The 288,358-nt window shown below is 35.5% G+C and overlaps 4 protein-coding genes across 4 annotated transcripts in view; 2 read left to right on the forward strand and 2 right to left on the reverse strand.

Annotated features, from left to right (window-relative positions):
• Window positions 1-12,278: 12,278 nt before the first annotated feature.
• On the reverse strand, window positions 12,279-229,712 carry LOC128982751 (DNA replication ATP-dependent helicase/nuclease DNA2). The gene is made up of 18 exons (XM_054401709.1): window positions 229,023-229,712; window positions 214,052-215,205; window positions 210,809-210,943; window positions 210,244-210,499; window positions 197,583-197,767; window positions 190,342-190,495; window positions 189,813-189,943; window positions 168,442-168,654; window positions 150,164-150,355; window positions 125,113-125,331; window positions 102,075-102,192; window positions 100,597-100,780; window positions 94,432-94,667; window positions 75,128-75,321; window positions 72,760-72,949; window positions 47,541-47,690; window positions 19,179-19,352; window positions 12,279-12,489 (listed from the first exon to the last, which is right to left on the reverse strand). The coding sequence occupies exons 1-18, from the start codon at window positions 229,062-229,064 to the stop codon at window positions 12,319-12,321; spliced, it is 4,098 nt and encodes a 1,365-aa protein (XP_054257684.1). The 5' UTR covers window positions 229,065-229,712; the 3' UTR covers window positions 12,279-12,318.
• A 3,510-nt stretch (window positions 229,713-233,222) lies between these two features.
• LOC128996020 (uncharacterized protein K02A2.6-like) lies at window positions 233,223-233,969 on the reverse strand. Its single transcript, XM_054421139.1, has one exon. The coding sequence runs from the start codon at window positions 233,967-233,969 to the stop codon at window positions 233,223-233,225; it is 747 nt and encodes a 248-aa protein (XP_054277114.1).
• A 9,821-nt stretch (window positions 233,970-243,790) lies between these two features.
• LOC128983078 (U6 snRNA-associated Sm-like protein LSm3) lies at window positions 243,791-266,452 on the forward strand. Its single transcript, XM_054402235.1, has 3 exons — window positions 243,791-244,111; window positions 249,557-249,664; window positions 266,199-266,452. The coding sequence occupies exons 1-3, from the start codon at window positions 244,091-244,093 to the stop codon at window positions 266,376-266,378; spliced, it is 309 nt and encodes a 102-aa protein (XP_054258210.1). The 5' UTR covers window positions 243,791-244,090; the 3' UTR covers window positions 266,379-266,452.
• A 19,515-nt stretch (window positions 266,453-285,967) lies between these two features.
• Window positions 285,968-288,358, forward strand: part of LOC128996029 (uncharacterized) — a 4,012-nt gene continuing 1,621 nt past the window's right edge. Inside the window, exons 1-2 of the mRNA XM_054421152.1 lie at window positions 285,968-286,642; window positions 287,424-288,358. The exon at window positions 287,424-288,358 is cut by the window's right edge and continues 1,621 nt beyond it. Coding sequence (XP_054277127.1) covers window positions 285,968-286,642; window positions 287,424-288,358 — 1,610 coding nt within the window. The remainder of the gene's footprint in view (window positions 286,643-287,423) is intronic.

Below are 288,358 nucleotides of genomic sequence, written 5' to 3' on the forward strand. Positions count from 1 at the left end.
ATTACGTTTTTGCCTGTATCCGCTAGGGGCGGGGCTATCGCGACCATCTTGGTGTTAGTTCGTTATGCAGCTCAGTCGGCATCTAGTCGTGCTAGTAAGAGGTTTCTGCTGTACTCCGTTGAGTTACTGTGACAGTTTAAAATGTCTATGTTAATTGAAAATGCCGCGAACTGTGAAGTTATAAGGTTTTTGATTGTGCAAAAAACTGTAAACCGATAGAAATCTATCGGCAACTTTGGGAAGTTTATGGGGAAAACATTATTACTGAAGGTGGAGTTCGTCAGTGGGTCATAAAATTAAAAAATGGCCGAACTAACGTTCACGACAAAGAGCGAAGTGGAAGACCCAGCATTGTGATTGCCGAACTTGTCGAAAAAGTCGATGACGATGTCCGTAAACCTCAAAAGTTCATAATAACAGAACTCTCTATGGGTTTTCCACAAATTTCGCGAAGTTTGTTGCACGAGATCATAACCGAAAAGCTTGGTTACCAAACTGCAACCTAAGAGTCCATTCATTTTTTTGGCACGCACTTCACAGTTTGCGGCATTTTCAATTAACACAGACATTTTAAACTGTCACAGTAACTCAACGTAGTACAACAGAAACCTCTTACTAGCACGGCTAGATGCCGACTGAGCTGCATAACGAACTAACACCAAGATGGTCACGCTAGCCCGGGAAACGGACTTTCGGCCTGCGCTGCCCCTGACTCGGCCTGGGCTGCCCCTATTGTGTGTTGTGGAGGGTAGGTTTCTAGGGAGCAGGTACCTGACCTCAGCTTGCACTTTACCCATTAAATCCCTGGAATCTCCCAGAAATACTCGTGGGGTAGTAGTCAGGGGTCGTCGACACAGGAAGCATGGGCCAAACCTTCTAAGAAATACATTACTATTGTACTAGAATACTACTGTAATCTTTGGCATTAAGGATTCAGGAAGTGATAGTGTCTACGGGTGGTGAATATCCGCCCCAAATAAACCTCGTTTTGTTTCAAAATTTAAGATTAAAAAATATGCAAATGCCGACTACATAATACATCGGTTATGCTTCTTTTAATATGATATTTGATAGTGATTTTTGAAAAAAACTAATTTTAATAAATAATTGTACTTGGAGAAATACAACTTTTTAACCATGCTTCGCAAACAAGTGAACCACCCTAGGTAAAAAATAGTTGAGGACAAAAATAGTTTTAAGTCGAAGACATCAACTGTCTTTGCTTTGAATTGTACATTATGAAAGATTTCAATCATTGACTATACACCTCTACTCTCTGTACACACTCTCTGTAGAGGTGTATAGTCAATGATTTCAAAGTAAAATACTTCTAGTATCACAACTGTGATTTGCAATGAGAACTGTCAAAGTAGGATTGTTAACAGTTATGTTTATGTTTTTAATTTCATGAATAATTTGTGATATTTTGCGAATTGTTGATAATTTATTTTTCTCTATTGTTTAGGTGAAGTGGTAGAACATTATGAATATCAAATCAAATCAAAATTTCTTTTATTAGAGTAAAGTAGGTTAGAGTAAATGATGTGTGCAACGTAGTGGCAATTAGTTGTAGAAAATGTCTTTGTAAGTCTGGGTAAGCGTATGCCTTGGCCCAGTGCATGTCGAGTATTATGGTCATGTTGTGGACAAACAAAGAGTGACTCGTGGTGTTTGAAAATAAACATCGAAACTGTTCTGATGAATAGTTGCGTTAAATCAAGTACATTCATTTCAGTGAACAGAGCATCCGACGAGGATTGCCTACCCTTGCCAAGTGCCGCTTTTATAATTGCCTTTTGTGTTACAACGAGAGGTTGCAGAATGTTGCTGTAAGCACCACCCCAGGCAATTATCCCCCCCTCAAGCAGCGACTGTACATAAGCAAAATATGCATTTTTAATTTCATCAATTTCAAGATAATGGTGCAGTTGGCGAAAAGCAAAATTCAGTTTTCTTAACTTTTTGTTTAAATATGACACGTGATCTGCCCATGACAATTTAGAATCAAACACAACTCCAAGATATTTATAATTTTGAACTCGATTTATTACCGGGCAGGCACAACTATTTCCGATTTCATGACCACAAGAATGAATTTTTATTTCGTTGCGAAGTGTGTCACCTCGAGCTCTTAAGGAGATTGGAATAAATTTTGTTTTAGTGACATTGAGCGTTAACACATTCTGATCAAACAATTTTTTTATTTTTGACACGCCTCTTTCGGCATTGGCAAAAGCTGAGTCCCACGTTTTGCCTGGGAATAATAATAAGGTGTCGTCAGCAAAAAGGTAAAAATCACCTTCAATATTTAATTTCACAAGATTGTTAATGTAAATTAAGAATTGTAAAGGCCCTAATGTGCTACCTTGGACCACCCCAGAATCTACATTACCAAGATTGCCATTGATTCCATTAATATTTACAAACTGCTTTCTATTATCAAAATAAGATCGGAACTATTTCAGAGCTACATCTTTAACACCTATCAGTTCTAATTTTTTTTTAAAGGAGCGATCTATCTACTGAGTCGAAAGCTTTGGCAAAGTCAAAAAATACCAGAATAACACGCCTGCCTCTACTGATGGCCAAATTTATATCTTTATTAACCTCGAACAATGCATCTGTGATGTTTTTTGATTTTCTAAAACCAAACTGGTGGTGTGTTAAAATATCGTGCTGGTTAAGGTAATGAAAAACTTGATCTTTGATAATTTTTTCTAAAATCTTAGTGAACACACTTAGCAAAGAAATTGGCCTAAAATTTGAGATACTGGTGACGTCCCAAGACTTGAAGAGGGGAACAACCTTGGCAATTTTGTAGGCGTTGGGGAAAATGCCACTTTGGATACTCTTGTTAGTTATATGTAGCAGTGGTTGTCTAAGTGTCTCCCAGTTGTCTTTGAGTAGTTCAGCTGATACACAATCATACCCTGGAGCTGAGCCACCTCGCAGTCTAGTGACGTAAGTGTACAGTTCCTGTTCAGTTACAGTGTGAAGTGTGAGTATGGAGTCAATAGCGTGGTCAGTGTCATCAACCACAGGTAAACCGCCCGAATCTATACTTGCTGCCAAGTTGGGACCAACGTTGGCAAAGTACTCATTAAACTCGTCGGCTACCTGTAATCTACAGTCGTTGTCAACATTCAGTCTGTTTGCTGCAAATTGTGTAAGTGGGAAAATGTCCTTTCTATTACCTCTACCTGCTAATTCGTTTAAGGTACTCCAGAACGTTTTTGGATTGTTTTTTTGAATTTGAAAGTTTTTCCCTAAAATAATTGTATTTAGCTAGTTTTGTATCTTGGTTTAACTCATTTTTGATTCTTTGAAATTTTGAAATCAATTCCATATTAAAAGGTTGCCTCCTAACTAACTTGCTCAATTTGTCCCTATCCCTTATTTTTTGTACCAAGTCCTGTGTGATCCATGGTTTGAGTGGCCTCAGCCTCGGTTTGAGAACAGGTCTTTGTTTGGTGGATTTGTTTACACAATCTTTAATTTTGCCAAAAAGAATATCTGTAGATGCGTTTACATCACTCGCAAGCGAGATATCTGACCAATCACACTCTTTAATGTTTAAGCTCAAAGATGCTTTGTCAATGTAAGTGTTTGTGTTGTGTGACGTGTACTTAGTGTAAGGGTTGTGACTTATTTGTAGATAGATACTGTAGTGATCAGTTATGTCCGTCCTCACCACAGCAGTTTGTAAGGCAGTGTAATCATTGTGGTTTACAAATATGGTCAATATTTGTTTGACTATTTCCTACTACTCTAGTAGATGTATTTATGCCACATATAAAACCATGTTCATAAAAACGTCCAAGTACATACGGTACATATGGTAGATGTGTAATCTTCTATATATATAATACGCTAAGCAGATTTTTGTAAACAGAACTCCTCCCACATTTTTGGACTGATTTTGATGATTAAAGTGTCAAAAAAATGGCCCTGATTTGTAGTTTTGCAAAGTGTTTTTGGTTTTTTGAAATCTTTATTAGTTTGGGCAGGATCTTCCGTCAAAGTTGGGTTTTCTCCCATAAGATTAACATGGGGGGAATCTAAATATTTAATTGGAAACTTTGTCTCCACTAATTTGAGAGAACGGCTGGACGTAGAAACTTGGTAGAGGTCTCCAAAGAAAGGCCTTGGTCTGTAGATGAGTTATCAAAAGAAACACGAAGTAAATTCCCTTAGGGCTCTGCCCCAGAAGCCTTTAAAGATACCTCGACAAATTTGTTTACATTTTGGCCATGTGGATAATACTTTTACCTACAACCGTTTTTTAAAGTAGCCATTTCAGTCCAGTTCTTAGAATTGAAAAGTTTCACTTTACAGCTGTTTACTTTCATATCCGCATAGTTTCATTTCATATCCGCATAGTTTTCTCATATCCACACAGGTAACGGACCAATGAGGTTCAAGTATTGAGAGAAAAGAATTAAAATTGTAATGCTTCGAACGTCAACTAATCAGCTGATCAGCTGATCAGTTGACCAATTTAATTGTTGATCCGACTTGTTCATGTTGATACTCGCGTATTCTTAATTAAGTTGGTGGAAGTCCAAAAATAAATTAAATATTTGCCGAATTGTACCTGATACAATATTATTTATGGTAAGAATGCTGCTAGCAATTTAATATTTAACGAAGTTTAACAAACACGTAATTACAGGAAATCAGCTGATTATACAACAAGTCGTTGCATCACTTTCAGTGGCAATGACAATACACGAAAACATAACCTCTCTAAAAAGTTATCAGTAGTGATTGTTAGTAATAAAATCCAGATTGATAGTAATTAAAAAACGGTCGTAGGTAAAGTAGTGTACGCAACTCGCGTTAATAGTCTTTACGACACTCGTAGAAGTTTTTAAGGCACTCGCCAAGGCTCGTGCCTTAAATTTTCTACTCGTGTCGTAAAGACTCACTTAACGCAATCGTTGCGTAAACTACTATTTAATGAAACAGCTGTTGATTTTTCTATTGTGTTTTAAACAACACACATTTATTGGGAGTTGACTTACTAAATTGTCCAAAAGAAGTATTTGCAATGCTATTTTCTGATTTTAAAATTTATTTTCTTCTTTATCATGTCATGTTTTGCAATATAACATTCCATTACGAAATCAGTAGAAATTCCTTCACAGAACTCTTACAATAATTTCTTACCTTTTTGGTTTTTCTTGCCTTGAAGTTCTTGTTGGTTTTTGATACCTGATGCGCATTTCGCCACAGGTTGTGGCATCTTCAGAGTTCACTATCCTACCCTTACATTCTAATATATACACAGTTTATATATACAAGAGTCACTATACCGGTTCACATGGTAGCGTTTACACTCGCGGCGCGGCGGGCGTGTGTTGCGAGCGCGGGGTGTTTACTTGTGCTGGGATCGTTGTTAGACTGACAGAAACAGTGTCTGGTGGATGGACGGGTTGGGGTGTGGAATTCCCAGAATTGTTGTATCTGCGACGTTGTCTATTTTCTGCGGGGTTGCCAAATCGGTTGGTTTCTATTTCGTACATGGTCTTAAAGATGATGGAGTTATTGAAGTCCTCTTTTATGTTAAGTAGGCTGTCAGGTCCAGATTCGGTGACTTGTTTATAGATTTGGTAGCTTTCCTGTATTTTGGCTGTGGTTTTTGACTGGGTTCTGTTCAGGATAGTAAGGGAATCGGGGAATGTTATTGAATGAGTATGGTTTTGTTTGAGGTGTTTTGCTACTATTGAGGTTGGATTTTTGTAGTGACTAGTGTTGTGTTCTTTGAAGCGTTGGGAAAATGATCTATTCGTGTAGCCAATATATTGTTTGTTACATGGCGGATTGCAGGTTATTTTGTACACTCCTCTGTCTTTTTCTATTGGTCGGGTCTTTGTACTTGCTTCTATGTCGTATAGTGGTATGGGACAGTTTTTGACTTGGTATGCAGGTGTGTAGCCAGATTTCTTGAAAACTTTGCCAATTTTCTCTGATATTTTGCTAGTGTATTTGATTGATATATATTTTGGGTTTGGTTCGGGGTTTTGGGCTGTAGTCTCGTTTTCAGGTCCGTGTTTTATTTTCCTTTTCATTTTGTTTATAATGGGGTCAATTATGGTGGGGTTGTATCCATTGTTTTTTGCTATTGTTTTTATTATATTAATTTCTTTTGCATATTCCAGGTCGTTGAGGTTGTAGTTTAATAGCCTATAGACTAATGAACGGAAGGCAGCCATTTTTTGATTATATGGATGGTTGGAGTCGGCAGGTATTATGAGGTCCGTTTGGGTGGGTTTCCTATATATTCCAATAGCTACCTTTCCTGTGCTGTTTTTTGTGATGGTTAAATCGAGGAAATTTATACGATGGTTTTCTTCTGTTTCCATTTTGAATGTGATGTTGTTGTGAATTTTGTTAATGTGGTTTAGAAAGAGATTAGATTGTCGTTTATTGCAGTTCATTACAAGGAATGCGTCGTCTACATATCTTGCGTAGAAGGTTATTTTGTTATAGAACGGGTTTGAATCAGAAAGGATGTGTTGTTCTTCGAATTCCTGCATATATAATTCAGCTAATGTGGCAGATAAAATCGCAACACATGCCCGCCGCGCCGCGAGTGTAAACGCTACCATGTGAACCGGTATAGTGACTCTTGTATATATAAACTGTGTATATATTAGAATGTAAGTGTAGGATAGTGAACTCTGAAGATGCCACAACCTGTGGCGAAATGCGCATCAGGTATCAAAAACCAACAAGAACTTCAAGGCAAGAAAAACCAAAAAGGTAATTGACTAAAACTGTTCTTGAAACTGGGTTATATCATAAAATAATTTCTTATTGAACTACCTTATATATCTGCTGTACGGGTTGTTGTCTGCCTTTTCCCCCACTTTTGCCTACATTTTATCATTTTATTCTACAGATCATCATAGGTTCACGAGATTATTGTTATACATGTTTTCAATCATTGGAAAAATCTTCGATTGTGTAATACAATACAAAATTAAACAAGTGCAGAGGGGCACGTTGCCCATTTGAGCAGTGTCCATATTTTGCCAAATTAATAGTAGTTTACAGCAAATAGATAAAACATTTTACAATATTTATGTAGAAATATGTGCATGGTGCATGATTTAGAAAATCATTAAGCTGTAAAACTGCAATTTACTACAGACTTTTCAGAGAGGTTACTTCGATGTTGTTAATTCAGCTTAGTGAAAAGATAATATAGATATATTATTATATCTGAATATATCATAAGATAAAACTTTATGCCAATTAAGTGAGATATATTGAAATATACAGGGTGAGTCTTCTAAGCTGTCCTAAACAGATTGCAGACGAACGGCTTGACATACAGAGATGAAACAAAACTTTTCCCAACTAATTCATACACAAGGAACAACGTAAAAATATTTTTAACAATTTTAAAATACAGGGTGTTTGAGAAACTGGGGGTCATAGGTTCGAATCTCAGAGTTTTTAAATTTAAACATATGTCATGTTATTGATAATTTTAAAGGTTTAGACTAGAGAAACATTTTAGTGAAAACAGAATTCCTTTATCTTTATCCGTTTCAAAATGGCGGCCATTTGTATGGAAAATATTGATATTTACAGAATACCCTGTACAGTATCTTGAAAACCACTACATAAACCTATTTTTGTTCTGTTTGAAAATTCTTAATCCTAGTGAGTTCAGCTTTAATTTTATATGTGAGGTATCAACATTTTAAAACCTAAATATTTTTTGATAATCTTATTTTTAGCGAATTTCCCATATAGGGAATAAGCTATTACCGTAGTACTCATGGTAAGACCTGGACGCGGGACCGATTTTTTTTTCGTTTTGATGTCCCTAGAGGCCAAAAACACCATCCGTTCAAATTCATATATATATATATATATATGTGTCCGTCAGCACGATAACTCGAGCAAAAATGATCCGATTTTGATGAAATTTGGTACAAACGTGTAAACGTACGTTTATTCGAACGAGTTCGCGATCCAGCATGATCGGACGATGGGAACGGGGGTTTACGGGGGGTTTTATGGGGTAAAAATAGGTTTTTCCCATTTTTGACCCAAAAAACATAATATTTAGCAATTTCTTTCCAAACCATTTTGTAGAGCTTAAAAAAACAAATAATTTAGTATATTGAAGCGTTATTATGCGCCTAAGGGTTACGGAGAAAATTAAAAAATATTGTAAATTTAAAATTCCCATGTTATTCTTATGGAGAATAAGTAAACTGTTGTAGTTTGCTTGTTTGTGAACATATTTTGATAAAATTTGGAAAATGTTTTTATTTCTTACTAACTATTCACATTTTTCAAAAAAAAAAAAAAAAACAAAAAAAAACAGTTTTACCCTCCCTGATGCAGCAAACTTAAGTACTTGTTAAACTAATTCTATTTAAATCAAGAATAAATGTTATATTTTTAAGTAGACATTTCAGTGTAAATCCAATCAGTCAAATGGAAATTCACTTAGTCTGCAGGTTTGCTGCGGCGGGGGTATTTTTTAATTTTAGTAGCTTTGTAAATAAAAATTTTTAAATGGAAACATATGTCAATTAATGGCGTATCATTTTGAAGGTCTTACAAAAGCAAACAACTTTTAAATTTAAACCCACCGTCTATATTTGGTAGTTTTCTAGTAATTAACTTAAAACTCCTATTGCCCATATAAAACCCATGTTAAACCATTAAATGTGCAGTACTGTGTTGCATAGTGTATCTGTATCCACCAATCTCCAGTACTGCATTGGTTTTATATGGGCAATTGGAGTTTTTCGTTAATTACTAGAAAACTACCAAATATAGACGGTGGGTTTAAACTTATTAGTTGTTTATTTTTTTGCAAGACCTTCAAAATGATACGCCATTTGACATAAGTTTCTATTAATTTTTTTTATTTACATGGCTACCAACATAAAAAAAATGATTGACAAAATATTTAGTTTTTAAAACTTTGACATGTCGCATATAATATTAAAGCAGAACTCACGAGGATTAAGAATTTTCAAACAGAACGAAAATAGGTCTAGTGGTTTTGACAGGGTATTCTGTAAATATCAATATTTTCAATACAAATGGCCGCCATTTTGAAACGGATATAGATAAAGGAGATCTGTTTCTACTAAATTGTTTGTCTAGTCTAGTGCTTTAAAATTATGCATAACATGACATATGTTAACATTTGAAAACTCTAAGATTCGAACCCATGACCTCCATTTTCCATTACCCTTGCATCTGAGTCTCTTTTGCCAAGGATCAGAGCCTGGAGAGTCCTGGAGTATTACACGGCCATTGACCACCAGTACATAACTTTGATGTCCTGGATGGTCATCAGAGACAAGTAGCAGCGTTTCGTCAAGTGCCCTTACGATGGAATATTAAAAAATTAGACGTGGCAAAATTCAATGAAGCCATCTTACAAAGAACGCCGGTGGTTCCTCCCGCAACTAGCGTGGCTCACGCAGAGGCGTTAGTAACATCCATGATGGGGCTGATCGTCTCGGCTTGCGATGAGTCTATGCCTCACAGGAGATCTCGGTGTAATAAGCGACCTGTGAACTGGTTGACTGCCGAGATTGCGGAATTGCGTCGGGCAGCATTGAGAGCCAGAAGACTTGCTACCAGGGCTAGAGAACCTGTAGACAGATGTCGTAAGTTGGATGCTTACAGAGTAGCTAGGAGGTCTCTTCGTCGAGCCATCAAGCGGAGTAAACGCAGTTGCTGGGAGACATTAAGGGACGATGTCGATTCCAATCCGTGGGGCCTGGGTTACAAACTTGTAGCCAAGAAACTTGGCACCCGCTCTTCACCTTCCGTCATGGATGGGGCCACTATGGAGAGGATAGTCGAGTCCCTTTTCCCAGCTCACACGTTGCCCCCACTGCGGGATTTCGGAAGGGTGGATGACATACCACTTTTCAGTCTTGGAGAGATGGATGCGGCAGTCCTATCCCTGAAGATCAATAAGGCTCCTGGACCCGATGGGGTACCCGGCAAAGTCCTCAAGAAGGTTTTGACTACTAACTACTTGATCATTTTGAACATGTACAACGCCTGCCTAGTCGAAGGAGTTTTCCCCTCGCGCTGGAAAACAGCTAGGCTTGAGCTTGTTGGGAAGGGGAAGGGAGACCCAGACCTGCCATCCTCTTACAGACCTCTGTGTATGTTGGATACGGCTGGCAAAGTCCTCGAGAAGTTGATCCGTTCCCGGCTAAATTCAGCCATGGTCGCTGCGGAGGACCTGTCCCCTCATCAGTATGGATTCAGGATGGGGCGATCTACGGTTGACGCTATTGAGGAGGTGAAGCAAGCCGTGATGAGAGCTGAGGATTTTAACCACTACTCTCGTAGGGTTGTGCTGCTCGTAACACTCGATGTGCGAAACGCATATAATTCCGCGAGGTGGTGCGGTATGCTGGATGCTCTGGAGAACACCTTCCACGTTCCGTCATACCTCATGCGTATCATAGAGTTCATTATCTCCGGTTCCGCCTCCTCATGTATGACAATACGGAAGGCCCACGGACAATGAGTGTCACTTCCAGTGCTGCCCAAGGTTCCATACTCGGCCCAGACCTCTGGAATGACACTTATGACAGCCTTCTGAGGTCTGAAATGCCTGAGGAAACTGTTTTGGTTGGGTACGCAGACAACGTTGCAGCTTTCGTAGCTGCACTTAGCGTTGAGCTGGCTCAGCTAAAGCTGAACCGAGTTATGCGTACCATAAACGCATGGATGGCAGGCCACGGTCTCTCGCTCGATTTGAGCATAGCTGAGATCGTGATATTGACAACAACAAAAAAACGGATTGATACCATCGTGCCCATTGAGGGTGGAGGCCGTCAAAGTCCAGACCGTTCGTATTGCCAAGTACCTTGGGGTTATGGTGGACAGCAAACTTAGCTGGCGGGACCAGATTTTCCGTACGGCGGACAAGGCCGCTAGGGTGGTTTCCTCTCTTAGCCGGTTGATGGCCAATGTTGGAGGGCCTCGCCAGTAGTAGAAGGCTGTTAATGTCTTCTGTCCAGTCTGTATTCTTGTACGGTGCGGAGGTGTGGGCAGACGCTCTCAATAAGGAGGTATATAGGATGCGGCTCGCCCGTGTGCAGCGTCAGGCAGCACTAAGAGTAGCATCTGCCTACCGAACAGTGTCTGAACCCGCCGTCCTGGTGGTTGATGGAGTCATCCCCTTCAAACTTTTGGCGGCGGAGAGAGGCAATTTGTCAGCGCCGTGAGGAGGACCAGGCACAAACAGAGGAGCGCACCGCTATGGCAGGAGAGCTGGGAACAGGAGACAAGGGGACGCTGGACTAGGCGACTGATACAGCAAGCCCCACCTTGGGTTAATCGGCGGTACGGAGAGGTGGACTTCTACCTCACCCAATTTCTGATGGGTCACGGCTTTTTCCGGTGGTACCTGTTCAGGATGGGCCTAGCCGTGTCACCCGACTGCATATACTGCCCGATTGCATATACTGCCCAGGCTTTCTCGATGACGTGGAACATACCTTTTTCCACTGCCAGCGTTGGGAAAGGCTTCGCCTGGAGGCTTAACAGTTAGTAGGACTGCTGTCGGTGGACACGGTCATACCGATGGTGACGGAGGGTGAGAACAATTGGACCTGTGTGTCACATTACATCCAGGGTATTCTCCGCACCAAGAAGCTCGACCTTGACCAAGATGCGGTGTAGGTCATAAACAATCTAAATGCCAGAAACGGTGAGAGCCCTTAGGGCTTCGGTCACATGTTGGCCTGACTTGAAGTAATGTGACAAACAATTCCAGGTCTGTGTCCAACAGAGTAGAGGGGGTTTTTTAGTGAGTAATCTGTGATAAATTCAGGAGTCTCACACTACAGGCTGGCTGCGTAAAAGCATTGTCCCTTCTCTCCCTAAAAAAAAATATCACGATACACTCTCACTCTCGGATAGTTTTTCCCTTAACACTGACTTATAGAATAACTTTTCCCAATAGAAAATGTTGGAAAGGTTGAATCACTATGAGCATATGGTTGACATTTTCGTCATTTTCAACTAGCATTTCCAATCGGCGGCAGTGCAAAGCTTATTGTGGAAGCAAACATTTATAAGCATTCTTTTTATGAGGTTTTTTTATTCAATGTGATGACACTAGCTACCTTGTAACCCTTTTATGAATCAGAAGGAAAAACTATGGTTTGATAAAAGTAAATTTATAAAAAAAATAAAAGTTTTTATTTATTACCTTGTAAAAATATTAATTTTAATTTTGAGGCAAGATGACAAATCAATCTGTATAGAGTAGAAAAATATTTACATTCTATTTACAAATTATAATTAAAACTTGTCAGACACCGGTACAATACATGTCTGGGGTAAGAAATCGAATAACTGGTTGAACGTGGGATATCCTCGTAACAACTTGAAATTTCCAACAATGATGAGTTTGTGTCGAGCTCGAGTAACGGCAACAGTGAGTCGATTCTTGTCACCAAGGATGTCAGATTCCTGCAAACCAAGATTTCAGTGGTTATTAATCTAAGTCTAAGAATACACCATGTGGGTATGACTCTTGAAGTAAATTGGCTATCTATAGGCTATTCATATTTTAATAATTCCTTTGCATAAAGAATCATTCAATGAGAGGGGCCAATCATTACAATAATGAAATTGTAGATGTTGGTTACACAACAAGTGGCACATAAGGAGTCAGGGAGTCTTCCCATTGATAACACAATAACAAAAATATAGATTTTAATTATTTTATTAAAGAAAAGCATTATATTTATTGATTTTAAAATGCCACTATTTATCAGACAGGTGTTTTTTTGTTAGCGAATTTCCCATATAAGGAATAAGCTATTACCGTAGGTCTCATTGTAAGACCTAGACCCGGGACCGATTTACTTTTTTGTTTTGAGGTCCCCAGAGGCCAAAAACACCCTCCATTCAAATTCATATATATATATATATATTAAGAAAACTGTAGTGATTAGGGCTACTATTTTGATATATAAATGCATTATTAAAAACTAAGTACCCTTTTTTTAATTCATTTTATTTAACAACGACTAGTTTCGACGATCCATGTCATAGTCATGTTGTTTTTATATCTAACAAATACAATAAACATTTTATCTAAATAATAAATAGAATCAAATGATTTCAAAGGTTTTGATGACTTTAGATTTCTTCTGTTTTAAATGGTCTTTATACTATATATAATAATTTTCTCTCTTAATTTAACTGCAGGATTTTTTCAAATATTGGATTGGATTTGTTGATGTTCATTGTGTTAAGTAAATTTTCTGGGTGTTGTTTATAGTTTTTGTAAATGTAAAAATCTTCTTTAACATGTAATTTTGATTTGTCTTTTTCATATTCAAGGATTTTTAAATTTTCGTGGATGCTTTTGTATTCATGGTCTGTTTGTATTAAATGTTCTGCAAAATTAGATTTCATTGTTGTGCGGTTTCCTGATCTTAATGCTTGAATATGTTCTTTGAACCGTTTTTCAAAAGTTCGACTTGTTTGCCCAATGTAGGATTTATCACAATTAGAGCATTTGATTTCATAAATACCTGATTTTCTTATATTGTCTTGATTTTGGCAGTGAAAAATGGATACAATCCATCTATAATTGAAAAAATGATTAAGAAGAAATTTAAGAGAAAACTTCAAACACAAGGAACTACTTCAGGAACAGAAAACAAAAAGAGAAAAGAATTTATTTGTATACCGTACAATACCAAAATTAATGGTGAGTCGGTGGCTCAGTTGGTAGCATCGCGGACTTCGGGCCCAAGGCAGAAGTGTCGTGGGTTCGGATCCTGGTCACTGCCACTAACTTTTATCAGTACAGTTCACCTTTGTACTGTACCGGCTCACCCCTTGATTTGCTGGATACGTTCCACGCACAGATATGTAGTCTATGTGGACGGGCAAATGCAAGGTTAAAAGAGGCCGCCAACCTCTTTAAAAAAAAAAAAAGCCCTAAGAAAAACTTTCAACCGGTCAAATGTAATAATCAGTTATAAAACAAAAAATAATGCTTTTCAAATGATCAATAACAAAATTTCAAAAGAAAATATAGCTAACCAAAATCAAGACAATATAAGAAAATCAGGTATTTATGAAATCAAATGTTCTAATTGTGATAAATCCTACATTGGGCAAACAAGTCGAACTTTTGAAAAACGGTTCAAAGAACATATTCAAGCATTAAGATCAGGAAACCGCACAACAATGAAATCTAATTTTGCAGAACATTTAATACAAACAGACCATGAATACAAAAGCATCCACGAAAATTTAAAAATCCTTGAATATGAAAAAGACAAATCAAAATTACATGTTAAAGAAGATTTTTACGTTTACAAAAACTATAAACAACACCCAGAAAATTTACTAAACACAATGAACATCAACAAATCCAATCCAATATTTGAAAAAATCCTGCAGTTAAATTAAGAGAGAAAATTATTATATATATATAGTATAAAGACCATTTAAAACAGAAGAAATCTAAAGTCATCAAAACCTTTGAAATCATATGATTGTATTTATTATTTAGATAAAATGTTTATTGTATTTGTTAGATATAAAAACAACATGACTATGACATGATCGTCGAAACTAGTCGTTGTTAAATAAAATGAATTAAAAAAGAGTACTTAGTTTTTAATAATGCATTTATATATATATATATATATATATAAATAAAATAAGTGAAATAATAAAAACCAGAGTACCCTGAAATTCATTTTTATTAATCTTGTACGTATTTCGCCACTAAGGCCATGATCACAGTATGAGTTATAAAAGTATGTAAACAAATAAAATAAATAAATAGTTAATAACATATGTTTTGAATTCATAGTAAATTTTGATTAAATGGTTAAGTGTATTTTTGTCTGAATGTATAATATTCTTCCCTGCTTCTAAATTATGAGAAAAAGGATGAAAAAATGGATATAAAAGAAGAACTGCAAATCTATCTACACTCAAAAGAACACAGGGACCAAATTCTCAATGTAATGCAAAAGCAAAAACAAAATCCAATTAATGAAAAAATCAGAGAAATCAGGGAAGAATCTTATACATTCACATGTTGAAAAAATACACCTAACCATTTAATCAAAATTTACCTACTATGAATTCAAAACATATGCTATTAACTAATATTTATTTATTTTTTGTTTACATACTTTTGTAACTAATACCATAGACTAACCAACACAAGTAGACTTGTCATCACATCGTGAATTTTGACGCACGTTTTTCGTGTCTAGTTCATGTACGGTGACACTGGGCGCTAGTGTCGACAAAATTTTGTTGCTATTATTTTAGGGTTAATTTCTTGATTTGTGCTTTACTGTTTGATTATACAGGGTGAGTTTTAATTGTCCCCCCCCCCAACTTTTTTCTACATTTTTTCAAATATAAATCCCAGACCACTTCCAAACATTGTTCGGTAGTAAGTACTTCATTTTGACAAGGTGGTCATTTCCGGCCGCCATCTTGGATCCGCCATATTGGATGCAAAATGTTTTTATCAAAAGTGAAGGTGGGGTTGTGACCCATTATTCCGAACTACATGTTTACCCTAATTACAATGCCGCAAACCGTTTTTAAAAATCTTTATTCATTATAAAGTTATGAGGGCTTTTTAAAACTTTATTTTTAGCCCATTTTAACATTGTGCATGTACAAACAAAGACCGTAATCTCAAAATAGTGCTAGATAAAGATAAGTATACACTACCAGTAATTGTCGACCTATTTTCACTTGGTTATGACTGATGTATTTTTTTCGGCCGCCATCTTGGATCCGCCATTTTGAAATGTGATAAATTATTTTAAATATGAAGGGGGTGTTGTGACCCATCATTTCGAACTACTTTTTTAAGCTGAACTTAATACTATGATCTGTTTTTCATTTTCATTTTTTATTTTGAAATATTGACATTTTTAACAACAAAATTGCAATATTTCATAAATAAAACTTGATAAAAAAAAATAGATTGCGGCATTGAGTTTAGCTTAAAAAAGTAGTTCGAAATGATGGGTCACAACACCCCCTTCATATTTAAAATAATTTATCACATTTCAAAATGGTGGATCCAAGATGGCGGCCGAAAAAAATACATCAGTCATAACCAAGTGAAAATAGGTCGACAATTACTGGTAGTGTATACTTATCTTTATCTAGCACTATTTTGAGATTATGGTCTTAGTTTGTAAATGCACAATGTTAAAATGGGCTAAAAATAAAGTTTTAAAAAGCCCTTATAACTTTAAAATGAATAAAGATTTTTTTAAACGGTTTGCGGCATTGTAATTAGGGTAAAAATGTAGTTCGAAATAATGGGTCACATTGACCTTTACATTTGAAAAAAAAAATTTGCATCCAATATGGCGGATCCAAGATGGCGGCCGGAAATGACCACCTTGTCAAAATGAAGTACTTACTACCCAACAATGTTTGGAAGTGGTCTGGGATTGATATTTGAAAAAATGTAGAAAAAAGTTAGGGGGGGTGACAATTAAAACTCACCCTGTATAACTAGGAGACAAGTTATTGTTTATGATTGGATTGTATTATTTGGTTAAACAAGGTTTAAATGACTGTAATAACGGGAAACAAATTGTAAACAAAAACACGACCTCTACATACACCGTACAGAACTAACAATAAAATTGTCTTCAGCTGTTCCATAAGGATGAGAAATCTACTTGGGGTAGTATGTTTTATCTATGCTAATACTCTTATCATGGCCTTAGTGCCGAAATATGAATAAGTTTAATACCGCCGCCACAGCAAACCTGCAGACTAAGCGAATTTCAACTTGTCTGATTATATTTTTACTAAAATATTTCCATAAATAAGACATGTTGTGTGCTTTATTACGTCATATTCAATTTTAATCAACTTTTAAACTATTTTATTTTAATAATATTAACATTTAAAATCTTTTATATCTTTCATCTTTGTCAAATATTTATTTTTTTTACTCTGGTTTTTGATGGGTCAGCACTGACCCATGTATATGACGTCACATTATGAAGTCATAATCAATTCCAATCAATTGATATACCATTTTATGTTGATCATTTTATGATAATGGCTACATATATCTTTAGAACATATATTTTTAGTGACATATATAATGTATTCAGTGACATTTCCATTGTTTTCTGACTCTGGCTCCTGATGGGTCAGTACTGACCCATTAGTATGGCATCACTTTTTGACATCATATTCACTTCCGATCGTTTTCTATAATATTGTATTTCAATAAGGACACAAAAGGGAATGTTATACAACAATAAAGTTTGTTAGCAATATGATTCGATTTTTTAATTTCCTTTAGCAGTGAACGTGTTAATGGTGCTCAGATCTCAGAGAAGTTTGGGATAAACTTTGAGTAAAAGTTTGCCACTTCTATAAACGATTCCAACTGTTTGATGTTTTGGGGTTCAGGCATATCTACTAAGGGCTTTATTTTGTCTAGATTTGTCACAATTTCATCCTTGGAAACACATAGGCCCAAATCGTTGACTTTTTCCTTCATGAAGTGACAAAAACATTAAACAACATGTTGTTTGACATTAAACAACATTGTCCTTAATTTGTTTCAAAACCTCTTTTAACATGTTTAGATGTTCAGTGTCATTCCTTCCTGTTATAATGACATAATCTAATCCAGAAAGCATAGAGTGCATATTTTTTTTTAAAATTGCCGTAGCAGGAGATACGCCAAAACACAGTCGATTGTATCCCATAAGACCAAAAATAGTATTAATAACGAGGAGTTTTTTAGATTCTGTGTCCATGGGAATAGAAAGGTAAGCATCATAGGTAACTTGGTCAATAAATTATCTTGAGTTGGCAAAGGAAACTGCCGCAGCTTTAATGCTTGGTTGAGTCCCGTTGAAAAATCTGCGCGTATTCTAATAGCTCCATTAGGTTTTTTTACGATCACACATGGCGCAGCCTATTCTGAATGGTATATTTCTTAAAGGATACCATTTCTTTTTAATCGGTCAAGTTCTTCTTTAACCTTGTCTCTTAAAGCTAAAGGAACAGGCCTTGTCTTTTTAAACACTGGTGTAGCATCCTCTATTAAGTACAAATGAGCAGGTCAGGTGTCTTTGAACATTTATTATCATTGGGTTTAAAAACGTTAGAAAACTCATCTACAAGTTTAGCAAGTTGTTGATCCGTTAAACGGTTCTGAGCATATAATTTGCAAATCGGAAAGCGACATTTTGTGGAGAAATAAGGGTAAAATCCAATCTCTTCCCAAAATATTTTGTTTGACACCCTAAGCGACAAAAACTCTGAGTTTGGTTTTCACGTTTGCAAAAGCAAGTTCGACATACACTTCACCAAGAAGGTTAACACAATGACCCGTAAATGAAGTAAATTTCTGCCTACTTGACAAAAGATCGGGTTTTCCTATTTGTTTCCAATTATGATCTGAGATGATTGAAGCGCAGCTACCTGTATCAAACTGTATCCTTGCGGTCTGGTTATTGAGTAAGATATTAAGAATAAGTATCAGGTAAAGATTTGCTTGCTTTCCGATTGAAAGAACGTCTTGTATTCCTCCCAAAGAATTTGTGCCACTATAGCTAGCTGCAGCATTATTGACAATGTTACAACCGGATTCCTTTGACTTATTGTTGATGGTCGCACCATTCTCAACAATAATACTACTAACACTAAGGTGTTGTTTCTTTATTTGTCCCATTCTACATATTCTCGTTATGTGATTCTTACTCCTGCATTTGTATCAAATTGGATTTTTTATGTTACAATTCCTTGATGTTTACCACTGCATATAAAGCATGCCCTAGAAATAACAATCGAGCAACACTCAAGATTAACTGCCGTGCATTGGTGGACAGAGATTAATGGGTTTGAGACTGGTTTTGAGACTTCTAATGGGTTTTTTTATTGCATAATTACCATAGTAATAAATTATGAAAATGTAAACAAACATCTGATAAACCTTTCATGTGGTCCTAACCAACTAGTGATCAATAAAATTATTGCCCATTAAAAATTTAAGGACATAGTCTGGCATTAAAGGACAATTCCGTACATTTCATGGCCAGCCCAAAATTAAATACAATTCCCGGATTTCCCGGTTGGTAGACACCCTAATAAGTGAACAATTGAGATATACAGACCCCAGGTTTAGTAGAGCGAGTACATGAGAACAGGATAATGTCCTTGTCTCTTCCCTGGTACTGATCCACTGTGTTAACCTCCACAGTGCTATTACTAGACTTGACTCGTTGGGCAAGATAGTCAACCTGAGCCCGATATGGTGCAATCACACCAACCTTGTCACCTGACAACCCCTGGATAGAGCAACACAGAATAATATTAGTATTATATGTATTTGCAATATTCAGTATACTACAAAGTTTGTACATAAGAAACAAGTCAAAATCTTCTTAAACAAAGTGGTCTAAAACTTACTTAAATCTCGGGCTTGTCATTAATAGTATTATAGAATTACACTAAATGATATTCCAAAATACAAAAGAACCATTTTATTTAATTCTTTAACACATCAATGTAAACAGAATATTTACTAACAAACTTAATAATAATAAATCAGCTGATGAATTAATCACTTACAGATTTAACTATCTAACACTTTTCCCCTCCTTTTTACGCAGATTCTACAGCTCCCATTCTTTGTCTCATCTGGTTGGCATGCTTTCTTTTTATAACACCTCCACAAAGTACATCATATGAATACAATCCATTTCTATTTTTCACCATTCCAGCTGACCAACCATTTCCATGTTCATTCTTAATCCACACATCTTCTCCTTCTTCAAAAGTTCGAACTTTCTTGTTGTCTCTCCCTTGTTCTTTCCAAAGCTTCATTTCCATCTTTTTCCTAAGATTAGGTTTCATATTGTCAAAAATTGTTGGTAGTCTACGACTGAGAAACAATTCTGCCGGAGCCGTACCGGTTGTTTTCTGAGGCGAGTTTCGGTAGCTAAAAAGAACATTTTGAAGAGCTAGCATTCCATCTCCGACCTCCTGCTTTGTTGTGTAGTACCGTCTTTTCAATGTACGAATTAGTCTTTCAACAAGTCCATTACTTTTAGGATGGTATGGAGTTGTTTTTATGTGGTTGATGGAAGAATGTTTCAATTTCCTTTGACACAAATTGAGGTCCGTTGTCTGTCACGATTTCACTTGGTAACCCATATTGACTAAACCAAGATCTTAATCGTTGAATGATTGTATAAGAGTTTGTTGTCTTAAGACAGTCCACTTCTGCCCACTTAGACAACGCATCAATACCTACCAACCACATAGATCCGTTGACTGGCCCTGCCAGATCAATGTGTACCCTTTCCCAAACTCTATCAGGTACATTCCAAGGATATAATGGTACTTCTTCCACATTATCTCTATTCTCTTGACAAGATGTACACCTCTTGATATAAACTTCGATATCTTTATCCATGTTGGGCCACCACACATAGTGTTGCGCAACAGACCTCATTGATGCAATACCAGGATGTCCTGCATGCAATATCTTCAGAACATCAGTTCTCATGCATTCTGGAACTACGATTCTTCCAAACCACAATAATAATAATTCATAACCACAATAATCTTCAACATTCAATTCATCTTTTCTCTGTTTGTACGACTTTAACATTTCAGGAACAACAGAGGGCCATGTATTCCTCAATGTAAAGTTTTTTGCCATTCTAATAGCTTTATCCGTCAATGAATTTTGTTTTAATAGGTCATAAGACATGATAGTGTTAACCTTATCAACATTCAAAAAACCAATGTGAGCCTCTTCAGGTTGATCTTCTTCAATCGGAAGTCTTGATAGAACGTCAGCACACACGTTATCTTCTACTTTTCTGTACTCTATGTCATAGTTGTATTGATTCAACTCAAGAGACCACCTCACTAAACGGCTATTTACTACTTTTGGGAGATCTCACATTTTTCCAAATATCCGTTGCAGAGGTTTGTGGTCAGTTACCAAAGTAAACTTCCGACCATATACATATTGATGGAATTTCCTGAGTCCAAAGATAATAGCTAGTGCTTCTCTGTCGATATTTGAATATTGTTTCTCAGCAGGCAGGAGAGTGCGACTTGCAAAAGCAATTGGTCTTTCTAGTCCATTTTCGAATCTGTGCATTAGTACACTTCCCAATCCATTTTCTGATGCATCACAGACCATTACCAATGGTCTCATTTCTTCATATGGTACTACTGTGTCTTTACTTGATAGAATTTCCTTTACTCTTTTTAACGTCACCTCTTCTTGTTCAGACCATTTCCATTTAGATTTAGTTCCAGTCAGCTTATGGAGATCACTACAAATGGCATGAAGTCCCGGAATAAATCGTTCATAGAACCTAAAAATGATCGGAGTTCCTTGACATTAGTAGGTGACCGTGCCTCTCGTATGGCTTTTATTTTTTCTTCAGTAGGATGTATTCCATTTCGGTCGATTGTATGTCCCAAGTAAGTTACTGACTCTTCAAAAAATTTGCATTTGCTAGATTTTGCTTTTATACCAGCTTTTTTAATTCGTTTCAAAACCTCTCTTAAATTTCTTAGATGTTCGTTCTTATTCTTTCCAGTTATTATAATATCATCCAGAAGAACTCCAACCTGTGGCATTCCAGCTAAGAGTCTTTCCATATATCTCCGGAAAACACCTGGGCTGGATGATATCCCAAAAGGTAAACTTTTGTATCTATAATAACCACTATGCGTTGCTATTACTAAATACTTTCGGTGTTCTTCTGCAACCTCCATTTGTAGGTAAGCATCTCGTAGGTCTATCTTGGAAAACTCTTGTCCACCTGCAACTTTATTTGTTAGTTCCTCAAATGTTGGAATAATAGCATTTTCTGGGACCAAATTGGGATTCAACGTGACTCGAAAATCTCCACAAATTCTTATTGAACCATCGTCCTTCTCTACGTTGACTGTTGGAGTGGCCCACGGAATAGCTGTAGTAGCAGGATCTACCTCTTCAATGATATCCTCATTGACAAGTCTTGCAAGTTCACTCTCAATTCGTTTTTTCAAGGGAAATGGAACCCTGCGCGCAGAAAAATGTCGGGGGTTTGCATCTTCTTGAACGTGAATTTGTGCTTTATAACCCTTGATTTTCCCATGTCCTTCAGAGAATACATCTTCAAAGTCGTTTAGTACTTCCTTAACCCTCACATCATCCATCTTTTGTTGTTTTAGATTTTGCTTACATCTCACTTTACTAATAGTTACATCAGGAGGGAGTTCCATATTAAAAGTTAATATCCATGGTAAACCAAATAATGGTTTCTCATTTCCATTTACTACTGCTACTTTTAATCTACGTGTCTCATTACCTACTGAAACATTGACATAACACTCACCAAGTATATCTAAAATATTGTTTCCATATGCCACATATTTTAAATTAGTCTTGTCAAGTCGTGGTGAACCAATCTTCTCCCAAAGAGGCTTACCTATCATTGAGGCCCAAGCTCCTGAGTCAAATTCCATGTTTGTAGCTACCTTATTTAACTTTAAATAAATACGTGCTTTACAAATATGTCTTCTTTCCTTTTTAACATCGTTTATTCTCATGTCATGATAGTCTGCTTTAGATTCTTTATCTTCTGATTTTTCATGCAAATTATTCACTCGTTTTTGCCGACATACCTTTGCAAAATGTCCTATTTTTTTACAATTCAAACACTGTTTTTGGTAGGCTGGGCATTTGCGAAATTCATGTTTTGTTCCACATCTACTACATGGATGATTTGTCTTTTCGTCAGTGTTGGGGAAGCTACTTTTAAAATGTAGCTAGCTACAACTACTGCTACATTTCCAAAAAAGTAGCTTAGCTACAGCTACAGCTACAGTTCCGAAAAAGTAGCTAGCTACAACTACAGCTACAATGAAATGTAGCTACAGCTACAATTTTAGCTACTTTTCCAAAGACATTACTTTTTATTCCACGCACATTAGGTAAATGTAAAATTAATTGCAACTAAATTTTTATTGAACAAACATTTAAAAAAAAATGTCAGTATTGTATCTAACCAAGGCCCCACTAGAAAAAACAATTACTTGGAAAACAAATTATTCCTAGATTGTATTTAATTTGTTGGCATTATAAAACTAACATTACAACAACAGAACCAAATAGTTGGGTGTCCCATCATATTTAGTACTTATTTTTAAATATTGCATTATTTTTAAGCATCTTATATGTAAATTTCATCAAGTTCAAAGGACATACAACCAAACTATATTTTAAAAGCTCATTTTATTTATTTAATATAGGCTAGATTCATTTATAGATGTCTTATATCAACAATTAAGACCAATAAAACTGTAAAACGATTATTATTATTTTAAAATACTTTTTTGTGTTACAGAGCCTAGCCTACTGAAATTGGAGTTTATTGCCTTTCTTTACTTTTTAATGTTAAAAACAACATTGCCATAACTTTTAACCATAATTATAAGTTACTTGTACTATGAATAACACTTTTCAATGTCAAGAAATCGTCCTTTATGCTAATTATGCATAGGGTAAATTGTGCTTCAACCTAATTGGTACAGAAAACAGTATTCAGCAACTTATCCTGAAATCGGCTTTTAATTTAAACATGTTGAAATTTGTAAAGTAAAAATAACATGTAGGCCTACTTGGCTATGTAACAAGTAGGCTTGTTCTTGCAAGGACTAAGCAGATATATTCCTAATAATTGAACTTGGAACTTTGTATTCGTCTTAAACCATAGCATAGTCTAGGAATAGTCCTATTACAAGAGCTGTTAGCAGGAGCAAACTATGCTATTTTTTCAATGTAAGTTTCATGTTATATGGAGATTTTTTCGTTACAATTATCATGTAGTCTAGGAATCTTAAATCTCATCAGGTAATTTCCTCTTTATTAATTTAGTAAACCTGTGAAAAATCTTCGTAATCTAACCAAGGGAGGGCTTGTGATGATAAACCACAATCAATAGCTGAAGCAAAGGTTGATAGACCAGCTTTCTCATTATTTTAAGGTTTATTGTTGGTTTCCATTAAAACCCAAGTTGAAACACTATCGATATAATAAGGAAAATAAATTGATTACTAATTTCCCTGTCAATCACTTGCAAGCATTCAATAGCTTCTCTTGTCACCGGTAACGTTTAAACGTCGTCTGTATCTAGTGATTTTATTTTATCTGACAGTAATCATAGAGTAGTAAATTAAGGAAATGAGAGCCAAAAATGTGAATAACACTCATTTAATGGCCTCCATGTCCACACAACGTTGTAATAGGGAATGAAACGGCTGCAACTAGATGTATGAAGCCAAGAAAGTAGGCCTAATTTTTTTGAAAATCTCAGTTTGAAAGAGGTGTTTCACGTAAGGTTGAGGTTATGATAAAAATCACTATCTCAAACAATGTTAATGTAGCGAGAAAAGTAGCTAAAATTCCGCTACAACTACTTTGAAAATGTAGCTAGCTACAGCTAAAGCTACAAAATCTTAAAAGTAGCATAGCTACAGCTAACGCTACAAAAAAAGTAGCGCGCTACTGTAGCGTCGCTACTTCCCAACACTGCTTTTCGTTATATTCCACTTCCCTCTTAGACCCCTTATTGTTTCTTCTTACTTGCGATACTTCCAAATCTTTATCGTTATTCTTGAATATCTCATGACAAGCTCTTTCCATTGAAGTGGCCAGTTCAAAAATATCTTCAGATGTTAACTTGTCACCATTTTCTTTTACACCATCAGGCCATCGTTGTCTAATTTCTACTTCAAACTCTGGAAAATTTATACCTCCTGCAAATCTGTCTCTTATTCTTTCATCAAACTTATTCTCAAACTTGCAAAATTCTGCTAAGTTTTTCAAACGTATTACAAATTCTGAAAGGCTTTCACTATCTTCTCTGATGCATTTTTCAAACTCCATTCTAGCTGAAAATATAGTCTTTCTAGCTTTGTATACTGACCTGAAACCATTAACTAGTTCTGCCCACATAGCCTGATGTACTTTCAAAGGCAGTAGAAAGTTTGAAATCTTTCTTAATGGTGCAGGACCCACATATGCAAGCAAAAGATCCCTTCGAGCATCCTCTGCTCTCTGAGAGTCTTCTCCCAATCCTTTTACCTTGCATAATAATAGAAAATGTGCTTCATAATCGTCCCACCTACTAGACTCATCAAAGCTTTGACATTTGAAATTCTCTATCTTTGATTGTAATGTGTCTTCTTTAGTTTCATACTTCTCTTCTTCATTGAAATAACTATTTCTTCTTTTGGTTCGTTTACTCATCGTCGCCAATATAGAATTACACTAAATGATATTCCAAAATACAAAAGAACCATTTTATTTAATTCTTAAACACATCAATGTAAACAGAATATTTACTAACAAACTTAATAATAATAAATCAGCTGATGAAATAATCACTTACAGATTTAACTATCCAACAAGTATGATAAATGATTATCCTGCAATTGCCATTACAAATTTATGATTAGTTAAACAAACTGATGTCATCAATATTTATTAAAAATTACAGTAGTTTCAAATCAATTTGACACTTACCAAATTCAAATAGGCCATAATAACAGATTCAGATATACAGGGTGAATAAAAAGTCAAGACCCCCCCTCTAATATTTTTCCAAGTAAATATACAGAGATATCCTTTTGGTGGTCGAGCAATCTTAGCAGGAACTTTCATTTTATCATTTTGAAATTTTTGAGTGTCCCCCCAAAAGGGGGGATTTGGGGGGCAATTCAAATATTTTAAATGTAAACCCCCTTCAAGTGACACCTCATTTTGAAGTGTTTACAAAAGCGTAAAGAATGGTGAAAACTAGAGGTCGCTATCTCTTCTCTATCCAAAATGGTAGCCCGTCAAATGTTGTGGAAAATCAATGGTAAAATTGTTAATATTGGCTGTCATTTTGGATAGAGAAGAGATAGCGAGCTCTGGTTTTCACCATTCTTTAAGTTTGCTTAAACACTTCAAAATGAGGTGTCACTTGATAGGGGTTTCTATTGAAACATTTTTAGTTGTCCCCCGAATCCCCCCTTTTGGGGGACACTCAAAACATTTTAAATGTAAACCCCCTTCAAGTGACACCTCATTTTGAAGTGTTTACAAAAACTTAAAGAATGGTGAAAACCAGAGCTCGCTATCTCTTCTCTATCCAAAATGGCAGCCAATATTAACAATTTTACCGTTGATTTTTCACAACATTTGACGGGCTGCCATTTTGGATAGAGAAGAGATAGCGACCTCTAGTTTTCACCATTCTTTAAGTTTTTGTAAACACTTCAAAATGAGGTGTCACTTGAAGGGGGTTTACATTTAAAATATTTGAGTTGCCCCCCAAATCCCCCCTTTTGGGGGGACACTCAAAAATTTCAAAATTATAAAATGAAAGTTCCTGCTAAGATTGCTCGACCACCAAATGGATATCTCTGTATATTTACTTGGAAACATATAAGAGGGGGGGGGTCTTGACTTTTTATTCACCCTGTATAAGGTATTCAGGTAAGTTGTCTTTTTACTGGAATTCAAAGTATTTTATAGAAAATAGGCAAAATCTAGCCAAGCTTTAACTTTCCCGATTGCAGAACCCATCTGCAAAAACTTTGCGATCAAATAATTCACGCTTTCACCGCGAGTGCTCATGACGATGATGAATTATCTCAGGAGATAAAAAAATGTCCACAAAATCACAGGAGATATTTAAGATTTTGCTGCGATCACAACAACATAGCAAAATTAAAGTAACCTTGAGAATGACTTGTATTATGAAAAGTTCACAATTGTATGCACACAATTTTACACATAGTAACTAAAAAATGTTAACCAACTGTGAAGAATTTGAAAAATATGGCTAATACTATACAGGGTGATCAACACAAGGGGGCCACTATTGAGAAATCGGAAACTGTAAGAATTAGAGAAAACTTTAAATGGGGGACATTCCTTTATTTTTTTGCTGCAGTTAAAAATATGAATTTAGTTTTTTGAAATTAGTCCACCATTTTCCAATATGGCGGTCAACTTTAAAATTTCTTATGGAACACCCTACATTTTATCATGTTCATGGATATAACATGCAATTTAAAAAACTTTTTATTCTTGACATTTCTTCCATAAAGCTGCTTGTTTAAGAGTTACATCGTGTTACACCTAAGAAAAAATTACTTGCGGTGTACATTTTGCATCATGTAAAGAGTAAGTTAAGAGCAAAAATGCAAATAGTAAATAAGTCTTGAATGAAATTGTATTGACATTCTAAATTATCATAAAATACATAAAAAATATTGATTCCATTGTTTAAACAATGGCAGAAAACTTGAAACTGTGTATTTTATGGTCTTTTAGCGAATTTCCCATAGGGGATAAGCTATTACCGTAGTACTCATTGTAAAACCTGGACCCGGGACTGATTTACTTTTTTCGTTTTGAGGTTCCCAGAAGCCAAAAACACCCTCCGTTCAAATTCATATAAATATATATATATAATTATTATTGTGATTAGGGCTAATACTGTATAAACAATTGAAAACCTTATAAAAACATTATGAGTCGCAGTCAGATTGGCACCACGACAGATTGGCACCATGGTGTTTTAGCACCCGGCGTCACATTGGAACCTCGTTGACATGAGGCCATGAAATATCACCCCACGTCAGCTTGGCACCACGACAGATTGGCACCACCCCTTTCTAGAGGTTCCAATCTGTCGTGTACTGTTACGACTGATTGGCACCTCTGCGACCGCCGTCAGCTTGGCACCGCGACAGATTGGCACCACCCCTTTCTCCAGGTTCCAATCTGTCGTGTACTGTTACGACTGATTGGCACCTCTGCGGCCGCCGTCAGCTTGGCACCGCGACAGATTGGCACCACCCCTTTCTTGAATGAGGTTTGAAAATACAACAATGCAGTTTTCTGCGTGCAATATTGAGTGGAGCTGGAATATTAATCCAATCCTTCCCAATGAGTAGTTAAATCTCATTCACGAGGAACAGGTGTAGTATTGACTTTTAGATCAATACTACACCTGTTCCTCGTGAATGAGATTTAACTACTTGCAGTATTCAAGTAGAGACGGTAAATGTACAAAAAAGATGGTAAGTGGTAACCATTTACCATCTTTTTTGTGTATTTACCGTCTTGTAACAGTATAATCGTAAATATATGTTTTTAATGTTATAAGACGTTTCTTTTATTTACTTTCCATCTAACTAACGTACATAAATTAAACGTTTTATTTTCATTTTAACTAAATCATAATATACAAAAATAAAATAAAACGTTAAAATGTAGTTCTTTAATTTAAAGTCAATCACTTCAACAGTCATTCTGTAGATTCTTGTGTAAACCATATTAATAATACCGCAAAGGGCAAACGTATCAAACTGTTACGACTTCCCGAAAAAAATAATCAAATTTTAAGTTCATTCTAAAAATATTTTAAGTTTTGGAACGGTCAGAGTGAGGCAGAGAATCTGTCAACTATCACTATTCGTCTTGTTTTCCGGGTCCGACTCCTATTGTTGGGGCGTACGTACATCCACGGAAACAAGAGACACTGACTCATAATAAATGTGTTCAGTATAAATATGTATCTTGTACAACTTTTGATGATTTACAAAAAGAAATATCATTACGTTCTTAGTCATGATTTTTTGACATTTGACATTAAATTTCTAGCAAATCGGTTTACGTCTGCCTTGACAAGTAAATACTACAGGTAATGTGTAAATTAAACATATTTTAATAACTAACAAACATACATGTTATTACGTTTTCTACAATGAGATTCTGTGAATTTTGATATAAAATTACAAACAAATCTGTTTACTTTTGCAAGTAACAACTAACTACTGATTGATGTTAACAAATCCGGACAGTTATTATTTCTTGTGAAATTATAATTATAGGTTAAAAATAAGAACAAATAATGTTGCTTTTTAAACAATTTTTGTTGTTTGGTTGGAATACTAGAATACTGGAGTGCGGCAAAAGGAAGTAAATGCAGCAATTAGCAACTGTCTGTACTATAATCATAATTTGTTAATTGTACAAACAATTGTAGTGATTTTATTTAACTAATCCTGATTAAAAAAATTGTATTTAACATTCTTTTATGGTTAACTAGCAGTCATACCCGTTCTTCGCAACGGGAAGAGAACGCTAAAGAGAATAATTATGTTCCATAGATTTGTCGTATGTAGATACACTTTTAGAGGTCCGAAAAGTATTAACTGATTAAAGTATCAAAATTGATTTCTTAAATTAATAACCTAAACATACCTCAGGAAAAAAATCCTACTTTGACAGTTCTCATTTTGTATCACAGTTTTTTGTTGCTGCTTGGTTAAAATTAGCTGTTGTTATCAATTTAAACAATTAATAGTACTGCACCCTGTTGGTAAACCTTATATCTTTTTAATGTTATTTAATATCATAGAACCAACTTGTGTAGTTGAAACAGGTGGCAATAGTTATTTGTGCAACTAGTGAGAAAAGTGAGCAATTGACTCACTCGAGAGAAATCCTTACTCACGAGCCGTAGGCGAGTGAGGAATGGTTTCTCGAGTGAGGCAATTGCACTTTGCACTCGAGTTGCATATTATATTTTTCCTACAGTTACCATAAAACAAATAAATTGGCAAACAAACGTAACATATTTTTACACAGAAGTGATCTTTTAATATGACATTTAATGTGAAGTGACAAAAACAACAGTAGGCTACAACAGCTGACCAGCTGATTTACAGCCAGTGCTGCCAACGTATTTCGCGCACATACGACCTTGTCTGCATGTTGCGCTCACTATTTCGTCCCTTCACGTTGCAAATCTGGAGTGAGACAAAGTAATTAGAGTGAGACAATGTTAACATTGTCTCACTGATGAGTGAATTGGCCACTTTGCTTTCTCAAATCAGTGAGAGAACATGAACATTGTTAGGTGACTGTAGGAAAAACTATTTTATTCCTGATTAACTATAGAAACTAGTGTACCTGTTGCTCAAATTCGAGCAATTGCGAAGCATTACAGTCGACTCACAAAGATTATGGAAATACTCACGATCTACACAACAGTTAGATATAATCAAAATCTTTTGTAAATGTCTTATCTTTTCTCAAAAAGCTGATCTTGTTTTTTTAGTGTTTTCTACAAATTTTTCCCTCTCATAGCCGCATTAGGTTGTCTATGATAACGATTATAAATGAAAAAAACATTATTTCTATTTCTTCTGCTTGGTTGTGTTCTATGACTTTTTCTATGTTTCCATTGTTTGCAAATCGGTTATTTCAATGATTGCTCAAGAAATGTAGAGCAGTGTTAATTCAGTTTTATTTTTAGCCTATATCAAATTGTCCAGGATTTCTTGCTTTTTTCCATTGTAATAATTTCACCAACCCAAGTTTCGTCGACAGATGCAATACGCCAAAGAATATCACCAAGAAGTGGCAGACGATTTACAATCTCCAATTGGTATTTACAATCTCCAAGAAGTGGTAAAAAAAGCAGAAACCAAGCCATACAACAGATATAAGTTAACCCCTTAAATTTTAAGAGTTACTGTGATATTAGGATTTTCCACTGATTTGGTAATAGAACATTATATTGCAAAACATGACACGATGCAGAATAAAATCGATTTTAAAATCAGAAAAAACCCATTGCAAATACTGTACTTCATTTTGAAAAATTCAATAAATCACAATTTAAATATTAACAGCTGTTTCATTAAAAAGTAGTGTAGAATTATGCATATGGTAAACAAATTTGAAGAGGCAACTTTAAAGGCTTCTGGGGCAGAGCCCCAAGGGAATTTACCTCGTTCCTCTTTTGATGGCTCATCTATAGACCAAGACCTTTCTTTAGAGACCCCTACCAAGTTTCTACGCCCAGCCGTTCTCTTAAATTAGCTGGGACAAAAACCCAGTTTTTCCTCCATAAGAATAACATGGGATGGGAATTCAAAGGCCACTGGGGCAGAGCCCCAAAGGAATTTACCACGTTCCTCTTTTGATGGCTCATCTACAGACCAAGACCTTTCTTTAGACACCTCTACCGAGTTTCTACGCCCAGCCGTTCTCTCAATTTAGCTATGACAAAGAAAAACAGTTTCAAATTAATATATAGAATATTTCCTGCTCGTAAAAATTCAAACAAATCCCTTTTCGTAGGGAAGAAATCACAACTACTTCTTGAGTGCAAAAACCGCCAAACATCTGCAAGAAACTCGCCGAATGTGTAATGGCCCTTTTAGACTGATTTTTTCACTACGCTTTTGCTACCAGATAGCATGTTTATAGAATGATTTAACTTATTAAGCATTGTACTTTGAATCAGATGTGGCATTAGTGAATAAGGATTCTTTCATTTCGTACTTCGTGGAATATACCAAATATCACAGTCAGGGCCCACAGTAAAATATGTAACAATTGCTACTAAAGATTTTTGCGTAAGACGAACGTACTATTTGTGGTAATCAACAGCTTGAGCGAACAACTGTTAGTAAGAATAATGTTGCTACCTGGTTGCTACTTACTACTGCACTAAAAGAAAGAATCTTCACTTTTCACGTTAATTTTCGCGGTTTTAATAGCTTAATTGTTATTATACTTTTCCGATGAGCTCGGTTATCTACGGAGGCTTGATCAATTGGGGCTCAGATTATCGTGAGTCTGCATATGCTGTATTGGAGAAACCTAACATCATGTTCAAATTTAATGTTAGAAAAGTCATTATAACACGTGCCATACCATATTAACTCAGTGTGTTACTTACAAAAAAAATTATTTCCATATTAAAGTTAATTAAAATCATTGAACCCCCTTTATTGACAGTACAGTGTACAGTACACTTAATACGAGTCCCGTATATCAATTCACTACTGACATAATGTGTGTGCAGCACATTTAATCTAAATCTGGCCTGATGGTTTACCGGGGGTAGCGGGTTTCTACCCCCGGATATTTACCCCCATGAAAAAACGCCTACGTCATTTTGACGTCACGAGGGGCGGGGCCTATACACGGTCGAGAAACAGCCCGCGACTGTAAATCTACCCCCGGACATCTACCCCCGGACATCTACCCCCAGACATCTACCCCCGGACATCTACCCCCGGAAATCTACCCCCGGACATCTACCCCCCGTGGTCAGCTCTGTCACGTATCGGCCAATATTCATTGTTGAAATTGATTTTATTGACTGTTTTATGTAAATCAACGGCTCTTCGGTTAGTAATTGCCCTCTAATATCTAGTATTACGCATGTGATATGTCATTGTCTCGTTTAACATTATCTATCTTCCTAATGTAATAGGCTGTAACAGCCCTTTTTCACCCGAACTACTTCACCCATTTTTATGATCGAGGTGTAATTTTAAATCTTAAGATCTAGCGCAACGCTAAATGGTAATTAAAACGATATTTTGATAAAGGGCTTCAAAAGTTTGGACCTTAAGCATTTGATTTATTTCTAGACAGTGATTTAAATGTTTGGCCAACTTTCACACACAGTAACAGCTGACGGCGCATGCACGAGCGCAGATCGTGAAATTTAATACATATCATTTGAAGGAGGTTATTTTCTGATTACTAAGGTAAAAATACAGTGCAATTAAATGTTGATAAAAAAGCCTGCCACTGGTTGATCAATAAATTAATTAATTACTAGGTGAAACCCGTCAAAATCGACGGTTGCTTTAAAGGCTTACGATAATTCTTTTAACTGTGACAGAGTGAAATTATAAAAAAGACGAGAGCATTTAGCATTGTTTAATGAGTAATAAATAAGTGTAGAAACAATAATGACTGTTGCGTTAGTTACAAAATATGGTTTATCATTCAATGAATAACATATTTCTTATACCGTCCGTCATAGGTGTTATTGTGTTTGGATGTGTTGGATGTATGTGTCTTAGTAGACAGGATAAGAGCACAATGAACTTCTTCTATAGATAAATAATTCGTTGGCTAAGAAAAATATAAGCCGGATTAATAAATGTCTCAATCCAAGCGCATTAAAATAGCCCTGGCCTGAACCTTTTTTGTAGTATGTAGTTAGTTTAATAACATTCAAAGGCTCTAATGTGTTTTCACTACGCTGAATGAATACATCAAAGTAACATCTCTAACGTCTGCAATAAATTGCAATTTGGCAGATTATCTAAATCGTGCACATATTTCTTCATAACAATTATTAAACATTTAATCCAGTTGCTGTAAACCACTATTAATTTAAAGATATATACACGGATTATTTGGGCAACATGCCCTTCTGCACTTGTATTATTTTGTATTGTATTACACAATCGAAATCTTTTCCAATAATTGAAAACATGTATGAAAATAATCTTATGAACCTATGATGATCTGTCTTAGATATGTCAAAATATTGGAAAAAGTAGTCAAAAATGCAGACACCAAGCCAAAAGCCTGCCACTGGTTGATCAATAAATTAATTAATTACTAGGTGAAACCCGTCAAAATCGACGGTTGCTTTAAAGGCTTACGATAATTCTTTTAACTGTGACAGAGTGAAATTATAAAAAAGACGAGAGCATTTAGCATTGTTTAATGAGTAATAAATAAGTGTAGAAACAATAATGACTGTTGCGTTAGTTACAAAATATGGTTTATCATTCAATGAATAACATATTTCTTATACCGTCCGTCATAGGTGTTATTGTGTTTGGATGTGTTGGATGTATGTGTCTTAGTAGACAGGATAAGAGCACAATGAACTTCTTCTATAGATAAATAATTCGTTGGCTAAGAAAAATATAAGCCGGATTAATAAATGTCTCAATCCAAGCGCATTAAAATAGCCCTGGCCTGAACCTTTTTTGTAGTATGTAGTTAGTTTAATAACATTCAAAGGCTCTAATGTGTTTTCACTACGCTGAATGAATACATCAAAGTAACATCTCTAACGTCTGCAATAAATTGCAATTTGGCAGATTATCTAAATCGTGCACATATTTCTTCATAACAATTATTAAACATTTAATCCAGTTGCTGTAAACCACTATTAATTTAAAGATATATACACGGATTATTTGGGCAACATGCCCTTCTGCACTTGTATTATTTTGTATTGTATTACACAATCGAAATCTTTTCCAATAATTGAAAACATGTATGAAAATAATCTTATGAACCTATGATGATCTGTCTTAGATATGTCAAAATATTGGAAAAAGTAGTCAAAAATGCAGACACCAAGCCGTGCAATGGATATAAGATAATTCAATAAGTAATTAAAAAAAAAAATTAATAGTTACTGTATGTAATATTTTCCAATAATTTCGTAATGGAATGTTATACTGTATTGCAGAACATGAGATGATGCAGAACAAAATAAATATTTTAATCAGAAAACTACATTGTAAATAATACTTCTTTTTGACAAACTCAGTAACTCTCTGTGTGTTGTTTAAAATACAATTTTAATATTAACAGCTGTTTCATTAAAAGTAAAGAAAAATTATCCATATGACGATAATGTAAACAAATCTGGGAAGGGAACTTTTAAAGGTTTGCTTAAGGGTCAAACTTTTGAAGCCCTTTATCAAAATATCGTTTTAATTACCACTTTGCATTGCGCTAGATCTTAAGATTTAAAATTACACCTCGATCATTAAAATCGGTGAAGTAGTTCGGGTGAAAAGGGGCTGTTACAGCCTATTACATTAGGAAGATAGATAATGTTAAACAAGACAATGACATATCACATGCGTAATACTAGATATTAGAGGGCAATTACTAACCGAAGAGCCGTTGATTTACATAAAACAGTCAATAAAATCAATTACAACAATGAATATTGGCCGATACGTGACAGAGCTGACCACGGGGGGTAGATTTCCGGGGGTAGATGTCCGGGGGTAGATGTCCGGGGGTAGATGTCTGGGGGTAGATGTCCGGGGGTAGATGTCCAGGGGTAGATGTCCGGGGGTAGATGTCCGGGGGTAGATGTCTGGGGGTAGATGTCCGGGGGTAGATTTCCAGTCGCGGGCTGTTTCTCGACCGTGTATAGGCCCCGCCCCTCGTGACGTCAAAATGACGTAGGAGTTTTTTCATGGGGGTAAATATCCGGGGGTAGAAATCCGGCGACCCGTTTACCGTAGCTATTATTTCCCTCGTGGTTCAATAACCTGGCTTTAAAGTCGGGGTGTCCTCCCCCCATAACAGGTAGACGGGCAATCCTAATCCCTTGTTGACAAACAACAGTGTCTTTGTTACGGGCGACCACCAGGGACTGCTGGCATCCTCACGCTATTCAAATTACGGGGATTTCTATATTTGAGTCTGCAAGTTATGTGGCATTTCCAACTGTCAATTTGGTCTTCAACATAAACGTTGACATTGACAAACGAGCGGACGTACAGAGAATTTGAGGAAGCCGGAAAACTCCACGCTGGGAGGGTTTCGAATATTTTTTCAAGCACCTTTTATAAGATGATCCTTTTTTGAAATAGGACAAGGCCATAAATAAAAACTAGCGTCAGTGCTGTGACCCTTGAGGCATTTAGGGGTCGTTTTTTAATTAATGACAGTTCAGTTAACTACACCACACCATCTGTTTCTCAATCCTAATATTTGTAAAGTAGGCCTACTGTTAGGACCAAGCCTTGCTCAGTAGTATTTTGATTTCGACTAGTTTTTGTTATTACTGTTGATCAAGATTCCTTAAATAAAGCGTAGGCCTACTAGGAAAACACATGCGAATTGTTAATGTTAACACGAAAAACAATTAATATAAAACGTATTTTATTGTTATGTTTACAGAAACATTGAGCGAACTGTACATTACAAACTAGATGACCCGGCGAACTTTGTACCCCATAAAAGTAAAAAAAAAAACCAAATCAACCGGCCACCTTTATAAGTCTTTTAAAAACAATCACAGACAACATAAAACCGCTGAAAATGACTTTCAATTACATTACCTGTCAAATGTTTAATCAGCTGTTTCTAAAATATATTAAATTAATCTATGCATATGGTCAAAAACCATCATATTTTTCTTCATACGCATAACATACATATGTGGGGCTTAGCTCTAAATTGAAATACTGAACTGAAGATACATGTGTTAATCGGATTAAAGACGAATCCAACAAATCATAAATCATTAAAAAGATCCAGCCGGTCTCGAGTTACAAACTGCTTAACTAACACGACATCATGGCATGTAGCCTCTATCTAGATGCATACTAAGAAAGTGTTTAAAAGTACAGTATTTTCTCTCAAAGTCCTGATATGAGGCAGAAAATCCATCATAGCGACCACTTTCAATTTCCATAGCCATACCGGGTGTCCAAAACCACCCGTACACCCCTTTAAAAATGAGGGAAACATTTTCTTACAAACAAAAAATAATACAGAACTAAATAAATTGGGCACGGTCTACCAAATGATGATAATTTCAAATCCAAAATCACACCGGAAGTGGCTTTTTCAGACCGGAAGTTGACTTTTTTAAATGTAAACTACTGATTTTGATCACAGAATCAGATTCTACGTTAAAAAGTACATAACTTTTGTCAAAAACATTTTTTGATAAAACATGTTTTCTACCTCTAATCCCCTATTAAATTCAATAATTTTGGGTCATTCATCTGCCAAAGTTACTTGAAACAATAATAGAGAAAAACAAATAACAAATATTACATAAAGACATGTGATAAATAGAAACAGCTGTTTATTGTAAACACTCAACGAGAACATTAAACACTATAGTAATTGAGTAACAGCTCGTCTACACATTGCTTAGTTCCATTTTATTTTAAAAAGAAATCATTTGTTTTTACATTAAAGTGGTAAAATGTAAAAACAAATGATTTCTAAAAAAAAATTAAATCAAGCAATGTGTAGACCAGCTGTTACTCAATTACCGTAGTGTTTACAATAAACAGCTGATTCTATTTATCACATGTCTTTATGTAATATTTGTTATTTGTTTTTCTCTATTATTGTTTCAAGTAACTTTGGCGGATGAATGACCCAAAATTATTGAATTTAATAGGGAATTAGAGGTAGAAAAAAAGTTTTTTCAAAAAATGTTATTGACAAAATGTATGCATTTTTCAACTTAGAATTCGATTCTGTGATCACAATCAGTAGTTTACATTAAAAAAAAGTCAACTTCCGGTCTGAAAAAGCCACTTCCGGTGTGATTTTGGATTTAAAATTGTCGACATTTGGTAGAACGTGCCAAATTTATCTAGTTCTGTATTATTTTTCGTTTGTAAGAAAAGGTTTCCCTCGTATTTAAAGGGGTGTACGGGTGGTTTTGGACACCCGGTATATATCTTAATCCACGTAAATTTCACGCCTAAATAACCCCATTTCAGAAGATTTACATATTCAGTGTAACCATACCTCGAGTTATACATTACCTGATTTTAGAGTTTTGGTCCAAGAAGGAAGTACCGGTAATTATTTTATAGGGCAAGCCTACTTGCGTGCAACCGCATCTTGTTTACAAAAAGGTAAATTAAGTAATAAATTACAGCATCTCAAATATATCACAATTTATCACTCTATAATGCATAAAAAATATCATTTCATTGAAATAATATTAGTTAACTGAATGATAAATTGTCATATCTTAGACAAGCTGTAACTTCTGAATGAAAAAAACCTTTTTTAACCAGGTTAACGCACACCCAACTTCCGAAAAATGACTGCAAGGTTTCATTCAATTGTGCCAAATACTTTAGTAGGTATCAGACGTTTTCCAAATTATAAACTTGAGTTTAATGGCATAATATTAAAAGCCTTGAGGAACTGTAACTTTGATTAGATGGACCATTTACGAAGCGGTTTGTGCTGTTAAAGTTAATGTTATTATCAATGTGTATGCATTAATTGACATTAATTGCATCAAGTATTGACAAGTTTCTGTTTTCAAACATCAGACTAGTAAGTAAAACGAACAGGTGGGCCTATTGAGGGCAGCGGTGCCAATCTGTCGTATACTGCTACGACTGATTGGCACCTCTGCGGCCGCCGTCAGCTTGTCACCACGACAGATTGGCACCACTCATTTCTTGAGGTTCCAATCTGTCGTGTACTGTTACGACTGATTGGCACCTCTGCGGCAGCCGTCAGCTTGGCACCACGACAGATTGGCACCACCCCTTTCTCCAGGTTCCAATCTGTCGTGTACTGTTACGACTGATTGGCACCTCTAGGAGCGGTGCCAATCTGTCGCGGTGCCAATCTGACGTGGTGCCAATTAGACGCGTACCCACATTATTACCCTTTTAAATTAATTTTAATTATCAAACGACTAGTTTCAACACTTAAGTCATAGTCGTGTTTACATTTTATACAAATACAATTGTTGCGGCGCGTGTGATGGTACGCCAATGTTATGGAAATAATAAAAGAAACTAACACTTTAATCAAACTATGAATTTATTCATGCGAAATGGATATTAGTGGACTGTATAAATATCCTATTGGGTTACGCCAATTCATCTAACTGCGATAAATTGAGTGAAACTATACATATTTTGAGCATTTAGCATGGTTTAAAGATTATTAAGTGTAAAAAAACAATAATGATATTAATTGCGATAGTTACCGAATATGGTTGATCATTCAATGAATAAAATATTTCCCATACTGTACGTCATTGGAGTTATTAGTATATTATTTGGTATCTCTTCCTTTGGAAGAACCTTTAAATAGTATTAAAATCGTATTTGTGGATCTTTTGTAGCTAAACACTTCCCGTGATTTTATCAGTGTAATGCAGATTAATCTATGATTTTATTTGAAAAAAAAAATCTGTTGGGAAGACACGATCTAACTTCAAAGGGAGGTGTATCCGATACAGTGTAAGTTTGATTTTTCCTTTGTCACGTCGCGTCAGTTCATATTGTACTTCTGTGCCAATGGATAACCCTCTAGCACAGTTTTGAGAAATTGGTTGTGGGGTTACTGTTAAAGCTGGAATTCCTTGACATGGGGGATGTCAGTTAGTTGTCTCAGCCTTATCAATTACTTCAAGTTGTTATTATAATCTCTATACGGAATGTTAGGTGTAGTGGAATATACTTGAAGTGAAGTTGGCTTTAATTCTTGAACTGTTAGGGGCCTCCTCATTTATATGGTTGTGCAGCTTCATTGGCAACAAATAATGCATGTGACATTGCAATGTGGTATTTCCAAAAAGCAAAAAATAATGTTAATTGACTGTTACGTAAATATTGACGTTTACATACATATGTTAATCAACGTATCTTATTTATGATGTGATCTAGTTTAAAGGAATATGACCTTTCTAACGTTATTCATTGGGCCATATTTACAGCCAAAATGTTGTGTTATTTTGAATAATATTACCAACCCAGTGGGCCTTGCCCGTAATATAGGCCACTGCAAATAATTTGTCAAAATAAGTACCATTTTAGGCAAGGTTTCTGTGTTTGGATGTTATTAGACATAGACACAGGGTAAGAGCAAAATAAAATTCTTCTGCAGATGAATTATCTGTTGGAGAAATATAACCCAAATTATAAATGTCACAATTCGAGTTTGAGCACTTTGTAACTACATATGGGTAAGTTACATAGATTTTTATAGGCTGCTGCTCAGTGCACTTAACCCTCCAAGTGTCCATAGTTTAGGCCTTAATGTCCACCTATTTTTGGCGCATTTGCAAGGTTTTATTAAAACGGATCTGAGAAGCTTAAAACAATGTTAATTCTAATGTTCTATATACCATTTTGTTTGGAAAATCATGGGCTTCAATATTATATATAAAACATAAGGAACATTTTTTCAAAAAAAAAATTTTTAGGTAAAAAAAATATAATTTCGAAAATTTTCAAAAAAAAAATAAGTTTGCGCTCAATGAAATTGTATAAATTATAGGCCTATAAATATTTGAAAATAGCCACTTTGTTCTAAATTTTATGAGGATTACAAATATATAATAATATAAGGAAGTATATTTGCAAATAAATAAGTTATGGGCAAAAAACTGATTTCAGTACATAGCGTTTAGCTAAGAATGCATAGCCTAACCATAGCTAGGAATCTGGCTGATAATTTACATCAATATCACTACCTACTTCTTCAGGATCATCAACCAGCACTTCAAAACCACTTAAATCTTCTTATAATGCACCACGTATCACTACTTTTGATTTTTAACACTAAAACAATGATAAACGTAATAAAACACATCAGTCATCGGTCCGGGGGAACCTAGCTGTTTACAAATACACGCACGTCAGCTGTCTGCTACAATATTTTCGGAACTAAAATGAATAGCGCTTAGAGACAGACCTCTGGAGAAAGCTTAGAATATTACGGAAAGAACGATACCTAACTCGATCCAGTTCAATCCGATTCAGTCAGTCATAGAGCCTTCGCCGTAAACGATGTCTGCGTGTCGAAAAATCGACAAGTAACACTACACAAAGTGTGCTGCTTGTCGAATTTTCGTCAAGTAACACTGGGAGGGTTAAAGAATATATATTTTAGAGATAAATTAAATGGTTTTTGTTGCTGAGTAGCGCTAGTAAACATGCACAACCCTTTTCGTTAGTCTAATAACATTCAAAGGCTCTCTAAGAGTTCAAGTTCTTATTTGTATACATATCTATATTATGTTTTCACTAAGCTGAATGAATACTGTAACAATTCAATATTTCCACTTATATTTTTCATAGATAATTTAACTTTCACCATATGTTTTCTTTGTATCAATATGTCAATTTATCAAACCTTGTATAATATATGACCAAACAGACCAATGGGTAATTGATTCGAAACAATATAATATAGAAAATTTTCAAATAACCTAATTTCATGTAAATATATAATAGCCTATAATTTTTATAACAAAATTGCTTCAAATTCAATATAATTTTATTTAAATAACTTTTCAAAATTCAAATATAGCTCTATAGCAAATGAAATTTGTTATAATATATATGTGTAAACAGTGGCCTACAATTTTATGTGATTAAGTCAGCATTGACATATGTGTGTGCAACAATGCATCAAACCAGCATGACTTTCAAGAGAACTGAGCTAGTGTGAAGATGTAAATTGGATACTAACTATTTTAATATCAAAATTTATAAAAAAAGTGCCTAAATTTGAACCTAAATTAGTGAAATTCGATTGAAAAAGAACCGTTCTTATTACAAACATTAATAACTAAGTTACAACATCAAGAAATTTTGCTGCGAAGAAGACATCAATTTGGTGAGATCACTCCAATAGACATTTCCCCTTTGGAAGCCATTAAAACATTTTTAGGCCTAATCTTTGGATATTTGTACCCAAATTCAAAGTCAAGAAACTAATGGAAACTTAATATTCAGAACTTTAATTAATTCAACCAATCTATAATTTGAACCTATTTTATATTTCAAACAAAATTTTAATTAGGCTATATAAAATCACAAGATTAAATTCCAATGCCGCTCGATCACCCCACCTGAGATAAAGATCATTGCAACAAATTATAACACCTGAACCTTTAGAACTATTGTAATAGGCTTAGCCTAAAGCTTTCATTATATTAAATTCATTCCCCACTTATTGTAAACTTTATTGTGAACCCCTTATTTTCTTTTACCATCAATTTTGTATTTTAATTAAATAAATTTAAGTTTCGATATTGTACATGGAGTTTCCATTGTAGTCTTAAGTTAAAGGTTGATTACAAAAATGGCGCCCAACTTGGGGCGCCATTTTTGTAATCAACCTTAAGATTAAGAAAACAATTAATTAAACAACTCAGAGAGCAGAGGATGCTCGAAGGCATCTTTTGCTTGCATATGTGGGTCCTGCACCATTAAGAAAGATTTCAAACTTTCTACTGCCTTTAAAAGTACATCAGGCTACGTGGGCAGAATTAGTTAATGGTTTCAGGTCAGTATACAAAGCTAGAAAGACTATATTTTCAGCTAGAATGGAGTTTGAAAAATGCATCAGAGAAGATAGTGAAAGCTTTTCAGAATTTGTAATACATTTGAAAAATTTAGCAGAATTTTGCAAGTATGAGAATAAGTTTGATGAAAGAATAAGAGACAGATTTGCAGGAGGTATAAATTTTCCAGAGTTTGAAGTAGAAATTAGACAACGATGGCCTGATGGTGTAAAAGAAAATGGTGCCAAGTTAACATCTGAAGATATTTTTGAACTGGCCACTTCGATGGAAAGAGCTCGTCATGAGATATTCAAGAATAACGATAAAGAGTTGGAAGTATCACAAGTAAGAAGAAACAATAAGGGGTCTAAAAGAGAAGTGAAATACAATGAAAAGACAAATCATCCATGTAGTAGATGTGGAACAAAGCAAGAATTTGGTAAATGTCCGGATCAACAAAAGTGTTTGAACTGTAAAAAAACAGGACATTTTGCAAAGTTGTGTCGGCAAAAGCGAGTGAATAATGTGCATGAAAAATCAGAAGATGAAGAATCTGAATCAGACTCGCATGACATGAGGATAAACAATGTTGAAAAGGGAAGAAGACATATTTGTAAAGCACGTATTTATTTAAAGTTGAATAATGTAGCTACAAACATGGAATTTGACTCAGGAGCTTGGGTCTCAATGATAGGTAAGCCTCTTTGGGAGAAAATTGGTTCACCAAGACTTTATAAGACTAATTCAAAATACGTGGCATATGGTAACAATATTTTAGATATACTTGGTGAATGCTATGTCGATGTTTCAGTAGGTGATGAGACACGTAGATTAAAAGTAGCAGTAGTAAATGGAAATGAGAAACCACTATTTGGTTTACCATGGATATTAGCTTTTAATATGAACCTCCCTCCTGATGTAACTATTAATAAAGTAAAATGTAAGCAAAATATAAAACAACAAAAGATGGATGATGTGAGGGTTAAGGAAGTACTTAAAGACTTTGAAGATGTATTCTCTGAAGGACATGGGAAAATCAAGGGTTATAAAGCACGAATTCATGTTAACCCTCCGAGTGTATTTGTCGCTGCAGCGACACATAACACACTTTGTGTAGTGTTTTGTGTCGCTGCAGCGACTCACAAACACTGTTTACGGCGAAGGCTCTATGACTGACTGAATCGGATTGAACTGGATCGAGTTAGGTATCGTTCTTTTCGTTAGATTCTAAGCTTTCTCCAGAGGTCTGTCTCTAAGCGCTTTATGTTCTCCGAGCCGATCGTAATTGTAGCAGACAGCTGACGTGCGTATTTGTAAACAGCTAGGTTACCCTCGGACCGATGACTGATGTGTTTTATTACGTTTATCATTGTTTTAGTGTTAAAAATCAAAAGTAGTGATATACGTGGTGCATTATAAGAAGATTTAAGTGATTTTCAAGGGCTGGTTGATGATCCTGAAGAAGTAGGTAGTGATATTGATGTAAATTATCAGCCAGATTCCTAGCTATGGTTAGGCTATGCATTCTTAGCTAAACGCTATGTACTGAAATATGTTTTTCACTCATAACTTATTTATTTGATAACTTACCTCACTATATGATTATATATTTGTAATCCTCATAAAATTTAGAACAAAGTGGCTATTTTCAAATATTTATAGACCTATAATTTATAAAATTTCATTGAGCGCAAACTTATTTTTTTTTTTGAAATTTTCCAAAAAATTTTTTTTTACTAAAAATTTTTTTTGAACAAATGTTCCTTATGTTTTATATATAATATTGAAGCCAATGATTTTCCAAACAAAATGGTATATAGAACAGTATAATTAACATTGTTTTTAAGCTTCTCAGATCCGTTTTAATAAAACCTTGCAAATGAGCAAAAAATAGGCAGACATTAAGACCAAAACAAGGGACACTCGGAGGGTTAAAGCAGATGCAAACCCCCAGCATTTTTCTGCGTGCAGGGTTCCATTTCCTTTGAAAGAACGAATTGAGAATGAACTTACAAGACTTGTTAACGAGGATATATTGAAGAGGTAGATCCTGCTACGAGTATTACACCTATTCCTTGGGCTACTCCAACAGTGAATGTAGAGAAGAATGATGGTTCAATAAGGATTTGTGGAGATTTTCGAGTCACGTTGAATCAAAATTTGGTCCCAGAAAATGCAATTATCCCGACATTTGAGGAACTAACGAACAAAGTTGCAGGCGGACAAGAGTTTTCCAAGATAGACCTACGAGATGCATACCTACAAATGGATGTTGCAGAAGAACACCAAAAGTATTTAGTAATAGCAACGCATAGTGGTTACTATAGATACAAACGTTTACCTTTTGGGATATCATCTAGCCCAGGTATTTTCCAGAGATATATGGAAAGACTCTTAGCTGGAATACAAAAGGTTGGAGTTCTTCTGGATGATATTATAATAACTGGAAAGAATAAGAAAGAGCATCTACAAAATTTGAGAGAGGTTTTGAAACGAATGAAAGAAGCTGGTATAAAAGCAAAATCTAGTAAATGCAAATTTTTTGAAGAGTCAGTAACTTACTTGGGACATACAATCGACCGAAATGGAATACATCCTACTGAAGAAAAAATAAAAGCCATTCGAGAGGCACGGTCACCTACTAATGTCAAGGAGCTCCGATCATTTTTAGGTTCTATTAACTACTATGAACGATTTATTCCTGGACTTCATGCCATTTGTAGTGATCTCCATAAGCTGACTGGAACTAACTCAAAATGGAAATGGTCTGAACAAGAAGAGGTGACGTTTAAAAGAGTAAAGGAAATTCTATCAAGTAAAGACACAGTAGTACCATATGAAGAAATGAGACCGTTGGTAATGGTCTGTGATGCATCAGAAAATGGATTGGGAAGTGTACTAATACACAGATTTGAAAATGTCATCCTCGTCTCTCGTAGACACGGAAACGTTATCGTCGTCTCCCGTGGTTTCTGAAACGTCATCGTCGTCGTCCACTATCGTGGCAAAATCATGAACATTTCCCGCGGCTGTTTAGACATAACCGTCATCTCCCGCAGTCACGGAAACGACATCGTCATCTCCCGCGGTCACGGAAACATTATCGTCGACGTCTGCAATCACGGCAAAATCATAAACATTTCTCGCCACCAAGCAGACACGGAAACGTTATCGTCGTCTCCCGCGGTCACGGTACCGTTATCGTCGTTTCCCGTTGTTTCGGAAACGTCATTGTCGTCGTCCACTATCGTGGCAAAATCATGAACATTTCCCACGGCTGTTTAGACATCACCGCCATCTCCCGCGGTCACGGTAACGTTATCGTCGACGTCCGCGATCGCGACATAATCATGAACCATTCCCGCGGCCGAGCAGATATCATCGTCGTCTCCCACGGTCACGGAAACGTCATCGTCATCTCCCGCGGTCACGGAAGCGTCATTGTCATCGATCGCGGCAAAATCATGAACATTTCCCGCGGCTGTTTAGACATCACCGTCATCTCCCGCGGTCACGGAAACGTTATCGTCGTCGTCTGCGATCACGGAAAAATCATGAACATTTCCTGCGGCCGTGTAGACTCCCGGTCACGGAAACGTCATCGTCATCTCCCGCGGTCACGGAAACGTCATCGTCATCTCCCGCGGTCACGGAAACGTCATCGTCATCTCCCGCGGTCACGGAAACGTCATCGTCATCTCCCGCGGTCACGGAAATGTTATCGTCGACGTCCGCAATCACGGCAAAATCATTAACATTTCCGCGGCCGTGTAGACATCATCGTCGACGTCCAGGATCGCGGCAAAATCATGAACATTTCCCGCGGCTGTTTAGACATCACCGCCATCTCCCGCGGTCACGGATATTCCCGCGGTCACGGTACCGTTATCGTCGTCTCCCGCGGTCACGGTACCGTTATCGTCGTTTCCCGTTGTTTCGGAAACGTCATTGTCGTCGTCCACTATCGTGGCAAAATCATGAACATTTCCCGCTGCCGTGTAGACATCATCGTCGTCTCCCGCGGTCACGGAAACGTCATCGTCGTCGTCCGGGATCGCGGCAAAATCATGAACATTTCCCACGGCTGTTTAGACATCACCGTCATCTCCCGCGGTCACGGTAACGTTATCGTCGACGTCCGCGATCGCGACATAATCATGAACATTTCCCGCGGCCGAGCAGATATCATCGTCGTCTCCCACGGTCACGGAAACGTCATCGTCATCTCCCGCGGTCACGGAAACTTCATCGTCTTCTCCCGCGGTCACGGAAACGTTATCGTCATCTCCCGCGGTCACGGAAACTTCATCGTCTTCTCCCACGGTCACGGAAATGTTATCGTCGTCGTCCGCGATCGCGACATAATCATGAACAATTCCCGCGGCCGAGCAGATATCATCGTCGTCTCCCACGGTCACGGAAACGTCATCGTCATCTCCCGCGGTCACGGAAAGGTCATCGTCGTCTCCCGTGGTTTCGGAAACGTCATCGTCGTCGTCCACTATCGCGGCAGAACCGTGAACATTTCCCGAGGCCGTGAGGACATCATCATCATTAGCTTTCGTGGTTACGTAAACGGCCACGTAAAGATCGCGGCAAAATCATAAAGATTCCCGACTTTGAAATCAAATTTAAGACTAAATCCCGACTTTTCAAGACCATTTTGAAATTCAATACTAATTCCCGACTTTCCCGATTTTCCCGACTACTAGACACCCTGTAGGGGCGGAGCCGATTGGACAGATCACGAAATTGCTGGCGTATAAACTTATTCTATGAAATTGTACATGTATGTACCAAGTTTCGTGGCATTCTATAGAGCGGTTTCAGAGTCCATAACGTTCAAATATACAAACTTCCTCTTTTATAAATATAGATTTTAATCAAATTTGGCAATTTTGTTTATTTCATACTAAGCTATCAACATTTCAATAAAAAAATCCATACCTTCCCTGTAGCAGCAAACCTAGGTACTCATTAAAATTAATGTTATTTAAATAGGAAATAAATCTGACAATTTTCAGGAATTATTTTAGTAAAAATCCAGCCAGGTAAATGGAAATTCGCTTAGTCTGCAGGTTTACTGCGGCGGTTGTATTATAATTTAGATGCAGTTTAAAGACTTATTTACTCAACAAATTTTTGCTCTAAACTTATTCATTTAGGAGCTGCATTATGCAAAATGTACACAACAAGTAATTTTTTCTTAGGTGTAACTTGCTGTAACTCCTAAACAAGTAGCTTTACAGAAAAAGTGACGAGAACAAAAGTGTTTTTAAATGCATGTACTATCTGAAAACATAGTAAAATATAAAGGAGTTACATAAGAAATTTCAAAGTTGACCGCCATATTGGAAAATGGTGGCCGAATTCCAAAAAAACTAAATTCATATTTTTAACTGCCACAAAAAAATGCCCCCCCCATTTTAAGTTTTCTCTAATTCTTACCGTTTCCGATATCCACCTGGTGGCCTCCTTGAGTTGATCACCGTGTATGGAAGGCCAAAATAAGTAAATCACAATGTTCAAGAACAAATAAAAACTGATAAACTACATTTTTTAATGTTTATAATCACAATGTACCTTGGTTACTGTGGCCAATAACTTCAACACAATATCAGCCTCTCTTTTATTGACAAAGCCTATAGCTTCACACACTCCTGTGTCCACCACAACCACCGCCTCCGACAAGGATTGACCCAATGTAGCTTTGACCCAATCTGACTCTCCCACCTACAACAGATCATAGACAGTGTTTATAGTAAGTGTGACTAGAGACTGTGACAAAATTTCAGCCTCTCTTGTATTGACATAGCCTACAGCTTCACACACTCCTGTGTCCACCACAACCACCACCTCCGACAAGGATTGACCCAATGTAGCTTTGACCCAATCTGACTCTTCCACCTACAACAGATCATAGACAGTGTTTATAGTAAGTGTGACTAGAGACTGTGACACAATATCAGCCTCTCTTTTATTGACACAGCTTATAGCTTCACACACTCCTGTGTCCACCACAACCACCACCTCCGACAAGGATTGACCCAATGTAGCTTTGACCCAATCTGACTCTTCCAGTAAATTAAATGCTTAATCTTTTTACTTGACATTATAAGATTCCTCATTGTATTGTTTGTACTATATATTTTGACTATTTCCCGCAGTTGTGTAGACATAATTATCGTCTTCTATGATCGTGGCAATATATAAACACACCCCGCGGTCTTGAAGAGACTTTCATTGTCTACCACAAATGAGGCAAAATTCTGATCTTTTACTGCGGTTGTGTGGATATTATTAAAGAGAAATATATAGTAGGGGTTTAACAAAATTGTTTCAAAAGGTTTCTTAATGGATTTCATTACTTTTATACCTGATATGAAACAATTTGGATTAGAAAGATTTAACCTGAATAATTTCTATATCACATCTAGCTATAGTCGGTCTACTACCTCAGGAGGGGAGGGGGTGTTGTAATTCTTTCAAGAGAGGGTTTGAATTCAAAGGCTCTAACTCTGAAAAAATAGAGGATCTAACAGAGGATAAGCTTTTCGAATGCTGCGTGGCTAAATATAAAATCAATAAATGGTCTTTTGTACTTGTAGGAGTTAACAGAAAACCTCAACTTCAAAATTTGGAATTCTTAGCTAGGTTAGACAAGTTAATAGAAATTTTATCTGCTTTAAAGGATGTAAGACATTTTGTTATTGCAGGTGATTTTAATTTAAATGTTTTGAAGTGTACTCCTGAAATTCAACATTTTAAAAACATTCTAAAGAGCCATAGTGTTCATTACCTGGTGGATTTTCCCACAGGGGTCACACCAAATACTTCAACTGCTATTGATAATATTTTGACAAACATAGACAAATCACTTTCTCATGTAACTGGTATTGCAACAGCCCTCTCAGACCATGATGGTCAGATCTTGGAGTTAACTATTCCCGGAAATAAAGATTTTGTAAATAACTATGTGTAAATTGAACAAAGAGATTTTTCTGTAAATAATATGAATGTTTTTAATAATATCTTATCACAAGAGAATTGGATCTCTGTATACATGGCTAAAGTAGAAGATAAGTTTAAATTGTTTAATAGTATTTTCCAATATAACTTTGATTTAGTCATAGATAAAACATACTCCCTTAGTAGATTTCTCATCCTAATGGAACAGCTGAAGACAATTTTATTGTTAGTTCTGTACGGTTTATGTAGAGGTCGTGTTTTGTTTAGAATTTGTTTCCCGTTAATACAGTAATTTAAAACCTCGTTTAACCAAATAATACGATCTAATCATAAACAATAAATTGTCCCTTAGTTATTTAACCAAACAGTAAAGCACAAATCAAGAAATTAACCCTAAAATAATAGAAACAAAATTTCGCCGACACTAGCGCCCAGTGTGGCGTACATAAGACATGAAAAACGAGCTTCAAAATTTACAATGGGATGAGAAGTCCACTTGTGTTGGTTAGTCTATGATTTAGTGTTTCCTAAAAAGAGGGTGAAAAAATATTTGAATAAAAGTAAATTTAATTGGATAAACCAGGATTTATTAACAGAACAAAAAGATATTGTTGAGCTTACAAAACAAGCAAAACTGTCTGGTAATGTAGAAATGATGAATCATTGTAAACTCTTAAATGCAAATTATAAAAGTAGATTGATCAAGGCAAAGAAAACTTTTTACGATCAACTTATAAATAAATCAGAAAATGTTAGTAAGAAAACATGGGAGATAATTAATTTTGAAACTGGTAATAAATCTAAATGTATTAAGGATCCTCCTCATGAAATTAGAATTAACGATAAGGTGATATCAAACCCTCTGAGCATCTCAAACGGTTTTAACAATTACTTTATTGAGGTAATAGAGAATTTGATCAATAGTGCCCCAAGTAATATTCAATCTAAAGACGATCAAAATACAACTACATCATGATCAAATAAATATTGAAATTCCTTTCAGATGTAGGCCAGTAGATGAAGATGAGATAGAAAAAATAATTTCAACTTTAAAAAATAAGTCATCTAGTGGTCATGACGAAGTACCCGTAAAACTAATCAAATTCATAGGGAAATCACTGTTAAAACTACTCGTGCATTTAATAAACAGTTCATTAATAACCAGTATTTTCCCTGACTGCTTAAAAATGTCTAGAGTAATACCTATTTACAAAAAAGGTGAAAGGAATGAAATCGGTAATTATCGCCCTGTATCAGTTTTGCCATCCATATCAAAAATATACGAACGTGTAATGTATAATCGATTGGTTGATCATTTGCATAATAATAATATCTTTGACAAACAACAGCATGGTTTTCGTAAGGGTAAATCTACTACTACTGCTCTTTTACATTTTTCAGAAACTATTATTGATGCTGTTAACAAAGGAAATGACGTAGTTGGTATTTTTATGGATTTATCAAAAGCATTCGATAGCATATCTCACGAAGTTCTTTTACATAAATTAAAATCTTTAAGTATTTTTAACACTACTTTAAATTGGTTTAGGTCATATCTTTCAGAAAGAATGCAATATGTAGAAATAATGTCAAAAAAACAAAATACACTAACCAGGTATAGATCAGAAAATTTTACTATTAAACATGGAGCTCCTCAAGGCTCCATTCTGGGGCCTTTATTATTTTTGTGTTATGTCCAAGGAATGCCTTCAATTTTAAAAAAATATTTTAGGAACAGAAAGTCAGTTAGTACTTTATGCTAATGATGCAAACTTGATAGCCACTGCTAAATCTTACCCTGACCTTAAAAAAGCGTGTCAAGAGCAATTAAAAATTATTGACAATTTTTTTATTCAGAATAATTTATTTCTTAACGGCAATAAAACTAATCAAATTATTTTTTCTACAAAACAAAATAAAAATGCTAGAGAAATAGATATTTTAGTGGGGGGAAGTAAAATAGAATCAATTAAAATTACCAGATTTTTAGGAGTTGAAGTTGACAATAATCTTAGTTGGGACCAACATACACTAAAATTGGCTAACAAAATTGCAACGGGTATATATGTTCTTAGAAAAATGTCTTTGTTATGTAGTCTTGACACTTTAAAAACTATTTATTTTGCACATATCCACTCTCACATATTTTATGGTGTAGTTGTTTATGGTGGTACAAGTAAAGGCAACTTAGATACAATCTTGATACCGTATTTCAGAAGGAAGCTTTGAGAATTATATTAAATCTAGAAGACGAAGTATCAGTGAAAAATAAATTTTCTGAGCTTAATATTTTGACACTTTATGACCAATATATCCTTGAATGGATATGTTGAATGCATGTGTGTTAGAAATAAATATAATGAATTAGATCTGCGCAGTAGTATACATTCTCATAATACTAGACATAAGAACAATTTAAACTTAACCCAACATCAACGATGTAAAAACTACATGGATTGCGCTCTCAGTAGCACTGCGGGCGCTGTTTTCGGTCTAGCTCCCCCTACCATCTACTGGCAGTAGCCGACGCAGCCCATACACTCACCATTGTAAAACGCACCTTTTTAAGTTGCTGCTCCGTTTAAATATATAGATATAAAATATTGCTAATGATGCCAAACACTTTTTACTATTCTAAACTTTATGTCTTCTTCTTTTATTGCAGAAAATAACACATTTGAACTCTTAAAAACCCCTACTACATTTGTCCAGTTTTTACCGCAAATCTATGCTTGACATTAACGTGATAGGCGTATTTCTTTTATGATTATTTTGTAAGATACATTGTCATTAAACATTGGAAGAAAAAATATCTCGTTTACGTCAAACATAACGTTACCACTGCGGCAAAGACTTAGCAAAATTATTCTAAATGTTTATGTACTATTTTTTCGATTATTAAAGTAGAAGTTCAATTACAAATATTGTACTTTCTATTTCCCCTTTGTAATCACTTATTATTTTACCATGGACAATTTGGAACTAGCAATATCAGTTGTCTAAAAACATCTACAAAACGGGTTTAGTGAATTTGCAGTTTTAAAGAATTCAGATGGGCTATTTTCTGCAAGAAACAAAACAGACATAAAAGGTTTAACTAGTAAAAAGAGTTTGACAAGCGTTAGCAATATTTTATCCCTGTGAATTTCAACAGAGCTGCAAATAAAAAGTGCGTTTTATAATGGTAAATGTATGGGCTGCGTCGGCTTCTGCCAGTAGATGGTGGGGGGAGCTCGACCGCGCGTCCAACACTGAGCCAGCAATCCATGAGTTGTTTATATCGTTGCCCAACATAGGCTTAGTTTCTTTAATAAAACAGCTACTCATTTTGGCTCTTAATGTTTAAATCATTTACCTGAAAATTTAAAAAGCAAAATTAATAACCAAAACTTTAAGTATCTGGTTAAAAATTATTTGTTAAATAAAAACAAGCCCATGGGGCGTAGCCCAAGGGAAATATGAAAATTTAATGATATAATATTGCGTTGTCTTCCATTTGTGAGCTATGTTTCTCTAGCTCATCGGGAAGTTAGAATAAAATTGATTGCAAAATTTGTACCGGACAAGAAAGCGAGCTAATAAAAACGTTAAAAAAAGCTGTTATTCAAAGGAAGAATTTTTCAATTCTAGTTGATTATTTGAGATGTTCAGAGGTATATATGTAAATGTATATATACTTCATGTAATTTAACTTAGCATATACAAGACATTTTTAAGTATTGTTATTTTTTTCAGTAAGTTAAATCTAATAAGTTGATTAATGGATTATTTCAATTAATTTTTAAATAGCTTTGAGAGAGCTTTGGTGTAGTTTACCATAAGATTATAATTATTTTACTTTACTGTGACACTATTTATGTATGTATACAAGATAAATAAAGAAATTTTACTATGACTATGACCTCCGCACAACTCAAAAAAAGTCTACCGAAATCTGATTTGGGGATGTACATGATATTAGGGTATTTAAATTAAAATAATAATTGCTCCAGGAACATTTTTTTAAAAAACATTATTGCTAGATATAGGGTGTAGTATATCGGTCTTTCTTAATGTCTACAAGGGTGGGGAAACTAAATCTGCAACTTAAAATGTGATTCGACCTCATTAGACCCACTAAAATGGCCGCCGAAATACGATTAATGGAGATAAAAACTAAAATAAAACTTAACTTTAGATACAGGGTGTAGTATATCAAATTCCATGCTTACAAGGGCCGCAAAACCAAAAAGGCAACTTAAAATTTGATTGTATCTATTTTAATGTCATAATATGGAAGTCCCCAAAACACGCTCCATGGAGCAAAAAGTAAAAAAAAAAACTTAGCTTTAGAAATAGGTATGTCGATTTTAACTTTTACAAAGGCCATATAAACTAAATTTGCAGCTTAAAATAAGAATTAACTTCATAGACGGTGGCTCAATTTTATTGAAGGTTGTTTACATGTTTCAGCTTATCAGCCATTGTCAAAATGTCGCAGTTGGATGGTGAAATCCTTGTCAATGTTTTCTACTAAAAGTACATACACAAACACACATACACGGACGGGACGACGACATTACAAAACCAATAACACTTTTAATAGGCCTATTACGTCAAATACACGGGCAGGAAGAACACCGTTGTCAAGGTTAGGATGCAGACTCAACTAGTTGTGCATTGTCGGTCTTGTCTTATCAACTGAAGTGGACTGCTGACCAATGGGCGTCAACCTCTGCCTTTGTTTTAAGATGTTATTGAAAATGTGATGAGATTTAAATTTAAGTTTTTCATTCAGAATTAGGCTCTCGGATGTTTTTGTTCTCATTAACCTGTGCCTTATAAATTTAAAATTCTTCGAGAGTGTTAAGTCTCTTCCTTTTTTGCAAACATTTAGGATTTCAAGGCCTTTACTAATATTGTTCATGTCATGGTTATTATCGACCAAATGCTGAGCAAACGATGATCTTTGTTTTGTATTACAAGGATCTGGTCTATGCTCCTTGTATCTAGTATTGAAATCTCTACCTGTCTGTCCAGTATACATGCTAGGACAACTGGCACAAGTTAACTTATATATTCCACATTTGTTAAATTTATCACCACATCTGGTTGAATTGTTTAAATTATTTAATGAACGATTTAGTCGATTATCTGAAGGATAGATTTATGCCATGTTTTTTCAATTGTTTGGATAGGCCGTTTTGCAGAATGTGACTGTATTCAACGCAAACATATTTCTCATTGTCCTTTCTTGTAAACTCAGATCTACTGGCTTTTGATTTTTGTTTGTGAATGAGCTTATCAATTAAAGTAATATGGTAACCATTAGCTATGGCAGTGTGTTTTATTAGTAGTTGTTCCCATGTAGGCAGTAGTTGTTCCCATAAATAACCTTTTAAGCAGAGAACATTACACCTATCATGGCCTTCACCTAAATAAAAAAGGTAAGGAACTGTTATGGAACATCATTGCTCTTCATGTAACAATCAAGCTGCACAATTCTTCAAACGGATCAACATTTGTAACCAGCAAAGTTAGACATTCACCAGCGTCAGACAGAGTAAAAGAAAATGAGTTGGAGCATGAAGAGATCTGTGAGGCCCAGACTGACAACAGAGGCAGCAGCCTGTGCCAGACTCCACAACTCGTCCATGGACCAGATATTGTCAGCTCACCCTTCCTCGGCTTCTCCACTCCAGACATCATGAGCCAAGACAATTTAAAAAACATCAGAAACAAAACAAATCCAAAAATAACCTAGGTGGGTCACAGACAGAGTTAGTTTTAAATGTTTTATTTTGGAATGTTCAAGGAATAAGAAATAAAATTGATGTTATAGAGCATTTTGTCCATACTAATGATGTAAATGTATTATGTATAGCAGAACACTGGTTAAATAAGGATGAAATGAAAATGTTAAATATAAATAATTTTAGTCACATTAATTCTTTCTGTAGATCTAATATGTCAAAAGGAGGCTGTGCAATTTTTACCAAGTATATAGATAATGTTAAAACTTTAGAAAATGTAAATAAGTTATCATCTGAACATGTTTGTGAAATATCCACTGCATATTTTTTATCACAAAAGTTGGTTTGTATTTGTATTTACAGACCAAACAAAAAATATCTTAAGGAATTTTTAAATATTTTGTTTGAGTGTTTAATGTTAGTAAATAAGCTTAATGTTGATATTATTCTATGTGGTGATTTTAATGTGGATTTCCTTGATATTGACTGTAATCAACGAAAAGAAGTAACTAATACATTTAATGCTTTTAATCTACATTTGGTTACATTAGAAATCACTAGGCCTAATATGAGAAAAGGTAAAATTGTCAAACTTGGAACTTGTATTGATAACATTGCAACCAACATTCACAGAGATAACAGGACTGGTTGTGTTGTTCCCACCCTTGTATCAGATCACTATGCAATTATGTTATCTACTAGATTACATTCCAGGTGTATGAACGGGCAAAATAGTTTTGAGATCTCACGGCCCATTAATAAAATGAGTGGTGTTTTATTATGTTCAAATTTAAGTAAAGTAAATTGGCTTAGTGTTTATTAATTAGAAACATTAAATGAGAAATTTGACCTGTTTTTGAATATTTTTTTAAGTGTTTTAGATTTTACAATGCCAATCAAATTGGTAGCAGATAAGAGTAGTGAGGATAAATATGACAACCGTTGGTATACAAATGAATTGCAGTGTTTGAAACAAAAATGTATTGAGTTTTTGGATTAATTTAAAATGACAGGTAATAAAACATGCAAAGAGGAATATAAGATAACTAAAAGAACATACAGAAAACTTATTAAAGAAGCAAAAGTAAATTACAACTCAAACAAAATATCTACAGCAAAGAATAAGTCGAAAGAAATGTGGAGTATAATAAATAAAAAAGTTAGTGTCAATAGAAAAAGCAAAAGTAAAAATTCTCTCGACCCTCAATCTTTAAATAACCATTTCTTAGACTCTGTAAACAATTTGATTAATAATTTATCTACATCGAACAAATCTTCTGAGGTCTATATTAATGTGTTGAGGGGTATGGACACAATGACAGATATTAGTTTTAAATTAAAACCATTTTCTGTTGAACAGGTATTTGAGAAAATTAATAGGCTAAGCAGAGGTGCCCATCCCCCCAAACCCAGAGGCGCAACCCCCGCCCCCCCCCCCCCCAAGCCAAAGGAGTAGTTCTCCCCCCCAATTTATGCTGCCGTCTATTTAAACCTACCCTCCCCCCCCCACCAATTTATCTGACAATTTTCCCATTACCTCATAAAACGAGCATTCCAATTTAGTATTTAGTAAACTTGAGGTAAAGAAAAACAAACTTGCTGATAATAAAAATTAAATGTTTAATAGGAAACGTTAACAACATTTAACAATACTTCATCAGGTATATCTAACTAATGGACGAATTAGAAGTGTTTCAATTTACATTTCAGAATCTCTATTGTCAGCTAACATGTGCTCAGTACTGCAATAACGTCTTCAAAACGTACAACAATATACTGTACTAGGTGAATTACTCTACTCCAACACAGTATTGTAACTGTACAATATATTAGGTGGCGTTAAATTTTACAGAGAAAGAATCTCAGAGAAGAATTTTAAGAAATCAAACCGCTTTAAAAATGCATTAATAATACTTTGGCAAAGTTTATTTTTTCAAAATTATAGGCAGTCACGAAATAAGACAGACTTGTTGCTCGCCACTCCCTGGCTCTACAAACACCGCCACTCCAAACAACACACTCCAAAAACTCGATTTTACTCTACAAAAATTGCCAGGCAAAATACCCACAAAAGGTTTTTGTGACGAAGTAATCTTATAATTAATTTTGATAGCCCCAGGATTGCCTTTTATGACTAATAATGGTAGAAACGCATCTTGTCAGACAATCTGTTTATACACAAAACACGAAACGATAACAGATAGGCCTATCAATTCACGTGAGTATATTGCCGCGGGCAGGACTGGAAGTAAACTGAATCAGGTTATGACGGAAAGACGTGGTCTCTGGATTGTCGTCTGTGTTATCAAAAGCTGATATTGGACTAGTTGTAGTGACGGAGGAGAGTGTTGAAAATATAATGGGATTCATAATTGAGTTTTCCATTTAAAATTATTGACAATAATAACCAATTTATCTGCTGGATATAAATTATGGTCTCGAAATTCTACAGTACTGCACGAAAGGAAATTTATTAAATACTTTGAGGAGTTTGAAATATATAAATACATAAAACTAGGGACAGCGCAAAATTTTTGAGTGAAAACACTCAATTAATTATGAATCCCATTATACTTTTAACACTCTTCTCAGTCACTACAATAGTCCTATATCAGCTGGTGACAATGCAGACGACAATCCAGAGACCACGTCTGTCCGTCATAACCTGAACCTGATTCAGTTTACTTCCAGTTCTGACGACGGCAATATATACGCGTGAATTGATAGGCCTATCTGTAATCGATTCGTGTTTTGTGTGGTGGAGGTAAAGAACCACCAAAACATATGTAGCAAATAAAATTCGACACTGACACTGGTATATTAAGGATTGTCTTACAAGGTGCGTTTTTACCATTCTTAGAAGCAAATCTTAATTACGAATGGCAAAATGTTATTGGTGTTGATAGTGAGCTACTTAGAAACACTTTTTCGGGCTGCTTATACAAAATTATTCATTCATTATGACAGCTAGCAAAAAACATCCCCCCCAAAATCCCCTCAAAAAAGTCCCCCCCCCAAAAATTCCTGTGGCGCAAACGCGCCACAGTACCCCCCCTCTGGGCACCCCTGAGGCTAAGTAGTAGTAGATGTCTAGATGTTTATGGATTAAACTCAGATATTATGAAAATGGCTGCAGTGTATATAGTTGAAGTACTAACTTATTTATTTAATCTTTGTATTGTTGAGGGTATATATCCTGATTGTTTAAAATGTGTTAAAGTAATTCCTGTACATAAAACCGGTGATAGATTAGATTTAAATAACTATAGACCCATCAGTATTATTCCTGTTATTAGTAAAGTTTTTGAAAGTTTGATAAATGACCAAGTTGTATCGTATTTTGAAGGAAATGATCTATTTAATTTTAGTCAATTTGGTTTTAGAGCAAATAGAGGAACTAAAGATGCAGTTCAGAATCTAATTTCTTATTGTTTAGATGAGTTAGAAATGCAAAATAATGTATCGTTGAAATTTTATGATATGAAAAAAGCTTTTGACACTGTGTCCCATGATCTACTACTACAAAAACTTGCCTTTTATAAGTATGAAGGAAATACTTTAAAATTTTTTGACTCATATCTGTATAAAAGATGTTTAATGCAATGGTGTTTTTTCTGATTATAAAGAGGTGTTACATGGTGTCCCACAGGGCTCAATTTTGGGCCCAGTATGCTTCATCATTTACATTAATGATTTGCCTAAAAATATTCTAAACCTCAATGTTAAGCCTTATCTTTTTGCAGATGATTTAGCAATACAAATTCAAAGTGAGAATTTGCTAAATTCAACAGTAATGGCATACAAAGCAGATAGCTTAATCGAAGACTGGTGTAAGGCCAATAAATTGTTTTTAAATGTAGAAAAAACTCAAGATTTATGTATTAGTTTTAATAATAGGCATAATACAAATTGTGTAAAATTTTTAGGCGTTTTTATAGAATCTAACTTAAAGTGGAAAGTTCATATTGATTATACAGCTAAAAAACTTAACAAAGGAATATTTATAATAAACATGCTTAAGAACAGTGTAGATTTTAATACTTTGAAATACATTTACTATGCACATATACATTCCCATCTAAGTTATGGAACAATTGTATGGGGAGGTAGTAATTATAAAAAAAAACTTTTGTCATTGCAAAAACGAGCAATAAAAATCATGTACAATGTTGATTTTAGAACACACTGTAAACCATTATTTAGGGAGGCTAATATTTTAACTTTACAAGCAATGTATATTTTAGACTGCCTTGTGTTTGCAAAAAATAGTTTTAGTAAAACAGACACACATGAAAATGTACACAGTTACAACACACGAAACCGCTGCAATTTTATATCTAGACAGTGTCGATACAGCACCACAGCTACTAGTTTTATTGAAAAATCCAAACAGTATTATAATATGTTACCTAATAGAATAAGATGTTTTAATTGTTTTAAATTTAAAATAGTACTTAAAAACTACCTGTTAAACCTGTGTCCATATAGAGAAATAGACTTTATAAACGATGTTAAATTAAACCTTAGTTAAAACCTTTAGTTCTAAGACATTTCCTTGACTGTGCCATGCATGTAAACCAGTGTAACGGCAATAAAGCATTCTTATTCTTATTCTTATACCTAGTTCTTTCTCATAATTCACAATAGACATGATGAGTAACCCATTTAGCTCTTTGCTGAAGAGTGTGCAGATATTCTATTTTCCACCGCTTCCAGAGCTGCTGAGTAATAGATTGCACTGCTTGCCACCTTTTCAGACGGTTTAGAGGCAATTCTTCATAATTTAATTCCGGCAGGGCAACCATTGGTCGGCCGATAAGGAAGTGTCCGGGGGTCAACACCTCTATCTCAGATGGGTCGGTTGATGAGGAACAAAGCGGCCTTGAGTTAAGTATCGCTTCGATACGAGTACTCACAGTTTGAAATTCTTCCTGTGTTAATATTCTGTTACCAATAACCTTTTTTAGGTGTGTTTTCATACTCTTCACACCACTCTCCCAAATACCACCTTGATGCGGGGCTGAAGGGGGAATAAAATGAAATTTTACAGAATACTCAGATGACAGGTCGTGTAACTTGCTCTTAGTCGATTCATTTTGAATTTAAGTTTTTATCAATTTGTTGAGATGATTGGAAGCGCCTACGAAGTTTGTAGCGTTATCAAGGTACAAATCACTTGGTACGCCTCTTCTAGAGATAAAGCGTGTGAGCGCAGCGAGGAATGTATCCATAGATAAATCTGAGACTACCTCCATATGAATTGCCTTAGTGGCAATGCATACAAATAAACATATGTAGCATTTTACAATCTGGGCTCTTTGTAAGGTGTGAATTTTTACTTCAAACGGTCCCGTGAAGTCTAATCCAGATGATTTGAAGCAAAACGAAGGGTTAACTCGGGCTTCAGGTAGGTTTCCCATGAGAGGAGAAATAGTTCTTGGCTTGTGGCGGAAACAAATTAGGCACATATGTACTCGAGTACGAATAATTAAACTCCTAGCTGCTAATATCCAGTAGTGTTGAGAGATGAGTGATTGAAGAAGCTGAGGTCCAGTGTGTAGGTATTTTAAGTGAAAATAATCCACTATCAATGAAGAAATCTTACGAGATTTACGAAGTAAAATCGGGTGTTTGGCGTTAGAGCTTATTTTTGTGTTTTTAAGCCTACCTCCCACTTTTATCAAATCACTTTCATCTATGAAAGGCGAGAGATGTTTCAGTTTGTTAGAACACATTTTATTGTTCTTTAAACTTTCAATTTCAGAGTTAGGATCATTGATTTGAACTATTCCGCATATTTTAATTACAGAATTTTGAAGCTCATATGAAGATAGATTTTCACTTAGTTTGGAAGCTGGATGTCGTGCATTGTGTATGAAGCGAAGAACAAAGGCGATTACACGCACAAGTTTACTCCAGGAGGAATATTTAGACAAAAAATCTTGGTCAAGTTTACAATGTAAGGAAGTAACAAGTGTATTGTTATGTGTTATTTTGAGCTCAGGAATTTTTGAGGGATCGATTTCTTATCGATAGAGACGCGAACTTTGCACAATCAATGTCAAAAGGACTTCCTTTACTTGTGGTTTCTTGAGTTGCAGCCATAACTTCTTGGTTAGGCGTGGGAAGTTCACAAGTGTTCAATGTGTCTTGATAAGTTTGTTCTGTTTTTGATAAGTTTGACATTGAAGTGATTTGATTTAAGTCATTTCGTGACCATTCATTTTCTGGGTGGTGTGGGATATAGTGACAAACCGTTAAGTCATCGTTAGGAGGAGCTTTTTCAATGATTCCGTTACAGAGTTGATTCTTGATTGTTTTATCGTACTCTTCAAACACACTAGAATTGTTTTTAAAACGGTACAAAAGTGAGTTAAGTTATGAAAGTGACAAATTGAAGTTTTTTGGTAAGTCAGGGGGATACTCCTTCCAAGGCCAACCAACCGAATACCTACTATTTCCAAGCTTAAAAGTTCCATTGAACTGACCCAAAGCTGTATCATCATCATTTTGATGAGGGTAATCACGAATCCCAATACTATCCAAACTCCATAGGTCTTTAATATGCAAATCTTGTACAAACTGTGAGTCTGGTTCCACAAAATGATTCCTTAAATTAAAAACATTTGTAGGTTGTGACATAGTTAGAAAGGACGTAGAGTAAGTGTTTGATTTTGCATCATTTGGTGATTTTTCCCTCCCACTTAAAATCCAGCCAACCTTAGATCTTATAAGATACAAACCAGAGTGTACTTCGATCTTTTCATTAGTTATATTTTTTGACACTATTTATTGTACAATGTACATAAAAACGAATAAAGATATTTGAATTGAATTTAATTGAATATAAGGTCAAAGTAGAAATCATTTCCTATTAACAAGTCGATGACTGAATCCTCATTTTGACCCTCGGCAAAAGTAAGGGATGGAAACCGTGATTGTATCTGGGAAACATCAATACTAGAGGTACTGCTTAACTTTCCCGTGATTTGGGGCACTACATTACAACTGAGATTGAAAACCTTACCATCACTTAGTATGAGTCCGGTAGTTACATTTTGTGTTTCAAAGGTTTTTGCATCTTTATTACCAAAGGTAAATACAGATAAAACTTGAGTGTTATCGCTCTTTAGTAGGGGTGTGCGATGCATCGAAAATGCATCGAAATTTCGATTCGATTCGATTCGATGCATCGAATCGCGATTCGATTCAGTGGTGGTCAAAAAACGATTCGATTCACGAGGGAGTCAGTATCCATATACGAAAAACGCCTGCAGAAAGTCAATGCAATACCCGCAATACAGGAGCGCGTTGCTGTTGCGTTTCCTTTACGAAGGCGTTCTTATTTAATACATTCTTTGCATTAAATATAGCTTTGTTTTATATTTTTTTGTTTTGACATTGCAAATGATTAGAGGTTTGTTTTTTGTCTTGATGTAAGCAGTGTGTGAAATATTTTACTACTGTGAACCTAGCCAAAACAAGGTAGGTTACTCCAAAATCATTTTAAAAATAAGTCTGAAAAATTGTTACTTAATACTTAACTAGTAAGATTAATGTTATAGACTGATTCATTTGGTATTTTTGTTAGGTGTCTGCTGGTCCCCGTCCCCGAATTTTTGTTGGGGCAAAAGAAAAAAAAAGAATAATTTATTTCCAAAGAAACACTCTTATATTATTATATCTATTATTACAGAAGAATTAAAATGTTCAAATGAGAATTAAAAATTAAGTTGGCTCACGACCTTTAAGAATAAAGACACAACAGAGCAATTGCCGCACTGCCACTAGCCAGAGCCAGGTCTAGTCGTCTACTGATAAGAGTAACAAGACAAAAGCCGTGACGCAACACTAACAGTGCAAAGAAAACAAAGTCAAAAGAATAGAAAGACTATTTATCCAGACATACTAGTATAATCATTTATTGTTTATTCAATACCTAATTAAAAATATATTTTATTATTTTACATAATAAATTATAAACAAAAGAAATATCTGATATAGTGAACAGATCTGTATCTTGGTTAGATGGGGTTAAAAAAATATATTTCTAAGATCCAATACAATATTTACAACTCACAAATTAAATTGAATTAATTTCTTTGAAAATAATCTCTAAAAGTTTTGTGTCTTTGAATAAAGAAATATATTTCTTTGTCTCTACTCCCTTGTTTCATCACTTGCATTTTGTCTGCAATTGAAGCAACTGGGTAGCAACCGGGTGGTGTAAGAGGGGAGGGGGAGGGTCTATGACCTTGAATTCACACATCGTTGCCCGGGCCTGGCTGGTGAGACTGATTCATTGTTTTTGTTGACATACTACTACCCTTCCTTAAGAGAAAAAGGCCCTGCTGTTCCAAAAACATTGAGGGTAGTTTAAAAACATTGACCTGTGTTGCCAAGGGTACTAGGCTAGAAGATAGCATTTAACTTTCTTGTCTCTTGATTTAATATTATTTTAATCTTCTATATATTATTTAAGAGTTACTTTTCGGGTACCTAATTAGTTGTGATATTGTTTGGCTTTATTTTATGGATTTTTAATTCTTTTCATTCATTAGCTATCAAAATCAGTTGTTTTAGGATTTTAATCTCTTGCAGTAGGTCTATACTACTGTATGACATGATATGCATTTTTTAGTCCTTTTTAATTATACCATAAACAATGTTTGTATGTTATTTACTGTTTTTGAGTTTTATAGGAAATTAGTTTACACAATATCTTTTCTTCAATGAGTTCTCCACTTGACATGTTGCTTCTAGCCTATTACTATTTTAGGCCCTATAAAAATAATGCCTAGGTAAAGCTGTAGGCCTACTGATGCCAATAATAATTCTTTATTTATTATGATGTAACAAATAATGTAAGTGTGAGGTTATTATACTAAGGAGGTTAGGAGGCAGGGAATGAATGATACATATTGCATGGTGGAAACATATTATTTTTATTTTCTTCTTGCTTGCAGTCCTGAAGCCGGTCCACAGGCCCTAAACTTGTGATATGTAAATTTATTTCTTAATGGTCTTTTTATATTAAGTTCCATTCAAATTTGTTGTAATTTAGCTACCGGCACCTATTTAGTTATTTAAACAGTTATTAAAATGAGAATGAATGTCTTGATAAAAAAAATATTTTCTTCTTTCTTGCAGTTGAGCCAATTCAAGTAAAAATTATGAAATAGGCAAGTAAAGCAGCTCACTGGTATTTCCAGCAGTTATTCTAATACATATGATTGAAAATAAATATTTTTTCACCTAAAATTCATATGTTAAGTATGAAATAGGCCTAATACCACATCAACAAAAATTTGTATTACACAAATGTGATACATTTTAATTATTGTTAATCCACTCAATTGACAATTATGAATAGAAAAATATCGTATTGCTTCGAATCGAGTTGCATCGAATCGAATCGAAAATCTTTTGAATCGAATCGTTGCTTCGAATCGAAAATTTTTTGCTGCTTCGCACACCCCTACTCTTTAGTTTAAGTTTTGATGCAATATTAGTACAGATATAAGATCTTTGACTCCCGGTATCAAACAAAACTTAAGCAAGCTCTGTCAAACCATTACTCGTCAAATAAACCTTAGCCATTTGCAAAATCACATTTTCATTAACCGTAACAAGAGAAGGTTCGCTACAGACTTCGGGATTGACAGCACAATTTTCGGGAGGCTTAAGAGACTGTGAAAATCTTTTGGGACAAAGACTTCTATGATGGTTCTTCCTTTGTTTGCAATATATACAAGGTTTGCTTACCTTACAATCTTTTAAGTTGTGGCCACTCTTCAGGCAAATAAAACAGAGACCTTTAACCTTACTTTTTCTTTCTTCTAAAGTTTTGTACTTCTGGCATTGGTCGTTCCAGTGGGCGTCTTTGCAGAAAATACAGGTTGCAGTTCTGTTTTCGGTCGATGGAAGGGCCTGGGTAGTTGAAAAATTACCTTTTTCTGAGGTATGAAAGTAGTTTCCGTTTTCTGATGGTGGGATGGAAGTTTTTGTTGATCCAAAACCTAATAAAAGTTGTGACTTTACTCTAGCTACGATTATATTTCTTACTATACTACATAATTTAGTGGCATCAAGAGTATTATCTACGTTGTTTTCTTCTACTTTTATAACTATATCCAGAGGAAGTTTCCTCATAATCAGAGAAAGAAATAAATTTGAGTTGGTATCTTCGCCTAAGTTTTGTAGACACCTGATGTGTTTGTCAATAACATCGAATAAGTTCCTAAGTTTTCCAGTGTCGTTTGATTTTAATGGACTTAAGTCCATCAAGGCTTTGTAATGCGAATTGATTATGAGTTGTTTGCTGGCAAATCTTTCTTGGAGTAAAGAAATGGCAACGTCATAATTGTCAGCAGTTAATTGTAGACCAGCAATGCATAGTTTGGCCTCTCCATGCAAAAGGGAGTTAAGATAGTTGAATTTATCTACTCTAGTTAAATATTGTTGACTGTGAATGGCAGAGTTGTACGAGTCCCAGAACTCTAGCCATTTAAGAATGTTACCTTCAAACATGGGAAGGATCAGTTTAGGCAGCTGTACTAAACTGTGTGGGTTTTCCAACACTCGCTCGGACGAAAGACCATTTGAATTATTGGCATGATCATTGATAGCGTTCGTGTTGAAGGCTTCAAGTCTTACCTTCAAGGTTGATATTACTTGCTCACTGTCAAGTACGATACCAAAAATGTCCTCGGCGTCGTCGGTACCCTCCACATTTGTCGACCCGTTGGCTGTGTCTAGGTCAATCTGTTCCATCAAGGCTTCTAGGCGAGCTGAGTAGCCTTGCAGAGTTCCCAGCATCGCTAGTAGCGCGTTCCTCGAAGGGTCCTCGGCGTCAAGCAGTGTAGTCGCCTCTGCAAGGGTAGACTTCACACGTCCCGTGAGAGTGGCAGTCTTCTTCCTCAGTCGAGTCGTCATGTTCAAAGTACAGTTGAAGTTGGACAGTACAAATAAGTGAAATAAAGATCAGTTACGGGTGGATCGTTGCAGCTCTGCTACCATGTCAAATAGTTAGTTGTTCAAGTTTAAGTTAGTTTGTTTTATAAGATTAAAAGTTTGATAAAACTAAAATAAGTTGAGAGAGTTTGATCCACAGTTTTTGTATTTCCATAGTAACAATTATAAGTTCAAAACAATAACAAATCAATTCTAGCCAGCTGACATTAAATACATTAATTTAATCAATGCCTTTGGCACAATTGCGGTCCTGACCACCAGAGTTTGTGAGAAATAATATCCTACGGAAGTATTCCGCGAGAGGCACAATCAGCTGGGTTCTGGTTAGATGAGACGTGTGACTAAGCTGTAGCGGGAATCCATTCTTGTATTTGAGATACTCTATTGGCTACATACGTTTTTAACTTGTATGGTTGGGTACAAATCCAATTTAAAGTTACAGTAGAATCCATCCAGGCGTGAATGGAAGTAAGTGGCACTTGTTTTGATAAGATATTATTATAACAAAAATGCATTAATTGGGCAAGTAAATGCGCCCCGCACAATTTGAGTCTGGGAAGAGAAATACGCTTAAGAGGCGCTACTCTGGTTTTGGCGACAATTAGTGAAATATGCGTGTTATGGTCGGAGTCAGTAACACGTAAATAAACACAGGCTGAGAAAGCAAGCTCACTGGCATCGCAAAAACCGTGCAATTGTATGTCACTTGAACTGGACATTTTAAAATGTCGAGTTAACATTATAATTTCAAGTAAATATAACTGTTCTGTAAATAACTTCCATTGCCGCAATAGGTCAAAGGGGAGGGGGGTGTCCCATTGAAGTCCTCTTGTCCACAATGTTTGGATAAATATTTTTGCCCATATCACCACAGGAGATAAGAATCCGCACGGTTCAAATATCTTTGCAATGTAAGATAACACAATTCGTTTTGTATACATTTCAGACTGAGAAATATTTATTTTATAAGGCAAACAATCAGAGCTTGAGATCCACTGTAATCCTAAGGTGCTAATCAGTGGTTGGTCCGGGGTGCGAAAAACTACAGTTTTTTCATGAAACTCGCTTGGAATGTCCTTGAGTAGAGCATTGTGATTTGCTGTCCATTTTTGTAATTGAAAACCACCTTTAGCGAGAATTGATTTTATATAATTTTGAAGGAGCAAGGCATCTTCTATTGTGTCAGCGCCGAGGGCGACGTCATCTACATAAATATGATTCCTTAAAAACTGAGAAGAGGCAGGGAAATTAACTTCCTCATCCTAAATTAATTGTAAAATTACCCTATTAGCTATAGGTGACAGTATTTAGCTGATAAACAGAAAGCTTCTTTTGTGGATTGCTCTCCAATAGATAAACTGATAACGGCGGTCGTCCTTGTCGAGTTCGATTGAACGAAACATCTGTTTTACATCAGTAGTGAATACATATTTATAACACATGAAATTCGTTATAATTGTAGCTATGTCATTATGCAGTTTTGGGCTTACATGAATAATGTCATTCAGTGATAAACCAGTCGTTGTTTTTGCGCTTGCATCAAAAACCACTCTTAAGCGAGTACTGGAACTGGAAGCTTTAAAAACACCGTGGTACGGTAAAAAATAATGCGGCTTATCAGGAATAGAATCTGTAAACAATGACATGTGGCCTGTACCACAGATAATATAACCCCTACTACAGATATCTGGCTGATGGCGGCAACGTGCTCCGCTAGGACAGCGTAGTTTGCCCGCCAACATCTAGGAGCGCTGCTAGCACTGCACACCACGCGGGGTACGGGGGCAGAGGAGAGACAGGGGATATGATGAGAGGAGAGGTGAGGGTGAGACCTCACTACGCTGTGATAGCGCCTCTGCTTCTGTCTCCGTTCCTCGCCGAAAAATCAAGAAGTGTGGTCGCACTAAACTGACCTACCCGACACTACTGAGTACACCTCGGTACACCTACACCACGCACGCGTGTTGTTGAATTTTAAGCCTTGTTGCCGGGTTTAAACATATCAGTACCGTAAAAGTTATTTGGTGATAACGTTTTTTGACTGTGATATATATTCAATTAATTTGTGTGTTTTTGTATATATGTAGTAAGTTAGAGTATGTATTTTTTATTTTAGTATTTTCATTCTTCTATTCGTTATGTCAAGAACAACGTGCTCGTACAGAAACTGTTCTAACAGTTCGGCAAAGTTAAAAGGTCTTAAAATGTTTCGTTGTCCTCGAGATAGTATGTTATCACAACTATGGATTAAAAATTCAGGCGAGTTAATTGTATTTGTTGCTGGGAAACCATTTGAAGTTATTAAAAATGAACAACTGAAGTGAGGAAAGAGCTGTTAGTTTTGGTTTTGCAAAAGTTTTTTTAAATTCTATTTTCCAACGGAATTATGCTAATCTATTTATATATCTATATCTAAATCTATCTATACTTATTTAATACTTAAGCAGGTTTTGTGAATTGTGAACCGTCAATAAGTTTGCTAATTTTTTTAACAGTTTGCTACAAATAATCTTTTTAAAGTCATAAGAAATTATGACTATTATTAGTTTAAAAATAACACATGTAATACTTCTTAGCAATTGCTCGAATTCGAGCAACAGGGACCCTAGTACTTAGTACTTATTTAATACGCAAGCAGGTTTTTTCTGACAATCAAACCTCCAAAACTATTAAACCGATTGCCATGTTTTTTCAGACATGTCTCTTGTCTCTTGGGCCTGCGCATGCGCAGAATACGTTTCTAGTAGTTTTGGCGCTTTTTTACTTAATTAGTTGCCTTATGGTGTGAAATGTAGTATTGTGATATTAAATGCTTCAATTGACACCATTAGGAAATTAAAATGCTTAACCTCAAGTTCAAAGTACTAAGGCCTAGATATATGTGGTAAATAAAATAATTGAATACAGTACTGTACGTATTTTCAAAGATAAATAGTTTGTTTGATAACGAAATCATTTACGAAAATAATATTGCTAGTAACACGCAAAGAAACAGCGCCGCAACCACAATTCGTGTCCTGAACCACTGATTACGAGTAGAATGAAGTATTTTTATTTATTTATTATATTTATTTATTTATTTATTACATGCACGGCAAACGCCATTTTACAAGAGAGTTTAGTTGACATTGATTGTCAACTGACATTGAGTATGAACTGTTTCAGACCAGCGAGCGTCGATGTGTTAGTGTTGTGTTTGTAGTTCGGTATGTGAGAAAAAAAACGTATCCTCCATCACGTTTAGTGTCTTAGAAAATTTAAATAGCCAGTGCTACTTTGACAAAGGAAAAGGTTTCCGAGGACGCCTCTTAACTATTGGTGAAAATTGTTTAAGTTGATTATATGTTTTTATTTATTTCTTTCGATTGTAGTTCCTTCGTTGAGTTGAGAAGGAAATTAAACAATAAAAAATATTTGTCCCTACGTACATATTTATGTTCATGACACTTGTAAAAAGGATACCCTGTATAATGGTGTATATAAGGTTATTATTTTGTAATGATAAATCATTTCAAATATGTGTGCCTATTCACTGTATATGTTTATGTTTGTTATTTATAATTTACCAGTTACAGTTCAAGGAATCTTTATCGTAATCTTTGGCCTGATTTAAAAAAAAAATGACAATTAATTGTAATCTTTAAACGTGTATGCAATCCTATTTAATGTAGGCCTACTGTAAAGTGCAATTTTTTCATTCTTTGTTTGTAGTTTCTATTTTAAAAACATGTTTTGACAGTTCTGCCTTTATTACATTGCATAATCTTCATAGTTTTGCGCCTAATGATATTGTTTTAGCATTAGCCTACTGTATAACATCAGTGATAGTGTTTTTCCATTGTAATTGGGTTTAATACGACTTTGTTAAAAAAAGTTCCAAAGTTTTGCTTAAATAGCTTATGAGGGTTTTTATTGTTAAGTAACTGAGACTTACGGCCTAAATTTATATTTCAAAGTTTACTTAAAATCTATACGTGTATACTTTAATTGTTTGATAAAAAAAATAATTGCTTAACTATACGTGTACAGTATCACCATTGTATTACACAATTTCGTTTAAACCTTCTATTGCTAGATTAAAGAAATGTTGTGTTGAACAAAAATAAATGGGTTTCTTGCAACATTTCTAAGCAACAGTCCATACTTTATTCATCTTTAAAACTCTACTTCTATAACCTTTAAAAAATTACAATTTCTTGGCAAAGTATGTATGCATGTATGTACCCAATGGACTCTGAAATCGCTTGACAGCTTGTAATGATACTTTCTGGCATTATTAAGCATTATTTAAGGATGGTATGTGTGAAGTTTGGTGCAGATACGTCAAAAGGGCTCCGCCCCAGAGGGTTTTAAAGTGTCCAAGGTCAGACTTTTGGAACTACAATGTTTACAAATAAATACCTATCATTAAAAGCAGATGTTTACTTTCACAAACTGTTTTGTAGGTTTGAAAAATCACAATATTCTGTAATGGTCATGATTTAAAATAGTGCCACACTGTTCCCATAGAAAGCAGCACAGAAAACTATTTTTATCTTGGATAAGTCCAAATATATAAAACCCCGATCGCAGCACACCTGTGCACTCAACAACGTTTAAATTCTCCAAATATTAAATATGTAAACATAAAAAGTAAAAACCATTAAATTATTATAAACAGATAGTACACCTGTTGCTCGAATTCGAGCATTTGTAAAGTATAACCGGCATTTTTTCAAAACGAATGACGGTCAGTCTATTCAAAGATAATGTAATCAATCACATAAATTATTAAGTGAATAACAATAATAATAATAATAATAATAATGCGAAACCTAAATCCACCCAAGTTGTGTAATGGAAAAATTAAGACTGTCAATTACAAAAATAACACCAAACTTGATTTAAGCAACGATCATCAGTGGTAAGTTTAAAGGAGAATATACTGTACGTATATTTGCGTATTGCTGTTATAAAAAGCGTCTTGCTTTTTTTATACACGGATATCTGTATTTTGCGTGCTCACGTGGTGGTTATTTACGCCTAAAAACCTATATATTTCTCCAACTACATATATTCCTCCACGCCGGGTAACTGATAGTTAGTAGCTTTAAAAATTAGAACTTTATGTATGTTATATCAAAATAAAAACATGAAAACTTAAAATAAATAATGAACTCAAAAGGTTTGCGTACAACAACTATTTTATATTTCGAATCAAGATTGAACAAGTTGTATATCAATATTCCAAAACTTAGGACATAATAAAGTGTCATGTAGAGAGATTAGTGAACACAATATCTCTATTCAGTTATCGTCTTGTTATCAGCAAGAGCAAGCTAGATTTTTGTACCGATATTCTCCAGCACTGACGCGGTAGTAGAGTGACGTGACAACACATCTGACAACGTAAGCTACGGCCGAGCTACGGCTACGGCAACGACACAGCGCTGCACCGCACCGAGGACGCTCACAACACCTTGCGAGTAAAAATTTAACTATTTCCTCCCTCCCCGCACGTCCCTCAGCCGCAGCGGCCTAGCGGCCTCAGCTAGATATCTGTAGTAGGGGTTATATTATCTGTGCCTGTACTCTTATAATCGATCATAAAATCAGAATACAATTGCTTAGACTCAGGTTGAGTATTAAGTTTACGCTCAAGCGATAAAAAAACGCCTTTTAGCATTGAAAGATGATTTCCTTAACTATGCGGGATTTTCCTTGAACGGAAGTTTGATAGAATATTTTCCTGTCTCAGGGTTGCGGCAGTAAGTTTCAGAAAAATGTTGTTCACATTTAATATCTTCCTCTGTGAGTTTAGAGGGTGCGGGAGGCTGTTTGTATTAATATCACCTCTGATTATTTAGACAATGATCATTGAAATTTTATGTTCTGCTCCACTGACAATGTCAATGCATGTAAATGTCCATGATAATAAATGATTTGATTGATTGATTGATTGATTTGATTTAAATTGAGAATAATGCGGTGAACTGGATGAAAAAAAAACACTTTGTCAGACGGACGCTGAATAAAGCGGGAACGAAGGTATGTTATAAAACACTGGTAAAGAGACCACGTTCAAGAGATGCGTAATGTAATATTAACCGCGAGTACACGGGAGTTACTACGGTGAAGACATAAGCGGAACTGGATTTAGTCGTTACAAATATCATAGCGTCTCTCTCACTCTTCGATATTTGAAAATCTGACCAATCATGTGAGGCCGTGCTATCACAAAACTGCTCGACAAAGTGCATGTCTGGAAACAGGTGACTGGACATGTCGAATACTGACCAATATCCTATGTAAAAATAATCCATGTGCCCCAGTATCCCATCTTACGCCACCATCTCATGATGTAAAATCTTATCTTAAGTTGCATATTTATTTTACTGGCCTTTGTAAAAGTTAAAATCGACATACTTATACTACAACCTATTTCTAAAGGTAAGTTTTTTTTTTCTTTTCCCTCCATGGAGCATATTTTGGTGACTTACATCTTATCATCTTAAATTAGATACAATCATATTTTAAGTTGCCTTTTTGGTTTTGCCACCCTTGTTAACATTGAATTTGATATACTACACCCTGTAGCTAAAGGTAAGTTTTATTTTAGTTTTTTCTCCATGAATCGTATTTTGGCAGTCATTTTGTGGGGTCAAATGAGGTTAAATCACATTTTAAGTTGCAGCAGTTTCCCCACCCTTGTAGACATTAAAAACTATATACTACACCTTATATCTAGCAATTGTGGTTTTAAAAATTTTTTTCTGGGAGCAATTATTATTTTAATTTAAATACCCTAATATCTGCTACTTCCCCAAGTCAGATTTTGGTAGACTTTTTTTGTGTTGTGTGGAGGTATAAAAGTAATAAAACCCATTCTTTTGAAACAATTTTGTTTAACTTCCATTACTCAATGACTGGACTACAAGGATTGGCCAAATGTAGTTGGGAATATGGCAATTGAGTGAGATGCTACAGATTATTTAGAAACAGTACTTCAGTGTTGGCGGTATCACTACACATTTGAAAGTTTATGCTCATACAGCCTTTTAAATAAATGGAATTTCAATGCTTGTATTCCTTTTTATAAGGTGATGAAACTACGATCTTCTAAATTTCACAAAGTGCATTTTACTCACCAATGCTGATGGAGGGAGAGAGATTGTAGCAGCAGCCACTTGTGTATTCCCGCACTTGAGTTTACCACTGTATGTGAGACAGTTGGCCAAGTCTGTGATTGTTTGGTTCATGCGATACTGCAGACATAGCTCAGTCGTCACTGCCAGTCGGTCTAGGCGAGCAAATAAGCTCTCTCCAAGGCCAAAGTCTCTGGAAGGAAAGTATGTTCATAAACTAGGGGTCTGTGGTGCACCGAAAAAGTCGGTACAGTTCGGTTCTAGCTTGGTTCAAGCTTAATTACCCGACATCAGTTCGGTAGAGCATTTTACGCTACAAACTCGGTTTGGTACAACCTATTAATAAACTACTTTCAGTTTACTATCGAGCACATAAAAGGCTTATCAGATGTTTGTTTACAATCTTCATAATTTATTACTATGGTAGTGATGCAATAAAAAAACCATTAGCAGTCCCAAATCCATTAATATTTTATCACAACAATAATTGTTGTACTCAAGTACTTCCAAGAACTCTGAGGTTTATCACTTTAATCCTTTTCTATTTTATCATAAAAATAAATGTTTTTATAATGGCTGTTAATTTTATTAGAGATGACTCTAGTCAGTATTTTCATATTTTACAACGATAAAATGACTTTTTTCTAATAAAATATTTACAAGACACAAAACTACCATGAATTAGTTTCTTTGAAAATAATCTGTAAGAGTTTTATGTCTTTCAATAAAGAAATATATCTTTTTGTCCACTACTTCTTTGTTTTCGTTACACAATTTTGTTAGCAATTGGAGCAAACGTGTGGTGCAAGAGGGGATGGGGAGAGTCTATGACCTTGAGTGCCCCCTGCCTGGCTGGTGAGAGTGATTTATGGTTTGTTTACATCCCACTACCATTCCTTCTGAGAAAAAGAACCTGCAGTTTCAAAACCATTGCCTTACATTTTAAAATATTTATACTTGTGTTGCTAAATTAAGGCACTAGTGTCTCTGCATTATGTTGCCAAGTTGGCATTTAATTTTCTTTTCTCTTGACTTAATATAATCTTCTATGTATTAATTAGTTAAGAGTTCCTTTTAGGGTACCTAATTAATTGTGATATAAACAATATCTTGACTTGAGTTTGTGGATTTTTAATTTTTTTAATTTATTAGTTATCAAAATCAGTTGTTTTTAGATTTCAATCTTTTGCTGTATGTCTATCTATGCTACTGTATGACATGATATGCAATTTGTACAGTCTTTACTAACCATACCATAAACATTATGTGTGTCAGTTACTATTTTAGAGTTTATCATTGGTTTTATAGTAAATCAGTTTACACAACATCTTTTCTTCAATGAGTTCTCCACTTGTCATGTTGCTTAGACTATTACTATTTTAGGCCCTATAAAAATAATTCTTATGTGAAACTGTAGGCCTACTAATGCCAATAATAGATAAATTGTGCATTTATGATGCTATAACTAATAATGCTATTGCAAGTGTGAGGTTTTGTACTTTAAGAGGTTAGGAGGGAAGGAATGAATGATACATATTGCATTGAGGAAACATAGAATTTTTATTTTCTTCTTTCTTGCAGTTTTAAAGGCAGTCAACAGGCCCTAAAATTGTGACATGTTACTTAATTTGTTTATGATCTTTTTATATTAAGTTCCATTCAAAACTTGTTGTAATTTAGCTATTTAGTTATTTGAACAGTTATAAAAATGGGAAAGAATGTCTTGATAAAAAAAAATGTATTTTATTCTATCTTGCAGTTGAGGCAATTCTCAAGCTGTAAATAGGATATGAAAATGAAATTATATACATAAATATAATTTTTTTTGGTATTTTATCATCAAGTAATATTATAAACACAGATAGAAGTTCAAACAAAAAAATCCATTAATAAACAATATTTGGCTTGACCCAACCCGAACCAAAAAATGTCTGACCAAAAAAAGTCTGACCCGCAGACCCCAATTATCAATGCAAGTACTTAACTTAGTAGGAAAATAGGTGAAGCCTTTATCTTAACTTTGTTGATTTCTTGACACAATCCTGTTAGAAGTCAAACTTTTAATAATGTATGGGGGAGTAATAAATTAATTGTTGTTAGAAAACCATGCATGAGTGTAGGATATTATCCATTTTCATAGTAATGTCAATGTATTCAAATTTAAAATAATGGTTTCAATCTGAGGAGAAAACTGCAAAATTACTGGTAGCCGCGCACCGTACCGATTTTGTACCGAGAACCGAGGTACAAAATATTGTACCATACCGACCTTAAATATTCTGTACCGCAGACCCCTATCATAAACCATAATTTGCTTTGTACAATTTAGTTTTAGATCAAAGTAATAATTTATGAATACTAGTTGACATACTTGGCTTTTGAGCTTCTAACCAGCGGAGGGAGCTGATTGGGATCTCCAATCAAGATAAACTTGTGAGCAGAATACAAAGGTCTCAGCACAGTGGGTAGAAGTACCTGAGTAGCTTCATCTACAATACACAGATCAAACTTGCGTCTGGCCAACAGAGGGTGCGCAGAGCCCAGACAAGTCACACCAACTACATTCTGCAAACACACAACATTCTCACTATACATCTTGCAAATTACTTTTGAATAACGATTAATCAGGATAAAGTAGGGTTGGGGCTTTCCGGATACATAAAATCACTATTAATACGCAAAATACTATTGGATATTCCCATGTTATTCTTATGGAGAATAAGTAAACTGTTGTAGTTTGCTTGTTTATGATCATATTTTGATCAAATTTGGGAAATGCATTAATTTCATATTAAACCATTAACATTTTACAAAAAAACACCTTTTTACCCTCCCTGTTGCAACAAACCTAAGTACTCGTTAAACTAATGTTATTTAAATAGGGAATAAATATGATATTTTTAAGGAGACATTTTAGTGTAAATCCAATCAGGCAAATGGAAATTCGCTTAGTCTGCAGGTTTGCTACGGTGGGGGTATTTAATTATGGTATTGGCATATTTAGACAGTAATCACAGAATGTTGTGTTTGACAGGAATCACAATGAATAACACACGTTTTTGAACACAATTACACGAGTAAATAAAAGGGAACTATCGTGAATTAATTTCTTTGAAAATAATCTGTTACAGTTTTCTGTTTTGAACAGAGAAATATCTCTTTTTTCCTCTAGTTTCATGTTTCTTAACCCCTTAACCGCGGCATAAGTTGGCGTGCCGCGGTTTTTGATGCGATCAGTGGCACATGGTTTAATTACGCTCCCTAATAGCCTAGCGCAAGGTTTTTCAAAATTTTTTGTGGTTTTTTTAACATTCTGAGGAAACCTAGTTCAAAACGTATTTTAAAACAATTAACAATGATAAATGTCATAATAAACATTGTAATAGTATCTATATAATTAATAAGCTACATGAATCTTTGTCGGTTGAACTCCTCTGCCATTTCTTAACCGATTTTATCCATTGACGTCTCATTGGAAAGAGCGTGTCGCGTAGATTTGCAAACTGGCCTTACATTTTTGAAAATGTCCCTTGGGCTCTGCCCCAGTGGCTTTGAAAGTTCCCATGTTATCCTTATGAAGAACATAATTGTTTACATTTTGATCAGCTGTATAATTGAATTGCTGTTATTTATTTTTCAATTCAATGAAACCCATTGAGTACATTTATTTACTATTTGAGTTTGTGTAAACATAACCCCCAAGACGGATCGTGTTAGTATGGTTGTATCTTAAATTTGTGTGTTTATCGTTGTTTTGTGTAGCTATAATTTGTTTATTTGTTGTTTTTTTTCTTTTAAATGACTCCGATGTGACGACAACGAAACATAGTCAGGAGGCGTGATCGTGATAACGACCTCAGTTACAGAACAGTGGCGCGTAATAGGCTTAACTCATCACAGTCAGCACCTGACCCTGGACAATCTCAACTATTAGGTTACAAATGCGCCCTACCCCAAAACGACTTTTTGTTCTCAATTGGCCCTCTATCAATGAGTTGACTCTTTTAAACTCATTGTTAATGTGACTGTTATTCGTTTTTAAATAACTCCTGTTATACTTTGCAATTGCTCGAATTCGAGCAACATGTACACTAGTTCATGTTAACGTAAGTGATAATTTAATTTTTAAATTTTATAAATAATTAATAATAATAAACTAATAAATAAATAGTAATGGATGTTTAATGGGTGTTACTTTTACCTCTAGTGTCATATGAGTGAAATTGCTCATCTGTTGTTTTAAAGATATCAGCTTTGAAATATATTAAAACTCTGTAAATGATTATGCAAGGAAAGGTAAGAATCTCAAGATTTTTTAAAAAGTCCTTACAAGATTCCCTAAAGCTCAGTCCCGCTATACACCTCAAAGCTTTCTGTTGAGCGACTAGAATTTTATTTATGTTTGTTTTGGTAGTGTATCCCCATATTTCAATACAGTATGTTAAATTGGAATAGAAAATGAGTAGTAGATTGTTTTCAAAGTTTCAATAGAACATTCTTTACTAATCAATCAATCAATAAAATCTTTATTCAGAACGTACAGATACATCGTACATGAATGCGTCATTATGTTATTTTTAAATAACATAAATACAGGGTGATTGATATAAGTGTGCCAGCCGTTTTATTCGAAAACTATAAGAGATATCAAAAAAAGTTAAATGGTAAGTGTCTTGGATTTTTTATTTAAAAAAAAAAAAATTTGTTTAGCCGCCATTTTTCCAATATGGCCGCCAACTTTGATTTTTCTTATGGAACACCCTGTATTTTTTTATGTATTCTGGTAGAAAAAGTAATTTTAAGACGATTTTATTCTTGTGATTTTTTTCATAAACCTAACCGTTTTAAAGATAATAATGGTTAAAGTTTTGAAATTTCTGCATGAGAAAGAGGTTCGATAAAGGCCTAAGCAAGCATGCCAGCTGTTTTGCTCGAAAACCATTCAAAATTTCACAACTTAAACCATTATTATCTTTGAAACGGTTAGGTTTATAAAAAAAATCACAAGTATAAAATCGTCTTAAAATTACTTTTTCTACCAGAATACATAAAAAAATACAGGGTGTTCTATAAGAAAAATCAAAGTTGGTGGCCATATTGGAAAAATGGCGGCTAAAATAATTTTTTTGACTCGACTATAATTTTTTTAATAAAAAATCCAAGGCACTTACCATTTAACTTTTTTTGATATCTCTTATAGTTTTCGAATAAAACGGCTGGCACACTTATATCAATCACCCTGTATATTACTTAAAGTTAAAAGATTTATATAACAGCAGTTTTTAGATAAAATAAATACATTTCTTAAAGTTAAAAAAATTATCCAGACTGTAAAAAGAAATTCCTATTAAAAATTTGTTCAGTTTCTTTTAAAATTTAATTATGCTTTGCTCATTCCTTATGCCATCTAGGAGTTGATGGATAAATTTAATGCCAATATACTGAGGACTTTGCTTATATATTTTTTTTATGATTTTTAATTGTGAAATTTTGTTTATATCTAGTATTGTAACTGTGGATATCCTGTTGTTGCTCTAATTTTGATTCATTATTTTTTACATAAAGAATTGATTTCTTCTTGTGTAGCCTCCATTTAGGGTGTAGCCCAGCTAGATGTGTGTTTTCTAAGTTTTCTCGGGAGAGACCATGCTCTGTAATAACTATGAAGTCTGGTTGTTCATTATTAAGGAAGTGTGATAGTCTTTCTGTTTTATTAGACAGCCGGTCTATATTTTGGTGGGCAAGGGTGAGTTGGTGTCTGTGAACTAGTGGGTGTTTTGATTGGTTGTCAACACTGTTTTTAGATTTTGTTATGTTGTTGCCGGTGGAGGGTCCTAAAAAAGAGGTTTGGGTGTTGCTGGTTTCTGTACTTGGGTTGCTGCTATCTACTTGGGGTGGATCAAGGTACTTCTAGAGGCTGGGGTTTTAGAGTGACTAATCGAGGCTGATAATCTTTCCTTGTGTTGGATATTTATGTCTTTGAAGTAATCTATATGCTTAATGAAAAAGTCATCCAAAGTTTCCTGGTCGCCTCGTATGCTTGCTGTCATAGGTGGAAGCCTCTCTTTTTGAGTCAGTTTTTTAGAAGGAGTTTGGTTGTTTCTCCTGGTCATATCCGGGTTCAGTTTTTTGAAAGGAGTTTGGCTTTCTCTCCTTGTAGTTTCTTGTGTCAAGATGTCAGCATCGCAATTCTGTTTTACACCATCTACCTGTAAGCCTATTTCTACATTGGCAGGTTCTTCAAGCCGAGATTTGTTTTTGGCTACTTGGAGAGATACTCTGAAATGGTTTCTTTCCTTCCCAATTGGTTTTTTGCTCTTGCTTAGGTTGTGGTTTTTAGAACGAGGAAAAATCTCTTTAGTGGGTGTACTTTGTGTGACTGATGATGGTGTAGCAGGGTTTATTTGTTCACCTTGTTTGTGCAGTTCTTTTTGCAAAGTTTCCACAGAGTGTTCTAGTTGGTCTTGTCGAGTTTTCAGCTGAGCCAGGTCAGTAATTAGAGAGGCACAGTAGTTGGGAACATAAAAATCGGAGTGATTTGTTTGTGTTTCTGAAGTGCCAGTAGGTTTTGGTGTCTGAGGTAGGTCTGTTTTGTCATCTTGGTTTAGCTTCAGCTTGTTTATCATTCCACCTAATTGCTTAATTTCATTTGCTGAGTCGAGTAATAGTTTTTCTCTTTCATTATCTTGATCTTCAAAGGTTTGTATCATTTCAATTCTTAGCTGTCTTTCCTTCTCTAGTTGGAGTTCTACTTCATTTAGTGTTTCAACCAGTGAAGCATTTCGGGAGAGCAGGATTTCCTTGTCATTTTCAAGCTCTTAAATTTTTGCCTCAGCAAGGTTCACCTCAGCAAAGTTATCGTCTCAGAAGTCTTGGCATTTTAAGGAAGAGAATTTTTGCTTCATATCATGTAGTTCTTGCTTTAATTTATTATTTTCTAACAGTAAAGCATGTCCAGCTTCCGCAGCAAGTGTGAGCGATGTCCCTAGATCATCACTTTGTTGGTGAACACCAACATAGCACTAAACAATTATAATATTTTCCTACAGTTACCTAACAATGTACATGTTCTCACTGATTTGAGAAAGCAAAGTGGCCAATTCGCTCATCAGTGAGACAATGTTAACATTGTCTCACTCTAATTACTTTGTCTCACTCCAGATTTGTAACGTGAAGGCACGAAATAGTGAGCGCGTAACATGCAGGCAACGTCGTATGCGCGCGAAATACATGTTGGCAGCCCTGGCTGTAAATCAGCTGGTCAGCTGTTGTACTGTTGTATTTGTCACTTCACATTAAATGTTATATTAAAAGTTCACTTCAGTGTAAAAATAGGTTATGTTTCTTCACCAATTTATTTGTTTTATGGTAACTGTAGGAAAAGTATAATGTGCAACTCGAGTTCAATGTACAATTTGCCTCACTCGAGAAACCATTCCTCGTAAGGATTTCTCTCGAGTGAGTCAATCGCTCACTTTTCTCACTAGTTGCACAAATAACTATTTCCAAGTGTTCAGTAAACTTTAACCATTCATATTATTTAACACTCTATGTTTTATTTAATGTACATCTCTTTTCCTTGCAACTAACATGTGTTCTTAATCAAATTAAATTATTCTCTATTGCTAACACATGTTGTGTATCAAAAAGTAAATAAAACAGTGCTTGTTCTCCTATCCCAAAAGTGTGTTCATTTTTTTCTCATCTTATAATCTCCATTTAATTTCATTCTCTACAAAACATTCACCAAGTATGTTCATGAAATAGTTAATAATTTAAATGTTTACAAAGCCAACAATTGAAATCAGCTGGTTTTGTAAACAAAGTTTAACACCCAGCTGATCAGATGTCAGCTGATTATAAGATAGCAAAGAAATTAACAGATACTGTATTACATTTGGTTCAATGTTTTGATTCCGAAAACTCTGACCTAGACGCGGGTTTGACCTAATTTTTCGAACTTTTAATACAGCAATAACCTTATGGCATTGACTATGAACATAGTCAATGCTTATGGGTTACATCATTTTAAGGGGCATAAAATGGGAAAGTTTTTTACGTAATTTGACAAAACATCACATTAGTATGTATAGTTGTAAAACCACTTTGAAGTTGTAAAGAATTAATTTTGAAACTTATTTTTTTATGTTATGTGAGACATACAACGGTGAAAATATGGTTGTATGTTAAAGGTGTTGCAATGGTTTTGTAGGAAATTTAACGCTCTTTTTCTTGGTATAAGTTATTATGCTGTACGTGTATTGGCTTAGTTTCTATGCTCCTTTTAGTGAAGCTACTACAGGTAATTTTAAAAATTCACATAATCGGCCATTACAGCATAACGAGTGGGGATAGAAAATTTTTGTTTGTCATTTTTTGTTTCTTTTAGTTAGTAGAATAACTGGTAAAAATTAACGCACTTAGTAGAAACTCACCCTGTATTGGATGTTTCAATAGCAGGTTCTTTGTCAGATTTGCTTACAGTTCTTTTTTTAGTTTTCACTTCCACCCATGTTTTCTGGTTCTTTGTTTGTTCTTATTTTTTTCTGGCTGGTTCTTCATATTCAGTTTGCTTTAGTTCTTTGCCTTTCTTATCAATCATTAGTGAATAAAAATTTGTCTGGTTTGTAGTTGGAGGGTTGAATAGGAAAAATCAGTGCTTGTTTTGTAACTACTTCTTCTTCTGTAAGTTTGACTTTGATAATAATGTCTGTATTTAGTAATCCTGTTGTAACCAGGTCATTAACCAATGACTCAATGATCCAGCATGAAAAACACCACAATCATAACCGTTGGGCTGCTGTGGTCCTTTTAGTGGCAAAAACGAGGCTGAAGCTGTTTCACCTCCAATGTACTCGGACAACTTCTTTGCAACTCTTTGCGCTGACGGCAGATTATAGTTACTGTAAGGGTCGTAGTAGTGATATTTATTTTCTACTTTATCTAAAACCAAAACACTCCAATGTGTGCCACTGTCACCTTTACTTGTCTCCTCTGAGTCATTAATGGGCATGATGAGAACATTTTTATTTTTTATCTGTAAAGAATCCAGAAAGTGCTTAAAATCATTAGGATTTTTGACTGCATGAATGATTAATGGATTTATTATCATGCATTAAATTGATGATAGGAAAGTCGTGTTTAGCAGTTCCAAATAAGGTTGTATGGTTGTGTCAGAGAGCCAATTACTACCCAGTAATTCTGTATAGTCATTATTGATTTTCTTGAAGATCCAAAATCTGTCTGGGATGAATTGGTAGAAACACTTTTATCTGAAATAGTTCTTTTTTCTTTGTTTTCAAGTCTTTTAGCTCCTACATTAGCTTATCTATAGTGTTATTCTTATTTTTATATAAGAATTTAATAGGCAGATATATTTAAGGATTTTATTTCCACACTGAATTGTCTACATAGATCTTCTGACTCTTCTTCTGCTAGTTTTAAGGATTTTTCAATTTTACTCTTCTCAAACTTAAGTTAGGTATTCATCTCACTTAGTTCTACAATACTTTTTTCACTTTAAAATTCTGTATTCTCATTAGGCTCATAGATACATTCATCTACCTTTGGATCATTTAGGTTTGCTTCTTCCACAGCATTTTTCAGGCTAGTAATTAGCCTTTTCAAAGGTAGAGTTTATTTTTAATATTCGTAGAATTTGAAAACATCATTTCTTTTACAGATTCCTGTCTGTTTAGTACCAAAAAAGTTACATAGAATTTTCCTTCATATATTTTATCAATTAAGGCAGGCCAGGGCTGGTGACCTTTTATTTTAGCAAATACTTTTTCGTTAACAGAAAACATTTTTCACTTTAGAATTTGTTGAAGTTGGTAATTCTTTTAATTTATAATTAAGTTTTATTTTTTAAAGGGTTTATTTTATATCATGATATGTTATTGTTCAAAAAATAAAATAAAAGAAAATAAGGTGTCAACATTCAACAGCAATAAAACTTTAGAAAATAAAACCAGCTTGAAAAAGGTGACAGCTAATTCCAGATAATTCACAACAATGATTTAAATAGTTCTATTGGCAATGTAAACACAGCTGGAGATACTAGTAACCCAAGGGTCAGTTCCAAGTGATCAGCTGTAGCTACAAGTTAGTGATGGGCAGGGGTGAGTGGAGGTCCAGACGTCATCAGCAGAAACCTGAGAAACCTGAGAAGCATGAGTCAAGTGTAGGTTACTTCCTGTCTTGAGTGTATTATTTAATTTAGCTTTGTGGAATACTGCAATAGTCTAATGCAATATAACCAAAAATAACCGGACTTTTGTTTAAAATATACATATATTTTTTTTTTTTTTACAAAACAACCTTATCACCTTCAAAGTACTCTCCATTGCACTTTATACACTTATCCCATCATTGTTTCCACTGTTCGAAACATGCTTGGAACTCCTCTTCAGTGATGGCTGCCAGTTCCTCCGTTGTTTTTTTCTTGACATCATCCACGCTGTCAAATCGGAGACCTTTCATGCCCCTTTTCATCTGTGGGAATAAAAACAAGTCGCACGGAGCCAGATCTGGTGAGTAGAGTGTGTGTGGTAGCGTAACCATGCCATTTTTGGCCAAAAACTGGGCGACAGAGATTGCCGTGTGCGCAGGCACGTTGTCGTGGTGAAAAAACCAGTCCCCTGTTTGCCACAAATCAGGTCTTTTGCTACGGATGCTGTTCCGTAGTCTTCTTAAGACTTCAAGATAAAACACTTGATTTACTGTCTGGCTTGGTGGAACAAATTCTGAATGGACAATCCCCATCACATCAAAAAAACAAATGAGCATTGTTTTGACACTCGATCTGACTTGACGGCATTTTTTTGGTCTGGGTGATGATGCCGTCTTCCATTGGCTGGATTGTTGTTTAGTTTCAGGGTCGTACCCAAAGCACCAAGATTCGTCACCTCTAATTATTTTAATCTGGATCGGCTTCAAGTTGCTGTTTCAAATCACGGCAGGCTTCAATTCGACGTTCCTTTTGAAAGTCAGTGAGAGCACGAGGCACAAACTTGGTGGCAACCCTTTTCATGTTCAGATCTTCGGTTAAAATCCGTTGAACTGAGCTCCATGATAGCCCACTAGCCTCTGATATTTGCTCGATAGTCTATCGTCGGTCTGCAACCACAATTTCTTTCACTTTCACAAGATTTTTGTCTGTTCGTGAAGTTGATGGTCGTCCAGAACGAGGTTTGTCCTGAATTGACATGTCACCATTTTTAAACCGAGAAAACCACTCATACACTTGGGTTTTCCCATAGCGTCGTCTTTTCAGCGGCGTTTTAGCCAAGTAGAAGACAAAATTTCACAGCTGCACGCTGTTCACTCAAACTTGCCATTGTAAAACACGACAAAATCACAAAACAGCACTAGCAAAAACTATTACTGCACGGGGATTGAACACGTCAGGTTAACGCAACAGGCGGCACTGAACTGGCTATAAGCAGCGCTACATGAGCCAAGCGGCGAGAATTTGTACTACGCAAGCTCCGCCCACGGCAGAGCTATTCGGGGAACTTTTGGGTACCCCCTCGTATACTAATTGATAATAATTAATCAGCTTTATGTAAAGTGTATTATATGGTCTTGCTGTTTTCACTTGGCGAACTTTCAGTAATTGTTAAAAACATGTGCTTTTTGCTCAAAGTCATCTTTATTGTCACATAACGTTTTTTTTAAATGCTCTGGCACAGCCAGACAAAACAGGTGAAATTGTCAAACTATACTAAAATAAACTAGCTTATTGGTAAAAATAAATACATAGTAACAAAACAAACAATTCACATTGATTTGTCTTCGAGAAACTGATCTATACTATAATAATTCGTTTCAAACAAAAATTCAACAATTTTTTCTTTAAAAGATACTAATCCTATTATTGATTTGTAGTACCCAGGCAAATTGATAAAAAATCTTTTACCCATATAGGAAGGTGTCCTTTCCACAAGAGTTAATCTGTGTATAGGATATTGAAAATCTGTATGAAATCTAGTGTTATAATTGAGCCAATTATTTTCACTGTGGAGTTTTTCAAAATTTGATTTCACATACAATAAACATTTAAGAATTTACAAATTAGGGACGGTTAGAATCTTTAGTTCTTTAAAAAGTTGTTTGCAAGAATGTTTTACAGGTTTAAAAGTCATAATTCTAAGTAGGGATGGTCAAGTCTCGAAATTTCGGGAAATTTTCGGGAAATTTTAAATCTCGTTACACGAGACGAGATTTCTTTTTGGCCGAGATTTTTATCAAGACGAGAATAAAAATATAAAAAAATTTAAATTTAAAAACGCCTGCAGAAAGTCAATGCAATACCCGCAATACAGGAGCGTGTTGTAGTTGCGTTTCCTTTGCAAAGGCGTTCTTATTTAATTAATTCTTTAAATGTAAATATTACTTTAATTATTTTAATAATATTACTTTAATAACATTTGAGAAGTTTTGTTAAGTGTAAGCAGTGTGAGGAATGTTTTATTACTATAAAAAGTCAAAACAAGTAACTATTTTATAAAAATTAATATTGCTTTTATTTTATTATTTATTTTATTTTAGGATAAGTTGAACTCTATCCTAACTGATATCACTATGTTTTCTAATCGTAGGCATTTTTAATAAGTTAGGGGTGACGGGTGATTAATAAAAAAATGTTATGCTGATGTTTTTTAATAAAATATTGTAAATATTCTTGCCTATTATCATTATTTTTGTATTTAAACAGTCATCTAACAATGTTACAAAATCAGGTAAAAATTTTGAACGTGTATTTCCCGTTGTGTATGAGAAGGGAAATCCCGTCTCGATCTCGTCTCAAAATTTTATGAGAAATAAAAAATCTCGCCTCGTCTCGTCTCGAACTAAAAATCCAATCTCGTCCATCCCTAATTCTAAGTATTCTTTTTTGAAGTTTAAAAAGTTGATACGAATCAGAGGTGACGCCCCAAAGCTCTATTCCATACTGTAAAATTGATGAAAATAAAGTGTGATAAATCATTAGTCTAGTGTTTAAATCAACAACATTTCTTAAGACCATTATTTGAAAACATACTGAATTTAACTTTTTAGAGGTGTTATGAATGTGATTCTTCCAATTCAATAAACTATCTACATCAATTCCTAAAAATTTAGCTGTGTTGCTAAGATTTATTTTTTTATTGTCAAAATAAACAAAGCCTTCAAGGTCGTCCCTACACTGTGCAGTTTGAAATTTTACTATTTGTGTTCTAATGTGGTTCATTTTCAAACCGTTAACTTTAAACCATTTTGACAGATCTTGAAGAGCTTGATTCAAGGCTAAACTTAGTTCATAACTGTTTTTTGATTTAATGATGGCTGTCGTATCGTTAGCATATAACAACAAACTAGGTTTAACATTCTTAGGTAGATCATTTATGTACATCAAAAACAATAACGGTCCTAATATAGAGCCCTGGGGCACCCCCATAACGATCTTTTCCCATTCAGAATCATACTTAATGTTTTCTTTAATAATAACTGTTCTTTGAAAGCGATCGCTTGAATATGATTTCAACCACAAAATAGCTGATTCTGAGAATCTATAGGAGGATAATTTATCAAGAAGAATTTGATGGTGCACACAATCAAAGGCTTTGGATAGATCACAGAACACGCCAATAGTGCTCTGTGACCCATCCAAGCTCTGTGTTATTGAATTTACAAAATGAGCCACAGTGGAAGTGGTATTTCGATTTTTCCTAAAACCAAACTGTTCATCAGCTAATAAGTTATTAGATTCCAGAAAATATGACATTTTGGTTGAATGCAATTTTTTCAAATATCTTTGAAAAAGAAGGCAGGACAGAAACAGGTCGGTAGTTATCTGAATTACTCTTAGAACCTTTTTTAAATAATGGCTTCACCTCTGCATACTTCAAATGATTAGGGAAAGTGCTATTGGTTAAAGTCTGATTGATCATTATGGACAATGGCTCAGCAACAAACTTAATTACTTTTTTATTATAGTAGTTGAAATCCCATCTCAACCAGCCGTTTTTTTATCGCTGAGTGACTTGACTATTTTGATAACTTGCTGAGGTGTAACTAAACTAAAATTAAAAATTGGAATATCAGGCCTATGTGTGATTGAATTTTTACCAGTTCCATTGCCTTACTCTTGGAAAACTTTACCCCTAAATCCTTCCCTACCTCAATAAATTTAGAATTATTTTTGATTGAGCGATACAGTATATCTTTAACTTAACTGATTAAAACTATCAATATCTCAAGTGAAAGCCTTTGAAGTATTTTAAGACCAAGACATGTAAAATAACTTAAATAAAAATAGAGTTACGTTTCATTGATTGCAGATAGGTACTAAAACGATTGTATTTATTGTTGATTCGTGATTCAGCAGTGTGCTTTAGGTTGTCCGATCTTAATAATCAATTGAAAGCTGGTATTTCACTTAAGGTTTTTAGACCAAAATGTATAATGTCATCAGAACTGCTGGAATACATCTTTAATTGAAGAGAAAAAAAATATTCTTTCGTCGAGTAATACATTAGATAAAATAATGATGATGCTTGATGACAAATATGTGCTTGCATAGCTTTATTTTTAAAACCAAAATTATGAAAATCGGGCAGGTAGAAGAGCCCTCCTGTAAACCATCGACCGCCTGCGAAACATTGAACTCGAAAAAAACCAAATTTAACTCCCATAAGAAATGTACAGGGAGGCAGTTTGTGCATAACTCGAAATATACGTCAAAATGAATGCCGATGCTTGATGGCAAATCTGCGGTACGTCAATACCTTTAGTTTAAGGCCAACATTATGAAAATCGGTCGGGTAGAAGAGCTAACCCGACTCGGAAAGAAAAACCAATTATTTTTATAGATGGCAATAATTGGTTTACCAGCATGCATAATCTAATCATACGAAACATGTGTTAATAATTCAACAGCTTATTGTTATATTGTTATCTAATTAATTTTTCTTTGATTTAATGTTGTTGTTAACAATTTGCATTTATGTTTAAAGTGTGTTCCTTATGTCAAATGTGTGATTCTAATGTTATGTGCTTAAACTGTACCATAAAAAAATATAAAGTGGTGTATGGATTTCATAACCATTATTTTACTAGAGACCGTTGTATTTAACCACAACGGGCGCTGTTGCTAGTTTGGTAATAATTAAAGACGCTCTCTAACAAAACGTCAAATCTATACAGCAATAAGATCTGAGTTGGTTTGGACCCCTCACAAAAAGGCGTAAACAATCCCCAATGGAGTGAAACCACGAACAAATACTGATAATTCATTTAGAAATCTCAACAACATTTTACTTTGTTTCAGGACAATGTTACTGAAGAGGTAATCTGCTAGAGTCAACATGGATGAGAGTTCAGCTTCAGCGACAGACGAGGTTGCGACAGAGACGCTAGCGACCCTTCCTTCGCTACTTCCTAGGTCGTGGAGCTGTTTCCCTCCCTTCCCATAGCATTTTAGTATCGCAGATACATAAATCTAACTGTCACAAAGGATTCCCACACTCCGCACTGCTCGCCTTGGCTATTTCCTTCACCACTTCCTACGTCGTGGACCAGTTTCCCTCCCTTTCCATAGCATTTTAGAATTTCAGACACAAAAATCTAAGTGTCACAAAGGGTTCGTAAACTCCGCACTTCTCGCCTTGACTACAGTAAACCCTCTCATATCCGGACTAATGTGGCGCCGGCCGATCCGGATAAAAAAAAATCCGGATATGAGAGAAACATTGTTTTAGATGAGAAAACAGCTGTACAACAACTACGGTACTCTATTTTAGTAGGCCTTAAATACGGAAACGTTTGTTTATTAAATAAAACAACGGTATTTTGGTTATAATAACACTTTAATACAACATCAAAACTCAAAAAATATTACGTAATACAGTACAGTACAGTGAAAGAAATGAAATAAAACTGAGAAAAACACTTTAATATAACATCAAAACTCAAAAAATATTACGTAATACAGAAACGGTACAGTGAAAAAATTAAATGGAACAAAGAAAAAGACAAGTAGGCCTACTGTAATGAACAAAAATGCAGAGCTGGATACAGAGTAAAATAAAATTAATCCACGAGAACAGCTCTTACTTTGTACTCACAGTTAAGTTTTGGACAAAAACGATGTTATTGTGGCTTGTTTGGCTCGATTAACACGTTTCTTTGACGTAATGTCTCTCCACCTACGAAAAAGCAGAAGATCGGCTCCCGTTGCTTCTTCTTGTTTCTCGACATACTCGATCAGCTGTTCGATTGCCTGGAAAGCCTCACTATGCGTCATGGTTGTTTTCTGGATTTCTTCTTCTTCGTCGTCGTCAGGAGCGGGGTCTGCGTTAACTAAGTCTATGATGTCATTGTCAGTAAACTCCTGGATTTTGTCTTCCTTCATCCACTCACTCACTGTGTCACTGTCTATGTTGTCACAACCAGGAACGTTTCTAAAAAGTTGAACAATTTCTTCACCTGTTTTGTCATTGCAGTTTTCTGTTTCTTTTTCTACTTCTTTGTTATAATCTTGGTCTACTTTGTGGTCTAAAAGCTTTTTCCACGATTTAACCAACGTTATCGGTTTGAGCTCTTCCCAAGCGCTAGAAATCCACAAGGCAACATCTAGCATGTCAGTGTCTTTAAGGCACTCAGAAACACTCTTTCCCACATCCATGCCCTCAATAATGATCGTCAGTAGCTTACGTCGATACAAACGTTTAAGTGTTTCAAGGACCCCCTGATCCATTGGCTGGCACAAAGAGGTTACGTTCGGCGGCAAAAACACGCACTTTATTTCTCCACTTGTTAATTCATCTGCAGACGGGTGTGATGGGGCGTTGTCAAGCAATAAAATAGCCTTCTTTGGCAAATTGTTTTTTTCAGCAAACTTTTCAACAGACGGGACGAACTGATTGTTAAACCACTCTCTGAAGATCGCAGAATTCATCCAAGCGCTTTTTTGTCCTCTGTACCACACCGGTAATGTCGACTGATCTTTGAAGTTTTTAAACGCTCGTGGTTTATTTGATTTTCCAATCATGCAGAGTTTGAGTTTATTGTTCCCTGTGACGTTGCTGCAGGCCATTATTGTAACCCTCTCCTTTTTCTTCTTATAGCCTGGAGCGCTATTTTCTTCCTTGGAAGCGAGAGTGCAGCTAGGTAGCATTTTAAAGTTCAGACCACTTTCGTCACAGTTGTATAACTGGTCCCCGCTGATTCCTTCCTCGTCAAGCAGCTTGTGTAAAAACAGTTTAAACTCTCCCACAGCGTTTTCATTTGCTGACAACTTTTCTCCGCTTATATGAAGCTTTCTGACCCCATATCGATTCTTCCACTTTTCCAACCACCCCTCACTGGCTTTGAAATTGGGATCATTTCCGATTTCCTTATTAAATTGGAGAGCTTTTTCCTGCAAAATGGGTCCAGACACGGGCAGTCCTTTTGATCTACATTGTGTAAACCACAAAAATAACGCTTCGTTCACTTTGTCATTCACGGCTGTTTTCATCATTTTGCACTTTTTTATTCCTGAACTTGATGCCTGGTTAGAACACCATTTTTCTATTTTTTCACGGGATTTTTTCCAGTCACTCACTGTACTAGTCCCCACTCCCATCTCACTCGCTATCTTTTTTGCACTTTCTCCCGCTTGCAAACGTTTCAACGCGTTAAGTTTGTCCTCCATCGTAATGACAATCTTTTTTCTTTTTTCAGCCATAACAACTTATTCGCCTCTAGCACTAGCTTCCCGAAACTAAAACGAACCGTACAAACAAAGACTAGGTCACTGAGGCAAAAAAAAGCAGCACTGACAACTGACACAAGTGATGAATTGTCGTCGCCGCGCATGAGTAGGGCGTTGGCATGGGTATTGAATTGAATTGAATTGAATTGAATTGAATTGAAAATGTCTTTATTCATATTATATACAGTGGTATACATCGAATGGCGTCATTATACTAAATTACAGCTAACAAACTAATTTCTTAGGAGGTTTTAGGTAGGAGGGGCGGGTAGGAGGGGTGGGGGAGGGATTCTATTTTTGTTTCGTGAGTCAGTGACCTTGCCCGCGAGACTGCACGTCGCACAACCCTCCCGGCGCGCCAGCGTTTCTAACCGGCCTACAAACAGCGACTGCTCGGTCAACAAACATTCGCCCTAGAGTGTTTTTTTTAATTTTTGCATTTTTTCAAAATCGCGTCCGGATATCGGAGGGTCCGGATATGGGAGATCCGGATAAGAGAGGGTTTACTGTACTTCCTTCGCTACTTCCTAGGTCATGGACCTGTTTCCCTCCCTTCCTATAGCATTTTAGTATCGCAGATACATAAATCTAACTGTCACAAAGGGTTCTCTACACTCCGCACTTCTCGCCTTGACTACTTCCTTTATCTCTTCCTACGTCGCAGACCTGTTTCCCTGCCTTCCCATAGCATTTTAGTATTGCAGATAAAGGTATTTAGGCATGTAAGATTGGTCATTGGAATTGGATGAATCATCAATATACAAATTACTTGGGAGTTGGGACAGTTGCACGGAATTGTGGGTTAGGAGTGAGCTGGTGATTTGTTGCGCACCATTTTTATGGACGTCACAAATTAATGAGTTATTTACAATAATAAGTAGATTTGGATCAAACTTTACACTGTTTACAACTTCCGGGACACAATTTCCCGTGAATTACATTTAAAACAAAGCTAGAAATTTGATAGAATCAAAAGCTTGCTGCATTGTAAATTATATTTACTTAAGTAGGGTCGTGAGGGATACCCCTACACTCGGCGTCCATCTAGCCGTATATTTGGCTATTGTTCAACTGCGCTAAAAATAGAAGTGCTGGATCAAGGTCAAAGCCTTCACTCTTCACCCTTGCGTCGCATCAGGTTTTACTTTGCTCGGAATTTTTATACTAAGTAAATTTAAGATTGGTGGTGTCTTAAGAATATGCCTAATTGATTAAAATCAAAACGATTAAATATGGTCTAAACTAAGGAAGTAGGGTACGGTAACTAAAACTCGTGTGATTTTCGCTGTAAACAATAACAAACATTTTTTTGTCTTGTACAATTGTACAACAGTTAGGCCCTAATGACGTCCTAATCAGAAAACAAAATCTATTCTCTCACTCTCTTTCGCTAATTTGTCAAGCGATTCTCAACCTTCTGTACTATTACGCCAAAAGAGAGTGCAGTGCAAGTAACACACGATATTCACCCTTCTGATATTGGACATACAGTACATATTGGACGAGCACAGTTTGGACAAACGCTGCAGTTCAAGCGTTATTAGACCTTCCGTCGGTTATCACACCACCAGGAAGCCTAAACACTTCATAGAGTGTAGGATTAATAATGAACAATTATTACCTTACATTCATACATTCATACCTTAACATTCATACACTAGACATAAAAAAATAATTAATTAAGAATAGACACAACACCTTGGTCAACGGATGAAACTGTGAAATGTTGTAAAGATGTTGCTTTGAGGTTTTGTCACTTCCAACTTAAAAAATATATAATATAAGTTTAGATACCTTGACAAAATACAAATCATACATTATCGTGTTGATTATTAACATCTAGTATATTTAAAATTACCTCTAAATCCCAGAAATATTGGACATCCGTAAACAAGAACTAAAAAACAAATTTTTTTTCTAAGTTGTCGATCTAGATGAGCGTAGCAGACAGCCAAGACATTAGACCACAGATCAAATCAAATAAAATCAAAAATTCTTTATTCATATTGTATATACATACATGAATAGTGTCAGACTATAACTAATTTGTATGCATTTTGATTTCGATTTACAGAAAAGTAGGAACCGCATACAGTTTCATTTTTTTATTTTTTCCCATCATAGCACCTCGACCTTATTTATTTAGTCGTTTTTACATTGAAAAAACTCTTCAAATGAATAATAACTCGTTTGCAACAGATGATTCTTAACTAGTTTTTTGAAATTATTTTGGTTTATTTTACTTTTTAATTTTGTAGGAAGATGGTTTAAAAATTTTGATCCCATAAAGGTTCCCTTTTTTTCAAAGAAGCTGAGGTTATGTTTTGATAAATTTATATCATTCTTATTTCTAGTGTCATATGAATGGACATTTTTTCTTATTTCCAAATTGTGTAGTTGATTTTTGACACACATAATACATTCTGCTATATACTGATCATACACAGTCATAATATGTAGTTTTGAAAATTTATCCTTCACAGTTATTCGTTAGTCCAAGTATAGCATGATTCTTATAGCTTTTTTTTGGAGTTTCAGAACTGTATCTAAATTTTGTTTAGACGTTCCTCCATAGATTGCCAGACCATAAGACAGATGGGAATGTATATGCGCGCAAAATATATTGATTTTAGGGTGTCCAGGCTACATAATAGTGACATACGCCTCAAAACATATAACCCTGAAAAAATTTTTTGTGTTATGAATTGTGTATGATAATCCCATTTAAAATATGTGTCTACGTAAAGCCCTAAAAATTTAGTATGCTTTAGATTTTCTATTTTTTCGTTTCCAACCAGGATGTTTGGTTCTATTGTTTCTTTTCTTTGTGAGGCTGAAAAAACAATTTGGTTGGTTTTTTGACAGTTTAAAAAAAGTTTATTTTTAAGAAAATATGATTGAACTTTACTCAAATTTTCATTACAGGCCAGTTCAAGATTTTGGTAATTTTTAGCTGAAATAATTAGGTTTGAATCGTCTGCGTACAATAGTAACTGGCTTTTGGCTTCTATGTTTGATTTTAAAATTGAGGGCATTCCACGGACATGCCACTAGACATAGAGTTTAGAGTTTTTGTATTCACGCCTCGCGTCATCGTTCAGAAACCGAGCTCTGACGTAGTATCCCGAATCCTGGTCCTGGGCTGGACGGTTTAGAGAAAATGGCGTTCGTAGCCTGTCGTTTTTGTAAAATGCTGATTTAGCTTTTTACGCTAATACATTTTTCTGTTTGAAGAAAAATTTTTAACGTGTTCTGCTTGACTCTCAGTAATTGTTGAATATTTAAAATAAAAATCTATCCCAAAAAATTCCCATATATTACTGCCATAATTACAGAATTTCGGTAAATTCCCGCATAGTTCCCGGCGTCTTAATATTCATGTATAATTCATGATTTTTACAGTTTTCCCGGTGGATCACAACTGACGCCACTAAGATATGTCGAAACATATATTAGTGGCGTCACTCTTAATGGTACGCCACTGCACCACTCCACTAAAAATGGCGCGTCATTTAGGGTTTACACAGTACATTTTTGGTGCCACTGCTACATGCTGGTGTAAACCTAGCTTTATGCAAGTAAGCGGCAAGAAGCCTAGTAGCAAACTACAGAGTTATAGTTATACACAAAAATGGCACTTACTTACAAAACGACCCTCTTACTAAAGTTATCAGTGACAATACAAACTTTGTTCACATTGTTAGTGGCAAACTTTACTGCCAAAAATGTTGACAGTTGAACACAAAAACAAGTGAATGGGACATTCTTTGTCCTTTTTTGATTAATACCCCCATTATGGTGGCAATTTTCTTCGCCACATTGTTACTGCACATTATTTTGTATGATATTTCTTACTAAGCTTTTTCAGTTTGTAAGAAATTTGTGTTCCAAACTTAGTCAAACAATTTAGCAGTACAATAAAAGTTATATCAAACCTTGGAACAATAAAACGTGTACAATTCCTCAGGAGAAGCAAATGCTTGGTTGGTTTCACCATACTGTGCCAACTGTGGGTGAAGTTTGTGTGCAGCACCTAGCCTGAGGAAGTCTACCTTGCCTAGTAGCCTCAGCAACACGTTGTCTACAGCTGAGTGTGTGTGTGACGTAATGAGAACACTGCGACCCAATCTCACTGCTAGCTGTACCAGAGCCACTATGGTTGCTGTCTTGCCTACAACATGTCTACCGCTGAGTGTGTGTCAAATCAAGAATTACAGTGCTTGAAAGTTCTGTAGTGAGGCTGGGTTGTAGTTTTCTAGCGTAGTTTGTTGAACCGTATTTTTTACAACATTGGGGGTTGTACCATTTTGTTTTGTTTAGAATTGAAAGGATCATAACATACTAAATTTTAATAAAATTCATTTGAGCAATTTTTTGAAAATACAAGTTTTGAAAAACAAATTTAACAAAAGCCTGTGGATGCTATGGATTAGTACCCGCAAAACAAATTTCACCACAGGTTTAATCTGTAGCTCATACACATCCACACACATGGACATCACTTTGAAAACCACTTTTTTGGATTCAGGGAGACCCAAAAGAAATATTTCCACCAAAAACAAATTCAAAAATGTTGATTAAAAAATACGTTCTCCATATACTTAATGTCTAGGGGGAAGGGGGAGGAAGTAAGAATTAAATTATTAACCAAACCAACTACTGGAGGTGTGCAAGCAGCTCTATTTCGGGTCGAGCCTAGTCTAAAATCTGGAGAAACCGAGAACCAAGTCGAGAAACTGAGCCAAGTTTTAATATTGTGCTGTAATCGTAAAATGCATATGCAAAAATTGAGCAGTTGAGAAATTCATTCTTTTGTCCTGATCTCGGAAAATGATTAACCGTTATTGAGGGAGAGGATGGTGAGTTGTCCACAACCAGGGAAGATATTCACGGTTTATCTTCGATTACAGAGGTAGATGATGACCACATTACCGAAGGTCTTGATTTTTCTGCAAACTGTGAAAAACGATGATGATGTCTCAGCTACCGCGAGAGATGTTCAAGAATTTTCCGCAGACGTGGGAGCAAAGTTTTCTATGACCATAGGAGGAGTTCAGGATTTTTCTGCAATCGATGTAGATAATAATAATGTTTTCATAACCATGGAAGATTATCAGGATTTTACCGCAACCGTTGGAGACAATGATGATGTTTCTGAGACCGTAAGAGATGATCACGATATTACCGCAACAACGGATTATGGTCATAATGACATTGTATAACCAATAAAAAAATTTCTTTTGAAGAAAATAAAATAAGATGAGATTTATTTTTAACTCTGTGCTTTGTTTATATTAAATTGGTGCTATGTTTTGTCATACTTTTATGTACTTAAATCTATCTTTACATTATGACATTAGGCCTATATTGGATTTTGAAAAGAATATTTGTGACAAGTTAACTTATTATTTCATATTCATTACCTACATAAAAAAGTTTGGCTTGGAAAAAAACTCCAGACTCAAAACTTTTTTCCAAAAGCTGGGCTTGATTGAAAATCTCAGACCCAAACACCTCTACTAAGTAGTTTCATTTAATTTTCCTACAGTCCCCCGACAAAGTTGGCTACCATGCACTGATTTTAGTACAGAAAGCTGCTAATTGCTGCATTTACTTACTTTGGAGCACATCAGGATTCCAACCAAACAACACAAAACAGCGTGGTTTTATTATACATGTAATCAGTGTACGCTTGGAAATAGGTTGGCAACACTTGAAGATAATAATACTATGATCAGCTGATTGACTATTATAACTTCGATTTAACCTGTCATTTCGTGTTTATAGTTTATATTATATTTTCGTTCAATGCTTGGTTTGAACATAACATATAACGCCATTCTGGTGCAACATGTTGTACTCCTGAATAAAGATTATATGACTATGACTAACCTGAAGTGTAATATTTGAAAGATGAATTAAGTGGGCCTAATATGTTTAAAAATAATGAACTCGGTGAAAGTGATTGTGAATATAATGGTAGACCAGAAATAGCAGAAACTGAAAACATGTTTCATTAAACCTGTTACCTGAAAAATCAAGAAAGAAGTATGAAAGAGCAAACTGTTTTCCTAAGTAAGTAAGTAAGAAAGTTACAAAACTGTCAGAAAATGTTTTATTGGCATATTTTGAAGAACAATCTCCTTGTTTATTATTGTGCTGTAATCGCAAAATGCATATGCAAAAATTACTACTGATTATTATGTTACTATGATTATTATTATGTTTACTGATTATTACTGTTTATACCTGTACTCTTGAAAATAAGTAACACTTAAAGATACTACGACTACAATCACCTGGTGCAGTATTTCCCATTCCGTTCATGACTTGGGTTTAACCTAACCTAAAAACGTGTTGTATAGTGTTTGAAAGACTAATTAGGCTATTTATATGTTTTATAGTTACTGTAGGAAAAATATAACGTGTAACACGAGTGCAAAAGGACTTTGCTGCACTAGAGATCATTCCGTAAACATTGCTCTTGTGTGCAGCAGAGTGCCACTTTGCTCACTATTTAAACAAATAACTATTATAACAAATATGGATAAACACATTTAATAAATTTAACTTTTTAATCAAGGGGATTTTCTGGATACTTATGTTATTTTTTAGCGAATTTCCCTATAGGGAAGTAGCTATTACCGTAGGTGGCACGGTAAGACCTAGACCCGGGACCGATTTACTTTTTCATTTTGATGTCCCCAGAGGCCAAAAACACCATTCGTTCAAATTTTTATATATGTATATATATATATATATATATAGACTTATATATATATATATACGTCCGTGAACGCGATAACTTGAGTAATTTTTGTCCGATTTTGATGAAATTTGGTTTAAAGGTGTAAAGCGGGAGAAACTTGAATGAGTTCGCGAACCAGCACGATCGGACCATGGGAACGGGGCTTTACGGGGGGTTTTATGGGGTAAAAATTGGTTTTTCTCACTTTTGACCCTCAAAACACAAAATTTCCCGATTTCTCTTTAGACCTCTTTAAAGAGCTTAAAAAAACAAATAATTTAGTATATAAAAGTATTTTTGTTCGATTATTAGTAACGGAGAAAATTAAAAAAATTGTAAATTTAAAATACCCATGTTATTCTTATGGAGAATATTGTCAAATGTTGTAGTTTGCTTGTTTATGGATATATTTTGATCAAACTTGGCAAATTTATTTATTTTGTACTAAGCTATCAATATTTTACTCAAAAACACACTTTATTAGTTTCCTTGTAGCAGCAAACCTAGGTACTCGTTAAACCTAATGTTATTAAAATATATTTCACTGAAAATCAATTCAGACAAATGGAAATTCGCTTAGTCGGCAGGTTTGCTGCGGCGGGGGTATTATGATTGACTTTTTTTTTCAACTGAAAACGGATTATAGATGTTTAAACAAATTTCAGAGAATGTTTTTTTTCAACACATAAAGACACTATGAGTTAATTGGTGATTGTTTAATTTACAATCAAGCAGTAAAGGCTTCAGCTAGTAATTAAATAATTTTTTTTACAATCAGTTTTACAATAAACAATACTGTAAGTAAATATGATGACATTTATATAAATAAAATAAAAATTTGAAAACATGAGTTAGCAGCTAAACAGCTTTAGCACTAACAAAAAAAACCAAAGAAAAGAAATTTCAGAGCTGATGTACAAATCGAGTCGGAAGGTCTAAAACATTTTCTCTTTTTAATCTGTAGACATGTTGACTGTTGTCTAGGAGGTTGAGGGCCAAATGGTTCGGATGATACTCAAGCTTGGAGATGTATTTTTTACTGCAGCTCGTAACTTCTTCAGTAACAAATGGAATTTTGCAATCATTGTGAATGGTGACGTTGGATACATACCAAGGGGCTTTCAGGATGGTTCTTAGTAATTTTGACTGAAATATTTGTAATATATCCAAGTTTTATTTTGAAGCTGTTCCCCACAAAGAAATGGCATATGCCCAAATTGGTTTGAGGACAACCTTGTAAAGCAATTATTTATTTTCTATTGACAGTTTTGAATTTTTATTCATGAACCAGGTCATTTGTAGAAACTTTGAATTTAGATGTTGCCATTTGTTCCAAATATGGCTTCGCTAAGTAAGTTTTCTGTCGAAGTGGATGCCCAAATATTTTACTTCATCGTGGTGAGGCAGAAGTACGTTATTTAAGTGGACTGGGGGACAGTTAGAGGTTTTGGTGGTGAAAGTTATGTGTGCTGACTTGCTTTCGTTCACTTTGATTCTCCATTTTTGTAGCCAGGTGGAAAGACTGTTTAGGCCATCTTGTAGTGTTTGAGAAGCTAAAAATGGGTCCTCATGGGATGTTAGGAGTGCTGTGTCGTCTGCAAATGTGAATAAAAAAAATTTGTATTTTCGGGTATGTCTGACGTATATATGAGATACAGAATTGGTCCCAGGATGCTTCCCTGCAGTACACCTGACTCTATTTTGTGTAGCTTGGTGTAAATTCCTTGGTGCTTTATTCTAAAACTAGTAAACACGTTGCTCGAAATCGAGCAATTGAAAAGAAGTAAAGTAGTTTTTTAAAAACAAATAAAAGTCATCATAATTTCCGATGAGTTTAAAAGACTTTGAATTGAAAAATAAATAACAGCAATTAAATTATACAGCTTACCAAAATGTAAACAATTATGTCCTTCATAAGGATAACATGGGAACTTTAACAGCCACCGGGGCAGAGCCCAAGGGACTTTTTCGAAAATGTAAGGTCAGTTTGCAAATCTACGCTACACGCTCTTTCCAATGAGACGACAATGGATAAAATCGGTTAAGAAATGGCGGAGGAGTTCAACCGACAAAGTTTCATGTAGCGTATTAATTATATAGATGTCTGTTTTCCAGGTAAGATTTAAACAATACAAAATAGTTATGAGGGAGAAAACCTTTATAATTTTGAATAAAAGTCCAGGATGCCACACTTTACCAAAGGCTTGGCTTACGTCAAGAAACGCTGCAGAGCAATATTCTTTTTTCTCCAGGCTCTGTCTTATTCTGTCTGAAAGTCGGTGCACTTGTTGAATAGTAGAATGGTATTGACGAAAGCCGAATTGATGATTATGTATAACATTATGTTCATCCAAGAGTGGGCCTAGTCTTTTTAAAAGTAGTTTTTCAAATACTTTAGACGTTATGGGAAGGAGACTGATGGGCCTGTATGAGGTTACTTCGTTTGGGGGTTTTCCAGGTTTTGGTAGAACGATAATTTCTGAAACCTTCCATTCAGTCAGAAAGTACTCAAGGCGGAGAATGACATTGAATACTAGAGTAAAGAACTCAAAACCTTTCTCAGGGAGCTCTTTTAATATTTTTGCAGTGATTAGATCATATCCTGGAGATTTATTTCAACGTAATTCACGGATGATGCATATTTTTATCTCATTTTTTGTGAATGTTTGGATAGGGAAATCCAGTTGATTGGGTGAATCCAGATATTCCTGTACCTCAGGAGAGTTTGTTGCACTGGTATGCGGCATCAATACTTGGGAGAAGTGAGATGCAAATAATTTTGCTTTTTCGTCCAAGCTTTTAGCCCACGAACGATCAGGTTTTAATAATGGGGGAACAGACGATTTTGGTCTCTTGAAGTTTTTTGTTACCTTCCATTAAGAGTAGTTTGATGTTTCTGTTGAAGAAAGATTACTTGTATATTCCTGAAACCATTAGTTTCTATTGTGTCTTAAAAGTCTTTTTAAGTTTTGAGGGACGCTCTATTAAAGTTGGTTTTACTATTTATATTCCGTGTATTCTGTCAATTAAATAATTGAAAATTTTTTTAACTGTAAGCCATTGGTGAACTAATATCAGATCTTTTTATTGTACCATTAATTACAACACAAATCTACAAAATATTCACTAAAATGTCCCTAAAGTCTCCCCAAAGAGTTTTAATTAAATCCATTATAGTTTTCACCATATGCCGATTTTGGATCAAGATGTCAATGGGCTATCATGACATGAGATAAAACCAAGACGAGGGTTTGGGCTACTCCTTTACAATAAACTAAATGCTAAATGCATTGAAACACACATAACAAAATTACAAAATTAGTTCTAAATATCACGAGGAACAGTAACATACCCGTGCCAGGCATTCCCTTTATGAGGATATAGTGATCAGCAGCCAGTGCCCTGAATATCGCCTTGCGCTGTTGATCGTTGAGGTCGCTCAACAGGTCCACGCTAGCCTTGAGCACTCGAGATGACAGTTTGGGGCTGAAGTCCGGCAATGTTAGGTCTATCACTGCTCTACGTAGCCTCTCAGCCTTTAAAGTCATCATTAGATATTTTTGGAAAGGGGTTTTTACGATCATAACCTAAATGTAACAATTAAATTAACCAAGGGGTTAAAAGAGTGGGGTATCAGAAATAAGAAAAAGGTGAAGGTGACTAAAACTGATTACTTTCCGTAAAACTGATTGTCCATTGATATTGTTTTGTCCATTGTGTTCAATTAACATCAACGGCAACTAATTTATTTATAACTAAATTAATTTCTGGAATTTCAGTAAAACAGATTAACTGATTATTATTTTCAGTATTATTTCAGTATTATCTGACTATTATTTTCATGATGTTGTGTCTAATTACATTTACAAAACAATGTGGAGACTAGTGATGGTCAAAACCAGAAATTTCGAATCTCAAAACCTTAACGCGAAACTTTTTTACTTAGCTGGTTACATAGGTCAAGGTTACAAATATAGGTAATAATAAAATGTTTAAGGAATGCAATCAAAACTGAAAGAGATCTACTCCTGACACTGACATAACATAAATGTTTATCTGATAATCTTAAACTTAAATACAACATTTTTTTTTTAAACAACCAACATTAAAATAAATTAAACCCCTAACACCAACATAAACATGAATATTAGATTAATTAGAACATTTAGTAGTCAATATTTCTCTGTGTTATGAAATATTGATGTGAAACTGAATTGTACGTCGTTCGAGTTATAGAGTATTTAAGATGCCTTTTGAAGTTCAGAATACAATTTACTTGTTTCATTACTTTTGATGGTGATATGTATGCTCTATTGCTACGAGCTTGTGTGGAAACAGTGTTATTTACAATAATAATGACACAAAAAATGTCAGCAGTTTTAAAAATAAAACTGCCAAACTCTTGAATTTTGAAACTTTTGAATCTCGAAACTTGGTGATCGAATCTCGAAACCGAAACTTTTCCAAAGTTTTGATGGTTTTGAGATTTGAGATTCGGTTTTGACACATCACTAGGAGACCTCCAAGGAACACTGAACAGTAATGTAATTCCAGTAAACATCAAGACTACAGTAATCACTACTTCCTTTCATACAAATTTGCTGATATATTTGATAACAACATACAAATGATTCCATTACCATATACAGTGTGAGAACGGTGATATATTTTCTTAAAATACAAAATTTGTTGAAACATATTGCAATACTTTTTTTTTACTCAAACCTACAACAAACTGTTTTAGAGGGACTACCAGTGAAACATGAAAATATGTTTAGCAATTGATTTTAATTTCAGAACACAGGTAAAATAAAACTTGTTCATAAATACCTGTTCTGTGCAGTCCAGAAGACAGCCCAAATTGGTCATGTTGAACACAAGGCCAGATTGAGACTCATATTTGTCTAGACACCACACATTGTCAGTCACTTGGTGTGTGCTGAGATCTCTGGAAAAAATATGTTAGAGGGTCTTAGAAACATTCAGGATGGTTCTCCCATGGAGAACTGCTCAGATTTATTATCAATTCTGTTTTATAATTCATTATGACCTAAATTCCAAGTCAGGCCAAAGGTTTTTAAATTTTTGTATAGGAATCACATGAAAGGCTGTTACAGAAATTGCATTATCTTGGGATTCAAAAAACTCCTTTGCAGTAGTTCACGTCCTATCTCACCAACAGGCAGCAATTTACAGAAATCAGTCATATAAATAACACTATAATTTCAAAAAATTCCCTCCGCAACACAAAGTATAAAGCATGGCGTCCCGCAAGGATCTATTCTTGGACCTTTGCTCTTTATTTGTTATGTTAAGAATATGCCAAACTGTCTGTGTAACAATGTAATATATAATTCTAAACTCGTACAGTATGCTGACGATTCTAATCTTATTGTATCTGCTAAATGTCAGATTGATTTGGAAGTAGCAGCTCATATAGAATTATCACAAATCCAAGAATTTTTGTAAACAATCGATTAATGCTAAATTCACAAAAAAACTAATTTTATTTCTTTCAGCACTAAGCAGAACATAATAAGTGTAGCCCTCATATTTTTATTGACAACAACACAATAAATCAAATTGATTGTACAACATTTTTAGGTATCCATATTGATGAATGTCTTAGGTGGGATCATCATGTAGGAAGCATTGTGCGTAAGGTAAATTCTGGAATCCATGCCTTGAAAAGAATGTTTTATTTAAGTGACCTAGCAACATTAAAAATAGTTTTTCATTTCCATATCCAATCACATATATCTTATGCAATAGTAGTGTATGGAGGCACTTCCCAGAAAAATTTAGATAAGATACTTGTTTTACAGAAAAAGGCAATAAGAATAATGTTAAAATTAGATTATAATGAGTCTGTAAAGCAACATTTTGTCAATTTGAAACTATTAACTGTGTTTAGTTTGTATCGTACATGTAAAAAATAACCAGGAAAAATTTAAAACACATTGTGAAACCCATCAATACAACACTAGAGACAAAAATAATATAGTTCTACCGAAACACAACTTAGAAATGTATAAAAATAAGCCCTCATATGCTGGTGTAAAGTTTTTAAAGATAATACCAAATGAAATAAAACATTTTAAGGATAAAAAAAAGTTAAGACAAAAACTTAAAGAATTTTTGATAGAAAAACCCATCTACTCAATAGATGAACTTTTTATGAACGTATACAGCTATAGATAGTTTTATTTTCTGTATTTTTTGTTTAGGTTAAGTATTTGTACATAGTAATTATAAGCTTGACACTATTTATTGTACGTTTTGTACATACTATTTAAAAAAAAAAAAAATCTTCTTATAAATGCCAATAAATCAAACTTCATATATTTTTCAACCAAACAATCAACAACAAAATTTGAAGCAAAAATTTGTATAAACAATGACAAGATAGACCAAGTTGAACAGACTAAATTTCTTGGTTTAATTATCAACAATAATCTTACTTGGGACAATCACGTTAAACATGTTAAAAAATTGACTTCTGGTGTATGTGCTTTGAGACAGATGTCTCAGATCTGCAGCATAGACACTTTGAGGATAATATACTTTTCCTACAGTCACCCGACAAAGTTGGCTTCCTTGTACTGTTTATAGTACAGAAAGCTGCTAATTGCTGCATATTTATACTTTGCCGTACGGTTTATACTTTGTCGTACGGTTTATACTTTGCCGCACATCAGGATTCCAACGAAACAACACAAAACAGCGTGGTTCTATAATGCACGTAATCCGTGTACGCTTGGAAATAGGTTGGCAACACTTAAAGATAATAATACTATGAGCAGCTGATTGACTATTATAACTACGATTTAACCTCTCATTTCGTGTTTATAGTTTCGGTATTTCTGAACTTTCTGGACTTTTCTTTTAAACGTATTTAAAACATTCCTACGATCTTAATAAACAAGAAAATACCTTCAAAGCATTTTTTTAGGCGTGGAAACCACTTCAAATTATAAAAACATACGGAACTATATTCTCAAAACGCGGAGCACATTTCTTGCCGAGGAAAAACAGCGGAGTGATACGGACCGCGGGTACTACTTTCTCTAGGGCACCATTTGTGTTGCCAGCTGAACCTCGAAACATGTTATATAAGTGTTTGAAAGACTAATTATTTATATGCCTTATAGTGACTGTAGGAAAAATATAATGTGTAACACGAGTGAATAAGGCCTTTGCTGCACTCGAGATCATTCCGCACGAGCCGCAGGCGAGTGCGTAAACATTGCTCTCGTGTGCAGCAAAGTGCCACTTTCACCACTAGTTACACAAATAACTATTTCATTACTGCATAGTCTCATAGCTTAAGGAATATCTATTTATGGAGCAACATCAAAGACCAATTTGGATTCTATCCTTATCAAACAAAAGAGAGCTATTCGTCTAATGATGAAACTGCAAAGAAAACAATCGGCTAAGAGATATTTTAAGGAATGAAGCATCTGTCTATGCAAAACAAATTCAATTTTCATCCACTTCAAGCAATACTGGTGACTATAACACTAGGTTTAAAATTAACCTACCCCGACATAAATTGGAATTTTTCAAAAAGAAAACTTATTATTCAGGTTTAAATTTTTTGCAACACCTGCCGGCTTATATAAAGACGGACAACAATTTGAATAAATTTAAAAGAACACTAAAAAGACTTTTTAATTAAATTTCCATTTTATTCCATAGAAGAATTTTTTTTAATAAAAATTAGTAGCTTACATAATTTGAACTCCATAGCAAAATTAGGGGAACAATTTAAATTTTCACAATGATTAGTAATACATTACTTTTTCTTTTCTTTGTATTTTTTTACCTAAGCCCGGAAAATGGGTATATGTTTTTTATTTTAATAACTGCTAATGTTATTGTGATTGCGATAGTGTTATATTTTTAATATATTCAATTAGAAATTCTTCACTTATCTTAATAGTATATTTTAAGCACTTTGTAATATGTAGTTATATGTATTTATAGCCTATTTTACTCTATTCAAAACAATGTTATTTTATGTATAATGAATAAAGAATGATTTGATTTGATACTATAAATAAAGATAATTTGAATTTGAATTAATTAAAAAAAAATTGTAAAAAGGAGCATTCATATGTCCATAAAAACCCCAAGCTGAAATTAAAAAAGTAATACAAGGTAAAAGATCACCTACAGAAGATTAAGTAAACTGATCAGCCTGAAAACAAGATTAAACCCACAATCAGGGGGTTTACTGGTTTTGAAATGCCATCGGGGGCATGCAGAGATCACTCCCAAGATTGGCAGAATACAAGGTACTCTTGATTTATTAAAACAAGGAATGGTTATTTGAAATTCCCATGTTATTCTTATAGATGATATAAAAACCGTTGTAGTTTGCATGGTTTAAGGATATATTTAAATGGAATTTGGCAAATCGTTTTATTTCATACTAAGCTAGCAACATTTCAATTAAAAACAAACACACCTTATTACCTTCCTTGTAATGTAGCAGCAAACCCATTAAACTCATTAAAATTAATGTCATTTAATTAGGTAATAAAGCTGACAATTTTAAGAGAATATTTTAGTGGAAAACCAGCCCGGTAAATGGAAATTCGCTTAGTCTGCAGGTGTGCTACGGCGGGAGTACAGTAGAACCTTGATTATCCATGGTAATGGGGGGAGAGAGACTACAAAAATTACTGAAAACCACGGTTAATCCAACATGACATAAACATATATATAAAACCCATAAAAACGCTTAATACTGTATAAAAATCCAAGCCTCTCAAAGTCCAACCCCACGTCCACGCCGTGAGAGGTGGGCAACGTCCCAAGTAGGAAACAAAAGGGGCGGCGAATGGGGCTCTGGTGAAGGCTCTGGAAGGTGTTAGACCCAGCAAGCCAACAGTGGATTTTCATTTGCTTTCAAGAATAAAAATAGGCCAAGGAATGATGAAATAAATGGAACTGACCGGAAAGGTTTAAGGTTAAGATTTGGAAAATTGAATATACTTACGCTAACAAATAAGATAGAAGAATTAGTCGATGTAATGAAGGATAGGAGATTAGATGTGCTGGGTCTAAGTGGAGAGGACATGATGAGAAGGAATTACGTGATGGGTACAAACTTTTTTGGAGTGGGAATAGAAGGGGAAGAACTTGTGTTGCTTTCATAGGAAATAAAGAAATCAAGGAAAGAATTGAAGAGGTGAAGTATTTATCAGATAGAATGATCAGCATGACAATTAAGATGAAGGCAGAGAAGTGTGTTATAATGCAAGGGTATGCGCCACAAGTGGCTTGTACCAAGGCCCCACTAGAAAAAACAGGCCATGCTGCAGCACGGGCAGCGCAACAATACGTCACAGTGGTGGATATTGTACTAAACTCTTATCATTAAAATCTTACAAACAGCCAGCTTGTTTATTTACCTAAAACATATGGAAATGGTGATGGCAATGAATTTATCAATGAAATCTATCCACTAGTGTGATGTCATGGATCCTGCAGCATGGCCTGTTTTTCTAGTGGGGCCTTGGTTGTACAGACCAAGAGAAAGATAATTTTGAAGTGGAATTAGGAGAACATTTAGAAAATGTTAACATCTTAATGGGGGATTTGAATGCTAAAGTGGGTAGGCATAGGGGAGGATATGAAGAGATGTTAGGTGCTTTTGGATATGGACCACGGAATAGAGAAGGCGAACGCCTATTGGATTTGTGTGCAAGAAATGGATTAGCGATAGGAAACAGTAGATTCCAGAAAAGGGAGAGTCATGTAGTCACGAGATACAGTTGGGATGGAAATCAGAAAAGTGTCATTGATTACGTCATTGTAGATAAGGTTTGGGGAGAAAAGTTGGTTGATGTAAAGGTGATACCAAGTGTAAACATGGAAGGAGATCACAGATTGTTAGTAGGAACCTTGAAATGGATTAGTAGTCCAAAGAAGTTGAAATTACTAGGATGAAAATCTGGAAGCTACAACAGAAAGAAGAGTTAGGAACATTTCAAATGATTGTAAGACAGAAGTTACCAAAAAATGAAATTGGTGACGTTGAAGCAGAATGGGACAGTTTTAAGAAAGTATTGGTAGGATCTGCTGAAGAAGTGTGTGGGAGAACAAGGGGTAACATGAAAGAGACTGATGGAATGAAAAAACAATAGATGCAGTAAGAGAAAAGAACAGAGCCTCCCGAAAAATTGGTGTACACTAAGTCTCAACAAGTGTCCCTGTTGCTCGAATTCGAGCAATTGCTAAGTATTACAGGCGTTATTTTAAAAGGAATAACTACCATCATTTCTGATAACTTTTAAAAGATTCGACTCAAAGATTATGGAAATACTCAATATGTGCATAACAGATCATCAATCACGCAATCATCGTTTCTTGTAAATATCTTATAATTTTTCAGAAGATGATCTTGTTTATTTAGTGTTTTCTACAAATAGCCTTACTCATAGCCGCATTAGGTTGTCCATAATAACAATTATAAATTCTATTAAAAAAAAACATTATTTCTATTTCTTCTCCTAAGCAAGTTGAAGGGAACTAACTTCTATATACACCGCGACTTCCCCCAAGAAATACGTGTGAAGAGGGCGAGGCTAGCTGCCGTGCGAAGTGAGGTTACGCGCGTGGCAGGGTGGCGACGAATGCCGTTGGTATACGACCATGTGTACATCAACAACATAAGGTTCAGCTGGGAAGACGACAAACTGATGGCAGGCAAGGACGACGGTGCAGAAAAACTACGGGAGATGTTCAAACACGACTTTAGGGAGGCCCTGGAGAAGATTAAGAACCATGACAGCAAACAGCGCGATCGCCGGCAGACGTATGCTGAAGCAGCAGGGGGTAAAGTGACCTACAACGAGACTCAGAGCAACACGGCCAAGCATACAACCACCAGTCCGAGAGATCAGGAATTGGAGGAGGGGGAGCTGTCATCAGGCTGAGGAGGCTACACTAATCCCAGGACCTTTGAGGGCGAGGGGCAACGGACCAGCAACTCCAAAACACCGGTAAAAGACTATTTTTTGAGAATTTTGAGTTATAATATATGTGGAATAAAAAACAAGCTAGATGATTCATATTTTCTGGAAATGTTAAATAACTACCTATGATTTAATTTTACTTTTAGAAACCTTTGCTACAGGAAAAGATAAAGAGTATTTATGCACTAAGTTTCAAAATTATTCTGTGTACCTACATTATAAGTGCAAGTAGAGTAGCTCACTATGGTAGACACAAGGGAGGTTTGGTTATTCTAATCAATTTACAGTTACCATTTGCAAAAAAAATATAAGTTATGTAGAGTATCAAGATTTTCCTATAATAGAACTTTGTTATGAAAATCTCTGTTCAGATTCAGATAAAAATATTACAATTTTGCCTTTATACTTAAACTACGGTGAGTGGGAGGAACAGTTTCAAAATTTGGTATATTTTACTGAACTGTATTCTTTAGATAATTTAGTTTTGATTGGGGATCTTAATGGACGAATAGGAGCTGAACAGAATTTTACTGAGGGAACAATAGATCATTTTAATAACTCGTTAGTTAGTAGCAGAAGGTCTAAAGATACCATAGTAAATTCTAGAGGTAAGAAAGTATTAGATCTATTTACAAATTTAGGGTTAGTAGTTTTAAACGGTAGGACAAAAGGTGATAATGATGGAGAGTTTACTTTCCTAGATGGCATGGGAAGCTCAGTAATTGATTTAGCTGCAGTATCTATAGATTGTTTAAGCGTAGTAAACGATTTTAAGGTTATCAGTTGCCCAGGTTCTGATCACATGCCAGTTCAAGTGAGCTTAAGGGTCCTAGTCGAGAATGGGATTGAGGGTGAGGATGACAATGTTATCCTACCTCTGTTACCTAAATTAAAATGGACTAAAAATGACGATTTATTTTACAGTAACAAAATTCATAGAGCCATGCTCCAGCTTTCGAATACAGAGGACAAGGAGAAAGTTATAGCAGAGCTGAGTGGTTATAGTGCTCGCCTACTAATCATAAGGTCGCCGGTTCGATCCTGAGAAAAGACAGTAGCTTTTTGATGGTTCGAAACTGGACCCAGCTGTTCCTGATCATTGGGCTTTAAATAAATGATCCTGGCTAATGAAACAGCTGATCTTAGTCAGTAACAAAGCTACACAGATCATCTCACACCATTCTACACTCATCCTTCACTCATATTTGGGTTAAAATACGCACCTAAGTGGCGTCCCCATCTTAATGATTGATTGATTGATTGATTGACAATTGTTAAAGCAGCGGCCTTTAAACTAAAGCCACAACAAAAATCTTATACTTTTATTAAGAAACAGCCTTGGTTCGATAATGAATGTTTGGCTCAAAGAAAACGGGTTTTTAAGATGTTAAATCGTTACAGGAAATCAAACTGCCAAATAATCAAATTACAGTACTCTCATGAGCAAAAAGCTTTTAGATCCCTTTGTAGGGAAAAGAAACAATTGTACCAAAATAATTTAGTTATCAATTTAAGTCAAACATCAGATTCAAGGAGTTTTTGGCAAGCAGTCAGTGTAATTAAAAAAAAGGAAGGGAAGAAGATTGGAAAAATTGCATCGTCAGAGTGGGTTAAACATTTTCACACCCTACTCAACCCACCTTTACTAGTAGATAAGATAAGTTACGCAGAACCTTTTATCGTTGGACGTTGATGCATACCTTGATAGTGATTTCACTCTCGCTGAGTTAACAATTGTCTTGTCCAGTGCTAAACAAAACAAAGCACCGGGTCGCGATAGAATTCCGTATGAATTCTGCAAAAATGCGCCTCAGGTTTTACTAATTAAACTACTTAAAATCTACAATAATTGTTATAAAACGGGAATAGTACCAGAATCCTTTAAAAGTTCAATTGTGTTTCCGTTGCATAAGAAGGGGGATATTAACTGCGTAGCAAATTACCGAGGTTTATCTTTTATTGATTGTATAGCAAAACTTTTTATTGGTTTAGTAAACAATAGACTTACTAATTGGGTCCATGAAAAAAAATATATTAACAGAGTTTCAGGCTGGGTTTAGGAGGGGGTATTCAACAATAGATAATATTTTTAACCTAACCTGTATGGGACACTTAAGATTAGAGGAAAACAGGGGAAACTATTTTGTTTTTTATTGATTTTTCATCAGCTTTTGATACAATAGACAGAGATGCCCTTATGTTCAAATTATCGTGTTTAGGCTTATCAACAAAATTACTAACTATATTGAAGAACTATTTCTCGGGAACCACGGCGTCAATATGGGTTCCTGGAGGAATGACCAACAGCTTTAACACCTCCATGGGTTTAAGACAAGGATGTCTAATCAGCCCTATTAATTTCTCATTATTCATTAATGATCTGCCAGAAGTGTTAGAAGGTGGGTGCAACTTTGGTGGTCAGAGGGTCAATATGCTGATGTATGCAGACGATATAGTGATTGTATCTCCGACAGCTACAGGTCTGCAGCACATGATAAATAGGCTAGAAAATTACTGTGAAATATGGAACCTCAACCTCAATTTAAATAAATCAAAAGTCATGGTATTTATTTAGGAAAGGCGGTAGGCTTGGAACAAATTGTCAATGGTGGTACAAAGGCAAAACAATAGAGGTAGTAAACAGCTATAAATATCTAGGGGTCGATTTTACTCCATCTTTGTCGTGGAACTTATATTTCCATCAAAAGAATATTATGACAAAACTAGCAATTAATTCAATATGGGCTAGTTTCATAAGGGGCAGTAAGATTCCGCTAAGCTCAAAAATAATTTGTTATAACGCAGTTTTAAGATCGATTTTATGTTATGGAGCACAAGTGTGGGGCTTTTTGGAATCCAAAACAATAGAGAACGCACAAAACTTTTTTATAAAAAAATTATTTCGTCTACCTAGAAACACTCCCAATTATGTGTTATATTTAGAAACAGGTTTCGAGAAATTGCATATTTATACATTAGCACTACATATCAAGACAATATTAAAAGTTTTATTACTCCCAGAAAATAGACTCCCACATATGCTTGCCAAACAAATTATTTCAAAAAATATTTACTGGTGCAAGCAATTAAAATCGATTGGGTGCAAAAGAGGAATGACGATAGATTTTAATATTGATGATTTAGACTCACTCCAGACACAGCTGTTTGGTCTGGTAGAGGTAGAGCGGTGCTCATGGAAGGGGGAGTGCGAGGGGAGAGCGATAACGTCTTTGTACCACCAGCAATATCTCTCTCTTGACCTTGGGCTCGGCGACAGACCCTTGCTCACTGATAACTTGGACATTTCCCTTATATCCTGGATTATTAAGGCCAGAGCAGGGCTACTGTCATTAAATTATCAACCTTGGATAGAGAATAAAAATTACATTTGCTCTCTATGCAATAATAGGCAAATTGAATCAGTGTTTCAATACGTAGCAGTATGCCCAATTCTAAAGAATATCAGATATTTTTGGCTAAAAGCACATTCTTTGAGTGAAGACGAATTCTTTGATTATTTAAATGGAAGGGATTGGCGGGCTTTGGGTGGTTTTTTAAGAGATGCTTGGAGTGTTAGATGGGATCTAATACAGGAGTTTAACTTTTAGACAAATGAAAAAGCAAGTAATCTAAAAAATTATTGTTTCCTTGTTTGTTACTTTTGTTAACAATTTTGTTTATAGATAGATCTTTTAATGTAAAAAAATGTATTTTATGTTAAGTTTATTATTTTATTTTCAGTCTTTTGTCAAGGAGTTACTTTCTGTTATATATTTAAAACAAAAATTAATGTGTCAACCAAACAGACGGTTTAGTAACCATTGTTTTTGTGTGCACATAAGTATGTATCATTGTGTAATGTTCCAAATTGTACAATAAAGCACATTTCATTTCATTTCTATTTCTTCTCCTAGGTGGTGTTCTATGACTTGCCTATATTTCCATAGTTTGCAAATCAGCTCTTTCAATGATTACTAAGAAATGCAGCACAGTGTTAACTCAGTTTTCTTTTTAAGACGGTGACACACTATCGATCTTTTCCCCGAACAAGACCCCGAACCGAGCAGGGAGAAGGGAGAAGGGAGGTCGAAGGGAGGATGTTCGATAGTGTGTCACGGGTCCGTACACCGATCAAGACGCCGAACAAGACATCAGGCCGAGCAGGGAGACGAGCGCTCTGGAGGCGGTTTTTTGGCGAAAGATCAAAGAAAAGATCGGTCCGATGTACGGTCCGATGTACGATAGTGTGTCACGGTACATTTTTGCCCCGTACATCGTCGCGAGCGCCGCACCGAGCGGCCGCCTGCGCTAGCATTGATAGTTCCGCGCTCTCACTCGCACACACTCTCTATCTCTCTCCAAACTTCCTTTTGCCGCGCTCGGTAGAATTCGTCTGGTCTTGGTCATGTTCGGGGAAATGTTCGGAGTAAAATTTTGCTGATATTTATCTCCCTTCTCCCTTCTCCCTGCTCGGTTCGGGGTCTTGATCGGGGAAAAGATCGATAGTGTGTCACCGCCTTTAGCATATCAATTTATCCAGCCTCTTCTTGCTTTTTTCCATTGTAACATTTACACCAACCCAAATTTAAAGGGTAAATAAATATTTAACTTCAACCAAGTCAGTAAATGTCTGAAGCAAACTGTTCAATTAACAAACTTATTGACTGTTTACAATTAACATATGTTCTTCTTCTCACTTTTAATTTGTGACAGCAGCTGGAGTTTCATAACAATTTTTGTTTCCCATGTTAATATTATGGAGAAATACGAAACTTTAAAGGGCTCCAGGGCCTCACTCTCTAATTATTTCCCTAAAATGAAAGTTTCCTGCACAACTTCACGTTACGCTCTTTCCAATGACACCAAAAACATGTGAATCGGTTCAGTAGTTTCGGAGGAGTAATTGTCACAAAAAAACTGCTTGAGTATTAAATAAGTACTAGCTGTTGACCCGTCCTACGTACGGGAATAAAGTAGTCGATTATATCTTAATGTAATCCAGAACAGCTATTTTACACACATAAAGAAAAATTGTGGCAGTTTTAATAGGGAAAATCATCTTGTAAACTAATGCCACGTGGCCATATATTTCTTTCATCTGGTTACAGGCCTATACGATATGCATTTTAAATCCGATAGTTTTACAATAAAACAGTGTGTTAATTAGAAAAGCCTTGAAGTGGGATTGGCGGTCGATTCACTCACACTGGTTTAAAGTACGTACAGTAGCTACATATTACCTTCCATTGCCTACTATTACTTAAAGAGTACCTTATTCTACCACAGTGGCCACTGAACCCTAAAGAAGATTTTGGCCTCTGATTCCCTTCTATCCCTTGCCTCTTCTAATGTTGACCCCAGTCTGGAGAAGTCTTTCATTGCTTGGCCCTCCAAGTGGTCGTCTTACTTGTGGTGCTCCTTGGAATACATTTAAGATGACGTATCTTCTCTCCACCACGCATAGCCTGTCCATCCGAGCCTCTTACTTCTGGAAATCGCCTATATATCTGGGTGTTTAAACAATCCTCTTAGCTCTCTGTCCTTTCGTATCTCAACCTCCATTATCTTGAAAAGGCCCGTATATTTTCTCTGAACTTTATTCTCAAATACAATAAGGGTTTTCTTTCAGTTCTTTGGCCAGGGCCCAAGTTTCTGAACCACAAAGTACTAATAGAGTACGGTATGAATCGAATTTGGTTTATAGCACACCCTGCAGCTTATAATTATTGGCCAGTTTTCTAGAGACCTCTACCATACCAATAGACATTTGCTTTACCAACCAAAAATCTGGTATGCCGAAATAGTTCTGACATTATTAAATAAACCGTCCATACCTATCCTTTATATCAATTACACTGCATTAATTAATTGCTAAATATAAGTAAACAAAGAAAAGTAAAACAATAACAAATAATTTGTTTTGAAACAGGTGTTCAGTTAAAATAACATTCATTTAGAAAAAGAACTTGTCACCTGTAGAAGGAATTTAAAATAGTAAACAGGCTAGTAAGGCTAGTGACGTAATTTTTCAAGGTTTATTATCCATATAAAATTCATTCTAAATTTCGTTATCCGTTCTAAAATCCATGATAATTACCCACCCTCATTGAATATATGTACCTACATCTTAATTTCCCACATTCATTTATTCAAACTATAAGATATTTAGCTAAAATAAAAAAAAAAAAAGACATTTTCCTACATCAGCGCATCCAAACGTAACCACACATGAACACACGCCAAACAACTTTTTAGATTTCACAAAAGGATCCTATGTCATCCATCTGTTTATCTCTGGATAAAACCCATCAAGGGTTGTGGTAATAATTTAAAATCGTGATTCCTGATCATCTTTGATCTCCTTGTTTGATAACATCAATATTTTCAGGCCTAATTCAAACAAACTTTAAGCAGTCGAACATTTATTGAAAACAAAAACCTTTCCTCAAAATGTAGATGAGTAAAACAATTTGCATAGTCTTTTCTTTAAAGGCTCTTGAGTCTTGAGTAGGGCCTCATTTGTATACAGCAATGGTCTTTCTAATCTCTGTGGTCTACTCATCTTACTTATTTTCTATAATCAATGGAAAAATCATAGACTAAATAAAATGGTCTATGATTTCTTGGACGGTTTGAGAGTGAAATTCCATGGTATTTGAGAGTGAAATTGTAAATAGTAGTCTTAGGAATAATACAGAATGTTTTTTAGAGAAGTAGTTCAGGTTGAGGAGTCCAAGAAAAAATATGAGTTAGGAAAGAATCTTGATGACAGTTTTGTTTTGTTACATTTTAATATCCAGGGCTTCTTAAATAATTATTTAGATTTAGTTTTCTTCCTGGAAAGTCAACAAAGAAAGGTTCAGGTAATTTCTTTAAATGAACATTGGCTAAATTCAACATGTATAAATTTATTAAACAGTTTAGATGATTTTAAAATTGCTGATTTTTATGCTAGAGTTGATCAATCTAGAGGAGGCTCATGTTTAATGATAGATAAAAATTTAAGTTTCAAAATTAGAAATGACTTGAAATTTCTGAATGAACCATATTGTTTTGAAGGGTCATTTATAGAAGTTAAGGAGTGGAATTCGGTCTTTGTATCAATATATAGAATTCCTGGGGATAATTTTGATAAAATATTTTTAGAAAAATTTGAGTTATTACTCGACAAATTGGCATTGGAGGCAAAATCTAAAAATGTTTTTATATCTTCTGACTTAAATATTAATCTGTTATCTGACAAAGCTAGTACCTGTAAAGTTTTTGAAATCTGTGATTGTTTTGGATTTGTACCAAATGTATTTATACCTACAAGAGTAACTAAAAATTCTAGTACTTGCATTGACAATATATTTTCTAACCTCGGAGCTAAGAATACTAGTAGCTTAGTTGTAGACATCGGTGCATCAGACCATAAAGTATTGATATTGTCATTTGAGAAAAGGTCTTCTCCAATACTTAGATGTAAAAACAAAGAACTAACTCGTAAATTTACAGAACAAAATTTAAAAACTTTCGAAATGGCTTTAAAGAATGCACATTATGATATTAACACACCAAATGTAAATACAAACTACAACAACTTTCTTAATACATTTCTAAATTTATTTAATGAGGTTTTTCCAAAAACAGTTAATACAAGATCAAATAAAACACAAAAAAGGAAAAATTGGATTACTTTAGGAATCAAAATTTCAGCAGAAAATAAAAGAAAATTGCACCAGGAATCTAAATGGAATAGAAACCCACAATTTTTAACTTACTACAACAATTACAGGAAAACTTTCAAAAAAGTCGTTGCATTAGCTAAATTAAAGGCAAATGATGATTTTATTAAAAGGTCCAAAAATAAAAGTAAAGCATCTTGGTCAGTCGTAAAACAAGAAATTGGATTAAATAGAAAAAACTCGGACACACCGGTTGAGATCCAATTGAATGATGGAAACGACCAATATGGTAGTGCATTGGCAATAGCAAATAAATTTAACAATTTTTTTATAAATGTTTCACAAATTGCTAACCAAATGACAGATAAAGATAAATCCATTCAGCTACTAAACAATAGTCAACATTTAATTAGACTTCAAAATTCTGCTTTACATTTTAAATTTAGGAAAATTTCAGTTCAGGATCTAAGAAAAGTTTTTACCAGTCTTAGCAATACTAAATCTTCAGGTTGGGACGAAATTCCCCTCTTTGTTATTAGTAGAGTTTTTAAACTTATTGAACAACCTCTCTGCACACTAGTGAATCAGTCCCTTGAGGAAGGAATTTTCCCTGAAAAACTTAAATATGCAGAGATAAAACCTCTTTTTAAAAAGGGTGATGTTAACAATCCTTCTGACTACCGACCAGTTGCTCTTTTGCCCTGTTTTTCCAAAGTTTTTGAAAAAATTGTGAAAACTCAACTTACAGATTATTTGGAACAAAATAATTTACTAAATCCATCTCAGTTTGGTTTCCGCTCAAAATCCAGTACTGAAAAGGCTATTACCAGGATGATTAACTGCATTGCGGAGGCCTTGGACGGGTCGCAGCGCACAATAGGTGTGCTGTGTGACCTGTCCAAGGCTTTTGACTGTGTTGATCATGATATATTGCTAGAAAAATTAAGTAGACATGGAATAAAAAATGTGGAATTAAAATGGTTCATTTCATATTTAAAAAGCCGTAAACAAAGAATTATATTACAGAAATGCCAAACCAAATATAAGTCAGAGTGGGGTTACACACCCTACGGAGTTCCTCAAGGTTCCATTCTTGGACCTTGTTTATTTTTAATTTATGTAAATGATTTATGTAATGTTACAAAAATGCATACTTTTCAATATGCAGATGATACTGCTTTAATCTGCACCGAACAAAAAACATTGGATTTCAAGCAAGACTTAATTACTAATGAGTTTCAACTCCTCGAGGACTGGTTCACAGTAAATGGTCTATCTATGAATGTGTCAAAGACACAACTAATTCACTTTTCAGTTGCTAATGAGAATAGAGACATTGTTGTAAATTCAAACCAAACATCAATATATTCTCAAAACTCAGTTAATTACCTTGGAATTGATATAGATTGGCAACTTAATTGGCAAACAAACATTAAGAATCTATCAAAGAGACTCAGATCAGCTATACTTGTTCTTCGGGTAATTCGACATACTACAAATTTAGACACACAATTAGCAGTATACCACGCTTATTTTTCTTCCATTATGAATTACGGTTTAACGGTATGGGGTTCTTCTAGTCATGCCGAACAAATTTTTATCCTCCAAAAAAGAGCAGTTAGAGTCTTAGCGAAAGTGTCTCGAATTACTCACAGTAAAGAGTTTTTCATTCAGTTTAAAATTCTTACTTTTTATAGTTCTTATATCTTTAAACTAGCTTTAATGGTTAAAAGTGATTTTGACACATTCATGGAAGATCAACATGCCCATCCTCACAACACTAGATTTAAAAACAATATAAAACCAGTTCAACACAGACTTAAAGTATTCCATTTATCTCCTCAGTACATGGGCCCAAAAATATATAACAAATTACCTTCTTCAATTAGGGACACTGATTCATTCCCTAAATTCAAAAAGAAGTTAAAAAACTTTCTTTTGGAGAAGGCCTTCTTCTCATTGGAGGAATATATGGAAGCTATGTAGATGTTAAGGCTCAGCAATGAAATTTATTTTAGTAATAATTTTAGTATAATAGAGACTATAAAATATTGTAACAATGACGAATCACCTGTCTGAATATGATGTTATGTGATTATTGGAAAATAAATAAAATAAATAAATAATAATAACCTCATACAATATTTCTATATCCATCCAGCTGTTAGTTCATACAAATTACATTGCACTAAAACAAACCTAAGATTTTAAAGACTGCCATAAAATTCAGTAAAAATAGTAAATTGTTTTGCAAGTGAAATACTTGACATTCCTTGTACTCGGCTAAAACAAAAGTTGATGGTTTGGCTTGCTGACCACCCTTTTTACAGTTTAGATGAATTTTTTGCAGAATACAATTGTAATGGTAAAATTGTTATCTAGTTCTTACTTAGTCCCTAGTCAACTGTTACCTAGTCTTTCAAACACTTGTTTAAGTACCTCACTTTTGTTTCATATATATAGTTCTGTGTTTTTCAAATGATTTTAGCTTTATTTTCTTGTTGTCTTTGTTATATTTAAGTTTAGTGAAGATTCCATGTTATAGACCATGTTATACTATCTAGAATCTATGGCCCTTTTTTTGTTAACGAGGTCTATTGTAACATATGTTATTTAATGACCAATAAAGATTTATGATTTAAAAAAACATAAATTAGAACATCTAGTATTATTATGTATATTTAAATAATCACTCATGCTCTTGCCGAATAAATTAACGTATTATAGCATTACACATAGTATGAATACGTCAACCCTACGTATTTAATTTAGTTTTTATCCAAATGCTGAATTGGTGTCACAAACGCGGAATGTTTACAGCTGTTACGTTAAGCAAATGGTATTATACTAAAAGCTTGTCTAGAATGTTAGCGTCGGCTGCTAGACTTTTTGAAAATTAAAACTTTATTTCTAAAAACTGAAACCCTAAACTAAAATTATGGCTTCAACATTCCTTAGTTCTTAAAATTATATGTCTTTCAACACAAAAATCATGAAAATCCGTCAAGTGGTTGGTTCAGAATCGTGAAATAAAAAAACCCTGTTACGTTTTAATAGATAAGATAGATTTCTGTATTACATGCAGTAAAAAATATATGTATATGTATGCCCGAGGGGGGGCGTTCGCCCCTTCGCCCCCCTCTAGATCCACCACTGGTCAATGAAAGTGCATGGTCAATCCACCCTTATGACATTGTGTATCTGGATCCGGATCCGGTACCGACATTTTCTTGGATCCACCCATCACTAAATTTTACAAATTATAAATGGAGATGGCAACGCCGTAGAGAGAAAAATAAAGAAAAATGAGTTTGGCAAATACTGTTAATACTGTTCGATGAAATGACGACCATACATAGTAGGTATTTTAAGCCAAGTATGAATGGAGATGAAGAAATAAGCCAGAGATAGAAACACGGACCGACACAACAATCTCCCGCAACCTGCCCTCTTTGACTCAACTGGAGAAGAAGCGAGATAAGGGGTTGGGGGATCAGCTGATAACAAGGACATGCATTTAAAACATAATGGTACTTTGTTTTTATTTAGTCTCACTTAAGAGTTGATATAAAAGTGTCTTTAAAGTTAATATAAAATAAAAAATTGCTTTAAAAACCTAATTCTTCAAAAACACAGAACAATATTGACCCCAGCTGATCCGCCCCCCGTTAATCGAGGTTCTACTGTATTTTGTTAATTTTTTAGACTGTAAGGATATTGTTTTACTAACCACAATTCATTCCAACTATGTAAACAAGAGAAAATGTACAATCTTTAATAGAAATCAATTATTTATTCAATATTGTAGTTGGTGTTCTACTGAATTTAATTAACCCTTTAGGCGGGTACACACTTGTCATACTCCCTTCCGATCCGATTCCGATCATACTGTGGTATGTGGAGAGGAGAATGGTACTTAACTTTGAACGCAGGTGTTTACACCTCTCCGACACGCGTCACGTCATACTCCAATCCTACTCTGATTTTTGTTGAATGTAATTTTATTTTTATATAATATGTTTGCTGTTACATGTCCTGTATTTAATTTAATTTATGTTGGTAACAGCTGATCATGTGTAAATAGTTAGGATTGTTTTTATTGTAATGAGAATTGTTGAATAAGTTATGTTTGAGTAAAAATGTTGTGTGTGTGTACTTCAGTAAAATAAAAGATAATTATTGTAACAGTAAAACCTTAGGTGTTAGTAATTTACTTTCACTTAAGTCAACAGGTTATGGGGCCCAGAAAAATTCATTAATTCAACCATAACTGTAAAAACCAGAAGTAATCTAGTAAAACCCCAAGAGTTAAAGTGTAGTGAAGGTGAGTGAAATAGTAAAAGTAAGACTAACAATGGCATCAGTAAAAGAAGATGATTTTGTAGAAAAACTCAAAGGAGTTGAAACTTTTCCATTGTGGAAATTTCAGATTAAAATAATATTTCAATCCAGTGATTTGATGAGTATTGTTGATGGTTCTGAGAAACTTGAAGATATGGGTGATGGAAAGAAGAAGGCTGATTGGATTAAAAGAGATGCCAAGGCTCAGAAGTGTATAGTTAGTTCTATTGAGAAGGGACCGATGTTACATATCATTAACTGTGAAAACTCAAGAGAAATGTTTTTGAAGCTGTGTAATATTTATGAAAGAGACTCAGAGCAGCAGAAGTACTCGTTATTACAAGAATTCTTTAACCTCAGGTATGAGCCTAATTCTGATATAAGTTCTCACATAAGTAGAATTGAAAACATAGCACACAGACTAAAAACTTTAAAACTTTAAACTTTAACTTTAAAACTTTAACTTTAAAACTTTATTGATGAAAAAATGTTAATATCAAAAATTCTTGTCAGTCTGCCAGATAGATTTAAGTATTTTGTAACTGCCTGGGAATCAATGCCCAATGAAGAAAAGACATTGGCAAATCTAACAGCGAGACTGTTAGCAGAAGAGTCAAGAAGTGAGTTAAAGGAGGTAAGCCTAGAGAAAAATCTTGCATTCCAAGTTGTTTGTCACAACTGTAAAATTCCAGGCCATAAAGCAAAGTACTGCAAGAAGCCTACATACAATAGGGCTAACTCTGATAATGAAAGGCGATGTTTTAAATGCAATGCTGTTGGTCATCTAGCACCAGACCTGTGGAAATGTAAAAAAATTTGTTAACAAGTTTGAAAAAAGAAATGTAAAGCCAAATTTATTTTGTAATATATGTAAAAAGTCAAATCATAATGAAAAAAATTGTTACTTTAGAAAAAGCCAGAACCTAAATGTCGCTAGTAAAACTGTGTCATTTTTGTCGTATGATGATGGACAAAATGTTCGGGGTAATAGTGGGACTGTAAACTTTGTATCTGAATGGGTTGTTGATTCAGGCACATCTTCACATATAAAAAATTGTGCAGATTTGTTAAGTAATAAACAAAATATTTCTTCTGAAATATATGTTGCTAAGAAAAATCAAACCATGTTAGCTTCAACGAGTGGAACTGTAAAATCCAAAAAATGTATCCTGAATAATGTGCTATATGTTCCTGAACTCAGTGAAAACTTGTTGTCTGTTTCTGCAATAACTAATAATGGTGGTGAGGTTACTTTCTCTGAAAATACAACAGAGAATGACCAGAAAGGAGACAAAAATGAAAATGATAAGAAAGAAGACAAAAATGAAAATGACCAGAAAGAAGACGAAAATGAAAATGAAGATATTGAGAGTGCAGATAATCTAAGTGAGATAAGTAATAATGAAGTAGAGTTTGAGTTGGTTTCAGACAAAAATGAAATCAATGAAGAACAGCCAAGTTTAAGTAATACTGATACTACACAAAGCATCAAACTAAGAAGAAAAACTAAACTACCTGAAAGATATAAAGAGTTTGTGTTGTTAACATATGAAGAAGCAATCAAAGGACCAGATAAAAAAAATTGGCTACAAGCAATTGAGGATGAGAAAAGCTCCCTTATTGAGAATGAAACGTGGGAAGTGGTTGACAAAAAGCAAGCACTAAACAAGAAGATCCTAAGTAACAAGTGGGTATTAACAAGAAAGGATAACGGAAAATACAAAGCGAGACTAGTTGTTAGAGGTTTTGCCCAAGAACAAGGTATAGACTATGAAGAAACCTACAGCCCAGTTGTAAGTAATTCAACTTTACGTTTGTTATTTTCATTAGCTGCCAAACAAAATCTCAAACTAATTCAATTTGATGTTAAAACTGCTTTTCTCTATGGAAATTTAGATGAAGAAATTTATATGTGTGTACCTGAAGGGTTTGATCATAAAGATAAAGTTTTGAAATTAAGAAAGACTTTATATGGACTTAAACAAGCTCCATTTAAATGGAACCAGTTGTTTACAAACTGCTTGCTAAAATATGGCTTAAAACAAACTCAGTCTGACCGTTGTGTTTTTACAAATGGCAGTATTCATCTTGCTATATTTGTTGATGATGGAATTCTTGCTGGTTCAGATGAAAAAGAGATGAAGAAACTTTTGAACGAGCTGTCTAGAGATTTTAAAATAAAAACAGACGAAAACCCATCAAACTTTCTTGGAATGGAAATTTTATATTCAAGGGAAGGGATATTGTTAACACAAAAGAACTATTCAAACAGTATTCTCGAAAAATATGGAATGATAGATTGTAAACCTGTAGACACTCCCATTTGTCCAGTGAAAACGAGCAAACCTGATGAAGAAGTAAGCTGCCTGACAAAAGATTATCCTTACAGAGAAGTTGTAGGAAGTTTGCTGTACTTATCCAATAAAACCAGACCTGATCTTACACTTGCTGTGGGATTAGAAAGTAGATGTGTTGAGAATCCAAGCAATGAAGATGTTGTAAATGTCAAACAAACCTTAAGATATATTAAAGGTACTCAAGACGCAGGAATATTATTTTCAGCATCAGGAGAAAATTGCCTAAATGTATATTGTGACGCAGACTATGCAAATTGCAAGCATACAAGAAGAAGTACTACTGGATTTGTCATAATGTATGGAGAAGACCCAATAAGCTGGTGTACAAGAAGACAACCGATTGTAGCTTTGTCCAGCACTGAAGCAGAATACATTGCAGCGGCGGAATGTGTCAAAGAAGTGTTATATTTAAAAACTTTCTTGCAAGAGTTGAGTGGAACTAATGTTGAAACAAACCTAAACATGGACAATCAAAGTGCTATTAAGCTTTGTAAAAATGGAATTTTTTATAAGCGAAGCAAACACATTGATGTTCGCTACCATTTTTTGACTGAAAATGTAAGGCAAGGTAAAATAAACATTTCTTTTGTTTCTACATCCGAGAATGTTGCGGATATGTTTACAAAACCCTTGAACAATGTCAAGTTTCATCAATTTAGCAAAGCTTTGATCAACTATCCAAAATCTTGAACAGAAGACGATAATCGAGATATTTATTTTTTGTTTCTTATATAAAATTAAAATTAAGGGAAGGTGTTGAATGTAATTTTATTTTTATATAATATGTTTGCTGTTACTTGTCCTGTATTTAATTTAATTTATGTTGGTAACAGCTGATCATGTGTAAATAGTTAGGATTGTTTTTATTGTACAGTAGACCCCCTCTTAACCGACCCTAATGGGACCGGACCTAGGTCGGATAACGCAAAAGGTCGGATAAAACGGGCAATCCCTAAAATCATAACATGATGAAGTGCTATTCATTTGGAATTATATAATCATTATTTTGAAGTCATACTAGCATTATTTATAAAATAAACTACTCTTATCTCCTTTTTCATATTGGTAGAAAAGTCACAAATAGACACAAAACACGGTTAAGTCAAATAGGCCTACTTTCAGTGGAATATATTATAATACTAGGCAAGAGTCAATAAAATTCCTATTTTAATAACTTTCCCATCCCTACAAGTTGCGTTGTTTGTTTACTCCGGCGATAAGATAATCAGTTCTCAAAATCGTGACGCACTTTATGATGTTATAAATTTGCCGCGCAGATAAGTTTAACAAATCAGATCAGATGTGCTCGAATACAGATATAGCTACGAACGATGATGACAAACTGACAATAGGCTATGCTATATTTATTGTGATAAACACAAAATAACTTATTGTTAGTCATATCCTGTGGAGATAAGCGTATGGTTCAGTTCTCATCGCCCAGCGTGGGAGCGGAAATGCCGAGATTCCTAGAAAGCGGCGGTTAAACCGAGCTGCTCTCAAAACAAGGTCGGTTAAAACAAACTGCATTATTTTACGATCGAAGGCGGATAATCCGAGTATCGGTTAATACGAGGTCGGTTAAGAGGGGGTCTACTGTAATGAGAATTGTTGAATAAGTTATGTTTGAGTAAAAATGTTGTGTGTGTGTACTTCAGTAAAATAAAAGATAATTATTGTAACAGTAAAACCTTAGGTGTTAGTAATTTACTTTTACTTAAGTCAACAATTTTGACTCCCATCTTGCACCGACACTGCAGTCTATTCGTTTGTCGGGTGCAGGACGGGTTGTTTCTTAAAATTCACCTTTATTCTTAAGGTTAAGGTTTAAGAATAATGGTTTAAGATAAATATAATCCGACACTTGATGTGAAATCTGTGCGTGCATACCTTCAATTAGAGACCTCGATCATGAAAATCGGATGGGTAGAAGAGCCAAACGAACTCTTGAGAGAAAAACCAATGTGTTTAATATATAAAGATGGGCACTTTGAACCTAACTAAACCTAACTGCTTTGCTTCCATGCAGAATGGACCCAAATTCTCCGTTTTCCACTGCACTCTAGAGATGTCTGACTTTCTTCCTCTTCATCTAGACAAACCGCCATCATGGCTAAATCCTGAAGTCCAAAGTTTTTGAACATATTTATCACCTTCTGCACGTAGTTTACGTTTACAAATCAGACTGGTGAGTGTTGATCGACCCGGTGGAGGAAATCAGAGATGGGTCGGAAGCGTGTATGACATGTGTGCTCACCCCCTCCGATCTCTCTGGAATCCCGCAAATCGGATTGTAGTAGGATCGGAAGGGTGTATGACAAGTGTGTCCCCGCCTTTTGAGGTAGAATTTTCCCCCCATTTTTCGGTGAGTATAGTTTGTCATTTCAGCAGTCGGATAAATTGCGCCTGGCGACCTATACTCGCCATTCGACCGCAAAGGGTTAATACTTGGACCCTTTGTTGGCAGACTTGTTCATAAAATACAGCTTTATCTTTTGCATCAACTTTAGATTACCTTTCCAGCATGAGAGTGAGCCGGGACTGTGAGAGGTGAGTTATAGGACCAGCGGCTACGGCAGGTCTACTGGCAGAACTGACTATCATGTATTCACCTTGGGAGAAACTCGCAGTTGTGTTGCTGTCATTGTGGAACACATGTTGATAACTGCCAGCCACCACCTCAACAACCTGCTCTACTAGCTTCACTCTGGGTAGACAAGTTCCTTTCTTGGCTCTGTTGGCAAACACATTTTAATAGTTTCATCATACTCTTTAGATATTAATGAACAGTAGAGTTCAGGGCTGTCACGTGGTTTCTTGGCGTCCGGGATGATGTCAGCCCCCCCCCCCCCCTCCAAACACACAATGAGTATTCTTGAGTGTGGCAGATTGCCTTAACATTGAGTCGGTCGTCAGTTTTCAAGCCGTGCACGTGCTCTAAATGTTTTCGTGTATTCGTGTTTTCGTGTGTCCGTCCTGTAAATATATGTGTATTATTTATTCACCCCCTGACGCAATGCAAATGAAGAAAACTTGTGTTAAATGTGACAAGACTATAGTTTAGTGTACCACTACGCACCTGACGATGGAGTCATCTCCGAAACGGCCGTAGTGGAATATTACTCCTGATTGCGTTGACGGTAAGAACTTAGATTTTATTACACAATGAGTGATGCTTGTTATACAAATTTGCATGGCGGGTTGCATCGCTATCTGTGTTTTAATGCTAATCAACAGACACCCAAACGGATTGAATTACCTTACAAAAATACTAGTCAGGAATCAGGGATTAAATTACTAAAGTTTTTTTATGAAAATTTTTATTGATGATAATCAAATCCATACAAATAATGTAAGAGTAAGAAAATATTAAAACCTATCAAAAGTACTATATGTTATTAATTAATACAGTGCAAATTGAAATTATGCAATGGTATGCAAAACCTCAAACCAAACCTACTCACAATAGAATATATAGAATAAAAAAAAAACACGTTATCACATTTAGATATAAGATCCTAAACATTAAATGACATTTGCCTGGATTTTGCACATTTGGATCCTAAGGTTCGCCGTCGGCCAGTCATGCGAAATAAAAATAGATCACGGCATCTACTTGTGTGTACAGACAGACAGAGTGACTCTGCGACATTGCAATATTGATTTATATTAAGATAATTAAGTTGGTACAAGGCCTTCAACTCCACAGTGGGGTTCATTATTAGGCTATTATTACTAAACTAAAAGTAGTATACAAGTAAATTCAGCTACTCCATTTTTATAAAATACTAGCTGGCCCGACAGACGTCGTCCTGTCCTAATGTGGTTTCATGCCAAATGCTCGTTCATTTTCAAGATGAGCTCGTTCGCATGGCTCAATCACGTCCTGGTTGAAGTTTGTTCCCTACGCTCACTCACCTTTAGGTTGGAGCTCGTTCGCTGCGGAGCTCGTTCGCTGAGCTCACTTGCCTTCAGGTTAGCTCATTCGCTACGCTAACAAGCATCCAGGTCGAAGTTCGTTCGCTACGCTCACTCACCTTTTGGTTGCAAATAAGCTGTTGTCATAAATTAAAAAAAATAATAGTGCTACACCCTGTTGGTAAGCCTATTAACTTTTTAATGCTATTGAACATCACAGAATCAAATTGTTCAGTTGAACCAGCTGTTAAGATTCTTTAATTCCATTTAAATATGAGTACTCATAAGGTTAACATGGGAAACTCCAAAGCCACTGGGGCGGAGCCCTTTTGACGGATCTGCACCAAACTTCACACAAACCATCCTTGAATAATGCTTAATAATGCCTGAAAGTTTCATTACAATCTGTCAAGCGGTTTCGGAGTCCATAAAGGACAAACAAACAAACAAACATACATACATACAAACAAACATACATTGGATTTTATATATTACTAGCTGTAACCCGCGGGCTTTGCCCCGTTTAACTTCTTAATTTTCAAGATGATCTCGTTCGCATGGCTCAATCATGTCCTGGTTGAAGTTCGTTCGCTACACTCACTCACCTTAATTAATATTAATAATTAACGAGGTGTTAGCCCGTCCTACGTACGGGAATAGACAGTTAAAACTGTGTATAATTCAGAACAGCTAGCTTACACGTATAAAGACAAATTTTATAACAGCCTACAGTAGAAAGAGTATTTATCAATTGAGAAGTGTATAGGCCTAGTCAGCGATATCACCTTCCAATTCCATCGCATGCCTGCCTCTTCCATAATCAATTACTCATACTATACACCGTTTCCAGTAGGTCTGAATAGAAACTCCCTAAAATAAAACGAAAACATCCAATAAAATTCACAGTACACATAATTATAAAGTTGGTGTCCTAACATCATTAAACGAATCATCCACACATATCCTTTATATCAATTTCACTGCATCAATTGCTAAATAAATAAGTGTAAACAAAGAAAAGTAAAAACAACAACGTATAGTTTGTATTGTAAACAGCTGAAACGAAAATAAAATAATATTCATTTGAAAAAAAGAACTGGTCACATATTGAAGGAATTAAAAACGTAAACACGCAAGTAAAGCTAGTGACGTAATTAATTGTCTATGTTTATTATCCATTCCGTTGTCAGTTCTAATATTCTGATAATTAAACCACCCTCATTGAATCAATGTACATCATAATTCCCCATATTCATTTATTTAAACTATAAAATATTCAGCGCCTCCAAACGTAACCACAACTAAACACACGCCAAACAACTTTTTAGATTTCATAAAAGGATGGTAAGTCTAATAATTGCAGTATCCTAGGTCAATGATGACGTTATGTTCAATCTATGTCATTCATCTGCATATCTTTGGATAAAACCCGTCAGAGGTTGTGGTGGTAATTTAAAATCGTATTCCTGATGATTCTTGATCTCCTTCTTTATGACATCAATATTCCCGGGCCTAATCCAAACAAAGTTTAAGCATTCAAAAACATTGATTGTAAACAAAAAGCCACCAAGATGAATTAAAACATGTAAAAATTGTGATTTTTCTACCCTTTCCTAAAAAAGTTGAGCAGTAAAATAATTGGCATATCATTTTTTAAGACTCGTGTACAGAGCCTCGACTTGTATACTTCGATGGTGTTACTTATCTCGGTGGTCTACTAATCTTACTTATTTCCTATAATCAATGACAAAATCTGAGTAAATAAAATAACCTCATAGTTCTATAGAGCATTTTTATATTTAACCAGCTGTTAGTTAAAACAAATTACATTGCGCTAAAATAAACCAAAGATTACTTAAAATAATAATTTGAAGATCCTAGTATTTTACTATGTATATTTAATTAATCTGTCATCCTCTTATCGAAGGATTGAACGTATCAATGATTAGCATTACACATAGTATAAATAAGTCAACCCTTAGTATGTCTTTTAATTTTATCCAAATGCTGAATTTGTGTTATAAACGCTGGATGTTTACAGCTGTTATGTTAAGCAAATTATATTATACCAAAAGCTAGTTTAAATTCTAAGCGTCGGCTGCTAGACTTTTCAAAAATTAAAGCTTAATTTGTAAATAACTGGGACTCTAAACTAAAATTATGGCTTCGACATTCCCTAGTTCTCAAAATTATCTTTCTTTCAACACAAAAATCATGAAAATCCGCCGAGTGGTTGATTCAGAATCGTGAAATAAAAAAACCCTATTTCGTTTTAATATTATAGATAATTAATAGGCCAATTAATATTGTATGAAATTTAATTTGGGTAAATTACTTTTTGAGATTTTGTTTAGTTATATATATATTTATTTTCACTTTAGCTTGTGTTTGTAAACATAATAGGCTATATTTAAAATAGGCTGTTAGGCTTAATTGACTGGTAATAGGCTATTTAAATATTATTTAAATATACAAAAATTTATGAACTGTTGCAATATCCCCGCAGAAACTGAATATTACATGTAATATGAGGTTTTGATACAGAGTGAAATAAATTTTGGTTTGAAATGTGAACATTAACATTTAATAAAAGGAGACTTAAATACAAAAAAAAAGAACGATGGATGGAACATAGTTATTGAAATACAAATACTTAATCAACACAATTATTGAATCATGAACAATATAACAACAAAATTATAACAATTAATATTATTAAAGATAGGAGAAAGGAAAAGGAAAAGAAAGTACTATTGTTTATATATTGGGGACAATGGGGAATATGAATTTCTCATCACTATTATTATAGTTCATATGAGTTATTGTTCCTTAACATCTTTTCTCATTTCAGACTTTTCTTATTTAAGTTAATATTTCATTACACTGCAGGCGTCTATTTAACACGTTGGGTGCTGATGACGGGAATTCCCGCAATTGCTTAACATTGAAATAAATGCAACTTTTATGTTCAAACATGTCGACAGCACAAATAGTGTTAATGTGTTCAATTTACATATTTCTTCTGGTATTTAATTCACTTTGTGGAGTGTCTATTTTATTTACATTTAACTATTTACATGGGTTTAAGGTCTCTCTACACACACTTTTCATTTAATTTTCTTCAATTTAAAATTTTCTTTAAATATACTATTATTCTTCATACATATACTTTTGATTATTAAACTTGTATCTTCGGTTGAGGAGGATTATATATTTTTAGTGCTGAAATGTGGTATGGCCCAAATGTCTTCTTGTCATCTAGAGTGTTTACATAATAAGTTGAATGTCCTGAAATTGTACTGATCTTGAATGCGCCTTTGTCGACTTTCTGTATTTTTACTCATATTTATGTTAGGATCGTAATAGTTTGTTTGCATATCATTATTAACACTATTATAATTATCTTCATAATATTTATCATCATTATTTTCATTCTCAATGCTTCGCCTTGGGCTTTGCTCAAATACAAAATTACAATTTATACCTTCAACAGATACCTCTCCGAACTTCAAAGTAATATTATTATTATTAATCTTCAATTTAATAACTTTTTCTTTAAAATTCATTTCAAACTGCCATTTATTTAATACATCATTCCCAATTATTAAATTCCTAACTAAGTTTGGTATGAGTAAAACTTGTAGTTGAGTTTCTTCATTTTCTATAATTACAGGTAACATTATGATTTTAGTTATGCGCTTAGATCGATCTCCCGTAGCCGTTTTAATATGTGTATTTGTAATTGGCAATTCTTCAAAATGACCTATGTGGTATTTATTTTCTAGGAACCATTTTTCCGATATACATGTTACATTAGAGCCGGTGTCAATTAGGACATTTATCTTTGATTTATTAATTGTAACACTAATTTCTGGAAAATCAATTTGTTTAATCTCGTGGGAATCATTGCTTGATTCATCTTCTTCACTTAATACAAATTCTCTGTCACGACAGATTACATCCGTTTCATAACAATTATTTAATTCATTATATACATTTGGCCTTATTTTTCCGAAGGGATTTTCTTGCACTGAAGAGACAATTGAGGGAATATTATTTTGAGGGGAAGTGGTGTGTAGGCCATTTTTCCTCTCGGTGCTCTTTAGTTTAAATCCGACTTATGTGGTTGGTCGGTTTTATCGATTATGGTGGTACAGACTTGTCGTTGTTCTGGGGTCATATAATTGGGTTCAGTTTGATTTCCGTTCCTAGTGGGATAATTATTTGAATTTTGTGGAAATCTGCCTTGTGGGTATGGGAACCAGTTTTGTTGGTTTGGCCGGTTATTGTATTGTTGGTTGTGGTTGTATGGTCGATTGTTTTGTTGATACTTCATATCATATCTTGGTTGGTATGCATTTTGGGTGATGTTATTAGTGCGGTCAGGATATCTGTTTTGTGGTTGTGTGTTATAGTTAGGCCTTGGTTCATTTCGGTTTGTCGCTGGTGTATTGTGTGATGGGGAATGGTTTTGTTTATTCCGGCGATTTCCGTCTTTTATATCTTCACGCTGGAGGATCGATTCAAATGCAAATATTGTGTTGGCATTCTGTACTATGCGGGCATCTTGTATTAGTTCACTGAAGTGATCGCTTAGCAATGTAATAATTTCTTCATCAGTCATAGGTGGGGACATTGATTTCAACATTATGACACTCTCTATAAAGTATTCTGTGCGGGTCAGTTTTCCTCCAGGACGGTACCTCTCGTTTTCCAATCTCTGTCGAATTCCACGCTGTACTGATTGGCTCCAAAATTTCATGAGAAACATGCTCTCAAACTCATCCCATGTATTAATATTACTTTTGATAAGAGAAAACCATTGTCATAATATGTTCTTTTATATATATTATGTTAGTTTTATATCATTCGCCCAGACTGTACTCTTGTTGTTGTACTTGGACTGTACTGAGTTTAAACTGTACCGTTAGACCTAGATTGAGTGCTCGGCCACTTTGAATAAACCCATGCCAACGTTAACATGTTTATCATTTAACGAACCTCGACCTGCGATCCATATCACATGGCGCAGTCGATAAAATTTAATTATGTGAGTCTTAAAAGTATGTTTGAATTTAATACAGTTATTTTGAATTATTGAGACAAGACGTTGAAGCTTTATAATCATGCCGAAAGCAGGAGAAGAGGAGGAAAAAACGTCCATCGTCGTGCAAAGTTCGACTACACCTTCAATACGCCCACCATCAGAATTGACATGGTCAGGTAATATGTCAGAAAATTGGTCGTTTTTCAAACAAAAATTTAAAATCTACATGGTTGCTAGCAAAAGTGAAAAAGAGACTAGTGATTATCAAATCGCTCTTTTACTGTCAGTCATTGGTGATCGTGCTCTGAAAATCTACAACAATTTTCAGTATTCAACAGGAGAAGACAAGCACAAGTTAGAGACTGTAATATCTAAGTTTGATAATTATTTTATACCCACTAAAAACGTAACTTATGAACGTCATATTTTCTTTTTGCGTGAGCAAAACCTTGATGAAAATATAGACTCTTTTGTAACTGATCTTAGGGATTTGTCTAGCTCATGTGAATTTGGTCAGTTAACAGACAGTTTAATCAAAGACAAACTCATTTTAGGTATTAGAAATAGAACATTGAAAGACCGACTTTTGCAAACTTAAGACCTAGATTTAAATAAAGCTTTGGAAATATGTAGGGCTTCAGAAACTGCTAGCAAACAATTAGGAGATATTTGCTCAGACACTAGATCGGCAAGTATAGACGTGCACAAAATTGCAAGCAAGGATTGCATGAAAGGGCAACATGTGACGTCACAGACCGGTACTCTTGTTGTTGTACTTGGACTGTACTGAGTTTAAACTGTACCGTTAGACCTAGATTGAGTGCTCGGCCACTTTGAATAAACCCATGCCAACGTTAACATGTTTATCATTTAACGAACCTCGACCTGCGATCCATATCACAACCATCGTGAAGGGCTCCCTTCTAAACTCATCTCTATCGTATCAATTAAGAATTCTTTAGGGTCGGTTGTGGGACTCTGGCGAACCAAATTGCGACAGTAATATTTTTGTAGTTTGTTTAAGAACTCTTTGGAGTTGTGTGCTCGTCCAGTGAATTTAGGTACGTTATTTGAGTCAACATTAGTTCCACTACCGCAAGATACATAAATGTTAGGGGTGAATGTACTCTGTTTAACAGTGGCTTCGTGTTGTAGAGATTCAATCTTGTTATGATGTTCACTTAGTGTTGTTTTCATATTTTCTATTAATTCAATGTTTTGTTCAACTTTGTCTTGGTTTGCTTTAATCTGTGGTTCTAGTTGTTCTTGAATCCGTTGAGTATTTTCACTTACTGTGTGTCTGAGTTGTTTATGTTGTGTTTCATATGTTTCCTGAATTTGACTTTTAATATTATTTAAATTAGTATTCATAGTCTGGCTCATCTCTTCCCTAATAATTTGATTTTGGGTATGGACTATGTCATTTACTTCAGTTTTATGGGCATTTAGATCTGCTTTCAGGTCCATTTTTAGATTATATGAGCTTTCGGCAATTTGGGTAGTTAATTTAGATTCAATTGATTTCATTTCCCCTGATTGTTTTTGTTGATTTTCCTGCACATAGTTTAATTCCAATTGTAGTTTATTTTGTGATTCAGTGATAGATTCAATTTTAGTGTCAAGGATTTTATAGTGGGACTTAATTTCATCTTTAATGTTGGTTTCCAAGGATATCATTTTATTATCCAAAGATTGGAATAGCGTTTGAATTTGGGCCATAAAGTCCAGTAGTTGAGTGACGGTGCTTGTTGTAGCGTGATGAGAAGCTCGCTGTGATTGATCGTCATGAAACTGTGTTGTGATTGGCTGTTGTGTTTCTGTTGCCGTCGTAAGGAACGTAGGCCTATCAGCTGTCATATTCATTCCCATCATTCCTTGTTCATCGTTCACCGGGACGTTGGTTTGGTGTTGGTCGGTAAAATTTGTTTGCTTTGCGGCTACGGCTACCATTTCCGATCGCGATGACTCGGAATCGTGGAATGATTGCTCGTCGAAGGATTTAATTTCTGAGTGTGTTTGTTGTGATAATGTTTCATGGCTTTTCGCTGTTAGTGTGCATGATTCATCTTCACTAATATCGCTGGTGTTAGTGTTTGTGTGAATTTCAATGTTGTTGTCGTCTTAATTATTATCGTCACTATCCCCGCTATTTTCGACTAGTTTCCTAGAGGGTTTAGGGTTTTGGCGTAAATTGTATTGACTCTTCATCTTGGATATCTTTAACTAACAGGTGACTGATAGGCTAATTATGAAAGGGGAAACGGGGGAATCTTAACTTAGATACCTTTATAATAGTACAACACTCTTATAGGCTATTCTTAGTTTAACCTAAAAATCGCTATTTCAAACACATAAGCTAGGCCTACTTGTATTATTATCAAGGTTTGGTCAATAAGAGAGCCCCACTCGTTGCGGCGCCAATTGCAACCTCAGGGTTTAGGGTTAGTGCTTGGAACTCTCTTTAATTTCCAATTTCCTTGCTAATCTTTTAATTTGAAACTTTTTTTAATGATAATAAAGTTAGCCTTTAATTTTTTTTTTTTTTACTAAATAATTTTATATCGAATTTGGATAAGATTGTTCTAAAACAAAAGTCTTTACTTGAATCAAGATTTTAGACTATATAAATTTTAACAGCTATGAGGCTACTCGATCCACCTCAGAAGTAGGCTAATGTTCTCAAATTGTCCAACACCTAAATAGGATAGTCTGTAATAATAAGATGGAGATTACCAAGTTTTTCCAAGTTTCCACATTTCTTCTTGTTTAAACTATTTGAAATAATTAGACTATTTTGGTTTAGCTTTTCACTTTTTACTAGAAAATATTTTAATATAAAAATCATACAAACTAGCTTTTAAACTCTCACCCAGGCTAGTTCATGGTAGAAGAAGGAGGAAATCCAGTTGTTACCTAACACATGTTTTTCAGCAACAATGTATTCAGGTCTTCTAGATCTTGAAATTCACTGTTCACTTTTAGTCACTCAGGCCAATTAATATTGTATGAAATTAAATTTGGGTAAATTACTTTTTGAGATTTTGTTTAGTTATATATATATTTATTTTCACTTTAGCTTGTGTTTAAAATAGATTGTAAACATAATAGGCTATATTTAAAATAGGCTGTTAGGCTTAATTGACTGGTAATAGGCTATTTATATATTATTTAAATATACAAAAATTTATGAACTGTTGCAGGTTGGAGCTCCTTCGCTGCGCTCACTTGCCTTCAGATTAGCTCGTTCACTACGCTAACCCGCCTCCAGGTTGAAGTTCTTTCGCTATGCTCACTCACCTTTTGGTTGCAAATTAGCTGTTGTCATAAATGTAAAAGAAATAATAGTGCTGCACCCTGTTGGTAATCCTTGTAACTTTAATGCTATTGAACATCATAGAACAGAACCAACTTGTTTAATTGAAACAGCTGTTAAGATTCATTAATTCCATTTCTCATAAGGTTAACATGGGAAACTCCAGAGCCACTGGAACGGAGCCGATTGGACGGATGACGAAATTGATGGTGTATAAACCTATTCCATGAAATTCTACACGTATGTACCAAGTTTCGTGGCAATCGGTTCAGCGGTGTCTGAGTTTATCACTGCCAAACAAATATATATATATATATACAAACATCCTCTTTTATACTTATAGATTTAACTTGGGAAAACGTTGCAAATATAGAAAGTGATTGGTGTCAAAGTAAAATAATATGTATTTGTTCAATAAATAAATGAAACGTAAGATTCAACACGTTGAACGTAAGATTCTGTATTCATGTAAGAGACCGATTGTTTTACTAACACAAAGGAGTCTGTATCCACTGTACAACCCCGAATTTTTTAACCAACACAAAGCAGTCTGTATCACTGTACAATACCGATTTGTTTACTAACACAAAGTGTCTGTATCCATGTACAAGACCGTTTTTCCCCCCGAGTGTTTGTCTCTTGATGCAAATAACTTATATGTCAAGGCCATGTCTCGATGTTTGTATCTAGATGCGTATAACTTATATGGCAAGGCCATGCCTCAGTGTTTGTCTCTTTGCAAATAACAGCAAGGCCAAGTCTCAGTGTTTGTCTCGAGATGCAAATAACTTATATGGCAAAGCCATGACTCAGTGTTTGTCTCTTGATGCAAATAACTTATATGGCAAGGCCATGTCTCAGTGTTTGTTTCGAGATGCTAATAACTTATATGGCAAGGCCATGTCCCATTGTTTGCCTCTCGATGCAAATAACTTATATGGCAAAGCCATGACTCAGTGTTTGTCTCTTGATGCAAATAACTTATATGGCAAGGCCATGTCTCAGGGGTTGTCTCTTGATGCTAATAACTTATATGGCAAAGCCATGACTCAGTGTTTGTCTCTTGATACAAATAACTTGTATGGCAAGGCCATGTCTCATTGTTTGCCTCTTGATGCAAATAACTTATATGGCAAAGCCATGACTCAGTGTTGTCTCGAGATGCAAATAACTTATATGGCAAGGCCATGTCTCAGTGTTTGTCTCGAGATGCAAATCTATACTTCTATACTTCTATACTATTATATAAAAATCTAATGGTGTCTGTCTGTATGTGTATTACTAATAGGTGCAAAAACTAATGAACCAACTGGACTTAAATTATACAAAAATATAGCTACCATACCAAGGACCATTATAGGACTATTCACATTTCAATACTGACCGTAGGCTTTGCCCATTTGGCTTTAAGAGTTCTGAGGTGAACATTTTAAAAGTAAATATTGATTGGTCTCCATGGCTGTGATGAGAACACTAACAATGTTTGTTTACATTTGTTTTGACATTTAAATTTAAACAAGAAGAACTGCTAAACTGCATATTTCATAATATCAGACAGCTGATACAAAGAAATTAAATATAATATTATCCATAACTACGAGGTAGGTCTATTTTAATTTATTCTATGCTTTTATCATGGATTATTTATTTTAAAACTATGTCAATGATTATAGAAGAAAAAGATTCTATAACCGTTGCTGTATCAACTCCGGCTCTGCTTTGGATTTTTTAAAGCGTCTAAGTTATGAAAATAATGTTATTGATATGTTTTCATGGAAACAGTATTAAAATTACAAAGTATAGATGTTTTATATGAATTTGGAGGCTACTTTAAATAAATTCTAACTGCTTAACATGTGTTACATTAACTTAACATAACTTGCACATCACATTGTTTTTCAAATGTATATTTAGGTAAATTAAGTTATTGTGTTTTGCTAAACCTATGCTTAAACTAAACCAAAGAATATCATTAATAACTAAATTGTACGTTGATTTTTGTTTCCTAAAATCCGTTGTATATGTAACTATATTTAATAATCAAATGCTAATACAAAATACTCTTATTTTATCTTAACCTTTCAATTCACATTTACTTTATTTGTTACATTTATTATTTGTGTTTTGCCACACCATTGATTAAATTAAACCAAGGAAAATATCATAAAACTAAAGCAGTACACAGTGTTCTTCTGTTTCTAAAAAAAATGAAATATATGTTACTATGTTTACTTAATGGTAAGTGTGAAAATGTAAAGGCAATGGACAATGGAACTGATTAAAAGAACGAGTTTGTATATTAAGTTGTTTGTTGATATTTTTGTAGAGTAGAATCAGAGATGCAATGAAACATATACTGTATTTGCTATTACATTTTTATATTACATCCTTGATGCTTTGGATAATCACATTAGTTTTGTCTGCTGTCTTTAATGCTAAATTATTTGTTAAAATTTTGTTATAGTACCTATAGATATATTTTCTTTAATATTTCAAAAAACTGTATATTTCTAAAGTTTATAACAGCTGACTTAGTTTTGCTAATGATTTATTGTGAGTGAAGAAACTGAAGATGGAAGGATTTTTGATTTAATATAAAGAAGAGTGAAATTTAAAAAAAATTTCATTTAAATTTAAAAATTAGTATTTTTGCAACTTCAAAATTGAAATTTAAAATGTCAATAATAAATTAAAAGATATGTAAGATGAAGGTAAATCATGTATGTCATTGTTTTATTCGAAGATTAGGTAAGTTTTTCTCATATCAGCCTACACAAAATTTAAAATTAATCAAAACCAAAATGGTGGTATCCACTACTTACCAGATTTAAAAGTCATATAACTTTAACGTTTCTATTAAGGCTATACAAGTTGAATTTTGTTTCTAAAAGCGTTGGCGGATGTGTAAATATATGCAACATATGTAAAGATAAAAATGTTTCTATTTTGTGTCCTCTTCCCGTTGCAAAGCACGGGTACAACAGCTAGTAACTTATATGGCAAGGCCATGTCTCAGTGTTTGTCTCGAGATGCAAATAACTTATGGCAAGACCATGTCTCAGTGTTTGTCTCGAGATGCAAATAACTTATATGGCAAGGCCATGTCTCAGTGTTTGTCTCGAGATGCAAATAACTTATATGGCAAGGTCATGTCTCAGGGGTTGTCTCTTGATGCTAAAAGCTTATATGGCAAGGCCATGACTCAGTGTTTGTCTCTTGATGCTAATAGCTTATATGGCGAAGCCATGACTCAGTGTTTGTCTCTTGATGAAAATAACTTATATGGCAAGGACATGTCTCAGTGTTTGTCTCGAGATGTAACTTATATGGCAAGGCCATGTCTCAGTGTTTGTCTCGAGATGCTAATAACTTATATGGCAAAGCCATGACTCAGTGTTTGTCTCGAGATGCAACTTAAATGGCAAGGCCATGTCTCATTGTTTGCCTCTCGATGCAAATAACTTATATGGCAAAGCCATGACTCAGTGTTTGTCTCTTAATGCAAATAACTTATATGGCAAGGCCATGTCTCAGGGTTCGTCTCTTGATGCAACTTATATGGCAAGGCCATGTCTCAGTGTTTGTTTCGAGATGCTAATAACTTATATGGCAAGGCCATGTCTCAGTGTTTGTTTCGAGATGCTAATAACTTATATGGCAAGGCCATGTCTCAGTGTTTGTTTCGAGATGCTAATAACTTATATGGCAAGGCCATGACTCAGTGTTTGTCTCTTGATGCAAATAACTTATATGGCAAGGCCATGTCTCAGCGTTTGTCTCGAGATGCAACTTATATGGCAAGGCCATGTCTCAGTGTTTGTTTCGAGATGCTAATAACTTATATGGCAAGGCCATGACTCAGTGTTTGTCTCTTGATGCAAATAACCTATATGGCTAGGCCATGTCTCAGCGTTTGTCTCGTGATGCAACTTATATGGCAAGGCCATGTCTCAGTGTTTGTTTCGAGATGCTAATAACTTATATGGCAAGGCCATGACTCAGTGTTTGTCTCTTGATGCAAATAACCTATATGGCCAGGCCATGTCTCAGTGTTTGTTTCGAGATGCTAATAACTTATATGGCAAGGCCATGTCTCATTGTTTGCCTCTCGATGCAAATAACTTATATGGCAAAGCCATGACTCAGTGTTTGTCTCTTGGTGCAAATAACTTATATGGCAAGGCCATGTCTCAGGGGTTGTCTCTTGATGATAATAACTTATATGGCAAAGCCATGACTCAGTGTTTGTCTCTTGATACAAATAACTTGTATGGCAAGGCCATGTCTCATTGTTTGCCTCTCGATGCACATAACTGATATGGCAAAGCCATGACTCAGTGTTTGTCTCGAGATGCAAATAACTTATAAGGCAAGGCCATGTCTCAGTGCTTGTCTCTTTGCAAATAACTTATATGGCAAGGCCATGTCTCAGTGTTTGTCTCGAGATGCAAATAACTTATATGGCAAGGCCATGACTCAGTGTTGTCTCGAGATGCAAATAACTTAAATGGCAAGGCCATGTCTCAGTGCTTGTCTTTTTTCAAATAACTTATATGGCAAGGCCTTGTCTCATTGTTTGCCTCTTGATGCAAATAACTTATATGGCAAGGCCATGTCTCATTGTTTGCCTCTCGATGCAAATAACTTATATGGGAAGGCCATGTCTCAGTGTTTTTCTCTTGTAGCAAATAACTTACAAGGCAAGACCATGACTCAGTGTCTGTCTTTGGATGCAAATAACTTATATGGCAAGGCCATGTCTCATTGTTTGTCTCTTGGTGCAAATAAGTTATATGGCAAGGCCATGTCTCATTGTTTGTCTCTTGATGCAAATAACATATGTGGCAAAACCATGTCTCAATTGTTTGTCTCTTCATGCTAATGGCAAGGCCATGTCTCATTATTTGCCTCTTGATGCAAATAACTTATATGGCAAGGCCATGTCTCAGTTTTTGTCTCGAGATGCAAATAACTTATATGGCAAGGCCATGTCTCAGTGTTTGTCTCTTGATGCAAATAACATATATGGCAATGGCATGTATCTTTCCAAACCGAATCCGACCCGATTTTTCAGATATCTGCACACCTCTAGTTTTTATGCCTACCTATCAGTACTGTGGGCCTGGAACGAATTTAAAGGAAGAAATTAACAAGAGGTGATCCAGGCATAAATAAATTGGATGCTGCATGCAAAAACCACGATATAGTATACTGAAGATCGAACTATTGTAAAATATACACAGATACCCTTTTGGTGGTCGTGCAAACTTAGTGCATTTTATGATTTTGTTAGTGTCCCCAAGAAATGAGGGATTATGGGCTCAAGTGGAGATTATTCTATATTTAAGATATATTAACCTTTAAACATAACTAATATTATTTTAAACCGTATGATTTAAATTGGCATTTTGTTAATTACGTTTTTTTTACCCGCCCTTATGACAGTGTGTATCTGGATCCGGATCCGAAGATGATTGATTTGATTGATATTGTGGATGTTAACTTTATAAATGAAAAGACAATAATCTTACTCTGTGATAATCCAAATTTTAGTTTCAGAAAAAAACTTTTCAAGAGTTGTATCCATCTTATAGTTTTGAAGCTGATACAAAAATATGCTCTTTGCCATTACTTCATCATAACCTCTAGTGAACAGCTGGCAACTACACTGTCATCGTACTGAATGCTTTTAGGCCTATATGTTTAAAACAAATTTAAAACAACTAGACATTGTGTTGGTTGGAAATAATTGACCAGTTGTGTTAAATTATCTTGTCAATAAATGTTTCAAACATGTTTGTTCCTAAAAACTCTTATCATATTTTTAAAACCACTTTTATCATGGCTATTCAAAGTATCTCAGAGTAAAATAGGTAAAGCCCTTATCTTAACTGTGATTTTTCTTGACACAATCCTTGTAGTAGTAAAAGGTTTTGTTTTAATAATGTGTGGTACAGTAATTGTTGTTAGAAAACCATGAATGTAGGATACTATCCATTTTCATAGTTATGTCAATGTAGTTAAAAATACCCCGCCGCAGCAAACCTGCAGACTTAGCGAATTTCCATTTGCCTGATTGGATTTAAACTAAAATGTCTCCTTAAAAATATCACACTTATTCCCTATTTAAACAGAATTAGTTTAGTGAGTACTTAGGTTTGCTGCAACAGAGAGGGTAAAAATTTTTTTTAATGTAAAATGTTAAAAAGTACTGTGGTTTAGTACAAAATGTATTTTCCAAATTTGATCAAAATATGTTCATAAACAAGCAAACTACAACAGTTGACTTACTCTCCATAAGAATAACATGGGAATTTTAAAATTACAATTTTTTTGAATTTTCTCCGTAACAATTAGGCGCATAATAACGCTTCAATTATACAAAATTATTTGTTTTTTTAAGCTCTACAAAATGGTTTAAAAAGAAATTGTGAAATTTTGTGTTTTTATGGTCAAAAATGGGAAAAACCTATTTTTACCCCATAAAACCCCCCATAAACACCCGTTCCCATAGTCCGATCATGCTGGTTCGCGAACTCATTCAAGTTTATCCCGCCTTACACCTTTAAACCAAATTTTATGAAAATCGGACAAAAATTACTCAAGTTATCGTGCGGATATCTTTTATATATCTATATATAGATATATAAAAATTTGAACGAATGGTGTATTTGGCCTCTGGGGACATCAAAATGAAAAAGTAAATCGGTCCCGGGCTTAGGTCTTACCATGAGACCTACGGTAATAGCTACTTCCCTATAGGGAAATTCGCTAATAATGGTTTAAATACAGTTCTGAGCAGAAAACCGCAAAAAAACGGGTAGCCGCGTACCGTACCGAGAACCGAGGTACAAAATATTGTACCGTACCGTACCGAACCGTACCGACCTTAAATTTTCTGTACCGCAGACCCCTACCGTTTAGAGAAGTGTTCAGCCAAAAGTCCCCACCCCTGCCCCCTTGCTTCCCCCCCTACGCCCACCTAAACATATAAAGTGCAAGGGTTTCATAAATCACGTTTTTCTCGATTGTTAAACAACGTATTGAATTGCAGTTAGTTTCATTGTCTTTGTTATAAAATTTCCTACAATCCTGTTCATTTAACTTTCATCGTAGCTGTTTTGTTCGTTATTTGTACAAAAATGTAAAGATTTATATATTTTTCAACATATAATTTTATTTTTTTCGCCCTAACTTTTTTCGCTGACGTTTTATGAAAATATGTTTCATACAAAAGTTGTAGCTGCTTTCATTAGCTTTAAAATGATGTATAATAGTACTTACTTTAATGAAAATCCTGTGAGACTCAGCCGTTGTAATGCAGTATGCGTACTCAATCAGTGAGCTAAGTGGGGCTGGCGCGGCGTTGCAATACTATCATTGTTGTAATATGGTGAGTGTTTTTAGCGAATTTCCCTATAGGGAAGTAGCTATTACCGTAGGTGGCACGGTAAGACCTAGACCCGGGACCGATTTACTTTTTCATTTTGATGTCCCCAGAGGCCAAAAACACCATTCGTTCAAATTTTTATATATGTATATATATATATAGACATATAAATATATATATATACATATATATATACGTCCGTGAACGCGATAACTTGAGTAATTTTTGTCCGATTTTGATGAAATTTGGTTTAAAGGTGTAAAGCGGGATAAACTTGAATGAGTTCGCGAACCAGCACGATCGGACCATGGGAACAGGGCTTTACGGGGGGTTTTATGGGGTAAAAATTGGTTTTTCTCACTTTTGACCCTCAAAACACAAAATTTCCCGATTTCTCTTTAGACCTTTTTAAAGAGCTTAAAAAAACAAATAATTTAGTATATAAAAGTATTTTTGTTCGATTATTAGTAACGGAGAAAATTAAAAAAATTGTAAATTTAAAATTCCCATGTTATTCTTATGGAGAATATTGTCAAATGTTGTAGTTTGCTTGTTTATGGATATATTTTGATCAAACTTGGCAAATTTATTTATTTTGTACTAAGCTATCAATATTTTACTCAAAAACACACTTTATTAGTTTCCTTGTAGCAGCAAACCTAGGTACTTGTTAAACCTAATGTTATTAACATATATTTAACTGAAAATCAATTCAGACAAATGGAAATTCGCTTAGTCGGCAGGTTTGCTGCGGCGGGGGTATTTTTTTCTTAAGGTACACATTTTCTCTATTGTTAAATGACATTGAATTGCAATTTGTTTTATTGTCTTCGTTGTAACATATTCTACAACCATGTTGAGTTAACTTAAGTCGTAACTGTTGCCGTTTGTTTGTTATTTCTATAAAAATTTAAAAATCTATATATTTTTGAGCATATAATTTTATTTTTGTCGCCTTAAATTTTTCACTGACGTTTTATAAAAACATATTTAAGATAAAAGTTGTAGCTGCTTTCATTAGCTTTAAAATGATGTATAATTTTACTTACTTTAATGAAAATCCTGCGAGATTCAGCCTGTGTAGTGCAGTATGCGTACTCAATCAGTGGGTTTGGTCTAGGTGAAGGTGGTGCTGTTGCGAAATACTATCATTGTTGAAATGTGGAGAATTTTTCTTAACTTTAGATACACTATTGTATTATCCTAAAAAAACAATCAAAACCCACATTTAAAGTTAATAACATTTAAAGATCATAAAAAAAAAAATATTTTGTTTATTACTTAAAAAACATGTAACTTAATTTTTTTTAGGTATGTAGTATTTTTAAAGGATGTTATCTTTGAACAAAGATCTGGAAGTTAAAAATGTAACATACATCGAATTGCAATTGTTTTATTCCTTTTGATTCACACACATCAGTTATATCAGTTACACATCAGTCACAGTCCAATCACTTCAGGCACGTCACAGTTAACAAAAATATTCTTTAATGGATTTTCTATCTACTATCTACACTTATCCGTTGCAGTCCCGTCAGTCTCTCTGCCGGCATCCGTCAGTCAATTTCAGATTTCTTTCTACCGATACTTTTGGATTGTTCGGACGCCTGACGGACCTGTTTAAGGTTAGACAATAGTGTTATTGTTGTTGTTGTTTAAATGGTTGAGTTTATATTTTGAGTACTGTTTGTAACAATCAACAATATGGACAATGAAAACTTAATAGAATATAGGTTTATAATTTAAAACTTTTGACTGTAAATTACTGTGAATTTTAGAGAAGACTGACTGAAACCAACTGACGGACTATTGACTGAAAAAATTGCGGATGCAACTGAGACTGAACTGTAACTGGACTGTAACGGAACTGTGACTGAACTGATATGTGTGAATCAACCTTTAAACAAAATTTTAGCTGCTATCAGCTTTAAAATGATGATATTTTTATGTTACGTTCCATAGCTGATCTGTTACCGCACTTGTGCACAATGTTCCTACCCATTATTGTATTTTTCTCGATTTTAAAAATTTTAAGACACCAATAGTTCATACTGTAATTCAACTACTAAACAAACTATCCTACTAATATTATAAATGATTAAATTTGGATGTATGGATGGATGTATGGATGTATGTTTGTGACAAGTGAATGGGAAAAATACTGGTCGGATTGGGCTGAAATTATGCATTATGATAGCTCACATTCCCGATTAACATATAGGCATATTCTTATTTCAAAAATCCTTTCGGGCTCCGCCCCAGTGGCTCTGGAGTTTCCCATGTTAACCTTATGAGAGATGGAATTATTGAATCTTAACAGCTGTTTCAATTAAACAAGTTGGTTCTGTTCTATGATGTTCAATAGCATTAAAGTTACAAGGATTACCAACAGGGTGCAGCACTATTATTTCTTTTACATTTAAGGGGCGGTTTGGGAGCTCGGTATTAGCGCTAGTCCGCGACTAAATCCGGATATTTCCGGTATTTTAGGCTGCCGCCTCGAAAACGGGTTTGTGAGCTCGGGATCAGTAAGGCGCGCGCCTAACTTGTGCAGGGATAATCTCGCGCCTAAATATTGTTGGTTTGGGAGTCAAGTAGACTTAGGCGCCAGCCTAAGAGATAGTCTCGGTGGGTTTGGGAGACCAATTTCGGGACTAAGAGATATGTTTTGTCATAAAAATCAGTGAGTTTAGTCCCCAACTTTAGTCCTGCCAGGGGGCAGGTCTAAGTCGACATCATGCCGGTATTAGCTCATTAGCAAGTTAATTGTTTACATATTAACTAAAAGAATGTTATATTGGAATTCGTTATTAAATTCCGAACATTTTCATTACTCTCAAAGTATATTTGATAAAACTTTTTTTTTAGTTTTCTGTTGTTCAAAATAAAACGAAAATCTTGCAGAAAGCTAAATTTAACGAAAGATTATTTGGTTTTTGTTTTTACTGTTAACTGCAATACAAATATAGACCCTAAATAGAATTTATTTCAACTGAGAGTTTGGCTATAAGCACCCGTACCTTAATTATAAATATTTTATTAGTAAGGAAATAATTAGCAACCACATGCATACCCCCCCCCCCCCTCACCCCCTACAAAAGAGTGAAGAGATAGTAAACAAAACATAAAAAAACTGCAAATAGCTCACAGTCATAATCGTTATCTTTTAATTGCATTGTGATAGAGCTCAGTTCAGTGTCATTGACCAAGTGCTAGTTACATCAAAATGGAGTACCTAGATTATTTGGAGTATAAGAAAATATATACAGTATATCAATAACCCGCCACAGAAAACCTGCAGACTAAGCGAATTTCCAAATAACCTAATAGAGCTTTCAATTAAATTTATTTAAATAACTTTAGGTTTAACAAGCACCTGAAACTACCTACGGTGTAGGTATGCTGCTACAGGGAGGGTAATAAAGAGTGTTTTTAACAAAATATTAACAGCTTTATAAAAAATAAATAAATTTGCCAAGTTTCATAAAAATATATCCATAAACGACCACACTAGAACAGTTAACTTATTCTCCATAAGAATCACATGGGAATTTAAAATTTACAATTTTACCAATAGTCTCTGTAGCCAATAACCGTACAAAACATTTTAAGATATTAATTTGTTTTTATACTCTTTAAAATACTCTTTACTCTTTAAATTACTCTTTAAAATTATAGGGGTTAAAATTGAGAAAAAAACTATTTTTATCCTATACAATTCCGGGTTCCCTTGGTCTGATCATGCTCGTTCGCGAACTCATTAAGGAGAATCGCGCCTAACACTTTCATGCCAAATTTTATCAAAATCAGACAAAAATTACTCACGTTTATGGACGTATATATAATACATTTATATATAGGCTATACATATATAAAATTTTGAACGAACAGTGTTTTTGGCCTCTAGGGACATCAAAATGGAAAAGTTTATCGGTCCCGGAACTAAGTGCTACCTACGGTAATAGATACTTCCCTAGGAAAATTAGATAAAAGAGTGTCATGTAAAAAAAAAATTTAAATTGACAACAATTTTTTCTAAGTACTGTATTACAAGATTTTTCTTACATTTACCTTGGCTTCACACAATCATAACCTCCGCAATTACTTTTTATTATTTTTATTGTCAATACCCCTATATTATACTGGGAAATTACTGTTTAATTTTGAAGCTTTTTATTGCATGAAACCGAGTTTCCGATGTTAATCCTATGTTGCTCTGTACGTATTTATAAGGTTTAGTACTTAAAAGACAACTAGTAGTACTTAAGGACAACTGATTAAATAATTATAATTCGTAAAGTGAAAATAAAGTTAGATCTTAAAAGAATTTAATATAAACAATTACGGTTCTTCAGTCATTGGGATGTAAAACAACGATCTTACAAAACTACATTTTTGAAATGGTACAATGCAGAAACATACACCATAGTCTACTAATTAGCCACCATTGATATACCAAGATAAAATTGTATCCATCTTCAAAAAGTGTTCATCTTTTGTTGTTGTCAACGGTAACTGGTTCTGCAATGGCCGTTGCCAACGTCAAAACATGAATTCCCCGCGATTCCCTGTCCATCTAGCCGCGCTGCAACTTAGGCGCGACTATACTTGATCTACGACCATTTCAACTTAGGCGCGAGCTCCCAAGCCTGGTTTCTGGTCCGGGGACTAAAGTTAGGCGCGTCCAACACTAGGCGCGTACTAGCTGGGCTCGAGCTCCCAAACCGCCCCTTATAACAACAGCTAATTTGCAACCAAAAGGTGAGTGAGCGTTACGAACGAACTTCAACCTGGAGGCGAGTTAGCGTAGCGAACGAGCTAACCCGAAGGCAAGTGAGCGCAGCGAACGAGCTCCAACCTAAAGGTGAGTGAGCGTAGCGAACAAACTTCAACCAGGACGTGATTGAGCCAAGCGAACGAGATAATCTTGAAAATTAAGAAGTTAAACGGGGCAAAGCCCGCGGGTTACAGCTAGTAAGTAAATATATTGAAAATAGGAAAACAATAGGTGATTAGGTTAGGTCCAGGCTAGAAGGATTTGTTTACCTTGTTATATTGGCAGAGACCAGGTTTATGAAACAAAGTATAGTTCAAAACATTATTACTAAATAACTTGGTGAAGGACTACGAACATAAAAATAAATCCTCCATAGTTTGTTTAATAGATAGGGTGGACAAGATTTTCTCTGAAACTTGGTACTCTTAAAATAAAAGGCATGATGGTAAGATTAACACTAATACCGAAACCCCACATAGGCTGACGTTAACCGAAACCCCCGGTCTGTGAGACCCCATTTGAAAAATAATGGACTTTGCTTAGAAACACACAAAACGAAACCCTCGGTCTGTGAGACCCCGCTTTAAAATACACTAACGTTGGGCTTCTGAGACGGATATGTTATGAACAGACGACCTGTCAAGGTCACGGCACCCATGCAAAATGAACAAACGATATATCAATAGGTAGGGGAGGAAAAGGGGGGAAGGTATTGGGGGAATGGAATCTACCAAGTAAACAGTGTTGCCAACATGCGTTTTTGAAAATTCCAATGGGCCTGTCAGACCGGGGTTTCGGTATTAGTGTTTAGAGAATAGTTTCTACAGCTGCGGCCATAAGATATAAGACATGATGATAAGACAAGAAATTAAAAACCGAGTGTATGATGACTCGTCTTAGCCCAGTGTTGAAAATATAAGATCAGGGAGAAAAGAAGTTATAAGGGAAAAATTGCAATTCGATGTATGAGTAATTCTTAACTTCAAATCATGATAATGCAATTATTTTGTTCAAAAGTGAGATCCTATAAAATGATCGCGTACATATAAAATAATTTCATGCTTTTTAAATACAAAGGATAGAAATAAATTGTATTAACTGTATATGGGTTTTGTTTCGGTTGTTTTTTTAGCAAATTACTAATATAGGGAATAAGCTATTACCGTAGGTCTTATGGTAAGACCTAGTCCGATTTACTTTTTTGTTTTGAGGCCCTCAGAGGCCAAAACACCCTCCACATCAAATTCATAAATAAAATGTAAAATTTAAGATTATATCTATTTATGAGTCCGTTAGCGTTATCACTCAAGCAAAAATGATCCGATTTTGATGAAATTTGGTACAAACGTATCAATTTACGTTTATTCGAACGAGTTGGCGAACCAGCATGATCAGACTATGGGAATAGGGGTTTATGGGAGTTTTTATGGGGTAAAAGTTGGTTATTCCCATTTCCCCACTAAAACCACAAAATATTACAATTTCTTTCCAAACCATTTTGTAGAGTTTAAAAAAATATTTTGGGGGGCTCACGACCCCCCTGGGACCGCCCTTGAGAGAGCTTAAGTCTTTTCTCAAAAACAGTACTTTACTTTGTCTTCAACCAGTTCCAGTTCCTGGCTCTGATGTTTTTGTCTACTGCAATATAAAGAATGGTAGACAACGATTGTATATCCATCCCTAAATGTTTACGCAGGGAATCATTTAATTCAATCCACAACTTAAGTCACCCTGGGATAAAATCCATGAATAAAATGTTAACTTCAAGATATGTGTTGGTTGGCCTTCAATAATTCACGATTGTAAAGAGTGAACCTTGTCCTGTCGAGAGTGTCAACGCTAAAAAATTACTCGATTCAAACACCTATCAACGAGTTCCCTTTGCCAAATTGATATAGATTTGCACATACTGTATTCATGTGGATATAATCGGCTCATTGCCCCAAGTTGGAAATCTTCACTACTGTCTTACAGTAGTAGATAGGCTCACAAGATGGCTGGAAACACACCCCTTGCAAAGTATCTCTGCCGAAGAAGTCTCGTCAGCTCTTTGCAATTGTTGGATATCAAGGTATGGTGTTCCCTTGCGAATAACAGACCAGGGAAAAAATTTTAATCTGCACTCTTTGCTGAGTTGGGAAATTTGTGTTGATTTTCAAGATTAAGGACAAAAGTTACCACCCATGCGCAAATGGCATGGTGGAACGTTACCACAGACAACTCAAGTCGGACATCATGTGCCACTCCGCCTCGACATAGGTCGAATCCTTACCCACAGTGCTTCTTGGAATAAGAAATGCTTTCCGTGTGGATCGAACACCTCATCTGCAGAAATGGTTTTTGGATTACGCCTCCCCCTGGCGAGTATTTTATGCCAACAACCAAGCCGGCACCCCTAGAGGATCCGACTAATTTTGTGTCTCGATTACTACTCAAGATTTCCCCAATAAAACCAACAAATATCAAGAGACATGGCATCAACCGAAGCTTCATTTTTCGTGATTTGGACACATGTTCGCACGTTTTTCTGAGGGTGGATGCTATGAGTAAATCTTTACAATATCCATACACTGGACCTAATCCAGTGCATTCATACATTACGCAACATTAATTAAGAAGATATGATTTTAGACAGTAATATCAATGAGTATACTTGTATAAGAGTGGTCACACAATGCTATTAGTTGTTATCGATTTTAACGACATAGTTCAGGCCGCTGACGCTTGGGTCGCGGTAGTCTGTCGGTAGTGCAGTGCGGCTCTGAGGACTTTTTAATCATTTAGTATTAAAAAAGTATTATAAAACAACAAAACTAGAAACAAACAAACAAATTTCCATTCTACAACATACAAAAAACACAACATAAATTACGTTCTACAACATAAAATGAAAGCAATAATAAAAAAACAACCAAACTGCCTTACCGACATGCCCAAGGTAGAGTAGTTCGGGCCGCTGACGCAACCCTGCAACAGCGCTGTTCAGGTAACGATAACCTCCATTGAGCTAATCCATCAGGAAGAGAATGGGAGAGCGTAAAAGTTGTAAAGTTTTTTTTTATAAACACTATCCTCAACCCAAGGAGTACACATTAGTAAGATAACAATCATCTGTACCAACCTGTCTGCTGGTGGCACAGTCCAAATGTGATGCAAAGTCGGACTGTTGAGCAGACTATCAGTGTGTTCTAGCCTCAGCAATCCCGTCCAGTGGAACACAAACATGATGTGTTCCATACTCAAGTGGCTTGTACTGCTCTCAGACAACTGCCTCAACGGATTCTTCTCTGACAGTTCACTGCATTCGCTCACTCTGGAAACAAGCAAAGTTGCTCTACAGGCAGTTCACATTCAGTTTGAAAAATTGTACTGGCTTGAAAACAATAAGCAATAAAACTGCTTGGTTTTGAAAACCACATTCCAAATCTTTTGTTTAATCTAAGCCTGTTGTTTGTAGACTGTATAATGCTGGCGACCTCTTTTAACGTTGCATTTGCCCGAATGCATAGACTATAGATCTGTGTGTGGACCGTATCCAGTGATGAATAAATAAAGAAAAATGTCTTTATTAAGCGTTTCTCTGGTACACCAGCTTTTCAGAACAACTTTTGTCACTATGCTAAATATCTTATTCTACTATTTGGCCATTATACACTTAGACAATAATTAAAATTTTTTTTTAAACATATCTTTAAGTTTTTTTTTAAATGTTTTGCTAGATGTAACAACCTTCACACCGTCGGGTAGAACATTGTACAATGAGGGATCAAAATATGAGAAGCTCTTCCTCCCAAGCTATAGAGAAACTCTTGGTAGGTGAAGTCTCCCACCATGACGTGTCCTGCGCTGGGAAACCTCGTCGCGAAGAGAAAGCCTCTCGCGTAAATAGTCGGGTTTACAAAAAGACAAAACTCATGTTAGCGGATTTTTATCCCCCTGGAATTTTACACCCTGCGCAGAACTGACGTCACAAACCAGGGGGTAAAATTACAGCCGCGAACTTTTGAGTTTCACAACATCAGTTCGATAGATTAAAGGCAGAATTAAATGTATCTTTTCACGGTTGTGAATTTAATCAGAACATATCAAATTATAAAAACCTAGAGTGTACGGGCTGGAATTTCACCCCCGGACTCTTACCCCATTCATGAGGTGGGTGAGCTCAAAATGTACGGCACGGATTTTTACGCCCGGAAGTTTACCCCCCGGATTTTTACCCCCGGAATTTTACTCGTTGGCTATATATATATAGAAATCAGTGAGAATGATTAATTTTCTTCTTTCAGTTTTAATTTAATAGTAATTTTATTATTAAGTAGCTTATCTTAGTTTATGTAACCTTAACTAATCAAACCGGTTTTGAATTTTAATTTTAATATTCAAGGTTATGGATTCAATTTTTGGGGCCAACTGTTAGTCAATATGTATATACAAACGTTTGGGTTTCCTTGCAGTAGTCAACACAACGATTGGTCGAATACTTTGTAGCGGATGCCTTCAACTACATTTTACAACTGGTATTTTGATGACCTTTCTTTCTCAGTACAAACCATAAATAGCTTGCCAGTAGTGACGCACTTTTGTCGTCTTCCTGAGAGAAATAACCCTGAGCGCAGGGCTGCCACTATCACAAGCTACAAGCTACATTTCTTCCTCTTCAAAATGACAAATTATATGACTAGTAATAATAACTTACACTGTATGTAATTCGTATTTTCCGTACGATCGTCTAGCAACTGTTGGCCATTTGTTATAAATTTCAAAAACAGCTATTTTCATAAAATCGTACCGGTTGTCCAATCAATATATCGTTCTAAATATCACTACCACAATGAAGATAAAACCAATGGCTATCCACTGGTACCACCCGCAACATCCCAAGACGAAAATTACCCAAGCAGGGTAATGCCAAACAAGTCGTGTTTTGTCAGTTCCCAAGTGTCGGCTGCAAAAGTCGTGCTGCGCCAGAAATTTATTTGGCTGCACTTTACTTGACGTCCTACAGTCATTCGAATGAAAATATCGATCGATATATCGATTAATCGATAGCTTCATTCGATATATCAATTGGTTAGTTAGGTAAGGTTAACCTAACCTAACTAACCAAACAATATATCGAATGAAACAATCGAATGAAAATATCGAATCGAAAAAAACAATCGAATGAGTGTAGGACGTCAAGTAAAGTGCAGCCATTTATTTGATTTCTAATATCGTGACATTGTTATATACCAGCTACAGGGTTTGTTTATGTAATAAAATGAAAGTTCAGAATGTGATCTTTCGAATGGTATATTATATATACCATAAAACAAAATATATAAATAAATATATGTTTTCATATATATAAAAATATATGAAAACAATATATATATATATTGTTTTCATCTGAGTTAATTATAGGTGTTTTTTTACTGTTAAAATGATTTTGGCCCATGCCATCGCCTTACGATCGTGGCCATTCTAAGCATCAATGGCGAACGATCGTCCCGCGATCGTTGGCCACTGCTAGGGTTAAATTAAAACTGAAAGAAGAAAATGAATCATTCTCGATAATTTCTATATCCGGCCAGGGGGTAAAAATCCGGGCCGTACATCAACACATGTCTAAACGCTAGTTATATAGAATTGATCATGCTCTGTCTATTTTCATTAGACTTCCAAATCCGCGGGGGGAAAATTTCGCCCACAAACAAACTCTAGGAGCACTCAGGCTACTACGTCATAGTGACGTCAGCTTTGCCCAGGGGTTGAAATTCCAGGGAGATAAAATTCCGGCGACCCGAAGGCCTCTCGCGTAAATAGTCGGGCTTACAAAGAGACAACACTCTGTGGGTCATGCAGCATGTCAACAACCAGCACATGGCTTCAACGGGAAGCAGACTAGCTACTTCTCAAAAGGGAGAGACATGATCAAATTTGTTTAAAACTGAAAATGAAACGGATTGTGGAGTTTTGCAGACGTTGCAACCGATACATTCTTCCCGAGAAATGCTGTTGCCATATGCAGGGAAGCAGTAGTAAAATACTGACAGTATTAATGACTGCACGAGCTTAAGTTTTGCAGCCTCAGGCAACAAGCCTCTGAACGAACCTATACAAACCTCTTAGTCTCCCTAAGGCTCGCTGGGAAACAAAGGTGACATGATCTGAAAAATTCAGGTGTCTGTCAATCGCGACGCCAAGAGTCTTTGCCTTCTCACACACTACCACACTCCGGCCGTCGAGACAGACAGACACTCCAGCATCTCTCAAGGTCTGCACTTGGTCCAGAGGAGCTGAATGACAGATAGTGCACTTATCAGGGTCCAGTTTGAGCCCATTGACAAGCAAGGGAGAGTTGGTACAGTACAAGGGTGAAGAGTACTGATAATAAGTAGTGGCAAGTACCAGGATCCGAACCCAAAGCATCGTTGCCTTTGGCCCAAAGCCCAGGGCCCTACAGACTGAGCCACCAACTTACCAATTCCTAAATTTGGATTTCCTCTATTCAGAAAGAGGATGACAGATAATTTCTAATTTAGCCTAGATGTTATAATTACATTTTTGGAGTTTAGCAGCCCACTCTGAAATGTCAAGTTTGTTTTTATGCAATATATTTTGGTTTAAAAATGTGGTTTATAATTTAGCTTACATAACACAATTCAGTAAAGATTACGAATAGATTGGTATTTTATTAAGCTATTGTTATGTGCATTGGTGCTGAAAGAGGATGTAAAATAGTTATTTATTAAAGCTACCTGAGTTTTAGTTTAAATTAAATTCATTTGAGTTTAGAAAATCTGGGAGCATTCATTGACTTGTTTCAGTTATAATACCTAAGTAATTTTTAAGTCACTTGATGGATTATTGTAGTTTTTAAATTTATTAATCCTTACTTCATTAAAATGAAATAAATATAAGAATACATTTCCGTACAATGTTGGTGCTTCCGGTTTAACAGTCATGGTGAACTCACACAATTATTGACACTGGTAGCAACTGGTATTAGATTAATCCTAGTACAAAACAATATGTATATTGAATAATGTGATTTGAATCTGAATAAGTCACATAACCTTTATAAATTACTCAAGAAGATCAAAATCTCATTTGAGTAATACCATTGACTATATTTTCCATTCCACTTAAGATTCTCAAACGCCATCACTCCTTCTCTGCCTGGCTACGGATGTCACTATAACAATACAATACAATACAATATTCTTTATTGTTAATTCGTCAAGAATTACAATAGTGTCAATACAATAGTGAATTGTACATGTTAATTTTCATAAAATTCCTTTATTGAGTAGAAGGGTCTTGCGATTAGCCACTTCTTCAACTCCTGGTGTAGCTTGTTGCCAGTCAGGTCTCTCAGGTAGTCAGGTAGATGGTTCCTCAGCTTGCAGCCGGTGTAGGAAGGTTTTTTTCTCCCAAAGAGTTGTTCGGTGAACTGGTAGTGCAAATTTGGAGCCATGACGGGTGTTGTAGTGGTGCAGGTCTCGGTTTCTTGGGGGGTTTATTTCATTCACATACTTTATAGATTCAAGTATGTAGAGAGACACCATTGTGAGGATTCCTAGGTTTGCGAATGCTAGTCTGCAAGTCTGTGGTGGGACAAGGTTGGCGAGGGCTCTTATGGCTTTCTTTTGAAGGACAAGAATTCGATTCATATTTTTTGTTGAAGTTCCTCCCCACACTGTCAAGCCATATCTAAGATGCGACTCTACCAGTGCGAAGTAAGCTGTTTTGGCCACGGAGAGTCCGCCTATGTAGTTTATTCTTCTGACGACATATATTCCAGTACTTATTTTTTTGCTTAAGTGGTTGATGTGCTCTTTCCATGTTAGTTTGTTATCAAGGATAACACCGAGAAATTTTGTGTGGTTTTCTATTGTTACATCCTCTAATACTACCTATGTCCTAAAGGACTATGTCTTTTTTCTTACTGAAATTCAGAGTTGTAGTTTTTGTGGGGTTTATTGCTAAGTCATTGTTCTTTGAGTAGAGGATAGCTTTATTTAGGATCGATTTTGAATTAAGGTAAAGGTTTTGGGCTGTGTTGTCCTTGATCAGAATAGTTGTGTCATCTGCATACATGATTGCAACAGCATTTTCACTCTCAATTTGTTTGGGGAGGTCATTAGTCAATAAGATGAATAGAATCGGGCCTAATACAGAGCCTTGTGGAACTCCTCTCGTCAGCTTGCTTTTTGAAGATTTGAAACTTTCTGTGACTTCATTTGATGAGTTTTTCAGTTCCACGACTTGTGAACGTCCCGTTAGGTAGCTTTTGAACCATTCTAGCGCAGAGTTTCTTATACCGAGTCTTTCGAGTTTCTTGCATATCAGGTCGTGGCCCAGGCAGTCAAAAGCCTTACTGTAATCAAGGAAGATGGCGGAAATGTATTGTTCGTTTTCTATCTGGTCTAGGACGTACTCAATTAGTGCTGTTATAGCTGAGGATGTAGATTTATTCTTCCGAAAGCCATGTTGGCTGTCAGTTAAGATGATAACACCGATGTTATCATAGATTAATCACTGACACAATCACCTATCTGATGATGGTCAAAGTGCTCAATTAAAATCGATCACCAATACCATTTATCATATATATTTCCATCTTGTTAAAACAGAGTAAGTTTAATATGTTATAAGTGTTTAAAAACGGTATAGGAAAAATAATAATACATCTTTTAACAGTTGTTTCAAACCCAAAACACACAAAAAGTAAACAAGTCAATTAACATTTGACATAGCGGTGGTCCTAGCATGGCAATTAACATTTAATCAGGTGATGGTATAAAGTCGAGTTACTTTTCTAACACCACCCCTTAATATTTATCATCTTTATCCAGTCTGATTAACTGCACCAACTTTTGAAATGAAAATTCTTTATTTATACAGGCAAAGGCAGGGCCACTCTTGCACTTAACCTTTGATGTCTTGGGCTAGGAACACCTTTTATCAAAATATCTGCTGGCATTTCTGCTATATTTCTGTTTATACTTTGGAATAATCTCTCCTTGTTCCACAGCTTCACTTATGAAGTGATCTCGTACGTGAATATGCTTCATTCAGCGATTCAACATGTAGTATCTAAAAGTTTCTGGGCGGATTGGTTCTTATTGTAAATTACAATTTCATCCATCTCCCCTGAGAGTTTTTCAAAACACTTGGCAGAAATTTGCTCCATCACTAAGTGCCATACACCGTCTTCTGTACTAAAAAATGCCACAGTGCATTATTCCCTGCTCACCCAGGATAAAGGTCCATTTGCTAACTGGAAAATATACCCTGTATAAGGACGCCTATCTTCTTTGTCATTACTCCAGTCCACATCAACTTTCATCTCAGGACTCCCTGATTTGTTGCACACAATACCCACCTCAATAGTTCCTTTTAAGTATCTCAAGACTCGTTTTGCTGCCTTGCAGTGTGCACTCCCTTTATTGACTTAAACTGGCTAGGACAACTAACGGCACATACAATATAGTCTAGGGTTGATAGCTAGATAAACCAAACTTCCTATACGTTCTTAATAAGGATATGATTGATAAGGATGAGTGTAGTGTTGATCTCACTACCAGTGCGTTATTAGTTTCTTTAGATCCAAGTAGGCCTAAGAATAGTGTTTAGCCTTAATAAGACTGCCAAGTAAATACTAAATACCCCCGCCGCAGCAAACCTGCCGACTAAGCGAATTTCCATTTGTCTGAATTGATTTTCAATTAAATATATTTTAATAACATTAGGTTTAACAAGTACCTAGGTTTGCTGCTAAAAGGAAACTAATAAAGTGTGTTTTTTTGTAAAATATTGATAGCTTAGTAAAAAATAAACAAATTTGCCAAGTTTGATCAAAATATGTCCATAAACAAGCAAACTACAACATTTGACAATATTCTCCATAAGAATAACATGGGAATTTTAAATTTACAATTTTTTTTAAATTTTCTCCGTTACTAATACCCGAACAAAAATACTTTTATATACTAAATTATTTGTTTTTTTAAGCTCTTTAAAAAGGTCTAAAGAGAAATTGGGAAATTTTGTGTTTTGAGGGTCAAAAGTGCGAAAAACCAATTTTTACCCCATAAAACCCCCCGTAAAGCCCCGTTCCCATGGCCCGATCATGCTGGTTCGCGAACTCATTCAATTTTATCCCGCTTTACACCTTTAAACCAAATTTCATCAAAATCGGACAAAAATGACTCAAGTTTCACGGACGGGGTTCACGGACGTATATATATATATATTTAATAAATAATATGTAAAATAACATGAGTACCCTTTTTTTATATTCTTTTTTATTTAATAAATCACAACATGTTTCGTCTCTAAGGACATTTTCAAGTGTGTTAACCTAATTTCAAACAAAAATGTGTTTAAATCTATATATATATACATACATAAAAATGTGAACGAATGGTGTTTTTGGCCTCTGGGGACATCAAAATGAAAAAGTAAATTGGTCCCGGGTCTAGGTCTTACCATGCCACCTACGGTAATAGCTACTTCCCTATAGGGAAATTCGCTAAAAAGAACCTATCAATTGTAAATGCGGATACTTCATTCCTATTTCTAAACATCCTGGGCTTAAAAAATAAAATATCAATTTTAGAGTAATTTTTATTCAGTAATAATTTCTGCAATCGGTCTGACTGAAAATTGGTTGAGAACAGAGGAAGTTGCTTTGGCATATCCTGATTTTTTCTGTTGTGGTAGTGCTTTCTGCAGAACTGATCATATAACGGAGGGCTCTTTAATTTTCACTAAAAATTCTTTACAGATTAAAATGTGTGATTTGGATCAGTTTAGTTCTGAAATGAGTTTAGAAGCAGCAGCGGTCTTTATTGAGGATTTTGATTTTAAATTAATTTTTGTTTCAGTCCACCTCTCACCTTCGGGCAACCCTGTGGGTTTTCTTAAATATTTTTATAAATTATTAACTGATCCCTCTCGTTGGACTAATTTACTAATTATGTTTCAATTATCGGAGGAGATTTTAATAAAAATTTTGACTTGACTCAGAACAACTACCTCTCTATACAATTTCTTAATTAATATACTCTGCCAGCACAATTTTCACTTCCTAAATCACAACCCCACTCGAGGCAACAATTGCCTGGACAACGTATTAACAAACTGTAATAAAAATGCAAAAATAAGTTGTCAAGTTTTTGATTTTCTTTTATCCGACCATAATGGTCTTTTATTAAATACTTTGAATTTGGTAAAAAATTGCGTTAATCAATATGTTGCTTTAAACTCCTTTTCTAAAGTAATTTTGCCAAGAGATTCAGTAGGTGTGTTAGTGGATAAGCTTGGTACTTATGATTGGACAAATGTGCTTAATTGTATAAATCCAACAGCAGAAACTATTTTTAGAATGGTTTTAAAAGATAACATTTTTTCTTTTTCTAAAGTAATACAAATTCAAACGGATAAATAAAAAAAAGAAGTAATAATGCTTGGTATAACAGTGAGGTGAGCAGTACCTATGAAAGAAATATTGATTTTCCTAATAAGAAATATAATATATAAGAATAAGAATAAGAATCATTTATTCCATTGATCTTTTTACAAAGAAGGACACGTCATATGCCGGTACATTACAAATTAATCATCTAAATACAATCAAGTTTCTGATACATCAAAATATTATAAAAGATACAATTAATTAGGCATAATAGCTTATTTTAATTAAAATTTAACATTAAAATTACACTTGATAAAGTCACTTATGCTGTAGAAAGGATTTTGAATTAGCCAATTATGAATTCTATTTTTGAAAATATTGTAATCAACAAATTTTGCACTGTCAGGTAGTTTATTAAAAAAGCGAATTGAGTTGATTTTGAAGGAGTCACCCGTTTTAGCCAGTCTATGAGGTTTCATGCTGAGCTTGCCTCCACCCCTAGTGTTGTACTCATAAGTGTCAGATCTAAGGGGGAAAGAATGCAAGTTTGACTTGGTGTAGAGGAATACTTGAAAAATGTACAAATTAATTACTGTTGGAATTTTTAATTGTATGAAAAGAGGTTTACAATGAGCTAGGGATCTTGAATTAGCAATATTATGAACTGCCTTTTTTTGAATCGTCAAAATATCAGCTACATGAGGGGAATGTCCCCCTCTTCTGAGAGAGTTGGTAGCAGAATACATATTAACTAAAAGTGGTACATGATCAGAAAAACAGTGATCTCCCAATGTGATGTCATACAGATTCCTATTAAAATTGACAATTATACAGTATTATCTATACAGGAGTTATTGCGAGCAGTTGGTTGATTATTTGAAGGAAAGAGATTAAAAGATCGTAGAAGGTTTAAAAATCTAAGGGAAACTCTACTATTTTCACATCCAACACCCATTTCAATGTTGAAATCACCAGCAATAATAAGTTTTTGATCATGTTTTAGTATTTTTTTTCAGGGCATGCTCAAATTTAGTCAGGAAAATATCAACATCACCATTTGGAGATCTGTAAATACTTAAAATAGTAACATTGTTATCAAGTAATTTAACACAACAACATTCAAAATTCATCTCAGAGTAAAACTGTGTAACATCAATAACTGAATATTTAATTGAATTTGAAATATAAATTCCTACGCCACCATTTTTCCTGGCTTTTCTACAGACTACAGTTGCAGGAATAAAATTTTTAGGAATAAAAACATTAACATTATTTTCTTGTAACCAATGCTCAGAGATACACATTAAATTGACATTCTTATCAATGCATAAATCTTCCAACTCTAAAATTTTGTTTCTAATACAACATACATTAACTTGCATTAGCCTAAAAAACACACTTTGCTCTGCTTTTCACTCTCACTTTGTTGATTACTTATCACTGGCGATATGGGCAGGCAGTCTTGAAGTGCAGCAGCATAGCTCTCCAGGTGGTGACCCCTCACCTTGGGTGTCGAAGAGTGACAAGTATCTGTCTCGCTTGTCTGGTCAAGTTCAGTAGTTGTGGAAGATGGAACCGGGGAGTCTGCTGGTAAAGTGATATTTGCTCTAGTTGAGGTAGCCAGGCTGTTTGTGGTGTTGAGTAGGGTGTTAGTTGAAGTCTGTGCAGGAGCCGATTAATTTACTAGCTTATGAAGTTCACTTGTAAAATCTCTGTGTGACAAGCCATTTCTTAATTTTCGAAAAAACTTTTGAAAGTAAGAAACTATAGTAATTTTTGCTAGAGTATGCTTTTGGAATTTAATTATATTGGATATAAAGTCTTTTGGAAGCACATTGTCTCTCACACACCCGATGGGAGAGCATATTAAGTGTTTCAGGTTTCTCTTTTTGAAGTCTTGTGTTAAGTGCTCAAATGCGGTTTCATAGTCCTGACGGGTGGGCTTGCCATAATACTTGTCTTTAGTAACAAGACTGTACACAAGAGCTCCAGATTGACTTTCCTGCAGTGTAAGGTGGTCTGTGATGCACTGGCCAGCAGAAGGCTTCTTGAAGTACTTTGCAAAAACAACTGCTACACCTGCCGTCATACATCGCTCATCATTAAAGTCGCCAGAAATGCTGTGGGCAAATCCAACAGACTTGTCCTCTTGAAACTGCTCAATGACAGAAGACATGTGTGTCTCAATAATCCTTATATTTGCGTTGCTGGCTGTACTGTCCACAGTAGTGCTGGGAGGGCATGATTTTTCTTAGTTTTTTCCCAAAAACCTGTTTAAGTTTGAAGTAAATTTGTTTCGCTAATTTGTACTTGCCTGTGCTATTTAAGTGAAGACCTTTACAGGTGAAGTGATTTCTGCTCAAAATATCGAAGTCAACCAGGTGCACCTTATTAATTCTATCCACTAACTCTCTTATGTAATTGTTAGCAAGACAAATTTCATCATGAACTTCATGCTTCTTGCCTACATCAAATCTTGGTGGTACTGTAGTTACAATGAGAGTTTTATTTTGGCTAATACTCTTGATTTTCTCTTCTAAGGCTGAGTATATAGGAGAGAGATCTTTCCGCAGTGCATCATTTGTTCCTGCAATGAGGACAATTACATCATCATTGGACTTTGAAAGCAGCGCTGTTTCTGCCACTTGATTAATGCATGCATTCGGCATAACTGTTCCAACAGCAGTGATCTCATCCTGATTAATTTTGTTAAGTTTGTAGCCTACATTTCTACTTTGGCTATCACCATACACAGTCACTTTAACTTTATTTTTAAACACCTTTTCAACTTTATCTTTGTTATGTTGAGGTTTTTTTAGGCCAACATACTGATTATTTGCCTTTGATAGACTAGGAACATTTTGAGACAAGGTATCGAATTTGTTCTCGGTTACAATGGGACTGGATTTAATAAAAACTTTAGACTTAAATGTTTTTTGACTTTTTTCTTTTGTCCATTTTTGCTTGTTTAGGTTGACATTCTCAGGATTAGGTGCTACAACGTGTGGTGGTACATGGTTTGCGTTAGGGTTTTGCTGGGTCAAGTTACTCTTTATTTCCTTTTTTTAATAGAAGCTGTGTTAATGTATCTCTATTTATCCTTGTATATTGGTCATTGTAGATTATAAGTGCTAGCTGTGCTCGTTTTGTCATGATATCCGATTCTGTAAATGTTGGAACTGATAAATCTGTCTCCAGTTTATAGTTGGAGGAGGCAAAAAGCCCAGCATTAATTTTTGAAGATATGCACTCAGCAGTCAGGAGCATGTGTATTCCACAATCTACACTGTTGGTTTGTCGAGCTGTCCTTACATAAGCCAAGGAATGGTTTGCGTCAGCATTGTAAAATGTAGCCAGCCTTTCGTATATACACTTAGCATGCGGGTGGTTAAGATTTTCTAGTGAGTCAAAATGATAAAATTTGTCTTGATCCTTATCCCACAGAAGAAGGCTCCAGTGTGTCCCTGATCCCCCAATGCTCTGAACCTTAGAAGAATCATTTACAGGGATGAAGATAAACTTTTTATTTTCCAGATTTTGGGGTAAAAGAATTTCCCCAAAATTATCAAGGGTTTTAATAGCTAGTGTTAATACTGGACTGATGAAATGTACATCCTTGTGTGCAATATTGTTGTTTAAGATATCAAAAACAATGTGAACTGTGTCATCTGTTACCCACTTGGACTCCAATAAAGCCAGAGAAATGTCCTATTTATTCGGCTTATTTTCTTGTGGATTGGAATTTAGGATTGATTTATCGAGGCTAGAGCCCTTTGGTGAAATGGGAGTTTCATCTGCTTGTGTATTATTTGTCTAGGGTGTTGTCTCAGTTACACTAGGTGTAATGCCATCATACGGTACCAGTATTTCATCACTATTCTCTGTGGAGGTTTGTTTGGCAGAGTGTATGGACTCACATGAGCTAGACAGATTCACTATAGTAACTGATGAGGAATTACTTTTATTTATTAAAGAATTGTTCTTGTTCAAACTTAGTTCGATTTCCTTCATAGCTACTAAGAAATGTTCTTCATTTTTTAGCTTTGGAGTCCCATATCTGGTTTTATTCTCCTTGTATGAACATACATCTATTTCTTTTGCACATCCTTCCTCACCTGTTCCATAGAAAATAACATTGTATCGTGGGATTTTGTATTTACAGTCAATACCTTTTACTATGGCGGGCCAATGAGAGTGCCCTTTCAGTTTGGCAAAAACTCTGTCACCAATTTGGAATTTTGTTTATTTTTTTCCATCCATAATTAGGTTGGGTGGATTATGTCACACTTTTACATACATAAGCCATCAAACTATCAAGCTATAACAATATAGCTACAATATATAATATATTGTGATACCCAATTTTAAATTATAAAGAAAGTTACTTTTGGTTATAATATTAAAGGATGAGGTGGCTACTCAGTTCACCACCAAATTGAGCAAATAATGTCCATCACAATAAAGTGTGATTAATAGGAAGTTAAGTTAATATAAAATGAATAAAACAATAGAGATAAAACCTTCAATTTAAGCTGAAATATTAAAAGGCCAAAGTCAACAATGAATGTTCATAGTCCAACTGGAAGTTCCAGCATTGCCATTCATTAGAGTCTTGTCCCTTATCACTCAAAATGGTTCAGTGAAAATCCATGTGATGGGTCCACAGAAACAATGAAGGTAGGGATGGTCAAGTCTCGAAATTTCGGGAAATTTTCGGGAAATTTTCAATCTCGTTACACGAGACGAGATTACTTTTTGGCCGAGATTTTTATCGAGACAAGAATAAAAAAAAAAAAAAAAAAAAATTAAAAACGCCTGCAGAAAGTCAATGCAATACCCGCAATACAGGAGCGTGTTGTAGTTGCGTTTCCTTTTTGAAGGCGTTCTTATTTAATTAATTCTTTTAATGTAAATATTACTTTAATTCTTTTAATGTAAATATTACTTTCATTATTTTAATAATATTACTTTAATAACATTTGAGAAGTTTTGTTATGTGTAAGCAGTGTGAGGAATGTTTTATTACTATAAAAATTCAAAACAAGTAACTATTTTATAAAAATTAATATTGCTTTTATTTTTTGATTTATTTTACTTTAGGATAAGTTGAACTCTATCCTAACTGATATCACCATGTTTCCTAATCGTAGGCATTTTTAATAAGTTAGGCATGATTAATAAAAAAATGTTATGCTGATGTTATTTAATGAAAGATTGTAAATATTCTTGCCTATTATCATTATTTTAGTATTTAAACAGTCATCTAACAATGTTACAAAATCAGGTAAAAATTTCGAACGTGCATTTCCCGTTGTGTATGAGAAGAGAAATCTCGTCTCGAAATTTTATGAGAAATAAAAAATCTCGTCTCGTCTCGTCTCGAACTAAAAATCCAATCTCGTCCATCCCTAAATGAAGGTAAAGTTTAACTTTGAATATTTATTTTAATTTATGAGGATTTTCTAAATTTAATGGTTCTATAAAAACTAAATGCTTTACCAAACTTTTCTTGTTCACCTTATGGACTACAGAATAAATGATTACTTTAAAATATTAAAATATACTGGAGCACTGAAAACTTGTCACTTTTGAGCCTGTAGATACCTGTGACAGAATAATAGCTAGATAATACCTAGATAGAATAATAAAAAATAGCCAAAGTGTTTCAAACTAAACAAAACAAGTGTATAATGGGTAAAAAAAATCAATATAAGCATTCAATTAGGAATGCCAAAATTAAACATAACACAAATATCATAGAAAAAAGTAATAACAAATGTAAAACTGCTTGGCAAGTCATTAAAACCAGTAGCAATTCTTTAATCGATTCAAAAACACCCAAAATATCTCCTGATATTTTCAAGGGATCACATCATTTGTCCGAGTTTTCAACTGTCCGAGTTTGTTAAAAATTACAAAATATTTGAAAAATCATTTGTCCGAGTTTTCAACTGTCCGAGTTTTGATAAATAACTAATAATAATTAGATAAATCAACTGTCCGAGTTTTCATTTGTCCGAGTTTTTAAATTATATAAAAAAATATCAAAATATCATTTGTCCGAGTTTTCAACTGTCCGAGTAGGGGCAACATCAAAATGTGACACTGCGCGCCGAGACTAGCGTGTCTAAAGCGCCTGTTCAGAAGTCGATGTGAACCCCTTCTGTGAAGGAGTCAGGCATCGTGCGAGCCGCGAGAGCCCTTCACGTCGAATTAAGAAAAATTATTTTATTTTTATATAAGACTAATTTTACAATTATTAATTATAAAATTAAACTCTCATCACCTAACACAACCAACCAAACTTGCTGATAATATAAAATACCCCCGCCATTATTATATTATCAGCAAGTTTGGTTGGTTGTGTTTGGTGATGACAGTTTAATTTTATAATTAAAAATTGTAAAATTAGTCTTATAATAAAAAAAATATAATTTTTCTTAAGTCGACGTGAGGGCCTCTCGCACAATGCCCGACTCCTTCACAGAAGGGGTTCACATCGACTTCTGAACAGGCGCTTTAGACACGCTAGTCTCGGCGCGCATTGTCACATTTTGATGTTGCCCCTACTCGGACAGTTGAAAACTCGGACAAATGATATTTTGATATTTTTTTTAATAATATAAAAACTCGGACAAATGAAAACTCGGACAGTTAAAAACTCGGACAAATGATTTTTCAAATATTTTGTAATTTTTAACAAACTCGGACAGTTGAAAACTCGGACAAATGAACCTCACCCTATTTTCAATACCTTTTTTATTGAATCAGTTGAAAACATAAATAACTACTCCCCTATAGGGAAATTCGCTAAAAAGAGAATTGTTAATAATGCTTACAGTTCAAAAGATTTACTTAATAAGTCTTCTATCACTGCTGTGCATTTTTCCTGGGAATTGATCACACCTAATAATCTAATAAAAGCCACAAAAAACTTAAAACCTCTAGCAGTAATGATGGTTATCTTATGTCTAATAGCTTGCTTAAACAGATTATTGGTAATATAGCTGAGCCTCTATCTTTTTGATCAGCTGAATTCTTTTTTTGTACATCAGACGCAATAGACAAATTGATTAATGAGGTACTAATGGTCTTTGAGAGGAAGTCACTTGCTCAGGCTACCTTCTGCGACCTGAGTAAGGCTTTTGATTGTGTGGACCATGATGAACTAATAATGAAATTAAGTTTTTACGGTATCAACGGAACTCCACTTTCTTTTTTCAAGTGATACTTAAACAACAGAACACAAAAAGTCTATAAATATTGACAGAGAATGGTCCCAAGAATTAAAAATAAAATATGGCCTGCCTCAGGGTTCTGTACTGGGTCCTCTGTTATTTTAATTTGTATTAACGACCTCCCAGAATGTATAAACAGTAAAACTTATTTATATGCAGATGACACAACATTTTTAAATATTAATCCCGATCTTAATTAACTTCAAGAGTTAGCACTGTGCCGACCCCTCGCACCGCCCCCAGACGAGCAACTAGTGGAAGCATGCCCCCCATAGTGACAGTGCGAGTGGTCGCCCCACATCCCTAACTAAAATGTGAAAGGCCGTGGGTGAACAACAAAACAAATTGTGAACAAAGCCTATAATGTATAAAAAAAATCAACAATTAACAACAAACAATCAGCAAGGTAACCATCCAAAGAATTTCTCAAATCTCTTAAAAAGCTTAATCAAAATTTAAATTTAAAAAATGTAATCTACCCTTCTGAATTTACAATAATACTTTCTGGTACCAGTGACTGAGAAAATTAGGCCTAACTAAAAATTAAATAGGATGGTAACTTTAGAATTTTAAACTTTGAATAAATTAACAAAAAATAAATAACAACTACTATAAATAAATAACAATAATAAATAATTTTGGGGGCCCCTTCATATAGTAAACTTTTAAAGCTGTTCAATAATTTCAAAAGAACTTGCGGTTCGAGGTGGCACAATTATTGTCCTTTCCAAACTAGTGGTGGGCGGCGGTGATCCATCTGGAAGATGGCAGAGGGCGGCATAGTGGTCCCCGGAGAAGCTTGGCCGTTGGCAGCCCAAGGAGGCAGAAGAAGGAGTGTCCCTCCGGGCGACCCTCTCCGAGGACAGCAGCTGGTAAAGCCTCACATCTGGGACCTCATCCAACGTTCAGCAATCCGCTTAATTCATGTTACAAAAATTTGGTTCGCACGAAGCACAGTAAAAAAATGTGACAGGATGTTAACAGATACAAATTCGGCATAACAACACAAATCTTGACACGAACCGATGACAGTCGCTGGACTTCTGCCGAAAATGTGCCCGACAGCGGAAAATGCCCCGGAGTCTGCAGGTCTGCTGCCAGACCCAAACCGACCGAGTTCCGGCGCAAGGCCAGGACTCGCACTATAAAAAAACACTCAGGCGTGACATTGGTGGGACGCTTGGTGGACATGTCACGGCTCAGCACAAAACTCAATTAATGAAGCCTCTATCTGGTATGAATCTAATGGCTTTCTCTTATAAAGATAAAACAAAAAAATGTTTTTAGCCTTAGACCGTGTGAATTAAATATGTTGGATGGCTATGTAGACAATGTTATATTTATTGGTATTTATCTGGATAAGACTCTTTCTTGGGGACCTCATATCGATTACATAAGTTCTAAGCTTTCAAGGGTAATTTGTCTTATGACTAAACTAATACAATGTTTGGATCAAAATTATATTAAAACGGCTTACTTAGCTTATTTTCAATCAATTTTTAGATACAATATTATCTTTTACGGCAATCGCAGTAGGATAGAGGAAATTTTAGTCTTACAAAAGAAGTTGGTTAGAATTATATCATATTATGAACCCCTACAGGAACACTGTAAACACCCCTGTTCATTCAGCTACAAATTCCAACAGTGATTATCATTTAGGCCTATTTATTTGACTCTGTATTATATATTCTAAAAAATCCCAACTTAATCAAACAAAACGTTGCTACCATAGATTTTTTCAGACAGTCTAAAACTCTTAAAACCATATTGTAATCTCATTAAAAATATACAACGAGCTAATAGGTACATTTAATACGAAAATATCCCTAAAATACTTATAAAACTAAATTCTACAAATGGCTTCTGAACAACCCCTTCTATTCTCTAAATGATTTTTTTTAATACCTGGTATTAATTTTTTAAGTAGAGTTAGCAAATTGACCAAAACTGTTGAATTTTGTTGGTTATGGGGTTAAATCACTTCCATTATTCTAAATGCCACAATTTTTTTTTTTTTTTTAAGAATAAGATTATACAATTGTAATATTTAAAATATAAATATGTATTGTAACATGTCTCATTTTGTCTAGTTAGCTATTTTGTATTTATTGACTGACTATGATGTAACTTTAGCTGTTTTATGACATTGTCAATAATTTGCAAAAATTCAAAGGTTAATAAACACACTTCATTCTCTTCCCGAGTTATCCTTTTCTAGGGATAGTATTCCTACGAAGGCTTTTTAAACAATAATAAAAGTGGACTGTATAAGGGATGATTAATTTAATTTTTATTACAAAGGACTTTTGGTTTAATTTTAGCACTGAATATAATTATATTACCACAATGACGTTCTAGAAGTCTTGGAAGAAGATTTGGTCGAATGTTGTCCTGTCGAGAAGATATTTTTGATGAATGACCAAATGTTCTCACATTTTATTACAGTACGGTACTCAGAATTTACAGAATTTAGAGTCCAATTAAAAGGGGTTTATTAAATAAATAATAATAAATAAAGTTTAAAAAAACTTGAAAGTTCCTACGTTATTCTTGTGAAGAAAAGTAAACTTTTGTAGTATGCTTCTTTATGGATATATTTTGATAAAATTTGGCAAATTGATTTAATTCATACTATACTATTGACATTTTACAAAAAAAGTTCCTTCCCTGTAGCAGGAAGCCTTAGTACTCCTTAAATCTAATGTTAGTTAAAATCCAAACGGAAAAATGAAGTGTGCAGGTTTGCTACATTACCTGAGAGCAGCAGTGCAGAGTGTGAGGTATGGACACTTGGAGCATGCAGAGTGATGATGTATGGGAGGAGGCAGGGTAGGTGCTGTGATCTGGTTGTTACTAGCGACCACAACTTTATGACTGGCCTTCAAATGACACACCAGCTCATTGCGTAACAACATCAGGTCTCTGCGCTCCACAGATCCCACCGGCACCTCCTTCATCACACCTTCCCTGTACAGTGGAACAAACGTTTTGCTGTCTTACATCTTTCCCAGTTGGATTAACTGGTTCAAAAACCACAAATGACAGGACTTAGTGCAATGAAATAAACTTGTTTTGAAGACCTTATACGTATACAGGGTGATTGATATTTTTTTGCCAGATGTTTTATTCAAAAGTTATAAGACATATCAAAAAAGGTTAAATTATAACTGTAGATGTAAATGTAGATACAATCATAGACTAACCAACACAAGTAGACTTCTCATCCCATTGTAAATTTTGAAGCACGTTTTTCGTGTCTAGTTCATGTACGTGACACATGGGCGCTAGTGTCGACGAAACTTTGTTTCTATTATTTTAGGGTTAATTTCTTGATTTGTGCTTTACTGTTTGGTTATATAACTAGGGGACAAGTTATTGTTTATGATTAGATCGTATTATTTGGTTAAACGAGGTTTTAAATGGTTGTAATAACAGGAAACAAATAGTAAACAAAACACGACCTCTACATAAACCGTACAGAACTAACAATAAAATTGTCTTCAGCTGTTCCATAAGGATGAGAAATCTACTAAGGGAGTATGTTTTATCTATGATACAATTTTAAGACTTATTTATTCTTACAATTTTCTCTCTAAACTTACTCATTTAGGAGCTACATGGCGCAGAATGTACACTGAAAGTAATTTTTTTTTAGTTCTAACATGTTGTAACTCCTAAATGAGTAGCTTCAGAGACAAAATGCCAAGAATAAAAACAATTTTAAATGGCATTTACTTTCTAAATAAATCATAAAATATAGGGTCTTCCGTAAGAAAAATCAAAGTTGACAAAAGTTTTTTAAATAAAATATCCAAGGAAGTTAGAATTTAACATATTTTGATATATACTGATATATATCGTCGGTCAATAGACATAGGGGCGTAACTGCAAAATGGCAACTTTTCAGGAGAACAGTTTTTTAGGTGGTTTCAGAACATGTACTTTCTTTTGGTGTTGTAATTATAGATATAAGCCACCTAGGACAATGAAATTTTCACAGATGATACCAAAGGGTATGGGCATCAGTTTGCACTAGTTAATATGTTGTTATCATTATTGATTTCGTAATTACATCAAGTCAAAGTAGATACGCCTGTATGTCTCAAACAAGAAAATTCAAATAACCAGTTACACTCAATAATTTTAAAGCTATAAACTGTCCTCATTTATCTGTAAAATTAACCTTGTTATTACATATTATGCACTAAATTGGTTAAAATTTAATGAATAAGAAAGAAAAAAATTATCATGTTCCAATTAAATTTATTAAGTATAGAACTATAAAAAACATGATTTTGCCACGTGAAAACCAACGTCTAGAGACTAGTCCAACTACAACTAAAATAGTGTAGTCTATTAACAAACAAATTCATTACAGACAGAAATTCAAATTATGCCATGTGAAAATCAGCTTTAGCCTACTACAAAAATACAAAATAGGCCTAGGCCTACATTAAATTAACATTTTACCAAAATAAGAATTGAAGTACCGGCAAGTTAGCCTATTAGGGCAACAAAAAGTTCATTAGGGCCTACAGACAGAAATTGAAATTATTTCATGTAGAAATCAGCTCTAGCCTAATACAAAAATACAAAATAGGCCTATATAAAATTAACATTTTGCCGAAATGATAATTTAAGTACCATTACAACAAATTCATTACAGATAGAAATTCAAATTTGCCTTGTGAAAACAAAATATTAGACATCAGTACAGTAAAAAATACAAAATACTAAAAGACTAAAAGTAACAAATTAACCATCTGCTAATCACCGTAGTAACAGTTTTTTCATTGCTTTAAGTTACTCATGACGCAAGTTTTTGTAGAACAGTACATTGTCTTCGCCCTGTAAAATAGGTGTTGGACCGACCACTGCAGAGCCCCATCAAATCATTGTATTTTTCCTTCTTTAATTTTGGCTCGTTCTTCTTGTAGAGTCTGCTTGGCTTAGAACCTGGGCTTAAATTTTACAAAATATAGCTACCATATTAAGGACCATTATAGGACTATTCACATTTCGATACTGACCGTAGGCTTTGCCCCTTTGCCTTTAAAAGTTCTGAGGTGAGGATTTTAAAAGTAAATATTGATTGGTCTCCATGGCTGCGATTAGAACACTAATAATGTTTCAATAATGTAACAACAAAAACAAGAAGAACTGCTAAAATTGCATATTTCACAATTTCAGACAGCTGATACAAAGAAGTTAAATATAATATTTTCTATAACTAACAGCTGAGTTAGTTTTTCTAATAATGATTTATTGTCAGTGAAGAAACTAAAGATGGGAGGATTTGTGATTTAATATAAAGAAGAGTGAAATTTAAAAAAAATGTCCATTTAAATTTAATAATTCTTAGCCTATTTTTGCAACTTCAAAATTGAAATTTAAAATGTCAATTATAAATAAAAAGATATGTAATTTTGAGATATGAAGGTAAATTGTATGTGAAAGTTTTATTTGAAAGATTTGGTCAGTTTTTCTCATATCAGCCTACACAAGATTTAAATTTAATCAAAACCAAAATGGCGGTATCCACTACTTCTTACCAGATTTAAAAGTCATAACTTAAACGTTTCTATTAAGGCCATAAAAGTAGAATTTTGGTTCTAAAAGTGTTGGCGGATGAGTAACTATTATATGCAACAGATGTAAAGATTAAAATGTTTCTATTTTGTTTCCTCTTCCCGTTGCAAAGCACGGGTACAACAGCTAGTAAGCTTAATACATTATTATTAAAAGTTGATACGCCTTTATGACTCTGCACCTAGTAGCTAAATACATTTAAAGTTAAGAGACATACGGTCGTAAGTGCAGTTCCGTCTGTATGTCTCTTGGAATGTAGGAAAAATGTTCAGTTACGATGCTCATCTAACTTTTGAACGGATTGAGATACAGTTGCACCAGTCGGTCTATTGAATAGAGCGCATAAAAATTAGTGGGGTTGGTAGTCTTATCTCAAAATCGCCGATTTTCAAGTTACGCCCCTATGTCTATTGACCGACGATATACAGACACAGGGATCGATACAAAATGAGCAACGATAACTTTTATGGTTTTATTTGTAGTGTTTGATGGCAGAGTGACATACTAACCATTTCAAAATATCTGCCCACGGGAAAACACCTAAAATCACAAGTAAAAATGGCGGCTTTTGCCTATATTACACAAATTTTGAGAAAAAGATACCACATGCATTTTTTATTCACATTTTTCAGGATACTTGGGATAACTTGGGACCACCGTAAATATTTATTGGTTGACCACTTACTTCATTTCGATAGGGAACATGTTTTCGGCGATATAAATAAAACTTTTTATTATGATTGTTGTAAAATGAATTTATTTCAAATTGTCTTTACTTGATTTTGTCAGCTGATTATTTAAAAGATTTAAATTAGTCATCTGCCAATGTTTTTTCTTTTAGTTTTTATATACACAGTTCTGTTGAGTTCAGTTTTTTATAGTAAGCTTTCAACATGGTGTCAGGTTATTAGGAGAATAACAATAAAGAATGGAATACCTCTACCAGATCCACTTGACATTTTGGACAAAGCAAATGCAGCAGAGAAATGGATGTTATTCAAAGTCCAATGGAACAACTATCTAACTTTGGCTGAAGCGTGTGGTGGCTCAAATGCAGCAAGATAACAAGCAAAAAAGTTCAGGTAGCTTTATTCCAGCCTCTCATTGGAGGTAAAACCTTACAGCTAATAAACAAAATATGCAATGACAAGGCCAGTGTTGATGAGATTATTGATAGACTAGATGATTATTTTAATAATGCTAAGAATGTTATTTTTGAGGCCTTTATTTTTAATAGTGCTACACAATCACCAAATGAGTCTTGTAAAGTAAAGAGTATATTAGTCTTGTAAAGTAAAGAGTATATTAACAGGTTACAAGAAATGATAGGAAAATGTGAATTTGAGTCACTGTCAAATTTATCTAGGCTTGAAATTGAAGAGCAGCTCTTATGTGATAGGTTAGTAGTAGGTTTATCAAATAATGACTTTAAAAAAGATCTGACTCTTGATAATGCTACAAGCATATGTCTTTTTGATGAGCAGGCTAATAATCTTGCTAAAAAATCAATGAACGTAGAGCTGACGAGACTGAACCTTCTGCGGAAAATATAGTTAATGAGTCGTTTAGAATAAACAGTGATCAACAACTTTTTTGGTGTAACTTCTGTGGGGGAAACACCAAAGAGGAGCAAGTTACTGTCCTGCGTTTGTAAAAGCATGTTGTTTTATTTAGTAAAGCGAAAGTCCGTGAGCTATAGAAGACCAGCGCAGGTGGTGGCCAGTCAGCAGTTAGTGTTGTTCAACTACCACATGAATCCATACATTCCCTCAGGGTTGGTAGCAATGTGCAAAACCCGTTTAGGGCGCGGGCTCGTTCAGCCCGCCACTGGTTATATATGGAACTATGTGGACTGTTGGCTAAACACAGAAGTTGTACAGCTGAGTAGCCACAGAGGTAGAAAGCCCATTTAATTTTGTATTCAAGGTGCACAGAGTGAAAAATGTAGGGTTAAACATCACATCAAACATTTATTTGTAATCTAGAAGAATTGTATACAGCATACAGCATACTCAGCATACTACATTGAATGTTACTGGCCTACAGTGCATACTATCTCAGTGAAATATAATCGTTCTTAAATCAGTTAAATAGAATTTAGCTGATTCTTTCTAGCCCCTTCCCTCATCCCTAAGACACAAGGTGCATTAGAATCAAGGCCCCCCACAGTGATATTTCAATCGATTTCCAATATGTTTCATCAGGTTGTAGCACCAATCGGGTCCAAAGCAGAACAAAACAATCATTTGCTAAAATGTGCCTTAGAGCAAAAGAAAAGATTAAAGTAGTAACCTCTGCTTGTGAAGATACCATTCCAGGAGCTTATGTAGACACAAATGACGTATATGAAATGGAAGATGACATTACAAAAAAACGTCTATTCGTCCATTTGAAAGTCCCATTTAGGAAAGGTAATCGGATGCTTAAATTGCCATTTGATAGCGGGGCGACATGCAATGTAATGAGTTACGATATTTTAAAGGAGCTGGTTGGAGTTGATCGTCCAGTCCTACAAAAAAGTAATACTACGCTTACTATCTATAGTGGTACTTCAAAGGCTTCTCTTGGAAAAAATAAATTGCATGTTATATGGAAGAATATTAAGCAAAGAATGACGTTTGAAGTTATCAATACGAAGCATGTTCCCTTGATTGGAGCTCAAGACTGCCTACGGTTGGGGCTTATTGCAGTAGATGAGGATGTATTTGAGTTAAAGAATTCTTCCAATCCAAGCTCCATTTTATCTTCTTTTTAAGATATTGGTCTAGGTCTAGGACGTTATGAGGGTGAACATAAATTTAGACCTGACTATAGAAGAAGTTGCTCCAAAACTTATAAAAGCCAGGATATTTAGTACTCTAGACCTAAAAGATGGGTTCTGGCATATAAAGTTAAGTGAAGAGGCAAGCAAATTAACGACATTTTGGACTCCATTTGGGAGGTACCGCTGGCTAAGGATGCCTTTTGGAGTAAAGTCAGATCCAGAAGAATTTCAATGGCAAGTACACAAAGAGCTGGAAGGACTAAAAGAAATCTTTACGATTGCAGATGATGTCGTGGTTTATGGCAGTGGAGACACGGATGAACAAGCTTTAGAGGACCATAACAAGATTCTGCATGCATTGCTTGAGCGAGCTAGACAAAGAAATATAAAGTTCAACATGAATAAATGTAAAGTCGGACTGAAGAAAGTTAAGTACATGGGTCATGTTTTGAGCAATGATGGCTTAAAAGCGGATCCTGACAAGATATCAGCAGTCTCAAATATGAAAGAGCCTCAGAACAAGGAGGAGGCTCAATGGTTCTTGGGATTTACCAATTGTTCCGTCAAGTGTCTTTGTTTCATCTAGTAATTTAAATGTCTTTGTATTTAACATCCCATCATATGACCATTATCCATTGTTGGATTCATTCGTCTAGAATCACCGCTCATAACAACATACTCATTTTTTCTCTTAATAAACTATTCTCTTTTGTACCAAAACCTCGATTTTTTCCTCTAATATTATAATTATACCGCACATTTTTGGTCCTTCGAGCCGCGGATTATACATTAGTGCGACTTTTTTCAAGTTAATTTAAATGTCTCGGTTGAACGTATTTCATCCAACATGAAGCCGCCAAGGACAAAACCGCATCGCCATTTTGAACTTTTCATCTACGTCACGATACAGTCCACACTCCTCTCATTCCAAGTGTTCAACCAACATCGTCATCGTTTTGCTAGTTCCGCTCCGCATTCATCTCGACTCGACTTCATTTCGTCTACATCGCATCGCAACGTCAAACGTCAAGAAACTCAAAAATAAGGTTATGTTTGTACTTCGAAGACAACGCACCGCATCTCATCGTAAGTTTTAACAATAAATCAATACCTACAAGAAAATAATAAAGAGACCCTGATTTTATTCCTCAGTTGTCCTCATCCTCTAATTACTCCATCCATTTATAATATCTTTACTTACTTAACTCATTGAACGATCTAGGCCTAACTTTCAAAATGAGATTTTCAACATTTTCTAATAGATGCAAATTGCAATTAAATAAATTAAATTCGATCAGTGAGTATATCCAATCGTGTCCATCAGAAATAACAGAAGCTCAAACCACTAAACTTAACCTTTATTTGCAAGAAGCTAAAACAATTTCTGCCAATTTTGAATCTAACCTAGATAAGCTTCTTGATGTTGATGACGATACTAACGTTTTTTCTAACAATGAAGAAGCTATTTCAAAGCTCCAGAACGACATATCAGAACTATCAATCAACATTCAAACCGAAATTTCTCTTCTTATTCAGAACTCTAATGATGAACACTTGTCAATTAACTCTGTAGCATCAAACCCAACCTCTAGGCCTACTCATAGCGTTGTAAAATTGCCCAAGCTAGAACTGAAGTCCTTCAATGGTGACACTAAAACATGGATATCCTACATTAACCTTTTTGATACTACTATCCACAACAACAGTAGCTTATCCCTTGTTGAAAAACACCAGTACTTGATAAGTTCACTTGAAGGCGAAGCCTTACACCTAATCAAATCCCTACCGATCTCATCCGGCAACTATACAGTAGCCTATAATGCCTTACGGGAAAGATACCACTCAAAGCGTAGGCTAATCTCTGTCCACCTCAGTAAAATTGTCGATTTGCCATTCAATCAAAACGCCTAAATTCTTCTGATTTTCCTCAAGCAAGTGAATTAATAAAATTTCTTAAAGACTTTTGTAACAACAGTGAAGATGCCTCTCTCTGTCACGCTCCACAAGTAGCTCCTCTAAAACTTTCCAACCCTAATCAAGTTTCATTTCAAAATGATAAATCTTTTCAACGTCGACCTTTGGCTTTTGTAAGCACTTCAAATGATCTCAAATGTTTTTGCTGCAATGAAAGTCACAATGTATATAGTTGTACATTATTTCAGAGTAAAACCCCTCAAGAAAGGTTGCAAATGGTACATGACTTAAAACGGTGTACAAATTGCCTCGGCAATCATTTGGTTAAGCAGTGTATGTCTAAGCGTACTTGTAAGACTTGTTCAAAACCTCATCACTCACTTTTGCATTTTTTGAAACCTAAACCTACTACTGGTAAGCCTATTACTAAAGTCAGAAATCGTTCCAATGAAAAACAACATATAGGCCTAAGTGAACCTAATGAAGTTTTATACCCTCAAAGTGCAACATCCATGGTTTGCGAAAGTGATAAATTCTCCCAATGCAACTCCACAGTACTTCTAGCCACGACTCTTGTCAAGGTTAAGTCTCCCTCCGGACACGCACATATCCTCCGAGGTTTGATTGATTCAGCTTCTCAATGCTCCTTCATCTCTGAACGTGCAGCCCAGCTATTGAACGTGGTCCTAAGTAAGTCAGTAATTCCTATTGATGGCATCTCTGGCCTTAGTACCAAGACTAAAGGTGTAACTAATGTGGATTTAGAAACTCTAAGCAGTAAACCCGTAGCTCAGAATCATACTGTAGTTATTCTTGACAAAATTACTTCACCACTCCCTAGATCACAAGTACATCCTGATGTAATTGAGCATGTTAGAAAATATAGCCTAGCAGATCCCTCATTTAATGTTACTGGACCCATTGATATTCTCCTAGGATGTGAACTTTTTGCCAACATTTTCACTGGCGAGATACACACCATTGGTAATAATTTACCAAAAGTTGTAGGTACAGTATTTGGTTTTACAATTATGGGTAAAACACCTTGCCTCGGTGAAAACCACCCAACCAACCACTTGTCAACCTTCTTAACAATAAGTGATTTCGATCTGCACAGCTCTCTACAGCGATTTTGGCAGCTAGAAGAACCTCCGCAGCATTCAAAGCTTTCTGACGACGACTCTTACTGTGTCAATCATTTTGGTAAGACTCATTCCCGTGATCCTGATGGACGTTATGTAGTAAGACTACCATTTAAGCCTAATAGTGACGTATTAGGTGATTCTTTGATCCCTGCCAAATCTAGAATGGCATCTCTTGAACGGAAATTCTCCTCTCTACCTGAATTTCATGAAAAATACAATGATTTCATGAAAGATTACAACACCTCTGGCCACATGACAAAATGTGATGTCAAACCCCCTTTAAATTGTCCACATTTTTTCCTGCCCCATCACGGAGTCGTTAAAGAGTCTTCATCCTCAACCAAACTTCGTGTTGTTTTTGACGCATCCTGTCGAACAAGTAACAACATCTCTCTCAATGATATATTACTCCCTGGTCCTAAGCTTCAAACTGATGTTCATGACATATTAATGAATTTCAGAAAGTACAAAGTTGTTTTTTCTTGCGACATCAAACAGATGTACCGTCAGATTAAAGTTCACCCGGACGATCAAAACTATCAGTTGATACTCTGGAGAGAAAATAATCAAGATCCACTCTCAGTTTTTAAATTAACCACTGTCACATACGGCATGAATTGTTCACCGTTTCTAGCCATTAGCACTCTGAATCAGCTTGCTGCTGATGAAGGTGACGCGTACCCATCCGCAAAACATGTCCTTTTACATCAAACGTACATGGATGATTGTATTGGAGGGCATGATTCTGAAGACAAAGCTTTAGAGCTACGTAATCAATTGATTGAACTTTTGAAGAAAGGTGGATTTGAATTGAGAAAATGGACCTCCAATTCAAAGAAGCTTCTCAATGATATGCCTCAAGAACATCTAGAAACTCCTATGTTCTTTCATGATGCCACACAACAAGCCCATTTCAGCATTCTAGGTCTGCATTGGTCATCTATTACAGATACATTTTCTTACCATTTCAACATTTCAAAGTCATGTACAACAATTCCACATACTAAACGTAAAGTGTTGAGCATCATTGCCCAAATCTATGACCCAGTAGGTTTTATAACACCAGTAACTATGAAAGCTAAATGTTTTATGCAATACCTTTGGACACAGAATTTGAATTGGGATGATCCCTTACCCCTAGAATTGACTGAGTCCTGGATGAGTTTTCTTGAAGAATTGTCTGACGTTTCAACTATCCTAATTCCAAGAAATTTAGAGCTTACATCAGGCTGTTCAATTCAACTTCATGGATTTGCAGATGTGTCTCTTCATGGTTATGCTGCTGTTGTATTTCTTCGTACGACTGCTGATGGTCAAGTTATCATCCGAAACATTATATCTAAGACTCGCCTTGCTCCTTTGAAATCAGTCTCCCTTCCTCGTTTAGAGTTATGTGGTAGCCATTTACTTGCAAAACTAATGAACTACTGTGTAAATATTTACTCTTCAAACTACCAAATAGAATTGATTCAAAATTGGTGTGATTCAACCATTGTCCTAGCAAGGATAAGTACACCCCCGTACAAACTGAAAACATTTGTCTCTAACCGTGTAGCAGAGATACAAGAGTTGACTCCTATAAACTCGTGGAAACATGTGAGAAGTTCTGACAACCCAGCCGATTGTGCTTCTCGTGGACTTTCTCCCTCGTTGTTAAAAGATCATCCCCTATGGTGGACAGGACCCACCTGGTTAGCAAATAATCTGTCACAGTGGCCTTCAGATGACTCAATTTCTCTCAAAGAAAATGAAATTCCAGAATTAAAAAAGGATCCTTTCATCGTGCTCACCTCCTCTGAAACTCCAGATTTGTTGCTTAAATTTTCAAATTGGACCAAACTACTAAATGTCCTAACATTTGTGTTACGCTTTATCAATAGATGTCGCAACCACCCTGTCAATACTACTGAAGGTGATAGACCTACCCTCTCGGAAATACAGTCGACTGAAAAGCTTGTCATGAAACTTGTACAAAATGAAGCTTTTTCGGAAGATATTGCACTTTTGAAAGACAACAAACCATGCAGTACAAGGATCAGAAGATTGTCTCCCTTTTTGGACAGCGAAGGTATTCTTCGAGTTGGAGGAAGACTCAACCAATCATCTCTGAGTTATGACAGTAAACATCCAATCCTTTTGCCAAAATCTCATCATGTTGTTAACATTCTGATCGACCATTTTCATTCAAAACACTTACATGCTGGACCACAACTCCTTCAGTCATTGATAAATGAACGCTTCTGGATTCTCTCTGCTAGAACCGTTATCAGAATGCGAATTTTCAAATGTTTAAGATTTTTTAAGTGTAAACCAAGAAATACCCCACCTCTTATGGGTGATCTACCCAGTTAAAGAGTCAGCTGTACACGCCCATTTCAGACAACAGGCATGGACTTCTGTGGTCCCTTCATTGCGAAATCTCACAATCAACGGTCTGTAAAACATTTCAAGATTTATATATGTGTATTTGTATGCTTTGCCACAAAAGCCGTTCATCTAGAACCTGTGACTGATCTTTCTACAGCACCATTTCTAGCTTCTTTAACACAATTTGTATCACGTCGAGGTCTTCCAAAAACGATTCATTCCGACTGTGGTACCAACTTTGTCGGAGCTGATTCATATTTTAAATCACTCTTCAAAACTATTGAAAACAAACAACAACTCTTGGATTTTTGTAACCTTCATTCAATCGAATTCAACTTCAATCCACCAGCTGCCCCACACCAAGGCGGCTTGTGGGAAAGTGCTGTCAAAAGCATGAAACATCACCTCTATCGAGTCATTCAACAAGAAGTTCTCACAGTTGAAGAACTCTTCACTCTAACTGCTAAAATTGAAGCAATTATGAATTCAAGACCATTGACTCCTCTTTCCTCAGACCCTTCGGACTTAACAGCATTAACTCCGGGCCATTTTCTCATTGGCTCTTCTCTAGTATCTGTTCCTGAACCGGACCTCACCGATTTGACTTCCAACCGCCTTAAGCGTTGGCAACGTGTCCAAGCTTTTACCCAAAACATTTGGCGACGTTGGAGCCAAGAATACCTAAACACCCTTCAACAGCGTTTCAAGTGGAACATCAAAAATGAAAACCTCAAGGTTGGTGACCTTGTTCTACTTCAAGACACCAGAACTGCTCCCCTGTGTTGGCCATTAGGTCGAATAGTGGAAACTTCACCTGGACTGGACGGCATTGTCAGAGTGGTCAAAGTTAAAACAGCGAACGGACTGTATACAAGACCAGCGATAAAAGTGTTTCCCATCCCTTAAATGTGTTCCTCAGACAATCAATTTTACATAAATACCCCCCTCAGTTATTGTTTTTGTTAAAAGTAGGCTAATACTTTAATTTGTTGAACTCCATTGGTTCAAAGGGGGCGGTATGTTCCGTCAAGTGTCTTTGTTTCATCTAGTAATTCAAATGTCTTTGTATTTAACATCCCATCATATGACCATTATCCATTGTTGGATTCATTCGTCTAGAATCACCGCTCATAACAACATACTCATTTTTTCTCTTAATAAATTATTCTCTTTTGTACCAAAACCTCGATTTTTTCCTCTAATATTATAATTATACCGCACACCAATTATTTAAGTACTTTTCTGCCAGGACTGTTAGAAGTAGCAGTTCCAATAAGAACTAATTAAAGAAGATGTTAAGTGGACACGGCAGGAATTACATTCATTGGCTTTCAAGAAATTAGTTAACATGGTGACCAACTCTCCAACCCTACAGTATTACAATAAGGACTCTCCTTTGACGTTGCAATGTAATGCAAGTCAGTTTGGCTTGGGTGCTTCGCTATTGCAAAATGGTAAGCCAGTTTCATATATATCAAGGACTCTAAATCCAACAGAATGCCACTATGCTCAGATTTAGAAAGAATGCCTAGCAGTTCTATTTGCCTTTGAAAGGTTTGAACAGTATTTGTTTGGTAAGTGTGATATTACGGTAGAAACCGATCACAAACCTCTTGAGACTATTTTCAAAAAACCTTTGGTCAATGCACCTAAGCGGTTGCAAAGAATGTTGCTTCGTTTGCAGAAGTTTACATTTACTGTTGTTTATCGACCAGGTAAAACAATTCTTTTAGCAGATTTTTTGTCACGTGCCCCAGAAACTAAGTATGAAAGCAGTATGCAAGACAATTCAGTAATGATTTTTGAAACCTCAATGAGCAGCTCGACAAAGGAGTTTGTGTAAGTCCTTAGAGTGCATAAATGTTACGGATGAGCGTTTAAACCAACTGAAAGAACACACATACAAAGACCCAGTGCTTCAGATGCTTATACCGGTGATTGTAAATGGTTGGCCTAATAGAAAGACTCAAGTTCCCAAGGAGCTATGGAATTACTGGCCTTTTAAGGAAGAGCTTGGAGTTTAAGATGGACTTGTCCTCAAAGGAGAGCGGATTGTTATCCCTAGTAGCATGAAAATTGAACTAGTCCATAGAATTTATTTTTCACATCAAGGGGTTGAATCATGTATGTATAAGGAGAGCAAAAGATGTATTTCTTTGGCCGGGAATGGCAGGAGATATAAGAAAAGAAGTTGAACAATGTTTAGTATGCAAGAAGTATGCTTCGACTCAACGGAAAGAACAAAGAACCCATCCTACTTCAAGAAACACCATCACGACCCTGGCAGCGAATTGGGGTTGATTTTGCTCAAGAAGGTTCAACTCACTTCATTATTGTCACTGATTACTATCCTTCATTTTTTGAGATTAGGAAAACACAAAAGTGTACCTCTGAAGCATTGGTCGTTTTCTGTAAAAAGTTATTTGCAAGATATGGCATTTCAGACATTGTAGTTGGTGATAGTGGCACCCCTATATTAAGTCAAGCATTTAAAGATTTTTCAGAAGAGTGGAAATTTCAGATAATCAAGTCTTCTCCATATCACCACCAGGCAAATGGAAAGGTTGAATCTGCTGTAAAGATATTTAAGACTTTTAAACTTCGTTTTAAATATCTTATAACCGGTCTTAGTTTCTTCAACTTGTCATTTAGAACATCAGTTTCAGTTCTACCCTCATATAAATGAAGAATGAAGGGTCCAGTAGTGTTTGAGTTCTGGCTTTATCACCTGGCCCATTTTCACATAAAGCGCAAAGTAAACTTTTAGCTCAACCCTAAAAGGACTGAGTGTGAATTCAAGGAAGTCCACAGGTCGTCCATTATTTTTGTCGTGATGAAACATTATTCCTCAACATTTTCGTCACTGCAATTTACCCCACTCATAATCACTATCTAGATAACGATCTGCATCCGAAGAACGTAAATTTTCACGATCCATAATGCTCACATAACTAAAACATAAACCGTAAACAAACAAACTAGTGATGGGCAGATCCAATAAAATTTTAGTTCCGGATCCGGATCCAGATACATACTGCCATAAGAATGGATAAAAAAAAACTTAATATTTACAGATATCCAATTTAAATCATACTGTTTAAAATTAAATTAGTAATGTTTAAAATTTGATGTATAATAAGATAGCCTATAGCTTAATATAGCTTATATGGATAGGCAATGTCTTTAACAGGTATTACATTTTCCATATTTCCAGGTGGAGCGAGTCGGTCTAGTGGTTAGAGCGCGGGACTCCAGTTCCTGGGATCCCGGGTTAAAATCCCGCCAAATCACCAATGGATTTTATCTACGTGATAATGTCGTAACCATAAAGGTTTCAGGTCTAGCCTGAAGCAATGTGAAACACAATTCCGGGCTCGTGCCTAGCGTCCTAGGACAAAAAAAACTGGTATTCCATTATGAGACTAAAATAAAATTTAGTAAAAACGATATTTCAAGCTTTCAGCTTTCAAAACATTGTATCTGTAAGATTGTTATCAAACATAGCCTTCGTAATGAACTATCTGGGAGGTCAAAATCTGTTAAAATCATAAATTAGACTAAATTATTCAAATTAAATATTGTGGAATCATGACGTTTAGAATAACTTGAATATCTAAAAAAACTACTTGTCCTATCGAGTTCAAAGTTGTACCAAATAAAATCATATGAAATTCTCTAACTTGTGTTAAAAAATCATAATGATTGGATTAATTTGAGAAATTAGGTAAAAAATTAAATTTAAAATATTAATTTGCAAGGTTCAAGCCAAACCGCCATGATGTTGTGCGGAGCAAAATTGACAAAGAAAATAGTCCGAGACAAAAATGCAACTAACTCATAAATTGCAAGTATGATCAAAAAAGTTAAATCAGAAGATGATTAAAATATGCTTCTGAAGACTATTGTATAATTTCATAAAGGATAATTTAAAAGAAAGGAATTGTCTTTTAAGTTGGCGGCTATGACGCAAAAAAAGATGGGCAGGAGAGGGAAATAATTAAAGTTATTAAAGCAAATATCTCTAGAATTAGAGGTCTGATAAAAGCCAAATTAAAATAGAATGACTTTTAGATTTTTTTCAAGCTATGGTGCAAATTTTGTAATAATAACTTAAAATTGAAGCAATTTGTGTTGGTTATGAATGATGATAAAACTCAGCTTATTGAGTTTAGTTCTAATAATCAATATAAAACAGATAAAGTTACAAAATCAAAATCTAAAATGCCACTGCATCAAAATGTGATTTTTTAGGTATTACTACCATTGACTATTGGATACAGGTATTACTGTAAATGAAAATTTAAACTGGAAACCACTAGTTGATAATTTGATCAAATGATTAAACAGCTGTATTTTCTCTCTTCGTGCAATCAGAAAAGCTGTACACTTGAAAACTCAGCTTATGGTTTATCATGCTTATTTTTCTTCAATAATGACATATGGTATTCTGATTTGAGAAAACTCATGCCACTCCAACAAAATATTCAAACTTCAACAAAAAGCAATTTGAATTATTGGGCGAGTTCCTTGCAAAACTCCTTGTAAATTTTTTTAAACATTTTCAGTTTTAACATTTTATGATTACTATCTTTTATAAATTTCAAATTGGGTTAAAAACAATCTGTCCTCATTCATGCATGAACCAACCCTTTCATTCCCATCACACTAGATTTAAGAGTGAGATTGAGAGACATTCAAAGATTTATTTCTTTCAACAAGAAACAAGATTGCACACTTGTACAGTTGACGTCAAGATACTAAGACTAATAACTAGAAATTAACAGGAGTGAATATATATATATATATATGTATATATATACTAGCTGACCCGGCGAACTTCGTATCGCTTAAGTTATAGGTTTCCCCTAAGACAGACCGATGGAAAGAAAGTACCGTTACGTTTAATTTTCAAGATGATCTCGTTCGCATCGCTAACTCGCCTCCAGGTTGAAGTTCGTTCGCTAAGCTCACTCACCTTTGGGTTGGAGCTCGTTCGCTGCGCTCACTTGCCTTCAGGTTAGCTCGTTCGCTACGCTAACTCGCCTCCAGGTTGAATCAAGATGATCTCGTTCGCATCGCTCAATCACGTCCTGGTTGAAGTTCGTTCACTACGCTCACTCACCTTTGGGTTGGAGCTTGTTCGCTACGCTCACTCACCTTTAGGTTGGAGCTCGTTCGCTGCGCTCACTTGCCTTCGGGTTAGCTCGTTCGCTACGCTAACTCGTCTCCAGGTTGAAGTTCGTTCGCTACGCTCACTCACCTTTTGGTTGCAAATTAGCTGTTGTCATAAATGTAAAAGAAATAATAGTGCTGCACCCTGTTGGTAATCCTTGTAACTTTAATGCTATTGAACATCATAGAACAGAACCAACTTGTTTAATTGAAACAGCTGTTAAGATTCATTAATTCCATTTCTCATAAGGTTAACATGGGAAACTCCAGAGCCACTGGGGCGGAGCCCTTTTAAGAATTTCGAAACGGGAAATAGTTTACGTCCGATTCGCATACCTACAGAATTTACACACCAAATTTCATAACGATCAGTGAAGTCGTTCCGGAGGAGTTTGCAGACAAACACTGTGACACGAGAATTTTATATATTAGATATATATAAATATATATATATATATATATATATATATATATATATATATATATATCTAAGGATCAACAAGGCCATCTATATAACTATAAACAAGGTAACAAGGTGTAAACATAACAGATAATTATTTTTTTGTAAAAAAATACAACCGACTTCAAAATGCTCTAATAAGAATGAAATAATTTCAATAAAGTAAACTTTTGTATTAGTCAAGCTCACGTATTTTAAATCGGTGCGGCTCTATGATGATTTTTTATACAAAATTTAAAGAGGATGTCCACATTGCAGGTGACTATCTATAACTAAAGGTGATTATAATCTTATAGTGATATTAACGAGTATCTTTAAAAAGATTATAATGTATTTACATATTTCTAACTTGGAAAAGTAGGTAACGTTTTAATTTTAAACTAGCTTCTTTTCCCTATCATAATATCAAAATAAATTATTTTCCTATTCATATAGAACATTTGTGAGTGTTTTTTTCACTATGCAGTCATTCTGAAGTAAACATAAAATACAAGAAGAAAATACTTCCTTTGACAAACAAAACATAAAAAAAACAGTTCAGTATGTTTTTTTATATATTTATGTTATCCAGCTACAATTTATTGATTTTCAAAATACACTCAAAATATTTTTTATTTTATTCATATTTGCAGTTAGAGCCGCGCAGACTTGAAATACGTGAGCTTGACTAATACAAAAGTTTACTTTATAAAAATTATTTCATTCTTATTAGAGCATTTTGAAGTCGGTTGTATTTTTTTTACAAAAAATAATTATTTCATGATTTTTAGTGACTGTATGATCTAATATATAAAATTCTCGTGTCACAGTGTTTGTCTGCAAACTCCTCCGGAACGACTTCACCGATCGTTATGAAATTTGGTGTGTAAATTCTGTAGGTATGCGAATCGGACGTAAACTATTTCCCGTTTCGAAATTCTTAAAAGGGCTCCGCCCCAGTGGCTCTGGAGTTTCCCATGTTAACCTTACGAGAAATGGAATTAATGAATCTTAACAGCTGTTTCAATTAAACAAGTTGGTTCTGTTCTATGATGTTCAATAGCATTAAAGTTACAAGGATTACCAACAGGGTGCAGCACTATTATTTCTTTTAAATTTATGACAACAGGTAATTTGCAACCAAAAGGTGAGTGAGCATAGCGAACGAACTTCAACCTGGAGGCGAGTTAGCGTAGCGAACGAGCTAACCTGAAGGCAAGTGAGCGCAGCGAACGAGCTCCAACCTAAAGGTGAGTGAGCGTAGCGAACGAGCTCCAACCCAAAGGTGAGTGAGCGTAGCGAGCGAACTTCAACCAGGACGTGATTGAGCGATGCGAACGAGATCATCTTGAAAATTAAACGTAACGGTACTTTCTTTCCATCGGTCTGTCTTAGGGGAAACCTATAACTTAGGCGATACGAAGTTCGCCGGGTCAGCTAGTTTGTTATATATTAATTACATGAAGTTTTTTGATAAGCAAAACAGTTTGAAACAATCAAAAGTGCCACAGAACAATCATTATTTTTAAACTGCTTGAGTCACCTGTTCAGTTTACATAATCAATGGGTATAAAAATTAACACTTTTGGATTTTCCTTTAAAAAAACAAAGAGTTGTCCATTACATTAGGCCTAATGAAAAAAGAATGTCTTTCCTAGAGACATTGAAATGCCAGACATCATTGTTTCCTGCAATTGGTGTACTTCTACATTATGAAACGAAATACAGTAAGGTCTGAAGCCTTTTGGAACAATAAGAAAGTTAGACTCAGCCACCAGCACTAAAAAATCTCTTAAAAGTAGAAAATTGGTTTTTATCACGTATATTACCTTTGAAAAATACGTATATGAAAGATTGGTTCAGCTAAAAGTGGTGTAAGGGGTAGGTGGTTTTTTTTGCTCAAGATGTAGTCGAAATTGCAAATCAGCTTCCCATTTCCGAAGCAGGCATAATATTATTGACAGTGAAGAATATTAATAAACATTCCACATCTTCAAATGCATGTTTAGTAATTAAAATATTTAACACTTTTAATACGATTGAAGATTATGCAATCTCACACCTCTTATGTTGTTTAAGGAATAATTGCATCTAATTTATGTTTAGACCTCTTTTACGAATGCTTTGGTTTTCACAATACACCTTAAATTGTCAATATCATACAGCTATTCACTATGTTTTTATAAGTCAGAACATTCATTACTCAAAATAGAATCATACACAAATCAGGTCAAACGTTGAAATACCTTTTTTATAGTCCCCAAACAAAATGCATTTTTTCAATGTAACTTATTTAGGCTCCATGGCAAGAAATAGTTTATTAATCAATATGAAGCAACTGTTTCATGAAGAAACTGTCTGTAGCTTCATTTAAATGGTTTTAACTAACAGCTGTAGGAATGTTATTATTTATTGCCTTCTCTGCAAAAAAGTAAACAAATAAATGTTGATTATTTGAGGTTTTCAGCATTTTTCACAAAACAAATATTTTTCTTAAACATAATGCTATATATGGTACCGAATAGAAACTCTCCTGGTTATTTTGGTGGTGGAACCACGCTGATCGGTAAAAGAATCACAGAGAAATTGGTGAACATACATAGAAAAAAAAAAACATCGCCACAGACAAATAGAGAACCTTCTCCTTTTTTTGGTAGTGGGGAAGTCGGTTAAAAAGACTAGTCAATGTCAATAATAATTTATATATTAAGCCTGAAACCCATAGATTAGAGACATTTCATTTATCTCCCCAATTTATAGGCCCAAAAGTTTACAATAAGTTACCGCTCCGCATAAAGAATATTAGAGATATTAGTACAGAGTTCAGATCACCCTGAAGACCTGGTTAAAAACCAAAAAATTTTTGTCTATCGAATGTTATTTAGATAGGAACGTTAAGTTGGATTAACCCTCTGAGTGTCCCTAGTTTTGGCCTTAATGTTTGCCTATTTTTTGCGCATTTGCAAGGTTTTTTTAAAACGGATCTGAGAAGCTTAAAAACAATGTTAATTATACTGTTCTATATACCATGTTGTTTGGAAAATCATGGGCTTCAATATTATACATAAAACATAAGGAACATTTGTTTCAAAAAAATTTTTAGGTAAAAAAAAATATTTTGGAAAATTAAAAAAAAAAAATAAGTTTGCGCTCAATGAAATTGTATAAATTATAGGCCTATAAATATTTGAAAATAGCCACTTTGTTCTAAATTTTATGAGGATTACAAATATATATTTCATAACCTGGAGGCGAGTTAGCGTAGCGAACGAGCTAACCAGAAGGCAAGTGAGCGCAGCGAACGAGCTCCAACCTAAAGGTGAGTGAGCGTAGGGAACAAACTTCAACCAGGACGTGATTGAGCCATGCGAACGAGCTTATCTTGAAAATGAACGAGCATTTGACATAAAACCACATTAGTACAGGACGACGTCTGTCGGGCCAGCTAGTAAATAAATAAAATAGATCCGATGGGGTGTCAGCTCTAGCTCGGATCCGGTGGATCCGGTAGTCCGATACCCAGATCCGACCATCACTAAAACAAACATAACACATGGCAAGCGGCAAATGGTAAACAGATAACGCTTCACAATAATTGAAATAAGAAATCAACATGTTGGCCAATCGGCCCACACGAAATGTGGTTAGTCAGCCAAAACAACAACGAAGGACATAGCAACACCATCACTTGGACATTTTTGGAACTACATCAATCAGTAATCATGATGCAACGCAGATGTCAAGTCTCGCTTGTGAGTCGCCATTCAGTCCACTTGGAGCGGCATCAAAACAGACTCGTGTGTTTCTGCAATGGGTTAAATGCTAGCTAGATTAAAGTGTTTTTGACATTTTTTTCATAAAATTTGCTATTTTTGGGTAATTTTAATTTAAAACCTGAAAATGGCAGCCATGAAGGAAAGAAAAAAGACTGTTCACCAAAAGAGAATTGACACTGTTTAAGGAAAAACTACAAACACAAAAATGGGATCAGATCCTGATGGAAGAGTACGTCAACCCTCCTCCAAAGAATCGGAATTTAAGTTTTATTCCAAGGAACTTTCATACAAAGGAGCGCTGTTCTTCAACCACTTGCCCGATCATCTAAGAAGCCAGCCACCCAAAAGTTTCAAAAACCAACTGAAGGAATGGCTCCAAGAAAGACCCTACTACTCAGAATCAGAATTCCTGAACACCTGACACAGCGCCGCCGCCGATGAGAGCTCTCTCTGGACATCAAAATGACAACTTTGTATATCACATTAGGTACATAACTATAAAAAATATAAAAAAATCTTGTGCGTTGTATAACTTTGACAATCTAAAATCTTTTGTTTTGACGTATGTACTAATCTCCTTACGAATATGTAAATTGCCTATTGTCTATTGTATATTTCGACATTTTTGATTGGTCCAGGTTAATTTTTTTGACATGGGTCTAATCTACCTTAACATACATACACGGTTTCATAATGTTGGTTTAAACACTTCAAAGATAAAAATCTTTATATATGATAAAAAAAATGGTGGATAGGCCTAACTTATCTGGTTGTATTTTTGGGGAAAATGTGATTCTTGATTTTCTATTTATTTAAACCCATATAACCATTTCCTGGTGTTGGGCTCTTTACTTAAATTCTGTAGGCTATATACCCTGATGTAAAATATTTCACCAAAATGTGAAGTGTGGCAAGGCTATTTAAACAAATAACGTCATCACATAAAACCATTAACTGACCTGAGGTAGAGCAGCAGTCCAGTATCCACAGTTTTACCCAGCTCAGACATCATCATTGTGTATAAAATAACTTGACCTCGGTGTTCAGCTGAGAATGAAGCCCTTCCTGTCTTTAACTCCAGAGGCATCACCTGCAGCGACATTATGATTGACACTTACAGAATACATAGCAATAACACTAAAACAGAACAATCAGTAATAATGCCATAATATTATGTATCATCCTGGCATTGTTACATTTAGTTACTTGCCACATCTAAATGTATTCAATACAATTTACTTTCAGACTAGATGATAAAAAATATTACTTTGTAATGTTTTTTTAGTCAGATTTTTGCACAACTGAAACAAATGCTTTAAAAAAGCAACCTTGAACATCTTGTCTAAAACAATACTTCCTCCATCAATAAATCCAAAAAGGAATAAATGGAGGAAAAGTGATATAAATCTTACATTGCATTTGATTCTAAAATAGTCTTTTATAACAAGGATAAATCTGGTAAAGTTTTAATATTTTCAATTAAATTACTTTTTCTTTGTAGTTTCTTGATGATGTCTTTACAGTGACGTCAATTTTCCCTTTCAAACCAAGACTGGGAGACCAGATGTTTTCTTCAATATCAGCTACATCTTGAATGGATCCATTCCATGAATCTCCTTCATTCCAGCTAGTTGAAACTTTACTGAAATAAAAAAACCAACAAATTAGACAAACACCTATAAAATTTATAAAACAAAAAATTGACTGACTCACTAACTCACAAGTATCTGAATCTACGAGGTCTAGATATGTAAAACTTGAAACACAAAGAAGTCCTAATGGAATAGTAACATTGAATTTTGAAAACTGGTGCGATTTTTTGCCCTATTTCTATATTCAACGCTATTGTCCCTTCTAGTTTATAGAGTCAAATGAATATAATTTTTATTTTTATTATAAGAGTCAATTGCGATGTGATTTGATTGACAAGACTTCTATAACCTTAAAAACATGTAAATACTTACTTGGCCAAAAATAGAAAGAAAAATACATTATCAATTTCAGTTAAAAAAAGGCACAAACTCCTCAAGCCCACAATTTATGCTTATTTATAATACACAAGTATCTAAAAAAATTAAGGATTTCCAAAACGGGGTTTCTAAAAAAAACTATACAATTTTCAGATTATTTTTAGCATTTGGAAAAAAGGAATTGCTATAGGTGCAACATTTTGCAGTCCAACTAGACTATCCCCCTGTTACATAGGGTACAGTAAAATTAAATTGGAATGTCCAATTAGGGTGTACAATTTATATGTCGTATACAAAATACATGCACTATTTGTAAAAAATTTATATACTGTAAAGTTATTTACGGTAAATGGAAATTGTGAAATAATACAACATAGTTTTATGATTTTTCAAAAGGGAGCTGTAGTAAAAGTAAATGGTCATTGATGAAATAAGTTTATGATGAATAAACTTATGATGAAATAAGTTGGTAAATTACACCATTCCAGTGTCAAACATTGATGCATCAATGGTAATGACACACTCTGGGGTATCAAGCATACATCAATGGTAGTGCAGACATACATCATATAACTCACAGACATACATATTGTCTTTTAACTCAGTCAATTTCAGTCCGATTTGGACTGGATTGATATCACTGTCAACAGCAGAGAACTGGCTTTCTTCTGGTGTCTGTTTCACAACCTTACTTTTGTTTGTCTGTTTCCAGAAGTTTTTTGTTACTATATATTTTTTATTGAAACCTGATTTTTATTTTTGTAGACTACATAAATATTATTTAGATGTACAAAATAATTAGTGATGACTTGTTGGTTTGATGTGTTTGCACTGCAGTAATATATTTGAAGGTTATGTGTAACGGCAGTAAAGTCATTGTAATAGGCCTAGTGAGTGATTTTGCGACTATTCTTCGATCATATTTATGACTTTTGGCCGTCCTAAAAATTAACTTGATACTTGAAGTCTTCATCTTTGACCAGCGTTGCTGGATTGATTGCGTCAATGGTTTGTTTGGCTAGACGAGGTCGCTAAAGTTGTCCTCGAAGAACTCTTTCAGTGAGTAATATGCTCTACCATTTTTTGTTTGTCGAAAGAGCCGAAGCCCCTCAACTGCAACCCGGTACCTATAATTAAACATACCCGGGCCCCATGGTGTAGGCCGGAGCATACGCACCAACCTTGGCACGCCATGGGCGGATGACTTGAGGTCATCAGGCTCACCGGCTGCCGAAGCAACCCTTCGGAAAGGGGGTTGCCCCTCAATCATAACCAGGGATACCGGCTACTTGGTTAAGCGTCACTCCACCTGGAACCAGCAGATACAAAACCTGAAGGCCCAAAATGAAATGCCCTGACGCATTTAGTGCAAGCAACACTCGGGACCTATCCAATCCCTGACAGGCCAAAGCCCGCCATCAAAGCCAGGAGGAAGGGGACCGCCAGCAAGCTGATGGGGGAACCCCAACTCCCCATTTCCACCACTACCCGATCGAGGCCATCCCATTGCTGGGAAACCAGGGATACCCAGGGCGATAGATCCCCAGATACCCCTAGCGGGCTTGATCCCAACACCCGATCTAATTCGTTTGCCCATCAAGCCCAACATCACTGCCAGGCCCTCAGGGTTTCCCAAAAGGAGGCGGGTCTAGAAGTGGGACCCACCCGGATGAACCTATCCACCAAAGGTGGCGACATCCTTAACTCAATTGAGGTTCCAGAGAAAACCCCCCACACTCTAGATAACCATACCTTCCGGGCTCAGAGACAGGGATTGGCTGATGGAGTGCGCCCAGCCGTTACCCTCACACTGCGAAAAGTTACGTTCCCCTAGAGTGTCCCCGTGAGCTTACGGGTACTTGCCCGATTTCACCTCCAGGAAAGGCTACTTCCAAAGTCGAGGATTTGCCCCACAGAATGCTGGTCGCACAGAGCAAGCAGGCCGAAGCCCAAAGAACCATAGTTACAGGTAGATGGGAGATTGATGGCGCACTTCCACCTCTCCGAGAGCTAAACACCCCGCCAACCTGGATGGAGGAGTGTCACTGGAGGCTCCCCCTAAGGGGCTGGCGCTTACCAGACGTCCATGACTATGGCCTACTTGAAATGCCGATTCCAACACCGGACAGTTACCTCCCCTTCGGGGGCTTACTTGCCCGTCTTTCACCTCCCAGGAAGAGGCTACTTCCAGAGCCGAGGATATGCCACACATAATGTTAGTCATACACATCAGGCAGAACTAAGCCCAAGAACCACAGCCACAGGCAGATGAGGAGAGGCGGCAAAAAGCGGCATCACTGAGAGCTGAACACCCCACCAACCTGGATGATGGAATGTCACTGGGGGCTTCAAAACAGGCATTAATTACAACCGAAAGGGGGTAGGCTATCACATCAGCAATATACTTGAGCACAATTATATTCATGCCATATACATCCGGACTATGTGAGTTCTTGAAGGATTTGATAACCTTCAATACATGAGTTGGGCTAACATGTCTCCATCTGGTGAACTGATTATTTGTATTAAAGGCCTCTCCAAAGTTCAGATTGTCATTACTTTCAACTAATGGTATAGAATCAACAATTCGATTCACTTCTCCCAGGATAAACCGGTTGAAGGAATTCGGACTCTCAGTGCACTTCATAATAGGGCTGGCCTTACTAGTCCTATTAACCAAATCCCAAGCTGCCTTACATTGGTTTGGAGCCTGTTGGATTTTCTGAATATTAGCCTGCCTTTTGGTAAGGTCAACTTGTTGCCTGTAAAATTTCTTGGCTCTTAGGTATGCAGAGTACAGTCCATCTCTTGTTACACCTACAGCAGACTTGTACCTATCATGCAGAGTCACAACAAACTTCCTTATGTCTCTCAGGTCGTTGGTATACCAAGTATTGTCTTGCTTTTTAAGTTTCTTATTTAGGCCTGCAGAATTTAGCTTTCGAGTTTTGGTCGGGAATATTAGATCAAAGTTGTACTTAAAAAAGTCAAAAAAGTTATCAAACATTAATTCAGCCGGTTTTTTGGAGAGGATGTTGTTCCAATCTACATTCCTTAATATCTGTTTGAATTCTTGCAGTTTTTCTTCACTAATAACTCTGTCAGCTGAATATAGTTTTGTTCCCATGAGACCTGGTGGAGGTTATTGTCTGGGATCACGTTGATATCTAGGGTTACAGGGGAATGATCAGCAATCACTGGATCTCCAACAGCAACGGAATATTCCCAGGAATTTAAAGTTGTAGCCATTGTATTAAGCAGTTTTGTCCTCTTGTATGGCTTAGATTGGTAATAAACATACCATAACTTCTTAGTAAATTGCTAAAATATTTAGCCTTATTGTTGTCCAAATTTAGGGGAATATTAAAGTCTCCTCCAAGTAAAATATGCTTGCCTAACTTACTTAATTTAGAGAGGCATTTGTCAAGTTGGTTAAAAAAAATCTCAACATTACCGCTGGGTGAGCGATAGACGGAAACAACAATTGTCGAGATTTCGCTTATTTTCACACCCGTGAGCTCAATATCCATCTCAACACAAAACTCATTTAACTCTACTGGCTTGGTATTATACTTGTCAGTAACATACACCCCCATTTTTATGAATAGTGCGTGTATAAACCGATTTTAAAGCTAGGTTACTAATACAGAAGAACCTCTTTAATCCGAACTAATTGGGACCGGGGGTAGTTCGGACTATTGAATAGTTCGGATTACAGAACATATTGTTGTTTTTACATAACAATAGCTAGAGAAAAGTGGAAATTGCTTTATAAAGTAAAATACAGTGTTTATTTAATACTGTAGTAAACATTGGGAATAAACAGTACTGTACATTACAGTTGAAATAATTACGGTGCGTATATCAATAAATACAGTATACAATAAAGAACTACTGTACTGTGTATAGAGTACAGCAATGAGGCGTTCGGATTAGTGGACGTTCGGATTACAGGGGTTCGGATTAAAGAGGTTCTACTGTATTATTATAAGCATGTACTTCATCATCTGTTAACCAATGCTCACTCAAACATAATATATCAGGTAGGTGGTTCTCTGTAAATAGTGTGATTAAATTAATTTTAGACCTTATACATTGTACATTCAGGTAAGAAACTTAAATTGCTATGTCTAGGTTGACATTTACCTTGAATGGGCGTGCTGCGGTTACCTTCAGTCTGTTCAATCCCTTCTGCAGGCCTCTGATCCACCTGAATAAAAAAGCTCAGCTGCTTGACTAATTTTATGGTACTCTGTCGCCACTCTCATGACAGAGTTTAATGTTGGTTTTTCTCTTGTAAGCCTTCACTATTTTGATTAGTATGTCTCTGTTGGTTAAAATAGGGCCTAGGTTGTTCAAATTTATTTTCATTGTTTTTTGTAGATCTTATTGCTTTAGGTGGTTTTTATTTACAAACTAGCACACCCTCGGGCCACAATTCCGAATTAAGTAACTTATCAAGATTTTCATAAGGGCAGCCTACCTTAAAGGATGATTATGTGTCATACCTTGCGTTGAGCTTTTCACAGCATACATTGGTGCTCTTGCACGTGTCTTGCACATATGTTTTTAGAGCTTCGGGTTTCACTGAGGGGTCCAGTATCGTAACAAACAACCAGGAATATCTGGTAGCTGGTTTGACGTCCTCCGTGAAAGTTGATTTCCCTAGGATTGCCGAGTAGCTAGATCTCACTTTATGTACCGCATGTACTTCACTCTGAGGCCTCGATCTATTTGAGAGATTCTAATACTTTCACTTCCTGTTGCTTCTTTGCCCAATTTATTCTTTTTTCGCCTTGATGTTTTTGTTTGCCATATATTTTCGTGTATGTCCGGGAATTCTTCATCTTTCAAGTAGGATCTTTCCCTTTCTTGATCACTACCTTCACCCTCCAAATTTCTAGGTCCTATCAAGACATTTTTTACTGATTCCCTGGGGTTTTCCTCATGTGAAGATTCTTCAGGCGGTAAGCCTACCACTGGTCTATCAGTTAGGCCCAACAAATCACTTTTTGGTACACCTGTCCTAAGTGTTTTTCCAGAAAGCTTATTTGAACTAGGGTTAGTGTTTATGTCCTCTTTCAATGTTTGAACGTCCAATGAGAGAGCCCTTAACTTATTTTTGACGTCCCTATCATTACTTTCAACTTTTTCTAGCCTATAGGTCATGTCCTGCATTAATGATGTACTATTTTGTACACTTGTCATCACAACATTCAGAATTGAGGGCCATTCCTCCTTACTTTTTGAAATTTTCATGGCAATCAAATCCTTAACTAGTGTGCCACAGGTATCACAGTACCAGGTCACCTTATCCGCTAACACATTCAAACATTCATATTCATTTTTTGATAGCTTGTCACAGCTCAGCTCAAACCATTCTTGACAATTACCTTCACAGAATACTGACTTCGTCCTCAGGTACATTTTATTTGCATTTACCACATTTTTCTCCTTCCTGATTTTCACCTGTGCTAGGCCTAGGCCCAGTTTTTTCCTTCGGTTTCATTCTCCAGCTTTAGAAGTCACTATTTTAATAGGCTGTAGGCCCACAAAGTTGTTAAAAACTGTATGTTAATCCAAATAATTTGTTGGCTAAATTATTTAGATCTGTAATATTTTACTAAAAATATTCAAAAGTGTTTTAAGTTAAAGTTATAATATCCTCTATAATAGCTGCTTTGCTCCTTAAAAGGTTATTAAGTTATTGCTAGATTCGTATTTCAAATTATCTAGGTTATGATAGGTTTCAAGGTTTCACTGTCTTGTCTTCCAAGGTTCTTCCAAGTATATTTCAAAGTATCTTTCAAAGCCAGCTCCTGATTTGTTGGTGATTGATTGTTCTTCTTCTTTATGTTTCTTCTTGGCCAATCACCGGTCTCGAGAGACACCTTATACTGTCGCCATTTTGGTGACCACTTTTCGTTATTAAAAATTTGCTATAAGACTTAATCCTTCACTACTTTAATTTTGCATAAAAATTGACTTTGAAAAGAGCCAGCTGTATGGACAGAGTGGAGAAGCCACAATCAGATAGACAATTAAGTTAACCATACTAAAGTTCATATTTTATTTTCCCTATAATATTTAGAAATAAATGGCTATTTCAGATGTTTCATTTAGTTACAATTACTTATAAAAATAGGGGCACAAACATTTTTTTCATATTTTTATTTTTATTTTTTATCATTCTACAGTAGATTCCCTCTTATCCGGACACCTTTTAACCGGACATCGGTTTAACCGGATTACAATCGGCAGAAATGACATCTCTTTAACCGGGCAATTTTTATCAGCACATTGGTTTAACCGGACTAGATCGGCAGGAAGTGGGCGGTACTGAAAGGACTGTTCTCTTGGTAAAGATTTGAGACCAGTGATCAGGTGTCTAAATACAATGCTCTCCCAAATTTATTTCAAATATCACAGTAAACGGTCCGTTTTAACGAGTTTTTGGGGACGTCGGTTTAACCGGAAAAACTGTTATCCAGATTGGCCTAGGTCCCGAGGAGTCCGGATAAGTAGGAGTCTACTGTATGTACTTTTTTATGATAAAAAAGTTCAAAAACCGAATTATTTGTGCTGAATCATAATTTGCATGTATTTAGCTGCACAAAAATATATAACAAGGTATCGTTACTTTACAAAGTAGATTTGTTACATTTTTTAATAAATTATTAACTGCAAAATGCCCAAAAATCGACTAACACCACACAAAAAATTACTGACACCAGGAGGGGTAATACTAGACTAAGTTACCTTTTTGGTGACATATATTTCTGAATGAAACCCTGGATCTTTGGCACAAACTCTCTAAGTGTCTCTACAGTCTTCTCCAGTGACATACTAGAAGAGTATAGATTGGAAATGAAATAAGGAGTCTTGGTGAACTCCTCTAACACTCGTTCTATGTCCTTCAGAGTTTTCACTTTCCTTTTTAATACCTAAAATATTTGAAAGTAGTACAGCGGGCATTAGAATAATATACTCATAACTACTGAACACTTTACACATACAGAAAATTAAAATATACTGTAAACATCATAAACTTTTAAATAAATTGTGTAACGTACAAAGCCATTGAAACCATAAACAGTTAAAAATCAAAATTTGTTTTAGTTATGAAGGGGTGCCCACTACCCATCCCCCCTAGGAAAAGGAGTTTAATTTGGGACTTTTTCGTCAAAAAGGACTCTGTTGCAGAATGCAACACGTGTAAAAAGTCCTTAAAAGTACCGGTAGGTTAAAAGTTAATCCTAATTATACATTTATGTAACTTAATAAACTCATTCTAAAAATGCCTAAGTTTAAGTTAGCCTACATTTAGGCTAAAAGGGGCTTTATTATTTAAATCGAAGATTTAAACTAGGTACTGTAAATGGTTAAAAATAGGGCCTAAGTTCTTGTACCTTCAAACCTAGTTGTCCAGTAGCCTAAGCCCAAGTCATGAGATTAGGCTATGTTAAGTTATGACAACAAGTTTTATTTTAGGCATACCTTTTTAAAGTTTATGTTCTAAGACATAAACTTAAGGTGAGTCGCGACATACCTTCCACCGGTGCCGTGTCTCGTGAATCAGCGTCTGGTCGACCAGTTTATTAAATGTATTTTCGTGTGTGTCATATCCGTATGTGTGTCCCGTTTATTTATTTGTTTATATTTTTGACGAACTCTATATGAGGGATTAGCAAGTCATTCTGGACTTGAAGATGTGCTATTTTTTAAGCACGAAACAGCTGTAGTCATCATACTACTAAACTGATCGTTTTGACAGAAAACAGGTAATTTAAACCTATATTAGTTTATTCAGACGATCTAGAGGCCATTCCATCATGCAACAGTTTTAGTAATTAAGTTATTGAGAGTTGACTTGACATTGATTTCAAGTTTTCATTATTTGAGCAAGTCTATCCATTCGACAATCCACAAGACCGCAGCCTTTAGATCCATGCTGTACCAAGCCTATAAGATCCCACTTAGCCAAGCCAACAGGAAGAAAGAACTGGACACCATTAACAAGATCGCTCAAGTTAATGGATTTTGAACCAAGACAATAGAGGACATCATAAAAAGAAGAGGAGAAAAATCAATAGGCAGAATACACTACACAGCAGAACATTAGAAGAGATAAAAGAGGAAAACACCAGATGTCACATTTAGCTACACGGGGACTACAACACAAAGGACTGCTAACAGATTCAAGAAACACAGAGTTTCAATAGCCTACAGGACTCAGAACACCATGAGTAAAATACTGCATCCAAAAATAGAAGATTGTAAAAAATTCGACGCTTCGGGCATCTATAAAACCAATTGTAACGATTGTGATAGCTTCTATATTGGACAGACTGTGAACTTCGTTAACCGCTTCAAAAACCACATATCTGCGTGGAGGAACAACAAACCAGAAAGATCAAATAAATGTTGCACAACACCTGTTACAAAATGGCCACTCAATAGGAAAAATGTAGGATAGTCTATGTATTTTAAGGAATTGTAAGAAAGGATATGTAATAAATGCTTGGGAAGAATTGTATATTCATAAGGAAAAATGTAAAAATTGAAATATGTTGATTAATGAACAAGTAAATTTTGATTCCAGTTGTACTTATAAAAATGTATTGGCCGGTGCTTCCGGTAGGCAATAGGATATAAGTAGGGACGCCATTCAAGATTCTTGTCATTCGCCTATTGGGTCTGATGATGATTGGAGTGTCCAATCGAAATCGACCACCACTTAGCACCTTTTTTGTATATTTAGGGGCGGTTCACGAGCTCGGGACTTCATAGTCCGCGACCAGACGTTGGTCCCGGACTATATAAGCGACGACCAAAAAATGGGTTCACGAGTCAGAGCCTAATGATGTGAAAGCCATTGTAGGTGGAGACCAAATCTGTAGCAGAGCCTAATGACAGGGATTCACAGGGAATTTCTGTTGAGACGTTGGTATCAACCAGTAACAACACTCTGGAAAGACATGTGAAGCCACTGCTGTTGACATACACACTTCCATGCAATAGGATTATCCTGAAAAAGGGCTGAACCAAAACGTCCAAAACGATTATTTTTCTTATATTTCATTGTCCCAATACTCGCCTATGATAATCTATCTAAGTTTATTGATTTATAAACACAACAATCCACATTTTTATGGAATCAGATAATGGAAGTCTTTAGTGTAATATATTTTTCTGTGTGCATTATTATAATTCAATTAACCCTTTCAGTGCTAGGCCAATAACTCATATTTTGTAAGACTTTTTTGTTTGCCTTTTAATTCCATTACCCGTTATTGAATTTTAACTGTCATGTTGTCACTATTTTATTAATTAGGCTAATTTTGAATAATAAGACAATAAGAAGATATATAAGAAAGATAAATCCCGGTATTTGTAGTAAACACCAAATAAAACTTAGTTTTTGTTGTAATTTTCCTGGTTTTCCTATAAATTTTTATGTTCTGATAGCATTATTTGAAACCGAAATCTCAAAAAATCAAAAGACATATAGTTTACAATGTAATATTGAATTTAACCCTGATTTAGTTGGACGAGGTTATTGTAATATAGCAATTTTAGGGAAACTAATGTTTTGCAGCAAAGTCTCAGGAACACATTTTCTACTACTAAAACTAAAAGATTGCATCTAAATAGTCCGTGACTAGCTGGTGCTGCTACCTAGTAACGCATTGAACAACCATCTGCAGCGCCATCTGTTCGCAATCGGTGGCGACAGCTTAAATACCGGGTTTTGACTCCCCAGTCTTCAAGCACAGATAGCCGAGAAGGCTAGGGCGTGTGTCACTTGGCCAGTGGCATTCGTCTGCTCGGGTTCGAATCCCGTCCTGTGTGGCAAATAATTGGTGACCTGTGTGTTTGTAGCGATATACTACAACCACTGGGGCATAGTGAGGTGTTCATAATCCTTGGTTAAGACATACACCTCGAAATCACCGGATTGGGCGAATCTTTTAGCTAAGTGGTTGGTAGTGTATCCTATGAACATGCAGGTCACCAATGGCCGTTTTGTAATTTTTTTTTTAATAACCTTCCTCTCTATATCCCTTAGGGTTTTTTTAAAACAACGATATATCGTTTCATAGCACTGAAAGGGTTAAGATGCATGACATAAAATAACCGGGTATTTATAACCGGATGAATGCCTATTTTGCATAAATGCCCGATAATTTAGGATGGTGATATTTGGATAGGATAATTTTAACTAAACTTATTTTAATGGTACAATTATAGGCCTGCCCAAACTGCCGCGGTACACGGTCTGCGGTACGGGTATTTTACCGCCTCGACAGATGCACTGCTAGCTGTATGGTAGGGTGCCCACACTGACGCGGTAAACGGTAAGCGGTGTACTGGGCGTTACTCTTTGCAATTGAGTGCTAGGTGTGTTGTGTTTCTTGGACATGTAAGATGTATTCGTCTTCAGACGAGGAAGAAATATTGTTAAAGATACTAGTTACTAGTTAAAGATGGGCTATTAGGTGAAGATACATAAAACACTGCAACACGCAGAAATTATAATATATATTTATTATTTAATCAAGTACATTTTCAGTTTTCATATGGGACAAGTGATATGCAAAATGAATAACTGACAGTACCATACAAAGTAATATTTTCTAATGAAAAGTTAAACGTCAATACTCTACAAATACTTATCACGCAATCCTTATCCTTATATATAATACGTGAAGGTTTCTACGAAACACTACTCCTCCGATTATAATGGACGGATTTTTACAAACGACGTGTCAAAATAAAGTATTTTTTGTGTAGACGCCCACTTTCAACAATTCCTGTAATAAAAATCCTCGGGCTTTGCCACACAGGCCATCAAAGTTGGATTTTCTCCCATAAGATTAACATGGGGAAATTAAATATTTAATTGGAAACTTTGTCCCCACTAATTTGAGAGAACGGCTGGGCGTAGAAACTTGGTAGAGGTGTCCAAAGAAAGGTCTTGGTCTGTAGATGAGTTATCAAAAGAAAAACTAAGCAAAATCCCTTAGGGCTCTGCCCCAGAAGCCTTTAAAGATCCCTCCACAGAGTTGTTTACGTTTTGGCGTATGTGAATAATACTTTTTTAAAAAAATAGCTGTTCATTTTTAAATTGTATTTCAAACAACACATATTTATTGGGAGTCACTGAATTCTACCAAATAATTATTTGCAATGTTATTTTTTTATTTTAAAATTGATTTTCCTCTTTATCATGTCATGTTTTGCAATATAACGTTCCATTATGAAATCAGTGGAAAATCCTTTTATCACAGCAATTTTAAAATTATTTATTATGGAACTATCTTATTTGTATTGTACGGGTTAGTTTCTGCCTTTTTCACCACTTTTGCCTACATTTTATCATATTATTCTACACATATCAAATATTTTTGTTGAAATATCTGCTCTTATCGTGTCTAATAAATCCAAACATAGAAACCTTGTTATACGTGAAGACGATTTCTACGAAACACTACTTCTCTGTTAATAATGGACGGATTCTTACAATCGATATGTCAAAATGAAGTATTGTTTGAGAAGATGCCCCCTTTCACCAATTCCTGTAGTAAAAGTCGTCGGGCTTTGCCCCACAGGCCATCAAAATCCCAATGTATTTCTTATGGATAACAGGTTTTGTTTACTTAACAGACGAATAATTTGTATTATTTACAGCTGTTCATAGTAAACACGTCATGATACACAAGAGAGCGTTCATTTTCAGTTTCGATAACTGGAGTGGAGTGATTGATTACATTATCTTTGAGTCAAGAATCAAGAATCAAGAATCAAGAATTTATTACAACAAATTACAAAAAAACATTTTGTATAGTTGAGGTCAATATGAAATGTCCAGTGGTTAGCATTAGGGCCTATAACATTCAATAACTAGGCTACTTTAAATAATTTAAATAACAAAGTAAGTTACACAGATTTAAGGCCTAGCCTACATCAGTCAGAAACTAAAAACTAATATCAATGTCAGACATGAAAAATTCACTTAAACTATAAAAAGGGTGATTTAATAACCAGCAAAAAAGTTTACTTTTAAATAACTTAAGATCAACACAATGTGCCTCAGCTGGCAAACGATTAAACATCTTTAACCCTATATAAGAAAAAGATTCTTGTGACTTTGTTAGCCTGACTAAAGGTAACTCTAAATTATTCCTATGTCTAGTAAAATAACTATGTGAATGTGATCTCAAGGCTACAGCATTAATGTTAACTTTTACATAAACAAGACACACATAAATAAATAAATTAAAAACAGTGAGTATTTTTTCCTGAATAAACAAGGGTTTGCAATGGGCTCTGTACTTAGAAAAAGTAATGATTCTTAAAGCCTTCTTTTGTAGGAGCAAGATTCTGCTAACATCATGACCACAGCCCCACAGCAAAATACCGTAGCTTAAAATACTATTAAAGAAGGCAAAGTAGGCCATCCGTAGGTAGTGTCTAGGGATTAATTTTTTAAGCTTGCGGAGTAAGTAAATAACTCTTGAGAGCCTACTACAAACATGGTCAATGTGCACACTCCAGCCTAATTTAGAATCCAGGTATATACCCAATAATTTAACATTATCACAGAGTTGAGGAAAGTTAAAATCATGGTTACTTAAACTAAATAAAATAGATTGAGTCTTACTATTATTCAATAGAAAACCGCTACTTTTGAACCAATCGTTACATTCAATGAGACAGTTGGACATATAAACATTAAGATTATCTAAACTGTGATTAGGTCTACTGCAGAAAAAAGTTGAATCATCAGCAAAAATTATAGAATTACAATTTACATTAACAGGCAAGTCATTAATTACAACTAAGAATAGAAATGGGCCAAGGACCGATCCCTGGGGCACGCCACTCTTCACTACCGACACCTCAGAGAGCTTATTGTTATACAAGACTTTCTGTGTGCGGTTGGCCAAATAGGTCCGAAAAAAGTTTAGCTCAACACCTCTTATGCCGTATTGTTCAAGTTTTGTGAGAAGGATGTCGTGCGGAACACAGTCGAAAGCCTTTGAAAGGTCACACATGGTGGTGAGTGTGCTTTCATGCTTTTCAAAACCATTTAAAGCAGCAACAACAAGGCTACCAACTGCGTCCACAGTTGACAGTCCCCCTCGAAAGCCGAATTGGGATTTAGAAAACAAATTATTGGATTCAAAAAATTTAGTTACCTGGTGTATCACAGCCTTTTCCAAAATTTTTGAGAAGATTGGTACAACGGAGATCGGTCGATAGCTCTCAGGACATAAAAAATCACCTTTTTTGAAAATAGGCACAACTTTAGATAATTTAAGGGATTCTGGAAAATTACCAGACATTAAACAAATATTGATACAAAGGGTAAGTGGGGATAATATCACAGATAGCACTTCCTTGATGAGAACACTGCTGATATCAAAGATATCACGGCTTTTACTATTTCTTAAGCCAATCACAATATTTGCTACTTCCTCACTAGACACTGGCTTCAGAGTGAAATCTGGTACGTTGATGGGCACCTTCATCATATTTTTAGCAGCAGCAATGGAAGGCGGCACTTGGTTGCGGACATCATCAACCGAAGAGACGAAGAAGTCACTGAAGATCTGCGAAGTCAGTGAGTCAGCCGATGGAGTAGTTTTCCCCGTGGATGAATTATTAATTAACTCCCATGCACGTTTGCATTGGTTGGGCGCATAGGATATATTGTCAGCATTAGACTTGAGTTTTGCCTGGTTAAGAGCTCTCCGATAACTTGCTTTTGCTTCGACATATCTCTGTTTAGCAGTGACAACTAAAACATTATACCTTTCTGCCCACTGCCAAAAATCGTAAAGCTTTTCAACTTCTCTTCGCTGTTGGGTTAGTTCATGACTGTACCATTTCATTTTAGTTTTATTCTTACTGTTTATAGGCTTAACAGTCTTAAAGGGGAAGCATTCCTTCATAGCATCCAGAAAAGTAGATGTATCTGTGAGTAGACTCTTTTAAGTCATCGGGCTGTTATTGGTTTTGAAATAACGCCCGTAATACTTTGCAATTGCTTGAATTCGAGCAACAGGTGTACCAGTCTTTAATATTGTCTGAACGTAAGTACGGATATGTTGTCCCTTCCCTCATTAAGTATATGAGGTGTGGTTTGCACAAACCGTGGAATAAATCCATGACTGCAATCACTGAAGTTGTCTGCAGAAAACGAAAGTATGGGGGTAGGGGAGAGTGTCTCACTGCTTTCCTCAACTTCCTACAATTCCAAGTCCAGTATGATTTGTACAATTCTCCTTTTGGTGAGGATTTGCCCATTAAGCGAGAGAGTTTTTTATGGTTTCGAATATCCCAGCAAGAGATGATCTGTATTCCAATTCCAAGTGCGGGGGGGGGGGGGGGGGTGGGTTACTTTCGAAGTAATGTATCACCTTTTCCGTGTTTGTTGGAGTTTGATGTTTTCTTTTCCTTAATGGCTTATTGGAGTTATCATTATTACGAGTAGTATTCACAATAACATTATTTTATTCTATTTTTTATTATTTATGTTTTTATAGTCCTTGTGACATACAGCACTGGGTGCGGATACACAGTTGCTATTAAACGATCCGTAGACATGATGCTCAACTGACAACTGATCTACACTCACACTGAGAATATGCGTACCGCTGAAATACCGCGCAGCAAAAATGGAGCATGCAGCATTTTTGCGACACGAGGGTAAATTTTACCGTACCGGTGGCGGTATACCGCGCCAGTGTGGGCGCTCCCATTAGGTCACGTTGTTCTAAAATACCCGGCGGTTTACCCTTACCGCATACCGCGGCAGTTTGGGTGGGCCTTATTGAAACTAAAATGTATTTAGAGGTACTGATAATTAGATATAAAAATCGTATGTGTGTGCTGGATTTCATTGTGGCTGTAACCACTGTAACCTAAGAATATTCTTTCCATTATTCTTACACTCTTTAATAATCTAATTTTAAGTGTTGAAAATAATATTTTGCAGTAAGCTCGTAATATTATTTATGTTAACAGCAATGGTTTTTTATTTACAAAAACGTCTTTAATTTACGTTTATATTTAGGAAAACATTGTTTTTTTTTCTTTGGGCATAGTTTCGAATTGAAAATTTGATTTGTTCTGCTTTCATTACCAAATAAATAGCTATCATCCAAGCTTTACTAACATCCATTAAATCACCAGTTTCTCTATGAAAAGTGCCATCAGCCAAATATATTAGTACAACTAACATTTTTTTCAATTTAGAATACTGTAATGGATTTTGTTGTCGGAAAATCCGTGCTTTGGAGTGAACGCCTCAAATGACTCATTGACGGCATCTTTGGAACATTTTAATCTATCTTTAAATTCATCAAGTCATAAAAGGGTTTTAGTCATGAAAACGAGCTGGTCCTATGCGAGGTAGTGGAGTGATGGTACATAATTGTTAACATAATACAGTATAGATATTTCATAGTCATATTCAATACACACGGCGACCAGTAAGTACAACACAAGACGGTGATACCACCGCTACCCGTGCTCAACGACTGACGGTTTGCTTGATGTTTCCCACAGCAAAAAACTATTTCTGCTAATTATGTTAGATAACGATGGTTTAACTGTGGCTGATTAGTTATATTTATATTCTACGCATAATTTTGTCGTTAAAATTGTAATAACATGGGGTTTATTAGTAAAATATCTTTGTTATGATACTACTTTGTTACGTGCATAATTCATCCGTCGTTTTAAGTTGTTTGATGGGTTTTTTCATGTTTTATGAGCCTTTTTACCATTTTTACAAATTTTTTTAATATGGTGTTGTGGGTAATGAAATTGTTAGGAATTTAATGAGGAACTATATTTAAACATTACCGGTAGTTTTTAACAAATAATAAAAATAAAGGAGCTAATTAGATAAAACCGGCATCATGTCACCATAAACCTGCCTCCTACCAGGTCCGAGTTGGAGACCAAACACCATTGTTCTTTTGGGCCCGAACCATCTCATTTGGGCTCGGACTTGACTCGTGAACCCACCGGGACTAATGATCAGAAGCCGGGACTATCTGTAATTGGACTCGTGAACCCAACTTTTAAAACCGGGTTTTATCCCTGCACTAATTGTGTGCCGCCTATCGGTTTGGTCTGCGGCTTATATAGTCTCGAGCTCGTGAACCCGATTTTTTAAGTCCCGGCCCAAATACCGGTTATTTCCGGATTCTGGGCCCGGACTACGATAGTCCAAAGCTCCTGAGCCTTACTGTCTTGTGAGTAACAGTATAAGCGTAAATATATGTTTTAAGTGTTATAAGACGTTTCTTTATTTACTTTCCGTAAATTTAATAACACGTACGACGCTGATCAAGAAGTTATTTATAGGATATGCACATGCAACTTTGCGCCCCCACCCCTAATTTGTCTAACACCCCTGGAGACTACGACATGGTTTTTTTAACTGACCTAGGCCCCCATTACCAAAACAAAGTCAATTAAAATGAATCTTTTACTTATGTTCAATAACATGCGACTTAAAAGCGGTTTTCCGATTAACGTTTTTTGCAACTTTGCGCCCCCCACCCCTAATTTGTCGACCACCCCTGGAGGCTACGACATGGTTTTTTTAAACTGACCTAGGCCCCCATTACCAGTCAATTTAAAAGAACTTTTATTTATCATTGACTATGGGGTCAAAGCTTACATTCAATAACAAGAGAGTTAAAAGTGGTTTGCCAATTAAAGTTTTTCGCAACTTTGCGCCCCCACCCCTAAGTTGTCGACCTCCCCTGGAGGCGATGACATGGGTTTTTACACTCACCTAGGCCCCTATTACTAAAATCAAAAGTCAATTTAAATGAATCTTTTACTTACGCTCAATAACAAGGGAGTTAAAAGCGGTTTGCCGATTAACGTTTTTTGCAACTTTGCGCCCCCACCCCTAACTTGTCGACCACCCCTGGAGGCGACGTGGGTTTTTACACTCACCTAGGCCCCCATTGATTAAATCAAAGGTCAATTTAAATTTATCGTTTACTTACGTTCAATAACAAGGGAGTTAAAAGCGGTTTGCCAATTTAAGTTTTTCACAACTTTGCGCCCCCACCCCTAAATTGTCGACCACCCCTGGAGGCGACGACATGTGTTTTTGCACTCACCTAGGCCCCCATTACCAAAATCAAAAGTCAAAATCTCTGACTCTTTTCATGCATACTCAACTGCACCTAGCGCCTGTACTAAAACTCAAAACTCTAAAATGTTGACAAAAACAATACTTTATCCATATACTATACGGGTAGAAAGTAATAAGTTACTGGTTCCTTTAACTGGACAAAAACATAAAAATACACAATCGTTTGCTTTCGTTTTTAGCATGTCTGCTGTAAGGCTCCGGTAAAACGCCTTCAACTTTCAGCACACTGTACTCAACTCATGCAGTCACTGATATTGTCAGTAGTCTACTACTGCTTCCCTGCATATGGCAATATTATCACTTAGGAAGACATGTGCAGGATACAGCGAATTCAAAGCTCAGCAATCAGATTTGTATTCTGCCTTCAAAAATTTGATCATGTTTCCCCTTTCCGTGAAGCAGCCGGGATGTTACCCATGGAAGCCATGTGCAGGTTTTTGACGTGCTGCTCGACTCACAGCGTACTGACTCTCTGTGAGTCTGACTATCTTTGCGAGAGGCTTTCTGTCCGGGATGAGATCATAGAAGGTAGGACACATCGTGGTGGGAGGCTTCACTTTCCAAGGGTCACCTTGGAATTGGGAAAGAAAAGTTTCTCATATTTCGGACCCACATTGTACAACGGACTACCCGAGAGCCTAAAAACCGTTGCATCCAACAATATCTTTAAGATTAAGTTTAAAAAGTTTATAAAATATATAAATGTTCAGTTGTAAGTACAGTAGTTTAATGACAAAAGTTGTTCTGAAAAACTTATATGTATCAGAGAAACGCTGGCTAATAAAGACGTATTTATTTATTAACTCCGCATTGTATGTTGGCCAAACCGGGGTCCATCTTGTGACTCGGCTACAGTAATTATATGTTGTAAATCCATTGTCATAAATTAATTGACATTCAGTCTGGTGACTTCGTAATATATTTTTTATTGTCGTCACAGTGAACCTGTTTCTATCAACTTAGCCACACTGAAATTTTTGGAACCCCCCCGCTCAAGAATTTAAATGACGCAGTCTACGTCACAACCCCCCCCCCCCCTTGTGGGCACCCCTGAATAATGTGGTTAACTATAGTTGAATATGGTTTAATTGAATCCTGTTTTAGGAGTAATTTCAAAAGAAATCTTTCCATTTTAAAATTGTGATAATCTTAAATTATACTATATAATTTTTTTTTCAAAACAAGAATCTCCAGATTTAATTACTTACAACCACTTGGCTTACACGTATACAAGGTGATAAATTGTAATTTATTTGGTTACTGCAAAGATGTAAGTTAGTGCACAACACCTCATCAGTGATGTGTAAAATAAAAACCAAATCTTAAAACCACCAAACCTTTGGATAGGTTTCGGCTTTGAGATTTGATCGGTGAATTTTGAGATTCAAAACCTAAAACAGAAACAACTGAAATTTTTTGTCATCATTGCCCATCAACAACCTTGCAAGAAAACAAATTAAACTTGTTTGGTGTTTTAACTAGGGATGGACGAGATTGGATTTTTAGTTCGAGACGAGACGAGACGGGATTTTTCATTTCTCATAAAATTTTGAGACGAGATCGAGACGGGATTTCCCTTCTCATACACAACGGGAAATGCACGTTCAAAATTTTTACCTGATTTTGTAACATTGTTAGATGACTGTTTAAATACAAAAATAATGATAATAGGCAAGAATATTTACAATCTTTTATTAAAAAACATCAGCATAACATTTTTTTATTAATCACGCCTAACTTATTAAAAATGCCTATGATTATTAAACATAGTGATATCAGTTAGGATAGAGTTCAACTTATCCTAAAGTAAAATAAATCAAAAAATAAAAGCAATATTAATTTTTATAAAATAGTTACTTGTTTTGAATTTTTATAGTAATAAAACATTCCTCACACTGCTTACACTTAACAAAACTTCTCAAATGTTATTAAAGTAATATTATTAAAATAATAAAGTAATATTTACATTCAAAGAATTAACTAAATAAGAACGCCTTCGCAAAGGAAACGCAACTACAGCACGCTCCTGTATTGCTGGTATTGCATTGACTTTCTGCAGGGGTTTTTTATTCTTTTTTTTTATTTTTTTATTCTCGTCTCGATAAAAATCTCGGCCAAAAAAAAATCTCGTCTCAAGTAACGAGATTTAAAATTTCCCGAAAATTTCCCGAAATTTCGAGACTTGACCATCCCTAGTTTTAACCAATATTACCTTCAAGAATATCTTACCTCCTGGAGCAAATGATGTAGAAAGCTACCGATAACCATGATGGAAGAATCAGAATCAATCCCTCGGTACATGTCGCCGAGTACAGACCTCCTCATGCAGAACAAGGAGCCCACTACAGTAGTGCCGGACAGTAGAGTGTCGGGGTGGATGACTACCATCCCTCCCTCATTGTCTATCACCCAGCAACCCTCCTGGTCCTGAAGTGACCTAGCTGACACATTCACTGTGTCTCCTGGGGATATACTCATCTTGGCCCTGCAATCAAACCATGACTCTGAGACTACTAGGTCTGCCAATTGAGCACACAAAGATGTAAGTCACTACATAAGTCAAGCCGAAGGAATGTTTCCAAGGCTGGTTCCTTAGCAGAACCGAAACTATAGTTGCTTTTTTCCCTTAAAAAAAAGCCAATGAATGATATGAACTTTTAAATAATGAGGTACCCTATCTCATTATCACCTTTACATTTAAGGAACTATTGATGAAAACATGTATAATGTTAAATATAGAGAAAAGAAGCACCATTCAAACGATGCACAGTATTTCAATCTGTCTGTTACATACCAAGATCCTCGCAAGACGCAAGTCGCAGTATCTTTAGTATCACCAGAGGTGAGGGCCAACACAAGTTCCCCACATGCCTTCAGGTGTTCTACTGAAACCACCCTACACCTGGTGTTGCTGTCAAGTCTCAAAGGTCTGCAATTTTAAGACAGTTTAGCGTTATTATCAATATATTAGACAACTCATTATATCATCTAATGCTAGCAAAGGTGGGTTAGAATCAGTGCTGTATTTATAACAAACATCCATTTTATCCTCTGGCTCAAAAGATTTTTTAATCTATATCTATAAAAGAGTAAGTATATATTTATGTATATATATTTATAAAAGAGGAAGTTTGTATATATATTTATATGTATATATATTTGAAATTGATGGACCCCAAAACCGCTCGACGGATTGAAATGAAACTTTCAGGCATTATTAGGCATTATTCAAGGATGGTTTGTGTGAAGTTTGGTGCAGATCCGTCAAAAGGGCTCCGCCCCAGTGACTCTGGAGTTTCTCATGTTAACCTTATGAGTACTTATATTTAAATGGAATTAAAATATCTTAACAGCTGGTTCAACTTTGATTCTGTGATGTTCAATAGCATTGAAAAGATAATAGGTTTACCAACAGGGTGCAGCACTATTATTTTTTAAATTTATGACATCAGCTAATTTACGACGAAAAGGTGAGTGAGCGCAGCGAACGAGCTCCAACCTAAAGCGTACGTGAGTAAGCGTACTAAACAAAATTCAACCAGGACGTGATTGAGCGAAGCGAACGAGCTCATCTTGAAAATGAACGAGCATTTGACATAATACCACATTAGGACAGGATGACGTCTGTCGGGCCAGCTAGTATATCTATAAAAGAGGAAGTATGTATGTATGTATGTATCTATAAAAGAGGAAGTATGTATGTGTATACCTTATGGACTCCGAAACCGCTGGACAGATTAATGCAACTGTGAGGCATTATTAAAGAAAGGTTTATGTGAAGTTTAGTGCAGATCCGTTAAAAGGGCTCCACCCCAGAGGGTTTTAAGGGGTCTAATTTCAGACTTTTGAAACTACAATGTTTACAAATAAATATAATTTAAAAGCAGATGTTTACTTTTGCTAAATGTTTGTAGGTTTGAATAATCACAACATTCTGTATTAGTCATGATTTGAAATAGTGGCACACTGTTTCCATAAAATGCAGCACAGGAAACTATTTTACTTTTGGATAAGTCCAAATATATTAAGCCCCAATAGCAGAACCTGTGTGCACTCAGTAACTTTAAATGCTCCGCTATCAAATAAACATGAAAACTTTTATCAAAGTATTATAAAAAATAAAAGGGATGGCTATGACAGTTCTTTGCCTTTGCCACCTGGATTTTACTCTAAGCTCTCGTTTATAAAACCAGCGTTTGTTTTGACACGTTTTTTTTTGTGAAACCAGATTTCCTTAACTGTGGTTTAAATCATCGGTTAGTTTTAACCCAAGATTAACTAAAAAATTAAACTAAAAATCATAATATTTAATCTATTTCTTATTCAATCTTTTTGAGCTTGATGTCGTTTGATAGGGAATTAAAAATGCCAAATAAATGCTTAATTTTATCATAAAATCAGCCAATTTTTTTCTAATTTAGGTTTAAAAAATTAAAATGGCTGCCATTTTGAAATTTTATGATGAATCAAGATGATTTTTTTTTAACTTGGGTCTCTATTCCTTTAGCATACATACTAAGTTTCATAATGATTGGTTGAAAAACTTTAAAGATATAAAACTGTTAATGTGAAAAATAAAATGGCGAATATCTGGTTAACGAAGCGATTTTGGAAAAATGTTATTCATGATTTTCTCTTAATTTTTTTTTAATCGGTCCCGGGTCCAGGTCTTACCATGAGTACTGTAGCTTATTCCCTACCATATATGGGAAATTCGCTAAAATGACACCAAACTTGATCGAAGCAACAATCATCAGTGGTAAGTACAAAGGAAAAAAATAGTCTTAATCCCAAGAATACCGATGACTTCATCCAAATTAGAAATTACCCTTGAATTCAAGCGACTATAATTTTCTTTGCATCATGCATTCAACATTAATAAGGCACAAGGACATCCCTGACCATCGTGTGTTTAAATTTGGAAAATGCATGCTTTTCACGCGGACAGCTGTATGCTGCGTGCTCACGTGATGGTACACCTAAAACTTATATATTTATCCACTTAATGAAAAAACAAAAAGCATTATTTATCCACTGACGTTAAAGTAAGAGTAAAGAGGCTATTCTATTTTTGTTCTTGGTATATTTTATATTACTAGTTGCTCTGACCGTGCTTCGCTACGGGGTGCGAATACATAAAAGAATAATTTGTTTGTTTAAATCTACTATAAGAAACAGTTACAACACACTTACCCAGAAACATATTATATAGACAAAGCTCAATCGTACTAATTGATTATTTAAATACAGATTTATTAATGTATTACCATTACTTTATATAGTGCATTGCATTAAAAAATATGGAAGAATATAATTCATTGACCACATGGCACAAAGAAACAAAATTAAATAGCAGAACGAAGCATAACAGCTGGGTTAGTAAATTGTCTTCATAAGAAAATCATTGGGATTTTGATGGCCTGTGGGGCAAAGCCCGAGGACTTTAATTACAGGAATTGGTGAAAGGGGGCGTCTACAAAAAAAAAAAAAAAAACTTAATTTTGACACATCGTTTATAAAAATCTGTCCATTATTAATATAGGAGTAGTGTTTCGTAGAAATCACCTTCACGTATAAGGATTTATTGTAAACAACAGATTGCTTGTTAAGCGCAGCAACGCGCGCTCCGAGTAACTGCTAGTAGTTTATATGTTGTCAAATTAAGATATTGTGTTTTTGCATGGAAAAGAAATGTGGGTTGACCATACAAAAATAGTATGTATTCAGGTTGAAATACATCCTCAAAAGGAAAAGACTTTCTTCCAAAAGGAAGAAAGTAGCGTATCATACTATCATATGATACTAAGATTTTCTCAACGATTGTACAAAGTAAATCATCTCAAGGATATAAGAGGTCAATTGCCTTTACGGAAGCTATACTGTAATAGAGGGAACATACTTTAACCTTTTGAGAGAATTATGCAAGACATCCAGCAAAAAAATTGGCAAGATTCGGTCATTAAAGATGAAGCTTTGACGTTAGATAACTTAAGCCTTATAAAAAGTTAAAAAAAAATTATCTAAAAGTGATACTTACTCTTTGAAAGTAGATTCAAAGAATGTAGAATCATAAAACAAGTTTTCAATATCGTCTTCAATAAGACTATTATTGTCTGTCACCTGAGCGTGCTTATATTCTTCAAAATTGACATTATTAAAAGGTATGGTGCTAAATAATGCTTGAGAATCAAATAAGGGATGGAGACTTTTTTCCCCAAGTAATTGTTCAACACTTCTGGCACCATCAAACGAGTTTTCAATTTTATTTACATTATTGCTGATTTCTTTGGCATTTGTTGCAATTTCATTTTCATTATTGATTACGTCTTTTAAATTTGTTGCAGTTGTTTTCTTACTAATAAAAACGTCTTTGACATTGGTTGCAGTTTTGTTTTTCAAACTTCTAGATGGTTCAGACGTATTACAATCCGTCCCCAAATTATAGTTTGTAGTATTTTTACTGTTAACAACTATAAACTCATTTGATGTATTTTCAATCTTGCTGTGAATGCTGTTATGAGTTATGTTTGATTCATTAATTTTTTCTGTCTTTTTCTTATCTTTTTTCACATCATTGATACATTTAGGAGGTTTACGTGAAGAATCTTCATTAGTGTAAAGTTTAGAAAACAATTTTGAAGGGTTTTCACCTACAACATCACTCTTTTGTACACTGATAACATTTTCTTTTAAAATATTTTCGTCGGGATTATTTTGTTGATGGCATGTAAGATCATTATCAAAATTGCTCTGGTTTAAAGATGGTTTCTTATTTGATTGTATTTTGACATCAAAACTGCATTTTCGCTTGACAGGTTTTATATTGTGTTTTTGTTGCTTATTTTTTATTGGTGGTGTAGGGCATATAACCTCAGGGCTATCTACAACAACTTTTGATTTACAATCACTTGATTTAGAAGAAAATTCGTTGGAAGAATCACACTCCAATAAACGGTGTTTTACTTTTGACGAAGAATCTTCATTTGTGTTGCATTGACTGCAAATATTGGAGCTGGGAGAAGATTTGTGAAGACATTGGGGACAGAGATTTTCACCCGAGGATCTGCCATGGGCCTTACCGTCAGATATTTCTTTTCCAAAAACAAACTCTGTTTCTTCTTCTTTTTTTAAAGTGGGGGATTTCGATGAAACAAAAAAAGTTGATATTTTTTGTTGCTTGACACCACCGTTCTGGAAAGCATAAGTTTGATTAATTTAACAGCAGAGGTTTTATTCTAAAAACATCTCAAACATTAAAAAGTATAAACACAATATGTAGGCAAATCAGATATGTCTCATCATCACTAGTCATAGAGTTTCAACAATCTTATACATTAAAACATGGGAAGGTTTTTTTTATTCAACAATTCTGAGACTTATTGGATTTTCATGATTCTCGTGTTGAACGAAAGATTATTTTGAAAGGAAAGGAATGTCGAAGACATAATTTTAATGTTGGGGGGTTAAGTTTACTAGGTGGTGTTCATAGACTCGTCCACAAAATTGAGTGTAGTTATCAGGACATTTTATTGACATTGACCCTCACCATCAAGTTTCAAAATTATTTTTACCTAAAGTATCAAACACTGTAGAGATCAATTTGTGTATGGATACAAATTTAGGGTGATAAAAATAGCTGCAAATTATTTCCCAGTGAAGAGAAGCAATTTTTTTAACACAGAGATGTGATTATCTGAGCCCTGCATTTACATTTTAAGCTTAAAACCTCTGGGATGGTGGTATTTACTTTTTCTCAAACAGGGCAGTACAGTTTCAGCTAGTGATTACATTTAACCCAAACAGTTCCGGCTTATACCATTTTGGTTACTTATAACTGCCTGACAGTTAAACTTTATGTGATGATAAGTATACAAATGAAAACACAAAAGATAATGTAACATTCACTTATATCCCAAGACCTCCAGAAAAATAACAATTAGAGTAATATATTTTTCCTACAGTCACCTGACAAAGTGGCCTCCTTGCACTGATTATAGCACAGAAAGTTGCTAATTGCTGCATCTACTTACTTTTGCTGCACACTTTTTTTTTAGCCGCACACCATTATTCTAACAAAAAAACACAAAACAGCGTGCTTTTATTAGGCACGTAATATGTGTACGCTTGAAAATAAGTTGGCAACACCTAAAGATATTACTACTACGATCAGCTGGTGCAGCATTTCCCATTTTGTTCAATAATTGTATTTAACCTAACCTAAAAACGTAACAGTGTTGTACAGTGTTTGCAAGACTAATTATTTATATGCTTTATAGTATCTGTAGGAAAAATATAATGTGTAGCAAACTCGGGGGGTAGTGTGTGAGTGCAAACTCGAGAAACTTTCCACACTCGCCTACGGCTTGTGCTTGAACATTTTCCTCGTATGCAGCAAAATGCCACTTTGCCCTCTAGTTACACATATAACTAATAGCTAAACAATTGAACATAAATACAATATGAATTTTTTTGAATGGACAATTAATCTCAACGAATGTGAAGATTTCAAACTGAAACAAATGGTCATAGCAGAGATACAAAAAGGTGATCTTCGACTAATACAGGTATCTTTCTCTAGACCGAGTTTTTGTTAATATCTTCTGGAAATACTGGGTCGAAAGCAGCCCATCCATCGTTTGGACACGGCTTACAGCAACATACCTCAACCCAGCACTGGATTATCATAGTCCAATATCAACAACTGCTTGTTTCAGGGCCATGCCTTGGGATTGTGAGAGAATAGGTAAGTGTCAATGGAAATTGTTTTCAGGTACACTTAATGCCACGTTTTACAAATTGAGTTGCAATGAACATGAACATGGGACAATCGATAGGCTGCATGTCCAAATGTTATAAGACTAAAATATCGTGGACAGTGCCAACAGCACCATTGACTAATCCTGCATTGGTCCATAAGTTGTGGCTTAGCATGACGTTACATCCTTTGGCTACTGAGGATGTTTTCAAGTGATTGACTCTCATCGGAACCAATGAATACAATCTGAACACACTGTTGCGGCTATTGAAGGTTTGTTTATGGCACGAATGAATGCCGAAGGACTTTGCCACGTCTTCTTTTCTTGCCATGATACGAACAACGTTGCTAAGTTATGATTTTTTGATATTTTTTATATGAATTGTTAAGAAAAGAGTCTATAATCTTCCTCTGTTATCGTTCTATGAGCAATACAGTGGAACCTTGATGAAGGCCCTCGATAACAAGTTATCCTTGATAACAAGTGCAATTTTCAAATCCCCTTGAAATTATTTTACCCCTAACCACATGTTATTGCAAACCTCAATAAGAAGTCAACCTTGATAACAAGTATTATTTAATAATCCCCAAGAGAGTCTTGTTATCGATGTTCTACTGTATTAGTAAGAGCATTACGAAATGACTTTGCTCTTCGCCAGATTGACGCGTGATAGTTTTTAGTTGGAAGATTGTTGAATGTGTTCGTTTACAATATGTCCTTCTGTATGTAGCACTGATTTGAAAGATCAGATGGCATGAATAAATACCGATCTTGCACCGATAAATCCATATAATCACACAGATATGCAATAAAGACCACCATCTTGGTTGTCAGGTTTCGCTTGACGTAAGGGTTTGTCGATCATTCATTGCCAGTAGCTTATGACCACACATAGATCATTTCAAAGTAAACTACAACACAGAGTTTTTCGAACAAAATCTGAAGATTTAGTTTATTATCCCCCTGTAGCTCATTTAAATTTGGTATATTCAATCTTAGGGTTGAGTTAATGGTTTGGCCATTAACATTAGAAGCAGCATAACCAGTTGGGGCTAATACGAGAACACTCCCGTCACCATGGGTTGATTCTATTGTTTTTGCAATGGTCCCAAAGCTGGTAAAAATCCAGTTTCCGTCCTACCGCCCTTGAAAGTGCCTATGTCAATACCTTTTTGTAGCTGCAGTTAACAAAAACAGCTGCTACAGGTTATTTTTATTGTGACCATTTCATTTTACGTGTAAACAAAAGTAATTGTATTGGTTAGTTTGGACTTAAGTTTTGAAGGATACCGTATGCCTAGTTGTATTTAGTTTTGTTTATTAGGTACATATTATTGTTGAATGTTTTCAAAGTTAATTTTTAAGATTAAGAATGAAAAGCAGAAGACCTTTGAAGCGAAAATATACTGAATCTGCAAGGGAGAGAAGCTACGATCGATCGTCAGGAAAACAATTTGACCACTTCATCTACAACTGAGCCAGTTCCAAATAGCTCATGCATCCCACCAAATGTCTCAGAACCTCGGCCTAGTTGCGCAACGAAGATTATAAGTAGAGAAATATAGATTAGAGTTTTGTCTGTACATTGCTCAGTCAGAATTATAAATTTTTAGGTTATTTTTACATTTTATACATTATAGAAGCAGAAACAAGTCTTATCCCTATTTCTGTCTCCCTGTCTGTCTGTCTTTCTGTCTGTCTGTAACACTCAAGATGGCATTTTACGCTATATTCTCCATGAAAACGAAAGGACCTATCAAGATCCAAGTCATTTTATTGTATTCACTGGATTAGTGAGAGTGTCTTTAGCCATTAAAATATGGCCTCACTAATTTGTAAATAAAATTACGGACGTTCAAAAATGCAGTTTTGTGAAATTTTTGTCAAAATTTTGTTCAATGTTTATCACATAATCATCTAAAGCGTAGCAAATTCATTAATTAAATTCTGTATTTTTGTGTATGTCTGTTGGTAACGAATTAATGTCCTTATTTCTCAGTGTTTCACGGAATGGACAAGAGCACCTTTGATAATGAAAATGTCAACCGGAATAAAGTGTTAAATGGTGAGGTTGAGGTGAGGTAGTACTTTAAATACGTTTAACCATTGTGGAAAGTAACTTTCAATTATAGGCCTACCTTAGGGCTATGCCTCATGGATCTATAATGCATTTTTTAGTTTAATCATTGGATTTAACATATGGACCTTTAATCATTGGATTTAACATATGGACCAACACGATCCGGGTGACATTTATCCGGACAAAGCACTTATTTTGGCTTGAACTGTCAGATACTACTGTTTTTGTGAAGGTTTATATACAGAGTTAGGCAAAAGTCTGGAACCGCCCAGTCAACTTTTTAACGCGTTGCAGTAGGAAAACCAAACTCTGCACATATTTACAACATAAGAAATTGCACTTTTTCATCAAAGTTACAACTCTGCCCCAGCCCCCAAAATGGGGTATTTTGGGCAGCCCCAAATTTTCAAATGTAAACACCTATCATGTGACCCCTAATTTTAAATGGTTTATGAAGAGAAATTAAATGGTGCAAACCAGAGGTCAATATCGCTAATCAAAATGGCAGCCATTTTAATTATTTAAGATGAGCAAGCAAGATTAAGTTTGGACACCACCAGTTAACTTAAAAAATTTAATATTGTAATACTGACCTAAAGGTGAATTCTCTTTTTTTATTAAGGTATGCTGAGTTTAGTTTTCCTGATATAACCTGTTCACAAGTTAATAGGGGATATTTCAAAATGACTGCCATTTTGATTAGGGGTGCGATATTGACCTCTAGTTTGCGCCATTTAATTTGTCTTGAGAAACTCTTTAAAATAAGGGGTCACATGATAGGTGTTTACATGAAAATTTGGAGCTGCCCCCCAAAATACCACAATTTCTCTTGATAAACCCTTTAAAATGAGGGGGTCACATGATAGGTGTTTACTTTTGAAAATTTGAGGCTGTCCCCAAAATACCCCATTTTGGGGGCAGGGGCAAAGTTGTATTTTTGATGAAAAAGTGTGATTTCTTATGTTGTAAATATGTGCCGAGTTTGGTTTTTCTACTGAGACGCATTAAAAAGTTAACTGGGGGCTTCCAGACTTTTGCCTAACCCTATATAATAGTTTAGCCAGCATATCTGCAAATATGCACACCAACTGCTGTTTTTAATATAAGAAGGTTTCAGGGTCATTCCATGCCAAATCAACATAACATAACATAACATAATTTGACCATTATGTTAGGACCTTGACCTCTCAGATTTGCTTGATTTTTTGTATGCAGGTTCTACTAACCAAGACTAGTAAAAATATAAATTTTTAGATTTTTCTGACTTATGGTTTTTGAGTTACAAAGCTTTAAAAATCCCAAAATCAACGTTTTCGAGCTGCGTTTTGAAATTGTTAATATTGTATAACTCAAAAACTATTCCACTTAGAGAGTTCAAATTTGTGGCATTCTTTTTAATTTGAAATGCCCTTTATTTTGATATGTCACATGCCTAGTTTTAACAAATGTCAAAAATTATGAAAAAAATTCGAAAAACATTTTTTGAAAATTCCAAAAAACGTCCCCTTAAATTTTTTTCATAAAAAAGTAGCCTATGTGATTTGTACCTTAACTGACTACATGTACTGAAAATTTCAGAATGGGACACAAATGGGTTCTTATTAAAAAAAAAAATATTTTGTCATAATACGCACCCTCTACACATGACAATGGGGCCATTTCATGTTACAGCGAGGTATGGTAAATATGCTTGGTTGTGTTAATATCCTAAACAGATAAGATTTTGTAAATAGTTTTTTTTACAACCATATTATTTTTTTAAATTACTTAATTTGTAGGCCTACCTCAAATTTTATCCATCAGCATTTTGTAATAATTGATGATGATTGATTGATCTTGTTACAAAAGAGATTCTAACCTTCTGGTGTTCGGTGTTGTAATGCATCTGTTGTTATTGTAAACCCAGTTTTAATAAGTATAGTACCTAGTAAAGTCATAATGTAGTAAAGTTGGTATGTTTTATTAGTTTATTTCTTAATCCATTGAACCAGAAGAAGTAAAGGTAGCCTAAATCTTCAATTCAATCTCTTTATATATTTCTCCATAGCGAGAGAGGATAGCTTCATCTCATCGGTACTTAAGGCATATGTACTTCTCGTTGCTGTTGATGGATCCACTTTTTGAAGTAGGGCTTCTCCAGGCATCTCCAATATCCCTTGATTGTGGATAGAAGAAACTACGGACGGGCTGGTCCTTTATGTTCTAAAAAGTTTATTCTACATATATTGTTGATTTTTTCTTCTATACAAGTAAGCCACCAGACTCTATATTCTTCAAAGCAGTCAGTGTTAGTTGGTACGAATTAGGGACACATTCAAGGACTTCATCATTGCTCAAATAATATGGCTTGAGAAGGATTTGATTTTCTGAAAATGGCACAAACAAGTGAAACTCCTGTGTTCCTATTATTGCTTTAGACTTGTTGAATCGAGGGAGCAAAAATTTTTGAGTCTCTTCATAATCCTTTGATGTGCAAAACTCAAGGTCAATACTGCTTATATTTTCAAAGCGAAGTCATATTGTTGCCTTGGTTTTGGTGTCAAGATTTGTTGTTCGTACGGTCTATGTAGGCTGGCTCTAGCTGCTAATCGCAGGTCCACCAAGACCATCCCAGGCACACTTGCCATGATATGTGGCAAAGTACTGCCACTCACCATCGATTCTAAAATATTAGTTGTGCAAACATAAATGCAAACAATTTTTCTGTTTTTATATTGTGCAGCACTACCATCCAAAATTTCAAATCGAAAGATAATGTTTGTTTCAAGATTCCAACAATTTTTCTTTTTTGAAGACATAAAATTCAGCAGTGTTTTGTTCCAAACAATCTGATATAATGACATACCGGTAACTGACTAAAGATTTTTTACTTTTCCGTCCCATTTGTAATAAATAATAAATGGGTGAATTGTCGCTTGGTTGGTGTCTGTACTACAAAAGAATAGTTTTCAGCAAAATCACAGTTAACATGGCCTTCAGTTATGGTCTCCTTAATTTCATTGAATTACAGTATTATTTTTGCTGAATTGCTAAAAATGAATGGGTTTTAAGTTTTAGGAAAGTTTTCAAAAAATCATCAATAAAATCATCTGTATTTTTTACTACAGTTTCCATCAAGCATCTATCAACAGTAATCCACTTTCTAAACAATAGTAATTTATTATTATTATTATTATTATTGTCAAGGGATGTGCCTGAATATTTCTCTGATTCGTACCAACTAACACTGACTGCTTTGAAGAATATAGTGTCATAAACTGGGTGTGATAAAAGTGAGAATGAACTGGCATACGATAACTCTTAGTGGCTTGCTTGTTTAGAAGAAAAAATCAACAATATATAAATAGAAATAAACCTTTTACACCCTAAGGGACCAGCCCGTAGTTTCTTCTATCCACAGCCAAGGGATGTATTGGGGATGTCTGGAGAAGCCCTACTTCAAAAAGTGGATCCATCAACTGTTCAGTTCTTTTATCTAATAATTTTCTTTAGCCTTTACTTAGAACAGCTGATGATTTAAAAAAATGATTCCTACTGTACAAATAAACAAGATTCCTTTCTGTTCTTCTTGTAAACATGACTTTTATTTTTTCTCTCTTAATTTCCCATTAATTTACTCAAACACCCCACATCAACAGCAACGAGAAGTACATATGCCTTAACCCTCCAAAGGTCCATAGTTTAGGCCTTAATGTCCACCTATTTTTGGCCCCTTTGCAAGGTTTTATTAAAACGGATCTGAGAAGCTTAAAACAATGTTAATTCTAATGTTCTATATACCATTTTGTTTGGAAAATCATGGGCTTCAATATTATATATAAAACATAAGGAACATTTTTTCAAAAAAAAATTTTTAGGTAAAAAAAAATATAATTTCGAAAATAAAAAAAAAAAATAAGTTCGCGCTCAATGAAATTGTATAAATTATAGGCCTATAAATATTTGAAAATAGCCACTTTGTTCTAAATTTAATGAGGATTACAAATATATAATCATATAGCGAGGTAAGTTATCAAATAAATAAGTTATGAGCGAAAAACGGATTTCAGTACATAGCGTTTAGCTAAGAATGCATAGCCTAACCATAGCTAGGAATCTGGCTGATAATTTACATCAATATCACTACCTACTTCTTCTGGATCATCAACCAGCACTTCAAAACCACTTAAATCTTCTTATAATGCACCACGTATATCACTACTTTTGATTTTTAACACTAAAACAATGATAAACATAATAAAACACATCAGTCATCGGTCCGAGGTTAAGTAACCTGTTTACTAATATGCACGTCAGCTGTCTGCTAACAATTACGATCGGCTCAGAGAACAAACAGCGCTTAGAGACAGACCTTTAGAAAGCTTAGAATCTAATGAAAAGAACGATACCTAACTCGATCCAGTTCAATCCGATTCAGTCAGTCATAGAGCCTTCGCCGTAAACGATGTTTGTGCGTCTTAAACTAGACGCGTGACCCTACACAAAGTGTGTTGTGCGTCTATTTTTTGACGCGTGACCCTCGGAGGGTTAAGTACCGATGAGATGAAGCTAGCCTCTCTCGCTATGGAGAAATATATAAGGAGATTGAATTGAAGATTTAGGCTACCTTTACTTCTACTGGTTCAATGGATTAAGAAATAAACTAATAAAACGTACCAACTTTACTATATTATGACTTTACTAGATACTATACTTATTAAAACTGGGTTTACAATAACAACAGATGCATTACAACACCGAACACCAGAAGGTTAGAATCTCTTTTGTAACAAGATCAATCAATCATCATCAATTATTACAAAATGCTGATGGATAAAATTTGAGGTAGGCCTACAAATTAAGTAACTTTAAAAAATAATATGGTTGTAAAAAAAACTATTTACAAAATCTTATCTGTTTAGGATATTAACACAACCAAGCATATTTACCATACCTCGCTGTAACATGAAATGGCCCCATTGTCATGTGTAGAGTATTATGACAAAATATTTTTTTTAAATAAGAACCCACTTGTGTCCCATTCTGAAATTTTCAGTATATGTAGTCAGTTAAGGTACAAATCACATACCTTTTTATGAAAAAAATTTAAGGGGACGTATTTTGGAAATTTCAAAAAACTTTTTTGAATTTTTTTTTAAATTGTTGACATTTGTTAAACTTAGGCATGTGACATATCAAAATAAAGGGCCTTTCAAATTAATACCCCCGCCGCAGCAAACCTGCAGACTAAGCGAATTTCCATTTCCCTGAATGGATTTACACTAAAATGTCTCCTTAAAATTATCACATTTATTCCCTATTTAAATAGAATCAGTTTAAAACATACTTAGGTTTGCTGCAACAGGGAGGGTAAAAGTGTTTTTTATGTAAAATGTTAATAGTTAGTAAGAAATAAAAACATTTTCCAAATTTGGGCAAAATATGTTTATAAACAAGCAAACTACAACAGTTTACTTATTCTCCATAAGAATAACATGGGAATTTTAAATTTAAAATTTTTTGGAATTTTCTCCGTAACCATTAGGCGCATTATAACGCTTCAATATACTAAATTATTTGTTTTTTTAAGCTCTACAAAATAGTTTCGAAAGAATTTGCAAAATTTTATGTTTTTTGGGTCAAAAATGGGAAAAACCCATTTTTACCCCATAACAGCCCCCATAAACCCCCGTTCCCATGGTCCGATCATGCTGGTTCGCGAACTCGTTCGAATAAACGTAGGTTTACACGTTTGTACCAAATTTCATCAAAATCGGATCATTTTTGCTCGAGTTATCGCGCTAACGGACACATATATATATATAATAAGCTATTACCGTAGTACTCACGGTAAGACCTGGACCCGGGACCGATTTTTTTTTTCGTTTTGAGGTCCCTAGAGGTAAAAAACACCATCCGTTCAAATTCATATATATATATATATATGAATTTGAACGGATGGTGTTTTTTACCTCTAGGGACCTCAAAACGAAAAAAAAAATCGGTCCCGGGTCCAGGTCTTACCGTGAGTACTACGGTAATAGCTTATTCCCTATATGGGAAATTCGCTAAAAAGAAGGCCACAAATTTAAACTCTCTAAGTGGAATAGTTTTTGAGTTATACAATATTAACCATTTCAAAACGCAGCTCGAAAACGTAGATTTTCGGATTTTTAAAGCTTTGTAACTCAAAAACCAAAAGACAGAAAAATCTAAAAACTTTTATTTTTACTAGTCTTGGTTAGTAAACCTGCATACAAAAAATCAAGCAAATCTAAGAAGTCAAGGTCCAGACCATTGGTTGATTTGGCATGGAATGACCCTTCAACTGACTACTATAAGATCCCCGTGCGTAGAACGGGCACACAGCTAGTTAGTAAACAAATAACAATGGAAGCTATGTTTGAATGGTATAGCGACAAAGTGTCAGTCGGAATATTGAGAAGAAAGAGAGAGATAGATGTAAGCAGTAAGGTAGCGAGCGACTGAGCTTATCACCTGTTAGGGCAAAGGTCGCAAACTGGACTGCTGAGCCTACCACCCCTACCTCACCCCTACATCCCCTGCCACTGGAGGGCCCTAAGCAGGTGCATTTGGGGCATTAGGACAGATGATGTTTGGACGTCGTACAGCGCACAAGGTAGGTACCGTCGTGGTAGAATATACTATAGCCACTATAGCGACTATAGCCATAAGCGTGACGCAATAAGTTGTGCTTATAGTAAGTAAGTTTTAGGCCTAAGGTGGATAGTGTCCGTAAGTATAAGCTCAGGGTTGTTAGGCATACTAAGCAGCCCTATTTTGGTATAGTTAGTTCTACCCAAGCCCCAAAGCCTTATAACTTGGACAGAACATTCAACGGGACGGCTTAGAAGGTAGGTACCGTGAGGGAATACCTCGCGGTGGAGTTAGGCTGATTGGAGGGGCTATATCCTGCCACAGCGAATTGTATTCAACTGGATTTGGACTACGGAACGAAGTAAGTAGCCTACCATCTCATGACTGAAATAAGTCGAGACACACAAGTTAGGGTAACGGATAACATAACATAAAAATCAGCCGGTAGGGTCACGGTAAACATTAGCTACCGCGAAAATTCGATGATAAAGACTATAGGGTCAAAGTCCAAATTCGATATCTCAAGGTGGGCAATGATTAGTCCATTGTAGGTACGTACTTGGTTGCCGCGGACTGAGCTTAAACCTCGAGATATATAAGGAAATCGAGAATTAAATTAACTTTAGACCTCTGGGTATTTAGACATTCTGAACTGTCTGGAGAAATAGTAGAAATCTAAATTAATCGTTAAGGGTAAATATCCCTCACAAAATCTAAAGGAGAACACCGCCATAGTGCTATTGCGAAACCTGGACGTTACTGAAGGAATGAGCAAGGGAACTCGATTAATCCATCTGAAGGAACTATGCAACCATATGAAGGCCCAAATAATCAAACTGGAGAGCATACTGGGAGATTTGTTCACATTCCACAAATCACATTAGATTCAAGCAAATCCCATATTGTAAATACAATGAAACGCCATCAGTTTCCCTTACGTTAAGCATCCGTAATGACCATACTTAAGAGCCAAGGACAAACACTGAAATTCATGTTATCGGTGTTATCCTGCTCACCGGGGTTTTCATGCACTATGCTTTACGTGGCATATTCTTGGGTTTAAAACCAAATGGCTTGAAAGTGTTCTTACCGCTAACAAACCCAACACACACCTGCCAAATAGTAGGTATGGAAAGAAGTTATAAGATAATTCAAAAATACTTCTCCAATCCCGTCATACCACAACCTGATGGGTATTGTAGTTGAAATGTAACCAAAATGTGTAATCCAAAATGTGTTCACTCACATTGAATACCGTAGGCCTACATAGGTAATAAATATTTTTGACTTAGCTAATTAGCTTACCTAAGTTATCTAATAAATGTTTAATTCAATCTGAGCATAGCTCGGTCTCCTGGTAAATTTTGAAACATATGCCTATTACTTAGGCTACCATGTTGGCAGTTGTGTGACACATACATCGTGCATCTGACTTTGTTTGAAATTTTTGTTCACTTGTATGCTAAATTAGATTGATCACTTTGATATGAAGTTAATTTATGTAGGTTAGTTAATTTACCTAATAAAATTAAAATTTGGAATCTTATATTTCAATCGGTAACTAGGATTGGATTGGACAAATTATCCAGATTAACTAGGGTGGAGTGGGGTAAGTGTGACAGCGGGGTAAGTGTGATAGCCGGCCATCTTGTTTTTGGGAATCGCTGAAAAAATTGGTTTTGTCATAGAAATAATGTTTGACATATGAGGTATCTAGTTAAGTTACATAGTTTTTTATCAATTTAGTAACTCCTGTATGTTGATTTTATTGGTTTTTAATAAGTCCGACATTTTAGGTCAAAATTGAAGTTTGTTCGGAAATTTTGTTTATTTTGTAGTTATTTTAAATTTTGACCAATTTATATCAAACTCAGATTTTTAAAGAGCCTAAAAGCTAAACTTTTAGAAAAAAAATATTTAAAACGGGTACAAATTTATCATTAAATTTAAAATCACATGTCACACTTGCCCAGGAATTTTTCAATGGCTGGGGCAAGTGTGACACCGACACCCGGGGCAAGTGTGATCTGATGTAATCTGATGTTAATCTGTGTGATCTGACGCAAGTTTTTACAAATTTCCGCAGATTTGTACGTCTTTATTTCATTTGTAAATATCTCAAAAAGTAAGGATGATAGGGACTTAAATCAAAATGTTCCTGAAAGAGCACTAACTGGGTATTTATCACAATTGCCCCATTTACCATTAAAAGAGATACAGGATTTTATAGAGGCCGCTATCACACTTGTCCCGACCCCATGGAGCAAGTGTGACAGCTGGCAGGCATTTTTTGTAGGTAAAAAAAAAAAGTGAAAGCATAAGTTTATCACATTGGTTTTTTTTTTACCAATAAAGATATTTCCAAAGTTTAAGTGTTAAAAATTTCAAGTTTCTAGCTTTAAAAATAACTGAGAAAAAAAGTTGTAAAGATGAACTTTATGATTTTTAGGTCACACTTACCCCACTTCACCCTATAGTTTTTATCCGTTTTTTTTTTTTTTTGTAGTTCAAAAACCCTTACAAAATGCGAAATATAGCCTATGTAGTCGCTGCCACTACATACACCAACTAGGCTACTGCAACTGAGAGATAGATAGAGAGATAGGTGCGTTCACAAAGAAAGCTGGTGACAAGTAACATATTTTCAGCGCTTGCTCCAAGCATTCATTTACTTACAGTATTTATTTTATTAATTGCTACAAGCGGTTGAGAATTTTGTTGTGTTTACACAGCAAAAGCTTGCATTTGAAGCTAGTTCTTTTGTTTTTTTAAGACAAGGTCTTCATCAACTGATAAAGAGTTATTTTTGTTTGCAAATGTCAAATTAAAAATTCGTAACTTAGAAGGAAAGTTGGTGTTCATGCAATTAACCGCGGAAGAGGTTAGGTTTGCGAAATACCACCATCTATTTCCTCAATCATTGGACTCAAAAGTGAGGGGTTTTCTTTGATATGAGAATGGAGTGGTAGACTTCCGTATCTGTTGGCACAAACAACCGAATGAAAATTTTGATTTATATATCGATTATTCGATATATTGTTTGGTTAGTTAGGTAAGGTTAACCTAACCTAGCAAACCAAACGATATATCGAATATGGTAATCGATATTTTCATTCGGTTGTTGGTGCCAACAGATACGGAAGTCTACCCGAATGGAGTTAACCACGTTTAGTTACATCGTCAAGAAACTCTATTAGCACGTAGATTGAGGCGTTTGTCCCAAATAGCCCCTCTTCCAACAGTTCATTGACATCCATAAGCCTACTGCACAGTTGTTTGTCACTGACTGGTTCGGTCAAAAAGAGCTAGAAAACAAGTACAAAACATTCTTGCTCGCTTGTCAGAATTTGTAACTTAGCAAGCGCTTGCTAGCCGGGGCAAGCTTTGCCAACAAGCGCTTGTAACCAGCTTTCTATGTGAACACACCCTAAGTTATTATAAACTTAGGCCTAGTCACACTGCCACTTGAAGGGTTGAGTTAGGCCTGGCCTATGAGTCCAGAAGGACTAAACTTAAAGGCCTACTAATGAATTCCTAACGACTTGTATTGTGTAGTGTAGGTCTTGTATGCTAACCTTTAGTGAAAGTGACAATTTCTTCAAACTTGATTTCTTCATTTCTTGGTCCGGCTTATGATGAAGGTCTATTTGGGTTAGGCCTAACTCATTTATAATTAAACAAGAACAAGTACCGGTACGTACTTTACATGTACAGAGAAAGACTGATAACTTAGTAACTTAGAAACTCAACCCACGTCTAAAATTAAATGAGCAAAATCCATTAAAAAAAAAACAAATGAATAGCCTAGGCCTGTCCTAGATGTATAGGTTAATCCAGCTAAGCTAAAACTGGATCTATACTAAGTTAGTCCTAAACTGTAAATGTTAATACTGTACTATACTTTCGAAACATAACCTCTTAAAAGTAAACTAATCTCTGTTTTACAAATCACAATAACTAGCCTATAATGTAATGATTATAGCTAAGTAGATAAATTTGCATAGTAAGTTAGGCTAGTAAACTTAATTTGTTATTTCCTTTCCACTCCACAGTCACTATGTCTTCGTCTTCGCACTGTCTTCGTCCGTTCCGTCTTATTGACAACGACGATAAAACAAAACGTAGTATTACTAGTATTCGTACTGTACTAATAAAGATAAAGTAATCATTGCTCATTAGTCGAGTGGCAACTGGCAAGTAGTAGTGTAGTCTGTAGTCAGTGTAGTTAGTAGTGTAAGTAAGTAAGACAAGTAAGTGTACAAAAATAAAAATGATTTTGATTTCCCTCCCGGCCGCTCAAAAATATCAGCTCGGAGCCTCGGAGGCACTTTTTTTTAAAGCAGCACAAGGTTTGGCACACTGGCAGCACGACATGATAGGATAGATGATAATCGGCTAGTTATCGTTACTTGGTCATATCCATCGATGTATATGACAGAGACAGGTTAAAACTCCTTAATAGGCCTAGATTTCCCATCCATAAGCTGGGTTTTCCTAGGCGCGGAGTCGGCGAGTGGAGAGAGGAACGCGGAGAGCGGAATTGAAATTAACATGGCATTCCGCTCCGCTTCTAGGAAAACAGTAACATTAAATTGCCTAGTGGAGTCCGCTCTCCGCGTTCCTCTCTCCGCTCGCTGATTCCGCGCCTAGGAAAACCCGGCTTTATGGAACAGAACAGCTGGAGCTGAAGCCAATTTTACGGGTCTGACTTAGGGGAGGCACGATTGAGGCATTAGTTCAAAATTCCTCCGTGAACAGCGCAGAGAGCATTTTGGCAATGACGGGTTTACTAATCGCAAAAATAGTTCTGTTCTAAAATAAAATTATAATGCCCCAAATTCAATTTTATCATTATAAAATTACTATCATAACCTAACCGAACTAACCAAACTTGCTAATAATGAAATAATATAAAAAAGTTTATTAATAGAAAAAATAATTGTGTTCATTAAATAAAACGAAATTGCTCAATTAAAACTTTATAATGACTTAATAATAAAATTAAACTGTCATAACCAAACCAAACCAACCAAACTTGCTGATAATGAAGAAATCTTAGTCAAAAAGTTAGTGCCACCAGCGGGATTCGAACCCGGGACTCTAAGCACATCAGTCCGGCACGCTCTCTAGACCACCGAGGCCGATGGCTGCAAAATGTATTGTTACGGTAATGGTGTTCCCTCAGCTAATGAGAAGCCTTCAGCTGACAGCTGTCATCGTAAGCCCATCTATACCTCCCCTGAGTAAATACCCCAATTATACGGGTAATGGCTGAAAAACTATCAGAGAAATGGAAAAACCCATACAGTTTGGTAATAAGTTGGAAAAGATCAAGAACAATTTGTGCTGTTTTAAGGGCAACCAGTATATGTGTTTGAGGCGAACAAGAAAGAAATGGCGGTCAGCAAGAGAATTGGAAGACGGAGCTGGGATTCCAAATTTTTTTGTTTAAAAATTAATTGTCAATTTCAAATTTTACAGTCCTCTACTCTTTTTTGTGACATTTCTATTTATATTAAATAAAAATAAATTACTGTTTATTCTGTCTGGTGTACTAACTCTGTAGAGTGTTTTGCTTTTGCTTTCAATTCGTAGCTATATAACCAGACAGTGAGACACAAATCATGAGAAATTAACCCTAAAATAATAGAAACAAGTTGTAAACAAAACACGACATCTACTTACATTACACAGGACAGAACTGATATGACAATAAAATTGGCTTCAACTGTTCCAAGGATGGGAAATCAGGAGTATGTTTTGTTTTATCAATTCTGTGCTCTCTGGTTTTAGACTAGCTAAAAGTACCCGTGCTTCGCTACAGGTAATACTAAATTTAAGTGCGGAGGTAAAGATGCCAAATTTTGGGGTAGCTTAAAGTTAAATGAAAGGGTGATTGGTTCAAAAAGCTTTTTAATTTGTGCAGTAAATGGTATTAAGATTACTTTAGAACGATAACAAAACGTTTTTATAAACATGTTTGCAGCTTTGTTGTCTGGTGTTGTATATGTACAAATCTCTGCTGCACGATACACGTGAGCATGACACGTACCATGAGACCAGTTGGCCATGAGAAAAACATTGATTTTCTAGATGTTAGCCGGCTATTTGAAGAATTTGGCCTTGTGCTTTATTTATTGTCATGGCAAAGGCCATCTTCAGTGGAAATTGAAGACGTTTAAATGTAAACGTTAAGTCTGTTTGGAATTATTGGATTTCTTGGTATGAAAAACTGTAGGCCTATCGACTTTTGCACTGAGGACCTGGGCTTCAATGACGTTTGGTTTAACAAAGTAACGATAAGTCGGGTACCATTGCAGAGTCGTTGGGGTAACAAATTTCTCAGTAGCATTACAGGTACCCCCACTTTCAATTCAATTTTGTGAGGAGGGACACCTGGAAACTCCAAGGTGTTGAGAAACTCCACTGGATATTGAACGGCTGCATCCTCTTCTAACACAGTGTAAATAGACAGATACTATGATATGTGTAGCCTGGAATTCCTGTAAGTATCTTATACTGTTGATAGTATTAACACAGTGGCATTTTGGGAGCAAGTATAGCTCTTTTACACAGCCATTCACTGGACAAATGATTCTCAGCAACTGATGGATGTACTTTCATTATCAGTACCTCCGATGAATCAACCATGTTGGCGAAGTTTGGAGGAAATTTGATTCTGTGTTGGCTATCAACAAGTATCTGCTGTCCATTTCCGATGTTCAATAAATCGGAAGAAAACAATTCAGCATCGTGTTCGTTGTGGAGAATCACTCTCATGTTCTGTGTCAAATGCTTTTTCTCAACCTAACTCCACAAAGCAGACTTTTAATGTAGGCACTTATTTCATCCGCGGGTGTTCCTCGAGAAAATACTGGAAGTGTTTTTCCTGAAATCTCCAGCCAATAAAACAACCACCCTCCCATTTAAGTCTTTTACTGTTTCTTACATCTTTAAGTGTTAAATCGAGAGCTTCTAGTGCACGTTTGTGTGACATGGTTGGTGTACTCGTCGAAGTATATTAATACAACTGGAACGCTAAGTACGAGTTCACGAAAGCACGCCGTTGTGGCAGCCTTCCCCCACCACCATGTGGAACCCAGTGGATTATAGCCAATTCATCGAATAGTGCGTGAAGATGTTAACTCGCTCCTAGCCTTCAATAACACAGAGTAAGTACAATTATGTTTATATAGTATTCGTAATCTGCATTAAATGGAGAATGTAATGGTATAAATAAATTTTAATTTTGATTTGAAATAGAATTTTCTTAGTTTAAAAGAGTCAACAATTTCTACATTGTGACATAAAAAAGTTAGTATGCGAGGAAGTATTTTATTTTTGGGCCAGAAGAAAGCTTTAAGCGACAAAGTTGTAGTTGAAGAGATGATTTTTAACATGTGATCGAGCAATTTACAATTAAGTGTGTAGTTTGTTTGTAGTAGGGGGCGATTAATAGCGCGACGAGGTTGATTTTATGTCGCACCAACATCCTTTTCCGTCCAGCAACTCTTTATGTTTTCGCTACACTCTATCATTGTAAAGCTAAATAAATTTTAACCTTTTTTAATAGTTGATATAAGTTAAAGAATACAACTACTGTTGTGACTTTATGAATTAGAGTCCATAATAAGCACGAATTTAAAGAAACTCTTTTATTGAAAGTAATATTTACAACTGCAAATTGAAAAGGTAAACATTGTTTTGTAATTAATGACAACAGCTGATAATATACAGTATAAAGAATACTACAATCACCCCCACTTATTTTGAACTCATTTTGTAACATAGTCTTTAAGGTAATCTGGAGCTTTATGAGTGCGGGTTGAACATCGTATACGTGGTCGTGGTGATGGCGGTTGTAAGTTCTCTTCAGCTGGTAATCTGACTAATTCTGGAACTTGCATAGGAACTTGCTGTTGCTGATGTATGGGTGCTTGCATTGGAACTTGTGGAATTATGGAAACTTGATTAGGTACTTCTTCACATTCGTTGAAATGAACCTTCTTTACTTGAGTTTTCCGGAGTTGGTCTAGATGATGTTTCAGTGTCCTTCCAGAATCTAACCTTACAATATAGTGAAGAGTCCCTAGTTTCTGTATAATCTCACCAAATCTCCATATATATTTATTATTTTGTGAATACTCCCTAATGAGAACTCTCTCCCCCACATTGAATGTTCGAACTCTTATTATCGAAGGAGGATTCTTTGCCGGATGGTAAGGTTGAAGAGCATCCAGCTTGATGCGGATCCTACGATGAAGATATCGTTCTGCAGGTGATTGTCCATTTGAGAGAGGAGTGGCACGATATTGTTGAAGAATCTCTTGAACCTTTGTATGTATTTGACGATGGTCATCTTCCAATGCTTTTAATCTTTGCTTCAAAGTCTGGATAGTTCTTTCAGCAAGACCATTTGTAGCTGCATGTCCAGTTGTAATCAGTTTCTTTAAAATTCCATTGGATGAACAGTATTTCTTGAATTCTGCGCTGGTGAAAATTGTGGCATTGTCTGATACCATCACTTGAGGGTAGCCATGAGAAAATGTTATCGAGAAGAATAATAGTATTAGAAGTTGTAGGAGCATTTCTCAATACTTTAACTTCTACCCACTTTGACTTGGCACACACACAAACAAGAAAGTAGTGGTTTTGAAAAGGCCCAGCGTAATCTATATGAATACGCTCCCAGTTTTCTTCTGGCTCTACCCATGGATGAAAGGGTGCTTTGGGATGATTGAATTTTATGTGGGCGCAAATTTCACACGATTGGACAAATTTCTCTATGTCCTTGTCAATCCCTTGCCAATAAACGTATCTTCGGGCTAATTGCTTCATCTTTGTAATACCAATGTGAGTAGCATGTAGTTGCTGTAAGACTTGAGGTTGAAGGCTGTTAGGAATGACAGCACGAGTTTCCTTGAAAAGTACTCCGTTGTCCAATGTGTATGGTAGGTCATTAGAAGAAGACAAAAGTTTCCTTTTAATTTCTCTAAGATTTTGGTCAGCTTCAGTTTCCCGGGCTAGAATAGTTGCATTTGTTCAGATGATATTTCAAAAATTGTTTCTGAATGTAGCAAGGTAACTTCATTGTTTAGGAAAATGTCTAAGGTTTCAGAATGTTGAGTGACTGGAGCTCTGGATAAACAATCAACATAAGCATTTGCTTCCCCTTTCTTGAAACGTATTGAATAGTTAAACCCTGATAGAAAAGATGCATAACGGAGTATACGGCTGGAAGTCATGGGTGGTAAGGATTTGCTTTCATGGAAAATTCTTGAAAGAGGGGCATTATCTGTAATTAAGGTGAAGTGAAGTCCATACAGATAATTGTAAAAATGACTGACTCCAAACACGATCGCAAGAGCTTCTCGATCGAGCTGACTGTAATTTCGCTCTGATGGAGTTAAGGATCTGGATGCCCTAGTAGCACAAATATATATTAAATACATATGAATAAATATATTTAAAATATATCTTATATATCTCAAGTGTGTATTAATGTCAATTTTATATAATACTAGCTGACCCGGCGAACTTCGTATCGCCTAAGTTATAGGTTTCCCCTAAGACAGACCGATGGAAAGAAAGTACCGTTACGTTTAATTTTCAAGATGATCTCGTTCGCATCGCTCAATCACGTCCTGGTTGAAGTTCGTTCGCTACGCTCACTCACCTTTTGGTTGCAAATTAGCTGTTGTCATAAATGTAAAAGAAATAATAGTGCTGCACCCTGTTGGTAATCCTTGTAACTTTAATGCTATTGAACATCATAGAACAGAACCAACTTGTTTAATTGAAACAGCTGTTAAGATTCATTAATTCCATTTCTCATAAGGTTAACATGGGAAACTCCAGAGCCACTGGGGCGGAGCCCTTTTAAGAATTTCGAAACGGGAAATAGTTTACGTCCGATTCGCATAACTACAGAATTTACACACCAAATTTCATAACGATCGGTGAAGTCGTTCCGGAGGAGTTTGCAGACAAACACTGTGACACGACAATTTTATATATTAGATTTAAAATATGTTAAATATATAAAAAATATGTTTTTGAATCTATTAAATATTAAAAAAATATGTTCCAATAATATATTTTAGTGAATAATATTTAAATAAAAAATGTATTTAATATATCTTCCAAACATCCCATGGGGCCTAAACATAAAAACACAAAATAATAAAGATTTAACATGAAAAACAGAATTATAAGTTGAGTAAATTGATTAAATGGTTCATAAAAACAAATTTTGAAAAAATTACTGAATAAAATTTTTTCAGTCCGAGTGGTTTTCGAACCTGGGTCCTTCGGCTTATGAGCCTCCTACCTTATCTCTGTGCTACTTGTGACTGTTGTTGGAATTAGTTTTCAAATGGTGAAAGAGTGGCCCTCAGTTGCAATGTTGCAATACTTGAAATATTTTTGATACTACAGTATAATATGATTCTGTTAATGAGTGAAAATTTAAAAACGTACGTTTTCAGAAAAAGCACTTTGCAAATTTTTTTCCCCTTTTTTCAAAACTTTTATTATTATTTTTATTTCATTAACATTTGAAGTTTCATAAAATGTCCATGGTAACGCAATATCTTTGGTAGTTTCTTTTTAAAAGAGCATCTTTAGTGGAAAAACACAAAATCCTGTCACGACCATAACGGACGTTTAAATGAATATTAAAAATGGTTAATATTATTTTTATAACTATGTTTTGCTATAAACTAATTTACTTTTATGACCATTATACAATAAAAAGGTCACTAAACTTTTAGTATATTTGGTCTTTCCAGAAAAAAATAAAAATACCCCCGCCGCAGCAAACCTGCAGACTTAGCGAATTTCCATTTGCCTGATTGGATTTAAACTAAAATGTCTCCTTAAAAATATCACATTTATTCCCTATTTAAACAGAATTAGTTTAATGAGTACTTAGGTTTGCTGCAACAGGAAGGGTAAACAAGTTTTTTTTATGTAAAATGTTAAAAGGTACTGTGGTTTAGTAAGAAGTTAATGTATTTTCCAAATTTGATTAAAATATTTTCATAAACAAGCAAACTACAACAGTTGACTTATGCTCCATAAGAATAACATGGGAATTTTAAAATTACAATTTTTTTGAATTTTCTCCGTAACAATTAGGCGCATAATAACGCTTCAATATACTAAATTATTTGTTTTTTTAAGCTCTACAAAATGGTTTAAAAAGAAATTGTGAAATTTTGTGTTTTTAGAGTCAAAAATGGGAAAAACCTATTTTTACCCCATAAAACCCCCCATAAACCCCCGTTCCCATAGTCCGATCATGCTGGTTCGCGAACTCATTCAAGTTTATCCCGCCTTACACCTTCAAACCAAATTTCATCAAAATCGGACAAAAATTACTCAAGTTATCGTGCGGATGGAAACATATATATATATATATATATATATATATATCTATATATAGATATATAAAAATTTGAACGAATGGTGTTTTTGGCCTCTGGGGACATCAAAATGAAAAAGTAAATCGGTCCCGGGCTTAGGTCTTACCATGAGACCTACGGTAATAGCTACTTCCCTATAGGGAAATTCGCTAAAACTCAAAAAATTTAAATAAAGCCAATAAAATCTTTTTAAGTTTGTATAACTACGAAAGAACTTACCTGAGACCCGAAAAATCGTTATGTTTGTATAGAGGTGTGCTTCTTTTGTGTATAAAACATTGAAATATGACGATATTTTAATTTTTGAAATTGTTATGATAGAAATCATAAACGTGATGGTCAGGGACAAGCGGTACGGTCGTGAATTGTCTGGGATAATTTAAATCTTTCTAGGCAATCCTTCAATTATACTGTTAGTTATAATAAAAATATGTGTTTCAATTGAACTAAACTGTTCAATTCACAATTATATTAAAGTTATTGTCACGACCAAACACACTATAATCCATAAGGCTGGATTGGTCGTGAAAAAACCCGCGATGGTCGTGAAATTACGTGTTATTTGGCTCTGTTCTGGCGGTAGCCCTGCACCTCATGTTCGAGGATGTTCGTGACGCCAAATCGAGGGACAGACTTATTTTGTCATGGTAGTCAGTTTGCAATGACAATAAAATTATAATATGCTCCTTTTTTGTAAGTTTAATAACCATTGATGACATAAAAATATGGCTTTATATATTTCGGCATGAATAATTAGTCTAAAAACAGCGTGAAAGTTGGAAAATGTACCCTAGGGACACGTCATGGTCGTGAATTTTGAGACTTTAAAAATACGAAAAAAATACCTAGAACCTATTTAAAACCAAATAAATGTGTGTAACGTGTTGCCCCCGTCCCAAAAAAATATTAAAACACATAATAATAAACTACAAATCAAGTATCTACGAAGTAAAAGGCCAGGGACATGAAAACGTACGTTTTTAAATTTTCACTCTAATCTGTTTTGGCATCAAGTAGTTGAGTTGAATAGTGCTGTAGTGAATAGTGGAGTAGTCTCCACGAATACAAATACAGTAAACTACAAAAATTAATTTAAATACTATGACAAATATTATGTAATTTATGGCATATGTAAATCAAATAATTATTTTTAGAACGTCATATACAACCGTAATTAGTTTCTTAAAAGGTCGCCAGTCACTAGCACCCTTTTCTAGCCAGTCACTCAAGATTTCTATGATCACATTCGTTGTCACATATTGCAATTAAAACAATAAAACCCATCAACACTTTTTTTCGTTTGACCCAAATGTAGCTGTCGAACATGTATACTACCTCTTACCTATATGCTATTTTTTTCTTTACGTGTATGATAGAGTGACACCATTCAGAGTACGTATTATTATTAGCTTAATTTTAACGCTTTCACAATAGCAATCATCATACAAAAAATGCATGTATAAATTGATAAACACTTTAAAAAACAAAAAGATGCCAATTATTTATTTGCTAATTATAAAAGATTATAGGCTATATATTCTACAAATATATTATTTTATTAATAAAAATATCTGACGTGTTTCAAAATATATTTAAAAATAATTTAAATATATAATATAGTTTCAAAAATATTTTATATATATATTTAAAATATTCTCAACACATAATTTTAAATATTTAATAGGAAAAATATACATATAAAATTTGTATATTATAGATTCTATACTTGTTTTATCAATATATATTATGAATCTATTTTATATATTCAAAACTTATATTTAATTTATATTTTGCATTGCTTTTTGGTAATATTTCAAATATATATTTGAATATGTCAAACTATTATTAAAGATATATTATATATATATTTTATTCGAGGTTCTATCAAATACAACTTTAAATATATAAAATATTTATAAAATACATATCTGTGCTACTAGGGTGCGTAAGCGATCGGTTTCTCTTTATCATCAATTATGTGACTCATTACAGCTGCAATTCCGGTAGGACTGGCATCACATGTTAGAACGATTGGACGATGGGGGTCATATGGTACGAGAACTCTTTTAGATGTTATTTCCTCCTTGAGACAATCAAATGCAGTTTGACAATCTATTGACCAATTAAATCTTCTATTTTTCTGTAGAAGCTGTCGAAGAGGTGTTGCTTTTGTAGATAGGTCTGGGATGAACCGAGCGTAGTAGGTAACCATTCCAAGAAATTCCCGGACCTCATCAATATTCCTTGGTTGAGGCATATTACAAACAGCTCTAATCTTTTCTGGACTTTTTGAAATTTGATTGTAGTTAATCACATGACCAAGATAGTCGATAATCTGTTCGCAAAAGAATTTGCATTTGTCTTTGTTTAGATGCAAGTCGTTTGCATGTAGACGGAATAGACCATATACTAGAGATGGCTATGAATAGACACAACCGTAAATTATTGTAGCATTCATCTTTTGTTGTACCGTGCACGATTATGTCGTCAAAATAAACTTCAGACTTTGGTAACCCGTTTAGAATTTGGCTTAGAATGCGATTGAATTCGGCAGGCGCGGTCTTGATTCCGAAACTAAGTCTGTGCATCAAGTACCCTAGTGGAAGAGATCAATATATATCAATACAAAAACTGTATAATGATACGTATTGATATCTATATAGGTATTTGGGCCAATAGACATCAATACATATCAATACAAGTAAATAGGATCCGAGTCATTAGCTTAATTGAAAATAATTTGTAGCTTGTTAAAAACAATTTTTAATTTGTTTCAACACATTGAATCACATCTACTATGCACTAAAAATAAAATAAAAATGAAAAAGTAAAAAAATTCTCGGCAAAAAGCTCTTGGTGCTCCCGTGATTTGAACCTGGGACTCCAGCATGGTAGCCGATTGTCTAAGCCATTATGCCACGGACACTTCTTGAAAGCATAAGTAATGATAGCCATTTTGAATGCGAGAAGCTGTGTTAGGCCTCATAATTTAACTTGGAATAGTTATTTGTGTAACTAGTGGTGAAAGTGGCACTTTGCTGCACACGAGAGCAATGTTTACGCACGAGCCGCAGGCGAGTGTGGAATGATCTCGAGTGCAGCAAAGGCCTTTTTCACTCGTGTTACACATTATATTTTTCCTACAGTCACTATAAAGCATATAAATAATTAGTCTTTCAAACACTATGCAACACGTTTTTAGGTTCAGCTGGCAACACAGATGGTGCCCTAGAGAAAGTAGTAGGCTACCCGTCGTCCATATCACTCCGCTATTTTTCCTCGGCAAGAAATGTGCTGCGCGTTTTGAGAATATAGTTCCGTATGTTTTTGTAATTTGAAGTGGTTTCCGCGCCTAAAAAAATGCTTAAAAGGTATTTTCTTGTTTATTAAGATCGTAGGAAGGTTTTAAAAACGTTTAAAAGAAAAGTCCAGAAAGTTCAGAAATACCGAAACTATAAACACGAAATGACAGGTTAAATCGTAGTTATAATAGTCAATCAGCTGCTCATAGTATAATTATCTTTAAGTGTTGCCAACCTATTTCCAAGCGTACACGGATTACGTGCATAGACTGGAACCACGCTGTTTTGTGTTGTTTCGTTGGAATCCTGATGTGCGGCAAAGTATAAACCGTACGGCAAAGTATAAACCGTACGGCAAAGTATAAATATGCAGCAATTAGCAGCTTTCTGTACTATAAACAGTACAAGGAAGCCAACTTTATCGGGTGACTGTAGGAAAAAGATTTTTTTTTCAATGGCATTTGTGTCATTTCAAGCATGTACCTGTATGCTTTAACATGTTTCAAAACTGTTTTATTACCAGTTCAAACTGTTTTCTTGCTACTTGGGTGATGTGAATAGTGTCAATACAATTTATTTGTATTGATTTCTAGAAATAAGGAATTCAAAAATAAATTTGTGAGTGATTTTTATCCCTAACAATAACCCAATAAGAAAAAAAAATTGTTAAAAGTTGTCGAAAGCTGTATTACAATTGTTGTATAACAATTTTAAAACATTTTGATTTAAACTTCATATTACAACAATGTTGATATAAGATTGAAACAATTTTAAAAATGTTTACCTAACCCACCATGTTAAACTTCCCTATCCCAAGCGTGATGTATATAACTTCGTTACTTCTCGAGTAATGTAAAGTTGGAAAAAACTCACTCGGTGATGTAATGAAACCCATTTAAATAACATTGAGTGCTTAACTTAAAAAATATACCTCTATGGAGCCAACGACGTTCAACGCTAGAAATCAGCTGCGCGCTTGAATTTTATTGTTATGTTTTGAAGAATTTTCCTAACCTAGCTTTTGTTTGTAAATGAACGTTACTGTTAGAAGATGAGTGAAATGGATAATGAAAAATATTGTTCGTAACCTCCTGTATATTGTCGGGTCAGGTAAAATTTTGTACGTTACACGTTACGCAAGAGCGTGTTTACATCACTTCGGTAAATTATGCAACTCGCTTCCGCTCGTTGCACAACATTCACCTGCGTGATGTAAAAACGCTCTTACTACACTTGTAAGGTAAATAGCTATTAACAATAAGTTTTTTGCAGTTGAAAAAAAATAAGTTTCAATACGAGCTGTAACTGTTTTACGACAATTTTAAAATTGTTTTACAACCAGTTTTTTGAAGTTTAAGAAAATTAGTTTTAATACAAGTTGTAAACTGTTTTACAACAATTTTAAAATTGTTTAGCAATCAGTTTTTGGCAGTTAAAAAAATAAGTTTCAATACGAGCTGTAACTGTTTTACAACAATTTTAAAATTGTTTTACTTTCAGTTTTTTGAAGTTTAAGAAAATTAGTTTTAATATAAGTTGTAACTGTTTTACAACAATTTTAAAATGATATATTTTAAAATTATATTGAGTTTTAGGTACCTCAGCTAACGTCTATGACCTAAAACTAGAGTTTTTCCTTAAAAAAAAAACAAAACTTTTTATTACTTAACCACTTTACATTGATATTTTGTTAATACTCATATGTGATACATTTTAGAGATATTTTGATTTTTATTTACCCGTATTGATGTCTATTGATTTATATTTACATCTAACATATTTAAAAAATATTCTCTATTGATATCAATGAACGATTTGTTTGCTCTAATGATCTATATTGATATATTTTATGTTTATAGATGTCTAGTGATATGTATTGACTAAGTTTTCAGTGATGTCTATTTGTTTGTATTTACTTGTAATGATATCCATGAACATCTATTGATATCACTAAGCATCTAGTGATATCAATAGATTTTTTCTATTGATTTCTATTGATGTCTTCCACTAGGGTATGTACCGCGGTGTGTAGTAATAGCTGGAATGTGAAAATAAGCCTTGTAAATATCAAGCTTGCAATAGCTATTTATTTACATTACAAGTGTAGTAAGAGCGTTTTTACATCACGCAGGTGAATGTTGTGCAACGAGCGAAGGCGAGTTGCATAATTCACCGAAGTGATGTAAACACGCTCTTGCGTAACGTTTAACGTACAAGATTTTACCTGACCCGACAATATTCAGGAGGTTACGAGCAATATGCTTCATTATCAATTTCACTCATCTTCTAACAGTAACGTTCATTTACAAACAAAAGCTAGGTTAGGAAAATTCTGCAAAGCATAACAATAAAATTCAAACACACAGCTGATTTCTAGCGTTGAACGTCGTTGGCTCCATAGAGATATATTTTTTAAGTTATCCACTCAATTTTATTTAAATGGGTTTCATTACATCACCGAGTGAGTTTTTTTTTCAACTTTACATCACTCGAGAAGTAAGGAAGTTGTATAGTAGCTTGGGATAGGGAAGTTTAACGTGGCGGGTTAGGTAAAAATATTTAGAGTCTCGCAAACAGTGTAAAACATCTGGAATGTGTTTGATCGGGAAATTATATGAAACAAGACGATCATTTACGCCTGTTTTGTAATCGGCGCATAACCTCACTGTGCCTTTTTCTTTAGGAATAACAACCAAAGGCGAACCCCAATCGCTAGCATCGACTTTAGATATTATGCCGGATGATTCAAGAATGTTGAGTTCTTCCTCAACCTGAGATCTAAGGGCAAACGGAACATTACGTTCTTTGTTATACACAGGTTTAGCGTAATTGTTGTGACTTTGAATTAGAGTTCATAATAAGCACGCATTTGAAGAAACTCTTTTATTGAAAGTAATATTTACAACTGCAAATTGAAAAGGTTAACATTGTTTTGTAATTAATGACAACAGCTGATAATCTATATATATAAAAGGCAAATCCCTCACTGACTCGTACTCATTCACTCATCATCACTAATTCTCCCACTTCCCATTTACCTAGGAGGCTGAAATTTGGTACACTGATTCTTTAGGCATTAAATAGGAAAACTAAGTTGTTTTTATTCTGATCGGACTCTCGGGCTCCGCCCCAGTGGCTCTGGAGTTTCCCATGTTAACCTTGAGTACTCATATTTAAATCTAATTAATGAATCTTAACAGCTGTTTCAATTAAACAAGTTGGTTCTGTTCTGTTATGTTCAATAGCATTAAAGTTACAAGTATTACCAACAGGGTGCAGCACTAATATTTTTTTTTAAATTTATGACAACGGCTAATTTGCAACGAAAAGGTGAGTGAGCGTAGCGAACGAACTTCAACCAGGACGTGATTGAGCCATACGAACGAGCTCACTAATGAAGTAAAACGAGGCAAAGCCCGCGGGTACAGCTAGTATACAATATAAAGAATACTACAGTAACTAGCTAACCAAACCTGAAATCGAATTAAATAATTTATATTACTCCATCTATGTTATTAGTTTGTATTTTGCTATGCAACAGGACCGGAAGTAAACTTGGAAAAATGGAGTTGAAATATGGGAAACGGACTGACTAATAAGACGTCACCAACGGCTCCTGTCCTGTGAACCTCTCCGAAACGCGATCCTGATGGCAAGAATAAAAAAGTCCCTGGCTCGCTGCCCAAGGCCACAATAGTGGAATAGTGTGGCCTTGCGCTGCCTCTGGTCCTTTCCTCCATACATAACCTTTCCGTCCGTTTCCATTCCAAATAACGGGATAACGGGAACGGCAATAAATATTAAACAAAACATAACCTAATAAACCTAACCTAACCCCATCAATTAACAAAATACAGATTATCGGTGTACTTTTAAATTGCAATATAAAATTAATCAATTGAAGGCTACAGTCAAATGGCTGAAGACAGCGAACAGGTTGGTTTAAGTGAATTATTTAGGGATATAAGTTACAGGTACAGTTCTCTTAACTTAACTTATATAGGGCTGCATTTTAGTATCTGTCCTACACTCATTCAAATGAAAAATATTGATGTATAGATTATTCGATATATCGATTATTTCATTCGATAAGTTAGGTTATTTATTTAATTATTTATTTATTTATTTATCTTACGGTTACTAACCTAACTACAAAAAAAAAAAGAAAAAAAAAATGGAAAACAAGACTTCAATAACAAGACATAAAAAGATAAATAACAACTATAACAAACTATGAATAACAAACTATAAGTAACAACTATAAATAACAAACTATCTGAACAAGTTGACAAAACGAGAGATTCGAAAAACAAAACCAGTATAGGAACAATAATGATTCAATGCAGTAAGCCGAGTGAAACTTCAGTAAAAGAGGCAGAACAAACTTCATGAAAAACAGATAAAACTTGCAGAAAAATAACAATATGATCTCATCTAGAAATAAAGCAATTTGTTCGGTTACTATCTTCTCCAGTATCTTTGAAATTACAGGTAACACAGAGATAGGTCTTAGCTGCTGGATGGTTTTTTGGCGTAGCAACTTTAGGCGACGATTCACTTAACTTAGGCAATCTTCCAACTGTTAGGGGAAATGTGTAATTGCTCCTATTGCATATGGACTAACAGATTTTATCGTTTCTATAGATGTATCATCAGCACCTAGCGCTTTTGATTTATTGAGTTCATTGACTCTTTAACATAATTTTCTGTAATAAGTTTGAAATTAAGCCTATCATTATCTCCGTGTTTTTTATCATTTAAAAATATATTTAGTATTTCAATATCTATATCTTTTCCAGATCCCATATTGGTGAAATATTCATTTATTCTGTTAATATCTAAATCAGGGGGGAGCCTACTATTTCTCTTACTGCTTATAATCTCACCATTTTTCAAACAATTCTAGATCTCTGCAGATTTTTCACATTTCCCAAGCTTGTTAGAGAAGAATCTTTTCTTGGCCTCTAGTATCATTGAATAACTATTTCTCGTAGTTTTGTACCCAACAGTCAGATGAATCTCTGGTCTTCCAGTATTTGTTACGGTGCTTATTTTTTACAAATGAGTAATTGAAAATTTAATCTTTTCATTTAGCCTATCCAAGGAGCCTTTTTCCGTGTTACCTTCTTACAAACAGCAGGAGCAACCTCATCAAACACTTTCTTTAGGCTATATTATCGGTGTTCGGAATGAATTTCTCTATCTCATCAGGAGACTCTAGTTTGTAGTTCCAGTTAATATCAGCAATTATATTTATCTAGTGCAGTATCAACATTGAATTTGGAATAATAATCTCTATATGTGATTAGCTTCTACCCCTTTTCTCTTTCTGACAAGGTATACAACAATAGCCTACTACATTATTTTATGATCAGTCATCCTCATTCCTCTGTGGTCAACTATGCTGGGGGTGTCTATGACTCCAACACTTTCAATCTAGGCAAATTTGTCTACTATAATGTGGTCAATGAATTTTGCCGAGGTTTCTGTCACTCTTCTAGGCTCGTTGACAATTTGTATAGGTAGTGTAAGATTCTCTCATCAGCCTACACAAGTAATTTGTTTCGCAGGTTTGTGACAGAATATCAATGTTCAACATCAGTTATTAATTATACATTCATTGTAGTAGCCCCGGAACTGTGATAATGACTAATATTGGATTTTTATTACCTGTCGTCAGTTCCAAATTGTAACTTCCGTAGATGCTACATGTTTCGGCGAGATGCCATTGTCAAGCATACAGTCCAGGAATGTACATTAAAAAATCCGCTTGTATAGCTTCGTTGTTGGTTTACACACATGACACTTAACACACGACACATAAATAAATAATACATTTGGTTGGATAGGCTTGGATAGGAACAGAGTCTGTTCCCGATCGTGTAACGGCAATGTTTCATACCCATGATAGGCCTATCCAACCAAATGTATTATTTATTTATGTGTTGTGTGTTACGTGTCATAATGTGTAAACGGTTCGGAAGTTACAATTTGGAACTGACGACAGGTAATAAAAAACCAATATTAGTAATTACTGTACACAGTTTCACACTTCAAGAAGTGTGTTTTAGGTGAGTTGGGGGTTGTACATTCTTACCCACATTATGTTATCTACTTAAAAAATAAAATTTTTATTTAAGTTACGGTATCCTTGTTATTTTTACACTGAATTTCATTTAAATTTTTGAAAAAATATTCTTTTTAATAATTAGGTGAAAAATAAATAATTTGGTACTGTAGGCCTACAAATGCCACTCATCTCCCCACCCTGTTATCTCGCACATAACTTAGTTTTAGCAAATTTTACATTTTTCCTTTACTTTTAAAGTAGGCCTACCCTACTGTACTAGGACAAGTATACCGTATAATTGGTAGCCTACTTAGTTGATTTCCATCATAGGATGATAATTCTCAACTTTATCTGCTATATTTTCTAAGTGGTGAATTTATTTTTATGTTAAAAAATTTATCAGGGTGAGAAGCGGGTCAATCAGCTAGTAAATTTGAACGGATGGTGTTTTTGGCCTCTGGGGGCATTAAAAAAAAATATATCGGTATAGCTCTTACCATGAGACCTAAGCCTAAATACTACAGGGTGTCTACCAAACCGAAGTAACGAAAGTCCCCGAAAAGTCCTGGATTTCAGTAGAGGAAGTCACTAAAATTCACGTAGCCTATCTTATTTTCCGACTAAGGTCACCAAAAAATTAATATCTGGATGGGCAATACGGGCATAGGCCTACTAGCTGGGAGGTTTCAGCTTTCCTCCAACCTTATTCTGTCTCTCTTTATATTTGTTAGTTAACATTATTATTTAAAGAAATATCATTATGTTGACATGGATAATAATTCTCAACTTTATCTGCGCTATAGGCCTATTTTCTAAGTGGTGAATTTATATTTATGTTAAAAAATTTATCAGGGTGAAGAGCGGGTCAATCAGCTAGTGAATTTGAACGGATGGTGTTTTTGGCCTCTGGGGGCATTAAAAAAAAAAATATCGGTATAGCTCTTACCATGAGACCTAAGCCTAAATATTACAAGGGTGTCTACCAAACCGAAGTAACGAAAGTCCCCGAAAAGTCCCGGATTTCATTAGAGGTGTGGCATACTTTATGCACACTTTGGTGATCTGGTCATGCGATTCAAGTTCCTGACCAAATCGTTCTTGTTGGATACGTTAACTGAACACATTATTTAACACAGAGGAGACAATTTACCGCAATTCACAGGCCCCAAGAGCCAGCTTTGATGATTGTTAATCAATTAATGCATTTATAACTCAGAAATATCTTGATTGTTCAACATATGGAATATTTATAGATCAATTGGACACAACGTGAACTAACATTTGAATAAATAATCAATAATAAATTACAAAATAAATGACAGTGAATTTGATTACCTGAGATGAAGTTACATATTAATCAATACTACTATTACTACGACACAATACCTCAAGGGGGCGTCCCCCCATTTCCCAACTTATTCAGTCCTGCATGTTTTCTTGGAGACCGCAGACCCACGACAGGCGTTCGTTTGGTCACTCCACTCACCTGCTGCTTGCTGCGCATGCGCGAGCGGTCCTCGACTTGAGATAGCTAACTAGGCGGGACATTTGAATGGTTGTGGATTGATCTCCACAGAGGAAGTCACTGAAATTCACGTAGCCTATCTTATTTTCCGACTAAGGTCACCAAAAAATTAATATCTGGATGGGCAATACGGGCATACTAGCTGGGAGGTTTCAGCTTTCCTCCAACTTTATTCTGTCTCTTTTTTATATTTGTTAGTTAACATTATTATTTAACAAAATATCATTATGTTGACATTACGTATGACACACAAAGATCACTGGTTTGACTTAGTTGTCAGATTTTTTAGATTTATATTCAATGATTTATTTTATATTTATGTTCTGGTAAGCTAACTTTGGTATTTGTTGGAAAATCAAATTCCGTACCACAGCATGTGCATTCCAATGTCAGTGATTTTTAAGAATTAGGTCACCACAAGTCCCCAAATTTACTTTCAGTGAACTGGTAGACAGACACCCTGTAGGCATACAGTAACTTATTAGCTTATTCCCTTATATGGGCACTTCACTAATTCCTTATATGGACACTTCACTAATTTCCTTGGGGAATTTGCAAACAAGTTATCTTGCCCATTTACTAAATGGAATCAATTCAATATCTCAGGTTAAATGAGAGTGTAAAGAGAAAATGACATCAAACATACAAAATATAACAACATCTGTTAATAACTGATTTTAGTCAAACCAAACTTTGCAATATGTTTAGGTTTTCTATGCATGGTGTTTACCCCACACTACAACAATATGTTTTCACGAACTTCCCATGCAAGGATTTAGTCCAGAAAACAGTGTTTGCCGCCAGCTTAATCAAATCGGGTTTCATTACGTACTACTGTACTGTAATGAGTTTTTACCGGACAACAACATATAGTTGATGTTATTTGACTTGATTATATTTGACAATGAGTGTTTATAAATAAACCACAGGTAACGAGAGGTTATGAGTAGTGATTATTAGTCCTTTGGTTGGTGGAAATACATAAGGATTTGTACAGATTTTTTATTGTTAAGATAGCTTACAGTAGTTTGTCATAAAATATCATATGTCACTTGTCCAAAATGTGTTTGCTGGACTCTTATGGTAACCCCACACTCGACTTTGTCTCGCACGCGAACGACCACACTCGTCCGGTAAACACCTGTTTTCAGTACTAGTAACGTAATATACTATTTCGTCATACTGCAGCAAAAACAGCCATGTGTTGCGGGTCTAAAGAAGCATATTTTACTCTCTAAGGAGAAAAAGGTGTTTTCAGGCCTTAGAGAGTAAAAATCAGTTGTTGTCAACTCAGTTGTAAATTTTGATGGTAAACAATTGCATGTATCAAAAGTATGTACTGATTTTTTAATTGGTTGTGATAGTTAATTGTTACCTTATTGTAAATGTAGTTTGACATATCGATAATATAGTACACTAATACAATCGTAATAGACGAAACGATTGAATCATTTACAAAACAGCAGCTTGTTTCCATTAGCAAATTAAATTGAAAAGAAGCTACAGTAAGTAGTTTTGATAGGTTATCTTTAAAAGAAAACTATTTCAATTTTCGTAACATAGTTTGCTCAAATAATACCCTGTTGGTAGTTCAATAAGACGAAAAATATACCGTAGTTCATTAAACGGGCAAAAAGTGTCGCTCATTTTCAATTTTTTGTAAAACATGAGTCCGGGTCGAAAAGAGTCACTCTAGGCCCTAGTGATGAAATATAGGTATGTACTATTTCATAGCATAAAATTAAGGGTGGTACTGGTAATTTTTAATTGTTTACTGTTTTTGCAGGTTGCACAAGTAAGTGTGAAGGAACCTCTTGATCTTATTCGTCTCAGTTTAGATGAGCGGATTTATGTTAAGATGAGAAACGACCGAGAGCTCAGAGGTAGACTCCATGTAAGTTTTTATGAATTGAAATGGAATTTATTCATCTTATTAAGTTTGCAAAAACTGTCACTATTCGTTTTTAAATATCACATTAGGCCTAGTTTTTTTTTTTTTTTTTTTTTTTGTAGGGAGAGGTGGGAAAATGCATTTATGCACACAGGTTGCTAGCCTGTAGTGTGGGACTCCAACGGGCTTAAGGCCCAGAGACTACCCACTAAAAACCTCCTCTACTCTTCGGACACTAGCCTGGGAACACTTGTCGCACTTCATCAGAACTAGGCCGAGTTTGCCTACGCCCGAGGGGCTTACGCCGTGTCTAGCCGTTTATTTCTTATCAAATCTAGACTATGTTCCGATCTAGATCATTCTTTTTAGCTTGAAGGACATTCCGGACAAAGTGCGACCAGCAGTCCCAGTTGTCCTCACCCTTCAGCAAGGTCTCACAGATCGATTCAATCGACAGCACCCCAAGATGTTGAATGGCCTCCTGGCGAAGCATATCCCATTGTGGACAGTGGAAAAAAGTGTGTTCCGCGTCGTTGGGAATGCATGGGCAGTAAATGCAGTCAGGTGAATTCGTTTTGGTCATCAAGTGCAGGTACGACTGAAAATAGCCGTGACCTGACAAGAACTGCGTGAGGTAATAGTCAACCTCACCGTGCCGCCGTTCTACCCACGGTTGGACCTGCCTGATGAGTCTGGCAGTCCAACGTCCTCGAGTCTCCCTTTCCCAGCTTTCTTGCCACATCTGAAAAGTGCGGGAGCGCTCTTCTGTTCTTGCAGCGTCCTTTCCGATGTAGCCTTGTCTCTGGTAGATTGCCTTCCTCTCCGCTGCCAAGAGTTTGACTGGGATAACTCCAGCGATCACCAAAACGGCCGGTTCGGACACCGTACGGTACGCGGAAGCGACCCTGAGTGCCGCCTGACGCTGCACTCGTGCGAGCCTCAACCTATACGCCTCCTTGTTAAGCGCGTCTGCCCACACCTCAGAGCCGTAGAGAAGCACGGACTGGACTGCAGACATCAGTAGTCTTCTACGGCTGGACCGGGGACCACCGACATTGGCCATAAGCCTACTAAGAGCAGCAACACTCCTGGCGGTTCGCGTGGTTTGGACAACTACGTTCCCAACTCGTAGCGGAACGATGGTTTCAATCCGTTTTTTCGTGAGGATGACGATCTCTGTCTTGCTCAGAGCGAGTGTCAGACCATGATCAGTCATCCAGGCGTTTACAACGCGCATGACTTGGTTCAGTTTCAGTTGGGCTAGCTCAACGTTGCGTGCAGCAATGAGGGCTGCGACGTCATCGGCGTACCCAACTAAAACGGTCTCCTCTGGCATCTCAGATCTCAGAAGGCTGTCGTAGGCAGCGTTCCACAAATCTGGGCCGAGTATCGAACCTTGCGTGACACCGGAAGTAACATCCATCGTCCGCGAACCATCTTTAGTTTCGTAATTAAGAGTTCTGCAGCGCAGGTAGTCCTCGATCAGCCTCAACAGATATGCTGGTACGCGGAAGCTGTTCCTCAACGCGCTCAACATATCGACCCATCTCGCCGAGTTAAAAGCATTCTTGACATCTAGCGTAACAAGAAGCACGATACGGCGAGAGTAATGATTGAAGCTCTCGGCACGCTCTACCGCTCTGTGTACCTCGGATATCGCGTCGATTGTTGACCGACCCTTTCTGAAGCCGTACTGACAAGGAGACAAATCTCCGGCAGCTTCCACGGCAGATGTCAGGCGGCAGCGGATCAGTTTCTCGAAGAGTTTTCCGGCCACATCCAACATACACAGGGGTCTGTAAGATGACAGCATATTCGGGTCACCTTTCCCCTTGCTGATTAGCACAAGCCTAGCCCTTTTCCAAGGAGTTGGGAAAACCCCTTCGCACAGGCATGTGTTGTACATTCTCAGCAGTAAGAGGGGGTTAACTGAGAATACCTTCTTGAGAGCCTCACTGGGAATACCATCAGGACCAGGTGCTTTTCTATTTTTCAGGGAGAGGACAGATGATTCCAGCTCTTTAATGCTAAAGAGTGGAATGTCCCCTACCTCGCCATTGTCGAAGGCCGCCGAGGATGAGACGGAAAGAGGGCGGTGACGATCCTGTCCATGGTGGTGCCCTCCATGACGGAAGGTGGTGATCGGGCGCCGAGTTTCTGGGTTACAACCTTGTAGCCCAGTCCCCAAGGATCAGAGTCAACATCCTCCTGAAGCCTCCTCCAACAGCTAACCTTGCTCCTGATGATAGCCCGACGAAGAGCTTTCTTCGCAGCCCTATAAGCCGCTGACTTAGCCTCGAAATCCGGGAATCTTCTGGCCCTCATAGCGGCACGTCTGGCTTACAGACAAGCTTTCCGAAGGTTCGAGATCTCTAAAGTCCACCAGTACACAGCTTGCTTATCGCGACGGCGTCCCCTGCGTGGCATGGCCTGGTCACAAGCCGAGACAACCAGTTCCATCGTGGACGTTACCAATGCCTCGGCGTCAACAGGTGCAGCAGAATTCACCAGCGCTCCCCGTGAGATTACGTCAGTGAACTTCTCAACATCCAGCTTGTCCGTATTCCATCGGCGTGGTCCAGATCGTGATACAGGCGCCTGATTATGGTGTTCATCCAGTATATCAAAAACGATGTACTGATGATCACTTGCCGTGAGGTCTTCGATGACTCTCCAGTTGGAGATCCGTCAGTAGTGATTCCGACGAGAAGGAGATATCGGGGATCGTACCTCTCATGCCGGGGCGCCGGAAAGTAGGCGTGTCGCCCTCGTTTAAGACGACAAGTCCGGCCCTGGCGGCAAAGTCCAGGATGTATTTCCCCCGGGAGTTTGTAGAGGTCATACCCCACTCCACAGCCCTCGCATTAAAATCACCAGCAACAACAACATGCCCAACGGTACCCCGTACACTGTCTTCTAAGCGGTCAATCTTCAGACGGAATTCCCGAATTGGCTCGTTGGGGGTAAGGTAGACACAAAAAAACGTGACGTCCCTACACCTGACCCAAACGAAGCCTCGGCCGCGTCCGTGATCTCGCACTGGTGCTTCCGTGCTGTTTCGAACCCAACAAGCGGCAGTACCAAGAGAATCTGGGAACCAGAAGTGTGGGTCCCTGTCACGGTACTGCTCGCTGATCAGAAGGGTGTCCGCACCGATCTCTTGGGCCAGCTGATCTAAGAGGGAGTCAGCCGTTCTGGACCTCTCAAGGTTACCCTGGAGAATCCTCACTTCCTAGACCTAGCCTTCTCAAGGTCGAGTGCATCCTTGAAAACACTGCATCGCCCAGCCCCTGGAATGTGACCTAATGAGGCGTCCTTTTGGCCTTTCTCTGCGCAGAGAAAACAACGCTCTGCTGCGGTACAGTTCTTCCTGTTGTGGCCCGAGCCGCCACACCTGAAACAATTCTTGGATAGGTCGGGTCCTTTACAGTTTCGGGAAGAGTGACCAAACCCGAGGCAACGAAAGCATCGCGGTACAACCACCCTCCGTCTGAGCCTGCAATTGACCCATCCAATTCTCAGGTGTGTGAGATTAAGCAGCTTGCTGGCATCTTGGTTTCGCATTTCAGCGATAGCTATGCGTTGCTCGCTGCGGTTGGGCCGCGTAAGCCATACTTTAAGGGAGTCGGCATTTTGGATATCAGGGATGGCCTTGTTGATAGCCTCCCTGACTTCAGCCTCAGTCGAAAGACCGTCAAGGTCCCGGATCTCCACCGAGGTCCTAGGCTCGAGTTCCCGAACAGTACCGTGGTCCCCCAGAGCCTCTCTGACCTTTGCAGCAAAAGCCACTCGGTCACCAGATTTCCCCAGCTCGAGGAGAACTTTCCCATTCTGGGTACACCTGATTGACTTAACAATCGTATCCGTCTCCTCTGGCTTGGCCTTAGACTTGAGTCGACCCAAGACTTCAGCAAAAGAGCGCCCCCCTAAGGGGTTGATCAGGATTGCCTCAGCCCTGGGCTTTCTCGGCCTGGGTTTCTTTGAAACAGGGGGGGGCCTTTCCACGAACCTCCCTCGCCGGAGCAGGGTCAGCAATCTTTCGATCTCTTGCTGCAGGTTCTTTGTTAGAGACAGCCTCCATTCGTCTCAATTTCCTCTTTTCTTTGCGGGAAAGCCTCTTCTCCCAGTTACCCACATTTGATGGTGCCACAGCAGAGTTCATAGAGCTGCTTCCGTCAACTGTTGGGAGAGAGGCAAGCTCCCTGGTTTGCTGAGGGCGCTTCTTTAGAGCTGGAGTGTGCTCAGTAGGGGGTGTCATCTGGGTGGCCCTGTCCTCGACCTTCTGCTCGACATCTGACAGAGGCTGATTGGCCAATTCAGGAAGATCGGGGCTCTCCGCTGGTGAGCTCCTTGCCCGTTTCCTTTGATTCCCGCCCTTGTCGTTCAGTTTAGGGGCTAAAACTTGGTTCACAAGCTCCCATTCATTAACTAAAGCCTGTCTCATCAAGCCTTTAATTTCGAGAACTCGGGCAACCCGATCCTTCACCTTTGGGAGACCGTCCTTGATTGACCGGTTTACGTTGGTCCGGAGCTTCAAGGTTCCCTCCATATTATTGATGAGGTCCATCATCTCTACCAGGAGGTCAGACTCCTCCTCATCAGCATCGTCGTATTGTTGACGGTAACGCTGAAGTTCGGGATCCGACCTCTGGGGGCTGATTTTCGGCGCTGTACTTTCCAGGAGGGTTCCCGTCAACGCCGGTTCAACGTCTACTTTTCCTTCTCCACTTGTCAAAGGAGATCTTAGTGGGGGAACTCATTTGAGCCCTTAAAGGTTGCAGGCGGTGGAGTTGCCTTAACGTTGTTCGCTGGTGGCGACCTCTTGACCTTGGAGCTACGCCCAAAAGGGCTCCACTCCTTTTCCGACTTCGATTTTTGCTCATTTGAGCTGCTGTTAAATAATGTGTTGGGTGGGGGGTTTTGACAAGCCATACATGTGTTTACCAGCGCATCGTGCGGCAAGAGACGGCCCGGATTTAGTCAGGAGCGGGTATACCCTCGGGGACAATCCCCTACCCCAGTTCCCCGGGGCCCGACCTCCGTTTGCCTAGCACCGGATACCTGACGTGCCGGGGGTCGCCTGTTGCAATGCAGAGCCCGACCTCTGCATCCATGCCGCACTTCCTGACCAAGGACCGAAGTGGCTGGCTCCTCACGACACACTGGGAATACCCATCGGCAGTGCAGAGCACACATCAACCCCTGCAACACAACAGGGGCACTCCCAGGGACTCCCAGTGAGGACGTCAGTCACCCTTTTAGTCGCCTCTTACGACAAGCCCAGGAGGGCTGCGATCCTATTCTAACCCCGAAACCGCAGGGGGGGCATTAGGCCTAGTGCTGTTATTACAGAGCAAGCATCAAGGTTTGCTTTGTAATAAATGCACAATAATAAACAAAACTTACTAAACAGCTTTTATATATAAATACCCCCGCCACAGCAAACCTGTAGACTAAGCTAATTTTAATTTTCCTGTTTTTATTTTGTCACTTAAATCTATTTAAATAACATTAGGTTAAATGAGTAGCGTGATCAGTCCGCCAGCATGAGTCTATTTTCATGAGTTCGTATATCTCTTTATGTGCTGACACTCTTTGCATTTTTGGTGTCTGTTTGATACTCTTTGCCATATTATCATATTGCTTGTTTCCTCTATTACATTTGTATTTGGAATGATTGTTATGAAAAGAAATGTTTAAAAACCAAATTTATATGGTTTTATTCAACTTAATAACAAGGAGTTCCCCAAGGAAGTGTATTGGACCCCGTTCTCTACACATTGTTCACGGCGGACCTCCCTGAAAATCCTAATGTCGAAATTGCAACCTTCGCTGATGATACTGCTATTATAGCCTCTCATGAAAACCCTGTTATAGCTTCACAAATGTTGCAGACTGGACTCGATGATATCTCCGATTGGCTAAAAAAATGGGGGATCAAAGTTAATGAGAGTAAATCAGTCCATACAACCTTTACAACAAGATTAGACACGTGTCCTCCAGTTACCCTAAACAACGTTCAAATCCCACAGTGCAATGAGGTTAAATACTTGGGCTTGACCCTTGATAGAAGACTCACTTGGAAAAGCCACATCTGGAACAAGAGAATTTCGTTAAATTTAAAATTTAAAAATATTTCTTGGCTATTAAATCAAAATTCTAAATTAACAACAGAAAACAAATTACTTTTATATAAAACTATTCTAAAACCAGTATGGACGTACGGTATCCAACTGTGGGGGACATCCAGTGAATCCAATCTGAACATCATCCAAAGATTCCAATCTAAAGTTCTAAGGCACATTCTCCAGGCACCATGGTTCGTTAATAGCGAAGTGCTCCATAGGGACAGTCGAACCCCAACGGTCAAAGAAGAAAATTCAAGGTTAAGTGCCAAATACTTAAAGAAATTAGAGTACCATACCAACTACCTTGCTTTAAATTTGTTGGACAACAGCAACTGTGTATATAGATTGAAAAGATGCTATGTTTTGGACCTGAGTAGTCGTTTTTAGAAATTTATGGACTTTAAAATTTGTACCAATATGCAAAGTTTGTGTGTTAGCTTTATTGTTGGATAAAGACTAACTACTATGTTTAAATTTTATCATATTTGCTTATTGTTCTATTTTTGTTAAACTGATTGTAAATGAAATAAAATGTAAAAAAAAAAAACTTAATAATCAGCTACATTTTACATGAGAGAATTGCACAAAACTGTAAACATTACATACATAAACAAAACAGCTGAAGAAATATTTGACAGTACAATAGAAATCATATTACATAACATTCACCCCATCTTTTTTTTTTAATGTAATCCCTTAGATAGGTGGGAGGTCTTCGGACTCTAGTGGAACAACGCAGGTTTAGTTCCCAATTTCAGGTTGAAGCAGGTTTGATTCACGTCTCAGGTCTTGAAGAACAGGATCTAGTTCTTGACTGGGATTTTCCGAAGTCACTGGCTCATCCTCTTGTTGGATAGCTTCAGGGGGAACAGCGAGATGTCGCACCGAAACCAGAGCCTCTCTACCATCTCTATACTTGATGAGAGCATAGTCTGGATTAGCCTCTATCAGCTGAGCTTGTTCCACTAAAGGTTCATATTTGTTAATTATTACATACCTTCTCACTAATACTGGTCCTGGATTCATGAGCCATTGAGGTTGAGAGGTGAAATAAAATGATCGTCTCTGGTGTTTGAAAAGACATTCATGTGGGGTCTCATTCGTAGCTGTACATAGTAACGAGCGTATACAATGCAAAGCTTCTGGCAAAACATACTCCCACTGTTCTGTCTTCAGTCCCTTGTTTTTCAGAACAAGAGATACAGTTTTCCAAATCGTTCCATTATATCGCTCAGCTTGAGAATTACCTCGAGGGTTATAAGGTGAAGATCGGCTAGTGGCGATTCCTTTAGAGTGTAAGAAATCACTCAGTTCTTTTGACATGAAAGCAGAACCTTGGTCGGAGTGGACAAAAGCAGGCATACCAAAGATGTTGAAGATTGATGTAAGTGCTTTGATGACAGAAGATGCTGATGTGTCTGAGCAAGGAATAGCAAACGGATATCTTGCAAACTCATCAACAACCGTCAGTATATATTTATTCCTAGTCACAGATGGTATTGGCCCCTTAAAATCAATGTTAAGTCTCTCGAAAGGAGCCATTGCATGGATGAGTGTTGATGGGGTTTTTTGGCAAAACCGAGGTTTCACTTCCGCACAAACAGAGCACGAAGAGGTCATTCGCCTGACATCTTCGATAGAGTAAGGGAGATTTTTACCTTTTAAGAAATGAACCATCCGTACTATTCCAGGATGTCCAATTTCACAATGAATTCTACGGAGTTTTCGAAATCTCTACAAGAGATGGAAGATGAAACTCGTGAAAATATATCTGCTACTACGTTTTCCTTGCCAGAACGGTACACTATGTCGTAAGAGAAAGGTGCTAGTTCCAATCGCCACTTTAAAATCTTTTTGTTCTTAACCTTTTCCGCGTGTTTCTGATTGAACATATAGGACACAGATTTCTGGTCTGTAATTAATTTAAATAGTCTTCCAATCAGGAATGCCTCCATTTCTGTATTGAATTGAATATTGCGAGGGCCTCTTTTTCCACAGCAGGTAGATATTGTTCACTCTTAGTTAGGGTTCTTGAAAAGAAACATATTGGCCCTCCAGCTTGTGAAAGGGTAGCCGCTATAGCTGATTCTGATGCATCTGTTTCTACAGTAAATGGAATATTCTCTTCAACTGCAGACATACTGGAGTTCGCTATTTCTTCTTTTAATGTCTTAAAAGCCTATATTTCTTTACTGCCTACTGGGAATGATTTGACTGTAGTAAGGCAATGAACCTTCTCAGAGAATTTAGGAATCCACTTTGCGTAATAGGACAACATGCCAAGAGCTCTTTTAAGGCTTGCATTATCAGTTGGAACGGGGAAATTCAAGAGTGATTGCAAGCGGTCAGGATCAGGACGCATGGACATGTTTTCTACAATATACCCCAGAACTGGAATGCTGGTCAACGAAAACTTAGATTTTTCTTTGTTCAGGGTAAGATTATACTTTTTAGTTGCTTCCATGAATCTCTGTAGGTTTTGATCGTGTTCTGCTTGGCTACGACCACAAATAGTTACATCGTCCAGATAAGCAAACGTGTCTAGTAGATTTTCAGTTTCTATAATCTGGTAAATAGTTCTTTGAAAACACGCCACACCATTAGTTACGCCGAAAGGAATTCTAGTGTATTGGTAAAGTCTCCCATTAGCTTCAAATGCAGTGAATGGTTTATCTTCATTCCGAATAGGTATTTGGTGAAGGTAGGTATTAGGTATTGTAACTCCCTACATTAACAATAAGTGTGTCGGGTTTTAAATGCTGTGCCTTGCTGGACTCAGGTTGTTAAAGGAGCATTGTGTCACCTAGTTTAGTGAAATATGGAGTAGAACTGAAGCCAGTCAGTCAAAGGATTATAATGATGAATGGGGAATCAGTTGAGTGTAACATGACATGTATGTTACAAGTTTTGATAAGAGGTGTTCCGCTCACACTGAGTTGCTTGGTTGCCAGTGTATTGCCAAGGTATCAGATGCTTCTAGGGATGGATGCAGTGACTGCAATGGGAGGTGTCACTATTGATGGAGATGGCACTGTTACGTTTAGGGACGTTGGTATCGGAGCGATGGCTGAGGCCAAGAAGGAGTTGTGCGTGAAGGAAACCTCGGAGAATGGCAACGACAAGATCGCTATTAATGATTGTGACTTCAATGCGAAATTTGTTGATGGAAAATGAACTGTTGAATGGAATTGGAAATATAGCGGTAAAACACCTAAGATAAATAACCAAGTACCTTCATACTCAATTTCCAACGAGGCAAGGGAGGCGTTTGATGCTGAAGTGCATGATTGGATAAGAGACGGTTGGCTCCAGCCTTATGATGGAGAGTTTGATGGCTTAATTCCTTTAATGGCGGTCGTACAACATAACAAAGACAAAGTGCGACCTGTAATGGATTACAGGGAATTAAATCAGTATGTATCAAGCCATACAGCAGAGAGTGAAGTTTGTTGGGAAAAGCTAAGGATGTGGAGAAAGCTGGGAGAACATGTGAGTACTATCGACCTTCGTAAGGCCTATCTCCAAATCCATATTGCTCCTCATTTATGGAAATTCCAAGTGGTCCGTTTTAAGGATAAAAATTATTGTCTAACACGACTCGGGTTTGGTCTCAATGTTGCACCGAAAATAATGAGCAAAATTGTTAATAAAGTGCTGTCAATGGACCCAATAGTCCGAAGTGCTACGGACTCTTATGTTGACGACATAGTGGTGAATGAAAACATTGTTGACGGTGAGGTAGTAAAGGAGTTGTTGGAAAAATATGGGCTGTCAGCGAAACCAGTGGAGCCACTTGATGGAAGTAGGGTTTTGGGGCTTAACATTTCAAAAAGAGATGGCAAGTTGATGTGGACCAGAGACAACAAGATGAAAGCTTTGGTTAAAATTGATACCAAGAGGGATGTGTACTCCTTGTGTTTTCTTAAGAGGCAATTGACAGATTTGAAATGGGACGATGTGGTGGGCAACCGAATCAAGATGATGTTAGGAGATATAATGGAAAGCGTAAAAGAGAAGGATCCTGTGTTTGGAAAATGGGCAGTGTCGTCTAGTGATAAAGGAACTGTGTGGTGTGATGCTAGCAGCTTGGCGATCGGTATTTGCATTGAAATTGATGGTGAAATAGTTGAGGATGCGTCTTGGCTAAGGAAAGAAGATGATTCAGCACATATTAACTTAGCTGAGTTAGAGGCTTTGTTGAAAGGAGTGAATTTAGCTTTGAAATGGAATTTAAAGGAGTTATACTTGGTCACAGATTCGGCCACCGTTTATGCTTGGGTAACATCCATATTAACAGGAGACCGACGTATTAAAACACATGGGATGGGTGAAGCTCTTGTAAGAAGACGGTTGGGTTTGTTAAAAGACCTCATATCAGAATGTGGCCTTAAGGTCAGGATGGATCTGGTTAAATCGCAATTTAACAAAGCAGATCGCCTGACAAGAGTTTCTAAAAAGTGGTTGGCAAGAGAGGAGGAAAAGACCAGTATTGCAATGATGGGTGAAGAAGAGGATGGGGATAAACAAAAGTTGGTCAAAAGAATCCATGGTCTGCATCACTTTGGTGTTAATCGGACTCTTTTCACAGTCAGGCGTTGTTACCCGGACGTTGAGTTTAGCAAACAGGACATTGACTGCGTAGTGAAATCATGCAAAGAATGTTTATCTGTTGATCCATCCCCCATAAAATGAAAGCCGGGGCACTTGGATTGCGACAAGAATTGGCACAGGCTTGCGATTGATGTTACTCACTATGGGTCATATAAATTTCTTACAATTATAGATTGTGGTCCGAGTCGGTTTTGCATTTGGCGACGGATCCCAAGTGAGACTAAAGAACAGGTAGTGAAAATCTTACTTGAACTGTTTTCAGAACGAGGTCTCCCCAAGAACTATTAAGGCCGTTTGGCCGCCAGGCTAGTCTAAAGGTGAGGAGCAGTAGTTCTACAAGTCGCCACCGCGCGCGCTTGGATGTCCGTTTGGAGGCAGCGCTGTAGGTGTGTGTTTGAGCTGTCCCCCCTCACCCCTCCTCTAGCCGCACACTGCACCACTGCTTCTCGTATACGCGAGGCCTAGAACGGGCACGGACCGTCGTATCCGTGGTGCGGGCTAGCAACCCTAAACCAAATCACATTGCTAACTGACACAAATTGACTATCTTGTGTTGATTGGTGTTTGCGCTTACTGTTATAGTAATACATAATATCAATATGTCAATAATTAATCTGTTTTTAAAAGACTGGCTCTAATATTGTTACAGTAAAAATATTAATATTTAAAAATAAGTCACACAGATATTTTGTTATTTGCCTTTGGATATTTCGTAATACTAAACCTCTTTTTGGGTATATTTATAAAGTCAAAATTATTTTTTTTTTCTGAATAATCCTGAATTAAAAATAAGCAAAACGAAGTGTTAGCCCGTTCTATGTACGGGAGTAGCCAGTTAAAACTGTATAATTCAGAACATCTAGCTTACACGTTTAAAGACAAATTTTATTGCAGCCTACAGTAGAGTAATTATCAATTGAGAAGTGTATAGGCAATAAATACACAAAGATGTATTCATTGGTATAGGCCTAGTAAACGATATCACCTTCCAATTCAATCGCATACCTGCCTCTTCCATAATCAATATGACCGCAATACAATTAGTCACTGCAGACTTTTCAGAGAGGTTACTTCGATGTATTCATTCAGCTTAGGGAAAACATAATAATGTACAGATATGTATATAAATAAGAACTTGAAATCTTAGAGAGCCTTTGAATGTTATTAGACTAACGAGAAGGGTTGTGCATGTTTACTAGCGCTACTCGGCAACAAAAACCATTTAATTTATCTCTAAACTATATATTCTTAAAGTGCACTGAGCAGCCTAAAAATCTATGTAACTTACCCGTATAATATAGTTACAAAATGCTCAAACTCGCATTGTGACATTTATAAATTGGCTTATATTTCTCCAAAAGAAAATTCATCCGCAGTAGAATTTTATTGTGCTCTTACCGTTTCTAATAACATCCAAACACAGAAACCTTGCCTAAAATGGTACCTATGTGGACAAATTATTTACTGTGGCCTACATTACGGACCGTGGCCCACTGGTTTGGTTACATTATTGAAAATAAAACGACATTTTGGCTGTAAAAATGGCACAATGAGTAAATACTATTTTATCAGCTACTGTCATGACGAAAAGTCGTATTTATTTCAAACTAGATCACATCATACTTTATAAGATACGTCGATTCACAATGTATGCATCAACATTTACGTAACAGACAATTTACATTATTTTTTGCTTTTTGGAAATGCTACATTACTATGTATTTCGCATTATTTTTTGCCAATGAAGCTGCACGCCATATAAATTAGGAGGCCAATAACAGTTCAAGAATAAAAGCCAACATTACTTCAAGTTTATTCCACTACACCTAACATTCCGTAGAAAGATTATATTGATAACTTTATGTAATTGATAAGGCTGAGACCACTAACTGACATCCCCCATTTCTAGTAATTCCAGCTTTAACAGTAACCCCAAAACCAATTTCTCAAAATATGCTCTAAATGCTCAAAATATGTATAATTTCACTCAATTTATCGCAGTTAGATGAATTAGCGTAAGCCTTGAAAGTAACCGTCGATTTCGACGGGTTTCACCTAGTAAAATAATATTCGTTTGAGCAAAAGAACTGGTCACTTGTTGATGGAATAAGCTTTCTTTTGAAAACTCGCGAGGTTTGATTTGTATACAGGTATACAGTAACTGCTAGACTTCAAAAAATTGTAAACTTAATTTTTAAAAAAACTGACGACTTAAACTAAAATTATGGCTTCGACATTCCCTATATACAAATTATACTATAACTATAACTATAACTATAACTATATAACTATACATCATTCCCTAGTTCTCAAAATTATTTTTCTTTCAACACAAAAATCATGAGAATCCGTTAAGTGGTTGATTCAGAATCGTTATATAAAAAACCTGTCACTTTTTAAAATATATGATACTCATAAGGTTAACATGGGGAACTGCAGAGCCACTGGGGCGGAGCCCTAAAGGAATTTTGAGATAAGAATAGGCCTATATATTAATCGGGAATGTTAGCTATCATCATGCCAAATTTCAGCCCAATCCGTCCAGTATTTCTCGCGTTTACTTGTCAGAAACATACATACATCCATACATCCAAACTTTCTCATTTATAATATTAGTAGGATTACGTTATCAGTTCTAATATCCTTAATAATAATTAAACCACCCTCATTGAAACAATGTACACCGTAATAATTTCGGTCGGTTTTCTCCTTCTCAAAATGCCTCGCTGTACAGTACAGGCAACACAGGTCATTGATAGAGGGCGAATTGAGAACGGAAAGTCGTTTTCAAAAATATATGAAAGCTTGAACACTAAGGTACCAAACAATCGCTGCACAACAAACACAAACTGTCGTACGCAACTCGAACACGTGGCCGGTGACAGGTAGACAGTTAGTTGTTGAGAAGAGCGCGCGGGAACGAGGTGAGAGTGGTGTAGGCGCGGGGGAACGGGGAGGGACGGGTGTGCGCCCGCGCGCCGTGAGTGCGCGTCTGGGCACTGTACACACACGCAACGCCTCGCCACTGTATTTTTCCAATATTTTGTTTACCATTACATCCCTAAACCGTTTAAGTTTTTTTATGTAATTAATTTTTTATTCATACTTCCATTAGTTGTCCGTCTTATGAGATAATTTTTGTTGCAATACCACAAACCGCATAATTGTAGTGTTTTTTTTTTTAAATGTCACATTTTTTATTTATAGCTTTTATGAAAATTGAAACAGCTCATGAAGTTAAGGGGCATTAAACAATGGTTTTTGTAATTTTTGGTGTCTCAGTCTACATCCGTTCTTGAGTTTAACGGTAAAAGGAGAGTACACTTTAAAGCACTATATCTCACTTAATAAATGGGGGAAAAAATTTTAAAAACCATTTTTTCCATTCTTATTAATAGCTTAATGAATTGGTAAGGAAAAAAAATTAAAATTAAATATTTAAAAAAATGGGCCGAACACCCTTAATGGACAATAGTGCAACATTCAGATGTGAACAAATTGAACAAATATGTGAGGAATGGGGGGTTATCCGTCGTTTTAGGTGTGTAAACCGTCCGTCCGGCAATGGAATCGTTGAAAGAAACCATAGAACGATAAAGAGAATGGCAACAAGAACCAGAAGAAGTGTTCAAGAAATAGTATATTGGTATAATCTAACACCAAAAGAAGATTTGTATGAAGAGTCGGCACCAAGCTCTAAATTGTTCTGCTACAGGTGGCGGTGTAAGGGCGAACCTGTAAATTGTGACGATGAGCAACTAAGAACTGAGTTTTCACCTGATGAACCTGTTTTTGTCAAGCCTAAAAACTCTCTATGTACTACAAGATGGAAGCCTGGTGTGGTCTCACGGCAGCTCTCACAAACCAGCGTAGAGGTTGATGGTATGCCACACCATATTGCTGATGTCCGTCGTGCTGGTGTTGACACCACGGGGGCGTGTGCTTGTGATATAAATTAGTTATCAGCTGTTTGATATTGTGGACATTTTTACTTGTTTATCTTTAGATGATTTTTATTGATTCTGGTTGTCATGGAGAAAATAATATTTACTAGAGAGTTTTTATTGTTCTGATGTGTAGTAGTGAATGTTAGTTTGTTAAAGCATTAAATATTTTTCTTCAATTTGCATTTTGAACTAATTACAGTTGCCTAAGAAACATTTGTATCAGTAACATCAACATTTTTAGGAGTTGACTGAGATATAGAGTTACAAGGGCTTGAAATATATGAAACCGCCTGATTTTCAGCTGATTCCAAGGTAATGGCTTGATTATAAGCTTCTTCAAGAGTCAAAGTTAGATTTTCAAGAAGTCTTTGTCGAATGGACTGTGATATTAATCCTCGAATGAAAGCGTCTCTTATGTACTCGTTACGCTTTTCATTAGCAGTGACAGATTTAAAGTTGCATGTTTTACTAAGTTCTTTGAGTTTCGAAGATACTGATCAATATTTTCTCCAGGTTCCTGTCTTCTAGTTGCCAGTTGATGACGAGAATATACCTTGTATACCTTGTTAGTAGGCTTTATAAAAAGTTTGTCAAGAATAGATATAGCTTCAGTATAGGAATCAACCTCTGAGATTATTTCATATATGTTGTAGTCCACAAAATTAGTTTGAAGTTTTAGTAGATCATTTTCTGCAGCACATATTTCTTCCATGAAATTCTTGAAAGTGGTTTTCCAATGTTTCTACTGACGATCAGAATGGGGATCATTAGGGTCCAAAGATAGGCGCTCCGGCTTGAAGAATTTATCCATTTAGATTTCTTGGAATAAACTTCAAATTGGCCAGGCTTTCTCAATTTTTTACATTGTAATATGTACGAATGTAAATTAAAATAGTAAATATTTAATTTAAACAAAATCAGTAGATTGTACCCAATGCGTTTTGTTGAATTGAAAAATAAATAACAGCAATCAAATTATACTGCTGATCAAAATGTAAACAATTATGTTCTTCATAAGGATAACATGGCAACTTTAAAAGCCACTGTGGCAGAGCCCAAGGGACTTTTTCAAAAATGTAAGGCCAGTTTGCAAATCTATGTGACACGCTCTTTCCAATGAGACGTCAATGGATAAAATCGGTTAAGAAATGGCGGAGGAGTTCAACCGACAAACTTCGTGTTCGAGCGTATTAATTATATAGATTTTGAATATAACCCTTAAATTTATTAAAATTTGTTATTTCATTTGGTAAAAATTAGCATATGCTTACTGGACGCCCCAGTGGTGAGTAATCTGCCTGGCCGGGCAGGTCAGATCCAGAAGCTCGTGAGTGCGCGTGCGAGAGTCAAGGGTCTCTGATCCGTCAGGTGCCACGGCAGTTTGAACGCACTGTAGTGTCATAATTATTATATACTAGCAGCTATATCCGTGCCTTGCAATGGGGTCAGTATGCATAAGAGACATTATCTGTTCTTTAAAAATGGCTTAAAAATTGTTTCACTAAATCTACCATTTAATTTAGAAACAAAATTGTACTGTATTACTTAACTTGATAATAGTAAGTTTTTGTTAACTCAGACTGTAAACACTTAGTTAGGCTACCTAAGATACAAAATCAATGTCAAGATATTACATCAATCACCTCAGAACTTTGAAAGCCCACGGGGCAGAATCCTAGGACAATATCGAAGTGGGGATCGTTCTATACATATCCTCGGAGCTGTAGCTTTACTCTTTAACTAGTTTAGTCAGCGCTGTTGCATTTTTATTTTTGTAAAAATGTGCTTAGCCTGCAGGTTTCCTACGATGAAGATTTCAAAACTTAAATACATTTGTCACTTTGCTTTCAGGCGTATGACCAACATTTGAACATGGTTTTGGGCGAGGTAGAAGAAACTGTGACCACAGTCGAGATAGATGAAGAAACTTATGAAGAGATCTACAAAACAACAAAACGAAACATCCCGATGCTGTTTGTACGAGGTGATGGAGCGATTTTGGTTTCTCCACCTATTAGAGCTGGGGCTTAAGTCCTCTAACTAGGTTTAAAATAAATCAATTTTTAAAATGTTCCATAAGTTAATAAATAGTCAATCATTTTAAAGACTATGGTTACATTCTTGCCTTTTCCAAAATAAATCTTTGAGAGAATTTCCCTTATTTGAAATTAGCTATGTGGTAGTCTCTGTTTGGATCTTTCCTGGGTGGGACCACTGAAAGTTTAATTTTTGGATCCCAAAAACAAAAAATTGTGTTAATTGTGTGTGTTTATTTTTGTTACCAAATTTTCTTCAATAGTTTGGAAAAATTGACAAAAAAAGACTAAAGCAACACACCTTATATTACTAAATTTACAGTGTGTTAATTCTGAATCCTCCCCACAAAAATGAGTTTATTTTCGTTCCATAACATCAAAAATATGAAAAATGTATACTTACTCTGCACCTCCAGTAAATAAAAAGCAATTCAGTCTAGTGAAATTATGAATAGGACCATTCTTTTTTAGAACTTGGTGCTCATTATTTCCTTATAGGACATTATTCGTGCTAAACTACCACTTCTTACCCCCCCCCCTCGCACACCGCCCAACATGATGCTCAAAATGATGTAACTGTTTATCAAACATTATTTGTACTTAACTAACCAATTTGTACTCTAAAGTAATCTTTCACTGTCTTTGGAGGTTGAGATTAGGCTGGTTGTTTTATTTACTAGGCCTAATTGTACTGAACTGTGCAATTAGTACTGTACATTATGTACTATCTCTAAAATAGAGAAGGAGACTATAGTAGTATTATCTATTTGTTGTGATACAAATATGTATTTAATGAACTAGTTAATATAATTCACATTTAAAATTATTGCGTATCATGATAGGATTTAAATCAATACACCAAATTACAGATGCTGAATATCTATATAAATAAAATTAGAGTTTTGTCTGTACATTGCTCAAAACTATAAATTTTTTGATTATTTTTCCGTTTTATACATTTAAGAAGCCGAAACAAGTCTCATCTCTATTTCTGTCTGTCGGTCTGTCTGTTACGGCCCAAGAGGCATTTTACGCGGCCTTCTCCTGAAAAACGAGAGTACCTATCAAGATCCAAATCTTTTTAATGTATTCACTGGATTGGTGAGATTGTCTTTAGCCATTAAAATATGGCCTCACTATTTTTTTAATAAAATTAAGGATGTTTAAAAACCCAATTTCGATTTTTGTCAAGTTTTCTTCCAATGTCCATCACATATCATCTATGAAACAACGAACAGCTGTTCGGATCAAGATTATTTTTTCTAGCTGTCACTGATATGTTTACATTAAATGTTGTTTACAAATAGCGCAAACATTTCCAATAACGTTTTGAAAGCAAAATCCAAACCAAGTGAGATTAAAAACGATTTTCCTTACATAAAGGATTTAATTAATCGAAAGTTCAATAATGTGTATTGTAACCGTAAATGAAATTAGAGATTCTTTGTGTATAAAATTGTTCTAAAGTTTTGATAACCGGGAAAAAGAACTTGAATCAGTGTTGTATAGGGCTGGGAACTTACATTTATAAAATCATCGTCGCCAATCGCTTACAACAACAACAAGGTTTTCACTCATTGACGGCGTTTAAATGGCGGTTGTGTGAGGTGTAAAGTGAAAAACCATAACTGCAGTGGGTGATTGTAACAGAGGTTTGCCGGTTTACAGATGATGCCAAACTCGCTTTTCCAATGTGCCACTTTCGGTTTTTACTCACCGCTATGTGCTGCAATCGCTGGACCATACACAGGGCCGGATTTAGCATTTTTGCGCCCCTAGGCCCAAAACAATTTTCCGCCCCCTAGTCTGGTCACAGTTACTTTCCTTCAAACCTTTATTAAAAACTATATCACGACCATAGGCTTAAGTTAATTGCTTGAATATCACTCTTTGTCGGAATCGTTGCATTGCAAGTTTTTTTTAAGAATTGACTTGTTTAGCATTAACAAAATGCCGTCTTAAACACTTTTAGCAAATTTATGCCTTTACTAAATGCTCACGTTTGTGGCCGTGGCCGCCGTGGCACTGAAACAAGACAACTCAACTCACCGAGCATTCATGCAAAAAAAAAACAAAAAAAAAAACATGGCCATTGATTCCAATTCAGGGTCAAAAACATGAACTCCATACAGTACGTGATACCATAGATTAAACATACTCCTTTAGTAGATTTGTCATCGTTTTGGATTAGCCTAGCTGAAAACAATTCTTTTTATTTAAGGAGTATGTTTTATCTATATTTAAACCTAGTTTATCCAAAATAAAACAATCTAATCATTAAAAATAGGTCGTCTCCTGTTTATATTAAAAGAAATTAAAACCCACATCATAGAACTAACCCTAAAATAATAGAAACAAAATTACGTGATAACTAACGTCAAGTGTCACCAACATAAACTAGACATTGACAAATTTTGAATTAACAATGTCATAAGAAGTTGACTTGAGTGAGTTATATTTAATCTATGGTTGTACTGCATCTAGGCTGTGACTATTCAATGATCTAGGTTATATTTCCAAAGCAAAACAGAACCATATTCCGGCCAACAATACCGATCCTTAGGTCTGAGGAGAAAATTACAGCATTAATGGTGCTTTGGAGGGTATTGAATTTTTCTAAAATCTAATGCAAACTGAAATTAATATTTTTTCGTAAATTTTAAAGGTAAATTCATCGTTGTTTTGATATTCAAAACAACGTATTATATATTTGTATTAGTTAATAACTTTTGTTTTGTGAAGTGAGGGTGGTAACAATGTCTACCACGCATGCGCCCCTAACCACTCTGATCAGATAGTACCGAGCCCGAGCCAGCATAGTGGCAGTGCAGTGGCAATACGATGGTACCGCTAGGGCGCTCGTCAACGTCAACATCCCTACAGCCTACTCCCGTATAACCGGTTTTCGCTACCAATTTTGTAACAAAATTGATGCGTGGTTCTGAAAAATAGTTTAAGTTTCCTAACAATTATTTCTTCTTATGAACCTCAGAATCACAACGCTTAAACAGGCAGTTTTTTTATCAACTAAGACTATTTATTTTCATTTTTAGATATAAAAAAAATCCTCTCGGTCGTGCGCCCTCTGGGACCTTGCGCCCATAGGCTCGGGCCTACCGGGCCTATTGGGAAATCCGGCCCTGACCATAGGCTACAGCTTATAAGCCTGTATCTTGGGTACGTAGGCCTACCCGATTATTCATGACAACCTATTCGACGACGATCCTTGATACCGGTACTTTTCCCTACAATACATGGCCTACCCCTACTTAGGAAATCAAATTAAACACAACATTGTGTGATTTTTTCACATTTCCTTCTTATGTTAACTACATATACGAAACATAGTTTAGAGAATACGCAATCTTTTAAATAACAAAAAGCTGTTTGGATGAGGTTGTTTTGTCCAAACTGTCACCAAAATGTTTACATTAAAAGTTGTTTACAAATAATTTAATTAATGGGAAATAACTTAGATTTTCGATAACTTTTTGTCAGAAAATCCAAAACCAAGAGAGATCAAGAGCCTCGGAACTGGATTAACACATTTAATTGGTCGAATGTACTATAGTTCTTAACTGTAAACGTTGGTTTTTGGTACTGGTTTTTTCCTTAGAACCGGTGGTATCAACAAGAATAATTTTTACGTACCAACTCATCACTATTTACAAATTAGTTATCGTTAGTGTTCACCTTATTTATTACAGTAGTATTCAATTAAAGTGATGTCTTACTGTAAAAGTTTTGCCTTTCCTTTATATTATTTCATTATTATAGGTTTATATATAATAGTTTTGCCAGCACATCTGAAAATATGGAAACCAACTGCTGTTCTTTATATAATAATGTTTCAACTGACTACTATAAGATCCCTGTGCGTAGAACGGGCACACAGCTAGTATATTATAAAATAGCCCCGACACAGAAAACCTGCAAATTATCTACAAATTGTCAGATTTTTTCCCCTTTTTAAATAACATTCGTTTTAATGAGTACTACATGGAAGATAATGAGGTGTGTGTTTTTATTGAAATACTAGCAGTTACCCGGCGTGCGTTGCTGTGCTAATTTGTTCTTTACGATAAATAATGATTAAAAGTGTAAAAGTTGGGAATTTTTGGGTGTTTGAAGGTATGAGTTGGGATTTTAGGAAGTTTAAAACTGTTGTTAAACTGTCAACTTAAAAGATAATTTCAAACTAAACAGATATTTAGCCTAATAATTAACGTAAAAAAGTGTTGGAAATTTCATATGTCAAGTAACATGGTACGTTACATAAAGTATTTGTAGTACACAGTAATTCAAGGCTTTTATTTTAAGGGAAATTTCTTTCTGAGCTACGCGTGGAGAGCCGTATCCACTGAGTTTTTATTATAAATTACACTACTTAACTTCGTTGGATTGTGGAAGCATGCCACTATTCAATGTTACTGGGGGGGCAAGTTCTTGTAGACATAGTAAATGTAACTTGAACTGATTTTGTTTCATTTACTTAAATTTTCCAATTCTGTAGCCACTGAGACAAATCGTCTAATGCAGCCTGAAGGTTTGATGATGCCAGAATAGGATCCTGATTTTTATGATAAAAAAAGCAGTGTCGTCTGCAAATGTTGCGACTGTAATACCCTGAGTACTTGGAAGGTCATAAGTGAACAAAATATACAAAATAGGTCCAAGAACACTGCCTTGTGGTACACCAGATTCAATTTCATGCACATCTGTAACTACATCTCGGTATTTAATTTGAAAAAAGCGTTTGGACAAATACAATTTCAACACTCCATAGTGTATGGGGCAGCAAAGTTTTAATTTTGAACAATAATCCTGTGTGCCAGACTTGATCAAACGCCTAGGCTACGTCCAAAAAAGCAGATGAACAAAAACGTTTATTTTCAAGATCTTCCTTGATTACATTTACTATTCTATGCACTTGCTCAATGGTGGAATGCCTTCGGCGGAATCCAAACTGATGGGAAGGCAACAATTCTTTTTCATCAATTATAATTTGGAGTCTTTTAAAAAAAAGTTTTTCAAAAACTTAAGGAACCAGGGGAAGAAAAGATAGAGGCCGATACGAGGATGCTTGATTTAAAGGTTTACCAGGTTTCGGGATAACAAAATTTGTGAAACCTTCTACTGTATTGGGAAGTATTCAAGGCGTAAAACTGCATTAAAAAGTACTGTAATGAAAACTATTCCTTTTCTTGGCAGCTCTTTCAACACTTTACCCGTTATCAGATCATAACCGGGGGTTTTTTGTTGTTGTTTAAATCGTCTTTTATTACTTTAGCTACTTCAGATGGTGTAAACAATTTTATTGGTAAATCAAGTTGATTTGGAGAATCGAGGAATTCCAAAATTTCTTGTTCAACGTTTGAATTTATATTATATGGCTTGAACACTTCTTTGAAGTATGAAGCAAAGACATATGCTTTATCGATGTTGTTTTTGGCCCAAGAACCGTCTTCTTATAGAATAGGTGGAATGCAAATTTGTGGACGTTTTAAGTTTTTTGTAACTTTCCAAAGGGAGTAGTCACTAGCTTCAGATGGAGAAAGGTTTGATGTGAAATCTGTCATTGTTTAATTTAAACAGTAACCTTTTTAGTTGATGAGTGGCCCTGTTTAGATTTCTTTTATCCGTCTGATCCCTAGAGTTTTGCCATATTCTACGGAGTCTGCGGTTTTCGGCAATTTTCCTATTAATATCAATTGGGTAGCTTATTTCTGATTTGATATTACGTTTATTCTGGTCTGGAGTTGCTCTCCAAGCGGAGTCTTGAACTGTTTTGTTGAAATGTTCAACAACAAGATTCAAATCTTCGCTCTTCAAAAACATGGAAATCTTTAAATTTTGATCAATTAATTCACCAAATAATTCTAATCTGTATTTTTGTTACATAAATGTGGTGGAATAAGTTTGAATATAACTAGGTAGGTTGATAGCATAAATAAGTATTCACAGTATGAGTTAACAAAAAGTACTAGACCTATTACTATTATCAAGTTAAGTAGGCTAATACAGTTCAATTTCGTTTCTAAAATAAATGGTAGGGAGTGAAACCATTAGGCATTTTCAAAGAACCAGCATTTGCAATGTTACATGTCATATATAGCCCATTCACTTCATTCATTCATTTTAGTTATATAATTCGACTTATTTTATTGTACCAAAATTCGCCATATAGCCTATTTAAATAAATTATCAGAAAATTTATAGTAGCTTGAATTTAAATTCTATTATCCTTTAATCACCCCTCAGAAATCATCAACACATTTTAAAATATATTGTATATATTCAACACATATTATTGTTAATAACAACCTGTAACCTGCAATTAAGTCCATAGTTGCAATAACACTTTTATTCAAAATTATTAATATAGTATAAATTATTTCTAAAACCCCAACATTGATTATAGTACAGTAAAAATATGTTTTGACCCAAAAAAAATTAACAAAACCGGGGAATTTGGTACAGATGTTGGGTGTACCTTCCTTTTGAACATACTAAAAGTCCCCTAAAATTGAAGCTGTGCTACGGCCGCCATATTGGAAAATGGCGGCATATTTCTGTATTTTTCGCTATAGTGACTTTATTATTAGAAATACAGGAAAAAGCTAAATGTACAAAATGTAGGTCATCTAGAAATACACATTTTTTGTATTTGCCATATTTCTCTAAACCCAACGGTTTTTGAGTTATTTGTTATTAAGTATATTTAGTTTTTTCTATTTATCAAAAATAGGTGAAACACATGGAAATTGACCGTTACTTTCAAGGATTATGATAATTTATCCTATTTAGTTAAATAGTGTGATACTATAAAATCTAAAGATTTAAGCTTATTTTATGAGTAAAACAACTCTGCCACAGCAAACCTGCAGACTCAGCAAATTTCCATTTGATTGGATGTTTTATTAAAAAATGTATATAAATAAAATTAGATTCAACAGGTACCTAGGTTTGCTGCTACGTGTGTTTTTTTAAAGTAAAATATCAATACCTTACTATAAAATAACTAATTTTCCAAGTTTGATCAAAATATATCTATAAACAAGCAGTGGCGGCGGAACCAGGGGGTCAGGGGGGTCAGTTGACCCCCCTGAAATTTTAGGAAGGGTCAGGGGGGTCAAGGGTCAGGGGTTCATATAAAAAAAAAATTAAAGATATAAAGCATTCTGTACTGTATACGTTTATTTTTTCTGCCCAAGAAGAAAAGTATAAGTAGGCCTAATAACAGTTACTGAAGTTAAGTACAAAGATAAACAATTTAGTTATTAATAATAATCTATTACATTTATTATGAAGGGGCTTAATACTCACAAAACCTTATAAAAGTAATAATTAATTTAATTGATGTTCATGATCGTATTGGAATTTTGGGTTAATTCCTGGTGAGTAAATTACTGACTTGGACAAGAAAAAGCTTACAAGCCAATTAAACCGTCTACAAGATTTACCAAAAAAGAAGGAAGTTAAAAGTGTACGTGATTTAGTTGTGACTTTAAATAGTGAGCCTCAAGAAAACAAACGATTTTTGTCTGAAGTAGTAAAGGTTGTCAAGTTACTGCTTGTCTTACCAGCGTCTGCAGCAACTGCAGAAAGAACCTTTTCTTGTCTTCGTCGCTTGAAAACGTGGCTGCGTTCCACGATGACGCAGAAGAGATTGAACCATCTTGCCATCTTATCCGTCCATAGGGACATTGCTAAATCTATTGATGATAAGCACATTGTAAGAATGTTTGTCAATAGAGTTGAAAGTCGCTGTGCAGTTTTCGGGAATTTCAAAGACTGAAGTTCAAGTTAGGGCCTACTGAAGTTTCATCAGCAGAAGTTTACAAACCTAGTAAACTTGTAGTAGGCTAATATCTTGAGATTCTCGTGTGGGATTTTACTTATTTTAGCAATAATTCATCAAAAAGGTTTTGTATTTCTTAGTAATTTTATGTTGTGCCAATACAATGTTTGTAATGTTTTTTGTGTAAACCATTATTTAGCCCCAGTGGACACACTTACTTGGTTATACCCTACTGTCTTACTTTTGTGATTAACAATAATTAAGCAGCCAATTTTAATTTAACTTATTATTAATTCAGTTTTGAGGGGGAGGGGCAGAGCCTGCCGAAATTACGCGAACACATAAATCCCTAGGGCTTAGAGCTTGTTTACTCTTCTCTGTCATCTGCAGCAACTCATTGCTGACAGCTTTAGTAAAATCTGGGCACCAGTACTTCATTTTTTGTTTGTTTGAGATGTGTGTGTATTATTTATTATAATGTTTTTATAATGAACAGAGTAGCGTCTTTGTTAAATTGTAAATTTTCTTTGTTACTGCTTGAAGAAAAATGTTCTTCAGGTAGCCTAAAAACACGTTTTAAGGCTTCTATTTTTCAAAATTTTCCCGGGGGAATACCCCCCAGACCCCCCGGATGTGGACCTCCGCCATAGGTTTCTGACCCCCTAACAAAGATTTGCTTCCGCCGCCCCTGTAAACAAGCAAACTGCAACAGTTAACTAATTCATAAGAATAGCATGGGAGTTTTAAATTTACAATATACAAATTTTGGTTGTGTTTACTAAAAAGATGGCGATTATTTGTCACAATTAGAATATTAACCAAATGGGTTTTCAAAAGGAGATGGAGCCTGTTATTTAAGTAATATTAATTCGTACCAAGCACAGAAAATATTGTATGCAGTAAGGTAATCTACCATATTTTGTAAAGTACGCAATAGTCATATTAATATTTTATCTTCATTTTTTACCCATTTAATAGTTAACATTTTAGTATTTTGATGGCACCACCACACTAACTAACTTTACTTGACATCCCATTATAAATTTGGAAGGGTGTTTTTCGTGTCTAGTTCATGTTGGTGACTAATTAAGTATGGTTTATAGTTAGTTTTATTTATCAAAAATCGGTGAGACCCATCGCAATCGACGGTTACTTTCAAGGTTTACGACAATTATTCATCTCACTTAGTTGATATCAGAGTGATAGTGGTAGTGCCATCAAAATATTAAAATGTTAATTTATTAAATGGGCAAAAATTAGTATAAAATATTAATATGACTATTGTGTAGTTTACAAAATATGGTTGATTTCCTCACTGCATACAATATTTCCGATACTTGGTACGAGTTAATATTACAGTACAGTACTTAAATTACTTGCTTCATCTCCTTTTGAAAACCCCTTCGGTTAGTATTCGAATCGTGACGAATAATCGCCATATTTTTTGTAAACACAACCAAAATTTGTATATTTAAATTTGTAAATAGTAAATCTTAAGCTACCATGCTATTATTATGAATTAGTTAACTGTTGCAGTTTGTTTATTTATTATTATGATCAAACTTGGAAAATTAATTATTTTATACTAAGTTATTGATATTTTACTAAAAGAAAAAAAACACACTATAATAACCTACCTGTATCAGCAAACCTAGGTACCTGTTGAATCTAATTTTATTTAAATACAATTAATAAAACATCCAATCAAATGGAAATTTGCTGAGTCTGCAGGTTTGCTGTGGCAGAGTTGTTTTACTCATAAAATAAGCTTAAATCTTTAGATTTTATAGTATCACACTATTTAACTAAATAGGATAAATTATCATAATCCTTGAAAGTAACGGTCAATTTCCATGTGTTTACCTATTTTTGATAAATAGAAAAAACTAAATATACTTAATAAATAACTCAAAAACCGTTGGGTTTAGAGAAATATGGTAAATACAAAAAATGTGTATTTTTAGAAGACCTACATTTTGTACATTTAGCTTTTTCCTGTATCTCAAATAATAAAGTCACTATAGCGAAAAATACAGGAATATGCCGCCATTTTCCAATATGGTGGCCGTAGCACAGCTTCAATTTTAGGGGACTTTTAGTATGTTCAAAAGGAAGGTACACCCAACATCTGTACCGAATTCCCCGGTTGTGCTAATTTTTTTTAGGTTTATGGAATTTTTCCCTTATTTTTACTACACTATTATCCAAAAGCCTGATTATTAGTGCATTTGCAAGTAATGAAGAAAGAAGACAGCTGGCTTCAACAATGAACTGATCAACATCCTGTGTGAAATTAAAAATTTTCCTCCTTCTCTATTAGTCCAGGCAAATTAGACAAAAAAAAGGCAGTGCTCCCCAAAAAATCGTCTAAAGCTGGAAAGTGTTTTAATACCTTTTGGGGGTCCCAAATAACAGTTCTGTGAGTTTGCGACGGATTCTGATGTCTGCTTAAGTTTTGGGAGTCGAAAAACTATGAAAATTTTGCACTTTTTTCAGTTTTTCGCTTTTAACTCCTAAATAACGAATCCTACGGAAAATGTTGTTCAAAGGAGTCTTTTAGTGCATTAAATTCTGCGTCGATTGGTGTTAAATACGTCAACATCGGCCGAGCCGTTTAGCCGCAATAGCTTTCTAAAGTTGGGTCATTTTCATCAACATGGCCAAAATTTTATTATTTGACCAGTTTTCGGCTTACAACTCCTAAACGACGCTTGCTATTCAAAAATGCACCTGTAGTTAGTTTGGAAAACACAAAATTCTGCGTAGTATGTTTTTTACTAATGAATAATGGTAATTGATTGCTATCTACTTTGTATGGTCGCCATTTCATTGAAAAAATATTAAAGTTAAAGTTGGAAAATTTTACTAAAATTAATATTTAATATTAATATTTTTTCAATGAAATGGCGACCATACAAAGTAGGTAGCAATCAATTGCCATTATTGATTAGTAAAAAAACATATTACGCAGAATGTTGTGTTTTCCAAACTAACTACAGGTGCATTTTTTTATAGCAAACGTCGTTTAGGAGTTGTAAGCCAAAAACTGGTCAAATAATCAACTTTTTGGCCATGTTGATGAAAATGACCCAACTTTAGAAAGCTATTAGGGCTAAACGACTCGGCCGATTTTGACGTATTTAACACCAATCGACGCAGAATTCAATGCACTAAAAGACACCTTTGAACAACATTTTCCGTAGGATTCGTTATTTATGAGTTATAAGCGAAAAACTGAAAAAAGTGCAAAATTTTCATAGTTTTTCGACTCCCAAAACTTAAGCAGACGTCAGAATCCGTCGCAAACTCAGAGGAGTCTTATTTGGGACCCCTAAAAGGTATTAAAACACTTTCCAGCTTTAGACGATTTTTTGGGGAGCATATGTCTAATTTGCCTGGGCTATATTGGGACATGGCAGCTTAAACACCTTAAATTCAGTGAGGGTATAACCCCTAACATTTAAAAAGTCAAAGTGATTAAAATTATTTAACTTAACATTAACTTAACAGAAGAACAGTTTAGCTTTTAAGTTATATATATATTTTTTATTTCCAATTTGTACTGCCACCTTAAGATTTATATAAATTGGACATTACTGCTTAAGATCTGGTGAGAACTCTCCATTTTGTATAAGGCTTATCCTAACTTCAAGAAATTCAACTTAATACAGACCTATTTTATTTACTTTCTGATCGAACCTAATTATTTGAATTCAAAAACTATTTTATTTTCATCAAGAATAATCCCAGCAAAACAATTTGAACAAGAGAACTAAATTCAACTTTGATAAATTTTTCCCCTAACTTAACTTCTATTCATTGTTGGACTATTTAACTTACCTATCCAAGCCTAAGGGCAATATCAAAATTATCCCATTTTTCATTATAATTGACATGTTTTATTTTCATAAAAATATTTGAAGATCTTTTTAGCCAGCCGAGTTCCCCTCCCTGAGAAGATTTATGTAATTAAACTTATATCTTATTGTAAACTCATTGTTCTGTTTTACTGAGCTAGGCTAAATCAAAGATGGCGACCCTGTATCTGTTCATTTAAGTATAAAACCCATTCATCATTGTAATATCCTAACTTATTCTTAGTTCATTAAATTTGTATTAGAAATCCTTCAGCTTAATCATTTGTCTTTCTATAAGTATATTTAATCTAGGTTTAACTTAGCTAAATAAGTTAAAGGTACAAACCTGAACCAAATTTTATTAGTCCAAATTACAAGCACTACCAATAACAAATTTTGTAAACACAGAACCAATTGGGTAGTGATAAATCAATCATTATAAACACATAGTGTTTTCTTTTACATTAATACAGTTCAATTTCGTTTCTAAAATAAATGGTAGGGAGTGAAACCATTAGGCATTTTCAAAGAACCAGCATTAACTCTTTTGCATACTGACCCTGTTGCAAGGCACGGGTATAGCTGCTAGTGAATACGAATAGCCTAGTAGTGCTGGTTGCAGTAGCTCCAGTCAAATTTTTAAGCAACCGCTACTAATTGGGACCGGGATTGATTTTTTTAGTATCTTATATAACTTAAAGTTAATCGTGTACTACCACAAAGTCTTCTTTCTACATCATTTACAATTCCATAATACCCCCGCTGCAGCATACCTGCAGCCTATTTTAAATTAAATCTAATTCAATAACATTAGGTTTAATGAGTATCTAGGTTATGCTGCTACAGGGAGGATTATGAAGTGTGATTTTAGGTAAATACTATTAGCTTAGTATAGATTAAATAAATTTGCCAAGTTTGATAAAAATATATCCAAAAGGAATTACAGAACTTTGTCAGCTGTTTCAACTGCACAAGTTAGATCTATGATATTAATTGAGCATTAACAGGTTATGAGATTTACCTACAGGGTGCAGCAGCACTATTATATTTTTGCATTTATGACAACAGCTAGTTTGAACCAACTAGCAACAAAAAGCTGTGGTACACAATGACACCATTACTTTTTTCTATGGTTCAGGGGCAGTGGTAGAACAAAAGAAACAAACTTTCATGTCCTCCATAACTGTAATAAGCATTTTATACTTATATATGCCAACCCCGTACGAAGCACGGGTATTCTGCTAGTAGGAAATAAGTAAGATTCTATAACCATTGCTATATACGAGTCGAAGCTCACAAGCTTTCAAAAGAAAGATTATGCAAGTTTTTTTTTCATTAGTCAACAATATAATTGTAATTATTTCATGACTAATCTGCAATCAATGATACGTATCTCCATTTTTATTTTAGTAATTTTACAAGTTTGGCTCTTAAAACACCCCTAGAAATAAAGGCTTTTAATTTGTGATATGGATCGTTTAGATCAGTTAAGTTCAAGATACTGTATTACTCAATAAAAAAAAACATAAATCTGATTGTTTCTCGGATATCGAATTTAGTTTTAGATATATTTACTCAATTCTATTTACACAATCCTATATATTTTGATCTAAGATCCTTAAGTGAAATACCGGCTTTTATTTGAGTTATTGATTGTTAAGATCGGACGAACCTAGAGCACGCTGCTTAATCACGAACAAACAAAATTGATCCAAAAATGAAGTTATTTATCATCGATTGATAGTTAAGTGAATTTGCTTGTAACCTCACAATACTAAAATGCTATGGGAAGGGAGGGAAACAGGTCTCCGGCGTAGGAAGAGATAAAGGAAGTAGTCAAGGCGAGAAGTGCGGAGTGTCGGAACACTTTGTGACAGTTAGATTAATGTATCTGTGAAACTAAAATGCTATAGAAAGGGAGGGAAACAGGTCCACGACGTAGGAAGTGGTGAAGGAAGTAGTAAAGAAGAGCAGTTCGGAGTGTGGGAACTGTTGGTGGCAGTTAGATTAATGTATCTGCAATACTAAAATGTGATGGAAAGGAAGGGAAACAGGTCCACGACGTAGGAAATAGTGAAGTAAGTAGTCAAGACGAGATGTGCGGAGTGTGGAAACCCTTTGTGACATTTAGATTAATGTATCTACAATTCTAAAATGCTATGGGAAGGGAGCGAAACAGGTCCACGACGTAGGAAGTGGTGAAGGAAGTATTTAAGACGAAAAGTCCGGAGTGTAGGAATCCTTTGTGACAGTTAGATTTTTTTCTAGGGAGAGGAGGGAAAATGCTTTTACGCACACAGGTAGCCAGCCTGTAGTGTGAGACTCCTGAAATTATCAGACTACTCACTAAAAAAACCCCTCTACTCTGTTGGACACAGATCTGGAATTGTTTATCACATTACTTCAAGTATTAAGTATTAAGCGAAATGGTTTATGTTACCTGGCTTTGTCAAGTGATCCTGTTTCATTAGTACACTACTATAGTTTCGGACTTAAAAAGTCCATCTTCAGGTTGAACAAAAACGTCAATAAGTCATTAACCAATTTGGTTGGATTCATCGTTACACTTAGAACACGTACATGAACACAAAAAACACACAAAAAATTTAGTGATCCAGAGGCTAACTCACCATGATATTATGTATTATTAAGTATTCAGTGTGATAGTTAGATTAATGTACCTGCAATACTAAAATGCTATGGAAAGGGAGTGAAACAGGTCTACGACGTAGGAAGTGGTGAAGGAAGTAGTCAAGGCGAGCAGTGCGGAGTGTGGGAACCGTTGGTGGCAGTTAGATTAATGCATCTGCAATACTTAAAGGCTATGGGAAGGGAGAAAAACACGTCCCGTCGTAGTAAGTGGTGAAGGAAGTGGTAAATGCGAGAAGTTCTGAGTGTGGGAACAGTTTGTGGCAGTTATAATGTACTACATGCAATACTAAAATGCTGAGGGAAGGGGGGGTGAAACAGGTCCACGACATAGGAAGTGGTGAAGGAAGCTTTCAAGGCGAGCAGCGCGGTGTGTGGGAAACCTTTGTGGCAGTTAAATAAATAGTATAATACTTAAATATGGGAAGGGAATATGCTATGAGAAGGGAGAAAAACAGGTCCGCGATGTAGGAAGTGGGGAAGGAAGTAGTCAAGGCCAGCTGTCTGGAGTGTGGGAACTGTTTATGACGATTAGATTAAGGTATCTGCAATCCTAAAATGCTATGGAAAGGGAGGGAAACAGGTCCGTGACATAGGAAGTAATGAAGGAAGTGGTAAAGGCAAGCAGTGGGGAGTGTGGGAACCGTTTATGGCATTTAGATATATAAGTTAGATAAACATATTTTGGATGTTTAATCATTTTTTTAAAAAGACGATTAAAAAAAAAGATTTTAAATCTAAAGACGTTTTGTACAGGAACGATGGATTTACCTTCAATCGATAACTGTTGGAAATCCATTACGTATATTACCAATGACTTTGGTTAATAAATGGATGAGAAGTTAGGATTGTTGTTAACTCAGATTTGGTTAATTTGCCCATACAAATAACATTGTGTTCACCACCAGTGACACCGGTAAGTTAGTGCGGATGAACTCTTCCATTGTTGCGCTCACGTTCACTCATCCCGTTACGCGTAGAATAAGCGTACCACTAGTCTAGAATGTTAGCGTCGGCTGCTAGACTTTTTGAAAATTGAAACTTAATTTATAAAAAACTGAAACTCTAATCTAAAATTATGGCTTCGATATTCCCTAGCTCTCAAAGTTATCTTTTTCAACACAAAAATCATAAAAATCGGTCAAGTGGTGGATTCAGTTCAGTATCGTGAAATATAAAAAAAACCCTGTCACGTTTTAATATAGGGTTAGGCAAAAGTCTGGAACCCCCCAGTTAACTTTTTAACGTGTTGCAGTAGGAAAACCAAACTCTGCACATAATATTTAGGCCTACAACATAAGAAACTACACTTTTTCATCAAAGTTACAACTTTGCCCCAGCCCCAAATTTTCAAATATAAACCCCATCTTGTGACCCCTCATTTCATGGGGTTTATCAAGAGAAATTGAATGGCACAAACCAGAGGTCAATATCGCACCCCTAATCAAAATGGCAGCCATTTTCATTATATAAGATAAGCGAGCAACATAAAGTCTGGTCACCCCCAGTTAACTTTGAAGATGTAATATTTTAATACTGACCAAAAGGTGAATTCTGTTTTATTATAAAGGTATGCTGAGTTTAGTTTTCCTGCTATAACCTCCTGTTAAAAAGTTGATAGGGGAAATTTCAAAATTACTGCCATCTTGATTAGGGGTGCGATATTGACCTCTAGTTTGCACCATTTACTCGTAATTTGTCTTGAGAAACCCTTTAAAATGATGGGTCACATGATAGCTGTTTACATTTGAAAATTTTGGGCTGCCCCCAAAATACCCCATTTTGGGGACCGGATACAAGTTCTAACTTTAATTAAAAAATTCATTTTTTTATGTTGTAAACATGTGCCGAGTTTAATTTTCTCACTGCAAAACGTTATAAAGTTACCCGGGGGTGTCCAGACTTTATCTTGCTTGCTCGTCTTACATTAAATTGGCTGCCATTTTGACTAGGGGTGTGATATTGACCTCTGGTTTGCACCATTCAATTTATCTCAATAAACCCTTTAAAATGAGGGGTCACATGATGGGTGTTTACATTTGAAAATTTGGGGCTGCCCCCAAAATACCCCATTTTGGCATAAAGCATAAAGCAGACATAAAGCTCAATGGTGTAGCATATGGTTGGAAACTGGAAAGCTTATAAAATGGCGCAGTTTTAGCGAATTTCCCATATAGGGAATAAGCTATTACCGTAGTACTCATGGTAAGACCTGGACGCGGGACCGATTTTTTTCGTTTTGAGGTCCCTAGAGGCCAAAAACACCATCCGTTCAAATTCATATATATATATATATATATAAATATATATATATATATATATAAATATATATATATATATATATAAATATATATATATATATATAAATATTGTTTAGATAAAGGGCTACTATTATAAATAATGAAGAAAATATATTAACTCAGTACCCTGAAATTATTTTTATTTTTTAAAACTCTACATGTTTCGACCTTTAGGCCATTTACAAGAGTAACATTTAACCTCACTTCAAACACAAACAAATTAATTAACAAATAAACATCATGTGATGATCTTTACATATGATTTTTCTTTTTTCTTAAAATGTATAGTAAAATAATCTTTAGTCATGGAATTTTGTCATATATATATAAAATTTTTATTATGGTTGTTTAATTTATCCTCCTCTTGATGTTTGTGTTAAATATTCTTTAATTTTAAAATTTTTTCATATATAGGATTTTGTTTCTTAACTTGCATCGTATTGATTATATTTGTTGGATCATTCTTGTAGCTGCAGTATGATATTCTTCTTTTGTATCTAATTTATTTCCTTTTGATCCATAGTCCAAAACTGTCATATCTGTTTCTATTTTAGTGAATTTATGATTCTCATTAAGCATGTGTTCTGCTACATTACTTTTCATACTAGTCACATTCTTTGATTTAAACGCTTGTACATTTTGTATATCTACAATTGAACAATTCTGTCTGTCCAATGTAATACTTTTCACAATCTGAACATTTAATTTTATAAAATACCGGAGTTTTCATATTTTGATGTTACAACTTGGTTGTTATCTTTTTTGGCTCTTTTATTAATTACGTCTAATGCGTTGTTTTTGGTTCGGTAACTTACATTTAATTTAGAATTTTTGAATGTTTTCCTGATTGCATGCTCTATTGAATTTACTATTATATGGAACACAAATAAAATCATTCTTTTATTTTTCTGTTACAATTTTGTTCTTCTTTTTCATTTGTTTTTTCTTAACCATGTTTTCTATCATTCTAGGGCTGTATCCATTTTTAAATGCCAAGTATTTATAAATTATATAATTATATATTATATAAACTATATCAACTCCTTATCAAACACGATACAATTCTCTCAAGAGATACAAGAGAACAAAATAAATTTCCTAGACGTGACGATTTCAAAGGAAAATAGATCTCATAACTTTGAAATTTATAGAAAACCAACTACAAGTGACTGTATAATACCAGCAGACTCAAACCACCTATGGGAACAAAAGATGTCTACATTCCACGCATTAACAAATAGGTTGATCAATATCCCAATGAACAAATCTAATATCATAAAAGAAAAGAATCTAATTAAATACTTGGCATTTAAAAATGGATACAACCCTAGAATGATAGAAAACATGATAAGAAAAAACAAATGAAAAAGAAGAACAAAATTGTAACAGAAAAACAAAAGAATGATTTTATTTGTGTTCCATATAATAGTAAATTCAATAGAGCAATCAGGAAAACATTCAAAAATTCTAAATTAAATGTAAGTTACCGAACCAAAAACAACGCATTAGAAGTAATTAATAATACCCCCGCCGCAGCAAACCTGCAGACTTAGCGAATTTCCATCTGCCTGATTAGATTTAAACTAAAATGTCTCCTTAAAAATATCACATTTATTCCCTACTAGCTGTTTGCCCGTTCTACGTACGGGAATCTAGTAGTAAGTTAAAACCTTATATTCAGAACAGGAGTTGGTTTGCATATTTAGTGTGCATTTTTCCAGATATGATGGTAAAACTATAACTGTTTAGGAATACATATAAACCTTCTCAAATACAATATCTGACAGTTTCAAAGCCAAAACGAATGCTTCGCAATTAAATGTCACCCGATTGTGTTAGTCCATATTTTATATCAAACGTTGAAAGGAATTGATTTACAGTATAGATCTATGAGGCATAGCCCTGGTAGGCCTGTAATTTAAAAGTTACTTTTCACACTCGTTAAAAGTAGTTAAAACACTACCTCAACCTCACTACTGCACACTTTATTCGGGTTGAAATTTTTATTAACAATGGTGCTCTTGTCTTTTCCACGAAAAATAAGGACATTAATGCGTTACCAACAGACATATACACACAAATACAGAATTGAGTCCAGAAAGAAAACGCTAAAAATTATACAGTAAGACATCAATTAAATTTAATAAGCAATTAGGTGCAGTGTTTATAAATAAATAGTGAAAATAGTGATGTGTTTGTATGTAATAATGATTCTTACTGCTACCACCGGTTCTAAGGAAAAGTAGTAGTACCAGTAGTAGTCATTTTGGGGGTTCTAGGACAGAGGAGGGAGGAGTGTAGACCACGTGGGTTGAGGTAGGTAACCTCACTTTGCCTAACCTAACCTAACCTTACAGACAGAGACTGATCCTCTGATTTGGATGACCTTTTTTTTTGTGTAGATATAAAGAACGTTAAATCAGTTCTCATTTGGTATACTTGTCGTATAATAGGATCTCACGGCTGAGATAGAAAACGACAACAGCTTTTGAATCTCATTTTATATAGGACCACCAATAGGTTCTCAACTGCACAAAAATGGCGCCGATTGCATCATTCGGTGCTCATGTTTTCACTAGAGGATTTGTATGAATATGCAGTATTTCGATCTCAATGTATACTGACACGCCATTTGAAACTCATTGTTTTCATGTTGATTTGTACGTGTCTTTTGAGTTGAGTCGTTCCGTGTTTAGTGACGTCACTTGTCTTGGGATCATGTGATCATGGAATGTTCTAGAAACATTACCATAAAAGGAAATGCCACGTGATAGGTCACGTGATCATCTTGGAACGTTCGAGAACATTACCATATATGGTCATGTGTTTCGACGATTGTGCAACAGCCCGCGCGGTCTTGCGTCAGTCTTCTCTGAGAGGTGGTTGTGAGAGGTGCTATTTTTCGAGTCTTTGAAATTGTGTAGTGCGTGAAAAGTAAGTTTTCAACCATTTATAAGTGTGACGAGGATTTGCGGTGATGGCTAGTGTCAGTGCTACGAAGCGATCGTTTCCTAGTGACAACGAGAGTGATGACGACAGCCTTCCTACACCACCGAAGCGTCGTTGGTTCCAACGTCATAAAGACGATATTGAGGAACAACAAGGTGCTAGGGAAGAACACCGTTTGGATGTTGCCTCGGTCTCTGACGGAGAACATCATGTGTCACCGGTTGTTCAAAGTGCTACCAAGCGGTCGTTTCCTACTGACAACGACAGCGATAACGAGACCCGTCCTACATCACCGAAGCGTCGTCGAGCCCAACATAGTGAGTTGGATATTTCGGAACAACTACAAGGTGCTAGTGAGATGATGGACATTCAAGAGCAGGAAGAAGATGTTTCGGATGTCGTGCAGGTTCTACCTGTCAGGAGAGTCGATACAAAAACATTAAAATTCTGTGATGTATGTCACCTCAGTATTACTAGGAAAAACTGGGCCCGTCATACTGGGAGTAGAGCTCATCAAGCGGCGTGGATACAAAAACAGCAACTAAACCAACCATCCGTCATAGTTCAACCATCCATCATAGTTCAGCCATCCATCATAGTGCAAGTCCCACGTAAGCCTCCGCCACCACCTAATCTTGGAATCATCCAATCTAAAACGGCGTTCAGAGGTCGAATGAAGACGTTTGAGATCAATAATGTCAAAGTAAATGGTTACAAAAGTGTTGAAACTTTTATCGAAGATTCCAAAAAACTTATAATTGAAAAGGTTCGTGATGAGGGAACTTCATTGAAAATCCAACTTATCCTTAAGGCAAAGTTCGCTAAAGGGATTACGGAAAAAGTCGAATCTGATTTTGAATTCAAAACGAAAAACATCATCATTTACGAAGATTCTAATCTATCAGATTTGTTAAATGAGGCAAAACAAAAACTATTGACTGAGATGGAAAGTTTTAATCACAAAGGCTCCAATTGGAACATGAAAACGATTGAATGTCTTTTTTTACATATCAACCGACTTAAGCCTTTGAAAGGGTCTAGTTACATAGCCCTGCCAGAAAAAATTCGCTTGAAACGTGCTGTTGTAAACATAAAAAAACAATGATCAGCGTTGTTTCATGTGGTGTTGTCTAGCAGCACTCCACCCTTCAAACGTACACCCGGAGCGGATCGACAGCTACACTGCTTACGTAGATGGATTTCTCAAGTTATTTGATGGGATAGATTTTCCAGTCAAACTGACTGATGTAAAAAAATTTGAAAAGCGTGCAGGATTATCGATCAATGTATACGGTCTTGAAGAAAATAGTAATGTTTTTCCCTTGTGTGTAACAGATGAAGAAAAGCCCGTGCATGTAGACCTGTTGTTGGTTAAAGATGGAACGAACTCACACTACTGTCTAATCAAAAACCTATCTCGTTTAGTTCGCAGTCAAGCTACAAAACATAAAGGAAAATGCTATATATGCAGACGTTGTCTTCAGCACTTTCATAACGAAGACAATTTGAAGACACATATGGAGGACTGCTCTAGACATGATGCTCTAAAAATAAAGCTCCCTACCGCTGGAAAAAATGACAAAATAAGATTTACAGAACACAATAAATCAATGAAAGTTCCTTATGTCATTTATGCCGATCTGGAGAGCATGCTCCTCCCGATTTCTACTTGTGAACCATCGGGAGTTGATGAAAACGGTGCTAAGAGATCGTACACATACAGCTATCAGAAACACGAAGCTATAAGTTTCTGTTACTATATCTCTGGCAGTGAAAAGCCTCCAACGACATATTTCGGGGAAGATGCTGGACGAAAGTTTGTCGAGGCGTTGAAAAAGGAGGCCGTAGAGATAAAACAAATCTACGAAAAGATCATTCCAATGACACCATTGGAGGAAGAAGAGATACGTAGACATAAAGAAGCGGTAACCTGTCACATCTGTCAGGAACCTCTCAATGAAACCGACAAAGTGAGGGATCACGACCACCTCACCGGTTTGTATCGAGGCCCTGCCCATTCCAAATGTAACTTATTGTTTACTAAACCCAAATTTATTCCTGTTTTCTTGCACAACCTTTCTGGCTACGACATACATCAGTTCATCAAAGAAATAGGACGACAAGGTGAGAAACTCAAAGTGATTCCCCAAAACGATGAGCGATACATATCATTCACCGTTCAAGTTAGGGGAGGGTTGGAACTGAGATTTTTGGACTCTTTTAAGTTTTTAAGTGCAAGTTTAGACCAATTGATTAACAATTTAACTACAGATCAGTCGGAGCATACAAAGAGATTTGTCAAATCATCACAGATAGAGTTGGTAACAAGAAAAGGGGTTTATCCCTATGACTTTATGGATAACATAACAAAATATGATATGACAACTCTGCCGGAACTTCATGATTTCAAAAACAAATT

This window comes from Macrosteles quadrilineatus, unplaced genomic scaffold, assembly GCF_028750875.1.
Source record: "Macrosteles quadrilineatus isolate MER2022 unplaced genomic scaffold, UCM_ALF_1.0 Scaffold_1__1_contigs__length_201487025, whole genome shotgun sequence".
NCBI lineage: Eukaryota > Metazoa > Arthropoda > Insecta > Hemiptera > Cicadellidae > Macrosteles > Macrosteles quadrilineatus.

What these genes read in the sequence shown, in the direction of transcription:
- LOC128982751 (XM_054401709.1), bottom strand. Translation starts at nt 229,064, where the DNA reads ATGAAGAAATCAAGTTTGAAGAAATTGTCACTTTCACTAAAG. An exon ending in AATTGTCACTTTCACTAAAG is followed by an intron (nt 215,206 to 229,022) that starts GTTAGCATACAA and finishes TATGCTTTCCAG; the next exon opens with AACGGTGGTGTCAAGCAACA. An exon ending in GTTAGAAGCTCAAAAGCCAA is followed by an intron (nt 72,950 to 75,127) that starts GTATGTCAACTA and finishes CTTTCCTTCCAG; the next exon opens with AGACTTTGGCCTTGGAGAGA.
- LOC128983078 (XM_054402235.1), top strand. Translation starts at nt 244,091, where the DNA reads ATGGCTGAAGACAGCGAACAG. An exon ending in TGGCTGAAGACAGCGAACAG is followed by an intron (nt 244,112 to 249,556) that starts GTTGGTTTAAGT and finishes CTGTTTTTGCAG; the next exon opens with GTTGCACAAGTAAGTGTGAA. An exon ending in AGCTCAGAGGTAGACTCCAT is followed by an intron (nt 249,665 to 266,198) that starts GTAAGTTTTTAT and finishes CTTTGCTTTCAG; the next exon opens with GCGTATGACCAACATTTGAA.
- LOC128996020 (XM_054421139.1), bottom strand. Translation starts at nt 233,969, where the DNA reads ATGGTATCAGACAATGCCACAATTTTCACCAGCGCAGAATTCAAGAAA.